This window comes from Denticeps clupeoides, chromosome 11 (assembly GCF_900700375.1).
Source record: "Denticeps clupeoides chromosome 11, fDenClu1.1, whole genome shotgun sequence".
Lineage (NCBI taxonomy): Eukaryota > Metazoa > Chordata > Actinopteri > Clupeiformes > Denticipitidae > Denticeps > Denticeps clupeoides.
In genome coordinates this window covers 18,228,055-18,467,573 of record NC_041717.1, presented here as the reverse complement: position 1 = coordinate 18,467,573, position 239,519 = coordinate 18,228,055, and the positions used below count along the sequence as shown (strand labels likewise).

Below are 239,519 nucleotides of genomic sequence, written 5' to 3'. Positions count from 1 at the left end.
TGCTAAGCAGATTATTCTTCAATAATTAAGCATCATTACAGGGTAAACCATGCATTCTTCTCAGAGGCCAAGTACAAGCTAAATTAGTTTTGTGGCACCAGATGACTGTGGTTATTTATAAGAACTGCAGCAGAAATGCAGGCAAGCCGAGAAGTCGAGTAAATTGATTAACAAATACTAATACTATGATCTGCAGAGCACTGGTAGACAGAGAGAAGGCTTCAGAAATCAGTCCACACCGCCCGTGGTCCAGGCACCGCAGAGCCGGAGCTCATGTGCTTTTTTAACGGGCTCTGCATCCAGCGACGGTAATCCGAGGCGGGCGCCGGAAATAAATCACTTCGTTATTCCTGTGGATCAGACTGTGGGAGGAGGAGGGATTCTAAAACCAGATGTTTCCCTCGGAAACCTCTGCTGCAGCACCTTTTGGCTCCAAACATTAACATTTGTTCAAAATGCATGTGAGGTTTGGGGATCAATTTATTTATTTATTCATAATAGTTAATGGACAAAGTTATGGTTAAAAAAAGCATTTGTGCAGGAAATAAGATACTTTTATTATTCCAGTTTTTTTAAGCGTTCGTCCAAAGCAGTTCTACTCTGAAACATCTACCCTTTAAAAGAATGATGAAAACTTCAGGCCTACAACAGCACATTTTGGCATTTAATGGGACAAACAGTATTAACACTCATTCAAAATGCCTGTGAGGATTTTTGTCAATGGACAAAGTTATGATAATCGAAGATATGTGCACGATGTGTAAGATTTGTGTAAGATACTTTATTATTTTACCCTTTAGAAGAATGAATATTTCACAAAGAGCTTAAACAGCACCTTTTTTTTACATTACATTGCATCTCTCAAGGTACTAGGAAAGCATTCATTTAGACTCTTTGCTGTCTGGACTCCTAGGTGGTGAAATGAACTTGATGTCCAAACATCCTTTTTAAGGAACTATTTCGATTTAATAGGTCTCTTACGTATATTTAATTTTAAAGAAGGTTGGGTCCTGAGTTAGTGAATCACAGCGGGGATTTCAATGATCTGGATAGGCGTGTCTGCCAAATGCTGTAAATGTAAATGCATCACATGGTGGCTTTTCATATATAATGCATGATATGGTAAAGAACGTTTCATTATGTTGATGAAAATCTGAAAGCCAGTTCATTTTATATTGCGGAAAAGGACGAAGAAGGTAGGAAGAACAAAGTAAAGGTTTCCCCTCCCTGTTCAAGTTCAAATTGTATCTTCTGCAGATACTTTTCACCCAACTGCAATGCAATACAATGCAGTAGAGTGTGCCAAAAAACAGTTGCTGGATGAGGGTTTCTGTCTGTCTTGTTAATTGCCGCCCGCTGCACATTCTGTTGATCGTACCTCAATGAACGTAACTTTATATGCTTTTTGATTGTAGCAGATTGATCTTGTTAATAGCCATAAAACCCATCTCGGGTATAAATTGCATGGGTCTGTGGTGCGGTTCCATTTGATCCGTGACTGGTTGATATTTTAGACGGTTTCACCTCTTCTGAGCTCATCTAGTCAGAAATGCCGCACACATTTTCTCCCCCCGTGGATTTATACAAAGAAAGGCTGAGAAACACTTTTCCCTGAGCCGCCATGCAGACCTACAGCAGCCGGCAAACTTCACAAGATATGTGCAGTGGCAGGATCTGCCGGAATGTTTTAGCAGATGTTCTTATGGTCTTTTCATGCCTTGAAAAATGAATTAGTAAAAGAAATAGCCACGGTCAGTCTCAATGCAGGAGGGACTTCTTAATGCACACAGCAGCTGTTCTTGTGAGCGAGGAGCCATATTGCAGACGGGCTCCTTTTACAGACCTCCTGTGAAGCTTTGGTGCCTTCTGCAGTCTTCTACGCACTGGTCAGCAGGGTGATGTGGGAGAGCAGAGAGAGGCAGGAGACGGTAAGAGATGGATCGTGAGTGCCGGTTCTGTCCTGGGCTCCTCTTCGGACCCCACTGAGTCAGAACGTTCAGAACGCGCAGTGACATTTATACACACTTGTACTTGGTGGAGGTCTCTGAGAGGAGAATGCCGAAAAAGCTTATGTGTGTCTCCTCCATGGGTCATGTTTTTGTGATACATAATTTACGAACCAAAAAAAATCTATGTCACCAGAGGAGAAAGGGAAGAGTATGGACCTTGTGCTCAATGTTGCCAGGTCAGGTGGTTGTTGAATTTTAATGCAGGCATTCAGGAAAACAATTTCTTACTTAAGTGAGTTAACTAGTTGCAGTAGGAAAATATCTGATAGTGTCCAGTTTCATATGTGATTGATTTGGGTTGAAAATGATTATGGGTTGAAAAATAAACACATATCTGGCTTCCCCAATTTTGAAACAGAGTTTATAAGACATGAGATCTGGGTAATGAATAGTGACATAGAAGAGAGACAGATAACCAACACAGTTAGGTGCCCAAACGTTTGCTTCAGGCCCTTATCATCATTTCTGTATTTTGTATCTGTAAACGATGGCACTGACGTTGATTCTGCACGCGCGCTCAGAACTGTGTGGTACCTGGGGTACCACACAGAGTGGCTGCAGTCACAGCGGCCTTCCTTGCAGGGACAGGGCCATGGACCGTTACAGGATGCTTTCCAGAGCGCCAAATGTCCTTGAATGGAGGGGTGATTATCCTGAGCCCATGCCAGCCGGAAGTGTGAGGGCACCTTGTGGCCCTTGGGGGACTGTTGCCACATTGCTAGTATAGATGAACACGAGGCCAGGAGCACAGCTTTCACCATGCTGGTTACCCGGGGCAGTGGTGGCCTAGCGGTTAAGGAAGCGGCCCTGTAATCAGGAGGTTGCCGGTTCGAATCAGGTGCCACTGAGCAAAGCACCGTCCCCACACACTGCTCCCCGGGCACCTGTCATGGCTGCCCACTGCTCACTCAGGGTGATGGGTTAAATGCAGAGGACAAATTTCACTGTGTGCTGTGCTGCTGTGTGTCACATGTGACAATCACTTCACTTTACCCTCTCGATCTTTACAGGGGGAGGTTGTGTGTAGAGTGTAGGGCTTGTGATGCAGATGCCCAGGATGCCCTCTTGGCTCCTGTGAAGCCTCCACAAGGGCTCGCTATTGTATTGCTGAAATTGGACTTATGAATAGCAGCTCATCAGTTTCCTATGAGTAGAAAACAGAAGGAGAGCAGGTTGAGGAAATGAGAAGATCCCAGACTGCATGTGTAGATGCAGTAAATCATTTTATTAAACAGAATCTTGGGCCACAAAAAGAACGCAGTTTAGCTTTGTCAATATGATTGCATTCTGATTGCAACATATATATATATATATATATATATATATATATATATATATATATATAAACAGTTTTGCCACGTTATATAGATGTATTTTTTTTGTAAGATTTTTTAATTATTAATGTGAGTATCAAGACTTATTTAAAAAAAATATTGATATACACATTATTAATAAATAATTATTAAAATACATTTCATCGGAGTGACACTGGCAAAAAGACATCAGACATAAAGGCAAATAGAAGACATCCCCAATAAGGTTCTGCAGGTGGTGACCACAGACCTCTTCTCAGTTCTTATGCTTTCTGGATGTTATGGTCACTTTTGAATGCCGGCGGTGCTTTCACTCTAGTGGTGGCATGAGACGGAGTCTGCAACCCACACAAGTGGCTCAGGTAGTGCAGCTCATCCAGGATGGCACATCAGTGCGAGGTGTGGCAAGAAGGTTTGCTCTGTCTGTCAGCTTAGTGTCCAGAGCATCAGGAGACGTGGAGGAGGCCGTAGGAGGGCAACAACCCAGCAGCAAGACCGCTACCTCCACCTGCCCTGCAAAATGACAGCCCAACTCCATACAGCACGTGTTCTCATTTGGCAGAGAATTTGGTTCTGCTGCACAGACCTCCATGTGCTCGCCAGTGGTAGCCTGACTGCCATTAAAACCTGAGATGAGATCCTCAGACCCCTTATGACACCAAATGCTGGTGCGGTTCCTCACGTGGCTGGAGTGTGTTAGCAGTTCGTACAAGTCTAAGGTACTGATGCTATGGACAGGTCCGCTCGTTCCCCAGACCTGAATCCAACTGAGCATCTGGGACATCATGTCTCACACATCCACCAACGGCACGTTGCACCACAGACTGTCCAGGAGTTGGTGGATGCTTTAGTCCAGGTCTGGGATGAGATCCCTCAGGAGACCGACACCTCATCAGGAGCATGTCCAGGAATTTTAGGGAGGTCATACAGGCACGTGGAGGCCACACACACTACTGAGCCTCATTTTGACTTGTTTTAAGGACATTACATCAAAGTTGGATCAGCCTGTAGTGTGTTTTTTTTTTCAAATCCAAACCTCCATGGGTTGATATATTTGATTTCAATTTATAATTATTGTGTAATTTTGAGCAATGTTTATATTTTTTCTATATTTCCATAATGCGTCGGGCGCGTCCACGGTGCGGCGCGGTGAGCGCGTGTGCGCGCACGACTCGGGCTTCACACACATACGTGCAAGTGCTCAGGAGGGAAGGAGACAAGAAGCTCCACCGAAAAGCCACAGCTGCGTTTCAGAAGTTCCTATGTGTACATTTTACTTGGTGCCCAAAAGCCCTGCGCATCGCAGAAGACCGTTATCCTGCACGGCGGGGAAGGGGGTCTGACATCTCATGCGCATCGCACCGGCGAGGAGGAGAGCCGGGAGTGAAGGAGGAGAGATCTGCGAGCGGAGGAGAGATTGGATTGAAGGAGGGGAACCGGGAGTAAAGGAGGAGAGATTGTAGTGAAGGAGAAGAGAACCAGGAGTAAAGGAGGAGAGATTGGAGTGAAGGAGAAGAGAGCCAGGAGTGAAGGAGGAGAGCCGGGATCGAAGGAGGAGAGATTGGAGTGAAGGAGGGGAACCGGGAGTAAAGGAGGAGAGATTGGAGTGAAGGAGAAGAGAACCAGGAGTAAAGGAGGAGAGATTGGAGTGAAGGAGAAGAGAGCCAGGAGTGAAGGAGGAGAGCCGGGATCGAAGGAGGAGAGATTGGAGTGAAGGAGGAGAACCGGGAGCGAAGGAGGAGAGATTGGAGTGAAGGAGGAGAACCGGGAGCGAAGGAGGAGAGATTGGAGTGAAGGAGGAGAACCGGGAGCGAAGGAGGAGAGATTGGAGAGATCCGGGAACCGCGCCACCGGGCGCGTCCTCGCCGGACCGCGGACGGAACGCGGTGAAAGTTTGGCCCGCTTCAACTTTTCCGCGGTTTTTATCCACGTCCCGCGGACATGGCGACGTGGCGGGGAACCGCGGCGCGCGGCGCGCCGGACCGGACCGGCCCGTGACGGCGGGAAGGACGGAAGTTCGGCGCACGGTTCCGTGATCGGATCTCCACCCCTCTCGCTCGCCACCTCGTCCGCCTTGAAGACTTTCGGATGGCGAACATGTTGCTGTTCTGCGCGCTGCTCGGAGGTGAGACGCGCCGCTTCGCCCCGGAACTGCGTCCCCGGCTCGTGTGTGTCCTGCCGCTCCGGCACGGGAGTTGTGGCGCGGGGGTGGGTTTTATGCGTGGGGTCTGTCGGACGCGAGGTGGCCACTTCGGCGCAGCTGGAGCTCCACGCGTAACCGATCTCCACCCCGGTAACCCCGATATACGGAGAGATTCAAAACGACCCGTTATCCCACGATGAGGACTTCGTGATTCCTATAATCTTTAATCAGACTTGAATTCCTGTAATATTCGAGTTGGGGTTTATAGAGGAAATCTTCATTTGGAAAGTTGAACGCAACGGGGATGTTTTCGACGCGCAATTCGACGCGCATTGAATTATTGAATAAAAGTGCTGATTTTCGGCGTGTTTGGTTCGAGGAGAGAAATTGAGGATTCTTTAAATTCATATCTAAGTACGTTAAGATCAGGGGCGTGGCCACAAAGGGGCCACACCATTTACATTTACAGCATTTACCAGACGCCCTTATCCAGAGCGACTTATAATCAGTAGTTACAGGGACAGTCCCCCCCTGGAGCAACTTAAAGTTAAAAGTGTCTTGCTCAGGGACACAATGGTAGTAAGTGGGATTTGAACCTGGGTCTTCTGCTTCATAGGTGAGTGTGTTACCCACTAGGCTACTACCACCCTACTACCACCGTCTGACCACACCCCCATATCTGTTAATCGGTTTGTAAAATTAGAGTAGCGTTTCAGAAAGCTGCTTAATATCATAGTGATGCTAAGTTGGGGTGATCAGATCTCCTCTTTTCCCAGAAAAAAAAAACTACCACAACTACCATCTTCTACAATCGACCATTCCTTAAAGGTCCCCTGACATAAATTTTTTACTTTGTGAGATGATTTAACATTAATATGAGAGAACAGAAGCTGGATCTGGATTTTAGCCTGTTATGTTGTCATAAGGGGCTTTGTATTTTTCTGGAAAAACTGTCTGCACCAGAGTGACTTACACAAGTGCTTTAAATATCCATCAATTAAATCCCTTGTTTAGGTCACTAGGACCCGATCTGTAGATACCATCTCTACATAACATCTCTCAGTCCAATAATAATTCACAAGAATCATTGTGGGACCGGATCAAAGTGTCTGTAATTATGCATCTTCGGATACAGCATTAGGGGACCAACAAGACCGATATAAAAGCAAAGAATACAAATTTCATGTCAGGGGACCTTTAAATCTTTAGTTTCCCCACCTGGACCCCCAAACAAAAAAGTCTGGACACGCCCCTGGTTAGGTTGTTGTGGATAAGTCTGCGTTTTGCTTCTTATCTGGCAACACCGCTTGCCAGTGTGATGCATTGTCAGGAGCGGGTTTAAATCAGCCAGGATGAGGAAGCAGGGTGCGTGAGGGTGGTCGAGATGTGGCCATGCTGACCTAAGGTTGTCTTCTGCTCAATCGAACGTCCATTGGCGAGCAGAGTTTTATGGGATGGACATTTTTTTCACATTTCTCATGTTGACTACATATCTGCAGTGAAACTCCCAATATTTCGGAGATAGATATGATGATTCAGCTCTGTGTGTCGATCTTGAGAAGATTGGTGAAAAAGGTGGAAAGGTACATGGAAAAAAAAAACGTCTGAAGAACCCTTTCACATTTTGCTTTATGAAAGAATTCATTTGAATTAACATTTTTTAATATGTGGGAATGTTAAGATGTGGCTATTGCTTTGTAATATGTTTATTTTTTATTTTTTTACAAATGTAGGTTGCCACAGCCACTAACCGGAGTTATGGCGTCGGGGAGGACTGAACAGCATTTTAATTTTCTTGCAACAAAATGCTACAGCATTAACTTTAAAAATGTGTTAAGAATTCTGTAGATTATTGGCTCTGTTCTGGAGGGGTGCTGTGGCCTCACAGGAAAGATAAATATCGTTATCATTTCTACTACTTCTACTTAATAGGCTTTGCTAAGCAATGTTCTTGTTCGTTTCACATTGGACGACGTGTCCTTAGCATATTACCTATGCCACGCACCGGCCCTGGTAGGAAGCGATCTGTCGAATTTGGGGAAGAAAGGTGTCAGTCAAAAGTGCAAAACCTTTGAAAGGGAGAGTGGAGATAGTATCCCTGCCTGTCTTGTTTAAACAGATCATAAATGAACCTCAGAGGGTCATTTGGTGACTCAATGGCACTCAACTGAAAGTGAAAAAGTAAAAGTGAAGTGAACGTGTCCTCTGCTTTTAACCATCACCTTAGTGAGCAGTGGGCAGCCATGACAGGCGCCCAGGGAGCAGTGTGTGGGGACGGTGCTTTGCTCAGTGGCACCTCAGCGGCGGCCAATCTGGTTGAACTCAATGGCAGGTTGTAAAGTAGCTTGAAAGAAGACAGTATGTTTGTGATGTTTGATCAGTGGTTTGGTGGCTCTGCTAGAACAGTAAAGGAACGTTGGCGGAACGCCTTACTGTGTGTGTTGGCGGAACGCCTTACTGTCCGCCTGGACTTAAATGTGGACAGCGTGCCTAATTTTCCAGACCTGAGCAGGGAGGCTGCTTCAGAGCACGGGAGCTGTGTAGAAGAATGCTCCGCCACCTGCCCAGTTTCTATTTATTCTCGTTACCGGCACGAGTTTCGAGGTACTCCTCCTGGGATTCTGCCGGGCGTGGCCGTGGTGCAATCCAGCTCCGCAGCTCCGACCCCCGTGCCACCCCCAAAGCATTTCGATGACACACGGAATTTTCTGTTTTTGCAGTTGAAATGTGCTTGAGACTTTTTTCCTTTTTGTTGCACTGTAGTCTTGAAACTTAAAGTCATGAACATTAAATCATGTATTAGTAGCCTAGTGGGTAACACACTCAAACCCCACTTACTACCATCGTGTCCCTGAGCAAGACACTTAACCCTGAGTGTCTCCAGGGGGAGACTGTCCCTGTAACTACTGATTGTAAGTCGCTCTGGATAAAGGCATCTGATCAATGCCGTAAATGTAAATCAAAGGAAATTTCCACAGCGTCCCCTTGAGCCAAAGTTTTGCTCAGAGTTCATTTTTGCATGAAGTGGCTGTGATATCTACACAAGTCTGTCCCTCTAGAGTGGATCAGCGAGTATTCTGTTATTAGACATGACCGCCTTCTCAGCATTTTATTTATTAGTTCGGTGCATGGACGATGTTTGGCCATGTTTGTCTCACACCATGGACAGCGCTTCCATTAAATCCAAGCGCTGCATTTGCAAAAGGTCCCAGGGGGCAGCGGTGGCAAGGGTTGCGGGTTTGAATCCTGAACCGCAAAGGTGCCGCCGATGTCCCCTTGATCGAGGTACCGTCCTCACACACTGCTCCCTGGGTGCCTTTCATGGCCACCCACTGCTCGGTAAGGGTGATGGGTTAAACACGGAGGACACGTTTCAGCATATGCAGACAGGAAGGACGGGCAGCTCCTTTTGTACCCTGAGTTCAGAGCCCGTCTCACCACTTTTGTCCCAGTTTCTGACCGGAACGCCATTCACTCGTTTCTAGCGGTTCTGCTCTTGGTGCTTGTTGACGTGACTCCACTTGCTTTTGTATCTATTCTGCACATAATGGCCGTTGTTCTCGTCCACGTTGAAACCGAACACTTGTTGTGAGTGTCTTCTTGCTCCTGCTACATATTATGGTACCACATGACAGCAATTCCTTTGATTTAATTGCTGCGTGTTAGTTATTGCCAATGCTCCGTCTTGTTCTCACACACATTTGGCAATATGGAAATATGAGTTCCTTCCCTCTCCGTCTCCATCTTTCTGCAGATGTGAATTCCACACTGGAACTGAGCATTTATTCTATGGTCAGACATTAATGAATATGGTCATGTACCATAACGGAAATATTGACCGTTTGGTGGCACCTTGCAGTGTGAATAACGGACGGTTTGCGATTGACAAAATAAAGTAGAATGAACATGAGCAAATCAATAAACAGAGCACTGTTCTAGCACATTAGAAAGTATCACTCGTTAGTCATTAAACGTTAATGATGAGATTTGTTGTGTTTATAGTTTATAGAAATCTTTAAATGTGTTTTTTCAGTCTGTAAACCATGAAATCCGTCCATATTAACGTGCAGTTTCACTCCAGTGAAATGTCATTACATGGTTCCTAATTAGAACTTCCTTCAGATGCTGTCGGTGGCAGATGGAAAATGTATTTTAATGAAAGAGCTTACGCAATAAGTGGTTGATCAGGAATAGGCCCAAAGGTGAATCCATTGGTGTTGCATGCAAATGTATGATAACAAAAAAAAACAAACAAAAAACACATGATCTCTTTACATGTCATTTACATTTACATTTACCTGACAAAGGCCTAACACTTAATGCTTACTGCACATCTTTAGTAGTTTTGCATTCACGAACGATTCGTAAAATTTTTTAAGGGCGTATACTGAACCGAATCACTTCCTGAAACGATTCACTCACGCCTGAATGAACGAGTCACTCTGTGAACTACACTCTCCTGTTTAAACAGATTTAGTTTCCAGATAAACAAATTTAAAATGTTAGACTGGCTGTAATGAGAAGAGAGGGAGAGCAGTGGACCAGGGGCCACAAATTAATTTCATTTTAAATGAGTCCAGGAGAAAAAAGATTCAGTTATAATGTAAATAAAGTGTTAGTCACGAGTAACCACATTTACCTTATTTGGGATTTGATTAGTCATTCCCAAGTAGTTCGTACTAATTTGATGCACAAATGTTTTACCATAAGCCAAGATCTTATCATTAAATAAATACAAACTCTCAGTTATTAATACAAATGAATTAGAATATGTGTATGTGATATGTGTAACATTTTTATTTTCAGAAATTATATTATTTGTATTATATGATTTGTATATTATTCAATTAGTAAACAACTATATGCCATAACCTACAGGACACAACTATTAGAAATTGCCGGTTGATGATTTGCTGAAGATGCTCATTTTTAAGTGTCTCCTTTTGTATTTCTAGCTGTCAGCAGTTCTGAATGCTTCAGTTTAAAATGCACATGTGTATCGTAACGACTGCACACTAATGACAATTTATTCAGTCGGTGCAGTGGCCCGGTGTGACATAAAGCATCGCACAGACACTGGGCCCTGAGGGAAACACTCAGACTCTGGTCAGCATGGCCATTTTACAACAGAGAAGCGGCTCATTAGAGAGCAGAGACCAGTCATTACGCAGCGCCAACCTGCAGCGGGTCTCATCATTTGAAGTTCCTGTGTCATCTGGAGTATTGCAGATGAACGGAACAGAGACACACAGAAGGCACAGGAGAAAAAATATATGAACAAGACATGAAAAAATTAATTCTAGCATGAAATGCAGGTTACATTTATAGCATTTACCAGACGCCCTTATCCAGAGCGACTTACAATCAGTAGTTACAGGAACAGTCCCCCCCCGGAGACACTCATGGTTAAGTGTCTTGCACAGGGACACAATGGTAGTAAGTGGGATTTGAACCTGGGTCTTCTGGTTCATAGATGAGTGTGCTACGGTGCTACTACCACCTACTACCATTTACATTTACAGGTTGAGAAGCAGAACCCAGCATTTAGCGCCGCCTGGTCCAGACATCTGGGTCTATATTTATAATCTACGTATGTTGCATTCTATCGCCATCTATAATCTTGTGTCAACTCGTTATGGTCGTCTGTAGGACTTGGTCATGATTGATCCTTTCTACCGATTGGTTGTCAGTTGTTGCGTTTTTCGTAGTAGTAATTTACGAGGGATTGAGTTTAGGAGGTTGAGTGCAGAGTGGTGCAGGAAAAAAAAGAGATGCCTCATGCTGGGACAGTTGTAACCGAAGACGAAGGCACAGTTTTTACGAGCCCGTACACCAGATCCTTTGCAATTCTCTGTAAGCATGTTGCTCATTTTCTCAAAATGCACGAGGCTTGTCACCATACTGAATCTCGAACTTTCAAACTCGATACTAATACTGATGGTACTCAGAAAAAAAAATAACCAATCCTCGATACTATTTTCAGTACTACAGGGGGAGAAAAAAACACAGGAACTTTTTTAATAAGGAAAGAATATTTTAGAACTGTCAGGATTGCCTGCAGCTGGGCTCCACACCGGAATGCAATCCTGACGCCCCATAAATGCCGGAAGTTTTCGCCCGTTCGGGGTCGCTGGCATTTTCGTGAACTTCAGTTGGTAACACTGCTTATAATTTGAGTTCTGGCAATCGCCACACGCCTACGGGTTAGTTTCAGTTCGTTATTTAAGTTAAATCGTTTTCGGCCACCGCGCCGCTGTTTATTTGTATTTCTTTATTGTTTGTATTAATAAAACCCCGTTCCCAGCATGTCAAACCTCTGCGCTTCCTTCCCCCGTAAGTCCGTAGTCGTGACAGAATGCCAGCGACCCACCCAAAAGCGCAGAGGTGGAAAGCAGAGGAGAAGAAACGCCGCGAAGGACGCAGCCCGGCGCGGCGAACGCGGACGCCAGGGGAGAGACGCGCCGCCCGTTCTGGTGGAGCGTTTTCTCCCCGAGAAGCCGTGGTACGCGGCGCCGCGTGATGACGTCACCCCCGGGAAACTCCGCGAAACCCGGAAGCGACAACGTCGGCGGGAGAGTGGGCGGAGCGAGGACGTTGGCGTCGGCAGCAGCGAGGAAGTGACTTGGGCAGCGAGCGCAGAAGATGCGACCCCCACGATCTTCGCCATGTCGAGCCAAGAACTCTGCGCTCTGCTGGCCAGGCTCCCCGTGGACTGGGACGACACGGACGACGACGAGAGCACGGGAGACGAGAGTTGGGCTCCGCCCATCGCGCCAGTCTGCGATCGTCGCAAGGTCCGTGGGGACCCACGTCACTTCCAGGGGGGTGAGAAGCGGCAACAACAACAACGGCGGCGTTCCTCCAGCGAGGAGGTGGGCAGCCTCCAGCCCGAATGGCCAGAGTACTGCCCATGGGAGCTTATCGCGCCATGGGTCCAGGATGTCCGCAGGGTGGACGACCCTCGGAGTCACCGGTGGGAGGACACGGATGACGAAAGCGATGATGACGTGGATTTTCGGTGGGCGGTCGGTGCCGGGATGGCTCCGCCCAGCGTGCGCGTCCGAGATCATCGCGGCGTCCGTGATGACCCATGTGACTTCCAGGGGTACAAGGTGGACACGGACGACGACCAGGATGACGCCGTTTGGGCAGTCGGTGCCGGGATGGCTCCGCCCATCGCGCCCATCCAGGAGCGTCACGAGGTCCGTGGAGACCCACGTCCCTCCCAGCAGTGTGAGGAAAGCTGGTGGAAGAGGGCGACGGGAGGTCGCCAGCCAGCAACTGCGCTGCCGGGACTGCCTCGCAGGGAATCCTCCATTCCTGCTCCAGTCGCCGACCCGCCTTCCCTCTGCCCGGACGTTCCCCAGCAAAATGGCAGCGCAGCACCAGCGCCCACACCTGCTGGAGAAGACGTCCACCCCCCCTCCACACCACACACCTACCACCATCTCCAGCGACGTGCCCAGCCCAGTGTGGGACCGCCCAATTGTCCCGGGACCCTTCAGTGGGGCAGCAGACACAGACGAGATCACTACCATCCTCACGTGTCTGACTGGATCAGCATGGGGCTGGAGCACAACCCTCTGGCAGCAGGGAGAGACAGACAGGAGTTTTCGGGACTTCCAACAGAGACTGAGGGCGGAGTTTGATCGGCCTGAGCCAGGGATCGAACTCTGCCCCTCCACCACATCCAGTGCCAGTCAGGATCCGGGGCAAGAAGACCCAGCACTGGTGGGCGACGAGAAGGTCGCTCCTCCCGAGATCCTGGCTGTGCCCCCTGAGGAGGTCCCGGAGAGCCCAGAGAGGGAGCCAGACGACCCTCTCTTCTGTCTGTCTCTGTCTGTGTGTGTCTGTGTGGCATATGTGTCCGTATGTCGCCCCCACTTCCCCTCTTTGTGTCCACCAGATGGCGACCCAGCCGCGGAGCCGAACCCCAGGGAGGAGGTTCCTGACCCGAATGTGCTGGTCCAAGGCGAGGTGGACAAGCCCCAAGGTACCCCTAAGTCCAGCCGGGGGGTGCAGTTCGGGTTGGGGACTCCTCCTGAGGGGAGGGGAGGTGGGGAAGCGATGGAGCTGGGTCCTCCGGTAGCCAGTGAGGAGGGCGGGCCAGGCATGGGCCTGCGTCTGCCTCCAGAGGGGTGGAGCGCCATAGAGCCCCCGGGTAGGCATGGGGACCCAGCTGGGACAGGCAGGAAGAGGGCCTGCTTGTCCCAACGGACGCAGAAGGGGCTAGCCGGATGGTCTGGCAATGCCCCCCCCTTGGCACCAGGGCCGTGCAGCGAGAGGGGCTGCATAGTCCCAGAAGGCACCAGCCTGGGGTGCCTGGAACAGTTGCCGGAGGCTCTGGGACAATCTCCCTGCGCGGTGCAGGGGGTGACACTAGACGTGTCAGAGGGGACATGTGGAGACAGGGCCCACACGTACCCAGATGGATCGGCCCTGATTATTGTGTGCAGGTACGGGAGTCCGGGGCCGCCATGCGGGACCACGCCGGGGAGCCAGGCCGAGGGTCCGGGGCCGCCATGCGGGACCACGCCGGGGAGCCAGGCCGAGGGTCCGGGGCCGCCATGCGGGACCACGGCCGGGGAGCCAGGCCGAGGGTCCGGGGCAGTCATGCGGGACCACGCCGGGGAGCCAGGCCGAGGGTCCAGGGGCCGCCATGCGGGACCACGCCGGGGAGCCAGTGCCGAGGGTCCGGGGCCGCCCAAGCGGGACCACGCCGGGGAGCCAGGCCGAGGGTCCGGGGCCGCCAAGCGGGACCACGCCGGGGAGCCAGGCCGAGGGTCCGGGGCCGCCAAGGCCTGACCCCGCCGGGGAGCCAGCCCGAGGCAACGGGGCCGCCACGCCCTGACCACGCCGGGGAGCCAGCCCGAGGGACCGGGGCCCGCCACGCCTGACCACGCCGGGGAGCCAGCCCGAGGGACCGGGGCCGCCACGCCTGACCACGCCGGGGAGCCAGCCCGAGGGACCGGGGCCGCCACGCCTGACCACGCCGGGGAGCCAGCCCGAGGGACCGGGGCCGCCACGCCTGACCACGCCGGGGAGCCAGCCCGAAGGACCGGGTCCTCCAAGGGGAGGATACAGCAGGGCAGGAGCCCTGTGGTTGCCGCCGTCCGCCCCGCCGCCTCCACTGATGGTACTGTTGGGGCTCCGAGGACGTAGCCCTTGGAGGGGGGGCTCTGTCAGGATTGCCTGCAGCTGGGCTCCACACCGGAATGCAATCCTGACGCCCCATAAATGCCGGAAGTTTTCGCCCGTTCGGGGTCGCTGGCATTTTCGTGAACTTCAGTTGGTAACACTGCTTATAATTTGAGTTCTGGCAATCGCCACACGCCTACGGGTTAGTTTCAGTTCGTTATTTAAGTTAAATCGTTTTCGGCCACCGCGCCGCTGTTTATTTGTATTTCTTTATTGTTTGTATTAATAAAACCCCGTTCCCAGCATGTCAAACCTCTGCGCTTCCTTCCCCCGTAAGTCCGTAGTCGTGACAAGAACAGACACACACACACACACATATATATATATTATAATAAATCCATACATGGATTAAAAAAACAAACAAAAAATACATTATCGAATAAATAAATAAACAAATAAATGAAATAAGTGTATTTTGAGGTTTTAAAAGCCAAAAAAAAGCACTCCTTACTCAGAAAGAGAAATGAAGACACAGCCATTTTTATAGTTAACGTACTTCAACAGTATTGCATATAATATTTAGATTACAACTTTACTCCCCTTTCAAAACTCTGCGTAGAATTCTGAGTGGTGTGGATTTAAAATACTTTTTTTCTGGACCTGTCCTAAATTGATTAGTATTGATTAGAACCTGAGAATTAATTTGTCTTTGACAACATTTCAATGCACCCTTGCGTCTTCTAAAAAAAGAAAAGAAAAAAAACAAAGGACAATATATATGCACCACAACGCAGCAAGTGCATTGGGATTCTGCAAACTGCAAATGACCTTGAAATACTTGGCGCGCCTTTTCAGCTTGTTTCTTTCCACCAAAAATAGCTAATTGAGCACAACAACTTTATAATCAAATGATTAAAAAAATGGGGCTAAATATATTTTTATGTTATATGTCGGTCCCATTCTTCCCATCCCATTCTTTTGAACACGAAATCTCAAGAATACTACATTTCTTCACATGTGCTGATTAGTTGTTGGATGCATGTCCAGTATGCATCTGTCCTTTTGCCGGAAAGATGGCGGTGCTGAAATCGATCATTTCGCTCATGTTGTTAGACACTTCCTGCTCAGTCATTTGATTTCCAGAAATAGGCCGAATCAGGCGGGATGCAGGCCTGGCTCGTGTAGGATGAGGACTAAATGGCTCAGCGGCTGAGATGATGAGACCGGCCCACCGAGTCGCGCTTGGAGCTCCGCCGATGATTGGCAGCGTCATTGTTCTCGTCGTGCTTCCGTTTGACACCCTTTGCTTTTCTTTGATTTGCAGAGCAATTTGCTTCTTGCTGGGGGCTTTAGTCCGTGGCTTCTGGCGAAGTGAGTGCTGCACTCAGAACCACCCACTGGAGTGGATGTGTTTGCAAGCTAACAATGAGACTTAGCTCCGCGATGAGACCTCGGAAGCTCTCGGAAAAGAGGGGGGGTCGTTCGCACATTCAGTGCTTTGACTGAGGCTGAGAAGCCCCTGCCGTGAGGATTAGGGTGAGGTATTTACAAGATCACAGTGTGAAAAAGAAGAGAGGGGGTAAAAAAAATACCACAGGAACACCACAAGGTGTGTTTTTTAACAGAACTTTTTGAACGGGCCAAAAGTGTAACACTAAGCATGGTGCTTGCTTGGAATTGAATACATAGATAAGTCCAAAAACAACCACTTTCTTTAACCTCTTTTGGAGAAAATAATCACCTTTTTGTCGGTGTGTAGCACAATCAGAATTTATAATGAATTTATAATGAATTTTAACGGGTTGAAACAGACCTCTTCCTTATAGGGGGCAGTGGTGGCCTAGCGGTGAAGGTTGCCTGTTCGGATCCCCGGTCCACCAAGGTGGCACTGAGGTGTCACTGAGCAAAGCACCGTCCCCACACACTGCTCCCCGGGCGCCTGTCATGGCTGCCCACTGCTCACCAAGGGTGACGTCATAATTAAAGATCGTTCTTTTTTCTGGCTCGATCTTTTTGTTTTTTGTTAATTCTAAGGACGTCTTTGACCTTACAGTGGCGAACAAGCCGCATGCTCAACATGCATCACTGTTCTTAGCGTGTAGAGCCATCTTAAAAAATTGTCTTTTTAGAAATTTCCTCACCAAAAACTGATCAAAAGCACAAAGAAAGTGATGAATGGGATTGAGATGCGTTTGTGTGAAGTCAGCTGAACGGACAGCTCATTTTAGCAGCATCAGCATCAGCATCAGCTGTAGAGATTTTGAAAATGCGCCCGTTTGGCAGAAAGAGGTAAGCGTGGTGGAAGAAAAGGCAGCGTGACAGGCTGCTTTCACTGCTAACAAAACACTCCTGAGTGTTACGATTGATAGTCGCGTTTGATGGCAAAATTGATCAGTTTGAGTTGGACTGCAATGAAAGGCTCTATCTTCGTAGTGGAAAACATGGTAAAACTAAACCGAATTGAACTGAATCAAATCGCTTTTATTGTCACAGTGCGTATAGTGCATATGAGAGAAATTATTGTGTGCAACACTTCTCACACAGAAGTGGTGCGATAAAAAAACCAATAAACATATTTATATAAATAATACTAATATGTGCATACGCAGAAACAATGAACAATAAACCCAGAAATGTATGTACAGCTAATTGAATTTAAATTCTGGTGTTCAAACAGGGCATGTTGAGGTTACGGGCTATGAATTTGGTGCTTATGAGTCGGTTTGTGGTCGACGGTCTGATGGTCCGGTGGAAGAAACTGTCCCGTGGTCTGCTGGTCCAGGACCGGATGCTGCCGTGCTGTCTGCCCGGCGGTAGCGGTTTGAAGAGTTGGTGACTCGGGTGCCTGGGCTCTTTGATGATGTTCCCCACTCTCCTCAGGCGGCGTTTGGTGTAGAGGTCCTGTAGGGAGGGAAGCTCGCCTTCAACGATCTTCCCACATTACTACACATTAGAGCACATTACTACACTCTGCTGAGCTTTTTCTAGGCAGGATGAGTGTGAAATTGCTACTAATTCATTTTTTTTCTTTAACAATATGTTTTGTGGTTTTAACACCCTCAAGATGAGAAACAGCAGAACAACAACACAGGTAAAAAAATTATAATCATAATTACACACCTCACCTGTTCCAGTCCTACATAAAGTCCTACATGGGGGTGCTGATACTCAGGACTCACTAAGAGGAACGATCAGGTGGCAGGTGACAGGAAGATCTTCCATCAGAAGCACTAGTTGTGGTTTTTATTAATGTAGTATGCTGGGTATCATGCATAAATATTGCTTCAGTTTTGCGATATGCAACAGGAACTCTGAAGTCTCTTAATCATGTACAAAATATTATTAATATTGATTAGGAAAGTCAGTTCTATTCGGTCTACCACTTTAGCGCCCAACAATAACATTTCTAACAATAATGTCTGTATAGTGCATACAGACATTAATAACCTGTGTAATAACCTGTGCAAATGTTAAACAGTGCATGGAGCATTGTATTTTATGCTACCAAGCACATTTTATGCAAGTTGTGTTTCACAGATTCCTTCTCTCAACCTGTAGCTGGCATTGCATCTGGCTATAATGTGACTGTGTGTGTGTGTGTGTGTGTGTGTGTACTGCTGATTATCATGATATCAACAGAAAAATATACAGAGACAGGCCTGCAGAATGAAGTGTGTGTGTGTGTGTGTGTGTGTGTGTGAATAAGATGAATGTTGCTGATGGGAATGATTTGTTACCTAGTGGGTAACACACTCGCCTATGAACCAGAAGACCCAGGTTTAAATCCCACTTACTACCATTGTGTCCCTGAGCAAGACACTTAACCCTAAGTTGCTCCAGGGGGACTGTCCCTGTAAATACTGATTGTAAGTCGCACTGGATAAGGGCGTCTGATAAATGCTGAAAATGTAATTGTAAACGGAGTCAGTGTGAAGCAGTGATATTGGGGGGTTCGCAGCCTGTAATGGTTGGTCCTGTTACCTCATTTCCTTAATGAACTTCCCGCGTTCACCTGTTTTAATCGAACCCAAAAGCGAGACATCCCGCATGTGGGCCAAACGCATGTAATTAATCATCCTCTGTGAGAAGAGTAAAACACACAACACCCCCCCGCTTGCGCGCTGCATTATGGGTGGAGTGCAGCTTCTCTGGAAAAGGCCGGAGCTGTGGGTAGTGCTCCACCAGGGCACACAAATCTTCCGGCGGGTGTTACCTGTGAGACTAATTGGGAGGTGGCTCTTGAGCGGCTTAGTGGTACCGATCTGAACTAGTCCCGTAAGAGCCATCTCCCAGAACGCACTGGGGCTGTGTGACTGCTGATCACAACTTGTGGTGTAATAGCGCAAGCGACAGAGAGAGTTTTTGGGTGAAAGTATAAAGGAGGGCAGGACAAGAGTCTTTTAAAGGACCTCTGTTTTTTTTTTCATTGAGTCTATGGGGTTTACTGTGTTTATATGGAAATGTGCATATGAATGTATGTGTGTGCAGGTAAAATTTGGCAAAATATAATATGTGTGAAATGCCCCTGGGTCAGAGTTGAGTTAGGGTTAAAAAATTGCTTTATTCATACTAGGACTGAACTATATAACCAAACTCGAACCGAAATCACGATTTGAATAAACACGATTTTATAAATCCTAGACTCATCAGGGTTGCTGCGGGAAGACAGTCAGTGAGCGAGAGACTGGGGCGCTGGTGACCCCCCTGGGCCGTTGGGGATGCAGAAGAGAGGCAGCTGCAGCGACGCCACAGTGGGGAGAACGGGACCGGGCGAATGGCGCATGCTGTCGAATGGGCAGAGTGTGGGCAAGATTTACATTTCCTCTCAAAAAATGGCTGTGGTTTTCTAAACTTCTGGTATAGCGATCATGACATGTAGATGTAGATTTCTGGACACTTAAATGCTGATAATTCTCCCTCCAGTCCCGCTTTGTGTGTGTGTGTGTGCCACCCACCGTGTCCAATAGACAGTCATGCTCACCAATCAAATATTAAAGCCACGGCCACTTAAATGCAAGCAAGGATGCTAATTTTCTACATGTGGAACTGTGTGCGAGTTTTCAGTAGTATAAATGCATGCTTGTCAGTTTCAAGTCTGAATGTGTTTCACATGTGTTGGTCTAACAAAAGTCTGAAATATTTCCTATACGGCCCTCATATTTTATTTTATACCTTTTTCCGCACCATGGGGAAAACAATGTCAAGGAACAATAGAAACAACAACACAATAGGGATTAGAACAATACCACCAGAAACAAAAGACCAAGACAAAAATATCAGTAGATTTTTTTTTTTTTTCTGAGGTAGAACGGAGCTGTGAGGACTTTAACAGAAACACAGAACGATTACTCCCACATTAACGTTAGCATTTTATTTGAAGCCGTAGCCACTAGCTCCTACTGTAACGGTAAGATAACTGCCAGCTAATGTAGCTACCGACTTATTGCTAAACAGCTAACGATAATCACTTCAGACAGTCTTCAGAAGTCTTGCCGCTACCATGCAATTCAACCTGCAGTTCCTTGGCTGCCCAGACCTCAGCTTTCCCTCCACAATTCCTCTTAAGCCTTAAAAGCCTCACTGCTTTGCTATGTTCTTGTAGTCTTCTGCTACCTTTTTTTGGGGGGGGGGCGCCTGTCAGAATCCCAGACATTTCCCGGCACTCCGGTTCTGTGTTTTCTCGACCGGAGTTTGGCATCCGCTTTGTCGTATGAGCCCTGATTGTGTTTCAAATTCAAATTTCAATTTCAAATTCAAATTTTATTTGTCATTTACATTTACATTTAAGGCATTTGCCAGATGTCCTTATCCAGAGCGACTTACAACGTGCTTTCAAGTTACCATCGCACATACCATTTGTCACATACACAGTGACAAATAAAATTAGAATTTCGAATCTGTGTTTCTTGTTTATCTGTGATTATTAGTATAAATGTGTGCTTGCCATGTCCGGTCCTCATTCTGTCATTTGTCGTCTTTGCCCGTGTGTCATGTGTTCATGTCTTGTGTCTGCGCGAGGACACCCATGCCCTGTTTAATTTATTAAATCTACTTGTTTCTAAGTTGTACGTTTGCATCCTTGTTTCCTTCTTGCCGCGGGTTCCTGAAAGCATCAAAGGTTTTCTATATGTCAGGACTTCGACATTGGGAGAGGCCCCTGATCCAGTCGTATTTTGTTCGTATTTTGCGTCTGTGTTCCTGATTTCCTGATCGTTCTGTGTCGCTGCCCGGTCTTTATATGTACTACCTTGTATTGCTGTGTATTGTTCTTGTATTATATTTTGTAAGTAATCCCTGTCCTGTGAAGTTGTGCATCTGCTTCCTTCATCAATGCCATGTCGCCACCGCCGTGACACAATTTTTATACGTTTTTCTGAATGCTAATAATTATTTGATGCGAGGAACCCATGGATATTGATTTTAGGGACATTGAATTTCTACAAGTTTGAAATCTGCACCACCTGACCTTTCCTAATAATGAAGCCATATCTCAATAAGCCAATTATGGTCTGGAACATTTGTAGAAGCTCACTTAACTATTCACACAAGGAGACACTTTAACCAAAGGGGCACAAACGTGTGTGCCTGGGCTGCAGGAGCTGCTCGGTGCCTGGAAACGAAGGGAGGGTGTGTGGAGAGGTCTGTGACCTTCCTGTTAAATCATTTCCCAGACGTGGTCATGCACCACGGAAGATTCTGCCAAGCGTTCCAGCCCATGGGGTAAAACGGCATTATTACATAAATTGAAACGTTGGCGCTGGCTCTGCTTGTATTTAATTTGACACATTGGGTTTTGACACAAATTTGACAGCAAAATGAAAAAGTACTAGGCGCCTCCTGGAGAGTCCCATCTTTTAATTAATCAGATGAGGGAATTTGGTAATAGGAATTCCTTTTTTTCATGGTGCTCGTTCATAAATCATCGCTACGCAATATTCTGGTTTTTAATGACATGAGACGTTATCGAGTCATAGAATCATCTCTGAACTTAAAAACATCTATACTTAATCAATTTCGATATTCAGTAATGGAACATGAGAATGTTCAAAACACCACAACGCGCTGGCACAACATGGCAAGTGAAGAAAGAAACTTTTTTTTTTGTTGTTATTGTGATACGCACAATGAAATGTGTCCTCTGCATTTAACCATCACCCTTGGTGAGCAGTGGTCAGTTAAGTCAAGTAGCACTACAAACTTATCACAACACATGACAGAATGAAATTAATGCTCCTTTTTCAAGGTTGAAGTGTTAAATAGTAACTTTGCTGGCCCACAGTTTATCATTAGCCGTTTAACTATTAACCAATTAGTCGGGTAACATTATGCAAGCTTTGGCTAATATTTCTGGATAAAGCTTTGTGTTTAAAATTCTTAAAAATGAGTATCGTGACAACCCTACTCAGAAATGATGTCAAATGACACATGTCGTCTTGAATGTTTTGAGTTCTGATTCTGTAAATTCCCTCAATACAGCGCAGACACATATGCCATTTATCAGACGCCCTTATCCAGAGCGACTTAAAATCAGTAGTTCAGGGACAGTCCCCCCTCATGGACACAATGGTAGTAAGTGGGGTTTGAGTCTTTTTTTTCATAGGCTAGTGTGTCCATAGAATGTTACCCACTAGACAACTACCACCAGATCACAATAGTCACATTTTTTTAAATTGGTGTATACTGGAATACTGACATAAAGTAAACTGCGAATTTCAGGTTATGCAGCAAAGGAAGTGTGTTTTCTGATGGTTCGTCAACTTTTTGACACTTATTTCTGTTACATCAACATCACTAGCCGTCATTGTTCCACATATGAGGGATTTCTGATGCAGTCATTTATCTTCTTAATCTCCAAATGTCTCCTGAGTACAAAAAATCTTAACAAAATAATTGAACGAAGCCTTCTTAACTTAACTCGTTAAAACAAGGGCACCCACTGGCGGAGCTCTGTTTTGCACTCCAAGTCGGCTGAAGTATGGAAGTGTACTTTCATCCTCGTTCCTTCCCCTCCTCTGCTGCCTTGTCCAGCACATTATTGGGTGAGATGAAATAGTTACACGTACGAGCGGGTGGGTGGAGGACACTGTCACCTAAAACCCTTTAAAAACCACAGAGTGCTCTTTGTAGTCTGACATCCTCCTCCACCTCTCTCCCCGTCTTTCCCCTTTTTCTTTCTAGATGTCATTCCTGCCTCCCACATGTGTGTGTGTGTCTGTTTTTTTTTTCGACAGCGCTCTTCCAAGATTGGGATGTGGCCTTGTGGCAACACATATTCACTGCAGTGATACCATCTGTGTCGGGAAGAATGGTCGATTCGTTTGCAATATATAAGACGTAGACATAAATTAAAGTTTTTGACATGCCAATGTTTTGTGAACTGTACCCTTGAGGGTGGATGTGTCTGTCATGCAAGGAGCAGCAACTAATTGTGGCTTCTGTTTTGCCTTTGAGGAAAATTGAAGTTTTAAATTTTTTGCCACGAGCAAGTCACAATTCAGTTCATGGCACATGACGCCACCTGAGTCGCTTCCCCACCCAAAGTTAGCTTTAGTGTTATGAATCAATCACCATTAATCACCAAAATAAAGAATAAAACACAGAATTTGGGAACTTAGGAGGACCTGATGAGTTACACGTTAGAATCACAGAATACAGATACAGTGGAGGAAATAATTATTTGACCCCTCGCTGATTTTGTAAGTTTGTCCAATGACAAAGAAATTAATAGTCTCAGAACAGTATAATTTTAATGGTAGGTTTATTTTAACAGTGATGGATAGCACATCAAAAGGAAAATTGAAAAAACAACTTTAAATAAAAGACAGAGACTGATTTGCATTTCATTGAGTGAAATAAGTATTTGAACCCTCTAACAAAAAAAAGTTGATGACCAAGTTTGCACACATTTTAGGAGGAAGTTTGGTCCACTCCTCTTTGCAGATCATCTCTAAATCAATAAGGTTTCGAGGCTGTCTCTGTGCAACTTTGAGCTTCAGATCTCTCCATAGGTTTTCTATTGGATTAAGGTCAGGAGACTGACTAGGCCACTCCATGACCTTAATGTGCTTCTTTTTGAGTGACTCCTTTGTTGCCGTTGCTGTATGTTTTGGGTCATTGTCGTGCTGGAACACCCATCCACGACTTATTTTCTATTTCCTGGCAGAGGGAAGCAGGTTGTCGCTCAGGATTTTACGATACATGGCTCTGTCCATTTTCCCGTTGATGCGGTGAAGTTGTCCTGTGCCCTTAGCAGAAAAACACCCCGAAAAGCAAAATGTTTCCACCTCTATGCTTGACAGTGGGGACGGTGTTTTGGGGGTCATAGGCAGCATTTTTCTTCCTTCAAACACGGCGAGTTGAGTTAATGCCAAAGAGCTCAATTTTGGTCTCATCTGACCACAGGACCTTCTCCCAGTCACTCTCTGAATCATTCAGGTGTTCATTGGCAAACTTCAGACGGGCCTGCACATGTGCCTTCTTGTGCCTTGCGAGCACTGCACGATTTTAATCCATCCAGTGTGATATGTTTCCAATGGTTTTCTTGGTGACTGTGGTCCCAGCTACTTTGAGGTCATTAACTAACTCCTCCCTTGTAGTTCTAGGATGATTTCTCACCTTTTCCAGAATCATTGAGACCCCACGAGGTGAGATCTTGCTGGAGCCCCAGACCGAGGTCGATTGTTGTTCATTTTGTGCTCCTTCCATTTTCGAACAATTGCAGCAACAGTTGTCACCTTCTCTCCCAACTTCTTGCTAATGGTTTTGTATCCCATTCCAGCCTTGTGCAGGTCCACAATTTTGTCTCTGACATCCTTGGACAGCTCTTTGGTCTTTCCCATGTTGGGGAGTTTGGAGTCTGCCTGATTGATTGATTCTGTGGGCAGGTGTCTTTTATACAGGTGACTAGTTAAGACCGGTGTCATTAATGAGGGCGACTAATTGAGTAGGAGTGTCTAACCACTCTGTGGGAGCCCGAACTCTTAATGGTTGGTAGGGGTTCAAATACTTATTTCACTCAATATGTGTCACGACTACGGGCTTACATGTTGGGAAGGGGTTTTATTTATAAACAATAAATCAACATAAACGCGGCTCGGTGGCCGAAAACAGTTTAACTTAAATAAAGAACAGAAACAAACCCGTAGGCATGTGGCGATTGCCAGAACTCAAAACATAAACTCATTAACTAACTGAAGTCAAGTCCACTTACTACCATTGTGTCCCTGAGCAAGACTCTTAACCCTAAAAATTGCTCCAGGGAGACTGTCCCTGTAATACTGATTGTAAGTCGCTCTGGATAAAGGCGTCTGATAAATGCTGTAAATGTAAATGTAAATGTAAGTTCATGACCGAGTGCACGAAAATGCCGGAGATTCCAAAGGGACGGAAGTCTTCGGCATTTATGCGCCGTCAGGATTGGCCACCGGTGTTGAGCCCAGCTGTAGTCAAACCTGACACAATGAAATGCACATCAGTTTCTATCTTTTATTTAAAGTTGTTTTTCCTTTTGATGTGCTATCTGTCACTGTTAAAATAAACCTACCATTAAAATAATACTGTTCTGAGACTTTCATTCTTTGTCATTGGACAAACTTACAAAATCAGCGAGGGGTCAAATAATTATTTCCTCCACTGTACGTACTAACATTGTGTTATAACTGATACAACTGCTATAATCCATGGATACGGCGTTGTTGTCATGGCTGGTTGCAACTGGGGACACAGCTGGGGACATAGCTGGCACCAATCAGTTGACAGCAGGGCTCCAGTCGTGGACAGGTGCAGCAGATTGGCTGGAGCCCTGTTATAAGGACCTGTTGGGCAGCAGACCAACGGTGCGACATTACTGTGGCCCGTGTGACTTATGTGTATAGTCATTTTCAGATCTGGCAATCGGCACATGCCTACAGGTTTGTTTCTGTTTAGACCTCTGCTGTTTTCCCCAGTTTAGGCCCTCGTTCCATTTTTTTCTTTTTTTGTGATAATAAATCATTGTTTCCCAGTATGTCCCGTCTCTGCGCTTCCTTCCCCCATTTCAGCCCGTGGATGTGATAGTTGTGTTCATTGGATACTCATTCATTCTTTGGTACTGTATTTGCCACTAATGATATACATAGCGTGGCAGTGGTGGCCTAGTGGTTAAGGAAGGTTGCCGGTTCGAAACCCGAACCGCCAAGGTGCCACTGAGCAAAGAACCGTTCCCACACACTGCTCCCCGGGTCCCTGTCATGGCTGCCCACTGCTCACCAGGGGTAATGGTTAGAAGCAGAGGACACATTTTGTTGTGTCACTGTGTGCTGTGCTGCTGTGTATCACAATGACAATCACTTCACTTTCACTTCACATAGTATAATGGAAATGTAAAAAGGAATGACTTATCACATTTTTCATTGCATAACATCATTGAATAGAATTGCATTCATTTTGCAATTGGTGCTAGTCTGCTTTTTCAAAATCACTTTGGTTTTTCCAAAACTGCATAATGGACATGCAACAGCTTGAACTACCATGATTACATATTGATTAATTGTAACATTAATGTAATAGCTTGATAAAAAGCTTCTGTGTATTGGGTCCCACTGTACTCTCTTATGATCGTCATATTGATGGTAATCTAGGAATAAAGCCAGTCCAACTTTGACCAGACAGTCCGTTTGAGTCCTTCAGACTCTTCTCTTGCTCTTTTTTTTAATCTGCTTAAGCATGGATGTTGACTGGTGTCTCTGAGGCCAATTTAGAGCTGCTCAATCTACAACCGTAATAAAGATGCCAGGTTTATGGTGAAATCTAAGAACTCTTGTTCTCTGTGGACAGCACAAGTTGAGTGAGAAAGGAGAAAATGTGCAATAGCAGGTTTTCGCTCAAATTTAAACCGACAAAAGAGTCAGTATAGCTGCACTGCACTGCAGACAAAGGAAAGCAGCGAACATGGCTACATGCCCGTGTGTGTGTGTGTGTGTGTGTGTGTGTGAAGTGAATGAGGGACTGAACTCCTGCCTTTGTGCTCGATTGGACACAACCTGTCAAAAGAGCTCAAAGTAAAATTTATGATTCTGCCTCTGGGTAACCTTGAAGGAGGTTTATGAATCCTCGAGGAGGTGCATGTGAGGCAGAGGTAAGGTGTGTAGAATGGCACGTGTAAATATTTGAAAGAAACAGGGATATAATACAGGAGCGTCAATGACCACACTTTTGCATTAACGTAGAGCTGTTTCAGGCAGGTGCGTGATTCACCATTGGCTTAGCACTATTGCAGCATCCATGAAAGAGCTTCCTGTTGGTAACAGTAATAAAATCACACACCAATGACGGCAACACTGAACTAAGGATGCAATGTTGTGTTAATCCCATTACATATACACGTCTTTTATGGAAACATACTTGTACCAAAATTATTTGGTACACTTTTGACGTGGAACAAAAGTGAAACGAAAACTTCTGAGATGCATTCAGAGTATTTATGTAACTGTAACCGTAACAGCTCGCTCTTTTACTTCCTTGGTGTTAGATTTTCAATTACGCCGCTCCCTTTCTCGGCTTGCTTGAGTTCTGACACAAACCTCATGTGCGGGCGGGGCTTCCTGTAATTGGTCAGCTGGTATTTGAGTGACAGGCATTTCATGTACTTAAATTCCACTGCATATTGTGATAAACGTTCCATGTTTCTGCCGTATTAATTTTTGCATTGGAGTATAGCGCCAGGATGTGACCATTTGTTTCACACACACACACATTCGCAAACATTCCCACACCCCTTCTCTGTCAGTTTTGTCATTCTCTCTTCTCTGAAGACGTACCCAGTAGTAGCTCAGGTTGCTATAGAGACCAAAAAAGAAACAGTCCAGTTATTCAGTGGACCTGCATTTATTTTATTAATGCTGTAGCCGATCCTCCATTCCAGTTTCAAACATGTAAGTGTTACCAGTCCCGGGGCGGTTTCCCATCCTATAAGAGGACGGCCTGCACAGTTGAGTTTGCGAGGTCAGTTTGCAATTTGCAGTCATGTTCTTCTTTCTACTGCAAATTTCAATTAGCCTGGGATCATCAGAACCATATACAGCTCTTTTAATGAATGGGAATCTGGGCGAGCCCTTGAGATGTTAAGGGTTAACTGATTTGAAGAGTGTATTCCATGGTCATCATCATGAAAAAAAAAACCCACACACTCAAACGTCTGGAGGTCTGTAGCCCATCAGCTCATCATCAACCATTCATGGGTGTGGAGGAATTAAATCATGCATTGACACTGACACACTTACACCATACACTTATGGACTGTAATTTGAACATATGTTTAGAATGGAGCCTGTTGGGGCTTGGATCAAGACATTGTATAAATAATATAATATAATGCAATGTAATATACGGTCAGTTTTCTCATTTATTGTCGCTCAAGAGTCTCCATGCAACACAATATACTTATAAAAAAAAAGATTACTTTGATTGGCTATTGTTTTTGTGAATGGATGTGATCCCAAAGCCTAAATAGAACTCTGATGAATAATCATCCATATAAATGTTAGACCCCCTCCACCAACAACCAGTTCATTAATTGACTATTGTTGCCTGGCAGCGCCAGCAGCTGCCTTGATGGTGGGGATAATGTGGATAATTGGCCTAATAACGTGGCTACGACAACGGCGGCGTGTTCAAATAGAACCTGATGTTTGAACCACCGCTGTCGGTGTGAAGTGAGGGAGCGAAATTGGCCGCCGCAACTCGGCAGCGTGTATGCTGGAGGTGGCGGCGCAGGGGAGGCCAGCGGTCGGAGGCTTTCCCAGAAAGAGTCCCAGTGTTCGCAGTGATTTACAACATCGCAGCTCTCTAAAGGCCTCGGCAGAGCGGCCGCCGGTGTAGGAATACTGATGCGCGGACAAACGCGTGCTTGTCCGGCCCTCCTGTTACGGGCCAAAGACTCGTTCTCTTGCTGTAGGGTTGCGCTGTTGTTAATGTCCTTAAAGGGACCTAAACTGCTGAGTGCACGACCTGCCATCAGACCTGTAAATCTATTACAGCTATTACCAGGACATAAAACAGATTCTTATTGGAGGCATCACTAATGGACATGAGGTGCTAGAAATGTGTCTGCTCACTAAATGCCGAAGGACGTTCATGAATATTTTTTGGAGTTGACACGATGGTCATACGCCGTCAAAATAATGGTCATATTTTGACTGTAAAAAAAAGGCATTGTTTTGGGGCAGTGGCGGCCGAGCAGGTAAGGAAGCGGCCCCGTAAACAGAAGGTTGCCGGTTCGAATCCCAAGCCGCCAAGGTGCCACTGAGCTGTCATGAATACCCATTGTTTCCTCAGACCACGTTTCACTGTGTGCACTTGGTGTTCTTTTCACATTGTGACGTTCAAGGGTGTATTTTGGGCATAACATGTAATCAGAATGACACATCAGCTCAGCTTTAAATGACAGGTATTAGGAATGTGTCATGATCTGGTCCGAAAAGGGGTTACTCCAGTCCAGATCCGGAGTAACCCCTGTGATCCTGTGTAATGTCCCCGGTTTTCGTGATGTCATGTGATTGCGTCCTTCCTTCCTCGTCTTCTCGTCACCCCCTAGTCATCACTTCCGTTCACCTGCCTCGTCATGCCAGCATGGTTGTGACAGAATGTTGAAATTAATCTCATGATCAATGCATCGCAATGTAGACGTGGACGATTCTGAATAGATGCAGTGCAGGACATAATTGATCATATGGTAATTCTAGTTAAAAAGTAGTGCCGGTAGTGACTGTGGCTGACTGATCTGACTACAGCGCCACTGGGGTAGGAGTTTGGCTCTGTCCACACGGACGTTTGAAATGAACGCCCTCTGAGCATCGGATGAGTTTTTGCTGCACTTTGTAGCGTAACAAACGGTTCAATATTCATCAGGATTTTGTTAGAAATCGACAGCAAGAAAACGTTGCATGTGGCATTTATTTGAGGCCATCCGACCGCGCAGCTGACTGAACGCTGGTGCTGAACGCCCGTGTAGATGGTTTGATTTGCTTCAAAAAAATGGTCACCGTTCAGTGTACGCTCACCTGACACCACGAACGCCTGAAAAACACCAGGTTCAGATGATCTGTTTGAACGAGGCCTTAACTCTCATCTCATTCATGTATTTGAAAACTTCATGTAAAGTCATTTATGGGATACATGGATAATCGCGGCATTGGTAATCGTAACCGCATTGTATCGTGAGACCAGTCTATTATGACGGTTGTCAGGATCCGGCTCGCCCCGCTGAATGGCCGCTCCTCACCTTCAACGCCGCCAGACACGGGACTGAGAGGCAGGGGTCGGGACCCTGCTGAAAATGAAGCCATGGAAGGCCAGGGACAAGGAAGCTGGCGGCGTCCTCCCGGCGAGTCGCGGCTCCTCCGATCAGCCGCCGCGTCATTCCCGCATGGACGTGACAGAAAGACCTGACCCGCATTTGGACGCCACCTGACGCAGCCCCGCTGAGATCGGAGGAGCCGCGACTCGCCGGGAGGACGCCGCCAGCTTCCTTGTCCCTGGCCTTCCATGGCTTCATTTTCAGCAGGGTCCCGACCCCTGCCTCTCAGTCCCGTGTCTGGCGGCGTTGAAGGTGAGGAGCGGCCATTCAGCGGGGCGAGCCGGATCCTGACAGAATCCCCCCTTTTATGGCACGACACCTGGCGGGCCAGACGGAGCAGTCCATGAAGGAGGGGGGAAAAGTCCATACACGGTCTTAAATGGTCCGAGTGGACAGGAGGAATCGAACGGAATCGATTCGTAAACCAGAAAGGATGAGATGAACAGAGGAATGATAAATGACTGAATGAATGAATGAATGGTCCAGTATTTCAGATGGACGAGCGGCGGATGTCCAGCGCAGACGGCTTCGGGCCAGTTTGGTACCGGCACCTCGTCCGCCGTCCGCATGCGTCCGCCGCTCCCTGTCAGTCTCCGGCTCGCCCCGCCGCGACTCGCCGGGAGGACGCCGCCAGCTTCCTTGTCCCTGGCCTTCCATGGCTTCATTTTCAGCAGGGTCCCGACCCCTGCCTCTCAGTCCCGTGTCTGGCGGCGTTGAAGGTGAGGAGCGGCCATTCAGCGGGGCGAGCCAGATCCTGACAGACGGTATTATGTACACATACAAGTTTCACAAACCAGTTATACATATTTTATGTTAAAGACATAAAAGTGTAATATTTGGTTATGTTTGCAATATTTGCATACTGGTTCATTGTATACTTGCAACATTTGCAATACTGTGGTCTGTAGCAGTCGCCAAAGCATTTCACTGCAGATCATACCATATTATAATGCTGTCAAAATGCATGAGCTGAAGCAATGAGACACTAACTGATAATCTTGAAGGTCATGTTCCTTATCATCAGGCGTTGCTTGACTGACCCTGCATTACAGGTCGGGGTCACAGTCGCAGTCCTCGCTCGTTTTTCAACATTGTTCATTTGAATGGAGTGCGTAAATGAACGAAATGCAGTATTACGTATTGATCCCTCCGACTCAGTCACCCCCTCGCTTTAACAGCTTTCTGACATTTTCTGACATGTTTGCAGACATCATGCTGGAGTGATAACTGTGAAAGTGAAAGCCCCCATATGTTATTTTTGACGTGCAGGCACATAATCGATATGCCTTATTAATTACCACTAATGCTGAATATGGAGGTAGTCATTTGTTGAGAACAATTGATTGCCTTGTTCTGTTCTTATGAGCGTTAGGAAAGGTGGTCATGTGGATGGCCGGGATGGAAGAGCTGAAATTGTGAGATTGTCCTTGTCCACCCCTGTCCAGCTTATTTATTCTTTTCTGTCTCCTTCTTCACACCGTCTCGTTTTTTACAATGAATTCCTGCTCACGCTTCTCTAAGCAGGTACATGCCACACTACTTCGTCCAAATAGACACCTGTCCCAGAGGACCTAGAGCCAGGACAATCACCCCTACTATAAAAGTGACGTATAATAACGGTATTCACAAACACACAATACCAATGTACTCTCTAACACAACGATTAAAAATGTTGCAAGGTGGTTTATGGGGTTGTAGAGGAACCCATCATTTAAGTATAAAAGTATACAGGGGTGTGAACTTAATTGGGAAGGCAGTTGATGATACAATAAATGCACTGAACATTTCTGTTGTGAAACACACCAACACATCTCCATAATGTTAACATTTTATGGGTACATTTTCTTATTGGATACCATTTTTTACATTTCAACAATTTTTTTTTCACATCCTTGTTACCATGAATTGCAACACAGGAGTAGAACATCAGAATGGATGCACGGCTAATTTTATCTAAGCAATGCAGAATGAGACATGTTGGAATAAAGTTGTTAATCAGAACATAAAAACATAAAAAGTGTGTGGAGTCAGATGTACATGCAATAAAATCGCAGTAAACCAGCTTCTTTTTTTCATAGAAGTAGACTTGTTTTCTTGGTCCTGCAGCTCTCTCTCTGTTTGTGTGTGTGTGAGACAGAGAAACCATTCCTCTTCTCATCAGACTGTGTTTGGATGAGTCTCCTCCCTGATTGCTCTGTCTTATTTTCTTGTTTTTTTCATTAATCAGTTTCACTGTGACAGCAGCATCATCTTCTGCTGCTCCCACATGCATCTCCCATCCCAGGGTGCTTCGCCCATCCCAGGGATGGAGTTCCTAATATAGATCACACAGATCACACACTGTAGCATTGTTCTAATTGCCATTCTGTTGGCGGTGCTGAGGGCACCCTGAATTTTATGGGATTTGCACCAGCAACCTGTCCTGGGGAACCGTGGCTAAAACGCATGACCAGCTCAGTTTTAAATGACTGTCATCCATGGCACACTGAGAGATCCTCCCAACTGGTTGCATGTGTGGAAAAAAACGATATATTTCTCCCTTTCTAAGGAGGAGGAGACTGGTCTCCAGGTGGTTCGGAAACACCTTCCTGTCAGACGCAGGGAGGGACATAGGATGCATCACAAGGGACATGCAGTGTCAGGGACTACACGTGCCCGGATGGCATATGCCTGTCTCTTGTGTGCAGGTGGCCCGATGGGCCAGAGCCGCCGCCATGGCAGAGGATCAGCCCGAGGATCCGGGTCCTCCAGAGGCGTCTCCCCCCCACCACAGCCGCTGATGGTGCTTGGTCGCCTTGGAGCAGCGACCTTGAGGGGGGCGCCTGGGGGCCATTGGGCGATCACAGCAGGTGACAAGACGCCTGATTAAGGCCTGATTGACTAGAGCTCCATAAGAGAGAGCTGCAGCCTACTTTCAGTGCTGCAACATTGAAGTGGACTCTGGCATTGGTTTCTGCTGCTGTGGTTCTGTCCCCCCACAACCCCCAGACTTGACATTCATCCGTGAGTTAACAAGAAAACAACATTTGCATCATCTTAATAATTAACAACCCAATAAAAGTTTTTTTTTCTCCCGTAAAGCGTTAGATCCCCGTAACCCTCGTATTTACATAAACGCACGCCAACAAATGCCAACAGTGAGTGTGCCAGGACAGAGAAAGTCCAAAATGAATTTACGTCCCTGCGGCGATGCATATGTTTTATTGGCTTTGCTCTCGGCAGGCATTTGCCTGGCTCTGTGCATTACTCTTTGTCCCGATGCTGGAAAATTGCTTATTTCACGTCCATCTGGAGAGGCACTGGATTAATCTAGCAGTGCTTTGCTGTGATTGGGACTTATCCCAATTTTTTTTAAGAATTTGTATGTGTGTGTGTACTATAGAGACAGATTTGTGGTCCATATGTGTAGCTTTTTCCCCCAGCGATATATATTAGCATCTTCTTAGCATCTTCCAGATGCAAACTGAAAACATAAAAATGCAGCATTGCCTCCTCCCAGTAAAATCCCATTAATAACATTAATAATAACTGATAAAGCGCATAGATGAGTAGTTGGTGGTTTTCTCTAGATCTCTTGGGTCCCGGGCAAAAACCGATTTAAACGGTTCTTCAGGAATCTGTGTGTGTTCATGTGTTCGCGTCAATGAGAAGTTTTATGCGCCCACACATAATCTGTCCCAATTTCATTCTGGGCACCGCTGAGTGCTTTCCTCTTTCTGTAGGCTGTGTGTGGGGGGCTCTGTATATTAATGGCCAGGCGACCTTAAAGGAATGTCACCTGCTTTAAGTTAGCTATGTCCAATTGTGGCAGATGATTATTACGGATGCTCCGGTCCACTCAGTAATATAGCGCCAACGTTCCAACGTTCATTCACAAAATGATATTGGGACGAAAATAAGACTACTTCCCATTTTTCCAGAGACTGATGACACTTGTAACACTTGTTACAAAATATAGATATTTTTTATTGTGTTTTTTGGCTTGGCAGCAAATGTAAGACGATAGCACAAATATATTTTGACTGTATGATTGGTGCTAGGCACACTGCTACCAACGTAGGTGACTGCTGCTAAATCTAATGACTTGTCAGATCCCTTTACAAATTGGACCACGATTATAAAAAAAACCCATTACACTTGGGCCAGTGGTGGCGTCCTTACCTAGTGGGTAAGAAAGCAGACCCGTATTCAGAAGTTTGCCGGTTCGAATCCCTGAACTGCCAAGGTACCAATGGGGTGCCACTGAGCAAAGCACCGTCCCCACACGCTGCTCCCCGAAAACCTGTCATGGCTGCCCACTGCTCACTAAGGGTGATGGCTAAATGCAGAGGACACATTTTGTTGTGTCAACGTGTGCGGTGCTGACAATCACTTCACTTTCACTTGTGTAATTATCCTTAATCAAAAGAGAAAGTGATCACAATGCATTACTGTATGAATTTGTCGTGCCCTACTAAATGAAACATAATGAGAACAAGTAGACTCTTAAACTCAAAAATCAAAAATGCGCTGTGCAATGTTCTGTAATGTTCTGTAATATTCTCTGCTGTCTAGAAGGCACCGGGATGCTTTTATAATTATGAGACATTATGGAACCTCCCCTTCACAGACAAGACGACAGAAATAAATACCCATGAGCTAATACGACTGTTTTATTTTCCAGGGCCGGAGAACGCTTTGATGTTCTATGTAGAACCCCAAAGGGTTCTTTGTTGTGCCATTTTAAACCGTCAGAGATTAAAGATTGATTGGAGACTGGGTGTGTTTTTCTGGGGGGTGTGTGAGCTTTTCAGTTAATTAAATATTCCTTGGATATTTAATCAATAATTCACTCAAGGTGATGCTACTGTGTACTCGGTTTTGTGGCTGAGGGAGGAAGTGTGGAGCACTGTGACCAAATCAAAATCAAATCACTGTTATTGTCTCACCGCATGCCATTACTGCACAGGCGCAAAGCCTCTCAGAAATTTATGCCCCTTGTTTTTCACGAGATGCAAAAGCGAAACAAATTTTGAGTTTAATCGAAAGTATGACAAAACGGTAAAGAAACAGTTATTGACAAAGTTAGAAATAATGATTCAGTCGAACCCACATCTCCTGACGCGCCAGACACTCAGCTAGTGTGAAGAAGGCCAGTTTTATTGCTTCTTTAATCACTGTGACTGTTTTCAGCTCTACCATGATAAATACAAAATGGGTTCCTAAGAATCAGTCAAGCTTTCGGAGAGACATGTTGCATTAGTGAAGACGGCATCATTCCAGTGGTACTCAAGACTAATTGTTAATTAAGAGATATTCTCTTAATTAACAGCCATTTGCAGCAACCATTGTCATTTGCAACATAACAATGTCTGGACTGGAATTTTTATAAATCCTGTTGTCTATCAAAAAAGATGACAATTCTAAATTGTGGTATGTTTGTGTGGTGTGCAAATTCTATAAATAATGTCCAAAGGGTGCAAAAGTGTAACGAGTGGTTAAAGTATCAATATGTGTGTTAGTGATCTGCTGGTCCAGGACCAGGACACTGCAGTGCCATCTGGCTGGTGAAAACAACCTGAACAGCGGTGACTTTGATGATTTTCTTCGCTTTCCTCAGGCACCGCTTGGTATAGAATAGATATCCTGGAGGGACGGAAGCCTACCTCCTCTGATCTTCACCCCCTCTGCACCGCACAACTTAGCTCTTGGAGGGTGTAGGTGGAGCTGTTCCCATACCAGGCGGAGATTTAAAAATGCATTCGAGGGACTCAGTCCCATGAGAAATGTTGCTGCACCATCTTCACTGTCGCAGTGGTTACAGTGTCACCAGTGGGTACCAGCCCCAGATGTGACAGTATAGGCATCTGGCAACTTATATGTGTCACATGATTGCAGTATTATAGATGTGGCACAAAGTGACAAAATGCTGTGCAAACTAGTATAAAGTGCCTGTGCCCTACCCACCCTGGACCCATTCCTCCATCCTCTAATGAACCCTTGTTAGGTAGTGATAAGTTTTATAAACTTTCTTAGATACTCTTGTATCTTACTCTTGATCTTCTTCTCTGTTGTCTCGTAGTTGTCGAATGTCGGATCCTGGAAGTCCCTCAACGCTACTCGGCATCCCCCGCCTACCTGCCTGTCAGTTTCCAGATGCTAAATGCAGACTCCGCCTTCTTCCTCAAAGAAGCCAATCAGGACATCATGCGCAACTCCAGCCTGCTGTCCCGCACGGAGTCGGTCTTCATCCACAGGTCCCGTAGGACTCCCTCCGTCCAAGCCAGCTATGGCCCTCTGTTGGTGGAGCAGCCTGTGCCTCTCGAGCTGCTGCAGACTCCTGGGGAGTTCGTAGCCTCGTCCATGTTCACCTTCAACTGGAAGGCCCAGACCTTCATCATCACGGACAAGGTGTACCTGAGTCAGCCCAAAGTCCAGGTGCTGTTCTATGTCTCAGGACGCGATTGGGACGACTACAGCAATGTTGATAAGCTCCCGTGTGTGCAGATGTTTGCCTTCCACGAAACGCAGGAAGTACGAGGCACGTGCCAACTCAAGGGGGAGATGGGCTTGTGTGTGGCTGAGCTGGAGCCGTTGGCAGGCTGGTTTGGACCACCCAGCGTCGTCCCTGGTCGCCACAGGAGCCCAGGATCGCCCGAAGGAACGCCAGTGGAGCTGTACTACATGCTGCAGTCGTCCGAAGTGGGTGACTGTCCATCAGAGGAGTCCCAGAGGAGCAGCTTTCACTCATCACAGGAGCAGGAGGGGATGTTCGGCTCGGCCAACTCCACACCCATGAAGAGGATCGGCAGCGTGAGGCTGTACCGAGCCGCCACAGAACTGCCTCTGGCGGAGCATCGGCTGGATGGGAACTTTGTGGTTCTGGTGCCGTCCCCACCGGTCCGACAGAAGGACACTGTGTCTGCCTTCATTGCTGCCGCACCCTACTCCCTGGTGGAGGTGTTCACCCTGAGGTAGGGTCACGGCTGAATCTTCTCTAGTACCAAAACATGAAGGGGTTTCAGGCCGAGCAGTAGGATCTCAATACATATCATACTGGGGTTTTTTTTAAGACCCACAGGCAGACCCTCCCAACCTGGGTTCTGGTTCAATGTCTATCATTGTAGTCGGGTCGGGTCGGGTCAAGCTTGCACGGTAAATGTTCAGTCAGCAAACACGAGTACCTGTCCTTTCCTTATGATTCGCTGCTTGTACATTTGTTTCAGTGACTGGTAAAAGTGCTTCGCATGTTGTAAAATTGTTTTATTAAATGTAATTTTTTTTTGTGCAAACGTTCATTTGATTTGCGATTCTCTGCCACCGGCATCAGATGATGCGTTTTAGTTATCACAAGGGAGATGCGAAAAGGAGGTGAAACCGAGGTGATCACATTTTAAAACCGGCAGATTTCCCGCCAAATTTCCTTTCCCTATTAGGAAAGCACGCAAAAAAAAAAGATGGTTTGTTGGCTCGGGCTTACAGCTCTAGTGCTACCTGTGCACGTCTGTAGTCTGTAATGCTGGCATGCCTGAGTGAATGAGTTAGATCATGCATACTTTATTATGCTGAATAATTTCACGTTTCACATCAACAATCAACAATTCGGACATAATCCTAGATGATCCATAGCAGGATACATTTTAGTGGGCTTTCTAAATGCATTTTACACGCAAGGCTGGCACAAGGCTTTATGGGCCACTTAGCTGAATTAGATTTTTGGGGGCTTCCCCACCACCACCTTAGTTCTTTTTCAAGCGCTCTTGGGGTCCCCATAGGGGGGCTTTGCAGCTGCTTGGTTCGCTTATACCTTGAGCCTGAATCCTGAAGGATTATCACAGTAACAGATGATTCCAGATGTTCAGTAATGTTGGTAGTAAACCCCGAATCAGAACTCATTGCTCATTAGTCTTCAGTGGATCTATATGAAGCCATTTGCCCAGAACATACACAGACATGACTTGTATTATTATTGTTTTTGACTTCTGAATATGTTCTGATAATATATTCAGCTATTTTTAGTCACATGAATTCACACTCCTGATCGCCCCTCAACAGACAGTGTTTTCCAGGCTGGTTTTGTGTATGTGTGTGTGTGTGTATGTGTGTGTGTGTGAGTGTCTTTATGTTTTGACTCAGGGAACAAACTCCCACTGTTTGGGAGTCACCATCAGCTCTTTCTGTTAATTAGAATTTTTGCGGACGACTAAGTGATTTGCGTAATTATCACACACTGCAAACAGGGATGCCTTTCATTAAAATGCATTTCCATTAGCCTAATGAGTGAGGAACCCTACAGCGGTGGAGAACATTTATAAACTATAAAAGGGGCTGTGACAAGGGGGTCAAGCCAATTTGTCAGCCAACACAAAAGTGAAATAACTTCAGCCCCTGTGGTGTCTGGCTTCAAGCAGCCGCCAGCAGATCCCACCAGATGAGGTGTCAGAACCAGCGTCCGGCAAGTTCAGCTACAGCAGCTCTTCTGTTGGATTAGCAGTCCTGCAAGACTGCAGTGCATCGGTGGACATCGGTGAGCCTTGGACACCCATGAACCTGTTACCAATTCACCAATAGCCTTTTCTTTTGGCAACTTTTGACCACATTAGACCTGAGCTGCAGTTTTGGAGATGCTGTGACCCTTCTGTCTAGCCTTCAGAGTGTTGTCCTTGTGATTTGTAAGGTGCTATCAGTGTTAATAACATAATCTGTCATAATGTTATGGCTGATTGGTGTTTATGGCCAATATGTCTGTGCACAGCATGAGGTGCAGATTTGTGTGTTTGATTGGGTGCATGTGTGTGTAAATATACATGAAATGATGGGACTACGCTGGATGCATGTTTGGAGTGTGTGTGTGTGTGTGTGTGTTATGGGGATAGTAATCTGTATATCCGTAGGGTGTGTGTGAGGGTGTTTGTATAGATCCCTGGAGTGTGTGTATAAGTGTTGCAGCCCTCAGTAGTGTGAGAGCTTAGTGGCACTGATATGAAAATGCTGTTGGGCGCCAGCATGTGCACAGGTGATAAGCTTTTCTGTAGTGTTTGTGTGTGTGTGTGTGTGTGTGTGTGTATTTATTCTTGTGAGACCAAAACCCTTATGGCCAAACGTCTCTGATCTCTTCACGCTGCTTTATTATCACTTACATATTAAGGCTGTCTTAAGATGTTGCGTACATCTACTGAACCGCCCTGCTCCCTTATCTGTCAGTCAGGGTCTGTTTACTCATGTGTATATATATATATAGTTACCTGTGACATGAAGCTGTGATGTTTTAATTTTGGCTGGGAAAAAAAGTCACATGAATTGCTGCAACCCCAGTCCTGCATAAATACATCAAAACCAGAATAAAACTATATATATATCTTAAAATCACTTCTTTTAATGTAATATAAAATCTAAAATACTAGTGAAAACCAGTACAACTCATTACAACTCTTGACTCTGATGTCATATTATGTCTTCCAGGATGTGTTAAACGTCGAATTATGCAAATTGAAATAACAAATACAATTTACGCCTAATGAACACATGCTAATCTTTTCTGCATGCAAGATGTAGTTTTAAGGTTACATTTTTATTCCAATCAGTCCAATCGTATTCCAAAGTACAAGGGACAGAATGTCTCCCATGGGCAAAATGTTTCCTTTTCCTTTCCTCCGTCGGCCCCAGAAATCCCTCATAAGGGGCTTGCCCGTCCAAAATATCGGACATTACACACCTGTGTTGCCTTCTATGTTGAAGAATTGTGTCCAGTGCAGTTGCAGCAATAGAAACAAACCTGATAAAGTCTATTATCCATCAGCATGATTCTTGTAAAGACTTACCAGCAACAAGGAAAACACTTATTTTTTGTAATGGAATGTAATTCCAATCAGCCAGTCATTAGCACTGTGGAAAAATATCTAAATCACCCCACCCCACTGCGGACAGCCAAATCAAAAATAAGAGTTATCAGCACCGTGCAGTTCACAGCGTGAATCTCTCTTCATTTCTTAGATGCTTGTTGTTGTTTTTTTTAACCAGCTGCCAATTTTCACATACTTGACCAGTCTATTTAGTTTATTAATTCTCATTCTATTTCTTGCAATGCACTCGTTCAGGGTTACCAGGACTAATCTCACAATATGTGACATGATTAGGTGTATTGTGATGAAAGTGCAACACTCTGATGGAGTAGAGGACTTTTCTCTCCTTTTAAATGAGATGAAACCAGAGCAACCATTCGTTAGACTCGAGAATTCAAGAGCGCATGTTTCAGGCAATTCGCTCTTGTTCTCGAAGGGCCGATGTCAGACCGATGTCCACTGTAAGGTGAGCTTGTGGACTGGGGAGATATTGATGTTCGCAGGGAAAAAAAGGGTCTCGGGACGGAATCAATTTGCGCTGCAGATTTGTAAGGAGCGAACCCAGCGTGGCTCCAAGTACGCATCATATTGATAAATAATAAGGCAGAATCAGTTCTATCGATCTGAGTGCCGGCTATGCGGAGCCGTCCTTCAGTCAAGCACTAGCGCCAAGCTCCTCACAAACTATTTAATAAAAAAAAAAAGTGACTTCATTAACTCTCTGTAGCCGAGTTCTTTTGTTTTCTTGCCAAGTCTTTTGTCCAGTCTCTCTCTAACTCGAACAATGATGCACTACACAACAGTACAATGAAAAAGAGAATAAGCTCTGAAGCGCCTTCATGTTTCACCTCACCAATGTATTCAAAGAATTAAAATCATATCCTTGATTGTAACAGCAAGAAAAAGGCATGCATAAATCATGCGAATAAAAGCAATCTGGACTGATTAACATAATTCGTTTTTTAGCAGTCATTGCCGTGCTGTAATTAAGATGTTACATGCCATTGATAATTCATTATGGCCCCAAATAAGATGGTTTCTATGCAAATGAAATCCTGGGGAAATGCGCGGAATGTGATATAAACCGATGCTTTCCTGGGGACTGGAGTGCGGATGGCCTACTTACTCTACACACACTTCCATTGCACCCAAATCATTCGATCATAGATCGATGCAAGCGCGTTCTCTCCTCCATCGCCGTCAGTGCAGGGCAGTGCCGCTGATTGACCGCTTATTGGAAACAGTTGGAGCATTTCTGAACATGGCCGCTTTAACATGCATCCTTAAAGACCTGCATACGTACCTGTGTTTTAATTTATTGTCCTGTCACATGGACAATTACATTTACAGCATTTATCAGACGCCCTTATCCAGAGCGACTTACAATCAGTAGTTACAGGGACAGTCCCCCCTGGAGTAACATAGGGTTAAGTGTCTTGCTCAGGGACACAATGGTAGTAAGTGGGGTTTGAACCCAGGTCTTCTGGTTCATAGGCGAGTGTGTTACCCACTAGGCTACTACCACCCTATTCATTACACACACAATTCATTAATGGTGGAATGTGGGGAATCTCTTCCTCTACTACAACACCACTCTTTCCTCCTCCCAGAGCTCTAGGTCATTGTCTTCCAGACTGAGACTGCATGAAATGCTTCCCCGCAGGCCAGTCACACTGCAGAGGGTGGAGTCGGCCAAGTATTTTCTCCTCCTTGTCCTGCCTAAAAGAGAAAGCACACAGAGAGGCAGACAGACAGACAGACAGACTGAGAGAGCACAGAACATTACGGGCCTAAGAGTCTAGGGGCGTAACAGTGCAAATGTTGTTGTGGAGGCCTGTCGTCTTCAGGTGGTAAAGCCGCTCTGATCAATGAAGTCACACCTCAAATTTTTCGAATTTACACTGACCAGCCTATTATTCCATCGTCAACACAACCACTTCAGCCCATGGCCTGTTTCCCAATGACAAACTGCAAGGCATGTGGTGCTGATGTTGGGTCACAACATCACTGTCTGGGCCACTGGTTTTATATGTTTTTCCATGCTCTTGTTTAAAAAAAAAAAAAAAACGGTTAAAGAAGTGTCCCCGTAATCAGAAGGTTCCCGATCCGCCAAGGTGCCACTGAGATGCCACTGGCAAAGCACCGTCCCCACACACTGCTCCTCAGGCACTTGTCATGGCTGCCCACTGCTCACTATAGGTGATGGTTAAATACAGAGGACACATTTCACTGTGTGCACCATGTGCTGTGCTGCTTTGCACCACAATGACAATCACTTCACTTTCACTTCACTTTCAAATCTCAAGTTTGCAGTGGGGATCTCTTTAGGGACCTAGAAAGCAGAAAATGGCCTCCTCCATACTGTGCACACAAATTCGCGAGCACAGCATCGTCCAGAATGCCGTGATATGCTGCAGAAATTGTAATTCCCTTCAGCCGAGCCCGGCTGCCAAACTCCGACTCATCCATCAGACTGCCAGACAGAGAAGCATGATTTGACACCCCACAGAACATGTTTTGGCGCTCCAGAGTCCAGTGGTGGCGGGCTTCACACCACTCCATCCGAAGCCTGACGGCGCCCTCGCCGATGTGAGGCTTTCGTGTGGTTGCTCGGCCATGGAAACCCTTTCCAAGAAGCCCCCGGTACTCACTGTTTGTGCTGACATTTAATGCCAGAGAAAGTTTGGAGGTCTGCAGTTTTTGAATCCACAGGATGCTGGTGACTTTTATATACCAATTTAAAACAACTTTACCATAGTTGATCTACATTGCTGTAATTTTGGAAAATTAATGGCGGTATTAGCAATAAAAAGTTAATTCTGTTCCATAGGGACACATGGGATGGAAAGGTTTCATTAGTACTGGTGGCTCTTCAAAAGACAAGAAATGACATCTTGCCATTGACTGAATGTCTCATCAATGTGAGACGGACGTGAGCATGCTCCTTTTTATTATACAAGAACCTATTCTTCTGGAGAGCAAATATCTCTTTATTACATTGGATCGGACCCATCCCTAGTTGAATAGAATGTAGCATGTAGGCTGTAAATAATGTAAATAACTAACACACAAATAAAAAAAAAAACAGGAAGTAGAGGGCGCCAAAAGGCAAATACTGAAGCTCTCTTACAAGCTACATTTAATCATCATAGGTCATTAATTGATAGCGTAATGCGATAAAGCAAGGTGCAGAGGAAACATTAAGAAAAAAGACACAATGGGAAACTGCTAAACTTTACTAATTAATCAGCCAATAGATGTCCTATTGGCAGTGGCGGCTCCTAGTGGCCAAGGCCCAATAGGCCTGACATGTTGGCAACTCTTACATTTGTTGCTGTTTGTGGGTGACAAAGAAAAAATGCAGAAACAAACTTTTGTTCTTGTTTCATGACCCACGTAGAATTCACCCACAGCTATTTGTACATCAGATATTTGACATTTGTTCTGTCCTACAGGGAGCTCTTCTATCGATGTGGGCTCCTGTCACATTCACAATTCTGGGACTTTTGTCCAAAATTTTTAAATTGCCATTGGCAGTTAGTGCCCTACAAGATCACATCCCTCTCTTGACTGTTAATTGGCATCTTGCCGTAGTACACACATTGCTGGGATTTTTTTTAACCATACTGTATATACTGTATATGCTGTAAGGAAGATGTGGGTTTCAGTTTTTGTTCTGATACATTCACGTGTGACAACTCCAAGTTATTTGCCTTCTTTAAACCCTTCTGATCTCAGTGCACCCTGTTAAGGTTTTCTTTCTGGGACACTGGTTCTGTTTTTAAATGACTGGTTATGGGAGTTATCCTGTAAGGAACTCTGGACTAATTGACTAAATCCACTTCCCGATCCATTTTTCGGCTACGGCTACTTGCAGCAAGACACATTATTTTTGGAAAATGGATGAGAGCACAGAGGATTCATGTTGCTGATTCATGTTGCTTTGCCTGCCTAAATCCAGCTGAGCACGTCCCTTCATGATCTCACTGGCCACTGTAATGAATGTGAGTCAGTGTGTGTGTGACTGACTGAGGAGTGTTTTTATTTCATTGGAACTAATCATTTTGCAGACAACTTGTAGGGCTCAATTTTTGAATTTTTTTGGAAACCCATTGGACCAGTTGGGGATTAAAGATCATGTCATGTGGTTCGAAGTCAGAAAGATGTGTAGTAATACAATAACTAGACTTGGTCAGGGTCATGAAAAAAGAAAAAAAACTCATCGTCGCTCAGTGACCACATTAGCATCCGTTCCCCTGGTGGGAAACACAGTCTTCACTCTTGGTCAATATTCACTTGAGAAGCAGAACGCACGTGAGCCCCCGTCGGGTAAGAAGAAAGAAAATGGACTGCTTGGCGAGCTATAGCTTGTAGTACTGCTCGAGCCCAGGCTGGATATTTGGTTCAGATGGTAATTGAGCCAATTCTGGAAATTATAACGCAGTGACTTCTCCCTCCTGTTGCACTGTCAGTGCACGCGACAACTCTCTCAGGTCTTCTGAAGTTCATGTTTCTGTCAGAAATGAGTTCATGATTCTATCAGAAATGTGGATGATTTCAGCATGTAGCAACATGTCTCCTCGTCTTTCTCTTCCTCAGTTGTTATTGCAGTGTGCAAATACCAATTAGTTACACAGCGGGACATGCATTAAGGCAATTCTAAATCAAACACATTATGCTTCAGTGTTTCTGCTGATTTATACAAATGTTTCTTTCATGCTTCTCGCCATGCTGTAAATAAACCACAATAGAAGTCTGTCTACCATCTGGATTTAGGCTATGTCCACAATGCAAGACTAAGTGCTCAATTCAGATTTGTTCTCAAATCTGACTTATTTTTTTTTAAGGCATGCAGATTTGTGACAAAAGGCGATCTAAGACGTGCCCTTTTTTTTATTCAGGATTCCTCTCAAGGTTTCTTCCTGTCTTAATTCAGGGAGATTTTTGATCTCTGAGTCTATATACTTTGTGTCAGTTTACATTGTGTAAAGTGCCTTTGGAACGAAGCTATCTATGATTCTGGCACTTTCGTGTGGTGGTCAAGTACATGCTTAGTACTCTCGACCAAGGCCAGGGGTCTCATTGTGTAGAACTCATACTAAAAGTATACATGCATTCACGGGACAAAAAATGATGTACGCAAAAAAACAATTATTAAATTGTGGTTAAGGAAGCGGCCCCGTATTCAAAAGTTTGCCGGTTTGAATCCCAAGCTGCCAAGGTTCCACTGTGGTGCCACTGAGCAAAGCACCGTCCCCACACACTGCTCTTCGGCCACCTGTCACGGCTGCCCACTGCTCACTAAGGCTGATGGGTTAAATACAGAGGACACATTTCATTGAGCAGTGTGTGCTGTGCTGCAGTGTTTCACAATGACAATCACTTCACATCTGCACGCAATATACACTTTATGAATTGCACTCTACGTGGGATTTCTCTCATGTGGATTTGTCGCACATTCCACCCTTCCCCTTCAGCCATACATGGTAAATGCAAATCACCTCATGAATATTTATGCTTCCATGTAAAACTGAAAATAACGGCATCATGGCCAATAAAAACTAGAGGACATTTTTCTGAAACTAAAATAGATTGTGGGCAAAGTGGAAAGCAAAATTGTGGAACAAAAAAAGGAAGCGAGTAGCAACAGGTAACGAATGCAGTGAATGAAATGAGTGCAGCAAACAGGATGGTGACCGAAAAAAAAAAGAAATTGTGGTCAGATTTAAAATTATTCATAAAACAATAACAATTATGTATGTTACATTATGCACAAGTCTGATTGCGGTATTTATTCATTTTCAGCAATGAGATTGGTTGTTTCATTGGTTGTGTTAGTGATCATGTGTGTGTTTTCTTTATTTTCATGACAATTTACATTGGTAGATTCTCACTGAAGGCATCAAAACTATGAATGAACACATGTGGAGTTATGTACTTAACAAAAAGTGGAGACCTGGACTCCACAGTCACCGGACCTGAACCCAATCCAGATGGTTTGGGGTGAGCTGGACTGCAGAGTGAAGGCAAAGGGGCCAACAAGTGCTAAACACCTCTGGGAACTCCATCAAGACTGTTGGAGAACCATTTCAGGTGACGACCTCTTGAAGCTCACTGAGAGAATGCCAAGTGTGTGCAAAGCAGTAATCACAGCAAAGAAATTAGAATATAAAACATGTTCTCAGTTATTTCACCTTTTTTTGTTAAGTACATAACTCCACATGTGTTCATTCATAGTTTTGATGCCTTCAGTGAGAATCTACCAACGTAAATGGTCATGAAAATAAAGAAAACACATTGAATGAGAAGGTGTCCAAACTTTTGGCCTGTACTGTATATATGCGTAGGAAGAGGGGTATGCATCTTTTAGGTCCCATTTTGTGTGTACGCAGTGGTTATAAATGAGCTGTAGCTGCTTTCTATTGCTGTTTCCTCGGCATTAGCTTGATTGTTTAACGGTTGTCACTATTTAAGGTTTGTTCAGTCTGTGTCTAAGTGGGATCATCTGCTTCATAGGCGAACATGTTACCCACTAGGCTCCTACCACCCTACACAAACCACAAAAACACACCGCTCCTGTGTTAATGTTCCCTGACTCTCACCTATAAAGTTAATCTCACTAAACCCTTCAATCGCATGTAGTTGCCAGCATTTAGCCGTTGGATTGTTGTTGGGTTAGTGTCTTTGTGTGGGGAGAAAGGGCATTGAACATACTCCGTCTCTCTCTTTCTCGCTATCTACCTCTATCTGTCGCTCTTTTTTTCTTTAAATCAGCCAGTCAGACACGTTCTCTAACCGCTCTGTGATTGCGAGTAAATTTAGGGCACAAATGAAATAACTGGGAAGATTTACTCCCACTAATCCGTTCTTAGTGCTCTCGGAGGAGTGAGTCATGGGGGTGTACAATGTGGCGGGGAGAGGAAAAAAAGCCCAAGGACGTAACCTCGTCTCCCAAAAGCCTCCATGCCCACCACCAGGCTGTCTGTACACTTCTATTCCTCCAAAATGTTAATAATCAATATGTGGACTAGGGTCACGTTACTTTACATGATTTTTCCTGGGAAAAAAAACAAAACGAGATGAAAGCAGGGAATAAATTTTACAACGTGATTTACCACAAGGGTGTCATCCTGTCACAGTGCTGGGCTGGTTCTGAACGAAATGCCTCAATTCAACGATGATGAGTCCCACTGTTTCAGTGCTTATAGTATCGTATATAGGGTGCATGTGCGAATTTGGGGCCTGGATCTATGAAGGTCACTTGGTTTGCTGTGTGAGATGGCCTGGTGTCTCCAGTTGTAGCTTTTGCATTACAAACTATTTCAATAGATCATAAAATGTGTTTTTTTATTTTATGTCCTCCTTTAGAAACACATGAAATATGTTTTATGGGATAGTTTGACCATGAGAGATTCATCTTGACAAATCAGTCGTTTCCCTGGCTAAAAGAAGGACACATTTTTGGTTGGATTTAAAAGAACATTTGAATTGTGACGTTCACATCCGAAGATGCTCTCTTTCATCAGAATGTCAAATTATTTGCACATCAGCCGTATTCAGACTCATCCAGACTCTTCTGGATAAATGATATAAGACTGCCAGGTTTAAGGGCAGTAACGGTATTGCCCGGTTTATTTTTCCTTTTCAAAATACTCTGTCTGAAGATGTGTACGCCACAGGGCAGAATGATAGCAGATGGCACTAAACCTTGAGACCCACATCGTAAAGCCAGAATAATCCCATCACAAGCATGGTATTAGACCTGCCACGTCTGTTTATGACTGCTGGTAACGCATGACCTTTGATTGTCGGTGCGGCCTGTCAGAAATGCGGAAGGCGTCTGGGGAGCTGGAGCGTAAAAAACCAAAATATTAGGCCAGTAATTTCATAATTATGGAGAGTTACTGACAGATTCATTTCTTTGCCTTACATTTATATTTACCATGCACAAAAGAGGCCAATGCAGGCCCTGTTAAAGTGAAATGGTACATGTTGTTGTGATGATTGTTACTGGAAGCCGGTCTGCTATAGATTTTTCTATCACTTTTGTAGATTGGGGTATTTTTATTCTGAGAGAAGGTTACGGTAGATAATAAAGCAAAATGGAACTCTAATTGCTCTCATGTTACGGTGCAGTTCACCTTCAGCTTATAGCCGCTCCATTTTCCGAGATGACTCGGGCTGGAATAAGATCTCGACCTGGGCCTGTGCGTATTGTGTTGCGGAAGAGGATTAGCGTTATCGTCCTTTATTTTTAACTCCCAAGGCTTCTGTTACGAACGCACCAGATGTTACGGACAGATATCTGAGAGACAGTCTTCATCACTCTTGAAATCAGGGTGGGCGTCGCCGCGTCACTGTTGCAACTGTCCACCCTGGGGACGAGCAGAGAGGACAAGACGCCGTGCATTACGATGCCATTTAACATACTCATCCAAAAAGTCACCAGCTTGTTTAATGGCCTGACATTTTCCAAAAGGTCACGGCCTTTGCTGCTTCTTGTCTCCGATGTCAATGTCTTCCAATGTTTTGACCCCAGTTTTCAATAACCTCAAGTCCGGTGGCCACGTTTTCACTGGTTTTAGGGGCAGAAGGAGGAAGGAACCAGTCAAAATGTTCCACCTGTCTTATATTTTGATTTGCCTTCTTCCTGCTTTCCCGTCCGTGAGCGTCCATTCACATGACGCCTGGTGCAGTTTGCTCGACTCAGCCGGGTCCTCTGTTCGGGTTGTGCAGTAGATGGATTTGCTATGGATTTGCGGAATGCTATTTGGAAAAATCATTATTTTAGACATGCGCTTTAGTTTTAAACACTGAAAAAAAATAACTGGAGTCATCAACAGAATTGAGTTGAATTCCTTGTTCTTTACCTCCAGTGCTTCTTTAGCATCTCTGTCTCTGGCTAGGTGCTTGAAGTGTGCGTATGGTATTTAATTCTGCATCTATGTGCATCAGTCACCTATTGTGCAAGTTGTCCCACTTAAAAAGTGTACTTTTCATCATAGGTACACTTCAACTGTGAGAGACAGAATGTAAAAAAAAATACCATCACATTGTATGATTTTTAAAGAATGTATTTGTATTTTGCCCCACTGTATTTATTGTAGTATATTTTGGATGAAGACCACAAACTAGGGTGGTAGGTTACATTGGGATGCACAGCTTTGATGCATTTACAGTATATGCACGACTAGAAGCAGTTGAGCAAAGTCTGTAACATAATTATAATATAAACAATATTCTATACTAGCTGTTTTTTTTTATTTGTTTGTATTTTATTTAGTATTATTTTCCCCCCAAAATAATACATGTCTGATGTTCACCACTGATGATTTCTTTTTGTTCCTTAGAATAGAAGTGGACAGTTTTTTTTTGGTGATATTGCAACTTTACAAGAAGTGTGCAGATGGTTAAGCTTGTGCTGCTGTTAGGCTGGACATTAATCTTCGGCTCTAAAAGGTGGTTTGTCATCATCTTTGTTACCCTGTGGGGACCTTCACTGTGCTCTCGTCTCTTCCCTGAGGTTTATGATCAACAGGTAATACAAAAACAAAAAAATGAGTGTCTTCTCTTGTAAAAGTGGAGATGTTCACTCTAAGTAGGTGCTACTAATATACATAATTAAGCAAAAAACGGAAAATATAAAAATACATTATTTTACCTTCCTAATTTTGTATGAAAGAGCATTCTTTGAAATGTCTTAATATTTCAAAACATGTAATATAGCCGTTCTCTTTGGATTCACTCAACTATTCCAGAATGCCCATAACTAGTCACCAACAAGGCAATCTCCTGATTTTTTTATTTCCTTTCCTGTTGAAACAGTACAAAACCATATATGGTGATGAATACTGAAGTAAAGTGATTGTCATTGTGAATAACTGCAGCACAGCACAGCACAGCACACAATGAAACGTGTCTTTACATCACCTTGTATTCCCAGGCAGTCTCCTATCCAGGTACTAACCAGGCTCGACCCTGCTTCCTCAATCGGACGAGATTGGGCATTCTCTGGGTGGTATGGCCATAAGCAAAAGTGAAAGTGACGTGATTAACACTGTGAAACACTGCAGCACAGCACATGGTGCACACTTCTGCATTTAACCCATCGCCTTTAGTGAGTAGTGGGCAGCCATGAAAGGCGCCCAGGGAGCAGTGTGTGGGGACGGTGCTTTGCTCAGTGGCACCATGGCAGTTTGGGATTTGAGCCGATTATGGGTACCTGCTAGGCCAACCTCTGCCCCAACCACTGGTGCTGACCTCTGTATTAGATTGACATTACATTTACATTTACAGCATTTATCAGACGCCCTTATCCAGAGCAACCTAAAAGTGAAAGTGAAGCACAGCACACGGTGCAATTTATCCTCTGCATTTAACCCATCACCCTGAGTGAGCAGTGGGCAGCCATGACAGGCGCCCGGGGAGCAGTGTGTGGGGACGGTGCTTTGCTCAGTGGCACCTCAGTGGCACCTTGGCGGATCAGGATTTGAACCGGCAACCTTCTGATTACGGGGCCGCTTCCTTAACCGCTAGGCCACCACTGCCCCAAAAACCCCAAAAAGTGTCTTGGTAGCAAGTGGGATTTGAACCTGGGTCTTCTGGTTCACAGGAAAGTGTGTTAGCCACTAGGCTACTACCACCCCCACCATTATAATAGAAAAAACCTGCCTTAAATAAATATATGAGATGATATGATGTTAAAAAAAATTATCTGAGGGGCTGAAAAAATGAAGGACTTCAAGATCATCATGGAAGCTGCAGATGGATTTGGATTCATGGGCTAATGCTGCTCAGACACCAATCTGATTTACCCAGCCTGGGCCACCGAGGGACGGTGTCTGATGCTGAAAGACCCAAAACACCCAGTGATCTCAGGAATATCGCTGAGGACACGTCCCAGGGCGTTCTAGGGTCTTTCAGTAATCATTTAGAGGCAGTGCGCATTATTTTGTTGAATCAGAACTGAGTGCTTTCCTTGTGTTTGCAGTGGATGTGGCGTCACTTTAGCCAAATGGCATGAAGCTGATGACTCCACTGGATGAGAACGAAGTCGGAAAAACCATGCATTTGAAATGTCGCTAGTAAACTAACTTGCACGTCTTCCATGCACCGACTACCAAGTTCTTCTCTTAACATGCAGTGCCCAAAACCGATCTGCATCTGGTTACATGCATGACTTACTACTGGACCACTGAGGTGATCTGTAATCCCACTGAAACACACTGTGGAGAATAAGACCAGAGTTTTTGCCAATTTTTTCCCCATCTCAAGTCTATCTGCAGCATATTGGCATCGAGAGCGGGAGACTTTCAAAAGCATCAAGTCATGATAACCACACCCCTACCTCACCTCGTCTCTCCTCTTGTGCTTCTGGGAGCTGCTTTTGTGGTGATCCAGGGGATATTGGACCAAAGGCCAGGGTTAAGGATTCATCCCCAGCTGCTGAATAGGACTATCTGCGATCTGCCTGGCTGAGCCGGTGCCCGTTTGAAATGGGAGAGTAATGGGCAGTGAGCTCAGGGCTGACAGGCCCTGAAAAGCCTTGTTCACACTCACTACACCTGTCATCCATCACACTTCCTGCTGATACGGAAAGATAGGCCAGGCTGTCCTACGGCAAGCCGCAAGGCACGCGCCAGGTTCTGACGGGATACGTTCACCCGCTGTTTTTTCCCTGGGTACGGGAGCGAGGACGAGTTCACAGCTTGATAATGATAATGCATGCAATCCGCAATCATGCAATCTTAGTATCACCGTTTTACCTAATTTAATAATATGGGTCAGTTTCCGGTTCCCATGTTACACCTGCTCCTAGAAGAGTTTTTGAATTGAGAACTTCATTGAGGTTCTAATACTCAATCTGCTGGAGATGATCAGTGATTGTAACAGCGAACGGCCACAAAAACCATGAAGAAAGGGAAATGAAAAAGAGCATGGACCCCGCTCATTCATTACCCATGTTGAGTACTGCTACTGGTGTTTTTGTCACTGTCATTGGCCCTGATTGATTATGGATTAGCGACCTCGCCTGACCCCGACCACCGCTCTCGCTTGCTTTTGGACTGACGGATCTTCTCAGTAGCAGTTCCAATTTGGATGGACTGCACTTCCAGATTTGATCGCTGCCAGGCCCCAGATCCTGATATGAGATATTAGCGCTGTTTTTGCTTATTGGTCACAAACCATTGTACACTGGGAGCACAACTACAGCCGAACAGTGTATTATCCACTCCAGTCAACTCCATAGATCCAAATCCATCTGCAGCTTCCTTGGTGGGATTGATGGCCTTTGTGTTTTTCATCATATCATCTGATATATTATAAGGCCAGATTTTTTTTCTTTTATGGATTGAAGGAGTTAGCAGAGCAACTGGCAAATGGTAAATGTGTTTTTTTGGTGCCACCAGGAATGATTTCGGCCTCCACTGGAGGCCAGTAGACCGCACTGGCAGCTGTGTGCCAACAAAAAGATTTACAGCGGCAGAGCCATTGATAATAATTGATAATTATTATCATAATAATAATTATAACATAATACAGGTATTGACCTAAGCATGTCCGGTCTTGAAGCTTCAGTGGATCATATGAGATGAAATGGAAATATGGAGGTTTAGTAAGAACAAAAAAACATTTTCCCCCCTCATTTTATACAGTATATAGCAGCTGAGCTGCCAAAACATTGTGTCAAGGGAGGGCAGCACTCTTTGTCACTTGCTCGGTGGGAGCAGCTGACTCAGGCAGGAAAAAGCGGCACAGAAAGGTTGAGAAGAGCATGTTCTCCTTTCCTCCGGAGAAGACCGGGAGATCTACTAACACAAGTCTTCTAAATCCAGGTTCTATTAGTTCAGAGTAAGCTGCATGTGGACAGCATCTTCACGTTTCTCCATATCTGAGACATATTTTTGACTCACAGAGACGAATTTAGTCAGCATTCTCGTGAGAGAATCTTAATCTCAATATATTTGGATCTGGAGAATCCAAATATAAATGCCTGTGCAAAAAGAATGATGGAAGTAGGCGGCCAGAGAGTGCACGGTCCCTTTCAAAGAACTATAAATTTGATTGATTTTTTACTTAAGTGAATATATGGGTGAAATGGGAATAGAGGATCGGCCAGTTACACTCTTAGATTAATAAGCAGCAGTTACACAAACACACACACACACACACACACACACACACACAATATTATAATGCCATTTCATACAAGCATATATGGGAAATAGGACACTTCTAGCACACTTTCAGCCTCTCATCAGGGAATAGCGTGTCCTTCTGAAATCACGTGCACTTATTGATGGCCTTATTCATTAAGTTAGAGGCACTTAATGAATGAATTATGCAGGACGTGTGGGGACTTTACGGACAGTCCATCGTCTCCGCTTCTGCTGTCAGGTGGGCCGTTGAGAGAGATTTTCTGCTCACTTCCATATGGTGCCTTGAAAAAAAGCTTTGAACAATGAGAACCTGGATTCATGAACGCTTCTTCCATTTTTCTTCATTTCCTGAAATGACCTAGTCTATACATTTTCTTGTAAAACCCCAGTCTCTAAAAAGAAGATTATTTACCGGATAAATTCAGTTTCTTGGCTCCATGAAATGTCCTGAAATGAACAGCTTCTTCCCTGCAACCATCCAGGTCTTTAATAATAAGGACTGTGTGGTGTCGTGGCCCTAGTGACCCCTAAACAGTTGGTTGTTGCCGAGAATTTGGTGGCTAGAGTTTCAAATGTCTTTTTCCCCTCTGATATAATTTACGCTGTGTTCCTTTTGTCCATCTCTACATGTTTTTTTTGCGTATAACCTGTACAGAGCTTTTCTATTCACCTGATTTTGTCCATTTGCCATTTGTCATTGTGATACAGAGCACAGCACATGGTGTCACCGCGAAATGCGTCCTCTGCATTCAACCCATCGTCACCGTTGGTGAGAAGTGGGCAGCCATTAAAGGCGCCCGGGGAGCAGTGTGTGGGGACGGTACCTTGATCTTGGGGACGTCAGTGGTACCTTGGCGGCTCGGGATTTGAACCCACGGCCCTTCGGTTACGAGTCCACCTCCTTTCCCGCTGGGCCACCAGGTCATCCAGCTTGACAGAAGGACAACAGGAAAAAAAAAACATCGGATGTAGCCAGGGTCCTGCAACAGCACTCTGACAGCCCCAAATATGAGGCATAAGGCCGACCTCAGATGACTGCAGCTTGTCGTAGAGTGGACCCCCGAACTACAGTACTCTCACAGGGGGCAATCTAGGCGTGTCCAGGACTGCAGAACTGCAGGATGTCATTTTCACCCACACTCACGTGTTTCCACGGCATTATTTTTTACATTCGGCAGGGTTCCGGGGGTTCAATTTTTTTTTCTAGCGCTTTGATACAAATGCGTAAATCTGGTCATCATGTTCGTGTCCTGCGTTCTCCCGTGCCCTACTTCTAAGACATCTCCACTCGTTGGTTCCCAGTAACAGGGAACTGGTTGCCTAGCGATTAAGGAAGTCACGGGTTCAAATGAGGCCTCCTTGATCAAAGCACTGCTCCCCGGGCACCTATCGTGGCTGCTCACTGCTCACCAAGGGTGATGGGTTAAATGCAGAGGACACATTTTGTTGTGTGTCACCGTGTGCTGCGCTAAACTGTGTAGCACAATGACAAGTGACACTTTCACTTCATTAACCGGACTGAGATCTGACCCACCGGTGGCCAGTGTATTCTGCTTCATGTGTGTTCGAACTCAGTCCACGAGGAGTCCACCTCGCTTTGTTTACATGTGTAAATAAGTGTAATATTTCAACATTAATGGCAGCAGCAAAGCACTTTAATACCAGTGCTTTTAAGAAATGCTAAAAGCCGGTGGCAGATGGTACAGGGGATATTCCTTGCATCACGGGGCTCACATTACAAATCCCAGCATTGTTTGTTTAAGCCGTCTGCAGATGGGAGTCTGTATCTGATTGGCCGTGCCTCTTCGTAGGAGGAAGTGGTTGGGCTGAAGGTCCAACTGAACTTAATAAGACCCACAAATCCCCTCTGGGCCTGTTCAGATCATAACCTGCCAGTGTGGAGCAGTGGAAAGACTGATGGTCTGTAGAAATTACCAGGCATCTTTCATAATGGACACACACTACTTACGCTCGAGCAGAACCCACAGTTTATGATGCATATCAGTTCTCAGATCAGATGCACGGCACACAAAATGCAGTCTAAAGTGGCCATTCTGCTGCGTTTTATCCACCAATCCCCAGCAGACACTTGCAAACCTATAGCATTTCAGCATTTAAGCGGGTCTTAGCCACATTATTTTAGGTTCTTGCTTACATAATGTACACCGACACACACACACACACACACACCAGCTTGGAGGACATATTGAATTCACCTTTCTTTTCAGCCAGGTCCAGCTCTCATCAGAAGCCCATTGTTTCAGACGGACTGGGTGAGATGAGGAAAGCACTTGTGTGTCCATCTTTAGATTCATTGACTCAAGGGACACAATGAGCTCTTGCACACCTTCTGTTTCTATTTGGCTTTGTCCCTCTGTTTCTGTTACACACTCTCTCACACACACACACACACACACACACTTTTTTACATCTTTGTCGGGACATTGTGTAACTACTAGCAATGTATACCTGAAGTTAAGTTCAGCGTGTTGGATGTTGTGCTTATTGCATCAACATAATGACATGGACTTTCTGGGCTCGTGAGATTTTGGCGTAACCCGGGCCAACTGCAAAACGAAGCCAGTGTGTGGTCGTGTGTGTCGGGACGGGATTTAAATGTCAGGATGTTCCTGTGGTTTAATTAGCATCAGAGTGTTTTTTCTGCACTCTTAGCAGAAACAAACCGAGTTACAGAACCGCTGCCCTTTTTGGGCGGATCTGTTGCCCTTTAATGCATAATAGTCATTTTGATCCCAGGATAAAATGTGTGTGTGTGTGTGTGTGTGTAGTTTCCCCCCATCAGGACCATGCTGAGCTGTTGATGGGATGCAACCTCTCTTGGTTTAATGACTGCACCACTTGTGCCGGCGGTTTTGCTGTGACGTTAAGCTCTTGGTTGTAAAGCCACTCTTTGACTTTCCAGCTGCATGTTGGGTATTCGCAAACACGCAGCACCGAGGCTTGAGCTCCAACACATTATGTGTGTGTGTGTGTGTGTGTGTGTGTGTGTGTCAGGGCCAGTGCTCGCTGGCCTTGATAAACACGGTCTCTTGGGGCTATGTAGGGATTACCAAAGCAGCTGGGAGTATGAGCAAAATCTAATGAAGCTAATCTTTCCTTCCACCCTCCTCTCCTCCATGCCTGTTAGCATCTCATGTGGTGGCTGTGGTGATGCTGTCAATGGCCTTTAGTAGCCGAACTTGCTCTGCTAATCCCTAGAAGATAGCAGGGGATTTCTGTCCATGTCCCTGCACCCTCACATGGTTTTCAAAGTTTGTTTTGTTCTGACCACCCATCACTTTGTCAAACGCTCAACCTCTGCTAGAATGTATTGGAATTGAATTCTAATTGCTTTCTCTCAGGTTTCATGCTCGCAATGAACTTTAGTTTGAATCTCTACACTGTAAATTTTTGTTTTTACGGATTTTTCAGTGCCATTCATAGTCTGTGGCTGTGTGGAATCTTTGAACATGAATATTTCCTTGCATTTAGCATTTTAATTTACTTTATTACTTGAATATCTTTTATCTATGCACATTTCAGGATGCATGTCACGGTTTGTTATACTATGCATGTACTATGCATGTGATGAATAAGAAACCTTGAATTTTGAACTTCAGTCGACTTCATGTAGTTTAGTCTGGAAACAGAAGGCATGGAAAGTAAAGCAAAGGAAATGAGAGAGAGAGAGAGAGAGAGGTTTATTCACAAAAAAAGAAAAGCTGTTCTCTCGTTCAGTTCCACTTCAGGATAGTCTTCCTGTCATTGTAAGGGTCATCTTGTCTGGGTGCAGATATAATAAAAACATGGTCACATAATAAACAGTGTGCAAAGGGTTTCTTTCATATATATACAGGATGCATGTACACACACATAAACTGTATAATAAATACACACACACATATACACAAACCTAATTACTGAATAAAAAGGGATAACTGCTGATATAAGCTTGATGCCGCGATGCATAAACCATTTCTTCAATAAAACTGTGCCTTGTGGGGACAGCAGAATCCTTGTTTATACAGTACATTCTTGAAGTTACCCTGTTGTCTTCTTTCAGCTTCGCCAGAGCGGATCAACCAGTTTGTTCACACAAAAGACTTGTCAAAAGTTTTACACCAGATGATCTTCCTGATGCAACCCAACCCATTTACCCGGAAACTCGCGGTCTGGGTCTGAAGTTACTATAAGAATTAAAAGTAAAACGTAATTTTTCCAGCTCTCCACTGAAACAAATCACATACATTTCTGAATCAATGGCAAGATGCTGTAAACGATTCTTACCAAACATGAGAGTGCATAGCATTTTTGTGGCTGACTGTAATAATAAATGTATATCTGCATATAAAACAACACATGGAGAGAGGAGATAAATTAATGTTTATTAATGCATGGATTAAATTATAATGTTTAAAACTTGCACATATAAACGTAGATCTGTCAAACTTCACACTCTTGAATTTCAACATTATTTTTGAAAAGAAGTTGGGGCACGCATGCTTATTGATCCCCCTTTCTGAGGAAATTCGGATCTGCTGTCCAGTTAGAGTAGCATTTACTGCCTGAAGCAGGCAGCGCGTCTCACTGCATTACAAATTTCCACACTTCTGCTGGAGAGACCTCCTAATTTTCACACATATTACTGTGTTTGCATAACAATATGTCTACACGCTGTTCTCCCTGGAAATATCGTCCAGGTGAAGAAAATGGAACGAAAATGGCAAACAGGCCATCTGCACTCTCCATCTGAAAATTAGACGTTCCCCAGAAGTTCAGGCTCAAAAATGAGATTATGCACCTTTAATCACATGTAATAACATGTGACATCGCCAGGTGAACTGAGTATACACAGGGTGGGGCGCACAGGAGTGCACAGGGTGGGGCGACTGATGTGAAGTGAAGACTGTAGTTTCGGGGGGGGGCGGGGGTTTGCAAACATCGCATGTGTGCGGATGGGGGGGGTGAACGTTTTCCCGTTTTAGAGGAAAAAGTTCTTGCGTGAAAGCAGCCTCACTCGTGGCGGATTGGAAAGTGAAAGTGATTGTGAAACCCTGCAGCACAGCACACGGTGACACAGTGAAATGTGTCCTCTGCTTTTAACCATCACTCTTGGTGAGCAGTGGGCAGCCATGGCAGGCTTCCTTATAACCGCTAGGCCACCGCTGCCCCACCGCTGGGGAATCTCATTTATTTATGTATGTTAAGTAGTGGCAGCCGTTAAACAATTATCAGATAGTTGTCAGATGTATGTTTTTTGTGCACGACTGTGATGTAATTTCAATCATCCAAAATGAGGAAGTAGAGCGGTAAGTCACCTTGTCTAAGTTATCTAAGTTTAAACTGAAATTGTGCCAGATTTCAAACCTTGTTATCAGAGTGCTTTTACTTTTGATACTTGGCAAATGCTTAAATAGTTTTACCCAAGTTCACATTTAAATGGAGCATTTTGGAGTAACGTGGTATTTGTACTTCATCCACGACTACCATATTTACATTTTTTACATTTACTAGACACACAGCGACATACACAAACACAGCATGCGGTTTCACGCCGACAGACAGACTGATTTTAAGGGGATGCGAATTCAGCAAACTGCCGAGTGTCATAAAACACAAACGCTCGGTGCGTAATCAAAAGCATATGAGCTGGCGTATCATACTTAGCAGAGACCTCTGTGATTGTAATAACACTTTAGAATGTGATAGCACCTTCAAGCCCCCGAAGTAGCGGGTGCAGACGAGATGCCTGATGGATATCTGTGTGTCTGCTGCTGTCCTGCACCTTTCCCACAGTTTGAGCTTTTATCATTCTCAGCAAGACAGAAGTGTGGACCGAACTGTCTGTCACTTTCCCCCAGTCGGTGCATTTAAAAATGCAGTCGGTGCATTTAAAAAAAAAAATTATTCTATCACCTCCGAAACATTGCCCAATGCTCTCCGCTTCTGTCATTTAATGATACTCAAACAATATAAATGTTGGTTTGGTCCCATAGCATCTGTAAACATATTAAGGGCTTATACAGAATCTGACAGATCACCTTGGAAAACTAACGAATGAATGGATGAAAGGGCTGTATGGACAATATTATATTTGTCACAGGTCTGTGTCACAGGTGTGCCCATTACTAAACATATTGTCATGATATTTAAGCGAAGATCCTTTGTAATGAAAAAGGGTTGCTACGTTTATTTGTATATTTATTAAAAAATGAAACAATGTTGACAATGTATGAAAAGTTACTTTTTTTTTGTGAGGTGTAAAAATATTCTGAATGCATTATTGTTTATGTACTATGACATTTCCATTGGTATATATTTGACCCAGCCCTGATCATTCAGATCTTGAGAGAGAATTTTCAGGATCAGGGCAATTACTGAATTCCACTGTGTTTTCATATGCAGCAGCACTGTCACCAGTGCGACAGATGGAAGAAGATTTCTGTCAGCAGACCAGCATCTGAACTGTATTCGTTTCTCTTTACGCTTTCTTTGTCTCAGTCTTCTGAAGGAAGTAGCAGAAGTCCCTCACTGTTTTCTCTCCCCTCTCTAGGGTCAAGCTAAAAGAGGGCATGGCCTTCTTAGGGGCTCGCCCAAGCAACCCCACGCTGTGGATGGTAAGCCAGGACGTCCGAAAAGAAGGTCATCATGTTGTGACTCTACACTGCCGACGGAAAGAATCCATCTACGGACAGAGGTGAGGCTGCTGTTTCAAATTCAAATTCAAATTTTATTTGTCACATACACAGTCATACACGGTATGATGTGCAGTGAAATGCTTTCTGCAACTGCTACAGACCACAGTATTGCAAATGTTGCAAGTAAACAATGAATCAATATGCAAATATTGCAAACATAACCAAATATTACACTTTTACGTCTTTAACATAAAATATGTGTAACTGGTAGGGTGAAGGTGTGCAAATGGGTTACAGACAATGTTTAAAGAAAAGAGAAAAAGAGGCATAAAAAAAAAAAAGAGCAGTAAGGTAAAAAGCGCAGAGTGATTTTGTGCAAAGTAATTTTGTGCAAGTGGTTTTGTGCAAAGTGATTTGTGCAAAAGAGTCCGGAGTGATTGGAGGTGAAAGTGTATGAGTTCTATGTACTGTTGTTGAGAGCTTGGACAGCCTGCGGGAAGAAGCTCCTCCTCATTCTCTCTGTGTTGGACTTCAGGGAGCAAAAGCGCTTCCCTGAGAGCAGCAGAGAGAAGAGTCCATTGTTGGGGTGGGTGAGGTCCTTCACTATCTTCCTGGCCCTGGTGCAGCACCGTTTGCTGTAGATAGATTGAAGGTCAGGGAGCTTGGTACGGATGATTCGTTCGGCTGATCGAACCACCCTCTGTAGTGCTCGCCTGTCCTTCATGGTGCTGTTCCCGAACCAGGTTGAGATATTTCCCGTCAGGATGCTCTCTATGGTGCAGGAGTAGAAGTTCCTGAGCACCTTGGAGGGCAGTCTGAAGTCTCTCAGGCGTCTGAGGTGGTAGAGACGCTGCCGGGCCTTTTTCACCACGGTGTTGATGTGACAGGACCATGACAGGTCCTGCGTGATGTAAACACCGAGGTAACGGAAGCTGTCCACTCTCTTACCCTGTGTGGTTTGGGGTACACGGTGGTAGTAGCCTAAATCAAGGGCACTACTGCATGAACCATTGCAACCTTACATGAACCTTAGCCCTGAACTTGATTCAAGACTAGGAACGGTCGAGTCAGCCAGCAGTCTTTTCCATCTGCATGTTGTTCCAGAAGATGGATAAAGGCCACTGTACATGAAGGGGGCGGAGCCTTTTTGCGATGATAACGTTTTACATTCCCAACGTTCGGTCTTAAGCCCTCCGTGCTAATCCAGCATTAAATCCATTTCATACTGACTGACAGCCTGTTGTCCGGCTTACTTCATGAGCAATAATTTTTTTCCACAGTTGAGCATGCTGAGTGCCCATCTACAGCTCCACACCACTGAGCATACCACCACTTAAAAATATATATAGAATTTGTTTTTGGCCATTTCCCATCTGTAAGCGGTCTCTGTACTTAAAATAATCCTATAAATAAGAATTCCGTTCGCCAGATGAAAACAAGTTGCTGTGGTAATTATGGAGGCAGCCTTGTTTGTCATCATTTCCCCTCACAGAACAGGCAACAACTCCATAAATCAGAGTTTTGAAGTGACAGGTGTAATTTGGTTCTCTTAATGGATCATTGGCACAGCTATGAACACCTAGTCAAATGAGTGAAAAAGCATTAATTTCTTAACATTCCAATTCATGTTTATTGCGCTTAAACTCATAATTACAAAATGACATTTACATAAGTGCAAAATAATGTCACAGGTCACCCAGAATACTTTCTCAGAGCAAATGAAAGAATTCAACAACCGATGTAAACAGTGGTGCCCTAGACCCATAATTGCCGGTTCAAATCCTGACGCGCCAAGGTGCCACTGAGGTGCCACTGAGTGACTGCTGTCTTCAGTGTATGGCCGGTTTTTTATTGCCTCAGACACTTTCATTACAGTTCAAGAATTAAAACATTGCATATTTCTGGCACCATGTTGGACTATTTAATACCAACCTTGCTCTCACACCTATTGGACTTTTCTTGGACAAATCTCCCAATGAGACATACTGTTTCTGATTTTTGTCTCATGAGGTGTGTTGACCTGCATTTTTGGTAGGTGGAAAAGGCTAAATTCAGTTTAATACAGTTTGTTTGTATGAATGGACAGCTGTCCATTCATGAAGCTCTTCAGATCACATGTGGAGAGATGACTCCAGGGACGCAGAGGGATAGAAAGTCTCTGTCCTTTTTAAAGGTATCTATCGGCTCACACTGGTACAATTTTATTGTATATTATACAGGTCCATATAAAGATTTACATAAAGCACTCACACACACATACACACAAAATACTACTCTTACGGACAGTGACAGAACTTAATTCCTTTACATTTAGGCATGGTTATTGACTGAGAGAATTACAGGTAGTAACATGATAGTAACATAAGAGCAAAGGATGATTTAAGAAAGGATTCTCTCTCTTAGTTTAATGCAAAACAAATGTGCTTTGCTATAATGTTTTCAGTGATAATTGTTTATAGTGCATTCTGCCCATGAACTTTATTTCTGGCCAGGATGACGCATCGTAAACTTAAATGTCAGCCGGCATAATGGCATTGGGTGCAAATGCAAGGAGAAAGGCATTTATTTAAAAGTAATACCAAGTAATGACACTGAAAGTGACCAAGTAATGACACTGAAACACTATATGAAGGGGAGGAAATGAGGAACATGTAGGACAACTTATGCAATCATGGTGGAAAATAAGGGAATAAGTCATGTGTCTAAATAGCAGCCACTGGTAGCAGGCGGCCACTAGGGCAGGGATGTGACAAGAAGCAAGACTTAATTGTGGTTGTTAATAATTCCACTGGGATGCTCAGGAGAGACCTGCATGTCCACAAGCCATACTGCACTATATCAATCAAAAGAAACTGGCATTTCTGCCTGAAAAAATGAAATATGTTCTGGCTGTGTGTGTGTGTCTCTGTTTATATAGTTAGGTTTGTGCTGTTTCAATGAAGGAAATATTTTATATATTTTTTTATTAATTTATATACTTTTATATTAATTTATCCTAAACAGAATTCATTCATTATTTATAGGCATGTTAAAATATATGAATACAAATACAATTTTTTTTTCTGTGTGTTCTGATCTATTGCAGGGATGCAATTAATCATGATTGACTTATTGCAAAATGTGTGATTAATTAGTTAATTTTTAATAAAAGAGATTTACAGCCCCATCATATGTGTGTGTGTGTTTTCAGATCACGTGTGTTTCAGTCCTAGTCTCCACATCGAGACCTCACATCGTTTTTTCCTCATATGGAGAAACCATATGTTTTGTACCAGTTGGCCAATTAGCCGGTTAACAAGTTTAAATTTAGGTCTTATACCATCATCCAAGAATGATGAGCTGCATGTTCAGTCCAGAGAAATTAATTCTCTGTCTGCTTCATTCAACACTCTGTAGATTCATCCAGAATTAGTCCATGAATCAACTGAATCATGAATCTTTTTTTTGTAATCTACATCTGGTATGAATCTGTTTTTGTCAGCACGTTTTTGTGGGCATCTGGTTGGATGCGGTTTGGAGATCACAGAGAAACACTGAATCAGCCTGGTGTGATTACAATAGTGAAGTGTTTTGGGTCGTGTTTCCATGGTGAAGTCCTCCCTGCTCTGTTCAGTAGTGTGATTGGTGGATAGAGTGTGCTGTTCCTGCCTTGAAGATGGGGTTTTGGTGTAAATCTACGTCATTAGTACTCTATTTAATTATGTTCACATAATTATATCTGTGATCGTTTTTGTACTAACATCAAGGATCTTGCATCTACAGTGGAGGAAATAATTATTTGACCCCTCGCTGATTTTGTAAGTTTGTCCAATGACGAAGAAATGAAAAGTCTCAGAACAGTATCATTTTAATGGTAGGTTTATTTTAACAGTGACAGATAGCACATCAAAAGGAAAATTGAAAAAATAACTTTAAATAAAACATAGAAACTGATTTTCATTTCATTGAGTGAAATAAGTATTTGAACCCTCTAACAAAAAAAAGAGGCTGTCTCTGTGCAACTTTGAGCTTCAACTCCCTCCATAGGTTTTCTATTGGATTAAGGTCAGGAGACTGACTAGGACACTCCATGACCTTAATGTGCTTCTTCTTGAGTCACTCCTTTGTTGCCTTTGCTGTATGTTTTGGGTCGTTGTTGTGCTAGAACATCCATCCACGACCCATTTTCTATTTCCTGGCAGAGGGAAGGTTGTCGCTCAGGATTTTATGATACATGGCTCTGTCCATTTTCCCGTTGATGTGGTGAAGTTGTCCTGTGCCCTTAGCAGAAAAACACCCCAAAAAGCAAAATGTTTCCACCTCCATGCTTGACAGTGGGGACGGTGTTTTGGGGGTCATAGGCAGCATTTTTCTTCCTTCAAACACGGCGAGTTGAGTTAATGCCAAAGAGCTCAAATTTGGTCTCATCTGACCACAGCACCTTCTCCCAGTCACTGTCTGAATCATTCAGGTGTTCATTGGCAAGCTTCAGACAGGCCTGCACATGTGCCTTCTTGAGCAGGGGGACCTTGCAAGCACTGCACGATTTTAATCCATTGAGGTGTAATGTGTTTCCAATGGCTTTCTTGGTGACTGTGGTTCCAGCTACTTTGAGGTCCTTAACTAACTCCTCCCGTGTAGTTCTAGGATGATTTCTCACCTTTCTCAGAATCATTGAGACCCTGCGAGGTGAGATCTTGCATGGAGCCCCAGACCGAGGTCAATTGATGGTCATTTTGTGCTCCTTCCATTTTCGAACAATTGCAGCAACAGTTCTCACCTTCTCTCCCAGCTTCTTGCTAATGGTTTTGTATCCCATTCCAGCCTTGTGCAGGTCTACAATTTTGTCTCTGACATCCTTGGACAGCTCTTTGGTCTTTCCCATGTTGGAGAGTTTGGAGTCTGCCTGATTGATTGATTCTGTGGACAGGTGTCTTTTATACAGGTGACTAGTTAAGACTGGTGTCTTTAATGAGGGTGACTAGTTGAGTAGGCGTGTCTAACCACTCTGTGGGAGCCAGAACTCTTAATGGTTGGTAGGGGTTCAAATACTTATTTCACTCAATGAAATGCAAATCAGTTTTTTATCTTTCTGTCACTGTTAAAATAAACCTACCATTAAAATGATACTGTTTCATTTCTTTGTCATTGGACAAACTTACAAAATCAAGTCAAATAATTATTTCCTCCACTGTATATTCATGTTGGAGAGCAACATGAATGTGTTTGGTATGTTTGATGTCTGAAGTAATACACCTGTGACACCATGTGACAGCGAATGCCCATTCCAGGGTCTGATCACTACAGGAGGTTGAATGACAGAATTTCACAAATTTGGCACAGAAAGCATGTATTTTGTGGAATTGCACACCTTGTACCAACCCTGTGTGCAGAACACATACATTTTACATTTATATCAAATGACACATATCGGTCACTGAAATTAGTTGAAGAACGTGTACATAAAAACCTTTCTTCTTAGGACTAAAAAGAGCTCTTATCTTGCGTTTGAAGAGCTTTAATGACTCAGCTTTTCGAACATCTACTGGAAGTTTATTCCACCACCTAGGAGTGGAGTTGAACCAACCGCTGCTCGGTTTACTTGCTATTGCAGTGGGAGGTGTGTGCACTGTTTTCTATACCATACCATTACCGTACGGGGCAGTGGTGGCCTAGCGGTTAAGGAAGCGGCCCCGTAATCAGAAGGTTGCCGGTTCGAATCCCAATCCGCCAAGGTACCACTGAGGTGCCACTGAGCAAAGCACCGTCCCCACACACTGCTCCCCGGGCGCCGGTCATGGCTGCCCACTGCTCACTCAGGGTGATGGGTTAAATGCAGAGGACAAATTTCACTGTGTGCACTGTGTGCTGTGCTGCTGTGTATCACATGTGACAATCACTTCACTTTATTATTATTAATCTGAGGATTTACACATTGGCTAAAAAGTACAAAAAATTGCAATAATTCATATCTATAATTTCTATTACAATTCCCTTTATGGTCTAGACTCAAATGTAAGATGACACCACTTTATTTCTTAGTTTTTTTGTGGGAAACTATGAATCGGCCTACAATGTTTTTACTTGTCTAATTTTTTAGTTGGTTTGTCTATGGGATCTGGATATTTTTTTTATTTTAATACAGTGAGCAAGCTCAAAAATCAGGCAGACAGATTACTTTTGGGTGTCAACATGATTTTATTTAATACATTTTCTTTTAATGATTAATTACTTTTAATTAGTTTTAATGATTAAAGTTCTGGGTAAAGCTGGTAAACTGAACGCTGTATGCAATTTTAATGATGGTTAATAACATAGACAGTACAACAATTCTACACAGAACGGTCCATATAATCATAACTATATATATATATATATATAAATCTATATACTGCAAAATTACCCCACAACCTTATTTAAAGATGTTTAAAGAGCTCAAAATCTAGAAGCTTGAACAATCAAGTAGTTTAAAATCACTATTTCTGAGATACATCTTTTGCTACTTGGTTGGTGGAGTAGCAGGAATGTTGGTATTGGTAATGATGAGGAAAGTTAATGCGGTCAATTTCATGTGCAATAGTGTTACATTTTGATCTCGAGTGCCTGTTCGTAATCCGTTGTGTAGAACAACGGGTAGATATTTTCCCCCGCTGTGAAGGTCATGTTATAGAAAGTGTAGATGTGGGCTCTGGACTCTGCATCGTAAAACGTTACCCAGCGCTCATCCACATCCAGACACACACCCAACACCCTGGGCAGAGAGTCCCCAGGGAGACTGGTTGGGGGGACGGTGAATGCGCAGAAAGAAAGCCAGTGACTATAGTCCAGGTACCAGTAACCGTTCTCTGGAGTGGCGGTCAAGAAGCCTTTCCTGTCTGCCGTCTCTCTGGTGACGCCGACTTTCCAGTCCGTGTTTAATTCCACCAGCCAGAAATGTCGCCCTGAGCTGAAGCCCTCGTTACTCAAGACGCCGCGCCATTCATCAAACCTCCATGGATGATCAGGAACGGTTTTTGAATCTCCATACTGAACCTTTTTCCCATCTGGGTCGAGGATTAGAGACGAGTGGGCTGTGTCAGGGTCCAGAGTCAACGTTCCTGAAGGGAGAGACACAAACGGTGGAATCAGCAATCATGGCAGATTTGCTCATTTTACACTGCGATTGCCATGATATTCTGTCAGAATCAACGCATTTAGATTATTTAAGTGAAAGTGAAGCGATTGTCATTGTGATACACTGCACACGGTGCACACAACGAAATGTGTCCTCTGCTTTTAACCATCACCCTTGGTGAACAGTGGCGCAGCGTGTGAGAACAGTGCTTTGCTCAGTTGTTTTCGCTCACTTATTTAACATTTAAATTGATTTCGCAACGTTCACCATCAGCAGTGCTTCCTTAAATGATTATGTCAATGTCAATTTTTAATCATGGATGCATGGAAAAGGCACCAAGCCTTACTGGGTGAGGCTGTCCGATTGGTCGGAACCACAGCAGGAGTCATGCATTTCCAGAGCTGGGTATTTTGTTGAATTAGTTTAATAACTTTGCGATTTAGGCTGAAGTTCTTTTGTTCTAAATGCTTTTGTTCTTTGATGAACTCTGTCAGTCTGAAGTTCTCTTTTCTGTGGCTCTTTAGCATTTCTTTCAGCTCCAAGATCTTCCTCTGAAGTTGACTGTTGTTTTGCTGTAGTGTGGCGTTCTTCAGTTCCAGGGGTTGCTCTTCCCCTTGATCGTCAACTTTCTCGTGTTTGAGGGCCTCGACATGGAATCCTTCCAAGGCTTCCGCCTGAAAAATTAATTTCAAACTTTTAACAAATCATAAGACACTTTTATATTACATTAAAGAATCAAAACAATCAGCTAGGTTCTAGTAAGGATTTTGGCTTTCAGTCTCTAAATGCATATTTTGTTCAGTTTATTAAAGATCATTCATAGTCAAATTGATTTTTGATATAATGTAAGACATACTTTTGTCAGTTCACAAATCTGATGACCTTGATGTCCCTGCACTGCACATAGACAGCACATACGAAGCTTCTCAGTGCCACAGAAGAACTCCAGAGCTCTATGGTGCATCTGGCAGAGGTTCTGCTCCATGTCCCCAGTCACATCCACCAATTTATGTGTCCTCAGTGCTTCCTCTGTGTAGTGGCGCCTGGCGTGGATCTCACAGAAGGAGGCAGTGCAGGTCAAACAGGACTTCATAGCTCTTTGAAACGTTCCAATACAGAAATCACAGGACACCTCTTCAGATTCAACAGAACTGAGAGAAAATAGAAGAGTTAGAAAAAATTATAGAGCGTTAGACAGTCATCTTTCTCAAGTGAACATTAGCAGACTCCTTTCTGCGAAATATGTTTAGACATAAATGGAAGAGATTATCTTTGGCATATGCAGCTCTAACTTTGTACTGTACATGGACCACATTGCACAGCTCTGAATGGATGCTTGTGTCCGAAAATGCAGGAGGGTTGACATATTAGTAGTTCATTTTTCACTCAAGTTTCACTCCAAAGATAAAATATTATCACCCTAAAAATGTGTCTTCTGCATTTAACCATTCACCCTTGGTGAGCAGTGGGCAGCTATGACAGGCGCCCAGGGAGCAGTTCAAGGCGATCTCAGTGGAACCTTGGTGGTTTGGTAACCTTTCAGTTACGAGTTAATGTTTCTTTGGCCAGATGGAAATATGATCAGAACCAGGAAGTTAAACATGTTATGATTACCTTCTCTCGTTTGAAGAAAAGTCTTCTGAACGTGTACTGATGTTCACAGGGTGCTGCATTGATGAGTCGCTTTTACATGACACACTGCTGGGTGCAGGAGAAGCTTCTCTTTCAATCAGGATTCTGTGTGTTAACATGTGTACAGTAATGTTGTTAATGACATATTTACACACAGGTTAAGTGTTAGTTGTAGCTCTTCTTTGAGTGCTTGGATTCTTGGTCAGTTTGTGGGCTTTTAGTGCCAACACACTGCTTAGCTTCAGCTCACTTGAATTTCAGGGCAAGGACCATCAGACCCCACAACATGAAGGTTAACCCATCACCTTGGTGAGAATTGGGCAGCCATGAAAAGCGCCCGGGAAGCAGTGTGTGGGGACGGTGCTTTGCTCAGTGGCACCTTGGCAGTTCGGGAATTGAACCAGCAACCTTCAGATTACGGGTCAGCTTCCTTACCGGCTAGGCCACCACTATAAAGCCCCAGTATTATTTTGTAGCCACCTCCACTCGCTATGTATAACAGTGTATAACATAAGAGCACTGATCGTGAGGACTGTAGTTTTAGTTTTTCAACGCTGTGTCTGTGATAATTTTGTTTTTGTGATGACATGGGTGTCACTGGATACAGTAAAAGTTAGTGACTTAGCCCAGCTACAGGACTAATCATTACTCCTCTGCAATCCATCAAGCATTTACATTTTCGGCATTTATCAGACGCCCTTATCCAGAGCGACTTACAATCAGTAGTTAAAAAGCGGGATTTGAACCTGGGTCTTCTGGTTCATAGGCGAGTGTGTTATCCACTAGGCTACTACCACCCCATCACATCATGTAATTGTACACCATCACAACAATTCAGCACTGATTAGAAACATGCAAAATAGATAAACAATTCTTTAGTGCACAAAATTGCATTAAATTATGGTGGCTGCTTTTTTGTGTATCTGTGTCTCACCTTTTGGAGTTGAAGGCTTGTTTTAAAGTAGCTCTGCACAACATTTTACTGTAAAGACATGGTAGGGAACCCAATCTATGGAGGCCTGGAGTCAGTGCAGATTTTTGACCTCTCAATAATAAAGATGTACAGTATGGTGCCATGGGAGGAGCCTCTATTATTGACTGATTGCACCGGCCTTCCATGTATCAGATTCCCCTCTGAATAACTCCACAATTTTTCACAACGTTCAATATGCTAAAACCCATAAACTGGTTACCCGATCGTCTCATGGGAATCCGTTGACCAGTCACTCCTGCATGACCAACTGCTGGGTGCAGGAGCAGTGGACAAGCAGATGTGAAACCCTTCTGAAGGCCTAAAAAGAAAACATATGTGTAGTTACAATGAAACCACAAGTTCTGCACATGAATGTGCTATTTAAATACAAATTAACAATTAAAAAATGTTGTGAAGTCTTACAATCAAAATTAATTTCAAATTTGGTAGTGTGGAGCTGGGGATGTCAACAAAATGGTTATGTAGCTAAAATACTATCATAAGATCTGAGGACAGAATTTTTGGACAATAGGAAAATGAAAAGTAAAAGTTAAAGTGAACGGCACACGGTGCACACAATGAAATGTGTCCTCTGCTTTTAACCATCACCCTTAGTGAGCAGTAGGCAGCCATGACAGGCGCCTGGGGAGCAGTGTGTGGGGGCGGTGCTTTGCTCAGTGGCACCTCGGCGGAACGGGATTCGAACCGGCAACCTTCTGATTATGGGGCCGCTTCCTTAACCGCTAGACCACCACGGCCCCAAACATTCCATTCCAGTCAATGACAGAAGACAGAAATTGCCTCAAGGATCAATGGCCTCCATCTGTCATCTGATCAGGACAGAAATTATTTATTGTTTTGGTTAGAAAAGCTAGTACTCGCCTATAAACCAGAAGACCCAGGTTCAAATCCCACCTATTACCATTGTGTCCCTGAGCAAGACACTTAACCCTACGTTGCTCCAGGGGGACTGTCCCTGTAACTACTGATTGTAAGTCGCTCTGGATAAGGGCGTCTGATAAATGCTGTAAATGTAAATGTACTTGGTATATGTGTAACAACCTCTTGGTTCTTGAAAGTCTTGGTTTGATTACTGATGCAAAACAGAATTAGTGTGCCACAGGGTTACGTACTTGGGCCTTTCTAATTTTCTTTGTACATGGTCCCTCCTGGTCAGTTGCCCCACCCCAAACTTGTAGCTCCATGAAAGCAGGACTGCTTGTTGTCACATATGTAAGGTCACCTTTGCAAATAGAGCATTTTCTCCCAGGGACCCAAAAACATGCAATAATCATCCAATAAACACTACCTGATCTTATGTGCAGAAAGTGGCTCTCCACTGAAGTTTTCGGGGGGATCCATTGACCAGTTAATTTTGCATGACAAACTGCTGGGTGCAGGAGATGCTTCTCTCTTCAGTGAAGCTCTGATAAGAAAACATATCTTAAGTGAAAATAGAAATGAAGCATAAATGAACAGCTCATTCATTGTCACCATTCAGTAGGGTTGAGTGTCTATACACTTATCATTTTATCTGTTTATAAATGATTAGTTGTGGAGTTATTCAGAGGGCACAGCTGGGTACAGCTGGGGACACAGCTGGCACCAATCAGCTTGACAGCAGGGCTCCAGCCATGGACAGGTGTGGCTAACTAGTCATAAAGCCCTGTTATAGAGACCAACACTGCGACACTTATGTGGACCAGTGGGGTCACGGTCAAGCCATGGCGGGTTGATCCCCAGGTGTACACATAAATTGTAGACAGAAACTGCCTTAAGGATGAATGGCCTCCTTCTGTCATCTGATCAGGACTGAAATTCTTTATTGTTTCGGGTTGCTAATTGGTATATGTGTAACATATTTTTCTTGGTTTGATTACTGATGCTGATTACTTACTTTTTCTAGAAAGGATTAGAAAATAATGTGCCACAGGGTTAAGTACTTGGACCTTTTTACATGGTCCCTCCTGGTCAGTTGCCCCACCCCAAACTTGTTGTCACATATGTAAGGTCAACTTTGGAATAATTGCTCCTAGGGTCCCAAAATTATGCTATAATCTTCAATTAAACACTACCTGATCTTATGTGCAGGAAGTGGCTCTCCATTGAAGTTTTCGGGGGGATCCATTGACCAGTTACTCTTGCATGACAAACTTCTGGGTGCAGGAGATGCTTCTCTCTTCAGTGAAGCTCTGATGAGAAAACATATGTTGAGTGAAAATAGAAATGAAGCATAAATGGACAGCTCATTCAATGTCACCATTCAGTAGCGTGGAGTGTCATATTGAGTTTAATACTGATTCATTTTGAATCAGTTAACACATGACTATGGCTGAAAAATACTTGCTTGTCGACGTGCGAGTTCGGGGACACATTTGCAGACATGCTTGGAGCGAGGGGACAAGTCGTCGTACAGGGAGAGGACACTGGAAGAGCTGGGGAGGATGACCGGAGGTGCTTGGCCAATAAGAGGGGGGAACGGGAGTGGGAACAGGAGTGGAGCAGTGGACATGCCGCAGTGCAGCGGGGAGGGAACTCTGGCTCCGTGGGGAGTAGCGGGGAAGGAGGCGAGGGGATGAGGCTGGACGGGAGGATGTCTTGGGTGGCAGGAAGGTGGGGTAACATGAACTATGGCCTTAGCAAAAGGGGCAGGCAAAGCTCAAGGTCAAATACAGGCAAAGGTCGTGGTCACAAGGTACATTTACATTTACATGTACGGCATTTATCAGACGCCCTTATCCAGAGCGACTTACAATGTGTAGTTACAGGGACAGTCCCCCCCTGGAACAACTTAGGGTCAAGTGTCTTGCTCAGGGACACAATGGTAGTAAGTGGGATTTGAACCTGGGTCTTCCGGTTCATAGGCGAGTGTGTTACCCACTAGGCTACTATCACCCTACAATCAGTTGGGCGTAGGTAAATAAGGCTAGCATCTCTGGGAATAAATTCAACAAAGATCTAGCTCCCTCTGGTGGGCTGGAGGTGGTATGTTGGCCGTAACATTGCTGTTAACTATGTACATATGTATGTATGTACAGCTGTGGTCCGTATCTTGTGTGCTTTGTGTCAGATTTGTGCACATATTAAAAAAATAATGGAACAGATACAGATGCAATACTTGCGTCGTTTTATAAGGTTGTGGGAAGATCTGCACTCAACAGATGACTATATACACGTATTACTTAATTTTTTTTGGTTTGCAGGCTCAAGGAGTACACACTACAGATTATGCACAATACGGTTGCAAGCATACTAGCACAAACACAATGCACCTGTGTACCTCACAGTTTTGTCTTTTGATCGTACATACACTTTTAGTATGAGTTCTATGCAAAGTTTTATAAATGAGGAGTTGTGGAGTTATTCAGAGTGGAATCTGATTGTCACGGCTGGCTGGGGACACAGCTGGCACCAATCAGCTTGACAGCAGGGCTCCAGACATGGACAGGTGTGGCTAACGAGGCATACATGGCTGGAGCCCTGTTATAAGGACCTGATGGGCAGCAAACCAACACTGCGACACTTATGTGGACCAGTTGGGGTCAGGGCCTTCTGCGGCGTGACATGCCGAGACGGTCGAGCCATGACGGGTCGATCCCCAGGTGTGCACATAAATTGTAGACAGAAACTGCCTTAAGGATGAATGGCCTCCTTCTGTCATCTGATCAGGACTGAAATTCTTTATTGTTTTGGTTTGCTAATTGGTATATGTGTAACATATTTTTCTTGGTTTGATTACTGATGCTGATTACTTACTTTTTCTAGAAAGGATTAGAAAATAGTGTGCCACAGGGTTAAGTACATGGTCCCTCCTGGTCAGTTGCCCCACCCCAAACTTGTTGTCACATATGTAAGGTCAACTTTGGAAACAGAGCAATTGCTCCTAGGGTCACAAAATTATGCTATAATCTTCCAATAAACACTACCTGATCTTATGTGCAGGAAGTGGCTCTCCACTGAAGTTTTCGGGGGGATCCATTGACCAGTTACTCTTGCATGACAAACTGCTGGATGCAGAAGATGCTTTTCTCTTCTGTGAAACCCTGATAAGAAAATTAAATATAAATGTAGAGCTCAGTAATTACTCCCTTCTATTAGGAGCACAGCACACAATGAAAACTGTGACACAATGAAATGCGTCCTCTGTTTTTAACCATCACCCATGGTGAGCAGTGGGCAGCCATGACAGGAGCCCTGGGAGCAGTGTGTGGGGACGGTGCTTTGCTCAGTGGCACCTCAGTAGCGCTTTGGCAGATCAGGATTCGAACCGACAACCTTCTGATTATGGGTTCGCTTCCTAACAAACTAGGCCACCACTGCTGGTATGAATTCTGGACACATTCAGGTCCTATTTATAATAATATACAGGTGATAGCATTCAGGGTAATAGACACCAAAACACCAGGAAAACCTGGTAAAGTTTGAGTCATGACAATTTTACACAAGTTAACACAGTGTTTGTCTGTTCATATTTCTTATATTTAATGTGTCTGGTGTCTGAAGATTAATGAACAATAAATCCACAAATCAGACTATAACTAAAATAACAACAATTACAACAACAACAACAAAACAATAAATAATATATACACACACAAGCACAGATGAGCACACACACATATACGCATGAATTTCACTGTGAAAATGTTACCATCTTTGATGAAGTGGTGGAGGATGTGTCTCTCCAGCGAACTCATCCATTGTTCAGTTACACTTTATAGCAAGGTGCTGGTTGCAGGAGGTGATGGCTTCTTCAGTTAGAGTCTGATAATGAAGCATGCATGCAGTCATAATGTTGTCATAAAGTTCAGATCATTCGCTTTATAGTATCATGCACTCAGAGTTACGTTAATAGTGGATTTTTTTTTTGTTAATGCTAAGGGATATTTTATGAAACATTACTGTAGGTGGGCTTTATGTCAGATACATGATATATGTCTGATATGTCAAACATCTGCTAGGATCCACCACCAGCAACTACATAACAACTACATAACAGATTTATAATTTATTTTGGTCACAATGAGTGTAACATCAAGTTCAGTTAGGAATTATAGCCCCCCCTCGAATTAAATCATGTGAAGAATTACACCTTTAGGACCCAATTTTCCCTATTACGTCTTATATGAGACGTAATATGCAGGGAACTAATATCACATCAACTTTCAATTCGAAGCTCGGAGAAACAAAACAAAAAAAAACACTGCTTGCTAGATATTTGTTGCCTGTTGGAACCCATTCTCTGTTCAGTCTAAACATGTCAGGACAGCGCGGCTGCACTCTTTTTGTACAGGACCAGATGTGGCAGAGTGGCTGATGCCATTTTCAATGCCCACCATTGTCAGAGACACGCGTTATTGATGTGCAACACGTTGTCTGCAACGTCCTATTCTTGCACAATGAGAAGGTCTGTACTGAGTAAATGAGCTCATTGTCTTAGTACAGCAGTGGTTTCCTACCCAGTCAGGCTCCTTTCTCCATGTCCTCCAGTATCTTTTTGACAGCTGACAGCAGTTATTTCAATTTACTGAAAACGATTCCATGTTTGCTGGTTCGTAGACATAAATATCTGCTGAAAGGAACACGGTAAAATGGCTGCTTCCTGTAAGCATTCAGCTTCTGGAAACGCCCCATGTGAAAGTGAAACACAGGCCTGCTTGGAAAGTGTAGTCTTTTTCAGACAGTTCCGCTCTGTGTGCGTGTGTGTGTCTCTCTTTTATGCTTTGTAACTTGATCTGTACTGATTAAATTTGTAATTGCTTAGTGTATTTGTGTATGTGTGTGTGTGTGTGTGTGTGTGTGTGAATGTGTGAATTATTGCATCTGCTTCCATTTGTTGCAGAACCGTTTTCAATATAACACCAAATTACATACAGACACACACGCATAAACAGGATTCAGTTCATTATAACGTTATAATGAATCTCACTCATCTATTCTTTTTCACCTCTCAGGAAATGTGCTGCTCAGGCATGTGGTGGGGGTGCCGTTGCAGGTGGGGCAGTGGTGGCCTAGTGGTTAAGGAAGTGGCCCCGTAATCAGAAGGTTATCGGTTCGAATCCCGATCCGCCAAGGTGCCACATAGGCAAAGCACCGTCCCCACTGCTCCCCGGGTGCCTGTCATGGCTGCCCACTGCTCACCAAGGGTGCTGGTTAAAAGCAGAGGACACATTTTGTTGTCGTCGTGTACTGTGCTGCAGTGTTTCACAAAGACAATCAATTCACTTTCATGTGATTGAAAGGGGTCGCTTAGTAAATTATTGATTTACGGGGATCTAATGCACATTAATGCCACTATTTAATTTATGACCACTAACAGATCTGATGTGCAGATACTGAATCAGTAGGAAAATGTTCATTGTGAATATGGATTTGTAATAACATAGGGACTTATTTTGCACAAACGTATTTTGACGTTTCAGTCGTGTGTAGTGCTCAGATACCAAATTTCTACTTTCTTTCATTTTTGAGTATGAATGTGGTTTGACCCTCCTAGTAACACTGCAGACCAGGAACATTCAACAAGAGCAAAGACCCAGCCTGTGAGTCATCCCAAATTGGGTCCTTGTTAGAGTGGCTTCATAGGCTAAAAGCGATTAGTTGAAAACCCACTTGTTCAAAAAGTATTTCAGACAAATCTAACACTTACACATGCACACTAGCACTAGCACACTAGGTCAATGAATGGGTTACTGCCCCATAATGTTCACTATAAAGTGAAGTGATTGTCACTTGTGATACACAGCAGCACAGCACATGGTGCACACAGTGAAATTTGTCCTCTGCATTTAACCCATCACCCTGAGTGAGCAGTGGGCAGCCATGACAGGCGCCCGGGGAGCAGTGTGTGGGGGCGGTGCTTTGCTCAGTGGCACCTCAGTAGGTCGGGATTCAAACCAGCAACCTTCTGATTACGGGGCTGCTTCCTTAACCGCTAGGCCACCACTGCCAGTCATGCCTGATATATGCCACCCACTGCAACAAGGTCATCAATGTTATTCTGTTCACCTCTCAACTTGTCATAATCGTATGGCTTACCATTGTATGTTGTATTGATTAACAACTGTAAGGACTTGAGTGGTGGCAAAAACAGGCCGAATGCCTGAGAATGGCCCTTTCAGAGATTGGAACATCAGAGGATGGGGACAGATGACTATGGGTGTCGAGGGCCCCAGGCCCATTGGCACACTCTCACTTGTGGCAAAGGATGCTGCTTGGTTGGATCAGCAAAAGTTGTGTCAGGCGCCATCTTGGCAGGGCTAGCCGCTGTCAAGAGAGACATGATGGCTGCCATCATGGGATTCTCTGCAAACATCATCATGGCTGAGTAAGCTGGCATAGTTTTAGCTGGGTTAGGTGCCATTTTGGATGTCATTTTGCATCCTGGCTTGAGTACATGGCACCGATGGTACCATCTTGGAAAAGTAAGGTGGGATCTTTGGGAGTTTTGGCAACTATCTTGCATAAAAACCCAACTGACAGTAGCCACTGATTCAGTCCGCCTGTTCATCAGGTCCAAGAGCTGAACATTCCCTGTGACTTTCTGTTGAAGGTCCCTGTGACAATACTGCCAAGGATGGTAGGCAGCCAAGTTAACTCAAGAGCCAAGTGAGCTTTCCAGGGTCCATAGTCTCTCTACACTGTCCTGCTCCCAGTTTTTCTGGTGCAGATGCCCCAGCGAAACACCACAAGGTTCATTATGAGCTTCATTACAACAAGAGCAAATATTAAGAATTCAGGGAATTGCACGAGAGGTACTGTAGCTCATTTTCATGGCGATATATAAGAGGCAGCTCATGGGGCATGTTCAATCACATTAAATCAATGTTCTCTAGGTTTCTTTTCACTTGTCAGGCACTTTCATCCAAAGCAACATGCAGATTCACAGAAATAATCACTGAAGAGGAGGGACTTTTTTGTTTAATTTTTGATATCCATAACATGGGTAAAATAATTTCAAATGGAGGGGCAAAGGCCAAAGCCATTGTAGTCCCACAAAAGTATCCCCCTAGGTCAACAAGACCTTGTGACGAGGTACACACTAAAGGAGCCTCTGATCCCAAAACTCAAAGGATTGGTAATTGTCCTCTGAAATATGCTCCCCTGCACATCTATGTAAGGGACAAACGGATCACAAATATCTTGAGCAAAGTTTTAGCCAGTGATCCATTTTCAAATAATTTCACGTTAAAACAAAAACACAGATGGACAGAAAACTACTAGGTGGAAAGGTCAATATGTGGCTGACACAAAAAATACAAATACAAGCCTTGATATGAATGTTCCATGAGACCTAATTAATTTTAATAGGTATAAATATTGCATTTTTTAAACATTATTCAAATATATAAAAAAAGATTCTTAGATATCATCACGAGCCTGATCAGTGTGAAGCAGAGTTTGATGGTGGGTCATGATAATAAGATATGGGAGTTTATTATGTTTCCAAGGAAGAGACCGTTTTCCTTGTCTCCATGGTAACAGTGAAGCGTCCACTGGAGCTCCACTTTGCATCAACATCCTCCTGCAATCATCTTTCCAATAATGGATGCACCTCTTTTTCTCGGTCACACACACACCATCACTGCCCTTATATTTTTGAAGAAGTGTGTGCGTGTGTACATGAAAGGTCAGTGTTCCAATGCCACTAATGAATTAAATGTTTGTTGGGAATAGATATTCTGATTTAATTATTTTAATTAGTCGCATGAGTTAAAAACTTATCAGGCAAGACTTATGCTGTTTTGCATATCAGACATTGCCAGGAGGTATAGTTGTTTATTGTGACCTGTCTTAATTTTTGTTTTAGTCTACTATTTGTGTCAATCTATCAGTTTAGTTTAGTCATACTCATAGTTTTTAGTTTTTATATAGTCCATACTCATTTCAGTCTTGTCAAGTTCCAGTTTACTAAAAGTGACTATTTTAGTCAACAAAAACTGATGACATTTTAGTCTTTTTTTTTTTGTCTAGACAAAAGCGAAAATGTATTTTAGTGTAATGTATTTAGTTTAATGTGTTTTAGTCAAACACATTACACAATGGCTTTTGGACCATTTTGCCAAAGTACTGTAACCTGGCATTGGTTTGGTTTGGTTCAGTTGAGTTGGTGTCATCTTTTCCCTCATTTATGTATTCCCTGGTCATATAATTTCAAAATATCCTTTATGTGCATTATCTAAAAATGTGCTCAAATTGCTTTTGCTTTTTTATAGAAAATATTCATCAGACTGATGCCTACACGAGTTTATATTCAGCACAGCCTCATCTGTAGTTATCTGAGAAAATATTTTTTTATTAATTCAAACGTAAACATAAACTTCTTAATATTGTTTAAAATGATGACTTTGACTGTTAACGATGGTTTTAGCCCCACACTAGTGTTGCAACTTTGTGAAGCGAGTGGCCAAAAAATGAAGATTAAGTGGGAAACTGCACCCTACTTAACAACATTGGCTTCCTGTGCACTACACTCCTCCATTAACAACATGATGGGTCGTACTGTGCTTTTGCAGCACTTTGCTGAGAACGGAGGAAGCAGTGGCAGAAATGTCAAAGAAATAATAATAAAAATAAATAAATAATAAAAACCCGCTCCACCTATTTTTGGAGGTAATATTTGATCGTCTGGTCTAGAAACACCAAACCCAGTAAACAGTGGGTACTGGAATGTGAAATTTTTTAAATGATGATAGTTTTTAACTGTGACACGTACGTCCACTTCACCGTTGTGATGGCCTGACCGTCCCTGTGTTAGAACCGGATGAAAGTCATGGAGAAATTGTACGTTCCTCCAGAGCAACAGGGCACTACACTCCTTCTGATTTGAGGAGACGCCGGCTTCCTTTTATCCTCTTTGATCATACCGCGTCCTGTCACTGCCGCTCTTTAATGTGTTAATGTGTGTAAGTGTGACGGTGTTGGTGCAGAGCAGTGCTCACTGTCCTCTGTAAGTGTCTACAGTTTCCATTTCTTTTTCTCCTCAAGTGTAACTACTGAAACATAGATAATTCACACACAAGCGAAGATGCATCGACTGATCAATCAATGATCATTCTGATTGGTCAGTAGCAACGCTTTTATGGTGACCACATCTCATATGAAGGACATATGAGACATCAGGTTTTACTCCTCCTTTCCACCCTTCTCTCTTTCTCCCACTTTTTTATTCTGGCCTTACTAGCATTATTATAATCATAATTTTTTTGTCTACATGACTAATCATTTTGGCTGGATTAAATCTAGCATGATATTAAACATTACAAATCACTGGTCGAATGACAACATGGACAACTATTCTGCAAAACGAAAAAAAATGATCTCAGTAAATAACACGTTTGTATTGACCTTGGAATACTGTAAAAGTGGAGCAACTCGGTTCCAGCTGCATTCTCTGCTGCACCATCATCATCGTCTACGTAAGCAAAAAAGGCAAAAGAGAACCTCTGCTGTTGTACTAGATGTTGCCTGCTGATGCAGATGGGGCAGATGACGGAACTCGTGGCCATGGTCCCTCTCTGCACTTTAAATATTTAGTAAGCCTCTGGTTCCTTTCGCAGACAGCCTCTGTCTCACTTCCTCCTCCGTCCTTTTCCTGGGAACGCAAATGGTGCAAACACAGACACGGACGTCTAGATAAGAGCAGAATGCTCAGTCAAAACGCTGCAGCGCTGCATTATTTATTGCGACTGTGCTGTGTTTAAAGGCGACGTATAGCATGCATTATTGAAATTGAGGGAGGTGCGCAGCGTTGAGAAATTAATGACTCGTATTTTCTGGCTGGCTTTTGGTTACAATAAACTTGAACGATGATCATTTATCATCTAATTAAAATCCACATCAATCCATGAACACTCCTACTGCATAGGTCCTGCGCTCGTATTATCTTGTTGCACATAGAACGTTTTCTGAATGGTCTTCGTTTCTGCACGTAACGTCACTTTGATGCATCTGGAACGTAATTTCCATCACCTTTAATGTGGTCGGTAAATCAGCGCACCTTTTCCCCGTGTTCATTATCAATGCACTGCACACTGCATGTTGCAAACTCATTGTTCCATTGTGTCTACACACATTTCTGAGCTAAAGACACTTTGTCATCGTGGTGGTGCAATTCACATCTGAACACGTTGGCATTGGTAATAATATTCAACTCGTAAATCAGTGGGAAACCAAAAATGCACGGAAACTAAAGTGGCGGTTGTCGTTTGGAAAGGTAATAACCCCCCCCCCCCCCCCCCCCCCCCCCCTCTCAACCCACCTGGCATCACTTGAATATGAAAATTCGCAACAGTCATAAATCATCTGTCCCGTTTTTGTACTGTGTGATGATATCAGCCTCACCCTCTCTCTCTCTCTCTCTCTCTCTCTCTCTCAGGTTGGAGGCGGGGTTACAGCGGGTGATGCAGGTGGATCTAGAGGTGTTGGGAGGGACGGGCACTCCCTCCATTTCTTGGACGGTGGAGTACCAAGCAGGCCGAGGGGGTGCGCCGGAGATCGAGACCCCCGTCAGACTGGCACAGAGGGAGCTGCGTGGCATCGTGCCCCTGGCCATGGTGAGACCGTGTCTGTGTATAATACATCTGTGTATAATAAATGTGCGGCCCGTGTGCATAGTGTGCAGAAGGAAACTAGCTTGCTGCACACCTCAATCCCAGCAACATATTATCTGAGGAAGACACCAGAGAGGTTAACTCTGAGCTAGAAGAGCTCCCTTTTATTTTAATTTGACTTCAAAATTTTAATTTGATATTTTTTTTAAGTCCACCATACCACGACAGATTATGCAATGCAATTAAAGCAGACCAGCATTCTCACATTGTAACTCAATAAAGGGAACATCATCTTTATAAAGGTGTCCATCGGTTCACCCCACGATCGGGCCGCTGCTCCTCTGTTCTCTGTCCTTGAATCAGTTTGCATTAATCCTGAGTTTAAATAAAGCACGCGGTAAAAATCACAGCCCATTGGGCATGCAGTTCGGTCTCTCTCATCTCACCACCCCCCCACACACATCATTTCTCAGTAAATTTCCAGTTACGAACTCCTACTCCATTTTCCCGAAGACAGAAGGTCACGGCGGCCTTTCCAAAGAAATTTAAATATAGTGAATACGTTATGAAAAACAAGAGCAGAACGGACGAAAGCCCTAAATACGAGCCAGGAAGGGACAACGAGGCGTCTAATGAGCTAGAAGCCATAGCGAGGGTGCTGTGTGTGTGTGTGTGTGTGTGTGTGTGCGCGCTTTGGAAAGAAAGTCTATGTTTCAATTAGACCAGTACTTCACCTCCTGACCTTTTTGCTTCTTTATTTGCAGTCTGATTCATTTTCATCCATAATTAAATGAACAAAGTGGATTTATGACCAAGAGGATATTTAAAGCTCCTTCAACTGGTGCATAGATCCGTCATAATTATCAAGCAATTAAATGAATCTGTGGTCGGCCGGACCGCTTATGGAAGGGATTATTGTAGCAGGGACTCTTACGAGAGATAAATGGCCTTATCCATGCAAGCGATCAGATTCCTAACCCTGGAATAAACCTTGAGATTAATCACCGTCGCTTTATTAATCATGTGCAAGGACATTACAAGCCTGGCGATCAGGTACAATTGTGCGTGTCACGTTTACGATAATACAAGTTTAAAATGTGTGTTACGGTGAGCTGAAGATGGATGCATCTTACGTGGTAGGCAAATAGTCATTTATTTCTGTCATGTGACACCGTGGACAGCCAATTCTGTCCCGTCTTGTCCTTGCTCTGTGTTGCCAGATTTGGTGGGTTCTTGTTAACAGCTCTTCATCTGAATTGTTTACGTACTTGTTAAATATTTAATTTTTGTTGAAATATTTTTAACACTTTTGAAAAGTTTTGCACTGAATAACATTTGTATCTCTGGCTGCAGGCATGCTGGTGGCATTGGCATTTTGCATGATTTAATGTGTTTATAAAATGCAAAACAAAGACAAAGGTTAGACAAAGTTATGTGTTAATTCAAAATATGTTATGCAGATGAAATCTTCTAAAAGTAGAACATTTTCTTTTTCCGAATCTTCTGCTTTTTTTTTTCATCGCTTTTTTCCACAGCTGTAATAAAAAAATGCTGATGTTTTGTGATCAAGACCACAGTTTCATTGCAAAAAACACGCGGCAATGAAAACACGCACACGTACACACCGACACTCAGTGGCGCAGATTAGCTGCAGTCAGCGCAGCATGAAAAGGCCGCCTCCTGCTGCAGGATCCCTGAGTCAGATAAGAAGCTTCTGCTTGACTCAGTCAGAGGGGAAAGCAACATTTCCTGTCCTCCACTTCTTTATTTTCATACTTGTTTCTTTCTTTCATCACCTTTTCATTTCTCTTCCCCCTCCTATATAGCTTCTGCTTCACCATCTCTCTCTCCCTCTCATTTGCTCACCCCTTCATTTGCCTCTCCATGGGGTGGCTGGACGAACGTCCTGCTCGGAGAAATCGCTCCTCAGCTTCATTCTCCAGATGCTTTACTTTCGTATGTGCTGAGGGGGAGCTTCATAGACGAGGATCCAGATTATCATCAGAGGAGGTCCCTCTCTGGAGGTTCATCATCTGGTGAAAGCTCATCGTCCTTCTCAGTCTGAGCCTAGTGTAAACCGGTGTCAATGGTTGAATGGTGCGTCTCCAGAGAAGCCGGCATCTGTTGATTCGGCGACGACGCTTTCATCTCTGATGAGTCTTAATTAGTCCAACAGGCCGGGTTGTCTTCTGTCGTGAAGAATGCAGTAATTGAATTTGGGGTGGGGGGGATAATCCGTTTACACCGCGAGGGGAAAATTAATCCACAAGTGACCGAGCATCCAAGGTTGGAGCCTAATAAAGCTAATGAACGACAGAAAACTTCTTTCACTTCCCCGAAAAATTCCAATTAATCGCGTCCTTGCTATTAATCAATTAAAACAAAGGGGAGTGCAATGGATTTTGTGGGTTGGCGCAGCTGTTAGCCAGATCCCACGGATCCAGACCACGGTCTCTCGTGGGACAGAAATGCGTGAGGAAAATATTTTTTCAGCCGTTAAGGTTTTGGAGTTCAGCGTTTTAAGATGCATCCAGACTTTTGGGGCCAGTTTTGGGTCCCTACAGGACTTTGCAATGTCCAGATTGTGACCATTAACAAAAAATGAGTGCACTCCTGTGAATTCCTCTGAGCCGGAGCTGGCCGAGGTTCTGAGAACCGTATCGCTTCAGGCTGCACCACCATTCGCACTTTCAGCTGCACCTGTTGCATCAGTTCTGATGCGTGAATCCCGTCTGGGCGGCTCTTCCCTCGGTTGTGTGTAGTACGAGGTCTGGAGTGCGCAGGGTCACCCACTCATAAGGGGGCTGTTCCCCAACTTTCTCATCTACCAGACAAACATGTCAGGAAGACGAGTGTGAGTGTGTGTGTGTGCGTGTGTGTTTTGTACTCACTCTTGCATCACCTGACTCCAGTGTTCCGTTACATCATTTAGTGCTTTTCTCGAGAATATTAATGCTATTTTTATACATATGCCTGACACTTGCGCCATACTCATTAGTAAATGGTTTGTGTGCATTATAATTTTTAGAATTTTATTACCTAATTGCAACTCAATTGGCCAAATTTTTGCTGCACTATATAAGATTCAGTGTGTGTGGGGAGTGTTGGTCAGTCGTCTTCTAGAATTTTCCTAAAATATACGGAAGCTGGAAAGGACATTAAAGTGTGAGTGTGTATGTGTGGGTGGTCTTTTAGTGTGTGTGCGTACACATTAACGTGTTAACTCTATATTCTCAACAGTTGGATGAATGATGATGATGATGATGATGTGTGTGTGACTTGTTCCAGTTATTGGTTCTAAGTGAATCCTTTGCTTGTATTCTGCTGAGTGCTTACGGAGCTCAGTTGTGTGCTATAACGGGACCGAGTGTACCTGCTGCCACGAGGACGTCTGACGCAACCTCTCCAGTTGCCGTGAAAGTGGGAAGGAAGACGAGGGTGAAGAAGCTCTTCCCACAACTCTGTTGTTCATTATGGAGGACGCTCTTGGCAGTTGCCATAGTGATCACTGAAACATGGAAGGGCTCCTTCAGTGTGACTCTCGGTGTTAGAACCCACCATGGAACCCTTCTCTTTATAAAGGTGGTTTTAACTGATCTGAAGTCAGTCGCTGTCTGGAAGCGACTGATCAAGGCTTAAAAATTAATCATTAATGATCATGAATCAGCTCATATCCGCATTTTATATGGTATTGGACAGATGTAAGTGGGACAGGACTTCATTAAAAAAAAAATGTAAAAGTTCAAGTAACGAGACTTCTATTTCTAAGTGTATGAGATATTATATAACTAGAATCCTAAAGAATAAGCACCTTGCATTAGATTCTTCTTTTTTTAATTAATGTCTGTTATCAAGTCCCAAGTTCAAACCCCACTTACTGCCATTTTGTCCCGGAGCAAGACACTTAACCCCTGAGAGGGGACTGTCCCTGTAACTACTGATTTTAAGGTGCTCTGGATAAGGGCTTCTGTTTCGTCTTCTGATCTCACACACAGACGTCTTAATTGCACAGCAACAACGGATTAATTGGCCCTGACTGATGCACATTTGCACTAATTATGCAGTAGAGCAGCCAATAGAGAACGTCCTTCGCCTTTTTGTTAAGTAAAGACGCAGACAGCTGAGCGCCCCTTCGTCTCAGTGAATCGAGTGCCATTGGAAGAGATGGGGCTGGAGTTGGCCCGTGCTGCTTATGATATTCCAGCCCCCCGGTACACAGAAGACACAAGAGCCGACAGATAGCAGCAGCCGCACAGAGCTGCCTGCCTCCACATGTCCTTTCATTTCGCTTCTCGCTTTCTATTCATTTATTCGCCCCAAGGAAGGAAAGGAAATTGCTGACAGAGCGTCTCTCAATTTTTATTTAGATGAGGAGTTTTTTTTTTTCTTATTTAGATGAGAGGGATGTTTTTGAAGCTGGGGACGCTGGGTGTCCCTAGCTGGACAACATGGAAGATGTGGTGTGTGTGTGTGTGGTGTCATTGGTGTGCTATGGGGAAAAAAAAACACAAACTTTTTTGAAAACAATCTTTTCCATGCGGATGCAAGGCTAGAATAGAAAATGTCCCGTTTTAGAGAAAAGCGTCCTCATGTGGACACGGCCTTAAAATGTGTGTGCTAGTTAGTCAATGATTCTATTTTTATTTTCACTTCTTTGAACGCTGGACGTGCATACGCCGCTGCTCCAGACACATGAGTTGGTGCACATCGACCCGGAGTGGTTAAGCGCGGTTAATCCTCGGCGGATGGGAAAAGGCAGAGGTCGGCAGGGCGAGGAGCACACCGGGAAACGGATCAGAAGGGGGTCGTGGGCGGGTCAAGCAGGGGCCGTGATCTCTGCACCGATCGATGGCGCCCCGGGAGATCAGGGCTCTTACACTTTCTTAAACAGGCGTGCTGATCAGTGATGATGATCAGCATCAGAGGAGGGAGGTTTAGCTGCGGACCCACAGCAGCTGTGTATCACATGTGACAATCACTTCACTTTTAATAAGGCTTGTAATTAGCGCTATGTTAATAACTATGCTAATAACTATATATATATATATATATATATACACACACACACACACACACACACACACACACACACACACACACACACACACACAACATTTAATTCTTATATAGCCCAAAATCACATAGATTATGTCTCAAGGGGCTTTGACAGGCCCCTACACATATATATGTATCGACATGCCTAATATTTATGTATGTATAAAAACTAAAACACACCGCTGAGTTTTAAACCTGTACGTTTTCTGTGTTGATGCAGTTCTTTTCTGAATAATTCATTACTTGCTCTCACAGATATTCACTTTTTCCCTGTTCAGCCGGTGAAAGTTTCCTGGTTCAGGAGGCAAAATGTAACCAGCTTGGTGATGTGTTTGATGGTGAACCCGTAGAACAGCTCAGAGAGAGGGTCTGTGCAGGCTTCCTCAAGTTCTTTTTTAAGACTGTCACGGGGCGACGTGGCACTGGATGGACGCATATGCATGGTTTTTCGACAAAAAACACCAGCACATACACAGACAGAAGAATGACCATGACCTGACGGAGACACGATACAATAGGCATACATTTATACTCATACAGAGCTATACACAATCACGGCAATCAGGAGCACAGCATGAAAACAGCAGAGCTGGAGTATTCTGATCATGACAAACCAACACTACTATTTACCAAACTGGAATAGTTCACTGGAACAGTTTTTTATTGATATAACAAGACTGGAGTTTCTACTTTGATCTTGGACAGAGTGCAATTTGATCATTTTTTGATCAGATGTCTGGATGCTACTTTTTTGCACAGTGCATAGTTCTTATTAACGTATCAATGCTTAATTCCTTGAGCCAGGTCCTACCACTTACCCATACAGTCCAGGGTAAAAGCACATTAAAGAACCACGACACAGAACAAATGCACACTGGGCCACGAGAGAATGTTGGCAAACATCTGAGGATGCTTTAAGAACATTTCAGGCTTCAAGACTTTCAGCTCGCTGCTCCTTGATGGTGGTGCGGCCTATGATATGATTCTGATGCTGACCGTGGCACCTTGTGGACAGGACGGTGACAGCAGCGACTCCTTGAAATTCCGCAGGGGAGCTCTGGCCCTCCCTTCTGACCCATTGATCAGGCTGTATGGCGGCTGGGATGATCACGCGCCAAACCTTGGCCCTGTCCCCTGTGCTCTGTCACCACTGCTGAGCTCTTTGTGGATGGGGACCAGAGAAATCATGTGTCAACTCGCACACACACACACAAACACATGCATTCTGAAGGTTCTTAACCTTCTAAAAATAATACTTTCGTGCAGAAAGCAAGATTTTTGCTGATTGAGAACATTTTGCTTTTGATGGCACAAGAAACGTGTGTGACTTTTTGCAAATGGTCAGTAGGGTTACAGCATTTCTCAAAACAGCAGCTCCAAACAAAGCTCCAAATCTGCAGCGTCAGTCATTTTTAACTTTTGACATTTTAATCGAAATCACACTGGCATTTAATAAGATGTTAGGGTAGAGTAAAACTGTGGATACACAATGTGAAAAGAGAATATTAATATGCATATCAGCACATTGCCCATGAACTGAAAAAAAAACAAAAAAAAAACAATAATTGTTGGCAAAAACCACAACCACCTCGCTCGCTCATTCCTTTAGTCTCTGGTGCATACAACTGCGAATGAGATGGCAAAATGTCACTCTGCTCCTCACTCTTCCCAACGTTCTAATGTTCATGCAACATGTGCTGCACCTTAAATTATGTTCAGAATTTTATGTCGTCGATATAACCCTATTAACAAACCAGTAAAACACCATAATAAACGACTTTTCTTGTGAAGAAAACTGCCCCGTGTGTGACATGCTGGTGCTGCATTTGCAGTGTGGAAGGTCTAGTTTGTTAAAATGGGCGCTTTGCCGCATCGTTTTTCTTTCCTTCATGTACACTCCTGTATTCATGCACTTCCCTCGGCAGCCAACTGCACCGCTGCGGAAGCGATGACAGCTGACTGCGCGGACAGCTCCGAAGCACAAAGGCCATAGCTGTCATTTTGCTAAAGCTCCGCCCCCGTGCTTTACCTTTCAAGCCAGGAGAAGGGCCGCCAGGCCCACTGCTGCTGTCACTTCTCCCAGTCCGCAGCGCCCACACGTCCACACGCCCACGCTCCGCATCCAACGTTTTGTACCTTGTTTTCCACACATGTCAAATGAGGCTTGTTGCATTAGTTCAGATTTCAAGTCAAATTCCGCACTGTGGCGGCCCTTCAGTTCATGCCAAGACGACAACATTTTTATGGCAGAAACAGGCGTCAGTCTGTGTCCAGCAGTACCACAGCTCCCCTGACACCTCAAATTCATCGGGAGTGGAACATTTCTTCTGTTACGCTTACTCTCTATGTGATGCGTTATACGTACAGCGAGTTTAAAAGTGACAAACATCCGCGTAACACACAGATTTATTTCAACATTATAACAATTGTTTTGCAGTGTTCCATTTTGTGTGCTAGAAACTTTCAGTGGAACGATATGGACAGACACTGCACATTCACTTTAATTCGTTAATATTATTCATGGATTGTATAATAGTATTTTTATTCATTTTTATGTGTTACATAGATTTTAGTGTAATTTTATTTTGAAATATTTGTTTTTATTTTAATTAATTGGTGAAAATTTGTTAAAATGTTAGAATTGTTCAATAAATTGTTCACTGGATGTTTCGAGGGTCAATGAGTAATCTTTTGGAAATGGTTAAATGAGAAATCGCTTCTAATGGTTATCTCTCTAGCTTGTACAGTGACCTCAGTACAATGTTCATCATCATGTGAAATGGTCATGATCACGTTCTTGCAGTTGAGATCCACCATCTCGTTATTACTCTTGCAACATGGTGGCGTATCAGCAACGATAAAAAGGCATTTAAATCAATTTATTTAACAGTCATTTAAACAACACATTCAGTTTGAGTGAAATAATTAATCCTGAGAAAACTATATACCTGGCCCTGTAACTACACACGAGTAGTGATTCACTATACCTTGACTCCGCAGAGAAGGCCACGCCCACAGACTGCTTGTCAGAGAGAATAAGAAAGACAGAAAGCAATACAGAGGGAGTCCTGCTGGGTTACCCCTCATCTGAGTGATTAAACTTCATAATGGGCTAATTAAATCTTTAATCAAACCAATTAAAGCTCCCACTTGCGTGGATCCTGGCTTCTTATCCATTCATCTGGTGCTTAAGTGGCAACAGGCCAATTATGCAGCCTGCTTGTGCCAAAAGAACCCACAGAACAGGAAACGTATAGAAGTCCGTCTACATGCCTGTCGATCTGGCCTACAGCAGGATGTGTCATTTTTACTACAATAATATTTCCTCACTAGTTGCGTTTACTTTACAAGTATGTTTTTTTTTAAAAAAAACATCATTTTTTTAATGATCAGCCGTTCCATGGCAACAGGTGCTCAAAACCAGCATGGTTCTATTGCAGTCATTATTCCTAATAGTATGCACAGCAGTTATAGAACCTATAATGACAAGGCTATGTCATGTTAACCTGAAGTTTTTAATAAATATAATTTAGTCCAATTATAAAATGACATGCCCCGTGCCCTCAACTTTTTTTTTGTTCCAAGACCAATTAAGCCAGTTGTTAGAAAGTATTTCATGCCATCTACTGGTATTTTGCTATTTTTTGGGCAGTTTTGTAGTATCTTTTTTGCTGCTTGGAATTTAGTGTTTTCATAATGCTTGTTTTCAAATGCCGTTTTAAAAAGTCTCCCTAAAGACAACAAAAAATGAAAAAAAAAATGTTGTAAAAAAAAAAAAAAAAAAAAAAAAACACCCAACCTGCCATTTCTAAATCGCTTCAAATACCACCTGATCTGAGCATAAAAATTGTTTTCTATTTTTTTTCTAATGGGTGTCTTTACTAATCGCTGTTTCGGTTTGTGCAGTTTGTAGGTTAATGGAGATGTGACTACCAAAATGTATTTGCCCAGAGGCTGATGAGGAGCCTATGAACATAGTTGTGTAATTGATGGAAAAAATGGGAGCTGGTGGAGGTGGGACTCATGTTTTTCCTCTTGATTTTCCGGGTATGAAGTGAAAAGCGCGACAACGAGTGAGGGGGGGATTAAAAGGCCATCAGTTGGCGTTTTTACTGCTGTCTGATGACTCTGGAGCGCTGAACGCACAGCTTGAACTGTCATTAGTGAGCTCTCTCTCTCTCTCTAACACGACATGCACACAGAAATACACACTGTATCGCTGACCCCTGCGCCGCTCATGGAGTTGAATGGGAGGAGAGCCGGTGAGAAAGGGGGGAAAGAGAGAATGAAGGGTTGCAGTAATGAGGCTCTCACTGATGGTTCGAGTGCCTCATGAGATCCAGTTCACCGTTGGAGAGAGAATTCCACAGATGGCACTCATATTCACTGCATGACTATGAACACTTGACTGTCTGATGACCATGCCGCCACTGGCAAACCTGGTGACCCCCCCACTGTCACTGATGAGCTTGTAACCAGTACTGCGTTCCCTGGACTGATTAGTGAGACCTGAGCAGGTCTTTCGGTGTTACTGTACACGTAACAATACATGTATAGATACACACACACACACGCCCAGCCATGGACACTTAATAATAATAATATTTAATAATTTCCGCAAATTGCAGCATGAAATGTGTAATTGGTAAATAAGTAATTTAAATATATATGAATGGAGAATGGGGCATTGCAAATGTGGCTGTAGATGGCCTAGCGGAAGGAAGTGGACCCGTAATCAGAAGGTTGCCGGTTCGAATCCCGAGCCGCCAAGGTGCTGTTGAGGTGCCACTGAGGTGCCACCGACCCCACACACTGCACACTGTTCAGACATCCGTTTGAAGGAGGCCTAATGCAGGAGATCTGAAATTAAGATGATTAAACATAAAGACCTTTGTGATGTCTATGTGCCACTGGGCTCGACAGCTGCCACCAATTTCACATTGTGCGCTGTGTCCTGATCACACACTACTAGTCACAATTGATCAGGTCTTGCATTGATTCTTACTTGTGCCACAAACTGACAGTGTGCGTATATTTCTGGCCATTGAAATGTGTTTCTATTTTTATTTATTAAAAGTTTTCTTCACCATGTTGAGGGTCTGTGCCCCCCTCATATGGACATCATATACACTTTTATTTGCATGTGCATATGCACGAGCATATTTAGCTTGTTACCTGGAGATAGATCCTTCACTCATGTTGGCAACTGTAGTGTACAGGGCAGTTATGGTTGTAGTAGTCTAGACCCAGAAGACCCAGGTTCAACCCCCCCTGCCCCTGCATCTCGATTCTTCAAAATAGCCTAGTCACCATAGCCTCCATAGAGTAAGTGTATCCAACTTTAGACTGGTAGAACTTGGTCTTGACTACGGTACAGGATGTGTAACTGTGGTTAAGAAAACTGTTTGAAACACATCAGTGTATCAGCTTTTCTTATTCACACCTTTTTTTTTTTCTTATTTAACAACAGAGCAGAATAAAGGGAGAAGACGTCTTCATTAGCATGACACTGATGTTCCTCTGTCCTCCTTCCGTCCTTTTTCATACTCTCTTCATCTCGCGGCCGTGTCAGCTCCTCGCCCAATTAAAGGCCCATCGTGTGGGCTGGGAGGGAAAATGTCAGCAGCATCGCCGTGCTGCACCGTATGAAACCGCGAGCTGATGGTAAGGCACTCGTTAAGCACCACGAGGCAGCGGGAGCCAACGTTTTTTGGTGGGGCGGGTGGTTATAATGATTTATTATCCCGCTCTGCTCTCTAGTGCATTGATCCTGTGGGAACCAACAGAGAAGGTGTAGCTGGTCAATTACCCTGATGTACCTGCACGGACGTTGCTTCACAGCGGAACAAATGCATGTATGATGAAGGCTGTACGCTGCTTATTGTAAGGGTGCACGCCCTTTTTACACTGTGATTAGAATCCGAATGCAACAGGAGGGACGTGCACTGCGTCCAGACAACATGAGCCTGGCAACCTTTCTGGATTTTCATTTTCATTAAATCCATTTGTCGTTTTCAGATCAGGCATTATAAGGTGCTGCCTTTCCATCTCGTAGTGGTTTTTGTGCAAAATGGCAGTTTAAAAATGGACATGGTCTAATATTGCTTCATAGGAATATGTAACAAGTCTATAATTAGCTGAATTGCTTTAATTTTTTGCTGTAATAAAGTAGATGAATGTAGATATGTAGATTCGGTTTACAATCGGGAAGTGACCAAGAGTGAATTATGAAAATGCACCCACCCCAAAATCCCACACACTGCTCCACACACTGCGTCATGGCTGCCCACTGCTCACTAAGGGTGATGGGTTTAATGCAGAAGACACATTTCTTTGTGTGCACCATGTGCTGTGTCACAATGTCATTCACTTCACTTTCACTCCTCAATGTGTCACATGGAAGATCAGAAAGATCAGACGCTGGGTGGAATCAACAAGATTAAACTAATTGACTGGCTGATTGAATGAAGCAATGAATGAATGATTGGATGGACACACGTATTGGACGTTTTGCATTTTAGTGCATATTTCGTCATAAAAAATTAGTGCAGTTTTGGTACGTTTAGTAACTGGGGGGACAATTGAATTGGTACTGAGGGGGCTAGATTTCAAAAGTTTGGGGTCATTTAGAAATGTCCTTGTTTTTGATTGAGGTCCAATGGAATCATGCTGTGTCCACCAATGCAGGCACGTAATTTTAAGAGCACAATAAATTAATAGAAAACCATTTTCAATGGTATCTTAGTTCAACACAAGTTGAGTATCTAGTGCATCAGCAAACATATGTTTGACTGCATCATTATTTCTAATTACTCATTTCATATTGTTTTATTCCTTTGTATAAATTGTTGTACTAAAAAGAATCTTAGGAAACAACTGTGTGGCGTAGAAGACAGAAGGAAAAATGTGGGTGTGGGATGATTTTTGGCGACAGCAGAATAGGGAATGAGAGCAGTAGTAGACAGGAAGAGGGGAGAGAAGCTCGTGCTGACATGGTAAATCTCACTTATTCTCTATGAATGCAGGACGGGGCAGTGATTAGGCTGTGGACAGGGATGCTTCCCGGCAACTCCGACCTGCATTCTAACTTAGGGGCTAGACGACCGCATGCAGGAACATCTCGTGAAGGGGTAGGTTTACTAATCATTTCTGGTTGCACTGGATCCTAATGGGCTCCTGATAGCATCGCCTTTATTTCTTTTGAAGGCTTGAGCAGTTAATAGGCAACTCTTTGCTGAAATTGTACAATGTGATGCTGATCTTTATGAAACTATTAGTTTCAGGCTCTGAAAGCAGCTTTCCTGCACAAAAAATGGCAGATTCATTCAAGCATCAGGTCATCACAGACCCTTTCCTCTTCCCAGGTGACTGTGGCCCAGGCAGCTGATCCTTCAGGCCCTAATGACTGTATGTGTGTGTGTGAGTGTGTATCTGGCTGTGTAGGTCACTCCTGCATCCCGCTGAGACTTATTACAGCCCCTCACACCAGCCCTATGTCCCACTTCCACCACCGACCTGCTGGGCCTCTACAAAACCTCCCTTAATATCTTTCTTCTGCTCGTCTTTCTTTGTCCATTTACTTTGCACTTTCATGTCTCACTTTCTGTCCATCTATTCCCTGGCATAGCGGCCCATTGTGGCAAATAGTAAGGAAATTCTCTGACCGCCCGTCATCCTGCTAGTGATACTCAATAGAAATTGTTCCTGTGCAGCTCTCTATTCCAGAGGGTGTGGCTTTAAGACAGTTAAGTGCTTGGGGCAAAAGTTGGGACGCCATGAACTTACTTGAATTGCCATTACAAGAATTGGCATTTGTAATCATATTGTCATGAACTGACTTTGTGGAGTACTCCGAATCTGCTCCTGGACTGGAGTTTATGGTGAACTGTCATCCTCTGATTCCCAATTGTGTGTGTCTGTCTTTTTGAATAAAACTGCCCTGTTTGTATCATGTCACCGTCCAGTCATTGTGCTGTATGTCCTGCCTTATGTGATGATGTGTTCTCTCTTTTTTGTCGTTGTAATAGATTCCAAATGTAAGTCGTGTGAATGTGTCCTCCATGTCCTACCCAGCACCGAACAATGACTCATATCTATGGTTTGTGCTGACCTACATTTTCATTTTTAGCCATAGTTTAACTTTGTTCGTACATTTTTTCAACATTTCAGGTCATTTATTCAGTACTGATTTTCATTTTGAAGAGAAGTGAGAAACACTGAGGTATTTTAAAAAGACCAGATCATTTCCCAGTCACTCCCTGTCTGAGCCTCTTTCCCACACTTGGAAAGCTTTAGTCTTACTGCCACAACTGTCCAAACTGTTCCTGGCACTCTGAGCCAGTATTTCCGTATGTCTTTGTGTCTACTGTGATTATCCTTGAGTGTTATCACCTGTCTGTTAGCATAAGTGTCCAGCATTTGAATTTGTCCAGCATTAGTCTTGTCACCTGATGAGTGTTCCGTGCAAAGTTTTTTTTAATTAAATTCCTGCTTTGTTTTGGAATTGTGAGTTTGCGTCCTCCCTGCCCTGCACTTCTGTGACACTTAAGATGTCGAATATTAATGCTACAGCATACAGTGACATTTCTGTGCCTCATACCCCTCTTTAAAGGTTGAAAAAAATCTAATGCAAAATACGTCTTGATCGTCTATGCTTGCAGAAAAACGTGGGTGTCAGAGAGAACCCTAAATCTCCCAGAACGTTGAAGGAATGAACTGAACCATGTTTACTGAGGGCCAACCTATCTTAAATGATCTTCATTGAGGACATTGCATATATTTATATTCATCAGGCGCCCTTATCCAGAGCAACTTACAGTCAGTAGGGACAGGGATAGTCCCCCTTGAGACACATTATTATTGAGTTGCTTACAAGCCCTTGCCATAAATGTCCATGACATCCACGCGGAGAAAGCTGGAGGAGACATCAGCACGAGGCCATGATATGTAGAAGATTATTGTAGCCATTGGACCCCCTGGGTGTGGTGTGTAGTTTTTGATTGCATTGTTCTTGGAAGAGTCTTTGTTTTTTTGGTTGCCCCGTTGCATGGGTAGATGAAGAGAACAAGAAGTCGATGTTGTGTAAATGGGATGTGAAGAATTAAATAATGGAAGGACTTCTGTGTCTCACTGAAATCCATCTCTCTCTTTCAGGAAACAGAGATCCTGAACACGGCCATTCTGAACGGCAAGACGGTAGCCATTCCCGTGAAGGTGGTTAGTGTGGGAGCAGACAGCTCCGTGACGGATGTGTCCGACTTGGTGGAGTGCAGTTCTACTGACGAGGACGTGGTGAAGGTGAGAGACAGCTGACATCACGATGCTCAAGTCAAATAATACAACCAATGGCCTCGTGTTGCAAAGATTTGTTTGTTTTTGTATTTGTTATTTTAAAATCTGAATTTCATGAAAAGTGTCTGGCTTAGATTTCTATTTTCGTTCGGCTGGATGTAATTAGATGTAAGAAAGGGCTTTGGCTCACATTATCACGGCAGAGTTTTCATACAGACATTTATTGCCTATAATGATTCAGTCACGTTCATTTCCCATTTCATTTCCATATTTAAAGTGTCTCAGCGCTGCAATGTGTGAAGGTCATGTTTTCAAAGGAGTAAACACTGATCACGACCTGAGAGGTCGCTGGGTCTCGTTTTGTTTTCTTCTTCAATCCTACTCTGAGCACGATGTGCTAGTTGGGAATGCATAAGGGTCACATTTTTGTGCACGTGTGAAATGAGGTCATAAAAACTGAGCTCCGCTGTGTGAGTTGAACGCGTTTCTATATCCCTGTTCAAGAGGAGGTCCGTCACCTTTCACCTTAACGACTGTTCCGGTCGGTTTTTGCACTGCGGGCTGCTCCCCGGAGGGGTTTTACATCCGTATTTAACACAAAGAACTTTTCACTGATCTCCTTGGCCCAAACTCCAGATGATATTTCCACAGTGAGATGAACGGACTATCTGTTCTAGAAGACGTGAAACAAACAGTAGAGTGCAGACTGCATGGTGTTGCATTCAGAACCTAAAAAGAAAAATCTTGGTCTTCTGTTCTGTCCCTCACCGTCAATAGCATGTCTACTTTTTTTGTGTCCGATGCAGATGAGTGTACTTTCAGGTTCGGAAAGTAATTTTGGAGCTTTAGTTCCAGCCAGTGCATTTTTTTTTAACCTCTCAACAGAAGTTGTTTTCCCATTAACTCTCGCACTGCACAAAATGAAATTGAGAGAAGGAGTTGACAAAACTCCCATGTATTGTTCTTTACGCTCGCACGTGGTAATTTTTTTGGGGTGGGTAGAAAAAGGCAGTTCCAGCAACATCCACACGGCATCTTAAAACACAGATATGCATGGACGACGAATACAGGCTGGACCCTTTTTGTCGTATTACATTGCTGAATGGAACCACAGTGTCACAGCGTGCTGTGTTCGTCGTTCCCGATCACCAATAGTTTGCACCAGTTTTCTGTTATAAATGTTCCCGAATGTCTCCAGTTTGCGGCCCCGGTCCCTGTCTGTATCCCGTCTTGTTTATTAAAGTCCTGTTTTTGTTGCAGTCGAGCGCACTGCGCCGCCGTAACACGCAGTCATTCTGAAATTGTATTATATCCAGACAATTAACACTTCGTTCTACCAACTCTAGCCCATAGATGCATTTACAGCATTTATCAGACGCCCTTATCCAGAGCGACTTACAATCAGTAGTTACAGGGGACAGTCCCCCCCTGGAGACGCTCAGGGTTAAGTGTCCTGCTCAGAGACACAATGGAAGTAAGTGGGGTTTGAACCCGGGTCTTTTGGTTCATAGGCTACTACCACCCACATATAAGATAGATAAGAACATATTACAACACAGAGGTGTTGTTAAGCTTTGGAAGAAAGTGTGCAGTCTGTCGTTACAACTACTGGGTATTTTGCATGATAATGAGTCCTTAGGTTCTCGGAAATCAACCTTTGTCTCCACATATTTCATTGCCTAATTAGAATCAGCTGATCATTAAGAACCTAACAATGAATGTGGCCAGTTGAAAGCACATAAGGGAAGAAAGACATTTTGTTAGGGGAACCCCTGAACATGTCTGGCCTCATCATTCCTATAGATTGATTATATTGAGTAAAAGCTGCTCTTGCGTTTTCTCTGCTGATATATGTGTTGGTCAGTGGTTGCCTAAGCAAGTGAACTTGAAAAACGATGCGTCACGGGTTCAAATTCCGAGGTGCCAAGGTCACTAAGGTCCTTTCATGGTTGCCAACTGATCACTAAGGTGATGAGGAGACATTTTGTTGTGTCACCGTGTGCTGTGCGGCAGTGTATCACAATGGCAATCGCTTGACTTTCATTTAAACCCCTGAGGCCAGATTTACATATTGAACAAACAAGTGCTTTTATCCCAGATTTGACCTTGTTTATGAGGAACTGGAAGAAGGTCCTTTCCACGGCAGCGAAGGGTTTAGAGTGGGTGATGGAGTATTGAGATAAACTCACTTTGTGGATGTGAAGTAGAACCAAACAATCAGCAGAAAAAGTTCATTGAAATCCAATGGAGTGAAGACAACACTGTGGTTATGTGAAGTGAAAGTGACACAGCACAGCACCCAGTGCTCACTGTGGAATGTGGTCTCTGCATCTCTCCCTGAGGGAGCAGTGTGCAGCATTTACAGAATTTATCAGACACCCTTATCCAGAGCAACTTGAAATCAGTAGTTACAGGGACAGTCCCTGGTTCATGTGTGGGGACGGTACCTTCATCAACGGGACCTAAGTGGCACCTTGGCAGTTAGATCTTTAGATTACGGGGCTGCTTCCTTACCCATTTACAGCATTTATCAAACACCCTTATCCAGAGCAACTTACAATCAGTAAATACAGGGACAGCCCCCCCCCCCGGAGCAAGTTAGGGTTAAGTGTCTTGCTCAGGGACACAATGGTGGTATTCGAACCTGGGTCTTCTGGTTCATAGGAGAGTGTGTTACCCACTAGGCTACTACCCACTAGGCCACCACTGACTGTATGTTTATATAAGTACTCTGAATGATTTCTTTTGATGGATCTGAAGATTTCGTATTGGGACCATGTCCTGTGTGAATCTGCTTTAACTTTCTGAATGAAGTCAGCTTTTTTCTGGCTGCGCTAGAGAAAAGTTGAGTTGGATGGACCTAAGCCCCATGTTTTTTCAGCAGATAAGAACATATTACAACACAGAGGTGTTGTTAAGCTTCGGAAGAAAGTGTGCAGTCGTTACAACTACTGGGTATTTTGCATGATAATGAGTCCTTAGGTTCTCGGAAATCAACCTTTGTCTCCACTTATATTTCATTATCACAAACATTGACAGTCTCACAATGCTCTGCTCATCCCAGCCTCGAATGAGGTGGCGGCTTCTGCTGAAAAGTAACCCAGCACAGGTCAGCAGGGCTCCATTCAGAAAGGAAACTGTCGGCCTGATTCAAGGTCACACTTGATTTCTTATGTCCTTTTCCGTCCTGGAATTCCAGATCTAACACATTAAATTTAGACTAATTTAGATGGTGCAAGCTTCAGATAATTGACTTAGAGGAGCGTCGGGAAATGAATGGTGATGCGAGTAATGGCATCCATTATGCATCCCGTAAACATGTTATTACACTCCTTGTGTTTTAAAAGCACAATCTGATCAGGCAATCGGTCTTCTGCACTCTCAGCAGTGGCTATGAAGCTTAAACCCAATCTGCATTGACAGGTAAAGTGGCGGCAGCTCCAGAGAGCCTGGAGGCGGGGCCACTGCAGACCAGCTTGAGAGGGGCCGAGGGGTCGGCCATGAAGTTTCGCAGCCTGCAGTTCTCCTGCAGTCATTGCGGTGGGCCGAACATGCCGCTAGTTCTAGTCACGCCAGTCTTATCTACTTCATTACTTGAATCCTGATGACCTCCTTGGCCTAATACTAGCGAACAAGCCCCGCGTTTAGCATTAGCGCTGCACTTAGCACTAAATTAAAATGGGAAAAAAATTGCACTGCCAATCTCTGGTGTACATTTGGTGACAGGGTGACAGGGTGACTTGCGTCTGTACGAAGCTCTTGGTTCCTGGAGGCGTCACAGTGTTCGCCAGACAGGAACACCAAAGACCCGCCCATGCAGTTGAAGAAAGAGGTTTTTTTTTTTTTTTTCGCTCTTAATCTTGTAAGATGTTTGATCCTTGATTTGTTGCTGTGGTCCACTGAGAGGAATGTGTCATGCTGGTTTACCGTAATGGCCTGTGTGCTTCTCAGCGGGGAGCCGACTGAAGCTGTTTATCTGTCTGCACATCTGATGTCACACTACGCGAAAGGCCTTTGGTTTGCCGAGGCTTGGTAAGGATTACGTTTGCCTGAGTTAAGGAGGCTGATGTCGTTGTTTTAAGTCTTTCATCGTCATGCAATTTCACCGTTCACAGACTGCGCGCTGGGGACATGATGTGTCAAAATTAGACATGTTAGAGTAGGCTCTTATCATATGCCTTCTTCAAACTACATGGTTTGCCAGTTCAGAATTCTTGATGGGCAAAATTGATGGTTGATCAATTGCTGGCCTGTGACCATATATCAGTCACATTACATATATAAAATGAGGTGATTGTTATTGTGATACACAGCAGCATGAGGTGACACAACGAAATGGGTCCTCAGCTTTTAATCATCACCCTTGGTGACAGTGGGGAGCCATGAAAGGCGCCCAGGAAGCTGTGTTTGGGGACGGTGCTTTGCTCAGTGGCACCTCAGTGGCACCTTGGTGGATCGGGATTCGAACCAGCAACCTTCTGGTTACGGCCCTGCTTCCTTAATGGCTTCCTTATTCCTAATTTGCTTCCTTAACCGCTAGGCCACCACTGCCCTTAAGAGAAGTGTCTAATGTAACAGCAGGTGTAATAACATGTGATAGATGCTAATAGAATATAGCTTTAGGGGCGGAGACCATCATCGAGCCCTGGCCCGCCCGGAAAAATAAAAAAAGTATTCTGTACCGTATCCACGTTTTCAGCAGTCATCTTCTAATATGCAAGAGGGTGTTTGGGGGAAAAAAAATATTCGGCGGTTTGACGGGAGAAGCATGGATTTGCTGTTCTTCATTATGTCCTGTGCTCAGCATGCAGACAGCATACACGCGCGTTCACACCCTCCGAGCTCATCGCTCATGTTGCCTCCTGATTGTATCTGTCTGATGTGTCATTAATTTCCCAGCGCTCCGTCCAGAGACAGCTCTAATGTTCTGGCTAAGCGTCCTCCTGCCCAGCTCTTAATAAGGCTGATTAATGGATCCCTGTGCGCCTGTGATACTATAAGAGCCGGAACATGATGAGGTTCACTCAGTATTAGACTCAACTAAACTCAGTCCGCACATACAGCCATAACATTAAAACCACCAGCCCAGTTTTTTTCTGAAGGTGTCCTGTGGCATTGGGTACCCACGTGGACGTGCACTCAAATTCATATTCCCGTTCTTTCATTTGTTCTTTGTTCAACTGTTTCCTTTCTGTGAACACAGCTCTTGTCCCTGGTGTGGGCCGCTCCTCATGGTGACAATTGTTTTTGTGGTGCACCGAGGTGTTTGGAGAGGTGTGAATAATCCTCAGGATCAGCCACAACCTGTGATGTGACAGTTTGATCTCACATCAGCATACGCATCATGGCTCTGTGCGGAACATCCTGAACTTCACAGGGGACAAGAGGAGGGGCGGTCTTTGGCCTTTATGGAATGTGAAACTGGTTTGATGAATTTCTTTACATTAAGCGTTTAAGCTATAGAGCTATAGAGCAAAGCATACTTGGTGGGTGTGTCCATAACATCTGCACAGGTGACAAAGTTCTGTGGATGCAAAATGAAACGTTTCTACATTAACACTAGAGGTCCAGAGAGTCCAGTTGCCATGACTACACTTTCAGACAAGTTTGATGACTGGATGACTGAGAATCTTCACAGAAATCTGCACAGTTAGCAAGCAGATTTTGGACCAACATCGACCAGTTAAGGAAGTGGACTTCCTTAAGGTGGCAGGTTCAAATCTCGTACCGCCAAGGTGCCACAGAGGTCCCCCTGATCAAGGTACCGTCCCCACACACTGCTCCCCTTGCGCCTTTCATGGTTGATGACTAAGGTTGATGGATTCAATTTGTTGCCACCGTGTGTTGTGCTTGCTGTGTATCACAATGACTGATATTCATCAGTCAAATATATCTCTAAATTCAATATACATTGAATATAGTTAAAATTTTGCATTTAATTGCATTTTTTTATCATTTTATTCATTTTAATAATACTGTTTTTGCACATTCATATGTGTATCCCATATTCTGAGAGAAAGAGAAAAGGATGTACGGCATCCTGGGATACTTCCTGGTTCAGCTCAGCTTTATTTTCCTTCTTGTTCACCGTAAAACGCGAAACCCGAAGTTAAGTAGTCACTTTTTTCCTCCAGCTGTGGATGTGCTGCTTTCACAAAGAGGCAGGCCGTGATGAAAGGAGAAGGACGTGAAATGAGAAAGTGATTCGTCTCAGCGGCGTAGTGGCATTTAAAGTTGCATAAAGGCTTTTGTCGGGGATTTTATACTGAATATGAGCGAGCCGGGCTCAGGATGATGCGGCAGCTGTGCTATTCAGCCCACACTGTTTGTGTTGTTGTGTGTCTGAGAATGTGCGTGCGCATACGTGTGCAATTTTTTTTTAAAGGCTAGTAGGCCACGGATGGGTGTGGCACGTGGCACCATCTGCTGGTCACTTCCTGGGATTACATGCAGCTAAAAGCATTTGTTTTTACAAATAGCAAAGCCAACTGACTCGGTTCAGCAACCGACGATGAGCCTCGAGCTCGTGGAACTGTGGCTGCTGCAGCATTGGAATTAAAACAAAGCTGATTAATTGGAATTTTGTGTGAAGCATCTGACTGGGAACGGGCAGAGCACTTCACTTCACAAGTACCATCCGACCTCTACAACTCATACAAAATGCAGCAGCACGACTGATCTTCAACCTTCCCAAATTCTCCCACACCGCCCCTCTGCTACGCTCCCTCCACTGGCTCCCAGTAGCTGCACGCATCAGGTTCAAAATACTGATGCTGGCCTACAAAGCCAAACATGGAGTAGCACCCTCCTTCCTCACAGCCCTTATTACACCTCGCACTGCACCTCGTATACTCCGAGCCTCCAGTACTGCTCGCCTGGTCCCTCCATCTCTGAAGGTAAAAGGAAGACGTTCATCTAGACTCTTCTCCGTCTTGGCCCCTCGGTGGTGGAATGAACTTCCTCTTGAGGTCAGAACACTGAGCACTTTCAAACGGCAGCTCAAGACCTTCCTCTTTAGAGAATATTTAGATTAACTTGTAACCTTCTTATTGCCTGACTTATGTGCAGAATCTACAACAGAGCGAATAAAATAGATGTATTCATAGTTGGGGGTCCTAGAGAACCAGAACTGATCACTTCATCGATGGTAACTTGAAAGCACGTTGTAAGTCGCTCTGGATGAGGGCGTCTGCCAAATGCCGTAAATGGAATGAAAACTTGGTCATGGTGTTGCGTGTTTAGGAACGTGAGCCTGACAGCAGCTGCATTAAATATGCTGTCGGACTAGCAGTGCGTATGCTCACGTGAACAATTATGAATGAGTTACAGTAGAAGTAAAGAACATGGAAATAAAAGCTTATGGAAACTACTCCCCCCTGTGGGAAGAGCTAAAGATCACAGGGTTTGGGAACCACTGCTCTAGGGATCAGTCTGACAAATTAAAATTTTTTCAGTCTATCTGGGAAACAAAAAGTTATTCACCTAAAGTTTACCTACTGTGGATTGGATTGTCTTCTCAGGTGTCGGACAGGTGCGACTACGTGTACGTGAACGGGAAGGAGCAGAAGGGCCGGGTCCGGACGCTGGTCAACTTCACCTACAGCTACCTGAGCGCCCAGCTGGAGATGAGTGTGTGGATCCCTCAGCTTCCGCTGCAGATCGAGCTCTCGGACAGCGAGCTGAGCCAGATCAAGGGCTGGAGGATCCCCATACAGACCGGCGACAACCAGCGGTGGGTAGTGCACACACACACAAACACACACACACAAAAGACTGCACACTTCAACAAGAAATGGTGATGATGAGTACATCATCCTACGGATCTCCAGCCTGGCTGGTCTCCTTAAAAAAATCTTGCTGCACTCTACTAATCAGAGAACGCTCCATAGGTGTTGGAGTGTTAAAACAGAGGTTGCGTTTAATTGGCTCCTGGTTGCATAAGTGGGTGGTACTATGCAAACATATTAAAGTGCAAAAGACTGAATTAGGTCTATTAGGTATAACTTAACTGTAGTTGTTTATTGGGTCCGACAAGAACTTTACAGCTTAACATTAATATGGCAGCAGATGTTTTTTTTCCTCACCTCAGATTTTTTCGCTAATCGAAACACTCCCTGACCACCCATATACTGTGCAAGCCCAAGCCAGAGTAAAATGACAGAAATGATACGCTAAAAATGCATAATGCCTCTATAAAATACTCCCTTTATGTTATTTTATGTTAACCAGATTGTTAATTAATCATTTCAATATTGCCTGTATGGACAGCGATTTAAAAAGAAAATGTGAACCTGTAAAACTGCATAGTTCAATGCGATGCCGTCGATAATTTGATGCATCTAACTTTGGTTCAGGTGCACCTAAGAAAAGAATTTATGTGCACCAATGCAACCAGTGCAAAATGTTAGTCTAGAGCCCTGTAAAGGTTCGATGGCAAACATGCATCCGCAGAAGCATGTTGATTTCACATCGTACCGTCTGTATGAGCAAATCTGGGTTCCTCTCATTTCTGTAATGGAAGCTGAAGGTATCAGAACTCGTCCCTCGGGAGCAGTCGGATCCCCTGGGGACAGAAGAAACATATAATAACCACCGTCTGGAGTTGAATCTGCCGCTCCTGTGCGGGTGGGGATGGGGTGCGGTGAGTTTGAATGTGCTGTCGCCGTGGCGAGCGGTGGGCAGGGTGCGGTCCCAGGTGAGTGGCCGTAGGGGACTGTACTTAATAAATGGAGTGTTGAAACAGAGACAAATCCCTCTCTCTCCCTCAGCGGAGAGGCGTCTGGGTTTAGAGTTCCTTGTCTGCTTGTTCCTCACAGAAGAGGAATTTTTAGACAGCTTTCCAACTGGAGGAACCCAGTTTACCAGGTGAAAATAAAGTGAAATGCCCTGCACTTTAAGATCATCAGGTACTTTTCTATCATATTTGTTTTGTCTTTAAGTATGATGGATTAAAATTGCATTTCTTTTTGAGCAGTATGTTAATTGAAATCATATGGCATTCAGAGCATACTGTGCCAAAGCATACTGTGCCAAAAAAGTATAGTTTTTGTGCATTTTCATATACTACATGTCTATTACATATCTACTTCATACTCAATAAATAAGTACACTGATCAATAGCAGTAAAAAGATTCAAATTTAGTGTAATTAGAAACTGTTTTTTTACTTTATTACTTAATAGTGCATTTTGATTCATTAAAATATATATTATTTAAGCAGCCTACTTTATAAGGGTACTTTTTTTGTAGTGGACGGTCCATTTAATGGCCCAGGATGCATGGTATATATTTTTTTATTATTCTTAGTATGTCTGCAGTATACTGGGTGTATGAAATGTGGCTTTAAATATATTGTGGCTTTAAGTATCACTTAAATATATTTAGGATACACTACTGATACAACATTAGCATACTAAGTATGTGCAATGTACTATGTAAAATCATATATTTCATCATAAGTTTAAATTAAGTACACTTAAGACAAGAGGGGCACATTCAGTCTACTTTTTAAAGTGTGTAAGGAAGTAAGAAGTTAAGAGAAGTAAGGAAGTACAAATACTTAAGTACTGTACTTAAGCATAGTTTTTATGCATTCATGTATCAGTTTCTATCCTATATTCTGTACTTCTAGTTGAGTAATGTCACGTTCCAATCTAATCTCGTGCTCCTCCCGTCCAACAACCTAAAACAGAACACACCAACAACACAACACAGAAAAGATGGTTTGAGTTTCTGCTTTGGTTCCTAACTGCATGTCTGGTTGATGGACATGCACCATTTTAGCTGTGCTCCCAGTTGATGGGGTGTGTTGCATTTTTTTTGACTGCTGCCAACGCTAACGGCAGCATCGTCCAGCAGTCGTGACACCCTACGACAGCAAGTCACATTGTGGCATGACGGCAAGCCTGTCAATCACCCGGCGATGTGGGTGGCTGCCATGGCTAATGAACCTTGTCAGTGTGCCCCTGCGCAGGACCTCTGCTGAAAGGCGGGACAATGAAGTCCTCGTCGAGATGGACACCTGACACAGCTATACCAGGGCAGCCGGTTCAACGAGCTCTTACAACATGGAGAGTTTCTTCATGGAAGGTGCTGCTGGGGTTAGGTGCAAGAGTGACTAGGACCAAATCAGAAATAACATGTTACTGTGCTTTTTTTCCCCCTACTTCCACTGGGGCAATTGAATTTTGTCTACTTACGCTCAATACTGTTTTTAAAAATAAATGGTATACATGTAAAAAAAAAAAAATCCACTTTACCATTTAGAATATGTACTTACTGTGGTACTTACTGTTTGTCCTCACATGGGGATGTGGAAGATTTGCCACCCAGAAGAAATGCATTGCAAGAGAAATATGTATGTATGAGACAGGGATTGCTCGGAGTAACCTTGCTGATGGGGGTCCGTTCACTTCGGTGCCCTGAGTGGCCGAGGCTGTGAAAGGTGACAGCGCCCGAGTGGACGCCCACGCCAAACTGCCCCCGCCACGTCCCTAAATGATCCAAAATGCCAGTCAAACTATATTCCTCTTGCTCAGCAGTATGAGTCAACCCAGCTCCTGTTATTTTTGGCTTTTAATTAAAGATAAGGTCATGCGTTGCATCTTTAGCATGCTGTTTGCGTCATATTTTACGTTTCCTGTATCGGGATTGGGTTCGTTTGAGTTGAGTCAAGAAGAAGAGGAGGAGGAGAGAGGAAGGCCACGAAAAAGAAAATGAAGATTTGAGCCATTTGATATGGCCGCTGGGATTTCTGTGCATTAGATAAGATTTGAGATTAGCCCCACTACTGCTGTGGTGTATTACATTTGTGGCTTGCACACGTACTGTCATGCCATGAGGGGTGAAAACTGACTTTTAATAAACCAAAAGAAACCTGGAACAATGGCCACAAAAAACACAGATGCAGAAACCAAAAATGGGGGTGTAAGATAGACTAACTTTCAAAAGGTCCTATTCAACCCTACCTATCATCCAAGGGCACCCAACAAATGTCTTGGGTGGTGGTGGGTATAGTTGTTTTTTATGTTAGTTTTAGTCTACTCTTTCTGTCTAGCTTTTTTATTTTAGCTTGCTTTATAGAAAGTATGTATTCCAAGTGGAATAAAACGGGCTAAAATCTTAGCCTAAACTAATGTTAACCACAGTTGGCCTAATGTTAACCACAGTTGGCATGAGCTTTCTGAAACAGAAACTTACATTACTTTAATGTCTTTACTTACCTCAATGTCATTGTTGAATGCTTCGGGCGGTCTGAAGTTTTGTGGTGTATTCTCTTGAATTTTTGTGTCCGCATTTCTCTACCCTTTTTTTCCCATATTTTTTTTTTATATTCCGCTTTGCCATCTTCTTTTTTGATGTTGGCCGCGTGTCTTTCTGGCCCTGCATTCCGTCATGCCATGCAGGGTAAAAGACGATGACATTGTGAATGAACGTGATAGCATTTAACAATTGAAAGAAAACCGTCTTGCATGATGGAAACAGAAAATCACGGCACAACGTGGGTCAACATCACCCTCAGACATTGTCGGACCCAGTAGTGGGGGATAGACTGACCTTTAAAGCATCCTAATCACCCCTACCAACCAGGCAAAACCTGTGGGGGATTAGGACCCAGCACGCATGTGAATGGGTGCCACCTAGCGGGCCAGGAGCACCCATTCGTCTCACACACACACACACACACACACACACACACACACACACACACAAACACACACACTAGAGACTAAGGATGTGATGATGCACTAAACTTGTTTTTTATATATACGATTTACATTTCAGTCAAATTATGATTGAAAATATTTCTTTATTTTTGCAAACTGATAAATAAAACTTTTTTTCTGTTTCTCTTTTATCAGAAAAGCAACTCAAATAGCATTTAAACAAAATAATTATAGTAAATACAAAGCGTGAATTTGCCTAAATGAACTAAAACAAAATCTCTTAGTAAGTGGATGGAGGTGGGGCTGCAGTGAAAGAAGGTTGCTTTATCAGAACAAATATTTCTATTTTATGCTGACCTTATGCCATTTTGTTGAGTTCACTGAGTGGTCTGTCTAAAGAACAGTACAGGAACCACACTGGACTGGCATTAATGGCAGATGGTCTCACACTCCACGTTATGTGAGTTTAAAGGGGGAAAATTAGAACGGAATCGCCTGTGTTTATAAAGCGACAGGGCGTGAAGTCGGCTGTGACGGACCCGCTCTTATCTCCCCACGTTCTCCAGTCCAGTCGTCGCTATCCAGCGTGGAACAGCGTGGATGGCGGGTTAAAGACATAAATTCCTGCCACTCCACGCTCCGTCACTGCCGTCATGACACCGCTGCGGCACCAGAGGTTCTTTATCATGCCCAGAGGATCGGAATCAGAAAACTGTATTAACCTCAGAGGAAATTGCTTATGTAATGACTGCCACAAAAAAAAGAGGGAGAGACACTAGAGCAATATTGAATCCAAAAATATAAAGCTAGTTTAAATAAAATCTGTAGAATTGAGAAATGCACAAAAAAAAAAATTGAAAACATTAGTGGACATGTGGACCTTTTTGTCTATGCAACTGGTAATATCTCCATCTAACATGTTCCTGATTTATGTATTTAAGCAATGATTAACAGTTTATGCAAATGGTGTGAAGGAGTTATTTTAATGTGTTAAATATTAATAACATAGTTCATTTTTACAGCGCTACTTACTACATAATATCCTACAATACTGATATATGGTGGGGTGGTTGTAGCCTAGTCAGTAACACACTCACCTATGAACCAGAAGACCCAGGTTCAAACCCCACTTACTACCATCGTGTCCCTGGGCAAGACACTTAACCCTGAGTGTCTCCAGGAGGGGACTGTCCCTGTCACTACTGATTGTAAGTCGCTCTGGATAAGGGCGTCTGATAAATGCTGTTAATGTAAAATGTAAATGATATATATTATTTATTTTAGAAAATCTTTTGAAGTCATCCACAGGTTGCTCAGCTCCATCGAATGTCAGTATTGTCAGCAAACACCAATATTTGAAGTATTTGAAGCAATCGTCCCAGTTAGACCTAATTAATCTGTAAGTCTTGGCACTGGTCTCATTTTATAAAATAGAAATAAATCAAATGTTGATGTCAAATGTTTTTTGTGCATGTCGTTAGTTAATGAAGTCCATGTGTTTTCCCCAGGTTAGTACGGGACAGTGAGGATGACGATGAGGAAGACCGGCGAGCGAGGACCTGCACACTGCAGTACCAGAATGCAATGGTGCGGGTGCTCACGCACTTTGTGGCGGAGTCGGGGGACGGGCGCGGTGACCTGCTCTTTATGCTGGGCAGTGATTGGCAGGTGGACATCACGGGGCTGGTTTGGGACTTCCTGAAGGTGGAGGAGCCCCGCATCGCCCGTTTGCAGCAGGGACGGAGACTCGTGGGCCTGGACACTGGAATGACTGCTATACAGGTGTGTGTGTGTGTGTGTGTGTGTCTGTGTGTGTGTGTCTGTGTGCTTACCAGCCAAATAAAATAACACTGGAAAAAATAACTGGACTAAAATAGCACAATTATCAAAACATCAGAAATTTAGAGAATTCACAAATTTCTTCTTTAATAAAGCCTCTTCCCAGGTTAGATTCGGTAAAGAGAAGGAGGATTGAAAACATGTCTGTGTGTGTGTGTGTATGTGTGTGTAAGCAGGTGCTCTCCCCGCTGTCTGACTCCATCCTGGCGGAGAGGTCGGTGCGGGTGCTGGACAACAGGGTGAGCATCACCGAGCTGGGGCTGCAGCTGGTCAGCGGCCTGTCGCTCGGCCTGCAGCTCAGCCCCGGTAGCAACCGGGCCATCCTCGCCACGGCAACCACACAGGAAGTGCTCACCAGGCCCAAACAGGTCAGCGAGTTCAGCTTCGGCGAGCATTTTAAATCCCGCAGCAGCTCAGATTGCACGTTAAAAATCAACTGAACTGACAACGGCAGACATGATAATGACTATCACTGTCTACAGAGCAGACACTGCTGGTGTCAGTAGATGTTACACCACAGCTATTGGCTTTCCTGCCAGTTCTGGCCTCGAACTTGCATTTCAGGATTTACAGATTTTTACAGTTCTGTCCAAAAATCCGTGCTGGCAGCGATGACCAGTGTCACAGTATTTTTTTCATGAAGTAATATTCTCAGTCAGGCCAGACTGTTTGTTCAATCAGATGAATAATAAAAAAAAATGCTTTTTACAAAAATGTTGACAATTTTTAAAAATTCATTAAATTATAAACACATAAAATATTTTATAATAGACAAATATTTTTTAATATATAGCAAATACATAATGCCTTTATATAATAAATTGATTATATATTCATTAATGTTTTGCATTTATTACATGCAGAATCATGGTGACTGATTTTTATTATGAGATCCAATATGAGGAATTGTGACACGGAGAGTCATAGTCCTACTGATAACCATCATTCATTTTGGTCCACAAAGATGTCTCTTTATCCTGATCATTTAGGTTGCTATCTTGGAATCATTTTGAATTTTTTTTAGCTCCTTCAAATTGTGCCTGAAATACTCAAATAAACAGTTACAGTTGTTAAGACCTTCATCTACTTATCTGCCAACTGCTCCCAAAAGACTGATGGATATATTCAGCCTTCAGACAGTTGTTCTATCAAAAGACCACCCATATCTGCAGGTCATGCCGACACCGGTACCACTGAGAAAAATGAGACTTGTCGACCCTAAACTGAGCTTGTCAGGCCTTCATTGCTGCTTTTTCGTTTTGTTTGTACGATGGGTTTTGACAGAATGTAGAACAGCGTGGTAAATAAAAATCGCTGCGGACTTGAATTGAATTCATTCCGGTTATTCTCTCATCAGGTTTTGATGGTTGCTCATATTTATCTTTGCTCATATTCCAACTATTAAGCCTGGAAACGCAGTCGCCCTTGGTAACCAGTGTCAAGGTAAATTAGGAGCCTAGCTGAGAGCTCTGTAATTAAGTATGTCTTCCTGTCTCTCTCAGACACACACAGGACCTTTTAACATTTTATTGTGTCATGATTTGAGCTCGGAATGGATTTAATTAGTGCCAGTGCCGATGTTCATGTTAAAACAGCCTTCAGCCTTTCACCTTTTAACCCCTCCTGTTTAGAGGTGTGAGTATCAGGAGGTCTAAATGTCCCATCATCCCTTCACAGTCCCCCCCCCCCATACAGTGCTTGTGTTTTTGAGAACTCGGAGTGCATTTTCATTTAGGACATGGACAACAGATCATTAAAAAACAGGTGGAATGTTTATGAATGTTCATCACAGGGGTGTATTGTAGTATTAATTGTAATTGTAGTTTTCAATTACATTTGAAAAGGTTGTGTTGTCTCATATTCATGTGTCTAGACTAAAATAAAGGAATACCAGTAGATACAATGTGAGTGTTTTAAGTGAGACAACCTACATTGCTGCCAGATTGCTTGTACTTTTTTACTTTGCTGTACTGGCTCGAACCCGAGCTGACCCGACAAGTAAAGCTTTTTAAAAGCCTGGCTTTCTTTGCGCGTGCTACGGGCCAAGAATTACATCTTATTTGTGACTTTGTCTTTGACTTTAGCTGATTGAGATTTTTGAAGAAACGTGGCTCTTGAACGGCTTGTTCTATGCTGTATAAAAAAAAAAAACCCTTGTGAAACATTACAAGCCCGAATATGTGGCTGGTGGTCTTGCTGTTGACAATGTGCAGAATTTCGCTGTTCCATTATTACGTCCATACAGTTTGTTTTTAGGAATTCGTGCTCTAAATTCCGATTGTGTCTGGTATTTAGGCACATGGATCGCTAGTTGTGTGGGTGAACTTGTTCCTAATTTGCAGGAATAAGATCTAAGCAAATAACCCGCAGACCTTGAGGAAAGTTATTTTTTATCGCATCTGTCTCTCTCGTGCAGAACTTCTCTGCATTGTGTTCCCGTCGGCTGGGTGGTGGGATTTCTTTACTGCTGTCACAGCTGCACAGGGATTTCATTTTAAGTGAAGAGCCAGGATGGGCTTTAGAAAGTGTGTGTGTGTGTGTGTGTGTGTGTTTTTGTGTGTGCTTAATCCCTCTTTTCATTTGCATTTCCAGCACTGGGGGACATTTTTATAAGGTCTCTTCATCTATGAACAGTGCTGTGGCCCATTGCTGCTGCGCTCCCAGACTACAGCAATGATATGGAAAAATCAGTGGATTAAACCTGAACTCAATCTGATGGTTAAAAGATTAACTTAGCACACAGACTTCTTTTTAATATCCTTATGATGTGTGATACTTAATCACTTACTCATATTTCTCCTTAAACTGAAGTTCATCTGGATAAATGTATAAACAAAATAGCCAATATGATATTTTGTAATGTGTGTTTTAAATGAGCCAATCAAATTGCCAGATTAGTAGAATTCACATAGTTTACATGCAGTTTCTTTGGACTTTTTATTCCAAAATTAATTGTGCCTTCATTTATCGATTGTAAGGGTGCATTTATTGGCATTATATTGTTAAAATGATATTGCTGTTGCATGATACATCATTTTAAATGTGACTTAAATCTACATGGTTAAAGAAGTTTCCAGTATAAAAGGATGGTTTACTCAAACATTTCTCTCGAAAAAGGAGCGTCGTCTAATTTTTGGGGCGATGTTGAGCTCATTTTTGTAATGTGGATAACCTGTCTGTCCTGCAGGAGGCGCTGGTCAGTGCTTGGCTGCACTTCAGTGATGGCTCCATGGCACCTTTGGACCTGTACGACCATGAAACCTTCCAACTGACTGCCACGTCTCTGGATGGGGATGTTGTGTCAGTGCGAACAGAGGGTGGGTGGAGTTGGCCAGCGATCAGTGCTGAATCCGAGGGCCTGGGTCCCCTTCTCCGCGTGGACATGACCGTCCGGGAGACCTGCCAGAAGGTCAAGCCCCGGCGCAGCCTGCTGGCCTCCAGCAACTACAACATCCACGTGCACTTTGGCCCCAGCGAGATCCCAGCACAGGGCCCTGGGGGCAATAACGACTACGGACAAGACGGCTATGAGCAGGAAATCCGGTCTGGAGACAGACGACCTAAGCTCCCCTCACCACCTCATGAGTGGCCGGGACACGACACGCACTACTACGGCAGCTCCATCTCCGACATGGAGGACAGGGTGATGAGAAGATTCAGCACCACCACCACCAAGACCACCTTCATACCGAGGCCCGGCGGGGACAAGCTGTCAGACGATGGGAGTCAAGTTCCCATCAACTCTGACTTCCCAGCTCAGGTGAGGCCACGTTCCAATCTCCCACTCCTCTGGTTGCCATCTCTCCATATCAAACTCCCCAACTCTCTCAGATTTTCGTGGTTACAAAGCTTCTCCAGGGATTTAAAGCCGTTAAAACAACCAAAATGAAGAAATACAATTTTTTTTGTCATCAAACTTAAACAGAGACAATTTGAGTTGTTCTGGAGAGGAAAAAATATTTCAAATTCAAGAAGAACAGTAAATAACATTGTTTATGATTCCAATAATTTTCCACTTGTGGGACTAATAAAGGATCATCTTATCCCTCTTATCTTATTCTTTTGAAATATTATTGATGATAATTAAAAATATATTTTCAGATATATTTTGATGCTTTTTCAACATTTATTAAGTGTTAAGATTTATTATATGTCTACGTTACGTTTCCCTTTACATTTATACATTATAGGAAGACTGTTCATATATGATTTTCTAAAGGCTAAAAAGTGCCAGAGAGAAATCAAATATAGACGATTAATAAAATGTAACATTCAGCTTTATCTCAATAAAAAGTTTATGACTGCATCATTGTTTTTCTATATGCTTCAAACCAGTTATTAATTAGATCTAAGCCTTTTGTTCTGTAGGAACCAAAATTAAAAGCATTCTCTGACCTTCACATCAGCATTCCCACTTCCAGCTGTGGTCATATTAGCGTCTTACCCTACATCATCTCTCCAATCTCAGCCTCAGTATCTCTGACCATCACTCACTCACTCTGTCCATAGCCATTCAATCGAGATCTGGGTCGCGGCTTCCGGAGCCCCCCTTGGGACATTCACTCATAGTCACTCACACCCATGGCAACGCGGGGAGAGCATGGAAACACACACAAAGCCAGAAAAGGGATTACAACTCATGACCTTGGTGGTGTGAGGCCAGGACATTAACCGCCGCGCCATCCTGTGACCATCGCTACCAAAGACCGCGTCCATTCTAAAAGATAAACCCAAGATATCCTTCAGAAATGTCAAGTTTATCTCTCTGTCAGCCTTTTTTGCTTGTCTTAAGGAAATAAGGATTTATTCCAGCATTATCAACTATTTTCGTTAAAAAAAAGTGTGCTGAATCAGTATTTCTACGGTACCTTGCTGTAAACCTTGTAATCACAAAAATGTGAATAAAACAAAAAAAGTTTTCAGATATGGGCTGGGTCTTTGGGCCTGATAGGTGTGGATAAATAGGAGCCACACAGTTGTGCAGCAGTTAGCATTGTGGACTCACACCTCCAAGATTGTGAGTTCTTATCTCAGCTCAGACCTTACATTCTCAATGTGTGCAGAGTTTGCATGTTCTTCCCATGTTGGCGTGAGTTTTCTTTGGGTTCTCCAGTTTCTCCTGCTCTCATGTTTCTCCATCCATTGACAGTAGGTGTGTCAGTGAGTGTGTGTGTGTGTGTGTATGTTCCAGGATGGCCAAGTTTGGTGTCATCGTGGTGATTGTTTCTCTTCTCCAGGTGGACCTGCCTCGGGGGCACAGTATAAACCAGGAGGACAGCAGCAGCGACCTGCTCCAGACCCAGCATGGCCTTAGCGACCTGGAGATCGGCATGTACGCCCTGCTGGGCGTCTTCTGCCTGGCCATCTTGGTCTTCCTCATCAACTGCATCTCCTACACACTGAAGTACCAGCGCAAGGAGCTGTCCATCGAAGGCCAGGACAGCGTGAACCACCACGCCCACGACTGGGTGTGGCTGGGCAACGAGCTAGAGCTCAGCCCCTCCCCGCAGGCCGAGGAGGGCGCCACCATGATGGACAGCACCCTTGGAGGCCTGGAGGAGGGCAGCCAGCTCCTCAACGGGGCGGCCGTGCAGACACACGTGCAGAGCCAGGTGCACAGCCCGGCCGACGGCAGCCCCGCACGCAAGGACGCCAAGGGCGACTCGCCAACCAGCAAGAGGAAGCGGGTGAAGTTCACCACCTTCACCACAGTGGTGGGGGAGAGCACGAGCCCGGAGACGGACATGGACATTAAGTGGGTGTGTCCTGACCTGAACATTGGAGAATCCAAAGAGCTGCAAACCTACATGGAGAGGCTGAGTGACAGCACACCGAAAGAGGTGGCGTAGTGGCGGTTAAAAAAAAGATGCTGACTGCAGCTGTCACTCAAATGGCTTTCAGATCAGAGAGCGAGGATTTAAAGCGAAATATACCGAGAGCAGCACACAAAACAATTCAGCAAACAAAGTTGCTCCTTATTTTTTCTATACTACTGTAGAATTACTATTTGTCTCTTTTGTAGATTCAACGAGGACTTTCCCAAACTCTGACAGAGAAAGGCTTGTACATGTGCAGTGTTGCGCCAGTTCACTAGTTCGCAAAAGAACTAGCTTAAAATGCAGTTCATGCAAATGAAAATGAACTAGTTCACGCTCGTTCGTTTTCTGTTATTGTAATAAATCGGCCGCTATTCTTTTTGTCTGAGTGTTAACTTGTTTGTTCATAAAACTGAATGGTCTGTACTGTCTGCCTGAAAATGGTTCATGTGCAGAATTCAGTCTCAGTCTGTCACAAGAGAAATGCTCAAATGTGATAAAAATGTGAATGGCGTGCATTCGAGGAATGCCACATTCTGCTCCCATTTATATTTTGCTCATTTAAGACTTCACAGAAACGTGAACATATTTAACGAAGGTCAGTTAAAAGAATGGTGTGAAAAATATAATTTTTTAACCTGCATTTAAAGGTCACAAAACATTTAACAACAAGCCACATGACATTCTAAAAATACATGCCATTTTTGGGGGGGGGGGCAGTGGTGGCCTTGCAGGTAAAGAAGTGGACCCTTAAACGTAAGGTTGAGGTGCCAATGGTGCCAATGACTTGTCCCCACACACTGCCCCATGGGCAACTGTCATGGCTGCCCACTGCTCACTTAGGTGATGGGTTAAATGCAGAGGACACATCTTGTTGTGTCACCATGTGATGTGCTGCAGTGTTTCACAATGACAATCACTTCACTTTCACTTTAAACAACGCTCTATCAGTCTAGCATCTATCAGTACAGGACAAAGTTTTGGACACACATTCTCATTCAATTAGCTTTCTTGATTTTCCTGACATTTAGATTGGTTGGATGAACATTCATAGTTTTGATGCCTTCAGTGAGAATCTACCAATGTAAATGGTCATGAAAATAAAGAAAACACATTGAATGAGAAGGTGTGTCCAAGCTTTTGGCCTGTACTGTATAAGGTGACAAGAAGTGAGAACATAAAGTCACATAAAGTAACTGAATGGAAACAGTTGGAAATTGAAATAGAGATCAATGACTTTGTGCAGCGTTCACAAGACAGTATGGAATAACACAACCAAAATCACAACAGAACACACAACAAAAATACAAGACTGCAAATGTAATGCAGAAAGCAACAACATTTATGCACCGTGTACCGTGTACCTTATTGGCTTGAACGTGAGCAGATATATTAAACCTAGGGCTGTTAAGATGTTAATCGCTGTGATCAATTTAGCATATTTAACTTGTTAAAATAAATGAACACCATTAACGTAGCTGCATTTTGTTTACTGTTCACTCAAACGTCTTGTCAATGCTTGAGGACGGCGTGTCTGTCATGCAGGAAGCACAGGAGCGGCAACCAATCGCTGTTTCCCACTCATGACAACAGAGCCGCTTAACCCGCAATAAACCCGACTCTTTCGCCATCGCGTTTGTTATGTAAAATTTCATTGGCTGGCGCTTGCTCCGTACTTGAAATATTCTGCCCCGAGCAAAACAAGCAAAGCGAAGCGACAATCCCACAATTCAGTTTGACATCGCGTGACATCACCCATATATGTGTGAACAAACTATTAAATCCTGAGCATTTTTCCCACACTAGTTTTAAATATTATAGCATGCAGCATATTAAAACATTGTTTTTGGTGCCATCTACCTATATTGCAAATATAAGGTAGCACAACTTTTTCAGACACACTTTGGAAAAACACACATGCAATATATTTGGGACAATATGGTCATTTAAGATGTTACCACCGAGTATTCCTGTGATGTTCAAGAGGGTCAATTTCAAAAGGGACCCCTGCCCCCACCCCCGACACACACATGCACACAAATTCCAACAAAAAAAAAATTAATTACAAATGACAATGTGCTGCAGTCAGATCATTTTTTGAGAATCAAATTCCTTGCATATGAATAAAAGCTGTTTTTAAAAGCTATTATGGGATATCCACACAATAGGAGTGGGCTAGTCAGCAGGAAATGCAATATTAATGAAAAAAAAATACAGATAATTATCTGAAGGACTACCACAGTTAGACCTTACTGTCTGTTATTAAAAGTAAATAAATGTGCAAGTAGAAACGTAAATCTCCAAAGAGTTTGGTATTTTATGAAGCCACCTGAATAAACAAATAATGTCACTATAATATTTCTCTGTGTGTTATTTATGTTGGTAGATGGATTTATGGATTATGATGAGTTTTATGAGATAGGAGAATGTGTTAACCCACAATAAGCTTTTTGCCTGAAGGAGTTCAGCTGAACACGTGATAAATAAGAATATTGTAGACCCATGAGCAGATGTTGAAAGTCGTTGTGTTTCCGATGTTTCCGATGATTGTAACGCCTGATGGATTATTAACACCATATTTTCAGCCTCTTTGTGGTATGTTGACTATTTGTTTTGGAAGAGGCAAGCCGAACTACTTCATCTTCAGTCTGAGAGCTTCTTCTGCTCAGAAACCAAAAACTCTGTACTACAGTGAACTGTACTATATTAGTACTGGAGGTTAAAATATTGATTAAATGGAAACTTGTTGATAATAGAAAAATATAGTTTCGAGTCATCATTGTGTGTCTGTTGTATGAAAACCATAAAACAAATTAACAGATTGAACTTTAAGATGAATTCACATAACTGAGAATGAAGAGCCTGTTACTTTTCCCCTTTATACACATTTCAGTCATAACTAATTTAATCGTAAAGACTTAGTTCTAAAGTTCTAATTTGGGGGTCAGATTCTTCAAAGCACGCATCTGAAGACCAAATGTCACATAAGTTGCTCGACAAGCAAGAAGGACTCATATGACGAATCCTTTCTTGGTCCTTCCTATACCATAATGCTTTGCACAATCAGAGAAAAGCACTTAAATTGCATGCTTCTACAAATGAAATTACAAATCAAATTAAAAAGACAATTTTTATTTTATGGACCATGGAAATTGATTTAATGGACGAAGCCTCATGATGTAAAAGTTAGCTCTTTTTATCCCTGTGCTGGTGGCCCACAAAGGCTCTGCCCTGTGAATTTTGGCCAACCTGGCATCATGCCGAGTGCTGCGACACTCACCTTCATCAATCACGTGATGCAGGAGCAAATTTGAAGATTTACGTTCTAGGGCTGGCTACTAGCCTCCCAACCACCAAAGCTCCGCCCACGATACTGCCAAGGGCAGAAGGACAAAATAATGATTTTTATTCCATGCTAATGTGGCATTTCCACTCTGATCCTCCAAGCTAAATTATTCACAGAATAAACGCCAATGTTGCCCAGCTAACCTGGACATAAATTCATAATCATGTCTTCAGATCCAGCAAATGGGACTTTGCCTTTAAAGTCGCCTGTTTTACTGTAATTGATGATCAGGGTGTAAATGAATAATGCTGAGCATCATCTTCATCCCTCTTTCAGTCTTCATTTCCAGAATGATGGTCTTGCTCAGGTGCAGAACTGTAGTTGCTGGGCTCCAAAACCAGTGAGTCGTCATTTTGTTGCTGATCTCTGTGGATTAAACTGCTTTTGGAACATGAGAGACAAATCCTTTCCTTCCTAATATAGATCAGATAATCTGTGTCAAGGGTGACACACTGAGCAGAAAAGTGCTTTTGGTACCGAAAGGAGTCCGACTGACCAATCGGCACACAGAAGTTCAGGTCTCGCGAAAGCAAGTAGGTCTTTGGGGACGCTCAGCGATTTTGGAATGATGAACATAGTCCCGAGAGGTCTATAACTAACAGAGATTACATAGGGAAATGAGGTTGAAAGGGAGGGGGCGTGGCCTTGCGCCACATTTGTCATAATTTTGCGCATGTGGCCATTTTTCTGTCAAAGGATTTGTAAAAACACGTCCTTCTTGGGAAAAAGAACTGACATTTTTCTTTTGCATGTTTGTATGAAATCTTGTTTGTCTGTTTTTTTTTTTTTTTTAAGAAGGGTGCACGAAAGCTGTCAGTCATTTTTGTAAAAGGTCTGGGTGGGCCTCTAGTTTCTCTATTCTCTAGGCATCTATTCCAAGATACCGATAATTAGCAAGCAGCCACAGTTTATTCCGTGAATCGCGAAGACCCCTGATCCCGGGCCCACGTGCTAAATTCCCAGTGGAACCTGAACACTGGCGTGACTGTCGGTGTTTTACTTCCTTGTCTTCGTGGCATGTTATGTCGTCCCCTCTGCCCCGTCCTGCTCTCCTGCGTCTGCTCGTGTCTCTGTTGCATGGTGATAAATGGCTGCTCTCTCCCTCGTTGCGCAGGGGGGGCTGATTGGACGGTCTGTTGGGACCGTGGTCAGAACGCTGCCTCTGAGCTGTGAAGGGCGGAGGAGCCGGGGGAGGAATTTGGCCATCACGCTTGGGAGTGATTGATGGGACACTGGTGTGTGTGTGTGTGTGTGTGTGTGTGTGAGAGAGTGTGCAATGTCATGCGTCGTGTTGATTTAAGGCAGAGTTCTGGGAGCTTCTGGGTCGTGGGTGTGGCTATAAACTGGAGTTGAGGCACAAAATCTCCTCCAACAAAGATGACAACAATAATGATGACGCTGAAAGGAAGTAAATGAAGGTGATTCTGAGGGGAGGAGAACATTACTTGACCAGTAGACTTCAGCGGAGTCCCAGGTTCCAGACAAAGCCCATGTCCATGTTTGGACATAGCACCACACTGCTGTCTACGGAGCCCCTCTGTTACCACTCCAGCCGGATCGGAAGAACCCTGAGTTACGGGGTTTTGTTCTTTAACATGTAGCTGAGTTTGCATGCTCTCCCTGTGTTGGTGCAGGGTTCCTCCGGCTCTCCGGTTTCCTCCCGTAGTCCTCTGGTATTTTGTTCTTGTTTGGTGCTGCATGCTTTCAGTAATGACGCTGATCTCGATCAATTATCATCATTTATTCCTTTGTCTCAGTGGAATGACAGACCACCCTGTCAGAAAATAGAGATCATGTCATCCAAGACGAGGTGGGGTTGAAAGAAGAGGACTTCAGCAAACTGTGGAGTGAAGAACAGAATGAAGCTCCGGTGATGGGAAGCTGGTTTCTCACCTTGACTGTTTCAAAGCGCTACCATTACCAGAAATTATTTTCATTTCTGGCATTTCTCAGATGCCCTTATCCAGGGACAGTCCCCCCCTGGAGACATTCAGGGTTATGTGTCTTACTCAGGGACACATTGGTAGTTTATCTGTGCATTATATCTATGTAACTTGAAAGACTAACTTTGAACGTTTAATTTTTTTTAACAAACTGTAAGATGGGACAGGCCTGCAGACTTGACTTCTTCACTCTTGACAATTCAAATATTCTCCCATGTCACAAGTGCAAGTTTAGTACACAAAGAGTTGCCAGATATGTCACAGTCCAAAAAAATGTGACACAAATTACCCACTCTTTATTAGCTATATTAAAAAAAAATCTAATTCAAAACTGCCCAACCTGGCAACACGACTTCTACAAAACCAAGCATGCAGGTAGATAATCAGCGCTTTAATTTGAGAGTTCTGATTGGTGAAGCTTCTCACCAAAGTTAAACACACAGATAAACAGACTTGCACTTTATTGGCGTGTCTGAGCCACTTCATTCATCCACAAATCCAAGCCAAATCAACACGAAAGGAAAACACAAAAACACAAACGCAGATCTGAGCGCATTAACACGCATTTATGACCTAGAACATTTGCTTCTGGTTCCACGTGGAACAGTGTACAGTGTTCAGCGTTGTGGGAGAAACACAGTGAGGCACGGGTCTGGGTTTTAACAACGATTCTTTAGGCAGAGTAACCGCAGAGGAAGCACTTCAGCCCTCGTATATACGCTGGCTTGATTTGAGTTCCATCCTGGTTGCAGGTGACTTACTTTCTTTCCCAGTTTAGGCTCTTTCCGAAGGTCTGGAACCGGCTCAAGGATAATCCACCCACAAGTTCACACAGGGGTCAGGGGGGTCAAGTTAAGGATGAACCTTGGAGTGCTGGTGTATGAACATCTGGAAGCATCCTGCTCACCATCTCGCCACGGCCTCCCAACCTTTAAAAATCTTCAGTAGATTCCAACCAAATAAGCAAAAACATGACCCCCAAAAAGCTGACATTAGTACTAAAAAATACAAGAATAAAAAGACAAACAGTCACACACAATCCTCGCCCAGTCCGGATTTGACAGTTAAACTGTTCTTGTTCACACCGTGCAAACACACTAAAAAAAATAAAAAATAATCCGGCGCTCCCGACGAGCCGTGAGATTTATACCGCCTCTCTCGGTAAAATGGGGGCGGGGTCACGACGAGCTGCTGAACGAGGGCCGGTGGCTGCCGGCGGGGCGAGCCTTCTGCCGGTCGTACTTGACGGTGATTATGAGGAAGAGGAGCAGAGTCAGGCCCTGGATGCCCGCCAGCAGGAAGAAGTAGTAGTTGAGTTTGCACTCGTTGATGTTGCCTGCGGAGAGAGGGATGGGAGAGTGTCAGGGCCCGTCAGCGTGGAGGGAGACGGATGGAGGAGGAGGGGAGAAGATGAACTGCAGGCAGCGGTGACAGGAAGAGAAATGGAGGTGAACACCGCGGGAAAACAGGAGAAGTTGGGAAAACAGGAGGGTGAAAGGATGAGTCTTTATTTATTTGGCTCGCTCTGGCTCAGCGAAAATGTATCCGTTTTGTGGTCTCTTGTATACTTTACTGGTAAAAATTAATCAGTGAAATGAAATAATCACGTATTAATCGATGAATGAATCATGATTAACCGTTACTTGTTTAACAAGCTTTTGTCAGTGAAAAAATGCAGCAGTAGCGGTGGCGGTGAACACAATTAAGAGCTCAGAGCGCTCATTAAAAGAGCAGACTGCGCTCACAATCACAAGATTCACACGTTTTTGCCACTTTACAGCCTTAAAATATCATTTCTGGCCTCCACAGAGCTGTCAGTGGAGAGGGTGCCAATCGATATGAAGACTTATCAGTAAAACACACCCAGACAGAGAAAAGCTGCTGGGAAACGCAAGGTTCGCCATTTCGCCTCCGTAATGATTGATGAAACCTGGACGTTAACACGCTGTCTGATGCCAAGTGCTTAAACGGCGAGGCGATTACTCCACAGGAAAAACGAGGCGCGCTGGTCACCAAACCAAACCATCGGCACATAGACACGCTGCAGGAGTGTCCAGTACCGTTATATTTACAGCACGCAATGGACAGAAAAAAAAAGAACTGTTCTAGTACACAAGGTTTCTAAATCTGTGTGGTTCTTTGAATAATAGTTATAATAAAAAATAATTGCATTGTTCCCAAGCTAATTTTCACCGAATTGGTTTAGAATGTGCTGACTGTGGATTGTAAAACGAAGGTCTGCGTTTGTTGGTTGAGGCCTGTGAACTTTCCGGACTTCTTGAACACGATGATGAAAGTGACCTGGCCTGTTAGAACCTTACAGCACCACGGCGATGAGCAGAAACCCATGCGAGCGAACGTCCGCTTCGCTGTCTGTCTACATGGAGCAGCTGCTACTCAACGGTCCCTTTTTTTTTTTTTTGGTCCCTGTCACTTCCTCCCCCGGCCCCCGGGGGTCAGCATTAAAACGCTGACATTTCCCGAGGCAGCAGACAGGGGACCTCCAGGGTCAGGGCTCTTACAGCTGCTTCTGAACTCGCACGAGAAGACAGGCTGCAGAACACACACACCTATAGCCAGCATGTGGGGTGTGTGTGTGTGTGTGTGTGAAGCCTGGCTTTACTCTGCGAGGACATAGCTGTGTAATCAAGCCCCGCAGGTGGTGATTAATGGAGAGAGTGTGTGTGTGTGTGTGTGTGTGTGTGTGAGTTTTGCAGCCTCTGCACCGATCTCTTGTTTATTCCACTCGCTGTCACGAGCCGGAGAAACACCAGCACCTCCAACCCTCCCGCAGCGCCACCCACCAGCGGGAGATGAATGAAGAGAGAGAGTCGGCCGGTGATAAAAGGGTGCGGCTGTCAGCGGCGAGGCCGCGCGACTCCGCCCGCGTCTGCTGCTGCTCGCGCTCGGGGCTTTTATGCCTCCGCCCGCATGCTTCTGAGTGTGTACATCCTGCTTCTGATTGATGTGTGTAACCTATATGTGGCCAAACACACCGTGTGTTATGGCGGCGTTGAGGATCTATCGTAAAATAAAACAAAACGTTCATTCACCTCAAGCAAGATTATTTTGTTAAGGAAAGGTAGGTGTGAACATTCTCAGAGGAAAAGATGTCTGCACAATTATTAAGCAAATATTAATGTGCAGAATTATTAGGTGACTAAACGAAACAATACAATTTCACTTTTTTTTTTTTACATTAACATTCGTTAAAATTATGAACAAACTAAAATTTTATTCTAATTTTAACAAAAACCAGTGAGCAATACAGCCAGCGTTTTTAAACAGTAACAGAACAGTAATATTCCTGCCGTTCATGGAATCTGTCAGTTTCAACTTTGTGTGCCGTTGAAGGTGATTTTAATCACCGTACTTTTTTCGCGGCTCCTGTTAGGGGTCGCCGCAGCGGATCGACCGCGTCCTTCTGTCCTCCGCATCTTCCTCTTTCACACCAAACCCCCTGCAGGCCCTCTGGCACCACGTCATCTCTCAGTAGAGCCGTAAATCCTGACCCGGCCCACCATTTGAGTCGTGTGGTAAATGATCCGGTCTTTAATACCGATCCTTTCCGCATGATTCGCTGCTCGTACATTTGTATCATTGATTGGTAAAAGTGTTTTGCGCGTTGTTGCGATTTCCCCCCCGAACATTACCTCTCCTTCTTAGTCTTGTAAAAATCTGTACTTGTTGGGGAGGGTCGGGTCAGGTCAGGTCGGATTACGACGGTCTCGGGCGAATTCTAACTTCTTAAAACCGGATTACAGTTCTACCTCTCAGGCCTTCCTGTTGCCTGGCAGCTCCGTCCTCAGCATCCTTCTCCCAGCATGCTCAGCATCTCACCTCTGCATGTGTCCAAACCAAATCTCAACATCTTCATCTGCTCCTGCCTGACCTCCAGGCCATACAGCACTGCTGCTCTCACTACTCTCTTGGAAGCGAATGTGTGAGCGTTGTTTTGTGGCATCACTGCGCTGTTTCTGGGGATCGGCGCTTCTTACCAAAGTCTTTGTGTGAAGACATCCAGCCTATGCCATTGAGCGAGACCACCGCCAGCAAGCCGGAGCCCACGAAGGAGCCAATCCCAGAGTAGAAGAAGAAGAGCCCCATGATGGCGCTCTGCATGGAGCGCGGTGCAGCAGAATAGGCGAATTCCAGCCCTGTCTCACACACACACACACACACACACACACACAGACAGAATAAGAACACAATCTTCAACGCAAGTATGGAAGTCATAGCAACAGATCCAGATCATTAACCATGTTCTCATATTCCAATGAGAAGAAGTCACCCCAGAAAGTTCAGTTTAAAATGTAACCTTTAAAAACCACTGTGCAGCAACAGCTTTACAAGTAACATACTAAATGTACATGGTGTAATACTATTATGCAATGATAATAATGATAATTACACACTAACACACACACACAGACAGTATTTTGATAGAGTAGGTCTTACCCATTGAGAATAATTTAATTGAATTGCTTATTTCAGTACAATTAAGGTTAAATCACAGACATGGCTCATTAGCTCGCCCTGTTAAATTAAATTCTAATCACATTTTCTGTCATTTATTTCTGAGCCCTAGGAAATAGGTTATTATTTCATCTATTCTTTTTCAAATTGGCAGAGAGAATATTTTGAAAAACTTTATGGACCTTCTTCAGTCTTCTCAATGGAAGAGGGCCCTAATACTTTAATAGGGTCCTAATAACCTGTGATCGTCATGTTTTGCTTAGTCCATTATTTCATAATGTTTTTAGAAAAATGTTCCGGGTAATTCCCGGAACTGTAGCACACCCAGCCCTGGATATTCACTCATAGTGTGAATTCTCCTTCTCCTCAGAGCGAAAATAATAATTATGCAGAATGCGAAGAATGCAGAAACGGAGGGAAGAATCAGTGAAATCATGGGTGAGTGGAAGAACGACAAAAACAGAGAGATGAATGGGGTTGGGTGTGGAGTGGTCTAGCTTGCAGGTAGAACTAATTTCATGCTGCGGCAGGCCTGTGATGTTGTAAATGAGAGCCCTCGCCGCCGCAAGTCAGACTGTATTAACGTTGCTGAGGAGGGGAAGGGAGGAATTAATCAATTCATTCTTTCAGACCCACAATCACAGAATAAATACCCTCCCTGAACTCGGCGTCACACCATTTTACTGGGATCCAGTCGGAGAAAGGATTTCTGCTGATTTGACATGACCAGAGACACAGCAGGTAGAGTATAAGTCTGTAAGTCTGAATAGCAGAATGATTATTGTTATTTGCATGAGTGCTTTTCCAATTTGCTCTGAATTTTAATGAACTAAGTAAAAGTTCCATTTGATATTACTAATAATGTATGACAGGAAACACCATTTACATTAGTTTAATATTTTTTACCCCCAAAATATAGACAATAACAGAGATTATTGAGCAGAGCTCAATGTCAGTAGCAGGTGATTCCACCATTTGCCGCAATGATAGCCTGACAGTGACGTCTCATGCTCCTCACTAGCGTCATGATGTTGTTCTGAGGCAATGCGTTCCACTCTTCCACTAGTGCTACACGCAGTTCTGCCAGGTCACGTGGTGGTGGGGTACGACCATTCAGTCTCTCCTTCAACTGGTCCCAGACGTGCTCTATGGACGTACCATATGAGGCACTCCAACTCCAAGTCGAGCTGTGACAATTCAGCATTATCATCCATGAACAGAAAGTTGGGGGTGTGCTGGCGGAATTGGGGGATGATGATGGGTTCTATGATGTCTCTTAGGTAAGAACGTGCAGTGACTGGGCCATGTAAAATAACCTGACTGGTGATGCCTCCTCCACCAAAGAAAACCCTGGGGACCATGTTGACCTCAGCGTATGGCTCACCTCGCAGTAAGAAAATGCACTTTTGTACAGTTTGTCTCACTACCCCTTTCCCAAACCCATCATGGTCACGTTCCTCTACACCAGTGTTTCCCAGCCCTGGTCCTGGAGGAACGTCTGCCAGCAAGTTTTCATTCAAACCCAACATGGCTTCACAACCTGCCTCACTCATTATTAGGCTATAAAGAAACACCAGAGCCTAATTAAGGTAGGGTTGGAGAGAAGACGTCTTGACAGATGTTCCTCCAGGATCATGGTTGGGAAACCGCTCTACACCCCTAGACGAGGATGTTACAGAAGACAAATTAATTCTCTGTCTGGAGGAGGTGGAGTGACTCTGGGTTAAAGCAGCTGGAGCAGCGTGCCAAAACCTTTATTTAAAGGCAACCCCCAGTTTTTACAGCATTTTTTAATGTTCTCCTGTCTCCCCCTTGCAGGCCTTGTGTTGGAGGGTGAAGTTTGTCTCTGTTGGAAAACAACATTAGCCTTTAACCTTTAGAAGGAGCGGGATACGTAACTTCACCTGCCTGGGGCGCACCGCGGTGCCACTGGACTCCCCACCCCAAACAAACCCGATGCCACCTGGGACACCTTCACTCTGGAGACTTGTGCAAAGTGGGAGGAGGAAAGACAGGATTTACTCTAACAGAATAAGGCCAACCCCCCTTCCCCACCCAACGCACACACATTTTTTTGGGGTAATCTGAGGCCATTTGTCACTTCCTGAGAATGGCGGTACTCTTGATTTGCTCTACAGTGGCTCCCCCGAGGGAAGAAGCAAGATGGGGGTGGATGGATGAGGTTTATTTTAGGGCTCCCCATTGTCCATGCCTCTGAATTGCATACCGTGGTCGAGAACACACACGCCTGGAGGAGCCGTTCTACGTGTCTCAGTGGGACACGGCGGTAAGGACACACATCCTAGACACGCAACTATATGCAGGTTTGGGCAAAATACTTTGGAAAATGCATTCATTCATGTATTCCATTACTGTACATGTATTCAGAATACATAAATATACATAAAATACATGTTTGGAATGCAGGTATGACACTTCTACATGGCGATTGTCAAATACACAAATATTCACTGTCATCAGGGCTTTACATTTTTAGTTCACTAACCAGTGTCTCCGGTATGTCTAAGTACCAGCCAATCAGAATTGGGGGGAAGATAAGACAATTGAATACATTTAAAACGAAATTTAAATGGGTGGTAGTAGCCTAGCGGTTAATACACTCGCCTATGAACCAGAAGACTCCAGTTCAAATCCCACTTACTACCATTGTGTCCCTGAGCAAGACACTTAACCCTAAATTGCTCCAGGGGGGACTGTCCCTGTAACTACTGATTGTAAGTTGCTCTGGATAAATGCCATAAATGTAAATCATGCATGATTCTGTAAATAGTTTAATTGAAACGAGGATATTGGCTGCAACACTCTCTTCTATGTTCCAATGGTCCGTAGAAGAAAAAAAAAAAACTTCTTGTTATTTTGAGAGCTCAACATACTTTGCTCATTACTATAACATTAAAAAAACACAATGTAAACTCATAACTGCAAATCAAACCGAGTCACGAGCTGAGTGCATCGTTACATCCCAAGTGAGCAATTAAATGCGACAGTAGGGTCACAGTCAAAACGCATGGGCAGTCATCTGTGGCACAAACGGATTTATCCCAAAACACCGTGTAAGCTGCAGTACCTGGCACAGCTGAGTGTCCCTGAAACCCTTGCAATGCACCGGTGTTCAGCCATCACAACCACCCTGTAACAGGCTATGTGGCGATAAAGAGAACTTCAGAAGTGGACAGAAATTGAAGTATTGATCTAAACTGCACTCACAGAAAGGAAAAAGGAAAAAACTGTGGACATGAACTCTGAGGCACGAACGAGAGTGAGGAGAACATTTACGCTGCACTATTTCTCACATCCTCATCTGTATTTTTTTTTTCAGCTGCTAGGCGAGGAGTCTGATGAAAAAAAAAAAAAAAAAAACTTTACGGCGAGGGAGTGGCAGCGACATCAATCATACTAATGCAGATGGTGATCCTGGACCCCCAAATGCTCTTTACCGCCCCTAGTCCCATGATCCTCCTTGCTGATGGTGGCATGAATGGTGCACATGCACCCACGTCAGCCGAGATGATCATTGATGATCATTGCTCGGGCCGGCAAAAGGCTTCTTTGTTTGAATGACTAGGACGTTGGTGTAATCCTGCTCTGTTCCCTTGGTAACTGAAGGCAAGATGATCAACGTCTACTCTAATCTACCACAGAGAACCTCCCCACGCCCTGCAGACCCTTGTTGAGGGTGGTCTGTGTACAGCGTGTGTAGGCCTGGAGCAGAAGCCTCTGCTCTGAGGTGCTTGAGTCTAATGCACGGCAGCTAAAAGTGTGAAAGCCGCCCCCGGGACCCCCTCAGAGACAATTTGGCCGACTTGGGATCAGGCGGAGGCTGACATTTTAGCTTCCTTTGTGTTTCAATGTCCTTCTTCCACACGATGTCCTGCTGATTATAAGCTCAGCCACAACTCACCAAACAAGACAGAGAAGCACGACTGTGGACTTTTTCAAGGGGTGTGGTCAAAGTAATGACAAAGCACTGCCGAAAAACGTAATATTTTATCGACACAAGCTACATAAGCAATGTTACTGAGGATGATGATGATGATGGAATGCTCCCATTTATTGGTCTGGGAAAACATATTTTCTCTGTAGAAATGGCGTGATGATTACAGAATGCGTACTCAATACAAGAGTTCTCATAGAGCTCCAGAACGGAACTGTTTTTGACGTCCCTTTCTCCTGGAATCGGATCTCCCCGACGTGTCCTTTGAAAACCTGGTTACAGAAGAATGGTAAGAGGATTCACATCCCGTTCAGGACAGCGCTTTGCATCGGGCTTTGACTGTGGCTTATTGATACGTATGGATCAGAGGAAACTCCACAAAGGCATGGCGAGCTCGGGCACTCGGCGCAGTATAAAAGGTAGGGTATCGATTTGGCGGGTCATTAGACCAGATGAACAATCGTGGGCTGAGACATTAATCCCACACACACACACACACACACACACACACACACACACACACACACACACACACACACACACACACACACACACACAGTCTTGGTTGTCATTTAGTCCAATTGAATGCTGGCAAAAAAGAGATGGCCATTAAACAGCTCAGGATAAGAAAGAACAGGGTGATGATTATGCATCATTGTTAAAAAATGGCTCTTTTTGTTACCTTTGGGGAAAAGTCTCTGACCATGCTACACAGAATAAAAGCAAAAGGGACGAACTGCAGGCCTGTGCCATTAAATTCAGACGTGAACTTAAATGCAGCATTTTTCTCCCTTTTATTAAAAGAGAAGTCAGGAAAGCAGAGTACGCTGAACTCGACCATCTCAGGTCTGCACGCGTGTTGGACGCAGTGGGGTTAAAGTAGCAGCGGTCTCTGCTCACCCCCTTTACTGTAAAATGAGTAAAAACTGTCCTCTGCAAGAGAATAATCATAAACGTCAATACTGGATATTGATATCCAGTACTGTTACAAAGAAAAGTTCAGGATGTACACAAACTGATCTGTCTGGGCCCATCCAACGTTACTAAATGTTTCAAACTGTTATTACATGAAAACATTAGAAAAGTCTAATCCATATTCCATAATCCATATAGGCATAACTGAGATCCATTTTGGACGAAATTGAGATATGCGTCTCAAATGAAAGCTCCCGGTCGGCTTTTTCTATTGGCAAAAGGATACAAACAAATTAGATACATTATTTTTGAGTAATTAAACAAGAACACCAAATACAAAACACCAAACATATAGAAGCAGCCAAAAATATGTTAGTGTTTTTTTTTTTTTTATAAAAATTCTGAACAAAAGTGAAAGTGAAGTGATTGTCATTGTGATACACGAAATGTGTCCCCTGCTTTTAACCATCACCCTTGGTGAGCAGTGGGCAGCCATGACAGGCGGCTGGAGATCAGTGTGTGGGGACGGTGGCGGATCGGGATTCGAACCAGCAACCTTCAGATTACTTGGCCGCTTCCTTAACCGGTACTCCACCATTGCCCCACACACCAATGCACAATATTGCATACTGCCAGCAATATGCTCAAAAAATGTGTTTTTAAAAAATGAAATCAAGACCCAAAGTTTGATCAAGTCAAAATGTCACTTACGTCCATATTGTTTTCTAGTATGTCAATTTTGAAAGGAAGAGAACTGTTTGTTTTTTTTATTGTGAACTCAAATTTCTGGCCAACAGCTGCAGAAACGCCGCTGATCTGCATTAGTCCCTTCAGTGGCTGCATGAAGGACCTTTCTTCAGCTATGTGCTATCAACACAACGAAACACCGTGTTGTTCCAACTATGGCAAAAAATTATGGCATTAACTGCTGGCGTACCTGCTATGCTGGCAAAGATCTCGCTGATGCCAATGAGGACATACTGGGGCACCTGCCACCAGATGGGCAAATCGGCAGCGTAGTACGTCACGCGGCCAAACTTCTGATCGATGGTGCCACGGCTTCTGATGATGTCCAGTCGCATGGTCTCCAGGATACCTGGGATCAGCGTAGACAGATTAGTCACAGTCATGACAATGAACTGGTCAGTGCAGAAGGCAAGTGTGCATACGTGTGTATAATTATAAAACATATGAAAGAGTCAACGTATGCAAATGTTGACGGTATTATGTCAAAATAACAACATCTACAACCTGTCCATTTTTGTTGTTGCCGAACCTTTAGACGCTACGCTCTGCTGCGCAGCGAAATGGAAAAGTTTCCCGTCGTCCTGCCTGTCACACCCCAGCACTGTAGAATGAATCCTCTTGTAAAATATCTTTATTTACTGTTCTTCTATATGATTCTAGCCTGTCATTAATTAGATGAGAGGCTCCGGAACGTGACAAGCTCTTTTGGGTCAGTAGAGGGCGCACTGGAGAGAGCGTACTGTGCCTGTGGTGGAAATGCAGCTCTGCTTCGTGCGTGCGTGTGAGCGTATTTAGAATGGCTTTAAACACACAGGGGTCTGACACTAAGCACAGATCAGTGTCCGCTACATGCGTTTGATCACACACACACACAAACTCACGCACCCGAATGAGTCAGATGAATTTCCATAAGCCCCTTTGCTTTAGTACTATGACTTTTTTTCTTTTCGCAAACAAACCTTCATCCCCTCTCTGTCCCACAGCAGGATTATTAATAATGCAGAAAAACCCCTAACGATGTGTTAATGTGACGAGGGGTACCATAGTCACCGGCTACAGAAAGAGGGTCAAAAGACCTCAACCTAACATTTATTAAAACACACACACACCACTGATTTCATACAGGTAAGGTAATGGTGTGTGTGTGTGTGTGTGAGAGAGAGAGAGACAAGAAGAGAAGAGATAGATCAGAGACTAATTAGCGCTTGAGGGAGTTAGTCTCCAGAGAGAGGCCTGGTCCTATTTCTTGCTTTTTAACACACACACACACACACACACACACACACACACACACACACACACACACACACACACACACAGTGACTACTCATGCTGAGTGTGATGTCTGCAGGGTAAGTGCGTCAGTGTACAACACCCACATCAACACCTGGACCCCCCCCCCCCTGCAGGACTTCTACAGGGAGGGAACAAATTCCACTTTGGAAGAGAGTAAATGAATGTTTACAGAAAGTAGTTTTTTTTGGAAGGCACAGCACTCAAGCTAGGGGCTTATGGGAATTTACACTGTCACCGCGGCACGGCCCGCGGACGGATTTGCGCCGGAAATGGACTGCATGGGCTGCTCGGGTGCATCGCATATTCTCCTACACACACCAGTGCACAAGTAGACGCGCTCATGGTTTTATAAGCCCCGGTGTAAAATGACTACAGCCCCACAGCACGTAGGAATCAGCAAGCACCATAAATTCCGTCAAAGGCACCATAACACGCATTTTATACATGCCTGACTAAAACTGACCTTGCAAAACAAAAATGTCATATTTTCATAAGGCTGTCAAAATGAACATGCTAATTGCTGGGACAAATTTTTACAAATTAACATGTTAAAATTCATTAACGTCATTAACACAGTTGAATTTTGTTTACTGTATATTACCAGTCACAAATGGAGGTTATGGAGACAAAGTTGGAGGCCATTTTGAATAATCCAATGCAAGAAATGTATTTAGTATTTGTTGTATCAGGAGAAAGTGAAGTATGTTTGATGAATCTGTTTTTTTCTGAGTCACCACTTTTTACCTTCATGGCTGCTTTGTTCACTATTGTCATCATCAAAAGCTGCTTCATGAGATGCTCATTAACATGAGTGAATGATAAGAAAGTGTTCATATCAGGAACGTGAGCCTGGGGCGCACTTGCAGCAAGCTAGGATGCCGCATGATGTGAATTGTCGGAGTGGGTTTCCTCTGGGTTCTCCAGTTTCCCAAAAGCATGTAGACAAGGTGAATTAGTGACTCTAAACTTGCTGCAGCCTGCAGTGGGGTCGTCCCCTGTCTAGGACGAGTCCCAACCCTGCGCCCAATGTCCCAGATCCGGATTCACCATATAGTGTTTGGCTGGTGCTTCTTTCATTACATCTTTTCTGGGTGATGAATTTTCTAATTAAGCAGGATAGTGGGGAATCCTGGGTAATTTAGTTGAACCGCTGCTTGAAACTTGAAACATGACTTGTAGGGAGTGGTCTGTTGAATTTGTGAAAGAATAATACACCAAACCTAGAAAGACAACCACAGTTCCATCTCAACAATTGGTTTGATTAAATATTAGCAATTATTGCTGAAACCCCGAAACCACTGGACCACACCCACTACTAAGAAAAACATGCATTTAGATTAACAGCAATTCAAAAAATCTTAAAAAATTCCACAATTCTTCTTACAAACCCGATTTTAAAAAAATCCTACAGTTAATTATCCAAAAAGTCAGTGATCCCACTCCTGATCTAATGAGATCATTTATCATTCGGTACTTCAGTTATTCAACATGGCAGGCTGTGTGCGTCTGGAATAATCTTCAGTTTTAACAAATTTTTTTAATCATGCTTAAAGACAGAAAGTGGAATCAAATAAGACTTCCTTGTTTCTATGAGTAAGTGATGTAAGAACTGAACAACGATGCCCACGTGGTGAACTGAGTCAAACACCAATCCCTTTTCAGCATGAATGACTGTTTGAATCTGGATAAACGGCTCAGCGGTTCTGTTATTTAGAGGCAAGTCTCTTACAATGTCTCTCTCTTCCTCTCGACCTCTGTCTGTCTCTGTCTCACACACACATACAATTATTCTCTCTCCTGCGGGGAACTTCTCTCTGTGTGTTCTCCCTCTCTCAGACAATGCCGTTTGTGTTTGTGTGTCGTTTGTGTGCACGAGAGTTTGTTCCAATGATGCATGTGGATGTTATTGTGTGTGTTTAAGAGTTGGTGAGCTGGTAACTGAACCTGTGGTCAAGCTTGGTAACGTGTGTGTGTGTGTGTGTGTGTGACTTTGTCTGAATGAGAGCTTGTTGAGAATTTGTGTTTTTTGTGTGTATGTGTTTATGAGTTTGTGCCCATGATGCCTGCATGAGTTTGAGTTTAAATAAAAGTATTATTGTGTGTGTGTGTGATCTGAGAATTTGTGTTTGATCTTTGTGAGTCTGTATGTGTGTTTCTTTGTTTGTGTTTATGTGTGTGTATGAGTTTGTCTCCATTATGAGAGAGTATGAGTCAGTTTGTTCCTGTGATGCATGTGGATGTTAATGTGTGTGTTTAAGATTGTATGAGCTGAGTAACTTTGTAAGTGTGTGTGTCATTGTGTGTGTGTTTAATAGCGTATGAGCGCCTGTGTGTTTTTCTGAGTCTGTGTGTGTCTTTGTGTGCATGATAGCTTCTTCCTGTGTTGTTGTTGGGAATTTGTGTGTTTGTGCATGTGTGTTTTTGAGAATTTGTCCCCATAATGTTTGCATGAGTTTTATGTGTTTTTGTATGTTTTGATTGTATGTGCGTGTATGAGTTTGCCCCCATTTTGTATGCATGACTTTGTGTATGACTGTGTGTGTGTTTGAGTCTGTGTGTGGTCTGTGTGTTTGGATGGCTTTCTTTGTGATGCATGTGGATGTTAATGGGTGTTTAAGAGCGTGTGAGCTGGGTCACTTATTGTGTTATTGTGTGTGTGTGTTGTGTATATGAGAGCTTGTTCTGGTGGAGGTCTTGTGACTTTGTTTGTGTGTGTGTGTGTGTGAGCCCTCACCAGCAGCCACAGCTGAACACATGACAAAGAACATTCCGACTGCGATCCTCTTCAGAGAGGAGGGCAACAGGCCGCGCCGCTTCAGGATGGGATCGACGACCTTGTCCTTCAGAGGGATCAGCATCAGGATCAGCACGGCATCGAACATGGACAGCCACGCCGCCGGGAAACGGAACGTGATCTGGAACCGGAGGACAGGGGCATGCGAGATTACACGAACGCCACAGAATTCATTCATCATTACAACTTGTAATCACCTACACTCCCGACCTCACTCTGAACAGAGTTGGAGACAATCCGCAGCATGCTGGTACTGAGTGCGGGTTTAGCGCCCTCATGTGACCCAAACCAGAAATGCGCTACCCTCATTTTTACTGTGCTAGTAAATCACACAAATTAACATAGTAATTAACCAAACATAATGCTTTTGTTTTCAGTTTCTTTATATGAGCACTGCTGATTTCATTTCATATCTGCTTCCACTGATCACTGAAGTATTATCGTGGCATGTGTGAGCTGATCTAATGCTAGGTTTGTAAAGTTAGGGTCCTTATTAAATTTAATCCTCAGTGCATTGCAAAAGAGAAAGAGTGGGCCAGATTTTAAAAAGGGAAGGAGGTGGGAGGATCTGGGCTGGACCAGGGAATAACCATCATGCAACAGCTCCTCAAACCATCAAAACATAAATACAGGTTACAGCTGTATTTCTGAAGCTGACTTAGGTCTGAGTCGGCTGGTCCGCATACGTTTTGCTGAATGTTTGACACTGCATTCCACTGCAGATTCAGCATTGAGCTGCAGAGATCAGGTTAAAAGCAGACATGCAAGCTGGTGGTTCTAATATTGGTGCTAATGGTTTATTTTATTTTTTTTACTTTGTTTATTGGAATTAGAGCATGAGCAATATTCTCAAAAGGTTACAAAAGAAAACAGCTCAAACAATTCAAACTAGACCCCAATAAAAAACAAACCAAAAAAAAACGAAACAAAACAAATAAAAAACAAAACTAAAAGAAAAAACATATATACATATACTACACTAAATAAATAAATAAATGAAAAACCACCACTGCAGAGCTCCACCGAGACATGAACTGTATCACCCAGGAACAAAAAGGAAGGCGCTAATGTTTTTAAGGCAACTGTTGTGATTTTGATATAATAATAGGTTTATAGTAGGTTTTAGAAAAGGGAAACTGGCAACATCTGTAAAGGAGAAAATTGCACATATGTCGATTAAAGAGAAGTACAGAAAGAAAGATTGTGTCAGATAGAGAGTCTTAATAAAAAAAAAAAAAAAAAAAAAGAGCAGCTCTCTCACTTCTGCCCTCACATCCTTTCAGGCTGTCACCTCGGGGTGGCTCTACACACACATAGCTTGACAGCTTGGCTTTGTGAGGGGGGCCGGGTCGGCTCGGGGTCGACGACCCCGTAATCCGGCTCTGAAGCGGCCTGCACGCGCGGCCAGCTACTCGGCACACCGGGTTTAATAAAGCCGACTCACCGCCTGGCTGTCGGAGCTGCCGTTGGTGGCGGGGATCCTCAGGTGCAGCCCCTGCAGGTAATATGTGGTCTGCATCTGCAACACATGAGCGCCATTCGGTCATAAAACACTGCAGCGTTACGTTCTAAGTGCTGTAACGATCCGCGGCCTTCAGAGGTCATTTAATTGGAGTGGGCCGAAATCGATAAGAGCCAGGGTTCAGAAAGCAAAAGGCGAGGGATGCAGATTAGGAACCCGGATTATGAAATCGACTGACCCCCCTGATGAATCCCATCAGATGGCGGAAAGGTGGCTGCGCGCGGCCCAAGTTGTTTGATCAGTGGCATGTGCCAAAACGTGGCAGAAGCAGACACTGACACTGAGAGAACGATGATGCTCAGAAATGGTGACATGAATTTAATTTCCAAATAACAATAACATTTGCAGGGGAAAAGAAACCCACAACTGTCGCCCATTTCTGACTATTGTATTGTATTGTATTGTATTGTTTTTTAAATGTTTGACTGTTCCACAGCTGGATGAGAGATACTGCGTTGCTGTTAAGTCTTTACTGTACAGGACCATGAATTCAAATGGCAAGCAATCCAGTTTTATCCTAAGCATTCCAAAAGTCTAAGGCGAGATTCGGGCATTTCATAAAACCAAGTGCAGTGTGAACAGGAAGCAAAGTAATAAGCTGTCAGGTTTAAGGAGGCAGAAAAAAAGAACCTCGGTAGCAAAGTACACGCATTTAACAATAATGTTAAGATTTATACTCAATGATCAGGATATGACAGTGAAAGTAAAGTGTTTGTCATTGTGATGCACTGCAGCACAGCACACGGTGACACAACGACACTCACCCTTGGTGAGCAGTGGGCAGCCATGACAGGCGCCCGGGGAGCAGCGTGTGGGGACGGTGCTTTGCTCAGTGGCACCTCAGTGGCACCTTGGTGGATCGGGATTCGAACCGGCAACCTTCTGATTACGGAGCCGCTTCCTCAACCGCTAGGTCACCACTGCCACCGCATCTGTTGCATCTGATCTGTTTTTTTTAAAGTGCTGCTCTGAGCGCCGCTTTAACACCGTTTCTAACGCCGGTTGCCTGCCAATGGAAGCAGGCAGCAAGCAGTGGTCTGTGCACGTGATCAACATGCTTTTTTTCCGTGCACTACAACAGACCACGTGCGACACCTGGTCAGAGCTCCCCTTTCACGCTGTGTCTCACCCACGGTGGCGGTTAAAAGCAGAGGACACGTTTGGCTGTGTCACCGTGTGCTGCTGTGTTCACAATGACAATCACTTCACTTCTTTCCTCTGCATCCCTGACGGATCAACACCATCTGAGCGGCTGTTTTCTGCAGCAGGCAACACGGCCTGAGCCAGGAGCATGTGAACATGAGAGAGAGTAAGAGAGAGAGTGTGTGTGTGAGTGTGTGTCAGTGTGAGAGTTTGTGAATGTGTTCGTCTGCAAGTGTGTGCGAGTTCTGACATTCAAACAAATCCTGTATTGTTCTTTTTAAAAATAAATTATTTATTGTTCTGGCAGCTCAGGTGGCACTTTGTTTAAAAGAAAAAGTCTCTATTTGGCAGATGTTAAGCATATGTGTGTGTTTTTTTAGTCAATTTTTATTTTATTATTATTATAACAGCAACATCAAGGTACAACATGTTCGTGCATTTTCTAAAGATTTTACTTCTGCTTTTGAATAAAGGATTGAAAATGAATGCTTTCATTTATTTTGTTATTTTTTATCCGATTAATAAAAAAAAAAATTTGATAGATTAATCGACAATTAAAATAATAATTAGTAGCAGCCCCTAGAATTTACAGACACACATATGTGTGTGTGTATATGTTTTATATATATATATATATGTGTGTGTGTGTGTGTGTGTGTGTATATATGTATATGTGTGTGTGTATATATATATATATATATATATATATTTTTTTTTTAATATTTATATCAATTGACCTCTAATTTTGTGTCAAATGGGGCCCTCAGATTTTTTGCAATATAAGCAACATAAAATAAATACCAATCGCTGTGCTGCATCATGCCCGGTCAGCAAACCTCCCTCCTGTCACGAAAGTTCAAATAGTGCCTTGTTCTTAGATGCCCTGTTGTTGTGGGTAAAGGCACACTGAGCAAAAACAGTGTGCATTTTCTTTCCCCTCTGAAAAAAATAAAAAGTCTGAAGTGATGAGTGCGGCCCTCACGAACCTCGTAAAAAAAAACCTGACCTTTCAGTTTAATTGAAGGCAGTCAGGCTTGCCCTGAAGAGAGATTAACTTTTTCAAGTTTCCATGCATCACTCCCTCGGGCGAACATCAGACAAGACATGCTGACAGGTGACGCTGCATCGGCTAGACCGACACGTGAGCTGGGTGCAATGTTTGCCCTATTTCTACTTCCTGTGAATGCATATGAACACGCCTCCAAAAAGCCGCAGCCAGACCGAGCACATATTCAGCCAATCGTGTTTGTGCATGCTTAGATCCAGTAAAAATTCAGTTCAATTCAATCTTCTGTGCGCAATCCATTTAGACAGAAGCCTGGTCTTCTACTTTACTTTACTTTATTTAGCAGACGCTTTTATCCAAAGCGACTTACAAGAGGAAGACACCAGCAATTCTCGTTCGATTTCTATAGAATATTGAGTTTACAAACTAAGAGCCCTGATAAGGCTCAACTTGTCAGTGGAGAGCATGCTCAGAGATTGTTAGGTGCTAGACGAAGAAAAATTATAATGTATTTATACATTTTTGTATTGTTTGTGCAATGTGTACGCATGTGCTTGTGTAAGTGTTAGATTTGTCTGTAATATTTTTTGAATAAGCGGGATTTCACCTGCTTCTTAAAAGTGGTGATAGTCTCGGCTAGTCGTGTGGAGGAGGGCAGGTTGTTCCACCAGCCAGGGACAACAACGGAGAACAGAGATGACTGGAATCGGAGACCCCGTGAAGAAGGAATTTTTTGTCTCCTTTCATTTGCAGATCTGAGAGAGCGTGCAGGGGTGTAGCTAGCTGTACTTAGCTTCTAAGTTCGGTCAATCAGAATACAGAACTTTTAAAGAACTCTCCGCTGACTGCGCTTACATGACATTTGACAAAAGAGGAGTGTATCGAAGAGAGAAGATAAGATAAGATCAACCTTTATTAGTCCCACAAGTGGGAAATTGCAGAAAGTGGATAGAAACAGAGGTAACAGCAACAAAAACAGAGGTAATAGCAGCAAAAAATAAATATGTATATGTATATATCTACAAATGTACAAATAAAATCTACACATGTGCAATGGGTACACCTGTACAGTTGGTAATTACCGTGATGTATTTGAAGTGTGTTGTTTGTTTGTCTGTGTGTGTGTGTGTGTGGTCAACTGTGAGGTCTTTGTTATAGAGTCTGACAGCGGTTGGAAGAAAAGACTTTCTGAACCTTATCATTATTGGTATTAGTGGTAGTAGCCTAGTGGGTAACACACTCTCCTATGAACCAGAAGACCCGGGTTCGAATCCCACCTACTACCATTGTGTCCCTGAGCAAGACACTTAACCCTAAATTGCTCCAGGGAGACTGTCCCTGTAATACTGAGTCTGATAAATGCTGTAAATGTAAATGTATTATTTGTTATTCATCATTATTTGTATAATTATTCGTATGTCCCATTACCGCATCTCCAATACTTCCAGTTGGACCTTGGTTGTCAGGTTATATCACTTTGAACTTTGAAATGTGCTGTACTGTTCAAAAGCAGCAAATAACCAAAATCCAACCAGATCCAAGCACTTGTTACAATGCAGTAAAAAGCGCCACAGTGCAGCCTTTACAGCCAGGCTCTGATTGGTTGGTGTGTCATCCTGGTGCAGCGCCCTATGATTTCCGCTGTGCGGAGAACCCGGAGAGAATTGTAGTTTTCCACATAGCAGACATCCCTGGGGCAACAAGACACCGAAGTCCTTAAAAATTACGGAAATTGACTACGTTTAGAGCAGAACGATACCCAAATTGGTTTAAACAACCCTTGTGAAAGTTTTGCCAGCAGAGGCTATACAGGACCATGTAGCAAACTATCACGAGCTGCTCACTCCAGCTAAGCCTTAGTCATGCAAATAAATCCGCTGAAACATTGATAACATTTTCATTTTGATTTTAAATGTTAAGCACATGGTGACTTTATCTATTCTAATGTGAAAAAATTAAAAAACTGTTTCACCAAAGCAGTAAATGTTCTGCTGAACCCAGCACTTTGTTGAAGTTTAATAACAGTCATTAAATATAATTTTCCCCCCCTTTTGCATCGATAGTTTTCCCCATCCACTGCAAAATTACACATATTTGGGGTGAATAAATGTGTTTATAACATAAAACGCTAGATGAAAAAAGGAATTTTAGGAAATGAAAAATAAACCGATGTCATAGGGCCCTGCTGGTATTTATTAAGTACAGCATCTGCACAATGCAGGAAGCCATTCACTCACCTGGAAGTACACAGTCCAGTATGGGATGAGGGCCAGGAACACGGGAAGTATTTTCAGCAGTGCTTTCACCTCCTCCACCTTCTCTTCAGGGAACCTCCCACCGTAGGTGATCTTAGCGCCATCTAGCAAGGTGGGCTTGGACCTGAAAAAGACAATGGGACTGCGGTCAGGTTTTGCTCACACATCGTGGGTCAGGTTTCCAGTTCGTGGATTAAATCTTAGTCCTAGGCTAAAAGCATCTTTGAATGGAGAACCTCGTTGAAGATTGCTTTTATACTTGAACCTAATTGAACCCATGTCGTGATCCTGAAATTTCAAACTCTTTACGGACACCAACGATGGTACTCACTACTATTTTTTTATACTACAGGGGGAGAAAAAACAAATACAGGAACTTTAAAATATTTTTATTTGTAATAAAAAAGGTCAGAACACCACCAGAAAAAAAATAAAGAATACAACTAAACAATACAATACAAAGTCTGAAAAAACAACAACAAAATCAAGATGAATAATACAATAAAAAATAAACAGGAAAAGACCATTAATATTGTAAAATAAAGAATAAAATAAAGACTTTTTTTGGCTTGTGCTAGTGTACATTCTCTTCTGAGCATGCTCCAGCACCAGACCTCTAAAAGTTTCTTGCAAACGGGTATGTCCACATCTTTTGATCGTTGTAGTCTGGCGGCAATTTCTCTGAACCAGTAGATGCAAAATTGCCATTTAAGTATTGATACCACTGCTAATTGATATCGAAATCAATACTAAATTTTAGTATCAATCAGTATCTGAGAATCAATATTTTTTTTGACAAGCGCCAAAGTTATTTGTTGGTCCTGAATGGTAAGACACCACAAAAGCCAGGTTTCTGTGTTTTAAGTAGGAATCAGAAATTTGTCTATGGAGGCTGAAAAACTATTTCTAGAAACAGACTTTCCACAAATCTGGACCAGACAGAGCTTGGGTCCTTCATTAAATAAAGCCTGAGCTTAATTTGTTAAAATTACCTACAGAGACATCAGATTGAACACAATTACCTGGTTCCAGCGGCTCCAAGCAAGGGTGGACACGTGTTGTTGGCGTGGGTTTGCTGGGGTAAAACTGGGGCATCAGCAAAACTCGTGGGGAGTTGGTGGGGGAGGTGATACTACAATGTCATGGGCAGCCAAGACTCATGTGGGTACTAACTTTTTTCGTAGTCATATTGGAAATATTGACTTGTAAACGATTAAATAACAACCTGGTTAACATAAAATTCTTTATTTGAAGCACAATTCTACAAGAAAGGTAACTTACTTAAACTGAGCTGACGTAAAAACAAGATAAAAGAAAATCTACATTAAAAGTACAAGTGTTTAAGGGCTCTCTGTTTGCTGCTGCCTGTTGCTGAAAGGCACCAGGAGAGGGGACACTTATCACTGCATGCAATGTGTTTTATACATGCATTATGCTTTTTCAGCATTTAATTTCTATAATTTCACCCAGGCTCGCGCAGTAAGTGCACGGTCAGGTGATGCCGTTTCAATTAGCACAAAAATGGGTGCTGAGGCAGTGAAACGGAGGCGATTATGAAAGCAAAGTATGAGGTGTGGAGAAAAAAAACCTTGACCATGCAAAATGATGTTAAAAATTTTATAAAAGTCTCTTCAACGCGCGTGAAGCATGTTGGTAACGTCACGTTAGCTCTTCAAAAAGCTGTAGTTGCCAGGCCTGGAGTCTAACTTTTAAGGCCTGATTAAAGTTATAATCCATGCCTGCATCCACTCTCTGACTGGCGCACTTTTAAACGTACAGGAATATCTGGACCACGGCCCTTCGCGATCAGTGATTGGTTGAGAGCACATGGCCCTAATATGTGTTTGTTGCGTGCATCACAGGGAGCTTACAGGGAGCTGAACGGCTGGTCGCACCGGTGTAACCTCCGGGTTTTTTTAGTTGCACCATTGAGAAAGGTCGCGTGTGCTAGAGCCCTGGAGTAGTGAGGACTAGATCGTCTGGCCTGACCCTACAGAAGAACTACTTTTTTTTTTTTTTTTTTTTTACAGTGTACAATTTGCTTACTATCTTCATGTGAGTCGAGGTAGAGCATTCTCAGAGCACTTCATGCTGACTAACTTCATGTGTGTTGTCTTCTTCTACACAAACCTGAACTAAAACCACAACGGACTTTCACACAAGTGCTAAACGTAGACAAGTGAGACAAAGCTGACAACATTCGAAACTTGCTTCTCAAGTTGCAGTATGGAGTTTGCTGGCGTCATGTGCAGACCTTCTACAAGCCTCAGACCAGCGGTTCTCCTCCCCAGTCCTGGGGATCCAATCTCCGGCACAGTTTCAGGTCTACTCTGGTCCCCTGATCCAGACCAGCAGGTCGTAATAAACCCTTCCTGAGCTGGATCAGGTCTGCTGGGTGACTGAAAACCATGAAACTTCGCCGGACAGTGGGTTCCCGGAGCTGGAGTGGAGAACTGCTGAAAAAAAGTTCTGTCAAGCAAATAAAAAAAATGTAAAATAATAAAAAAGCATTAATTTCATGGCTAAGAACCAGAAGACACAAAGTCCCAGGTTCAAACCCCCCATTGTGTCCCTGGGCAAGACACTTAACCCTGAGTTAACCCTGAGGGACAGCCCTGTCACTATAGACAGCAAGTTGCTCTGGATAAGTCTGACAAATGTTCTAAATGTAAAAAAAGGGGCTTCCCTAGAACCGTTCACATCCAAGCAAACATCAGTCATTTGCATTTCAGCTTCACTTCCCCTTCCGACACATTCTATACAAGATCCATATTTTCATCAATTGAGACCTTAATTAAAACACTACAGTATGGGACCTAACACATCACAAGATGTTGTTAAGAATAGGGCAGATCAACATAGACCACACAAGAAAAAGAAGGAGGAGATAAGTGGAATCAGGGAATGAAGAAAAAGCAGAAGTGAACAGACCCTGAACACAGAAAGGAAGTTGGGCGCATGAATCGATCCTTACAGGTCAATTAATAAGCAAAACATGAAAATATCAAGTTGCCAATTTTTGCTTACTAATTGTCGTTTCAGTGATTATGCTTCTAGTGTCAAACAAATGTTGCCGTGGCGTCTTTTCCCAAAACAAACCAATGCTAAACGTTACTATCATTGTGAAAACAATGAGGTTTATTGAAACCTTATTCATGAAAGCCTAACATTTTGACCCGTACTTCATGAATAAATCATCTGCATATCTTTTCTTGGTACGTAAGACCCTATGATTTCTGCGGTATCACGGAATCCAACAAATAAAATGGAATCTGAAGAGGCTGTCGGTGTCAAATCCGTACCACTTGCCCGATCTGATCACGTACACAATGGTTGGGTTTGGCACACTGGAACACATATACAGAATTTACCATACGCCCTTATCCAGAGCAACGTACAATCAGTAGTTACAGGGACAGTCCCCCCCTGGAGACACCCATGGTTAAGTGTCTTGCTCAGGGACACAATGGTAGTAAGTGGGATTTGAACCCAGGTCTTCTGGTTCATAGGCGAGTGTGTTACCGACTAGGCTACTACCACCACACCAATGTCATCAGAAAATGACTAAATTTGACTCTTGGTGCTCAGTTTAGAGCTTAAAACAATGTCGGGTTCACCTTTCAAAAAGCTGCACCTGGCAGGCTGGAGTCCCGATTAAAGTTATAATCCGTGGCTACATCCACTATCTGACTGGCGTACTTTCAAATGTACAGGAATATCCGGACCACGGCCAATCAGAGGCGGGCCCCGCCCTTCACAAACAACTTTTTTATTAATCGGAAGAACAACTCTTTTGTAAGAACATATGTACCGACCACTTATGGTCAATAAAGCGCTCATGCCAGCAAACAAATCAGCTGATTGAAAATGCGATTTTAATAAGATGGTTCAAGCTTGTGCACTATTAATTTACAAATGGAAAAATGTGTAAAATTGTGAAATAGCTCTTTACACGTAAAAACTTTGTTGAGCAGTGATTAAATGTGATTGTTCACTTTGCATTTGATCTTTTTCCCCATCCACTCCATAATTGGAATTTAGATTTAATAAACATAGGTACATTATGAAAAAACCACAACTAGATGATTAATCGTGAAAACTGACTGATCAATTGGTTATCGGGGAAATAATGGTTTTAAGCCCCAATATAAAATGCATGCAGTTCATGAAAACAGGTGACATATTAAATATAAAGAGCACGGCGAACTCCTCCGACAGCCTACAGAGACAATTATTCTCACTCTTAAAACACTGCAGTGCTGCAGCGCCAAGATGGAAAAGCTCAGCCTAACCCCCCTAATCCAACACTCCGGGAAAAGGTAGAAAGGCAGGAAAATCCCCTCTAATAAGGAATTTCTTGAAAGTCCGCAGGACTGCGAATGAAGAAATATTCGGTGTCAAGTTTCTGCGGCTGCCGCTCGACTTTTGTTCAAAGTGAACGGGCGCGACTTAAGAGAGGCTTTCTCTCTGATGACGAGGGGGCGGGAGGCATCAGGCGGGGCTGGGGGGGGGATCAGAGGCGGGTGCCGGCGCTGTGGGCATCTCAAGTCACGAAGCCCAGCCGACACGCAGCTGTTCTGTCTCGCTGCCTTTCATCGCCCTCCTGAATACACACACACACACACACACACACACACACACACACACACACACAGAGCCTCAAACACACCTGCAAATAATTCTCAAAAAACACCACAATGTGTCAACACAGACTGTTGCATTCGGGTACAAACCACACACACACACACACACACACACACACACACACACAATCTAAAGTGAAGTGATTGTCACATGTGATACACAGCAGCACAGCGCACGGTGCACACAGTGGAATTTTGTCCTCTGCATTTAACCCTGAGTGAGCAGTGGGCAGCAAAGACAGGCACCCGGGGAGCAGTGTGTGGGGACGGTGCTTTGCTCAGTGGCACCTCAGATTCGAACCGGTAACCTTCTGATTACGGGGCCGCCTCCTTAACCACTAGGCCACCACTGCCCCAAAAGTGAAGTGATTGTCAATCTAAATCGTAGCCGTTGGTGAATGTTTCAACTGAAGGTATATATCCCATTCTACAGAGCCGCACAGCGCGACATTAAATGCCACAGAAGCAGTGGCGCAGTTCATACGATTATGATGACCTTGTTATGATGCGGTTTTGTTATTGTTCTTCACAACGGCCCTCGTTAAATCAAAGAAACCGATAAGACGCAGCTACTTGGGGACAAACACGTCCCCAAGCAGGCAATAGGATGACACTTGTGGAGCACTTGGCTTAGTTGCAGCAGAAATGCTGATGAGGCACAGACACACACACAAACACACACACACACACACACAATCCGTGTTTCACGTCTGATGCGCCAACTACTGCGAGCGAACCAGGACTGCTTCCTAGCTGACAAAGTCGTGCACATCGTCACCAAGGCGGAACGTTTGCCTCGAGTACGTAACTGGCGGGATGCCTTTCCATAAACTGGATTAAAAAGGTCACTGCTGTAGCTGCCAAGCTGGAATTTTGCAGTGGTTGCGGGACATTGACATTCTTCATTCGGAATTTTCGCTGATTACAGAGACAATGAAGACACCGAGTTCATGCACTGAAAGGCGATTGCATAACTGCGACAATGTGATTGCATAATGACCAGATGAGGGCAGAGTAAGGGTTAAAAAAAAAACAAAAAAAAAACGAAACAGAAATTAGGCTCAGGTGACATGTCCTTGTTGCGGGATCTAAGTCTGAATGTCCGTAAGATGAACTTCAACGTGAGAGTAAAACTGCGGCCAATCAAAGCCAAGCTCAAGCTGGCACACCACTCGAAATGGGAGGTTGGACGGGTTCAAACCGACTGTTCTTCATTCTTGTTCAAATCTGACCGAAGTGTATCACATACAGTACAGGCCAAAAGTCTGGACACACCTTCTCATTCAATGTGGAGACCTGGCCTCCACAGTCACCGGACCTGAACCCAATCCAGATGGTTTGGGGTGAGCTGGACCAACAAGTGCTAAACACCTCTGGGAACTCCTTCAAGACTGTTGGAGAACCATTTCAGGTGACGACCACTTGAAGCTCATCGAGAGAATGCCAAGAGTGTTCAAAGCAGTAATCAGAGCAAAGAAACTAGAATATAAAACATGTTTTCACTTATTTCACCTTTTTTTGTTAAGTACATAACTCCACATGTGTTCATTCATAGTTTTGATGCCTTCAGTGAGAATCTACCAACGTAAATGGTCACAACGTAAATGGTCACAATAAAGAAAACACGTTGAATGAGAAGGTGTGTCCAGACTTTTGGCCTGTACTGTATACTTCACTAAAACCTCAATTTGCTGAAAATACTTTAGACAAAGGGGCATCAAATGAAATGCGACGTTTCTTATTATTTAGCTTATTACATTGTTGTAAAAGTGACCAGTTTAAACGGGAATGTTACTAGCTAGAGTGATTTCCAGTCTGGAGCAATTAGACAATTGGGCAAAACCAGTTTAGTGTTAAAAGCATACGATGGTGCTTTTTTGCTTTATGATGTTGGCTTTTACAGAGTTTGTAGTCCAGTGCCTCACCTGAGTAGATTAGGCTCTTTGGGTTTGCGCGACCAGCAGCAGGCGAATCCCAGGATCTTGAACATGTCCGTGAAAGCGCTGCCATCGGCCGGTTTGGTGACAAAGACCACGCGGCCCAGGAGGAAAACCAGGAAGGAAACCGCCAAGCAGACCGCTGGGATGATATAGCCAATGGGAAAACTCTCATTCTGCTGGATGTAGGCGATCCCGCCCAGCGCCAAGATGGTGCCCAGGTTAATGCTCCAGTAGAACCAGTTAAAGAATCGCCGAGTCGCCTCCGGGCCCCGGTCTTTGACCTGCAATGAGGCATGTATTGAGAAGGTTTTTGAAATTGATCTCATAATCGATGCATCGCGGTGCAGACCAAGACAATTCTGCACCGATGCAGTGCAGAACATAATAAATACTTTTCTGGTCCTAGTTAAAAGGTAGTGCAGTTAGTGACTGTGTCGGCCTGATCTGAATAAAGCGCCGCGCCGGGCAGGAGAAACTCGCATCTCACTGACGTACGTGAAAACATAACTGTGAAGCAATACAGAAAAAAAAAACGAGTGGATGCATCGTGATTTGGTAGATGCCTGGTGGGTTAAACACCGGCCAATAAACCTGAAGACCACAAAGTCACAGGTTCAATAATGTTAATGCAATAATACAAAACAATAATTTGGATGTAGGTCAAAACATAAATTTGTAAATGTCAGATTGAGAAATGTCACTCTCTACGGAGGTACATGAACATAATTACATATAAAGGTCCTACATTACAGGATAAAGATCTTATGTTCACAGAAGCAAATGGTACTTTACAGAAGTGAGAGTGTCCAAGACTTTCTCAAAAAGGAAGTCACGAGAAAACAATCATGAAACGATGTGAATGTGTGGGAAAAAATGCATGTGAATGGATTACTGTAATGACAATGAGATTTAAATGCTAATGGGGGGGGGCCTATACAAGCGAGCGGGCATTCGTCATCAACACCATTCACTAACCACAATGTTTGCCGCAGACAGGATATCTTTATTTTTTCCCAAAAAATAAAATGAACCCTCTGGTTCGGGTTCTCGCGTGATGGAAGTAAAAATACATATTTAAATTTTTTGATCCAATCACAGAGCAACTGCAATGCTTCGCACGTTTTGATTATAATGACATAAGGGGACAAATTCCAGATTTGATGTCTGAGCTCACTCAGGGGAGCTAATCTCACAACGTAGAACTCTCATGTCAGGAGACCTTTAATATTTTGACTTTGTTGGTTTAATAGCACCAGTGTAGGCATCTAAATGCGGACAATGGCTAGTAATAACAACATAACTAAACCACGGAGACTTAAATGCATAATTAAGCTCGACTCGGATGATGGGGAACTACCAGCGCTGCTCTGTCACACTTTTTCAGCCTGAAAAGGAAGTAAAAGCAGACAGCACACTTCATCTCCTTCATCGTCTTCAGAAGTCCTCCCAATAGATTAAGGCCAGGCGTGCGAGTGCTTTGGTGATGACAGCAGAAATCTCTGAAACAGTTTCGAGAGGGCCTGCTTTACCGGAGAAGATTATCAACCCCGGGAGAAATGCATGTGGGCCTTGCTGTTTGAATCAATAAAAACTGCAAATCATCCCTTTCCATCACAAAAAGAAAAATAAGAAGAAGCAAAAAGCACAGACTGGAAAAATTTCTCATTCCAAACCCCCTCCACCTCTGGAGACAAGGGAATTGAAAATGATGAAGAAATCAAAATGGAACAACATCTTTAATGAGTCCCACTAACATCTGATAGATGATAACCAGGTAAATCAGTCTGGGTTTATGACTTATGTGCTATGTATGTTAAATATGGCCTTTTTTTGCACTTACTGCACTTACAGCTGAACATATTGGTTTATCACCACATGATTTTGAAGGATGCACATAAGGATTCGTTTATGTCTCCTGAATAGCTGTAAAAATTAATATTCGGTATTCTTCTGACAGTCAGCAGGTGGGTAGTTTCGAGTCATGTGAGCGGCCGACGCTTCCACTGAATTCTGGCCACATCAGGCCCTTTCATGAGGAAGTATCGGCTACCGGTCCTCATGACACCTCCGACTGGAAGTGAAAAAAAGAATTTAAAAAAAGCCCGTCTGAGAGTGTCCTATCCTGCGCAATACGGGGAGCCTTGTGACCTGACCACTAGGTGAGTCAATGGGTGCTAGTAGCCTAGTGGGTAACACACTCGCCTATCCAACACCTATCCGACACCATCCCACTTACTACCATTGTGTCCCTGAGCAAGACACTTAACCCTAAATTGTTCCAGGAGGGGACTGTCCCTGTAACTACTGATTGTAAGTCGCTCTGGATAAGGGCGTCTGGTAAATGCTGTAAATGTAAATGTAATGCGCGACGGACGTGCCAGTCAACCTCGCATCGAATATCGGCGGCAACGGCGGTCACATGACCGTCACAGCAACGGATTACTGATCAACTCCGCGTGCTCCGGCCACGCGGCAACACAATGCAGCCTTCTCAGAGGGTTAAAGGGCCACTTCGGGAGCATAATGGGTTAACTTGGTTCAGAAGCCTTCGGATGAAAATACGATGGATTTGTCACAGAAACGAATATATTTTGATCATTTCTGCACAAAACGAAATATTAAATGCTGTTATCAGTTTACATTTATGGCATTTATCAGACGGCCTTATCCAGAGCACCTTAAAATCAGTAGTTTGTTTCACTTTACTCATTTGCACACCTTCACACCCTAACTGTTACACATATTTTATGTTAAAAACATAAAAGTGTAATATTTGGTTATGTTTCCAATATTTTCATATTGCATATTGCATATTGTAAACTTGCAATATTTGCAACATGTGGTCTATAGCAGACACTAAAGTATTTCACTGCATATTATACCTGTGTGTGAGACGAAAATTAGAATTTCATTAAGAATTTGATTTGAATTTGATTTTTCTTGGTCGCTGGTCTGAGTGCAGCACGCGCACCAGCAAACGTACAGGTATATCGGGAAATGATAAAGAAATCAAAATGGAACAACATCTTTAATGAGTCCCACTAACATCTGAGGCTGGCCCCGCCCTTGACGATCGCTGATTGGTTTAGAATATGACACGGACCTAATATGTGACTTGTTGCTTGAACCACAGGCAGCGCGACCTCGCACAATTACGTTGCACAACTTGCACCATTACCACACACGCTCACCCTCCTGCCATCCGGATAAAGGTACCGGAGAGTTCGGGCCCTCACCGCCAGACCGTGCTGCAGCTTCATCCCACAGACACCTGAACACTCCGGGACTTTCCACTCTGGACTGACAAACACACACTCTAGCGTTTGTGTTCAGGACATATCTCTATTACACTTCTATTACAGCAGTATTTGCACACTGTTACACATCTGCACCTTCATGACTTGTTTCGCTGGTAATGTGGTATTCCTGCTCTCCCTGTGTCCCCTGTTTGAGCTTCATGTAGCAGATTTGTGAATGTCGGACATGAAGCACCAGGTTGTTTCGTGTCACTTTGTACTGTCTAACATGTCTGTAGCCGAAATGATGAACCAGAAGACCCAGGTTCAAATCCCACTTACTAGAAGTGAAGTGATTGTCATTGTGATACACAGCAGCACAGCACACACAGTGAAATTTGTCCTCTGCATTTAACCCATCACCCTGAGTGAGCAGTGGGCAGCCATGACAGGCGCCCGGGGAGCAGTGTGTGGGGACGGTGCTTTGCTCAGTGGCACCTCAGTGGCACCTTGGTGGATCGGGATTCGAACCGGCAACCTTCTGATTACAGGGCCGCTTCCTTAACCACTAGGCCACCACTGCCCCCATTGTGTCCCTGGGCAAGACACTTAACCCTAAGTTGCTCCAGGGGGGGGACTGTCCCTGTAACTACTGATTATAAGTCGCTCTGGATAAGGGCGTCTGGTAAATGCTGTAAATGTAAATGTAAACTCTAGGGCCCTGCTCGGGTATTTCTTAACGTCCTATTAACGAAGGTGGTAGGTAACGAGATCTCAAACCCATTACCTGGTCGGCTCCGAAAGGAGTGATGTTGGACTTCACGGTTCCCACGCCTAAGGCCACCAACACCAGACTGGAGTAGATGACAGCGCCACAGTACGGCGCTCGGGTCGGACAGGTCACGTTAGCGGGGGGGCTGGAGTTGGCGCTCATGCACTCGGCTGGCTGGACGGGGAACGCCAGCTCTTGCCCGCAGAGGGAGATTCGGAATTTGTCGCTGGCAATGAAGGGGAAAAAAAACATGCCCAACAGGTAGAGGAGCAAGCTGCACACGATGGTGCAGAACTTGCCCAGGCAGGCGTCCGCCAGCCACCCGCCGAAGGGCGACACCAGGTACGTGACCCCCATGAAGACCAGCGGCGCCTGGCTGGCCTGGGTGCCCTCCCAGTAGAACGGGTCGCTGTTGAGGAAGAGCACCAGGTTGGAGGTGAGGCCGTAGAAGGCCATCCGCTCCAGGGACTCCGCCAGCAGGACGGCAGCGCACGCCAGCCTTCGGCCTCTGAAGACCGACTCCTGGGGGCGCGGCGCCGTCGCCGAACTGTCCAGGAGGGCCGTCCTTTCGTTAGCGTCCCTGCTCGCCATGGCCCTGGCCGTCTACTGCTGGTTGATGTCTCGACACAGAAGAAACCTTCAAAGGAGAAAAATAATAACCATCAACAAGCCGATACAATACAGTAAATGTGACCAAGGAACACTTTTAATCTCAGACGGTGTTCCTGAACAGTTTTAACTAGATTAGAAAAGTCATGTGATGCCTTGTAAAGAATGTTCCATCGTTTCTGTTTCACTTTGGGAAAACTTTCAGATCAATTTGAGCACAAAAAATATATAATTATTCTATAGTTAGCACAACAACTGACAATCAACATATTGGATGTGCTCCTTAAGGCTTTTTTTTAGGAAATGGACGTCTATCGCAATGTTACATCCAATCACCAATCAAATATTTGTAAATTAATCGCGAAGAATCCATAATAGTTACCGTAATCGAATCGAATCTGTACTCGGATTCAAACAGGGACATGAGAAGAGGACGCTGAAGTAAAGTTGGTCCACCTTGACGTCGACACCGGGGTCAGCGCACAGAGCCCGAAATTAGCGTGACCCGAACCGGCGGAAAAACACGTCGCGGCGGTGAACGGGGACACTCGCAGGAAAACCGACGAAACACGCAGGGACAGGACCACCGCGCCCGTGACGAGAAGTCCACTTTTCACAAACGGCGACGGCTAGCTGTCTGCCACGGCCGACCATGTCCCACCGAAACGCCGGTTTCCGACTCTCGAACTCCGGCAGCACCCCAAAAAAAGTGCTTCCGAAATAAAGTAGAGTTGCGCGGCCAGTCACAGCACAACCGCGTGACACACGGGACCACGAACAGGGCAGCGCCTCGCCACACGATAATCTATAGCTCATCCAACGTGTGCGACCGGGTGCAACATGACTCAAGAATGGTCAATCCATCTGTTTCTTTAGTCAGCTCCATTTGCGCGTCGAGCCATTGGCTGAGATACAGGTCATAGTCCCGCCTACCCTGCTGATGATTGGCTTACGCTCTCAAATTCTGTTTTCCTATTGGCTCACGCAGGAGTCACGCAAATGCGCTACTCCGCTGGTTCCCTTAGGTTTACCGGCAGGCTGTGAACAGAAGCCTCAAGCACATCTTTTTATACATTTAGACATAAATAGAGCGGTTGTTGAAATGTGCGTACAGCTTAACTTATACTTTGAACTTTTATCACTCTTATAACCAACCAGTAGTCATTTCTTTGCTTGTTCAAATGGAATATTTGAATTTCGGTGCTTGCCTTTAGCCAGCCATTAGTCCGTTTCAGAAGCAGCTGTATTAATATAGACCTTCACACGCGACGTTGCCGGACCCACGTGTCTGTAGGGGAACGGCGCGCCGCCTCGGGCGTTTGTTGCTGTGACGCTAATTAACGACGCGCTTCGGCCGAGTGTCACAACGTGTCGCCGCGCCACTCCACTCCTCCATCACGACGTGACGCTTTCCCGCGGTCCGTGTTTCGGGGGGGGCCCAATTAAGAGACGGACTTGCGCCTTAAACTAACACGGGAGCGAGAAAGTGCGGCGACCGCTGCAGGCCGGACACGCAGGGACACGAATGACACAATGAACTAAGATGGTCGGCTTTCCTGTCGGCCGTCATAACAGTACGGATGATGAAGATCCTGTTTTTGGCCTGCCTTGGTCCAAAGACAGGAAACTGCACAACTGCGGAAAGGATCAGGTAGAGTCAATCCCCCCCAAAAAAAAAAAAAAGTTCGGTTCTGCTCGCCGATTCGGTTTTTAATCAAATGTACAACTCACCGTTCTAATGTTCATAATCGTAATTACATTTTTATTATTTTTTTTGATGCAGGAGTCACATCGAGGCTGCGGGACACACATGCGTCCTGCGCGACACCGCGGATTTCCCGTCTCCCCGTGACGTGGCCGACGTGATGACGCAAGACCCGTCGTTGCGAGGGGCGCTGGCCATTCATCTGTACAAGGGAGGCAGGCTTCTCCTAGGTCGGTACTTCTCAATTAGGAGAGAAAAAGTTCCAACCAGGGGATGTGTACTGGCAAGGATCTCACGACGCGATTGTATCGCGATATATTGTGACACTGTATGTATCGCGATGTTCTACAGTTCACAGGAAATGTGAAAACAGAGCTGAAACGCAAGCTGGGCCTGTACGAAAACAACATGCTGTAACTCAGAACTGGATTTTGGACTTAATTGGTACACAAAAATATCCATATTGCCGTATCAATATTTTTTCCGGCGCCCCTAGGACAACAGATCGTTTCTTATCATGCTAAATAGGCCAGAACACTCATGTTCACCGATGCCTGTGGATGAGAAAGCAGTTTGCTTTTTTTTTTTAAATGACGTTTCTTTCCACATTTCGTACCACCAAGTTCCCAGGTAATAACCGTGTTACTAGAATTTCAAACTCAATACTCGATACTGTTCATGTAGAGCAAAAAATGAGGTGAAACTAACAATTTTGGGCACAGATAATTGTTGCATGCTGTAGAATGATCGGCGTCTAATGACATTTGCTGCCCATTGCTGATCAGAGATAATGTGGCTATGGGCTCATTTCTAATAGTCAATTGGCTAACGGTACTGTGACCTCAACTCTTAAGAAATATTTGTGACATTTTGTGCCATTCAATTTTAATTCGCTCTTTAAAAAAACTTGCATCAATGCCTTAAAAGAGCCTAAAATAACAAAATCCTTCTTGAAATTTACAAAAAATGTCCCATTGAAAACCATTAAAAATGCATTTTTTTTAAATCCCAAATGTATCTTAACAAATATTAGAATCAATGGTAATTATTAATATTAGGGCTGCACGATTTGGGGACATATTGCGATTATTGAGATCAATATTGTAATATGTGATTGCGATATGATAAAGGACACTTGCTTGTATATCAATGAAAAGTTGCATACAAATTACTAATAGTGAAATGTTTAATTTCAAAGTGAAACATACAAACTACTTATAACAACCTGAAATGCCCAGTGCTTTCAAAATACAATATTCTACTAAATTAAATAAAATCACAAAATAATCACAAATAAATATTTTGCATTACTGTCGAACGACAAACCCTGGTAAGGCTAAACAACTGTTTTGATTATATTTGGCCATTATTAAATCCCGTATTATAGTTCTTACGTTTAACCAAAACGTTGTTTGGAGGCTGACTTGAACACAGGGATGCATAGCTTTGCTAGCTTAGCTAAGGTTAAGATTTGTAAACTGAGGTGAATTTCTTTTACGAAACCTTCAAAGTTTGAGAAAAGTTAACTAAACAGCTAAGAACAGTCTAGATAGTTAATGCCTACGTTTAGCCAAAACGTTGTTTGGAGGCTGACTTGAACACAGGAATGCATAGCTTCGCTAGCTTAGCTAAGGTTAAGACTTATAAAACGGGATATATATATTCAAATATATTCAAAACAATTGTCCAGCCTTACCTATGAAATGTAATCCCCCAGGATCTTGTTTGGAGCGTACAGCGGTTTGTACAGCCCCAAGCAGCACAAGAGTGAGGCATTTTTTATGCACTTCTCTCCATAGACATGTATATGCTTCATGCCACAGCAGAGCCTCTCGCAATATGGCGGCGAAGTTGACGTACGATGCAGCGCGTCATGCGCCGTCTACCCATATGTCTCCGAATCGAAAGTCACGTGACCAAACACGTCACAAACGACTGAAGTGAGACTTCAGTCAGCTCGCAAACTTTGAGAGAATGAGAGAATGGATCGGATATGTTGTCGATCCAATCCATGTACTAATCACAGCTTTTTGCGTTCATGTAATCGCACAGACTGACATCGCGATTACGATTGCGATTAGATTAATTGTGCAGCACTAATTAATGTAGATTAATACCTGAGTGATTAATATCTATTATTACCCTTGGTAATAATAAAGTTGAAGTAAATGATTTACGGAGAGAATCAGCCGAACGAGGTGGGCGCCCGATTACCTAGTCCGAATAAGCCGGATTATTTGACCTCTAATTGTCCAAACAATTTAGTCTCAGACCTAGAAGGGCACCTTTAATCTAAACTGTACCTTGAGGGTAGCCACAGACATCTTGTCGAAATGAGAAAAGGCCGCTCTCCTCTTCTAAAGCTTACACGGTGTTTCATGCTTCACAGGGCCCCATTCCTGCTTTTGGGTTTAAAAGTTGAACTTCAGAGAGAGTGTAAGAGCGAAGTAGAGCATTTTCTCTTTCCTTTTTTCTTTTTTTTGATTCCAGACATCCAAGTGCCCTTCGGAATCGTCTTTGGGGGAACAGACGTCAACGAGGACGTGAAAGATGAGCGGAAGCGAGCTGTGATGGAGTGTGTGTTGAGGAAAGCCAGGTGAGGTGAAGCGTTCCTCGTGCCACACCGCAGTGGCTCTTAAATGCATTAAAATGTTGAAAAGTTTCCCAAGCCTTTGAAACGGCGGCGTTCGTGCGGCTCAGACGTTGGACGAGCGGGGCTGCCGACAGCCAATCACGACGGGCGATTCCATTACAGCGAAATGGAACCTGCTGCAACAGAAGATGCACGCTGCCACAAACTCCGTTCCAGTGAAAGGACAATAGGGCTTTAATGAGCGCGACTTAAATTGATTTGCTTGACCTCCCTCGGTGTGTGGAACAGGCTGTGAACACGCTGCCGTCCCCCTTTTTGTTTTTTCAATTTTCAGGACATTTACAAATGTGCGGACCGCTGAAGGGACTGTTCGTCGAAGGTCAGCTTTCGTGGCCTTTTACGTGCGTATTTAGGCGGAGTGGGAGTTAATGAATGCATGTGCAGAATCTCTTATTTTGCCCTGAAATAAGGACATAGCCGCACCAGTCACCCCTGAGAGTTCTTTTTTTTTCTATAGACGGAGTTGTTTCAAACTCGATACCAATACAAATACCTATGCAAATACCCTGATTTCACAAGAAAATTTAGAGCCATGTTTTTAAAAATCTTAAGAATTTTGAGTAAAACATTTTTAAACAATAATATAATTTGGATTAAAACAATACCAACATTAACATAAAATACCACACAATTTTGTTTACAATTTGTTTTTTTGAAGCAACACTGTCTATTAATGTTACTGATCACGAACATTAATGTTGTTGTTTTATTAATATCTGCGTATCAACTATATTGACATCCCAGCGCATTCACAGTGGATTACGTATCACACCGCATGGAGGCATCACCCCGTATTAAGCTGTGGCCTCGGCCCAGCCGGGCACCACGTTGTCCTCCCCGACTCCAAACGGGCTGATCTACGCCTGGGCGTGGGGCTTTTCCGAACGCACCGACACGGATCCGCCAGGTTCCCACAGATCGGCGGAGCGGCTGATAATTGCCTCTGGGGAGCGGGTGCACGACGCGGGCCCTCCGACTTCAAACGGCGGAGACGGAGCGGACCGCCCGCTGCGCCTGCCTCTGCGGATCAACCTGGATCAGAACGTCCAGCCCCCCTCCTCCCCGGAACCGCAGCCTGCCGGAACCTCGCACAACCTGAGTCGGATGAGATTCAAAGAGGGGAGACGTGACATTGAAGTTTTCCCGATTACGATGATGTTTATTCTTCCCCTTTTTCTCTTTTATTTGCAATTTATTATTCTTTTTTTTTTTTTATACGTTCAGAGCCGCGCTCTTGGCACGTTCCTCTTTGCTCCTCTGCGCCGGTGTGAGACGAACAGTGGCAGGGCTTTGATTTTCATCAAGGCCTGACATTTCTGTGATTGCTGCACGCTTCTTTCTTCTCTTTTTTTTTTGGGGGGGGTGGGTGGGTGGGTGGGTAGGGGTAACGGGTCTCTGTAGCTTCTCGCGAAATGATGGCGCTCTGCCGGGGAGGGAAAAGAAAGGGGTCGATCGTTTTTTTTTTTTTGTTTTTTTTTAGCAACTAAAGTTTCTTGACCTTTCGCTGCTGGCGTAAATGGATTTTCCCCACCTTCTCCTTAATAACAGGTTTGCTGTGGCATTCACTGACAAAATGAAGGAAGAAGCGGAACTTTTCATGGTGAGAGTTTTTATTTTTTTTTAACACCGTACCATGGGAGGAGTCTTTATTACTGACAGATTCCAAAAACCTGCACCCACAACCAGCCTTTTACCCAATGTCAAGTTCCAGTCTCCCAAATTCTCTCCTCTTATTGCAATATTGGACCATATACAAGATGACCCCCCCCATTTTCCATATTTGGAATTGCGATGATGAATCACGAATTCTTTTACATCGCGCGGATGGCTCTTCCATGTCACCAGAATGCACAATGGGACGAAGCCAAGCCGATGGAAACAGTGTGAGGATCTGGGCAGCATTTTGCTGGGAAATCTTGGGTCATTGAGTGCGTCCGTGATAGTTTGACACATTGCAGCTATCTGACCATTGTCGGTCGCCAAGCACACCCCATTCATAGAATAGTATTCCCTGATTGCACACTGCAAAAATCATTTAAGAATGGCGTGAGGATTCCTTTTCCAATAGTAATTACAACAGTCATTACAAAATGTCATATTTCGTGGCATCCTATTTTTGGTCTGAGACCACCCAGCAAACAAGTTGACGTTAAATGTGCGTCTTTCAGACGTCTTGCCTGATGTAGAAAATACTTCTCCAGAGGGTGCAGAATGAACATTTGTACGACGTCTTTTTCAGACGTTCCAGTTTTGACGACCACAGGACGTCTGTAAAATGTGAAAAACAGTTCAGAAATGGTCCGTGTAGCTGACACTGATTGGTTTAAAATGACAGTGACTCCACCCCTCCCCAGGTATTAAGCCCACACGGGTGGTCTTTGGAGTTTGCATCCTTTCAATATCGCACTGTGGTATTAACTACAACTACATAAAAAAAAACTCTTTTGTACAGATGATCTCCTGTCTTTTACCAATGAAAGAGTTCTTTTCATAAAAATCTTCAGTGCATTCTTACCAATTCTAAACCAAACTACAACTAGTAGAGAAATAATCAGCAAGAGTTGGTTCAGCTCTAAAGTTCTCTCAAGCAGAAAAGAGCCACCAAGACGCAACTTTAAAATAAAAAGTGAAAAGCCAGTGAGTGTTTTCCGACTCTTGCTCCCCTTATGGGTTCAGTTTAATTAATAAATTTGGCTAAAACTAAGAAAGGTATATAAGGTAAATTGATTTCATTAAATCTATGCAGTTTGTCAAATTTCTTTTCCGAATCCGAACTATACACTGCTAGAAACCTCTTGATGTTTAAAAAATAAAAAAAGTGACATTGCATGTCTACTTCCAAGAGCGGTCACAGATAGACAGATGCAATAGCAACCTGATTTGCACATCGTGTAGACATAGAGATGTGTGTCCTGGGTCGACCGAACCTGTCTAGGCAGGATCTGCACGTCCAGCGGCCGTCTCATGTTTGCTAGGCATGGTATCTTATATTCAGGCCAATGTGGAAACAACAAATTGAATTATGTAGAAGAATTGTTAATGACCAGTTAATAACCTAAACATCTATAAGGTGGGAACTAATTTCTAAAATTGGTATCCTACCAACAAATGTGTATGTCCTGCACTGGATGGGTGTGGGTGCAAGTGTGAATGTAACATGCTGATATGAGAAGAAAAAAAAGCCTCGGTAAGATTTATTTCAATTTATATATTTAGTCTGTTAGCCAGTATTTAGAGTTATTTGAACTATATTTAGTCCCTGGTTAAACGTATATATTCAAATTGAACAAAGTTCAGAAGTTGTTGTTTTTAATTTTAGGCTATTGGAATCTTTTTCCTGAAGGTAAAAATGCATCTTTTAGCACCTGGATGAGTAGAATGCTTTTATGTTTATTTATTTGTTTAAAATTTTTACTTTGTGCTTGTTGCTTGTCCTGCTGTCTCTGTGTTGCCAAAAATCAGCGCTAACATTCCGCAGAGGGGCAAAAGAACCTCTGTTCTTCATAACACCAAAATTTGTTTTTGTGTTATTTATGTTAAAAGTCTGTCTTAACCTCCCCCCACACGCACATTTACAATGAAATCAGGTAGTTAACAAATCACGTTTGATTTGTCTTCCAGCACTGAGCACCACTGTTGAAACTGTGATTATTAAATGTCTCCTCTCTCTCCTTTCCAGTTCTCACAAAGCAGCAAGATTCACGTCCAGCCTCAAGGTAAGGCCTCAATAAATACGTCTCAGCTCAGTGTCACCTGTCGTTGGTGGACTTGTTGTCAGTCCTCGGCCGTGCCTAACTGGTGTAGCAGAACAGGGACTACTGTGCCACATATTCTGGATGTAAAAGTTTTTTTTTTTTCTTGAGAGAGATTATTTGAGGTGTGTCAAGGGTGTGCGGTAGTAGCCTAGTGGGTAAGAACCAGAAGACCCAGGTTCAAATCCTACTTACTACCATTGTGTCCCTGAGCAAGACACTTAACCCTGAGTGTCCCCAGGGGGGGACTGTCCCTGTAACTACTGATTGGAAGTTGCTCTGGATAAGGGCGTCTGGTAAATGCTGTAAATGTAAATGTGTGCAGTCAGACACTCCTGAGAAATCAGGTGAAATTTACAGAGCAGCAAATGGCTCTTCCTCTCTCTCTCTACAAAAAAAAAACAACAGAGTAAGACGTCAATCAATCCAGCCCAAAATCATTAAGAAAATCTGGATGATGCTCAAAAAAAAAAAAAAAACACAAACTTGGATCCAGGGCACCCCACAAAACTAAGACAGGTCGCCAAAAACAACTGTACCTATAACTGTGATTAATTACCAATGATTAAGTCATTAATGATTGATAATGATTGTGTAAAACACAATGATTTTGTATAAACACTCTCTACACAAAGCACTGTATGAAAACCAGTCCAATCTGATGTTACCTGGAAGAAAGAGGCATGGAACAGTAGACGTTAAGAGAATGAACAGTTTCTAATTTATTAACACCAGTAGATTACAATTGCAGAATCATGTAAATATTGTATGTAAAAAAAGGTACCAATGGTACAGAAAAACCCAAAATAAAAGAAAGGAGAAAAAGCCTTGAACCAAGCTTCAGAGAGATCACCTGATCCAGGAGAAAAATAGGTAAAGAGAAAAAGGCCCAGAAACTGATGGAAAAATCCCTCAGTTCCCGATGGAAAGGAAAATGGAAGTGTCCAGAGACCACAAGAGAAAATTCTTTTATACATTTGACTCCCAGGAAGTTGCCACAGACCAATCAGAATTTGTTTCCGCCCTGTCACGCCCTTGGTGTCTCCTGTCTGGGGCCGACAAACCCAGACAAATGATTGGCCTTTCACACCTCTTGCTCGGGGGAAGGCTGTTTGACAAAGATATGGAGAACGGAGGTGATGAACCTCTATGCAAGACAAAGCTGCAGAACGTCATGGACCTCATAGACATAATCTTACAATTGTCTTAGACAAAAGCACCTGGCTTTATGCCTCCGACATTTTTCTCATGGTGGATAACAACAACAACATTTATTTCTTATATAGCACATAAAAACATACAGTATGTCTCAATGGGCATTGACAGGCCCTACAGTTGACACCCCCCACACTTGACCCTTTTGCAAAAAAGGAAAAACTCCACTAAAAAACCCTCTAGAAGAGAGGAAGAAAAGAAAGGAAGAAACCTTGGGAAGGAGTGATACAGAGAGGCAACGCCTTCCAAGGAGGATACCCTCCCTAATTCAGTTGCCCAGGAAAATAATTCTCTGGGAAATGTCAGTGTTTGCTTCTTTTCTTTGTGCTCACACCAGCAGTCTGGGGCTTTGCGCTGACGTGGCACAAAATTGGACCCGGTGTCTGTATACCAGTTGTGGAATTGGACGCAGCTGTAACATCCCACATGCATGGTTATTATTAGATCCCACATTGTGCATCTTTATTAAAAGCCCTCATTATGTGTCATGTGTTAGATCATGTCAGCAAATATTCTGCAAAATCTGTGAATGCAACATTCTGAAACCATGCTGCACGCCAGTGGCGCAGAGCAAGAGTCACACTTTTGGTGACCTGTGTCTGAGGAGTAGATAGAAAGTGATTCGGAGCACTTTGGCCTGTTAAAAGGAGCGAGCCGGGAAGACGAATGATGTACAGCGTGACCTTTTTATATTCAAAATGACAAATGTCGGCAGATGCTAACTGATGTCCCGTCTGTGACCTTCGGCCCCAGCAGCGTGAAGCATCACAGGTGTAGGCTGGATGCAGCGGTGGCCTAGCGTGTAAGGAAGCCAAGGTGCCAAACCGCCAAGGTGCCACTGAGGTACCACTGATCAACGTACCGTCCCCACACACTGCTCCCCGGGCGTCTGTCATGGCTGCCCACTGCTCACCAAGGGCGATGGTTAAAAGCAGAGGACACATCACCGTGTGCTGTGCAAAATGAATTGAGATGTGCAAAATTGACAGGACGTTAGGGGGTGCATAAGGCTGGAAGTGTATTGTTGTTGAGTGATGGCAGTGAGTTGAGAGCTCTGACTGAAGCTCTTGCAGCATCTGGCAGTTACAGTCCTGATGCTGCGGAACCGTCAGACGATATGAGGGAGAGCAGGGCATGTGAGGGGTGGTGAGAGTCCTTCACTATGCTCCAAGCTCGACGGATGAGGTGTTTCTAGTAGAGCTGGGAGATGGGTGGAAGTGGAACCCCGATGATGCGTTCTACTGTCTTCACATCCCAGACAGTGATGTAGAAGCAGAGAACACTTTCAATGGGAGGAGGGCGGTTGGCCTTCTTCAGTTTTCTCAGGAAGTGCAGACGTTGCTTGGCTTTCTTGGTGGTGGAGGTGGCGTTGAGACTCCAGGAGAGGTCGTCTGTCTGGTGCACACCCAGGAACTTCACGCTGCTGACACTCTCAGCAGGTGGATCCGTCAATGTGCAGTGGGGTGGGGACAGTCGGTTTCTTCCTGACGTTGACAACCATCTCTTTGGTCTCGGAGACATTGAGAGTCAGGTTGTTAGTCTGGCACCAGTCCAGCAGATGTTTTATCCCCTCTCTGTAAGCAGACTCATCGTTCTTGGTGATGAGCCCCACTACTGTTGTGGGGGACACATTTCGTCATCTGCGTACTTGATGATGCGGTCCAGGCTGTACTGTGCAGCACAGTCGTGTGTCAGCAGAGTGAACAGCAGCGGGCTGAGCAGCATCCCTGTGGGGACCCTGTGCTCAGTCTGAGGACTTTGGAGATATTGCTTCCTATAGACACGGACTGAGGCCTGTGTGTTAGGAAGTCCAAGATCCAGCCGCAGAGTGGAAGTCTATTCCCAGCAGGTCCAACTTCCCTACCAGCTTCTGAGGGATAAAACTATTGACAATCAATTCACTTTCATAAGACCGGGGCCTGCACCTTGCTCGTCTTTTTTACCTGTTTCCTTGCATGGTGAGATGTTGCTGGCCATCAGTTTCTATCAGTTCTCATGGAGAACCGAATTGGAGCAGTTGGACTGTTTAGATGCTGAAATCAGCAGCTAGTAATTCTACACATTGCATAATTTTAAACAAATTTAAATGTGGCATATAAAACACATATACAGTTCTTCGAGCAAGCTGTAAGCCGTAATAAAAATGATGGGGAAATAATAAATCATCAGAGACCGGCAGTAAATCCAGCCTTTGTGCCTGCAGTGACAGCATTGCATTCCAATTTTTAAAATGATTATATTAACGATGCCATTTATAGATTGAGTGATTGGTTCTATCTGCCTCCCTTCTCATCAATCCGCTGATAGTTCCCTGTCAGCATTTTTTCTTAAATCCTCAACAATCAGAGTAGTCCGTGAAATCCCAGAGGGACCGGGTACCACGGCTTATATATTTATCTATTTATTTCGATTTTATGTTCATTGACAGCTTAGCGGAAGGAATGCACTTTAATTACATTTATCAGTACCACGTCATTGTAGGCCAGTTTCAAATCTTTGCATAGACTCAATTAATATCTAAATCCTACATCCGGATTTGAGAAATTTCCATGTTACATGACTTGAGAATGAACATGGATGAAAATAATCTCTCATTTTCAGTGCTGTCAACAGCAGAATCATCCTACAGAATCATGTTGGCCTCCTTGGTTCCGTTTCATATTTGTTATTTTTTACATTTTATATATTTTTTTTTATACTTGGTGACCACTCAGCTAAAATTGACTTAACATGCGGGGTTCCTCAGGGGAACCCCTTGCTTCTGGGACCTGTGTTATGATGCCAGTGGGTCACGTCATAAAGCAACAATGGGATTCTTCAGCCAGCAACATCAGCCCTGTTGCCAGGTTGATTTCTTTATAAAATCAGTATATGGATGTGTGGATATGGCAGCATTTCTCAAAATTTAAAATAAGATGGAGGGATGGAGTGATGGAACCAAGGTCCACACTGAAGTCCAGGCCTTTGGATTCCGGTCTGGGTCTGATGTCCTTCATGTAATGTGACATTTTCAATGCTTACAGATCAGTGGTCAGTAGTCTACATAAGAGCACTAATTAAATTCTTGCTCTTTCAGAATGCTACAGCAGGAGGATTATCCTGCAATTCTTTTTTTATTTGCAATTTCCCACTTGTGGGACTAATAAAGGTTGATCTTAGCTTATCTTATCTTATCCAGGATTTCCCCCCTGAAATGCTTTTAAATTAAATAATTGATTTATTGATTGACGACATAATAAAATTTTTTGTTATGACGCAGGGCTCTAGACTGTGATCATTATACAGCCATTCTTCAAGAGTGTACAGGTGAACATTTCAGGCGATAATCCATAATCCTGTGGTCATGTGACACGTGATTGCTGCAGGGATTCACCCATGCGACAAATACAGCAAAAGGAGCCATGTGACATAGCGTTAAATGACAGTGACAACTTATTTTTGATACGATTGGGACGTCAGGATTTATGAGTTTTAGTTTTACATGTATTTTTCCTTGCTGTGACCGTATGGCGAGAGATGCCGCTTCCACACAGCGAAGGAGCTGTCATGTCTCTCTCTCTCTCTCTCTCTCTCTCTCTCTCTCATGCAGGATTTGAGACGAGGGTGGCACCATGTTTCTGTTGGAGAGACTTTCTGCAGAGTTCAGGTACACCACTGGTTACAAGAGTCTCACACCTCCCAGAGTTGTAAATGTGTGTGTGTGTGTGTTAGAGACACACGATGATTTCCTTGGCACAGTTCTCTGAGGGCAGCTAAATGTTGGTATTAATCTGCCAGTGTAAAGGTCTCCATCACTTTCTTCTTGTAGCTTTAATCAATATTTTTTTTTTAGCTCCTTTTATCATACACACTTCCCTTTTTCGCTCTATTTTTTAAATATTTTCCATTCCTGCAGTCTGACGGCTGCCCGTCCAACCCACTGTCTTCCCTGGCCGCGAAATGAAAGTCATTATTTAACGGGGAAGGTGTGTGCTGTGAAGATGTGTGCTGTGAGGTGTTTCTTCTCTCTCTCCTTGCGAGCGGACTGCCCGGGGGCAGAGGAAACATCAGAGTCTAAGGCCCTTTGATTAATAACCGTCTCACGCGTGGCCATTCATCATCATTTCCCCCATGGGTGCCACGGGTAATGCTGATTACCTGCAGACACACGCCCATCAACTGCCCCCAATCCATTACCGAATGTCCGCGCGGCCACCGGAGCGGTCTCACCTCGTACGAGTGTGAGCAGAAAACGTCTCCACGGCAGAAAAGCCAGGAATGGATTATTCCCCCTTTCTGCCCGCCTAAGTGAACGATTGATTTATTTTTTTTCCTTCTGGTGGAGGTCTGTGTTCAACGTACTCACCATATCTGATTATTCTGTTCCTTTCGAGCGATGCCGCGGTGGCGTAACCTCCTCCCACTTCTTGTGGTAATTAGATCGACGCTTTCATCACTTTTGCTCCAGTCGTGTATCTTGGATCGGACACTACAGAACACGACGTCACTGTCACCCCCTTAAGAGGCCAGAAAATCGTGCTCTCTCCTGGCCAAGGTTCGTCTGTGAGGTTGATGGATTAAGTCGATAAAAAAAAAATTGAATTCTTTTCAAAATGTGCGAATAATTGGTTAAACTGAACAACAGATGCATCATTAATGCTAAATTGCTATAATATGAAAAATGTTTTGCAGAGACAAGTGTGGAAAAGGAGCTTGGCCCTTAATGTTACTCTCTCGTTTATCACGATATACTATCCCATATTGAACTATTCGATTTTCCGATAGGTTTTTCTCAAATTTTTTTACCTGCTATTTACCATAAATAACATGATTGCTATAAGCAATCGTTATAGCAATCATGTATAATTCGAAAATAGAAATCCCTACTTGACTCTTTTTTTTTTTTTTTTAGCCGTTTCACTCTTCGCTAGCTTTTCACCATATTCCAGCGTTGAAACCGCACAGGGCATCAGACATCGACTGTAGCCATCTGACACACAGTAAGCGTGTAAACTCTAGCCGGCAGACCACTCCATCACCAAACCCGACAGATTCTCTCCGCCCTCCCGCACGAGGCTGCAGAGCAGAAGACAGGGACGTTCGTGTAAACATGTGAGCGGCCACCACCCTCTCTTCAACGGAGTTGTGATCCGCTTCCATGACAAAAACCAAACCGCATTCTTCCTTCGCATGTTCCACTTTTCCCAAACTGTCTGTAGGTGGCGCTGTTTCAGTGTCAGAGTAATGGATTGTCACAGTAGAACTTATAAGACCTGAATTGCTGCTAACTGAACTATTAGTTTCAGATATTCTAATGGGGGGACGGATTTGGATCTGATCCGTGGAAAAAGAAAATATATAAAGTATATAGCATTAACAATATGTTTAAGAGAAACGAATGCAACAGCTGAGTTGGGGAGAGGAGGGAGGGCAGCAGAGAGTAGCAGAACCATGGAGAACCTTCCCAGAGACCTAAACACTGTTCTGTTCAGTACTGTGTATTTGTGTGTGTGTGTGTGTGTTCTGTTTTTATTCATGTTAGGTTAATTAAAATGATTTATGTTACGTCCCAGAATCCATGTAAGCCTAATACCTCATTTCCACTACACTGGTGCTGGTGCTGGTACCAGGTGCCGGTGCTGAACTGAGAACCAACCGTTTAAACTAGACAGCAGCCCAGCTCGAGCCGCATGATAAAGGTCAAGCCCGCTAAACACAAATCCCAGCACCTAATCCATCACGTCGTAATAGACATCCAAGTTTACGCAGTCCCTTCTTTTTGTCTCTCTTGTCTTCCTTCCATTTTTTTAGCTTATTGACAATTCGGCTGTTCGTACGAAGCCTGCGACTTTAATAAGTTCTTCCCTTATTACTTCATACACTTTATTCTAGTGCACTTTTTAACTTTGGGTGAATTTCTGTGGACGTCCATATAGAGCTTACCGGACTTTGGCTCTCCACCATATTCTCTTTTCCAAAGCTGCCTCTCACCTCCACCCACCGCTTGTTACATCACAACCTTTCGCTATGAGACCCGCAAAGTTTAGGTGCCGGTTTTTTTTCAGTGGTACCAAAATTGAACTCTATTCGGAAGTGCACATGAAGTTCAGACTGTAACTGTGTGAAAGGTCAGACATCATAAAGGTTGTAGAGGCCCACAAACACCAATATGTTGCATCTGACAATACGGAGAGCCAGCCGGGTTCTGGAGGGGTCGGGTCGAAGCGTGACGTTGATCCCAGAAGCAGGCCTCAGAATCCACACCGCCTGTTCCTCAGCAGTATAAGCTCTGATCCGAGGGTCTCTCCAGTCACAACGTTCTCCCAAAACTTTAGAACCGAACACTTACCCCCGGGATTCCGGCAGTCGCAACTGCCACGTGCTCCAGCTGCCAAATCCCACCGGCCGCACTTCAAAAGCGGAGCATTTCATTAATTGCTTGTTGAAGGTTTTTTTCTGCTGGTTTAATCACATCAGACCCTCAGCAAGATGGGAGGGAGATCGGGAGGAATGCTCATGATTATTCATGAAGGAGCCGCTCCCCGATTGGCCGGCTGAAAGTTATCAGATGTGGCTCCTGGCACAAAAATAGGCCGGGTGCGACTACTTCGCCCTTCTGGGACCTGGTGGAGTCCCGGGGTTATGTTCTCTCCAAAAGCTAATTTGTTTGACCACGAGGATGTCGGTGCTTTCCTTTGTAAAGTAATTATCTTTCACTCTGACTAGACCCATGGATCATGCATTAGTGAACGTTTCCTAGACATCTCAATATTGCCTTCTGTCTGGGGTGATGAAGGGCGTCCCGAAGAGGGTTTACCAGAGTCCAAAATCTCAAGCGTCAGGGTGAGCTAAAGTTCCCGGGCATGAAAACGGAGTGTCCTGAGTGAAGGTGCCGGGGATAATAAAGCGCCTGGCTGTGGACGGGGGGGTGGTGCTCCTAGTTCAGGGGTGAAATAGATCACAGGTACCTGTCAGCCGCCTGCAGCCACACATCCGTCTTTAGCAGCCAGAAATGGCCAGAGTGGGGTACCATCGGTCTTCCTGTTCTGGCAAAGTAGCCGCGAACCTTTTCCAGGAAGCGCGATACTTTTCCAGCTTCCACGTGAGGAGGTTTAAGCGGAACTCTCCCATGAGAGGCAAAATAAGTGGATAGAATTTCAGGGCTTATTTGAAGTAATATTTTAGTGCACACACTCACACACAGTCTTCAGATAATGTCCCACAGTACTAATGAGTCCATCAGAACCAGTGATAAGGCAGGATGTTAAAATGCAGGATGATGTATTTTCAGCTCTGTCTCCACGTTCAACTAGAGCCCCAAATGTAAGGGAAACAGGATATCTGCCATTCCACTTGAACCCAGTTTTGCTTGTCAGATGTATTTAAGGCCTAACATAATGTTTTAAATTTTATAAAAGAAAATTGCAATCATAATGCAGTGCAATTTTAGATTAGAAGTTTTTAGGCATTTTAGAATTTTAAACAAATACTATACTATACTATACTATATATATATACACACACACACACACACACACTTTTTGTTAAGTACATAGCTCCACGTGTGTCCAAACTTTTGGCCTGTACTGTATTTATACTCGTCTCCCCATTGGTCAAGAACCTCTGTTGACTAGCCCTGGTATCAATGTAGTGATTTTTAATATTGCAAAACATAGCAAAACAAAGTGGTGATTGGATTGGTGGTTGCATTTAGAATTTGTGTTAACTTTTGCGCCTGGCCAGACTCAGTCAGTTACCTGGAAGTCCCCAAAATGCATGAGTGACAACACAAAGGTCTACAGTGTGGAAGTACAGACAAAAATACAGACAAACACTCGCTGCGGTGTGGGTCACATGAACGTAGACCCAGTGAGGGGAGAACATCCTGGATGGTTATTACAGGGACGCCAGCAGGAGAATGTAGTGTTAATGCCAAAACAAAGATGCTTTCAGGGTTTGCCAACGCAAAAAAATTGAAGGATGTAGGGATCGGAACAAATCATTAAAATGTTTTTTTTTTGTTTATGATGAAAGCAAGATGAAATCCCAATGAAAGCAGGCCTACATAGCTATACGTTCAGTTATCAGTAGCAGAGGTTTCCTGCCGGAGGGAAACCAGTGTAGCTTTCAGCACTGTTATCTTTTTATGAATACGTCAGAGGACACGAAAGTCGCTTCAGTCATATCCAGAACTCGCTCAATTATCTGATATGGGGACTTTCTGCAGTTCTCCTGATTGCATTACCTTGGTAGGATTTTATTTTTTTTTACAAATACAAATATGTCCAGTAGTAATATGATTTTTGTTTGAATTCTGATAGGAAGTTTGAAGTCAGATCCTTCAAGATAAATATATGAAATAAGTTGAAATGTTGGGTTGTGGTATTGGGTTAAATCATGTTACTTTTTGTATTGTTAATTGTAATCATTTAAATATGTAAAGCAAATATATATATATATATATATATATATATATATATATATACACACACACACACACACACACACACACACACACACACGCACAGGCCAAAAGTTTGGACACACCTTCTCATTCAATGTGTTTTCTTTATTTTCATGACCATTTACATTGGTAGATTCTCACTGACTGCATCAAAACTATGGATGAACACATGTGGAGTTGTGGTGTGTATAGGTGGAGGTGGGTCCATATATGGCCATTCACAGCAGTTATCACTGGTATGTTTATTAGTTTCTTAAAACCAAGTCAAGAAAACAAGTTTATTAACTATAATACTGTTGAACTGAAAGCTCCCCAGGCGGCCATGTACTCTTTTGTTCAGTTCAGTTTTGCTTGCCCTCGAAATCTAAAGAGCTCTTTATAACTATAAAACATCTCAGCAGAAACGTCTACGTGTGCCGTTAGAAAACTACAAGCTTGAAAAAGATTTCTCTCATGTAATCAAACAAATTAATAAATAAACAGGGAAAATCTGCTATTTTTGTCCTTTAGATGTTCTGCTGTTCAGTTAGCAACGGAACTAGGGGACACAGAAAAGTGCCCGTAGGTGCAGCGAGAGAGGGGGGAAAAAAGACATTTTGCTCCTGACAATCCTAAATGATTCATCTTTGGGGGGGATAAGAGCGAAAAATCTTACAGCATATTTGCTCGGTGCCCTAAAGTTTCTCTGTTCTTGCGTCTTTGATCTTTCAGGCACTTGTGCAAGGCACTGTCTGCCTTCGGTGTATATAAATCTGCACGTGATGAATGTAAGCAGTCTTTGCAAATTTCACCCCAAACTCCTACAAATTCAGTGTGTTTTATATGTGTGTGTGTGTGTGTGTGTGTGTATGTAGACACACACACACAGTACAGGCCAAAAGTTTGGACACATCTTCTCATTCAATGTGTTTTCTTTATTTTCATGACCATTTACATTGATAGATTCTCACTGAAGGCATCAAAACTATGAATGAACACATGTGGAGTTATGTACTTAACAAAAAGTGGAGACCTGACCTCCACAGTCACCGGACCTGAACCCAATCCAGATGGTTTTGGGTGAGCTGGACCGCAGAGTGTAGGCAAAGGGGCCAACAAGTGCTAAACACCTCTGGGAACTCCTTCAAGACTGTTGGAAAAGCATTTCAGGTGACGACCTCTTGAAGCTCATCGAGAGAATTCCAAGAGTTTGAAAAGCAGTAATCAGAGCAAAAGGCGGCTATTTTGAAGAAACTAGAATATAAAACATGTTTTCAGTTATTTCATCTTTTTTTGTTAAGTACATAACTCCACATGTGTTCATTCATAGTTTTGATGCCTTCAGTGAGAATCTACCAACGTAAATGGTCATGAAAATAAAGAAAACACATTGAATGAGAAAGTATGGGAGTTCACAGTGGCTCAGCTTTGAGTGACGTGACCTCACACCTCAGAGGGGTGGGAGTTCGAATCCCGGCTCAGACCTTGTGTGCATGCTCTCCCCGTTTCCTCAGTGTCCTCCAGTTTCCTCCCACCGTCTGTAGGTGTGAGTGTGTGCTTGACACTTTCACGGTTCGTTTTACATCACCTTTTTCTCCTCAGTTTGGAATTAAGGACATATGTTGGAATTGCATGTCTGAATGATGCGTAAATCTGGATTAAGACGGTCAACACACTCCGTCGACAGAGCCCATGTGATAGGCTTAATGAGATGGCCTGAGCCCTCTGATCTCTGTAACGCAGAGGTGGATTTCACCCTGCTGCACCCTGAGACTCCTCCATCGTCGTCACGTGGAAACACACACACACACACACACACAACGTCTGGATAAACTTTACCAGAGTTGACGACTTACATGGGACTTTTCTATTTCTTTTTGGTTTTGCATTGCTTCTATTCATAATCTCCTCTCAGTTTTACCCTGAACTAGTTACAGAAATAGAAACTGCAGTAGTCTTTTTTTTTTTTTTTTTCAAAATCAAATCTCTTCATCTTTTTAAAGGCTTTGAGGATGTACTTTAAGATAAGGGCACAATAAAATATTACTCATTAACACAGCTCTGACTGATAATCCACCTGGGGTCCCTAGTGATGCATGAGGCATAAATGAAGAGCCATTATCAACATTCCCGTCGGCTCATTAAAACTAGTTAATCAAACCCGACCAATAATCAATACTGCGTCAGTAAGTGCGGTAAACAGCTCATGACTCCGCTCGTTTCTCATCACTTCGTCTGCGGCGTAAACTGGTGCTGTGGGCCCAATGTGCCGTTTTTATCACTTGGACCAGAACTGTGAATCTTCTCTGTGTTTGGACCCATGCTGCCAAAAAGAAAAAAAGAATTTCAGAATTTTTTATTATTATTATTATACTGTTCTACCTACTAAATTATAAACTTATACACACTTTTTTTGTCATCATGTTGTAGTGGTATTATTGGTGTTATTATTGTAAGCAGCATATCAGTATGCTTTTCCCACCCGTTTGACACCAATTACACAGCAGAACGACAATTAGCTTTGTGTCCCGGTGTGGGATTACAGTCACTTAAGGCCACTGCTCCTGCCTGATCTGGATTTGCTGCAGGTTGTGTGGCAGCAGTCGTGTCGATTAGGTCTCTTGTTGAACCCCTTTCACCATGATGCTCTCCAAATCCGCTCTTAAAGGTGGGTTCAGCTGTTCTTTCAACATGGCCAGCCTTGTTCTGCCAAGTCGTGTTTGTTCCTCGTTAACTAGCCCCCACCGAACACATAAATGCAGTGAGTGATATTATCTGGACCGGTTAACATCGAAATGTTTGAAAGATTCCAAAGAGGAAAAAGTTGTACATGAAAAAAAAGAAAAACGGTTTAGGGCAACGTTGCCAGGTAACTCATCGTTTCAGCCTCAAATCGTGCAAAATGTCTGCAAGAATGCACACGAAACTGTTTTAAGCTCAAATGCATACTGTAGCACACTTAAATAATCTATTCCTATTTTTTCCCAAAAATATCAAATTCATAAATCTTAATCCGGCAAATCAACAATTTTGGATGTCGTGACAAATTGGTCAATTGCTTTGCTACTTCTCCTTCATGCCATGTATTTTAGAATATCATGTGACTCCTTGTACGTCACGTGACCTACCCGCCAACGCCTGAAACGCCACCTCATGAGTATTTCCTAGTCACATTTTCAGTTTACATCATTTGAGGGTTTTCACACATCAAAGCCTCTCCAACCCTGAGGAACCACCCTGTGGCAGCCCCGCAGCTGACGCCGGGACCCTTGCTGGAGAAGCCGCTGCATGACCTCACGCGGTCAGCGTTGGGAGAGGATAGGTTACTTCCCGTGGTGGAGAGACCCGGGGGCGCAGCACACTTCACCTACGCATCCTCTCGCCCCAGTTCTCGTTAATCCGCAGTTGAAAAGGGCAGCAGGCGTGTTAATTATACAGTTCAGTGAGGCACCGCGGTCAGCGACTCTCCCCGAGGCCCGAGCAGCGTTCGCCCCGGTTCTCCGCGAGGGCGCTAACACGGCCATTAATGACTTCGTCCCACGCAGTGGTGTGTTTTGAAAGGTCACGGCATCACCAGGCACGAATTTCCCACGCTTAGCCTCACCCAGCGGCCACGGTGGCCCTGCCGCTGCTTCTCCCCAATCCCGGGCAGGATTGAGGAAAAGAGCGCTGGATGACCCGGCAAAATAAGCGATTTTTTGGGGGTTTTCAGGAGGGTCACGCAGACACGGCAAGTGCCCATGACAGGAAGTGACCTCGGACTGCTTTTGCATCTTTTGAAGTGTAATCAGATGTAAGTCCGCCGCTCAGACTTGTTATCCGTCCACCTGCTGGCTCTTCCCGTGACCTCGGCTGATGAATTAGCTCTGTAGCCCCCGCTGCGGACCCCTGCCCCCACTTACTGAGCCTAGCCTCTCAAATGAAATGAGCGTGTGTGTGTTTTGTGTGTGTGTGTGTGTGTGTGTGTGTGTGTTTGCATGCCCTGTGGGTTGGTTATGTTGGTGTGCAAAAATAGCTGCTGGAATGATTTCAATTCTTTTTGTGTTTAGAACTCTTTATTGAGAGCAGGGGCAAAACAATATTCTTATTTTTAGATTAAAAAGAAAATTGTAATGGGCTAATCACCAAGCGAACATTGGCTTGTATTTTGTCAACTGTGTCATGCACACAAAAATGTATATTATATTATTATAATGAAGTTATAATGAACTTATGAAGGAAACGTTTAATGGATATGGATATTGATTAGCGTTTATTAACATTTAATGAATATAATATGAATATGACAGAAATAACCTGCAAGAATCTAGAGGTTCCTGGGATTTGCACTTTAATAACATTTTGTATGTTTGTGTGTGTAGGTATAAAGTCTGAAAATGTCGATGATCTGAGGGTCTTTCTGCTGGTCTGTGGTCTGAGGCGGGTTAAGGACCCTCTGTACGTGGTCAGAGCTTTCTCAGGTAAAGCCTTTCTCAACACACACTCTGCTTTTGCCTTTAAAAATTACATTTCGCTGATTATTAATTGTGGCAGTACGTTCAATTCATGATTTGATATGATTCAAGTTCATGATTTTCTCAAACTTTTTTTTTTTCAGAATGAGCTGAAAGCAAAAAGACTTAAAACATTACTTCCGGTCCTTCTATTTAAAGTAGAAATGTTATAGTAGAAATTTGCACAAAATATTTTTTTGGAGATTAAGATTTTTAAAACAGCAACAGCCAGTGCTCTGTAACCGTGAAACTCCATTGTGGTCCATTTTGTCACTTTTCTAAGTTGTATGCCTGAGCACATAGTCCACACCACCAGTCTATTACATTTATATTTTGTGCGCATAGCTGGTTTTTCACTTGAATCCTAAGAAGTTCATGTCGTTTTTTTTTTTTTGTCTGTTTTTGTAAAAATTAGCCACACCTTCACCTTCTCCAGGACACTTAGATCTACATGAAAACTGGTGAACTGACTCACGATCCTGCCCAAGCCTGAAAACACTTTTAAGTCATTTGCATGGACATTTTCATGATGTGCCTTTTGCTTTCCACAACAAACAGGACGTGGGGGTGATGTTCTGTTACCGCACCACTGACGAAAAACATGGCATTTCCTGCTTCACCCCCTGACATATCTATTGTTTCTGCACTTCTGTATCTGCACATCAGAATGTTTTTGCCTTTCTAATTAGGACACACCCACACATGCACATAGTCGCTAGTGTGTTTGCGAAGTAGCACTTCTTTAGACTCTTGAAGACGTAAGTAGGTCGAAGCTTGATGGTCACATTCATCAGGATCTCACGTTTGTGTGAAAATGGCAGTAAATGATAATGACAGAGGCAAGACGCCGGCAGCCTGATTGTGGCCCTTGCGTTTGTCCTCGTCTCTCTCGCGCTGCTGACATAATTATGGTTGTTCTCTCACAGAGTGGCACGCCGAGAACCCGCGGGTCGCCCTCATCATCATCGGACCGAAGGTGAGAGAGAGCGAGGAGAACGCGAGGGCTGAACAGAATTGCCGCTGCGCTCGGCCTGAGCCGAGGTCACCCCAGCAACGTGCCGGGCGACCCCAAGGCGCCTGTAATTGGATGTAGCAGAGATAACGACATTAGCGGACATTAAGCCCGGTTTAAGGGCGCCGTGGAGCGGGTCTGTGATGTCTGTGTTCCGTATGCTGCCCGCTAAGCACTAACAGTTAGGGGCTAACCTCACATACCACTATAAGAGCACAGGTTGCCTAGATTAGGATGCAAGCTACCCACGCTAGAGAGGTCAAGGGTGTTTCTGTGCACTTGACAGGAGGAGGTCAATTCGAGCATACACCCATTCTTTTAAAAGCGCCTGGAACATTGTTAGCATTGTTTGGAAATAATGGCTTTTTCTTTTAATCTTAGAAACTGCTGAGGACGAAAACCTGCTGCAACATGAGCGACTGTGACCGTCTTTTGCACACATTTGCATTTACAGCATTTGGCAGGCGTTCTTATCCAGAGCGACTTACATGAGTGCTTTAGAATATCCATCATTGAAATCCCTCATTTGGTTCACTAGGACCTGATCTTTAAATACCATTAGTTTAATAACTCAGAACCCAATCTTTTTTAATATACGCAAGAGGCCTTTTTAATATAAGTCATTCCTGAAAAGGAAGGTTTTTAACCTGCATTGGAAGCTCAGATGTTCAAATGGATGTTAGTGGAAGTTCCAGGTACCAGTCGAGCGGTGCTGGATGATCGAGGTGGAGCATGAGGAGTGATGGGGGAAGTGAAGTGAAGTGAAGCGATTGTCACGTGTGATACACAGCTGCACAGCACATGGTGCACACAGTGAAATTTGTCCTCTGCATTTAACCCATCACCCTGAGTGAGCAGTGGCCAGCCATGACAGGCGCCCGGGGAGCAGCGTGTGGGGACGGTGCTTTGCTCAGTGGCACCTGGGATTCGGGATTCGAACCGGCAACCTTTTGATTACGGGGCCGCTTCCCCACTGCCCCACTGGGGGAGCCACCACTGGAGGATCGGGGTAGGAGGATGTGACCTTCCCTTGGCATCAGTATTTTGAATCGGATGCAGAAAGCCAGTGGAGGGAACATAGCATAGTGGTGTGGGAGAATTTGAGAAGGCTGAAAGCAAGGAGGAATCACCACACCCCTTTGTGTTGATGATGATGGGAACTTGAAGTGAACAACTCTCATCATGTAGTTGAGACAGGTGTTCATAATGTAGGATGATATTATTCCGTACCTGCCAGCACAGTTCCCATAATCCAGGACAATGCATCCTCGCAATTCTACATTGGTTCAAGATTTATTTACAATTTATTTTTATTATTTTGAACATGTTTCAACCTACCTGACCTCCTCCATGCTATATTTAGACCAGATTTTGTAGTGTGAAGTGTAAAGGTCTTGAACTCGGGTGAATCAGTGGTGACACAGGCTGTCAGATTAACTCAGGCGAAAAAACAAGCAGTGTTCACAGTTACCAAAGTGGAAACGATGAGCTGCTGTACTGGATGATAAATCATAGAATAAAGCAACCATTTGTTTTTATCTGGCTTCCTGGGACTGAACCGAAATGATATCCGAGGCATTCTCTAATATCTGGATAGAACTCCACTATGCAGCCATTCTGCGCCATGTATTTTAGAACAGCGTGCAAATGCTAGTGTCAGCATTGGGCCAGAAGGGGAAGGGGGCAGCAGGACATGAAGGAAAAAGGATTTATTTCAATACAAAGGAACCTGGCAAGAGCTGAACGGAAAGCGGCATAAACAAGCCCGAAGGCGCATGTCATAAAAGGCAGGAACTGAAACAAAACATAAGAAGTCAGTCCACATTAATGTCCCGTCGCTGCCTGCTTCTTTGTAAGGAGTCGTGATCAATTGCACATAACTGGCTTCAGCTTGGATTGATCAGAACTCTGCAGCACCGGCTGTGTCAACCCCGCAGACCCTGGGCGTCAAAGCTAGAGTGAAAAAGCTCTTTACAGGCACCCAAATATTGGTCCTACATGTTTTTTCGCCGGATATAATGCACCACTTAGGTGCATGTAACCCTTGTGAGGTTGCTTGTGTAAGGATGTCAAAACTCAAGACCTTCCTCTTTAAAGAATATTTAGATTAAATTGTAATTTTCTTGTTGTCGAACTTTGTGTACAGAATCTACAACAGAGTGAATAAAATAGATGTATTCATAGTTGGGGTCCTAGTGAACCGGAATTGATCTCTTCATCGATGGTAACTTAAGCACGTTGTAAGTCGCTCTGGATAAGGGCGTCTGCCAAATGCCGTAAATGTAAATGTAAATGTAATCACGCTGTGCAGTCAGGGGTTTGCCCACTAACACAGTAATGGTCAGTCAATGGTTCATTTGAACAGTGAGAGACAGAACCATAACAAAAAGAATTGTGGTCAAAGTTGGCGGCCCAACTGCGATCTGCCTCTGCTGCCATGTCTCTCGTCTTGTTGTTAGAAATAAGGACACTGTTCTGTGAGGGTGCGCTGTTTTCCCATCGAGACCGCTATGTCCAAGACCAAATAGCGTCCAGACCAAGACGAGACTGAGGCCATAAAAAAATTACAACAATACTGGTCATGTGACGATAACTATAGCGAAATATGTAATGTAATATTGTTGATGAATGCAAACAAGACTAAATATGATTTACAAAATAAAAACTAGACTGACATGTTTATTTTCATTGATGAAAATGAGAGGAGACGTTATTTCCTCTCGTTCAATCGTGTTATTATTGTGCAGTATTTCTGTTTCTTATTCGGTTTCACGGATGATTCCACTTTCTCGATTCCTGTTCGTGCATTAATTAGATTTCAGGATACTTGCGGCGGTATAGCAGATGGCTGGGAGAAAATGATGAAGCAACCTTTGGACACACTTTCTTTACAATGAAGTGGAAAAGAAACCAGAATGTGTAGTCAAAGATCAAGTCAGAGCGTCTTCCGTGTCTGGAATGAATGTAGAGCATTCTTGAATCTATAAGGTAATACAATAATAACATACTTTTTACATTCGTTTTAATTGTGAAATGGGTTTGACTAAAAGAAAATGTTGTTTTTGTCTGTTCTACTAGGTGCTTGTACTATATTGACTGGGTTAAATAGAGTTGCATTACAAAAGAAAAAAAAACTTTTAGTGAACTGAAATTAAACTAGACTAAAATGAGAATGGACGTGACAAAATGAGAAAGACAAAGACTAGACTAAAGCTAAAATTAAATCAGGCCCCCAAAACAACTATACACAGAACATTTATAATAAATTAAGTAGTTAATCTTATAATTAGATAACTTGATAAAGAAAGTACATTAATCATATAGTGCATCTGGAAAGTAATGCTATTGGCCTGGTGATGAGCGGTGCCTGGTTTCCTCCAAACGTGATGCCGGGCATTCACACCAAAGAGCTCAATCTTGCCAATCGTGCCTTTTGGAAAACTCCAGCTGGGCTGCCATGTGCCTTTCACTGAGGAGTGGCTTTCGTCTGGCCACTCTACTATACAGGCCTGATTGGTGAATTGCTGCAGACATTTTTGTCCTTCTAGATGGTTCTCCTATGTCCACAGAGGACCTCTGGAGTTCTGGAGGTGACCATCACCTCCCTAACTAAGACCCTTCTCCACCGATTGCTCAGTTTAGGTGGCCGGCCAGTTCTTAGAAGAGTCCTATAGGTTTATGGAGGCCACTGTGCTCACTGTGCTCAACCTTCAAAGCAGCAGATATTTTTCTGTAGCCTTCCCCTGATTTGTGCCTCGAGACATTCCTGTCTTGGAAGTCTACAGTAAATTCCTTTGACTTGAAGTTGAAGTTGACTTCATTGTCATTTCAGCTATATACATGTTAGACAGTAAATTTCACAGTAGAATAACGTTCCTCCGGAACCTGGTGCTGCATGTAACATTCGAACGATTAAACTAAGTTACGTACTGGCACATGTGCGACACAGACAAACTGGGTAACATGCCAACAGGGGACACTTCATGCTTGGTTTGTGCTCTGACACAAACTGTTGTCAACTGTGGGACCTTATATGGACAGGATCCTTTCCAGGTGGGTATCCTTTCATGTCCAATCAACTGTTTTCTACAGGTGGACTACAATTAACTGCAGGAACATCTCAAGGATGGTCAGGGAAAACAGGAGGCACCTGAGCTCAATTTTGAGCTTCATGTCAAAGGCTGTGAATACTTATGTACATGTGATTTCAAATTTTTTTGGTTTGTAATAAATTTCACATTGTCGATATGGGGTGTTGTGTGTAGCATTCAGAAAAAAAAATCGTCTGTAACATAACAAAAGGTGGAAAAGGTGAATACTTTCTGAATGCACTTCATAACCCATAACAAACATCACCTGAAATCCTGTCTGCTTAACATTACTTGACATAAGCCTAAGTATGGTTTTAATCATTCTCACACAGCTTGATTTCCTCTGCTGCAGTGCATGTCCGCACTAACAAAGTGTGTACAGGATCTGAGCGCTGTATGCTTGCGTCAAAATTTGGGAAATCACCTAAATGATCGTACACCCGCTTTTCTGTTGTATGCACCTTTGATAAATGTATATATGTTCCTTACATACATTTCATGTCTGCCAGGTTGGCCACACATATCTTTGCAGTCTATTTGGTTGGAGATGTATATGGACTGGAATTATATTTCCCTGTGCAGCATGAATCCCAAAAAAGAGGAATTTTTAGCCCCCCGCTGATCCCCCTATACAGCGTCTTCATTATTCATGACGGGCAGCGCCTTGCTGCAGCAGCTCTGCAATGAAGATGTTCCGCCAGGAGGTATCCGGGAGCCACTGGATCGTCCGATCATTTGATCGTTTCCTCTGGTTGGGTGACTGATGAAGACCATGACACCACCTCAATCATATATCAGATGCCGGGCCTCCATCACCCCCCTCCGTCCTGCTGCAGTCAATCATATTATTTGTGACGGATCTTCCTGCCGGGAAGGTGACGTCCCGGTCAGCTCTGATCTGGATACGGGCCCGCGCTGAGCAGCGCGGCGTTAGCCGCCTAGCGCATGCCCCGCGACTCTGACCTAAATTGCAGTCCTGCCCCTGTGTAGTGGGCCAGCTAATGCATGTAAATCCCTCATCGCAATTAATCAGATTGAGCAACAACCCCTCCCTGACCCCAATCTCACACAATCTGAGGGATTTTGAAAAGCATCTCCCCCCCGCCCCCCGTAAACGGACTGGCCACGGCCCGGGCCCAGGCCAACGGACGATCCACGCATTGTTCTTTCCACGCAGCGTGGGCCCATTTAGGCTGCTCGGGGAGGGGGAATTTCCAGCACCATTAACAGGAATGGAAACGAAACGAAGTTGGAAAGTCAGCGGCGTGCGGCAACAAAAGAGAAATTACTCCGCCACGTGTTGTTTTTTTTTTTTTTTTTTGTTCGAAGGCTGAAGGCTTACCATGCACGCTTTTCAAAGCGCTCTTTTATCCTTGTTTATTTCTAAAGTAAAATAAAATTGGGACTCTGTCAAGAAGGTTGGGCGCCTTTGTAGTTTTATCACAAACCTGACGTCTTTGAGGCAGCAGCCGCCTTTGACTCAGTTAATGCCTGTTTCAGCTCGAGTGCAATTTTTGGTTTTATTTTATTAATATTTCACATGAATGTATAAGGTATTTTACCCAAATCTGGCTTTGTGGGAAAATCTGCAGCTGCTTTAGGCCTGGTTGGCTTTTCACTGGAACTTCCTCTTTTTCCAGATCGACCCCGTGTTTACAGAGGAAGTGAAGGCGAGTGTTCAGAGGTGAGACATCACGTCTGAAGCTGTCACCGGATGGTTTTATTAGCTCATACAGATCGTTTGGGTGATTTTGGGGGGAGTGTGTGTGTGTGTGTGTGTTATACTGTATTGTATGCTGAGCTTTTTCATACAGTACACATGTTTTGAGGTGTTCCTAAAAATATCCTCATGTCTTCCTCACCTGTCAGGCTGGTCTCTTTGTTGCAGCGCTGAGGGATCTGCTGCTTCGCTGCCTTACAGTGACATTTGTAGAACAGCTCAGAAACCGAGAACTTCTTTTAGTTTTCCGCCTGCAGAACACAGAGGGGTTGAAAACTATGCAGAAATCACATTGACTTTGTATTAGAGACTGTGTTATTCATTCAGGAACAGTTTTTGTTTCATTGCCATTGGGTAACACAACAAAATTGCCTTTGTGATAACCCCAAGGTCCATGAAATCAAAAATAATTAGTGCTGTAAATGAATTAATAATGATTAATCACGATTAATTATTTGTAAAATCAATTCTATTAAATGAATCACTATATCATTAAAGCTTGCTATAGTGCATAGCTATAACTCAGGCCATAACGGGACACTCCCATGCATTTACATTTACAGCATTTAATTAAACTTCTGGTTAATAGGCGAGTGTCTCACCCACTAGGCTACCACCACCCATGCACACGTTGAATGGGTGATGTCATACACATTCAAACTGAATTGCATCACTTTGCATTGATTATTGCAAAAAAAGGTGAGTGATTGACGGCCAATCAGATCTGTTCATTCCAATTTTCCTGAAAATGTTGGCCAGCCAGGATTGTTGTGGGTTAAAAGTGTCTATGCTGTTGTGAGCAAGAAAGATTGGTTGCCGCTCCTGTGCTCCCTGCACAGCAGACACGTCCACCCTCAAGCACATTAATAAATTAATTCTATGCAAGATCTGCAGCTGTGTGGTTAAGAAGATACGTCCCATCCCTCAAGAACCAGGGTCTGGGGCCTCAGGGAGGAAACTATGTTTCAGATTAAGCATGAATTCATCAGTCACATCAGATTTCGTGAATCAGTACATTCTACATCTTGTTTTGGTGTGTGTGTGTGTGTGTGTTTTTAGGTCTGGGGGAATCTTCCTCACTCCAGAAAGAGAACAGGATGAGCTGCATGCTGCGATGAGAAACTCCTTTGCTTTGGTGAACAGCTCGGTCTCTGAGGGAATGTCTGCCGCCGTCCTGGAGGTCTGTAGTCTGTAGACACCTGTAGAGTTCACATTCTCATGAAATCATATTTTACTATTGGATTGTCATGCAGATGATCAGTGTTTTGTCTGATGTCACAAAACTTGATTTCTGCAGTACAGACTGCTACCTCTGTGACCTTGAATAGTTGAGGAGATTCTGCAGGAGTCACATGATCATCCAATAAGTATCTCAAAGTCTCATTCCAATGAGAAATCTCAGTCCTATCATGATATAAGGAGGTTGAAACAGCAGCAGTTGTAATTTAGGGCCCTGTTAAAACTTGTGTCTTTAGATATCAAGATTAGCACTGTACACAAAGGGTTTACACCAGCGACCATCTCCTGGGTCTGAGGTGCTGACGTGTGGGTTTCTTAGTGCCGTGAAACTCATCCTCTCCACACAACACTGCAGATCAAATCCCAAATCCTAGATCACACGGGCATGGAGGGATTGTGTCAGTAAATGTCACGTCCATGCGGGCATGACGCGGCGGGTGAATGGAGAGGAGGACGTGGAGTGACGAGGAATGACGAGGAATGAAGGACGCTTTCACCTGACATCACGGAACAGGGGTTTAATTTGTGAATCACAGGACAGGGGAGACATCCGAGACGAAGACACTAGTGAACACGGAACATAACTTCAAAGACCTGACAGCGGACAGAAACGAACAGGGCAGCTTTATACAATTAACACAGGTGAAAACGATTAGGGAACATTACACAGGACAACAATGAAACTCCGGTCCGGATCCTGATCCTGACCCGGACCGGAGTAACCCCCATTTCGGACCGGATCCTGACAGTAAAAAAAAGTACTTTTCAGAGGGTATATAGTTGCTCCTCTCCAAGATGCAGATAACTAGCAAGCGGCCCTTTCTTGTTTGTATCTGCTTATTTCTCTTAAACTAAGACTGTTATGCCTTGGTGGTAAAGCTGATTCTGTTACTGTACCTTGGACGGTGGTAGTAGCCTAGTGGGTATCACACTCGCTTATGAACCAGAAGACCCAGGTTCAAATCCCACTTACTACCAATGTGTCCCTGAGCAAGACACTGTAACTAGTGATTATAAGTCGCTCTGGATAAGGGCGTCTGATAAATGCTGTAAATGTCCTTTACTGTACAGAAGGATCTGCTGGGATTTGTCTTCTGCTTGTTTAATTTTCTATCGTCTTCATCTTTTTCAGGCCATGGATTTGGGTGTTCCCGTTCTGGCCCGAAACATTCCTGGGAATGCAGCAATAGTCCAGCATGAACGTACTGGATTCCTATTCTCTTCTCCAGAGGTCAGAATTATAATACACTACACACACACACACACACACACACACACATATATTTACAGGGAGATTGTGTTGTCAGTGAAACAATGTATTTGTACTGTATGGGAGCATTATTTAGTGAAAAATAGAAATGAAAATTGTATGGGGGTTACAGTAAAAAGAACGTCTATTTCAGACACAGTGCACACCCTCCATATACTGTCCAAACTGCCCACTGGTTGATTGTGTTTTTATAAAGCATTTATTAAGGAAGAAGCCTGACTTTTTTTGGTCACTCAATTCAAATATTGACAAGAGACTGGGCCTAAACTCTGTGCATTGACTGAGGTCATTATGTTCATCAGCAAGAGTGGAAATGATCAGAGCTGGATGATGATAATGAAGCAGCGAACGGATCTCTGGCACTGTGAACGTTTGGATGTCAGCTCATTAATTTTTTTTTTTTTTTATCCGATTGGTGGCAACGAAGGGCCTGCATCACTGAGCTCTGACCTTCTGGAACTGAGAGCAATGCTCACTTCCAGATCAGAAGAGAAGGGGAAAATGGGCATCCTGGGACGACTCTATATTAGGAACGTTCTGAATATTCCAAAGATCCACTTCACATCGTTCCACATCTATTTTGTAGCATGATAAATTATTCCATGTTAAGAGCCAGCAGCTTAGTGTGACGCGTGATCGTTGTACCCTAGCTGGACGTTGTCCCCCCCCGGTGAGTAATCAGACATTAGTGCCTCTCAATGTATGCGAGCCATTCAGACATAAGTGCCACTATGGGATTCATAAGCTGCAAATTGTGTATTTGTGTAACCGTGGCCTTGGGCTACTGAACGTCCCTGGGTTTGATTTCAGTAGTTTTTATTTTTTCCCCAACACAGACCGCAGGGCTCTGTGGCCGATCGTCAAAAAGCTCTCTTTTATTATCGCTAACGGCCGCCATACGCCATGCGCTCATTTCCCAGGTGCTCTGAAACCAGGTGCTGCGACAGGAAATGCTGTTTAGAAGCTGAGGAATGATGGGCTGAAAGGGTTCTGCAGGGGCTCTGAGCACAGCAGGGAGGTGGCAGCGCTGTAAAGGACCTCGTCTCTGAGGTTGAGTGTTTGATTTGAGCGGCGACGCGGTCCCTGCTGTTTCAGTGACAGCTGGTGTATTGGGCGCGGGGCAAACGGAACGTTGGCATCCGTGTCAGCAAGAACAGAGAAACCAAAGCTCGCAGACGAGGGGCTGCAGATGGCCCTGCACTTCCTTCTCATGGAACATCACTGGAGAAAGTAACAAATGCATCCGTCTGTCACGCGCCTGCAAGAACCAAGCAGATGGGAACAGCAAGAACCCCAAACTATGGCTTGCAGGCTTTATACAGTTGAAGTGAACCTGATTGTTTTTTTGTCATTGTGCACAGTGCACACAACGAAATCTAACCATCTGCATTTACTGAGCAGTGGGCAGCCATGAAAGGCACCTGGGGAGCAATGTGTGGGGACAAGGGGACACTGAGCAAGCTTCACAGGTTACAACGGTCCTTAACTTATATGGCATCTGGTCCATCCAGGTGTCCACCGCCATTCAGCTTTAACCTACTTTATTCTTTCTCTACATTGACTCTAATGTAATACGTTTTCTGACCACTGTGGGTAGTATTGGCGCTGTTTCCATTTTTCTGTTTCACTGAGTGAAACATGAATTCCTACACCTGAAAATTATAGATCATTATAGATCTGCTTGGGTTCTAATAAAATATTTTCTAACAAGTAATAAAGTAATAGTAATGATATTTCTATTCAAGTGTTAATTAGAAAGCAATATAAAATTAATAACGCAAAAAATGGTATCATAATTAGTAGTCTTTGACTAAATCAAAGACGGCAGCGTTCCCCTCTCCTTTCAACAAACACGCCGAGCATCCTGCAAATATCCGTGTAAAATGTGCCGCTTGTCTCGTCTTTGTCCAGGAGTTTATTTGTCTAGCCAAGCGGCTGCTCGGGGCCCCGGAGCTTATGGAGCGGGTGGTGACGAACGCGAAGCGCTACGTGGACGAACATCACAGCTCCACCCGAGAGAGGACCACCTATCAGCAGCTACTGAAGAGTCTAGAGTAGCGGTCAGTGCTGCTTCGGGGTTCAATCCGGGGGTTCGTCCTTACTGCTGCATTACGCTTTTATGGTGAATCGTGGAAAAGGACAATTGTTCTCCTTGAATCTGTACTATTTCTCACTGTCCTCTGAACTTTAATTTTAATATAATTAAATAATAACTTTAAAATATGTAGTATGACCTTTACGCCTGACCTTACACCTGATTTAATGCACCAAAGAATTGCAGGGATGGTATCAGGGATAATTCTGTTATTTTAGGCGCGGAATCTCAGGGATAATTCTTGAGTCTCTACTGTACACACGCCTACTGTAAAAAATGAATGTCTTCTCATTTGCGGGGTTATTTAATCACGTTCGTGGATTTTGAGGCATTTTTTCTGAGGATAAACAGTTTTGATGTTTATTGTGTTCATATTTCTGAATGCTACTATTTTGCACACTATTGGTGTAATAATAAAGTACAGTTTTTACACACGGTCGTAACAGTTTTCTCTTGGTCTTCCTGCTTCTGTGTCGGGTCATTTAAAAAAAAAAAAAAAAAAACTATATATCAACAGACAGATGCTTATTGCAAACATTGGGCTCAGGCAAAGATTAGCAGGCTGGGTGAAGGCAATCTGTCCGTTTTCTCGCCTTTCAGCTCCACGGTTTTGTGACACAGGTGGAGGAAAGGCTGTGTGACACGCGCATAAAGAAACGCCGCCTCTCATCTGTCATTTATTCACACCGTCACACCTGTGCCCTGGGTTCAAAGACGTCAATTCTCGGGGAAAGGTTGAAGGGACACGTGGTCAGGAGCCTCACAGCTGTGAACTGATCCAAGAGGACAGCTCCCCTTAGGTTCTGGTGGGGTAATGTTTAGCAGGCAGCCTGCAGAACACGGTGGTTCCTCCACTGTCGCCGGCCTGCTGATGTCATTTTCCGTTTTAAATGTCACGCATGTCATGCTGCACGATCCCTTGTGATAAAATTAGTATGGAACATGTTGGCACATGCTTTCATCAGGCTCTGTTGACCCAGCTTTAAGTGTATATACTAACTACACAGCAAATATGCCATTTGAGTTAAAAAAATTGATACCCAAATAATTGTTACCTTTGGTCGGTTTAAAATTGTAAAAAAAAATTGTAAACTGTAAAAATTGCTCTAAATAGTATAAAAGGTATAAAAACAAATTAAAACATTTATATATGTATAACTTATATGACTGTTTTTCTTGATATCATAACAAACTTGAAACTTTATTAATAATAATAAATAAAAGTACATTTGCAGTCTGGACAAAACACCTGGACACCTGTAGATTGTTAATAGTTTCAATCGGTTAATAGTTTGAAATTCGGTTTTACTTTTCAAAATATTTATTTTCCGACATGTTTTTGTTCTGTTTTTTGTGATTTTGTGATCTGGAGACAAAAGCTATGGGGATGTTGAGATGTTATTTATGGAATATACTTAAAATGTATGAATTAAATATCAGTCCAAACCTTTGCCATAAATGGGTTTTGTATTTTAACAGCATACTATATTATATTATGTGAAGGACCCCCATGAAGCACTCCTATATACACCAAAACACACACATTTATGTTTTTATTTATTTCAAAAAGTATGCACATTAAACATAAAACATAAAAAAATGTAGACGTGGAATGTGGAACGTTGAGAGAACAGCTGCACAGGACTGTTTTCTGGATGGTGATCATGCCTGCTGATGTGAGCGTGAGGGTCAACAACACGAGCAGTGACGTTCTCTTCCGCATCTTATTAATTACAAGTCCTTTTTGCGTCCGATCACATTAATTAATAAAAAAACAACAACAACAACAGTCCGCAGAGTGTCTGACCTACGTAACGTTCTCCTTGATTAACAAGGTCATGGCTGCATGTAGAAGGCCTTGGTTGAAACGGTGTTCATCTGCCATAAAAAGTATCCTCATATGCCGAGCTTGCGGGCCTGCTGCCGCCCACCAGTCTGCGAATACGGGTCCCCGGGGCGGTGAGGCGAGGAAAAGGCATTGAGGTGACGTGAGACACACCCGAGGTGCGCTCGGCACCGGCCCCCGTGAGCCCGGCGCTCGCCACGACCTGTTCGGGAGTTCGTGTGCAGTGAACACAGAAGAGGGTCCCGCGGGGGGGGCGGAGCCGTTCCCTTCCAGCATTTTCCGCTCTCGACGCCTTTCGGCGTTACAGCTGCTCCAGGGGCTCCGGCTTGGGCGCTTGGGCTTCGAGTCCTCCGCCCTCGACCCTCTCGGCCCCGCCTCCTCCGCAGTCCTCCGCCTCTTTGCCGACCCAGTGGATGCCCCCGTGGCCGTTCTCTTTGGGGTGCTGCCTCTCCAGGGAGGTGAAGGTGGTGAACTGCACCCTCTTGCGCTTGCTGGTGGGCGAGTGCAGGGACTCGCTCCGGGACGACGGGCCCCCGAGGGTCCCGGCGCGCCCCATACCCGGCGGCAAGCCCGCCGGCTGGCAGCCGCCCCCGCGGGGGAGGCTGGCCGTCTTGTCGATGTCGATGACCGTGGTGGCGTGGGAGTCGCGCTGCAGCGGGCTGCCGGGCACGTTCATCACCAGCTCGGCGTCGGTTCCGAGCCACACCCAGTCGTGCCGGTGCTCGGCCGGCTCGGGGCCCTGCGCCGGGATCTGCTTGTGCCGGAACTTCGCGATGTAGGAAATGCAGTTGACGAGGAAGACCAGGATGGCCAGACAGAAGACCACCAGCAGGGTGTACATGCCGATCTCCAAGTCCGTGAGCGGCCGGTTGGCCGGCGACCCTTCATACTCATCGTCCTCGTCCTCGTCGTCCATGGACTCCTCTTCTTCCTCTTCCTGTCTGGGCACTTCCACCTGCGAGGGGAAGTTGTAATTGACCAGGTTACCGGGAGCTTTGCCCGTACCCATACTGACGCCGAAGCCGTCGCCCGCGTTCCGCGGCATCCCCGTACCGCTGGTATTCCGAGTTCTGAAAGGGCCGCCGTTGCTCTCGGAGACCAGGATCCTCTCCAGGTTGCCGGAGGAGCCGTCTGTGGACTTGGCGGTGGTGGAGACCTTCCTCATGGCGCTCTCCTCTCGTTCTGAGGCGGAGCTGCTGGCCACGTCCCGCTCGAGCACAGGCTCTCGCTGCCTCCTGTCGCTGTCCACTTCATCCGCGTCGTTGCCGTAGTCTACGGCGTTCTCCTTGCCTCCGACGCTAGCCGAACGGCTGCCCGGAGTGACGTAGAGCCCCGTGCCGCTGCTGCTGTTGGTGTTGTTGTAGATGCCAGTGCTCTCTGCCCTCCCACCATTGACCTGGAACTTGACCTTCAGGCTACCAGTTCCCACGGCTAGTGTGCTCTTGCGCTTGGACTTCTGGCAGCCCTCGCAGATGCTCATCTCCATGCGGACCAGGGCACCCTGGCCTTCGGCCTCGGCCACCACCGAGACGGACGGGGCCGAGCCCTGAATGGACACCACGCTCTCATCCAGGGAGGAGACGAACAGACGATAGTGGGCCGCATCGAAGTAGTCCAGAGGCGTGATGGTGCCGTCACTGAACTGGAGCCAGGAGCTCAACGTCGCCCCCTATCAGAGAAGGAAGAGAGTTTGTGAGGACAATGTCCGTTTGGCTCTTTAAGGATGTAAAATTTAGAACATATTGTATTATTAAGTCCTGGAAATAAATAAATACATCTTGTTATGTTGCTTTCTTCTTTTATGTCTGGATATATTATACACAGTATATTCCCAAAATACTGTATATAATTTGTCATAAACAAATTCCTTTTTCATCCAAAATTTTATTGTGGCCTAATTTTCTTTAAATGTGCTGAGTTCCTTTAGATTGTCAGGCTGTCGGTGTGACAATCGAGCCACTTTATTATTAATGAAGTAACTTGGTTTGGATCATTTTGTTTCATTTTTGTAATTTGTACATATTTTTTTGATGGTTTTTAGCTCATCAGCCAGTAAAATAAAAAAAAATCTGTTGTCATCTGTTGCATTGTTGTCCCCTGCAGGTTCAAAACAACAATGCAAATGGAGGTGATGTAGGTATTTATTTGCATATTGAGTGGGAAGTGAAATCAAGTCCTTCAAGGTGCTTGTGGACTCTAATGGACTTCTAACGCTTGGACCCGTCCAGCTGTCATCGGATTTCAGTGCACAGTCCTGCTTCCATCACGTTTCCAAGATGGACTGTCCACCACATTCTGCATAGGGTGGTAGTAGCACACTCGCCTATGAACCTGAAGACCCAGGTTCAAATCCCACTTACTACCATTGTGTCCCTGAGCAAGTCACTTAACCCTGAGTGTCTCCAGGGGGACTGTCCCTGTAACTACTGATTGTAAGTTGCTCTGTAAATGTAAATGTAAATGATAATGGTTTGAGGGGTCGGGCTGACCTGTTTGGGCCTGGTGAGCACTTCCTGTGTGGTTGCCGTGGCGAGGATGGCCCGGTTGCTACCGGGGCTGAGCTGCAGGCCGAGCGACAGGCCGCTGACCAGCTGCAGCCCCAGCTCGGTGATGCTCACCCTGTCGTCCAGCACCCGCACCGACCTCTCCGCCAGGACGGAGTCAGACAGCGGGGAGAAAACCTGGAGAGAATTCATTAGCTGATGACCACATTTTGATTGCTTCGCAAAAAAAATTAAAATAAGACAAAAGCAAATCAGGGTTACCTGGATTTTAGTTGTCCCAACATCTCGTCCTGAAAGGACCCTCCCAGCCTGCAGGCGCACAATCCGGGGGTCCTCCACCTTCAGGAAGTAGCGCACCAACTTGGTGACATCCACCTGCCAATCTGGGCCAAGAAAGAAGGCCTGGGGCTCGCGGGGGTCTGACTGCTCCGCCACGAAGTGCGCGAGGACCCTGAGCTGAGCGTGCTGGAACTGCAGCATGCAACCTTTCCCCTTCCTCTCCTCCTCGTCACTGCTCCAGCCTGGTCTGCACACACAAACACACACTTTCTGAGAACACTGGCCCTGCCCAGTAAGCACTGCAGTAATCATTTTAGTCGGCTTGCACGGTAAATGATGAAATTCAAGACTTCATAGAGCTCCAATACACTCCAGCACTTTCACTTTCAATCACTTTGGACCCCCCCCCAGACTTTTTGCACAAACTCTTTACTTTTTTTTTTTTTTTCACTCTTGCACAATTTTGTTTTCACTTTATACTTTGACCTCTCATTTGCACATCTCCACCCTACCTGTTACACATATTTTATGTTAAAGATATAAAAGTGGTCTGTAGCAGTCGCATTTCACTGAATATCATACCGTGTATGACTGTGTATGTGACAAATAAAATCTGAATTTGAATTCCGGTCTATAGTACCTATCCTTTCCTTATGATTCGCTGCTGGTAAATATGTTTTTTAATGAAATGTTAATTTAGTTGGATGATGAGGGGGAAAAAATTCACAACCACCAAAAAAAATGTGCCCTTACATGCACGGCACACAAATATTCCAAATTTACACACAGCTCCGCTGACATACAGGTACAATGGTGCATAAAGTTACTGTAGTTTGACACCAAAAAAAGATAAACCGACAAAAAGTGCGACGGCAAAAAGAACAAAAGCTCCTGATGTGTTTGGAACCAAGATCAGAAGCAAGGACTCTGATCCAAGACTGACATAAAAAAGTTTGTTATTTACTCTCCGGGTTCCCACCAACACACACTCTGTTCACACGCCGCTTTCATCACTACTCGGTGATCAGAGAGGGCTCGGCGGGTCCGACTAGACAGGCTTGATTGGATTTGTGAATTCTGGAGGCTGAGCATTCAGATTGTTGCAGGGCGGGGACATGCAGGAATAACTGTAGCAACGGTGCATGTTCAGAATAAAATCGATGTCGTGTATAATAAACGGGCTTCTACTAAATTACTGAATGCATTCTGTTCAGCCATCAATGTGACCTTTTTAACATTATTTTAATATTATTCTTCCGCTTCCGCTATTTCTAGACACCCCACCTTTAAAAAAAAATAAATAAAAAAGGCTAGATAAAAGGAATAATAACAATAGGGAGAGACTTCTTCAGCATTAGCACATAAAACATAGATGAATATATTAGTAACATTTCATTAACTCACTTGCATAAAATCACCACTTTTTGTGAGCAATTGGTCGTGGGAATTTAATCTCCTTTCATTTTGCAATTTAACGACAGTGTTCTGAACTGAGACTTAGCGCTCAGACACACACACACACACACACACACACACAGAGACTCCTGATTACATTCCAGTCATTATTCTGCATGATGAGTGCATGTCGTAATTGGATTTGCGCCTGTGTTTGTGATTCAATTGTTCAGGCGGACAGAAGATGTTACGTAACGGCATTTAGCTCTTCACATAACCTTACACAACTGAGTTACGGAAGCTTTTTTTTTTTTTTTTGCTTCTCGTACCGCTTGCCCGTCTGTATGGGGATCCTCCAGCCCTTGATCTGGCTCAGCTCGCTGTCCGAGAGCTCGATCTGCAGCGGCAGCTGAGGGATCCACACGCTCATCTCCAACTGGGCGCTCAGGTAGCTGTAGGTGAAGTTGACCAGCGTCCGGACCCGGCCCTTCTGCTCCTTCCCGTTCACGTACACGTAGTCGCACCTGTCCGACACCTGAGGAGACAGAGGGCGGCACGACGTCAGCCTGGCCGCGGGACGGGTTCACTGTGCGCCGCCCGAGGAATTCATGAAAAGCCACCAGAGTGACACTGGCACCCTTATTTGCCCTTAGTTGCTAATCCCGGCCACCACAAAATCACTTATTCTGAGTAAACCCCGCTAGAACCCAAAGGAATTCTTAAGCCTTTTAAAGACCTCAAATCTAGATTAATCTCAACAAATACTTTGTTGTTGGGCTCAGCCCTCTGATCCAGCAGTGAGATGACTTGCTGATGCGGGCATTAGCCGTCCGTCCAAATATGTTTGCCGTTACGCAATCATATTCTGTCCGACATAAGTAACCGTCAGAGGCCACACTCCAAAAATTATCAATCGATGAAAAATGGAAACTCTAAAATGAATGAATCATGATTCATTATTAAGACTAATAATGCTTGCTATAATGCATGTTATTTTAAGGGAAAGAAGTTCAGACTGGGAGTGATGGGGAGATGGTACATGATATTCTTGGAATACAATGGAATACATGGACATTTTTGGGGTTTTTTTTATCTCTCACAAATGTATTACTTTACAGTGAAGCACATTAATCTCGGAATTTCTGAGAATTTTCTTCAGAATTTTAATCCCTCCCCCACCTCAGATAATATTCTTTTAAACCTTAAATGGAAACAACACACTGTCATACATGCAGCAGGCACATCGCGGACACACTGCAAGAGCCGGTTCAAATCCTGGACCGCGCCCCAAAACCTTTCATGGCCTTTCATGGCTGCCCACTGCTCACCAAGGGTGATGCGGGGTTAAATACAGAGGACACATGACAGTCACTTCACTGTCATAATGCGAATTGGGCCTAAAACTCCGTCACAGACTGTCTCCTTTCACAGGGATTGTTTCTGTGTAGGGAGAATTTTGCATTCATGTCGAAGGTCAGACCCCCACGCACGTTGGTTTATGTTGTTCACGTAGTTACATGCTTAAGATGAGTTGCAACGATTAACACGTTGACACTGAGAGCTGTAATAATAATGATTCATTAATAAAAAAAATGTTGCAAAAACACTGCAAAACCGCAGCCATCAGTCATCGGTCACAATCCGTTCATCCCGTAAGTGGGCCTCTTCGGTTAAAACTCTACGGAGCGATCGAGTCGGACCCTTCAGTAGCTCTTGGTTAACGCTCTGTTCCCACGAGTTTCTCTTTCCGGAAGCTCGACTCCGCCGCCTGTTGCTCTAACCGCGTCGGGCCGAGCGTTAAACAAGAGTTTTAACCGAAGACGCCCATCAGTCAGCGCCCACTTACGGGATGATTGTGCGCGGCGATAGCGAGGTGCATTAATAAGGCGGAACGCGCTGAGATCTATAGCCTGATAAATGGGCGGTAATTTAATAACGGGAGTGAACACACCAGCCCGTTGGGCCTCGCTCGTTTGTTTCATTCACGTCTCTAATGTAACCTTGGCGCGTCACTGTCACCGATTGAAAAATGGCCTGTGCGCTTCAGAGCCCTTCAAAGTCGCTCCGCGCCCTGTTCCCGCTCTTATCGACATTCACCGCTTTAATCAATGGGATCGTTTATGGCCCGCTGGAATCCCGCGTCGGCGGCTCCCGAGTGGCCCAAAGTGAAATTGCTGGCGACTTTGACATGCAGCTCAAGGAGGAATGCAAATGAAGGAACGCTTTAGTTATTTGGTATGAGCTTTTGGTAGGTAGGTCATGTGACACGGACCGGTTCCATGGTTGAGGTGTAGAAATCATGTCTGCACTTCTTGCCAGTAATAAAAGTGGTGTGACAAGGTCGAAAACTTTCATTGAGCTGCGGCTTTAACGGCTCTTCCCCTTGGTTTAGTAATTTTTTATATTAAATTAAGAATAATGTCCTGTTCCTGCAATTTACATTTCAGGCATTTGGCAGACGCCCTTATCCAGAGCGACTTCCATGTAACAATCAATGAAATCAATCAGTTCTGGTTCACTAGGACCCCCAACTGTGAAAACCTTTTTTTATTCACTCTGTTGTAGTTTCTGTACATAAGTCAGACAATAAGAAGGTTACAAGTTAATCTAAATATTCTCTAAAGAGGAAGGTCTTGAGCTGTCGTTTGAAGGTGCTCAGTGACTGAGCTGTTCTGACCTCGAGGGGAAGTTCATTCCACCACCGAGGGTCCAAGACGGAGAAGAGTCTAGATGGGCATCTTCCTTTTACCTTCAGAGATGGAGGGACCAGGCGAGCAGTACTGGAGGCTCGGAGTATACGAGGTGCAGTGCGAGGTGTAATAAGGGCTGTGAGGTAGGATGGTGCTACTCCATGTTTGGCTTTGTAGGCCAGCATCAGTGGAGGGAGCGTAGCAGAGGGGTGGTGTGGGAAAACTTCAGAAGGTTGAAGATCAGTCGTGCTGCTGCATTTTGTAGTAGTTGTAAAGGTCGGATGGTACATAGTGGTAGACCAGCTAGAAGGGAGTTGCAGTAGTCCAGTCGTGAGATTACTAAGGACTGAACCAGTAGTTGGGTGGCCTGGGTTGACAGATAAGGGCGGATTCGTCTGATATTGTAGAGAAGGAATCTACATGAGCGGGAAACGTTGCTGATGTGAGTTGAGAAGGAGAGTTGGTTGTCTATTGTTACTCCAAGGTTGCGGGCTGTTGTAGAAGGAGAGAGCTGCGAGTTGTCCAGGTAAATAGCAAGATCCTGATGTGGTGAAGAATCTGCTGGAATGAATATTAGTTCACTACCGATGCCTAGAACCCCACAGCCTGCATTGTAATTTGCTGCAAAATCAGGCATTTTAGGCTGCAACAATCCCCCAAATCAGCACATAGTGGGAAAGAATATGACTACGGCACAGAATATTTTGAGCACAGAATAAGTCCAGATTCAATTTAGTCTTTTTTCCCCCATTTTTTATTCGCTGAATAAGAACTGGCAATTGGACAATATATTCATAATCCCCCAACTTTTTAAGCCTATTTGGCAAAGCTTTTTTTTTTTTTTTTTGTCACAGATCCAAATATAACAGGGCAGCTCATGCAGCATTTCCATTTTTCTTGTTTTCCCAGATTTCCCCTCGGATGGCTGGTTAAACGCTGAGCGCTGGTTATGTTTCGTTTACCGCGGTAGACGCTGGCTAATCCGTCAAATAGAACGAAACAAAGCAACCGTTTATGTCCAGTTTTTATTAACGCTGTTTCTTAAACAATGTTCCTGATTGGGGCTAAATGTTTGGGAGGGGGACAACATTCCACTCGAGATTTGAGACTCGGGAAGCTGCGACTTAATCATGCTGCAGCACAGACTCGCCGAAAAAGGAGTCAAGCAAGTCTTGACCTGCTGGTTATGGACACGCCCACCCTGGAGCAGATTAAAATGAATTTTGCGTTCACGTCAAAAGGCAAGAGGACCAAGATGGCGGCCCGGTAGGTCGCAGCGGCCTCACCGGTTCCTGACCATAGTGAGCCTTTTATAACATATTTGTGATTGGTGTCATGTTGCTCTTTTTGCACACGATTGTCTTGTCTTGTGTGTCCTGTTTGAAATATCCAACATATCCACTTACAAGCATCCTCCGTGAAGTTGTCCAGTTATGTCCTGATCGACCTGTTCATTGTACAGAAATGTTCTACTTTTCTCTTATAGAGATAACCTGTACAGTATTTTAGTTTTAGTTTGTATAGTTTAGTGTGTATATACATATATATATTTTTCTTTTATGATTGCACTATGGGGGGGTCAATCTTGAATCTTGAATTGTGAATTGTGACCCCACGCAGCTGGATTCATGATGTTCATTTAGTTGCATGCTTAAAATGAATTACAGCGATTAACACCGAGAGATGTAATAATGATTCATAAAAAGAAAAACACAATATAAAATGGTCTGGTGATAGTGGACACTCATAGTGGACAGCTGCACTTGGACTTTTCAGTGTGTCGCAAGGATTTTGCTGTTAATCTGTTCAGAGAATTTCAGGTCGTGTTCTTGTATGCAGGGTTGCGTCCAGACACCAGGCTGTATGTGACCGACAGACACCACTTGCGATGAGCGGGCTGGGAAACTTTCAATTTAAATTCAGCAGAAACACCGCAACACAACACTGGAGGATTTGCGTCATATTGATGACTTTTTTCCCCCGAGTCGTTTTATGGAACTTGTGTAACTCGCAATTCCTTCCAAGAGACCACGACAATGCTGCGAAAGTAGCGCAATGTTGTCGACATTAAATCATACTCTCCAACATCAGCTGATGTGATTGACTGTAAACTCTGGAGACATTTGACTGGCTAACTTTTGAAAAAGACACATTTGTGACTCGAGCACCGTAAGGGAAGCTTCAAAAATCCACAAATACAAAGGTCTTCGGCGGTTTGTAGTTGCAGGTTTATCGGTTTGTGGACAAATGTAACTGCACTGGCGTTTGTGCATCTCATAAAAAGTAATGCATTTGTGAATGGTAAGTCATAAATTATCGTAAGTCATAAATTCTATTTGTGAACCATGTTACATTCGTTGCTGAATCAGGAGGTATATTTGTAAATGGTGTGATATTTATTGGCCACTATCTCCATCTAGGCCGGATCTGAGGCCGGATCTGAGGTTGTTGAAGGTAGCGCTCGTGCACTGCGGTGCATGTGAAGCTCCCAGAATATCGCACGTGCTGGGAATGGAAAAGGTCCATGTTGAGAGGGGTGACCAGTGCCAGCGCAGTCAAATGAGCTGTAAGAAGCTTACAGGGTATTTCAGAGACTCAGACACACACACACACACACACACACAGCTTTAAGGCTTATCGCAGTGCAAATTTCATAAAGAGGAGTAACAAGTCAAATGTCGATAAATGCGGCAGATACGAGTGGTGACCCGACTTTTCCAAACTCCGCAGTGACTTAGTACGGATAACGCCCGAATCTAATGCCCTAATGTGGGTGGCCAGATGGTTTCCACACTTCCACTTTTGTAACTTTTTTTGTATTTTTTATTTTACAATCCCGTATGGCCATATGGAGCTGAGGTGGTGAACCCATCTGATGTCCCCACATCTCACTGCATGTTCTCCGGATACACATGTTTCACAGTTGAGTGATAGAATTCTCACTTGATAAGTGAACATGAAGTCATTGTCATTGTGAAACACTGCAGCATAGCACACGGTGACACAAAAAAATGTGTCCTACATTTACAGCATTTATCAGACGCCCTTATATAGAGTGACTTATAGTAGTTACAGGGACAGTCCCCCCCTGGAGCAACTTAGGGTTAAGTGTCCTGCTCAGGGACACGATGGTAGTAAGTGGGGTTTGAACCTGAGTCTTCTGGTTCATAGGCGAGTGTGTTACCCACTAGGCTACTACCACCCTGAGCATACCACCCTAAGTCGCTAGGCTACTACCACCCATTTAACCATCAACCTTAGTGAGCAGTGGGCAGCCATGACACCTCACAACGTTTTCTTACCCACCAGGCCACCATGGCCCTGCTAAACACTATTGCCACCTTTAATGTTGTCTGTTTGCTCTTAAATGTGGCGGTAGTGGCCTTGGCGGGTTAGACACTCACCTATGAACCAGAAGACAAATTCCCAGGTTCAAACCCCACTAACTGCCGAGCGAACCACTTCACCCTGAGTGTCTCCAGGGGGACTGTCCCTGTAACTACTGATTGTAAGTCATTTTGGATGAGGGCATCTGGTAAATGGCATAACTATAAATGATTGGATGGCTCCTGAACCACAGGTCCTAGTGATGAACACAGCTGTTTTATGGCCAGTCCTCTTATAATGGCAACTGCTGACCAGGTCAGGAATGTTCAAAATCTGCGAAAATTTTATGTCTGTTCGAGAAATACAGATGACAAATATTGCAGTTGACAATGTTTCTTGGGTGACTGAAATGAAGGAATTCAAAGAGTGAAATTAAATTGCTGCTAAAAAAAACTCACCATATTCCCATTTCAGAGAAGTGAAATGATTATTATTCTAATAAATTACGGAACTCTCAATCTGAATGCAGAAAAATGAATGTACATATATATCGAAATGTAAAAAGCAGAATTTTATCATAAACCACTGCTGTCTGGTGAAAGTTGTTTTTCTGCAGTTCCTCACAGACACGTTTACCAGAGTATCGAGGACGTATCACAATGACATGGAATTATCACAATATATTGGTGTATTGATATTATGTCCCAGGCCCAGTACCAAGCTGTGATTGATCGCGATGGAAGGTCATCATATCACCACACCCTTTATTCTGGAGATCTGTTACACCGCCCGCACAGCCCCATACATATAAACACACACACACTTCCACCTGTATTCCTCCCAGAAAATAGGAACCATTGTTGCTGAAACCCGAGGTATCTCAAGGCTTGCGAACAGACTGTACAAAAATTGATCAACATCTCAAAAAACAGACAAACTTGTCCTCCCATGGATCATAGTAATGGACTATTTAGAACCACAGTAGCACTTATTGCACCTTGGTTTCTTCACCCTTTTTGTCCATGTGAGCTTATGTTTGGAAAGTGTACACACACGCCGAGCACAGTACCTTCAGGATGTCCTCGTTGGTGGAGCTGCAGTCAGTGAAGTCCGAGACGTCAGTCACCGAGCCGTCCGCCTCCACGGCGACGGTCCTGACCGGGACGGCAACCCTCTTCCCCGTCAGTACAGCCGTGTTTATGATCTCCGTGTCCTAAACACACAACGGGGTGGATCATCACACACACACACACACACACACACACACACACACCGATAATACAAAAGCGTACACCTCTGCAGCACATTCATTTCAGGTCGGGGCTTTTGACATGGCCTTTGCACCTAAATCCTATTTCTGATTTGAGAATCCATGCGGATCAGGACAAAATCCCTGAACCCACAGGGGGATAAAACAGGAGCAGCTCTTCACCGTGCAGGTGAGTAACCCCCACACCACATCACCCCACTTTGACCCACATTTGGAGGTCAGAGAACAACAGCCTGGAAACTGGATTGGTTAACCTTTACACTCTGGACAGTATAAGAGTGGACAGACAGGAATGACGGACAAAAGGGATTACGAAGATAAAAAAATACAAAAATACACACACAGGCGCCAGGCCGGTAAGTCTGTTAAGGGCGCATGCGCGAAGACGAGCTTGAAATGTGAACAGGACTGGGTAGAAGGGACTGCTGCACTTAAACAAGTGGGGACAATTACTAAGTTCATATTTTGTATCGGCAGGTTGATATAAAAACTACCAAATTACGCATTTATTATTTTATATTATATCTATATCTATTATGGGGTGGCAGTAGCCTAGTTTTAAAAGTGAAGTGATTGTCACACATGATACACAGCAGCACAGCACACAGTGCACACAGTGAAATTTGTCCTCTGCATTTAACCCATCACCCTGAGTGAGCAGTGGGCAGCCATGACAGGCGCCCGGGGAGCAGTGTGTGGGGACGGTGCTTTGCTCAGTGGCACCTCAGTGGTACCTTGGCAGATCGGGATTCGAACCAGCAACCTTCTGATTACGGGGCCGCTTCCTTAACCACTAGGCCACCACTGCCCCAGTGGGTAACACACTAGCCTATGTACCAGAAGACCCAGGCTCAAACCCCACTTAGTAGTACCATTGTGTCCCTGAGCAAGACACTTAACCCTGAGTTGCTCCAGGGGGGGACTGTCCCTGTTACTACTGATTGTAAGTCGCTCTGGATAAGGGCGTCTGATAAATTCTGTACATGTAAATGTTAATCACAATAATCATATACAGAACTTTCCTGACCTATGTCAAAAATCCCGCTTTCTGTCACTCTCCTCTGTGGGCGTGATCCAGGGCCACCCAGGCATCACATTTTTGAGCTGGGCTTGATCAGCCTTCCTCATAAAAGTGAATGTGTGAGAGAGTCATTTATCTGATACACAACTAAATGTGCCCTCTGCATTGAACCCATCACCTTGGTGAGAACTTTTGAACAGTTTAAATTAAAAGTTGCACCTTCACTTGCGTACGTGAAAGCAGAAAACACACATACACACACAAACTAATGCAGCGATACAGCAGTATTTGTGGATACGAGACACCAGACTAATGACTCTGCAGCTCAGCCTGACGCCGGCTGTGGGGGCGAGAGACGGGAGCGGGTGTAGTATATGAATAAAGAATGGGAAATTATTATCGTAATAAATCATCGCCGAGACTTCACAGATGCTGAGATGTTCCGGGATGTTGTGTAGGATTTGGCTGGGGCTGCCCTCACACGGCAAAGGCTCCTCCCTGCCTCTGTAGCGCTGCACGCAGACGCTCTGCGGCGAAGGGAGTTACGATAAGGACGTGCAAAAAAAAAAATTAAAAATCAATGTGCATGCGGTTCATAATGTACACCTGCTGCACGCCCTCGTCTCCTGGACCAGGTGCCACACGTGTGGTCACAGCTGCTCGTGCTAACAGGGATTAGAGGCGGTCCGCACTACAACTGCAGCAACAGGCGTAACAGATGTGTTTACTGCTGCTGCTGCTGCCGTGGTAAACAGCCAATCATCTCCTCCGCAGCATCAAATGAATTAAAGGGACAATACAGCACTCGGGTGGGACTCTAATGGAGATGAACGAAAATATAATGCAAATAAATACTATATATACACACACACACAAAATTAGCGCACTAATTAGATATTACTAGCGTTAAGGTCCCTTGACATGAAAATATGACATTAATACTAGTTCCCCTAGCCTGTCTATGGCCCTGCAGTGGCTAGAAATAGTGATATGTATAAAGTGTGCTTTGGCCATTGTGCTTCACCGTTTGGAGAGCAGCAGCTCAGCCAGATCTGATCTGTAATTTGTCCCTTTATGACGTCATAAGGGGAAAGGTCACCTCCCCTCATCCCCTCCCACTTTTTCCCTCCCCTAAAACATTATCTCCACCGACCGTCATGGTTTGAAAACGTGCGAAGCATTGATTGAATGTAAAAATGAGCACAAATGTATTTGTTTTTTGTTCCGTCATTCAAGACACTGAGGAACCAGTGGGTTAATAGAATTTATTTAATTGATGAATGGCGTTGATGACGTCAGTTCATAACACTGTGGACCGTGCTATGATGCTGTTGGTGAGGCTATAAAGTGTACCTAGAAGCTAGGTAACCCTTCTCTCTTTAGTGTGAACGTACCGTGACGAGCGGTGCCAGTCCCACGAAGTCCCTCTGGGTGGTGTAGATCCTCATGGTGCCCTCCATTTCACCCACCACTCGCGTATCCGCCGGCAACACCAGCTGCCACATGACCACTTGGCTCTCTGACTGGATGCTGAGCTCCTCCACCTCAAAGTCCATCTGCAGGATCTCCAGCAGCCTGCTGTTGGACCTGCAGGTGACGGGAGAGCAGAACGGACCTCAGCACTGACAACTCATGGTTATTTTTACCCAACTTCCCCTCCACGTCCTTCCAGTGTTCCACTCCTGAGAAGGATGGGGCGCTTTGAAGGTTTTTTTAAAGACTTCAAGACAAAGAGATCATAATTAGCATTCATTTGGAGCGCCAGTCATTGTTGTTTTTTCCCCGAAACAGAATCGTTGCTTTTTTTCGCCTCATTACCATAATGACCATGAAGTGGCATTGTTCCAGTCCACCGCAGAGTCCTTCACAATGGCAAACTGATGATGTGCCTTCCTATTAATAAATCTGTGTCACGTTCACTTCATCGTTAGCAGGGGAGAGGACTTTACTCATCGCTCATTTAGAATGATCCTACGTGCTTGTCCTGTGTGGCGAGAGACTTCATGTCCTCTAAATCGCCCGGCCTGTCCAACGTCATTGTGCTGCGACGTGTCCATCATCTGCGCGCCTTTTTTTTACGCCTTATAAATAATACAGGCGTGTGTGTAATGCACATGTTATTATGATCTTGCATTTTCATCTTTTTTATACTGGACATAATGCAAAATGAACGTATTACAGAAAGTTTGTATAATGACATATAGTAATTAAAGTGATGGGTGTGCACAGGTCGCTGCAGAGCGTGAACCTCAGTGGAGACTGGATCTAATTCGCAGGTCCGTGTTGCTGGTCATGTCAGATGAGTTAGTAATGTCATCCCACTAATCCACCGGCTTTGGTCCCCAAAAGAACTGCCTTCGGTGAGAGTTTACTTTGATCAATTTGATCAATAAAGGTTGCGTCCTGCAAGTTTCATCTCGTGCAATACGGAGCCGAGTGCCACCAGCTTCTATTTGGTTGTGAAGATGCCGATTGTATATTATCCTGTAGTTTGGGGACAGAACTCATATAAGAAGTCATGTTTCAGTATGGTTCAATATGGAACCAGGAGACCCAGGTTCAAATCCCACTTGCTACCATTGTGTCCCTGAGCAAGACACTTAACCCTGAGTGTCTCAGGGGGGGACTGTCCCTGTAACTACTGATTGTAAGGCGATCTGGATAAGGGCGTCTGGTAAGTGCTGTAAATGTAATATAACTTTTTGTGCGATAAAAAAAGTGGAATTCAGCTCCTTCAATTCTAGTTCTGATGATTCTGTGTTCTACTGTGCATGTCAGTGCATCTGATGCAGAGGTTTGGTCTTACTGTAAACAACGCATGTAATGTGCGCCAGAGGTCAGTCATGTGACCCCCCCCTCCACCCATTTTACAACCGCATTAGAAATCTGTAATAAACTCCAGTAATCCCCCCCGCAATTAATCATCTTACGCCGTTTTAATCATCCAAATATCACAGGTTTCTGTGCTCATCAACATGTTTGTTGTGTATTTTCTGCAGCAAACAAATCATAAAACTCATAAACAATCAAAAGAGCAACCCGGGCACAACACCCCAAGAAAAATATTGTAATAAAAACCATATCAGAATTCCAACGGAAAAACAAACAACCTTGGCACAGGGACAGCGTCAGATTTTTCAAAGGACACGTCTAGACCTCTGCATCCACGGGGCCAGGTTCCGATTCAAAAAACAAAATATGATGCTATTCCAGAGCACATGAGAAATATTAACAAAACCGACATATAGATGGATAGAACTGCCTATAGATAGAACTGTGCGACATGTTCATGTTCATAAAGAAATGCGCCAGGCCTTTTCACGCCATTCTACTTCTACTGACTTGTAGGAAGGATCCTGGAGATGAACAGATATTGTCAGCAACAGACACCGCGGATCCTGAGACCCTTCCAACCTCCTCTCCTGACCTGAAACTGGTGCTTCCTAAAGTGGGGTGCTACATGAAGGGGTGCACTTCCTCCCCTCGATGAAACAACACCAAACTCAAGTAAGTGCATTCAAGTCTAGTCAGATGGTTTCTGTGCCATATGTTGGGCATGTTTGTCATAAATTGCTACAATTAGAGCCATTTCTCTCAACTTAAGTTGAGTTATTAAATTAATATGTAAGTGAAAAGTGAAGTGAAAGTGAAGTGATTGTCATTGTGATACACAGCAGCACAGCACACAGTGAAATGTGTCCTCTGCTTTTAACCATCACCCTTGGTGAGCAGTGGGCAGCCATGACAGGGGGACGGGCCCTTGCTCAGTGGCACCTCAGTGGCACCTTGGCGGCACAGGATTCGGACCGGCATCCTTCTGATTACAGGTTGGTTTCCTTACCCGCTTTAATATGATGCATTTGGAGTTTAGATGCAGATGTCGAATTTCAGAGGAAGATTGGAAAATAGTCTTCTCTCTGACAAATGGCACATATCCATTGCTGCAATATGAATTGCACATGCGAACAACACGAGAGAAATTGCCTATTTCTCTATGAAATAGGCAAGAGGCCTAATAGGCAAGAGGCCTATGCGCCAATTCCATTAGGTCCCAAGTTCTTTTTACTGGGTTACGCTCACAAAGTCAGGAGTGACACGGAGGGACCTCAGTCTGCTTAATGAGAAGAGAACAATGCCACTTTAATGGAACAATACAAAATAATATCACATGTTAACTGAGTCAGGCTGCTGCACTGACATGTACATTTATTTTTTATATTGCATTGCATTGGCAAACCGAAACTGCGTTTCTCACTTATAGTATTAAGTGTTTAACGTAAACCTTTGACATCGGTGTACGATGCAGGAATATTGCAATATGCTGTATAAATGTATTAGCCCAGGCTAAAAATAGATATTGTCTTCAACGAAGTATCATTTTGCATAAATAACAACAACAACATCAACAACAAAGGCGCCAAAAGGTATTAAAGAAGACTTGTCGGATTTGGGTGACAGAGATCCTTTTCCACTTTGAAACTTTCCATTAAACAGGATTAGAGATGTTAAATCCAGTATTATACTCATAAAGGAAAAAAAATGCGGGGGGGGGGGTACAATATCGCTGTCTGTCACTTTTTTATTGAATAAAGCTTTGCCCCCAAACACCACGGATTACATTAGCGAGGATAAGTGCCTGAAGATCCGCCGTTTTCCTTCACACACACACACACACACACACACACACACACACAATGTACATTTAACCCACTGTTTTAGCGGGTTCCTGGAATCAGGAACCCTGTGCAGGAAGGGGGGGGGGTGTTGCTGGTACGTACGGCTCCGGACGTTTTAGGCTGGATTAGCTGACAGCCGAGATGCCACAAAATATGCTTTCTCAAAGTATTTAGATAAACAAAGTCCTAATCCTTTCAATGGATGGGCCAACAAGGAAAGCGGGTCAAAGGCGCGAAATGCGCAGATGTACACAGCGAGATTTCGGCCTAAATTCAAACAAACGTTCTGCTGCAGATTCACCGCCTTCCTGCCTGGAGGAGGTACATACCTGGATGCAGAAGACTTAGCTGCAGTTACACAAAGATTAAATTAGAAAATATAAAGATGAAAGACGCAAGGACCTTGGCTTTGGCGGACCTATCAAAGCTCAATCACTGTCTGTCTGTGAAACTGAAGGCTTGTGTTCCTGATCCAGACACCAGAAACATAGAACAATGCCTCACACAATCATTTTCATTCATCCATCTTTTACAAATCTCTGCTGCCATTGCAGATAAAGCTGAATACATTCATGTCTAAAACCATACCAACGGGAATAACAATAATCAATATTTTAAGTCAGTGCCTGTTCGGTTGCTTATTATATGTCTTGTTGTTACGTATTGACCTATGACCTCTTGCCTCTGTAGGTAGGGTCGGGCAAAATTGTTTTCTGTTACAGTATCTAAAAAAAAATGATGTATATAGATTTCATATAAAAAACTTTTGTAAATGTTCGGTTGTTCCATTTTTCTTTTGGAATACTTTGAATTTGTCAATTGTCTTTTGCATCAGCATGAATATTACCGATTCTCGTCATCCATATCCACATTTGAGTGGATGAAGCAGAAATACAGGCTAGTAAGCGATGCGCGTGGGTTCTGTGATTAATTAAATTTACATTTACATTTTACATTTACAGCATTTATCAGACGCCCTTATCCAGAGCGACTTATAATCAGTGGTTACAGGGACAGTCCCCCTGGAGCAACTTAGGGTTAAGTGTCTTGCTCAGGGGCACAATGGTAGTAAGTGGGATTTGAACCTGGGTCTCCTGGTTCATAGGCGAGTGTGTTATCAACTAGGCTACTACCACCCCATTAAATACAAAGGGTGGGCCATTTATATGGATACACCTTAATAAAATGGGAATGGTTGGTGACATTGAACACATTTTATAAGTAGTCAGAAACTTGTAAATAACTCATGAAAGAATAAAGTTACGTTAAAACCAAGCACACCATTGCAAATTTATTACCAATAAATTTGATGTGTCACATGACCCTCTTCCAATAGAAAAAACAAAAGTTGGATCGAAGATGACCATCTTCAAAATGGCCACTATGGTCACCACCCATCTTGAAAAGTTTGCCCCCTCACATATATTAATGTGCCACAAAAAGGACGTTAATATCACCAACCATTCCCATTTTATTACGGTGTAGCCATACAAATGGCCCACCCTGTACATCCTGGATAACAGAATACAGATCCACTCAAGATGAATGTTATTCACAGGAGTCGTATTCTACAACCAACAGCACTGTAAATGCTGCCTTCTAGAATGGAACTGATAGCTCCTCTGCTGCGGCTACTAGTGAGAACAGCTTTTATTAAAGATCTGGTTCTGCTCGCGCCCTGCTGCGGTTTGTTGCTGAACAACACGACAGCTGGGAGCTTTTATCCATCCAGAGCCTGCGGTGAGAACCGGCCACGTCCCTGGGCTTACGGAGACGCTCTTGCTACAGCCCGGCCCACCGGGGCCCGATCTGTAATCGCGACCGACATAAAGGGAGACGGCGCCCCTGTTCTCCGGCAGTTCTGCTCTTTCATTTACTGGCTGGCCGTCAGCTGAAGGAAGAGAAACAGCAGGTTTCCCACCGTGGTGATGGTGGGAATGAGGCGGTGATGAACGGGCCCTCGCACACAGTGGTGCAAGTCCGACTCTGATCTTCACTCTGTGCACAAAGGTCTAAACAAAAAATTGGGTAGAAAGGAATGTAGGCTGGATGATAAAGATGACACCTACTGAATCAGATGATACGATGCACCCCTTCAGCATGTGCTAGTGGTAAACTTCACTATCATACGTAAGCCAAACAACTATCGGCTAGTCAGCAGATGCAGGTTGCTGCAGCATCCACACTGTCTGAAATTCCCGATGCCCTCAGAAAATGATCTTTGGCCAGAAGACCGTGACGGCAGACGACTTTGAACTTCTCTCACGGTACGACATACGACCACCAAGCCCGAAGCCGTTGGTCGCAATTGTTTCACAGCTGTCATCTTTCAAGTGATAAAACCAAATCTGTATTAATGAATGATAGAAAAGAGAAATAGAACAGGAAAACGAGTATATTTCTATAGTAGCACAGTTCAGCCGGGGACAGTGCGGTTACATAATCAACAAACAAGGCACACAACCTCCTTCTCTACACACAGCTCAAACTCTTAGTGCTCAAAATAGACAGCGCAGATACGAGACTCACGTGATGTGGCATGATTAACAAGGTATTAACACACACACACACACACACACACACACACAAGACTGGACACACAGTGTCTCATGTGCTCAAATCCACATCGTGCCTTCAGCGAGCGGTGGTCTGGTCCGACTCTGAGAACCAGATCTAATCCTCAATCTAAGACCCTTAAACACACAGACTGAAATATGCCTTTATCCTGAATGAAGACTCCGGGGATCATCCCTGCATCCATGCCTCTACACACACAAGTCTTCATGTCCTGAACTGTAAATAGTTCAAGTTAAAAAGCCCCCCCCCCGTGTGCATTTCAGCAACTTGCCTTTTTCCGAGCGGAACAGACTTCCTATGGCAGACCACGGCAATGGTGCCGTCTGCACTGGTGTCCATTGTGGTGTCCCATAGCAATGTATTGCTGGGAGTGGCAGTGCGGAAAGTCACGCCTTTCTTCAGCATGGCTCTGAGAAGGAAAGAAAACAGGTAATGACAGTGAGTCCATTTGTTCGTGTGGATTATTTTTTTTGTTTGTTTTCAAGAAACGCACCAAATACATCCAATTACACAATAATGAAATTCCTTATCTAAAAGCAGCATGCCTCCTCTATTCTTACATGTACACACATCACTAATACAACAAGGCACAGCGGATATTAAACACACTTCACTTAAAATGTCAGGTGCTGCGAGACCACAATAAATCATTTCAAAACTTCAAATGCATAAAAACAAACAAAAAAAGCACATTTTAATTTAGTTACAGCATTCAATCTTGGGTTCACGCCTGCAATTAAAAAAAAAATGTCACATTTACTCAGTTGCTGCTACAGCAAAGCCATAGTTCACAGGTAGCTTACAAATCCTCAAAGGTATCAGTCAGGAGAAGAGTACAAAACCGTTGTGCAGCACTGGATATAACATATAAACACAGTTCAGACAGTCATCAAAAAGTGGCGAAAAAACAGTGACATTGGCAAGAACTGCATGTCTCTCACATGCTCTCACTACTTCATTATCATCATTATCATCACACTTTCATATCACTTATTCTACTTAAGTTTATTATTATCCTATACTATTAAATGTTCACTGTATATACTAAATATATCCATACACTGATATATTATCATATTGTTGCTTCTTGTCTATTTGTCAGGTTCTAGTGGTTTCTGCTTCTGGTTTGTCTTGTTTGTCTCAACCTGCACTATATTATTAAAGGTCGGTGCACAACGTCCTTTGTCGTGTTTTTGTGTTGTTCATTATTCCATTCATTATTCCAATAAAGTTGACTTTGACTTTGATGTCCCTCCAAAAACGAAAACTGGTCAGGGATGTCCCACTAAAACTGAAAACTGGTCAAGGAGGCTGACAAGAGACCTACAGCAACACTGGAGGAGCTGCAGGAACTTCTGGCAAATTGCGTACCACATGTGACAACAATCTTGTGTGTTCTACATATATCTGGAAAGAAAAACGTCCAGGTTCTGATGAATTTTGCCGGCCAAAAATATATACAGTCAAGTCTCCTAAAGTCAAATGAAATGAATTTCTCAAATAGTGGGGCACGCCTCCCTAGGGATGGGGGAAGAGGCATGGAGCGATGCCAGGGTGGCACGTGCGGCCAAACAAGGGCCAGAAAAAACGCATTTTGTTGCAAGAAAACAGCGTAAAAACACTGCTCGGTCCACCATTTTTTACACCACTCAGTGGCAAAATGCAAGAAAACCGCGTAAAAACACTGCTCGGTCCTCCATTTTTTACACCACTCAGTGGCAAAATGCAAGAAAACAGCGTAAAAACACTGCTCGGTCCACCATTTTTTACACCACTCAGTGGCAAAATGCAAGAAAACCGCGTAAAAACACTGCTCGGTCCTCCATTTTTTACACCACTAAGTGGTAAAATGCAAGAAAACAGCGTAAAAACACTGCTCGGTCCACCATTTTTTACACAACTCAGTGGTAAAATGCAAGAAAACAGCGTAAAAACACTGCTCGGTCCTCCATTTTTTACCCTCTCAGTGGTAAAATGCAAGAAAACCGCGTAAAAACACTGCTCGGTCCTCCATTTTTTACCCTCTCAGTGGTAAAATGCAAGAAAACCGCGTAAAAACACTGCTCGGTCCACCATTTTTTACACAACTCAGTGGTAAAATGCAAGAAAACAGCGTAAAAACACTGCTTGGTCCTCCATTTTTTACACCACTCAGTGGCAAATTGCAAGAAAAATGCAAGAAAAATGCAAGATTTCGGTCTAATTTTAACAGGGGTGTGAACGCATTTTTTGTTGTCAGTATATTGCAATCCACGTCCCCCCACCCGCCACATTTACGATGAATAATAGACCATGTGCCTCGTGGCGTAAACGGGCACACAGAGTAAAATCACCGATATAACGTCTGAGCTCCGGGTGGGTCTGCCCGGCACCGGCTCCCTCTGAAGAAGCCGAGTGTCACAGATGGCCACCAAATGTCAAAGCCCTCCACAGACACAACCGCACTGAGTCAAACGCGCGATTAATTTACAGCCTGGCTCTGGGTAGGAGGAAATGCAGGGGAGATCTGTGTGTGTGTGTGTGTGTGTGTGTGTGTGTGTGTGTATCAGATTCTGATATCACTCCAGCCTCTCCATTGGCACCACACGGGCATAAGTTTAAGAGAGGTGAGAATTTTTCTGTGTGGGTGAGGATCTCCACCATCCTCAGGCGCTGTAACGCAGCACACTCCAACAGAAGGAGGTGTTTTTTATTTTATTATTTTTATTATTATTGCTATTATTAATAATAGTATTATTATTTTATGTCCACTGTGGTTTTTCACTCACACATGGAGGTGCGAGGTGAGATAGCGGAGAGGGGCAGGAAATCAATAACGCACCGGAGGCCAGGATCTAATCCAATCCGGAGAACAGGAGAGGAGAAGAGCGTCAGAGTCCATCCTGTTTTGATCACGATGTATTTAAGACATTTCAGAGAGTGACACCCGGTGTCCCACTTACTGACACAACAGCTCACTTATCCAGCGTATCGTAAAAGCCTTTTTTTCCCATCTTACACACACACACACACACACACACACACACAGTAGAGCTCATTAGTGTGATGCAAACAGCCACAGCCGCCGGCATTACTCTAGTATTCTGGTGCAGTTACATGCCCCAGTGAACAGAAAACAGAGCAGATTAAAGCCACCAGTGATGAGTGTCAGGGGGACAGGGGCACGAGCAGCGGAATTAACCCTTTCAGCCTGGTGCAATCTGAATCCCAAGCCGCGCCTTTTGAATTTGATTACGCTCGGGTGTCCTTTTGTATTCCCACTTCTGCAAAATAAGTGCAATAGCGCTTTCGATGCCACACGTGGCAGTTGGACACTTGGTCCCCAGGAAGATCCATTGGAGCACAGTTGCAAAGTGGCTTTTAAGAAAGCTCATATTTATTTTTAAATTTGAGTTTTTTCTGAAATAACGTGCATTTGAATATTACCAGTGTTGGTCGACTTTTAATGCTATTAGCCCTTAATAATAATAATAATAATAATAATAACAATCACACAAGTGACACAAGTCAATTTAAACGACCAGATGATCAGCTTATGTTGCATACATGCTATTAAATACAGAGAAATGACCAGCCACACCCAGTCCTCCAGCCAGAGGTCAAGGTCAGGGTCAGTGGGCGCTAGTAATGCTTCCCTGGTCAAAAAGGGTGGTAATGTATTTTAAATTAGCCAAAAAAACAAACAAAAAAAAAAAACAGCGGATATAATTAGTAGTATGATGGGGTGGGTGTGGGGGTGTCTGTGGAATAGACACTAGTGTTCTCCCCTCCGTCCATCCCTTCATTTCCAGCATCATCCCTCTCCATCTGCTGCTCTCTGCTCTTCCCCCTGTTCAGCTCACTCTGCCTCCATCCGAAATCGTTCTGAAACAAGTAAAGGACGCTTCAAACGCGCTCAAGGCCAGGCTTTACCGTGGAGCACTTTCAGGCTTTCGCTGCAATTTCAGACCCAAATGAAAACGGACGTCAATTTTCTTGATCGTTCAGGTGCATTTGAAGTCCTTTCTTTTTTATTTCATTAAAAGGACAGCACAGAATGAACAATAAAGAAAGGCAGAGAGAGAAGCTCACGTGCCGAGAATCATGGCTCAGAACTGCACCTAAATAGGGGTTTTAAAAAATGCGTACGGTCACCCCACACCGTCTCCCTGTTGGAACACGTTTGGCCTTCTGGTTCCACGTTTTCACCCCTTTTTTTATAACAGTTTCATAAAATTTGTCATATCGACCAGGACTAGAGCAACATGTGATTTCTGTTAAAGGCAGATGGCTGCATTGGACTACACGAGAGCAGCAGAAATTATTTGTGGATATTGGCTGCGTATTAATGATAATTATCACACGGCCCGTCACTATAATTCATAGAGTCAGAATAATTTTGATGCATCTTTTTAAAGGAAACTTTAACATTTTGTCAATTTTGATTGCCTGTTAAGTGAAAATAAGTGTCAGACCCACAGTTATTCATTTCAAAGAATTAATTATTAAGCATGACGCTAGATTAACTGTGCATTAAATCAAGCATGTCGAGCCTGCCAACAGGCTGTATACAACATCCAGCAATATCAAGCCAGAGAACTGTAACTGTAAATATACAGGGTCAGTCTCCCTGGAGACACTCAGGGTTAAGTGTCTTACTCAGGGACACCATGGTAGTAAGTGGGGTCTGAAAACTTGGACTAGAAACCCACTAGGCTACTACGGACTACAACATGCTCTTCAATAAACCGCTGATCACCATCGGAATCGGAATTGTAAGTGGTAAAAAATTGTGCTTTGCAACAATTATGTTAAACTACTTCAACAAGATTACACCCCGATATATATCTGCCCTGAAGGATTCAAACAGCCCTCATCATGACAGTACTGTACTGCCCTGCCACCCCTACAGTCAGATGTGCGCCGTGTTGAGGGCCGGAATAAGGATAAGGAAGAGATTATTTCCCTGTCGGGACATGGGGTGGGCTCTGGGCAGTGAGGACAGCGTCCAGGCGGTGAGCTTAAACTCATGCCTTCACTCAGATCCTGCTAATCGCAGCCCACCAGTCGGTCTCGGAGACAGGAGGTCCAAGAGCTCATAAGACCCCTCTCCGTCCTTCCAGCAGAAAGAGTTCATCTGCTCCTCACTTACTGTCAGGACATCGTTGAGCAATGACCTATTGAACGAATTTTTTTTTTTTTTTTACAAAATTCACTCCATTATGTCACAAATGTCATGGTGGACATGGAGGACAAAAGGTTAGGGTCCATCGTTCAAACCCTCATTAACTGAAGACTTCCAGACTTAGATGCCTGACAGACAGACGTCCTCACAGTGAAGAAGGGTAAGTGATGTGCACCAGTGGATCATCCACCTCACCAGCCACCCCTTTGACAGCATGTCGCTAAAGGTGGGGTCGGGGTGGGGGGGTTTACACGGGTGCGGGGGGCGATGCAGCTGTGGTGGCCAAGTGGCAAATAATACATGGGCTTCTGATAAATTATTGATGTGTGGCCAAGCTCAATCGTGAGACGTCACAAAGGGAACCTTCTGCAGTGTCCTGGACGGAGGGCACCACTGCTGAATGCCAATGATTGGCACCTTGTTTACAGCAGCATCTGTCCGAAGGGACAGGGGTTTCTATTTTGGACTTTTAGTCTAGACTTTTAGCCAAGAGTCTGTCACAATGAGACACCAGTTGATGATGATCATTTGAGCCTGAACCTCAATCATAACGGTATACAACGTTTTCGCCTTTATGATGTTCAGTGTGAACTACATTTACGGTGTTTATCAGACGCCGTTCTGCAGGGTAAAGTACCCGCTAGGGTGAAACCCACTAGGCTACTACGCACTACAACATGCTCTTCAACAAACCGCTGATCACCATCGGAATCGTAACTGAAAGTGGTACAAATAATTGTGCTTTGCAATAATTCTGTAAAACTACTTAAACAGGATTACACCCCGATAGGAAATCTTAATATAAAAATAACTCGAAAATTGCAATTGGACATGTTTTTTTTATATATCTAGCTTTTTAATATCTTACCCAGGTCCTGACAAACATCAGGTTAATATCCTAGTGGGAAACACACTTGCCTATGAACCAGAAGACCACAAAGTACCAGGTTCAAACCCCACTTACTACCATTGTGTCCCTGAGCAAGACACTTAACCCTGAGTGTCTCCAGGAGGACTGTCCCTGTCTCTACTGGTTGTAAGGCGCTCTATATAAGGGCGTCTGGTAAAATTCTGTATATTTTGAATAGAGCTGGTTTCCACCATGCAGTACTGTTTTTACAGTAAGTGTTTGCTGCACTAATGCCACTGACCCCTGACCCCATCCCCAAGTAGCTTCCTGTCTGCACAGCTCACCATGAACAGAGACTTTAAGCCTCTGCAATGAATGACCCGTCGGTCAGGGGTGGGAGGTCAATCAAGGACTTTCCTGCAACCACAATACAACAATACAACACAACGCTACGCTTCCTTCATGCGGCGTGTTTAGATTCTGCTCTGTATTCATGAGACATTTGCAGTGGCATTTGCTTTGAAAAATGTCACAGTGGCACATGGATGTACACACACACACACACACACAGTAATCAGGCTGCATCATAAATATCTAATCAACGCAACATCGTTCAGCTTGTCCTCTGTCCTCCACTCTTGTACCCTGCATGTTAAGATTACACCAGAATGAGACAGCAGTCTGTGTCGTGACACTCGGCCTGAAAAGGACACGCTGCAGCAGTGTCGTGCACCGGGTTTATAAAAAAAAAAAAAAGATAAATAGTGAATATGGCTGCAGGGCTTAACTTCTGGGTCAGTCCCACTGCTTCCTGTGTTCGGGGAAAAAACTTAAAATCGAGCACAAGATATATCTATATAAAAGACCACGGATGGGCCAAAACAGCCAATATAAGGTACTCATAATCTACACATGGGAGGTAGAGTTTAGATCGATTTACTTCTACTTCACGCAACAGCTACAACGGGCACACATCAAGCGGCAATGGGATAAGCTCGTCTGTGCTGTTGACAGCTACCCGGGAAAGAGACTGCAGCATGATGCATTGTGGGAAGAAGGAGTTGGACGTTCTGCTCGAAACCTGCGTTCGCGTGGATGCTTCTTTGACGCGGGGAAGACTTTTTGACATAGGTGGTAACACACTCGTCTATGAACCAGAAGACCCAGGTTCAAACCCCGCTTACTACCATTGTGTCCCTGAGCAAGACACTTAACCCTGAGTGTCTCCAGGGGGGGACTGTCCCTGTAACTACTGATTGTAAGTCGCTCTGGATAAGGGCGTCTGGTAAATGCTGTAAATGTAAATGTAAAAAGATTGTTGACCTCTAAAGACCATGTATGTCCTTTAATGTTTTTTTTTTTTCTTTCCCTGATGGATGGTGGCCTCAGCAACAAATCACAACGTGGGACGTCTTCGGGTGTCTTCAGGACACAGAGATTTGCAGGTAATCGGAGAGCTGCTGTCTGTACTGTGCCCGGTGTAGAAGTCATCACAGAGACCAGAAGATCTGCGAAAGTGAAAGAGCCGAGTGCTCTGACTCTACCAGACGCCGCCCGGGGGTCACCTCTCGCGGCCCCCGAGGAAGGTCTGTGTCCGTCCCCTTCTTTCTGTCCATTAAACAGCAGGATGTGCAGTGGAAGGACAGGCGCATCTTTTATGCACTCGTCGCACACGTTTGCTCTGTGGGGATTACATTTGTAGGACAGTTTCCAGTAAATCCGCCATTCCAGCAATGACTTTTTCAGGGAAGCCGGACTTTTCAAGGAAACAGCTGAGGGGGAGAATCATGAATTTTTTGGAAATCAAACTTTTATCATTTTAACGTGTCACGTTTTAACTACGGATCGGGCATCTGTAAAAGATCTACGGAACCAAACTGTTCAGTGAAATTGCAGGTTTTTAAACTTCTTATATGCGTGGGTGCTAGTAGCCTAGTGGGTAACACACTCGCCTATTAGCCAGAAGACGCAGGTTCAAATCCCACTTAGTACCATCGTGTCCCTGAGCAGGACACTTAACCCTGAGTGTCTCCAGGGGGCGACGTGGTCGTTGCATTGCGACGCACTGACGTGAGACCAATAGAAACGAAGCCCCACGAAGCAGGCTCTCAATCCAAGAGGCGCATTCCGTCGCAAGAACTGATTCTTGATGGAATGTTTTACTACTATAGAGTTTACGTTTGCTTTAGTTTGTGATTGGTATTTGGTCCATACAGCGTTACAGTGTTCTCTTTAGATGTAACTTCACAACAAAACATTTTTAAAGTTAATAATTATGTGCAGCACTATTGTGAACAGCATTTCAGGTTTAATTCTGTTATCTCGAAGTCGGAGGGCATCCTGCCAAATTAGAAATTGTTCAACCCTGGTTATGTCGTTTTTGTAATCATTGAAAGTCAAAATTTTAATCAAAAGTTACAATTAGATTAATTGCCTTCAATAAGACTCTGGTTGGTTTTTAGAGCATGTTACACCAAAATACACCCACGATTCTTTCAGAGCCAAAGGGAAAAAGCAGCGTTAAAGATGGATACATGTTTAAAGTGAAGTGATTGTCACATGTGATACACAGCTGCACAGCACACGGTGCACACTGTGAAATTTGTCCTCTGCATTTATCCCATCACCCTGAGTGAGCAGTGGGCAGCCATGACAGGCGCCCGGGCAGCAGTGTGTGGGGACGGTGCTTTGCTCAGTGGCACCTCAGTCGGGATTCCAACCGGCAATCTTCTGATTACGGGGCCGCTTCCTTAACCGCTAGGCCACCGCTGCCCCAGCAATCGCGCCAATAGCTCAAGAGAGTCACATAAATGAAAAGGTGGAACTTTTTGTTCATAGTCACCCTTACACTTTCTTAATAAATGCATTAAGATGCAATAAATGCAACCTTTCACTGATGCGATGTTTGTTGCCGTCTGAATGTCTGGATCTTGCCAGGAATGTCAGGAACTTCAGCAGCCCCCTAGAGTACTGATTGTCTTGTTGTACTTATTGTCCCCAATGCTGAGGCAGCAATTAAAGTGTTAAACTGCCGTCTTTCTTTTCGTAAGGGAGCGTAAATGAGCCTGAAGTGCAACAATTGTCACCCGCGGTCCACGCACTCGTTAATTAAAAGTCGTTAATGCGCGTTAACGTGTATGCGTTGATACACTAGGACAATCTGTGTTCGTATGCCCTTTGCATATGTTAATGTGAGAGACTGTGGTGTAAGAAAGAACTGTTTTTGCTTGATGTTTATGCATATGAGAGTGAGTGTGTGTGTGTGTGTGTGTGTGTGTGTTGTGTGTGTTCTTTTCGCTTGGGATAACATGACAGCTGATACCAAAGTGAGGAGTGCAGCGAGGCAGAAAAGATGAATGCACTGGAAGAGTGGAGCTGACAGTGAAAGTGTGTGTGTGTGTGCGTGGGCCTGTGGATATGAGTGTGTTACTCTACACACCGGGACACACACTGCCCAGAAACCGAAAGGCTCCCACCTCTTGTTGTCATGCTTACGCGGAGTATTCCTACAGGCATTTACTTCCTGCATCCCATGAGCAGAATGGGTCACGCAAGCCCCCGTCTCCGCATTGGTATGCATGTTTGTGCACCTGTGTGAACACTTTTTCCGTGCGTGTGTGTGTGTGTTTGTGTGTGGCCAGCATTGACCTTTCTGGATGCCATCTAGAAACAGATGCCATCTGCAATTACGAGAGCAAACAGCATCTCCTGACCCGTGGAGCTGCTGTGACTGCGCCATGCCAACGTTGCAGCTGGGTCTGAGGTCCTGCAGGAGCTCCGTAAAACTCGCCACTCGCAGCAGATGGCCAATGGTAGGCCACAGAGGCAAATGTGAGTGTTGGTGCACCCCTTCATCCATGGAATAATATTTGTTTGTGTGTGTGTGTCTGTGTGTGTGTGTGTGTGTGATGTATACTGGGGGGAACAGAGGCTAAGAGAAAGAAATTCTGTATACACCTTGCAATGGATTTGTGCAAAGAAATATTACAAATTCATTGCATCTTTATTTTTTCTTTTAAGAGTGAGAAGAGTTTAAATGATTTCAATAAAACAGGATTTACAGATTCATGATATTTGTGCCTAATATTTGAGCGTGCTTGTTTGTCACACACATCATTTAAATTACAGGCGTTACAGATAGGTTGCAAACACTGCTGAGGATTATGGGGGTGATCCCACTCATGAGATCATGCTATAAGCTATAACATTAAGGCTTTACGTGGCTTTTACAAGGGGGTGGTGGTAAAGTGGTAGTGGCCTAGCGGCTATGAACCAGAAGACCACAATGAACTATGAACCAGAAGACCACAAAGTCCCAGGTTCAAATCCCACTTACTACCATTGTGTAAGTCACTTAGCCCTGAGTGTCTCCAGGGGATGGGTACACCCAAGACCAGCTCTGCTAAATCCTGCAGTAAATATGAAGAATAAAATGTCCAGTTGAAAAATCTCTGGTGTCTACAAAGTTATAAAACCTATTTAAAAAAAAAAAAACAGTGAGGATAGCTACCCTGTCTATGAACATAGATCATAGCTAGCAAAAAAATAGGCCTGGTTAATGCCATCACTGTTCACCGCCCTCATGATCCCACCACATAATGCATTTTATAACCCTGCCTCCGGCATTCCGCCTTACTTACGGTGATACGGTTGAATTAAATCGTCCTCACCAGGTCCATGTTGCACTCAATAGGTACATAGGCACCCAGTTCCCAGGCACCCGAGTCTAATCTGTCTCTCTCTGAGCTACTCTAGATCCTGGTTCCTGGCATTGAGCTGCTGATGAGATGTAACCGGCCCGAAATCTACCAGAGGGTCACCACAAATCATTACCGACCCAGTTCTGACACCTACTGCACGCTCACTCGGACCTGGAAGGAAGTCGATCTCTCACTCACACCGTGGGGGACGACTAATCGATTATAGTCAGCAATTAGTCAGCTATCGAAATAGTTGCAGCCCTGCGACCTATAAAGCTCCACACAGAAGTTAGAAAAGTGCATTAAAAGTGTTGCATCTTGCAAAAAAACACACGTTTTAGTATGATTGCTATATGTACTTGGGCGCAGATCTTCCCTCTGTGGCATTTCTTCATAAATAGCAATGAACAACACAGAAAAAGAAACGCAGCAAGGCTGGAATAGTGGAATAATGGAATAGTGTAAAACCACACGTGAATATAATAAGCTATTTCAGTGGAATCATGGGAGCGCAGACATGGGAAGTGGTCCAAAGCAACAGGCGGCTGCCGGCCCCGCCGATGCGGCGGTCGGAGGATTTCCACGAAAATGCCCCTCCAACAAGGCTCAGAAGAGGAGGAACTACGTAACGATGATTAATGGCCAGAGAAGGCTCGGCTGACAGAGCAGCCCCAGGTAAGAAACATTAAATGATGGATGGACCCAAATGCACCCCGTAAAATGGAATAGTCAGACGCCAGGAGAAGGAAATCACTTGGAGTGGCGCGGCACCTTATAATCCCAGGCGGCTAAAGGCTGGTGACTAATATGCTTTATGCGCGCAGACGTGTGTGTGGTCAGCCGAGCGCCACGCTCCCACCCGCAACGCCGCACACGAAACGGATAATCTGCACCGATTCCAAGAAAGGCTGATACCGTCTATCATATTTTCAGCGAACGAGCCTGTAATCCGGCCGTCAATCCCATTTCCCAATTTTCTCCGATTTATTATCTTGATTTTTTTTTTCTCTCCCCCCACGGCCACTCAGGATGTGAATAGATCTAGTCGTACACAGACATTCATAAATAAAACACGTGTCTGTGTTGAAAAAGCACGGAGATGTCACAGTAATCATACATCATAACTCAGATTTTAGATCTAGATCTCGATTTTTTGCTGCTGGGACGGCATGGGGCTGCATTAAGAAATAGATTGAAGTTTTTTCCTTGACATGAACTTTTGGAATTCCCCAATTGCCAATTAGTAGTCTTCGATTAAGGAAGGGAAATTGCAAATGTTGATTTGCTGCTCGGAAAAAAAAAACTGATGACTGTCAACATAAAAAATATCCTTCATTTTTTAGTCAAAGGTTTGGAAAGACCTCCTCATTTACATGCGATGTTATGGACTAAACAAGGAAATAATGCCAAAATGCTTAATATTTCCTCAAAGCAGTGAAGTTTTGCTGTGATGGAGGTTTTCCTATGTTGAGAACATGAGCGTCTCATGAAGCTGCTAATGACGATGAGAGTGGTGCAGTCTTGAAGTCTAAAGAACTAATCATGTTTCTTGCATTCATGAGTCTTCAGAATACCCCCATCTTATTCTCCAAACCTTTGACCGGTAGTGCACCATCTTTGCACCAGCCTAAAGCATGCGAGAAAGGGGCCTGACCTGAGCGTGAAGGTGTCCAGGGCGGAGGCGCTCTTGATGAGGATGTAGAAACTGGCGATGTCCGTCTGCTTGAGAGGTTTGGAGGACAACTGGATGACGATCGCATCTCCAAGTCTCAGCTGGGCCACCGACGCGGCGCCCGGGGGCTCCTGCAGGAGGCGCACGCTCCCAATCCTCCTCATCGGCGTCATGGGCGTGTACTCCGCCCTCTCTGGCCCGCCCCCCACCCTACCTCCGCTGCTTCTCCCGCCGTTTCCGCATTGTCCCTGGATGCTGGGCTGGGCCTGGAAGTAGAGCTCCATGGCGTTACCCCGGGCCGGCGTTGCTGGTCCCTCGCGGCTGGAGGTCCCCTCGGCCAGGCTGAACCATCCTGGCGGGGGTTCCACCTCAGCCATGCATGTTCCGCGCTGAGCCCCGATCACGCAAGAACCCCGGACCTCCTGGGTCTGCCAGAAAGCGTAGACCGTCACGCAGGGCAGCTGGTCAGCTGCGCCCCCGGGGTCCCGCTGGCCCCTGTCCCAGTCCCTGCCAGCCACGTAGAACAGGACCCTTACCCGCGGGGCGCTGGAGAAGACCCGGCGGGTCAGTACAAACCAGTTCACCTTCCAGTCGAAGGTGAAGACCCCCGGCGACGGCCGGAAGAGCTGCACCGGGCGGAGCAGATCCAGCGGCGCCGGCCTCTGGACGGAGTGGACGCCGTAGGACACGTTAAACACGGGGTGGCGCGAGGCCCGCACGACCAGCAGGGGCTGCGTGCTGCTCCGCATGCTGGAGTTGCGCATGAAGTCCTGCCCCGCCTCCTTCAGCAAGAAGTAGTCGGCATCGCGCACCTGGAAGCTCGCGGGCAGGAAGAGCGGGAACGTTGCGGGGCTCTTGGGGTTATCGGCCATCTCCTGACTGTCCAACTCTGAGAAATTCAGAAAAGAAAACGTTATTTCTCTAGAGCACCGTTACAAACTACGATGCTGGACAAGTCTCACAATTCATCATTCTTCACAATGTGAATCTGCTCAAATCGATATTTACTTCCTCCTGTCAATTTGGCAGATTTCACATTAGATGTAATTAGGGGTGGTAGTAGCCTAGTGGGTAACACACTCGCCTATGAACCAGAAGACCCGGGTTCGAATCCCACTTACTACCATCGTGTCCCTGAGCAAGACACTTAACCTTAAGTTGCTCCAGGAGGGGACTGTCCCTGTAACTATTGATTGTAAGTCGCTCTGGATAATTGCTGTAAATGTAAATGTACTTTAATTACAAATTAAATTTAAACCAATAAATAAAAATAGTGCTAATGAGGCCTGTGACCATTTTTTTAAATAATTTTTTAGATTTATATATTGGATACAGTATTGGAGATGCCCACCTTTTTTCAAGACTAATTAAACCGTTTTTCCCCAAGACGACCCCAAGAGTACAAATTTGCATCTGCTGTGTAAAATATATTTCTCTCGGTTTCGAGAAACTAAAACCACATGTTTGAGCAGTCATAGCATTGGTAATAATGCCGCACGTTTGAGGAGTGTCATATCAAGAGAAGACGCGGTCTCACCAGGACCCACGCGGTGAAGATCCCGACATGAACGGTTATGATCATGTACACACACACACACACACACACACACACACTGTTAGTGAATGACTCTCTCACAGCTCAGCAGAGCACTTCTTCAGTTCTTCACATAGTTTCACTTGCAAAAACACTTTTGCTGCAGTCACCTCTTCCCATGCAAAACACCTTTTCTATAAGAAGAGAATAGAAGAGAATCGAAGGCAGTTGGCCACCGGTGTTGCCAGATGGGAGGAAATTGCTTCTTATTTAAATAAATATAATATGCATTCATTTGCAATAATTGAATTAATTCATATTTTATATTTATATTCATAGTTTATACTTTCGCCCATCTTTCCCAATGACCACTCTCACTCACTCATTTCATTCTAACTATACATTATTCTGCCCATATTTGCTCTACAGGCTACGTAGCGTATATGTATACGGTATACGGTACAGTACGAGAGAAGGCCTTAGACGGTTGATGAAAAATCGATACTGCAACTCGCACACGTCCATTACGTTTTCCTCCAGACGCGGGATACGTGAGTGAAGCGCTTCGCGAACATCAGCCCCTCACAACACGATAATCAATACCGGCCGGTGTTGCGGGACGGCCCCGAATGCACCGCCGCCTTCGGCACAGTCCTGCCACCCCGTAAAATGGGGGAAATACGGCGTTTCGTTTGCGGCGTGAGTGTTGGACAGGGCAAACGTTTCCGGGAAGTCGATCGGAAAAAAATTAATTTAAAAAACCAGCGACGGGTTAAACGATTGCACGAAACCGAGACTCGATTGAGTTATTAAAGCGAAGGGGTCGGCTTCACTTTTTCATTAGGCCAGTCGAGGCCAGTTGCCTCGCATGTTGAGAGCGCCTCAGTTTTTAGCGACAGCGGCGGCGTTAGGGCGAGGATCTTCGTCCGCCGTGCTCCTGGACGACTGGTGGACTGGCGGAGGGAAATTGAGAACGCGGCCCACGTTCCTCTCCGACGGATATCTGTTTGCCGGCGATAAGCTCTCAGTCACTAATGACGAGGCCCGTTCCTCCGGACTAATTTAGCACAGAACCGCCGGCAGACAATTACTCTCGAACTCGAGTGCGACAGATGCAACAGAGCTTATTGTAATAAGGTACAGAGGCCCATTATTTATAGTCTTCTGCATTTACTTTCGGCTTTCTTCTCAACTCAGAGATGACTGCTTAACAAAGTCACCCTGACCTTCTACTCTATAATCCACATATAAACATACAATATGTGTGCTAACTGCTCCTCAAAAATACTATTCAAATGAACTAATACATTTCCATATATATATATAAAAAAAACAAGTTGGGTGGGGGGACCCTAAAAAAAATTTAAAGTAAAAAAAAATTAGATATATGTGTGTGTGTGTGTGTGTGTTTGTGTATACAGTATATACAGACACACAACACACACTGTCAGTGGTGGCAAAGTGGGCAAGGAAACGGACCCGTAATCTGATCCACCACTGAGGTGCCACTGAGCAAAGCACCGTCCCCACGCACTGCTCCCCGGGCGCCTGTCGTGGCTGCCCACTGCTCACTCAGGGTGATGGTTAAACACAGAGGACACATTTTGTTGTGCTGTGTTTCACAATGACAATCACTTCACTTTCACACACACACACAAATATTTCTGTACATATACATATACACATATGCATATGTATGTAAAAATAAAAAAAAAATGCAACTACGAATACGAAAAAGATCAACTATTGCTTTGTGTCATTTCAAGATTGGTTTATTGTCAGTACAACAGTATACACCGTATACCTTGTATTGAAACAAAGAAAAATATATATGTACAAACTAAACTGTACTAACTAAAAAGTAAAGCTTAAATACTGTACAGGTTTCTCTATAGGAGAAAAGTAGAACTTTTCTGTACAATGAATAGGTCGACCACGACATAACTGGACAACATCATGTAGGATGCGTGTAAGTGGATTAGTTGGCTATTTCAAACATGGGCAAAATGTGCAGGAATGTGCAAAAGTAGCAGAGATGCCTCGTCCTGACAGCCGTTTTTACCATTCCCCCTCCCGACGTCCTCCTGATTGTCACTTGTGATACACAGCAGCACAGCACACGGTGCACACAGTGAAATTTGTCCTCTGCATTTAACCCATCACCCTCGGTGAGCAGTGGGCAGCCATGACAGGCGCCCGGGGAGCAGTGTGTGGGGACGGTGCTTTGCTCAGTAGCACCTCAGTGGAACCATGGCGGATCGGGATTCGAACCGGCAACCTTCTGATTATGGGGCTGCTTTCTTAACCGCTGGGCCATCACTGCCCCAAAGCTTTGACCCCAACGTGGGCTGGCCAAATTGCTGTCTAAATAAAAAATAATAATTCATCACCCGCTCTCTGCCTGGACGGACTGTTCCCGAAAAACTCTTCATTGTAATCTAGCCCCATGCACAAGTCTACAGCCCGGGCGTGGCCTGCAGATAAGTCCCAGGCGGGTTGCCGTCTTTGAAACTAGGAAAAAAAAAAAACAGACGCAAGGGAGTGATCGGGCGGTGGACGACGTGAAGAATTTCTCCAACAGGCCCAGTGATTGCTTGTCAGGGAGTCCTGTCCTCGTTCCTCCCCGGCAGCCCAGTGTCGCCCTTCATCAGCGGCCGGGAGATTTAAGGTCCTCTGCCCGGAAAAAAACCACGCCGGCGGCCTTTCAACGTGACCAGCATCTGCGCCGGACCAGATTCTTCAGCAACTGGGACAGAGATTCGAGACTCGCCAGGTCCGGTTGAATGTTTTGCGACTGGTATCGCTGGCGTGAGGCTTCGTCCGTTTGGAAGAGCTAGAGAAACGGTAGGACTCACCAGTTCATCAAGCACAAACATGTCGGGTTGTGAAGTCTGTGAAGGTAGGAAGCCACACTTTTATTCCTGCTCGTGTAGGCTACACTAAAACAAGGTTCTAGATAGAACAGTACGTCATAACACTGACTTAACAGGTAAATGGGCGGGTCGATGACTTGACGCTAATTTTTCTGTCCATTTAAAAAAAAAAAGGTACAAACTAAAGTTGCATAACAAGCTTTCATATAGTTTCCACAAGTTCTTTGTAAGGTTTGTAAGGTCATTTGGAGAACAAAAAAAACAAAAAAAATCCTATTGGCCGGAGTATAAGCATCTCTGTCTCAGTATGTATGGAAGTATGTATGGAAAAAAGTGTCATCTTCCATTTAAGACCATCACAAAAAAGAAAATGAAATACCAGCAAATTGCACCAAGTGTTTGTATCAGCATTGAAAACGTGGGTTTGTCTCATATTCGGGTCAATTGAAGGTAATCGTACCGTAATGCCCATAATAACAATGCCTGTTGGATCGCGTGTTGAATTGAAAGGTCAAGTGGCGTTATGCCGCTCGATTCGAGCACCGTTCACATCCAGCGCAACATCAGCAACAGAACCGGCGATCGGAGACGAGGCATTACGGAATTAGACAGTAAACTCAGCTCTAACAGGTCGGCCATTGGCGCTGGGATTAGCCGATATTACTACATAAAGCGTCTGGTTATTAGGGCGCAGCTCTTCAAAAAGCCCACGCTGGAAATGAGCCGCCCGACATTAGGTTCTGTTTGAGGAACACATTAACACATAAATTTACTTTACTCGACTTTATTTAGCAGACGCTTTTATCCAAAGCGACTTACAAGGTGAAGACACCAGCAATTCCCGTTCGGTTTCTATAGTTACTAAACTAAGAGCCCTGATAAGGCCCAACTTGTCAAGAATAGAACATGCGAGGGAATTGTTGAGTGCTAGACGATTATTTTTTTTTTGTGAGTGTGTGTGCGCACGCGTGTGTGTTAGACTCATTTGAAATACTTTTTAAACAACAAGAGTGTGTAAATTAACGTAAGTGTGAAGGGTGCGTTCGTTTCTCGCCTTGATTAGCCAGATTCCCCTCTGTCTTTGTCCTCTTTTGTCCCATGTTTTCTCCTTATTGTCACACTGTAACAAATGTGTGAAAATGACAGGGGGACGGGTCCCCTGAAACTATGCACTTTATGTAAACGCACTCTCACGCATGAATTATGCATAAATGTAATCAGTCCAAAGCACGGCCGCCTTCTCAGCACTCGCCCGTCCCGATACCGACAACACCCCGCGGAGAATACATAAATAAAAGGGGTGTTGATATATCGCCCCTGCTTTAGCCTCATCACCGCGCACATTAATAGTCAGCGGTCACGTGACTTCTCCATTTCGCATTCTGATCTACAGGCTGACTGGTGAACATCGTCCCAGAACCCCCCTGTGCCCTGTGATAAGTAAAGGCACTTAACAAACGTTTTAATTCTACACCGAACAACATATAAAATAGTGGCCTAGATGGTAACAAAGGCTTGTGGCTTCAAATTGCACACCAAGGGGCCACTGAGCAAAGCACCGTCCCCACACGCTGCTCCCCGGGCACCTGTCATGGCTGCCCACTGCTCACCAAGGGTGATGGTTAAATGCAGAGGACAAATTTCACTGTGTGCACCGTGTGCTGTGCTGCTGTGTATCACAAGTGACAATCACTTCACTTTAATATTGTCACCGCAATCATTAATAACGATTTTAATAAAGTCACCCTATACGTCAGAATCTCCTGAATTGAACATTGGCGGAGGAGCAGTTCCCCCATTAGCCTCTCCACCCTAATCCCTCCCCAGCGGGCCCCGATACGGCACCTGGAGAGCTGAGGAGATGGCGGGCTGCTGTCACAGACAACGCTCTCGTGGGACCACGACGCGTCGCGAGTGCTTCTGAATACACACACACACACACGCCGGCAGATAGAGCCAGGAATAGAGGCCGAACGGCCGAGCATGGCGCCGCTCTACGAAAGGAAATCAGCCTTCACTCAGATATAAGGTCTTCTCTGCCATCAGCGGAAAAATATGTAGCGCCCGTTTATCCCGCAGATTGTATTGATCAGCATCTGGGCCGCCCGAGATCTCCAGACCGTAGTGGTGCCATGAGAAGATAAATGGCCCATCTACGCCGGGAATAGAAAGCATTTATTTCCAACTTCACAGGCTGCTGGTCTAAATATCCAGTAGAACATATTCCACGTATTGCAGCGTAAGCCATTATTAACCCCAGACATTTCCAATTTTTTTATGTTTTCAGCGATGCCACGTCCCCAAAAGGCCTATAAGCTGCCCCACCAGGTGAAGCGGCAAACTCGCTGCTCTACCAGCTTAAATCCCAAGCCAGATGTCACCGGGTCAAGTTTCACCCCGCGCAGATGCCACAATCTGACTGACAAGCGCCTATGGGCCACGAAAGCCCCAAATCAATCGGGAATCGATGGCCATCCATACTGCCACTCCCTCCGGCTTTCCCTCCTCCTGCTCTCTCCTTGATGAGCGCTCGGCATTTGGCTGGTAAAACAAGCAAATCCTCCCACCAGCTGTTTCCACCGCAACGGCCTCTTAAACAAGCAGCTGTGTGGCGGAGCGACCCCTAACCTTCCCAAGTCGGCATGGCGATCACCCCTCCGACTCGGAGGCACGATCATTTCCAGTTACTCATCAAAGTTGGCAGGACCAGACAGGGGGCGCTAAAGCCACGGAATTAAAATCTCTTTCTTTCTTTTTTTTTTGTGAAGTGATTGTTGATTGATACATGGCAGCACAGCACACAGTGCACACAGTGAAATTTGTCCTCTACATTTAACCCATGACCCTTGGTGAGCAGTGGGCAGCCATGACGGGCGCCCAGGGAGCAGAGTGTGGGGACGGTGCTTTTCTCAGGGACACCTCGGCGGATCGGGGTTCGAACCGGCAACCTTCTGATAACCGCTAGGCCACCACTGGCCCATTCGACTTCAGACAAAAAAGTGAATGAATGTGCGTCAAATCGATCTCCAAGAAAAAAGTTGGTTTGAAGCACTTGAAGGAAAGTGCCAGGTCTATTCTGAATAACGAATGAGTTCGCATTGCTGCCAATAAACCACTTACCAATGATGAAGGACTCAGTCGCACCTACACTGGTCAGCGCCACACAATAACCAGTGGCGAGTGAAGTGAGGAGCATTGATTATCTGAAGGAAGAATGAACGCGCGCGAGGATCCATGACCCCCGATCAATGACGGGGTCCACTGGACAGAAGATGATGATTCCTAGCCGCCATTAGGCTGCAGCACTACACCGCTATCACAACTCGGCCTGCAACGCGCAATTACTTTGACAACTGGTCAACCTGCAAGCTTAGATATTCTCTCTCGATCAGTCGAGTAGCTGGTTTGGTCTTAAAACCGACAAAGAAAACGATCAATTGTGAAATACCAAGGCTTCCATCATTTTGATTTGCAGGGTTTTTGGTCTGTCTAGGACCTTGCTGGCTCTCATGTTGCAGCCCGCAATGCTTTATTTGTTTCTTTTTTTTTTTTTATTGCAATGCATGCGCTATTTTTAGGTCATATTCAAACCACGGGATGGAGTTCATCAAGTGCAATAAAAAAACAAGACTGAATTGGCTTTTCTCAGTGTCCGCAATGACATGTAGACAACTTCCGTGCGTGGCGTGCTGACCATTCGGTGCGAGTTAAGAAGCGGGGCGACCTGTGGAACGACTGATTGGCAGTAATGGACAGCCGCGGCTTTGGCTGCACTGCAGACGGCACAGCGGCTGCAGATGCTCGCAAGGCTGCTGGGCACCGTTTCTGGGTCAAGATGCGTTTAATCTCGCCGAGGAGGCAGCGAATTGCCACGCGAGGAGGCTCCGAGCCCCGGCTATTGTCGGCTACTCGCTGGGTCCACCTAAAAACTGGGGCACCGATTGAATTTTTCTAGTTTTAAAGACGAGGGTGACCACAAAACAAGAAATAAAACCGTCTTTCTGATCACAGAAAGGAGGCAGAGTGGTCGAGCAAGAAACAGAGAGAGAGAGAGAGATGGTCAAACCTCCCTGCTGATTGAGGATTTCTGCATCCAGCGGGACTGAAAGCTGCTTTTAAAAAAACTCTTTTATCCTTTTTTATCCACTCATAAACTATCATAAACTCAGCCTGGACATGTCCGCAGGAAATAGCCCTCATTGGGGCAGTTATGAGATTTGTGAGGAAATAAGACGGCGCTATTCTCATGACGAGGTTCATGACATTTTACTCATTTCACTTTGGGTGAGGATTTAAAAAAAAAAAAAAAAAAAACATCAGATCAACGTGACAACTAACAAATCAATGACCGATTAATTTGCAGTTTTTCTCGATTAATCGAAGGAATTAAAGTTCCACATTTCAGCCTTTAGTAAAACAATTTGATGGGTTTTCCTGATATTTGTATTTTTTTTTATAGCTAAAATAACCTTCAGCAGCGGCAACTTCTCTTCACGCAAACAACTAACCGATTAAAAACCCTTTAGAACATTTTACAGCGATTTATTCAGATTACAGACTTGGGCCTATTTCTCAGTCGTAATTATTTCCACAAATTACGTTTGGATTGCGGATAATATTTGATCAGGCGAGAGCTACTTCAGGAAATCACGTGGCGATGGTTTTTATTATCCACAGCTCCAACTTCAGAGCCTGCATGATGTTCGCAATGTTCCTTTTTTTCATTTTATTCATTTTTTCATCCATATTGAGAAAAGAAGAATATTGTCTCAGCCCTCAAACTCATTCTATACAAACTACAAAGAAAGATCCATAAAGATAATCTAACAGTCCAGTAGCTGCTCAGTGATGATGAAGAGGATGATGATGATCCTCCGTGTGTTCGTGGCAGCTCCAGCCTAATTAGTTTTAATCCTTTAATCTAATCAGGAGAAATCTTTCCCCGGGTTAGCAGCGCCGCTCCGGGATCGATAATGATATCGCGCCACCAACGATTAATCGCACGACCCGAACGGAGGGGCCTGATCCCAGATCAGCTCAGCGGCGGCTGAATTCCTACTAGTAAACGGCCGGCGGTCCCGGCGAGCTTTGCATCGTAGATGAATTTTTAAAAAAAAATCGACACGATTCGGACCGTCACCCACCAGGCAGCCGATCCCCCGAGGCTCTGGGCTCCCCGGGGAATCGAACCACTTGTTATCGTCCGTTTTTAAAAACTCGGGAGGGTCCAGCCGCCCTACCTTGCGTGGCGACGGCCACCACCGTGGCCAGGAGTACGTGGGAAGTCCTCCAGAAGTGGGCACTAAGGCTCATCTTGGCCGGGTCCGCAGGACTTTCCTCTCCGGAGCCTCGTGTCCTTCCGAAGTCCACTTTGGGGGTGGAATCCACGCTTCGGTGCCGCTTCTCTCTCTCTCCTTCTCTCTCCGTCTGTCTGAGATGTAAAAGTTCCTCCGGCCGCTGCTGGAGCTGCGGAAACGCGCCTTCACTTCATTTGCACGACAATCCGACGTGCGCGGGAGGAGGGAGTAGAGAGGGAGGGAGGGAGGGAGGGAGGTGGGAGGGAGGGAGGGGTTCCGAGCCGCTTCCTGCAGCCTCCGCACGCCACGCCACGCCCACTCCGAGTCCCCTCGGTCTATCTATCTATCTATCTATCTATCTATCTATCTATCTATCTATCTATCTATCTATCTATCTATCTATCTGTCTGTCTGTCTGTCTGTCTGTCTGTCTGTCTATTCATCCATTCGTCCATCATCCATCCATCCATCCATCCATCCATCCATCCATCCATCTATCTGTCTGTCTTTCTATCTGTCTGTCTGTCTGTCTATCTGTCCGTGTATTCGTCCATCATCCATCTATCCATCCATCTGTCCGTCTGTCTTTCTGTCTGTCTGTCTGTCCATTCATCCATCTATCCATCTTTCTTTCTATCTGTCTGTCTGTCCGTCCGTCTATTCGTCCATCATCCATCTATCCATCCATCCATCAATCTGTCTATCTGTCTGTCTGTCTGTCCGTCCGTCTATTCATCCATCATCCATCCTTCCATCCATCCGTCCGTCTGTGTTTCTGTCTGTCTGTCTGTCTGTCTGTCTGTCTGTCTATCTATCTGTCTGTCTGTCTGTCTGTCTATTCATCCATTCGTCCATCATCCATCCATCCATCCATCCATCCATCCATCCATCTATCTGTCTGTCTTTCTATCTGTCTGTCTGTCTGTCTATCTGTCCGTGTATTCGTCCATCATCCATCTATCCATCCATCTGTCCGTCTGTCTTTCTGTCTGTCTGTCTGTCCATTCATCCATCTATCCATCTTTCTTTCTATCTGTCTGTCTGTCTGTCCGTCCGTCTATTCGTCCATCATCCATCTATCCATCCATCCATCAATCTGTCTATCTGTCTGTCTGTCTGTCTGTCCGTCCGTCTATTCATCCATCATCCATCCTTCCATCCATCCGTCCGTCTGTGTTTCTGTCTGTCCGTCCGTCTATCTATCTATCTATCTATCTAGATGCAAAGTCACATAATCGATTCGGATTAAGTAGTTTACGCTTCACACATATTGAAGGAAAAAAAAAATGTTTCTTATATCTAACTGCAGGAGAATCGCACATCTGTTAAATCATTTATTACATAAAGGGTCCCGTCTTTACGTAATAAATGTACCCCACGTTTGCAGAGCGCAGCTGTTCATCGTACACTTCCGTCCAAAAGAAAACTATTTTTCCGTCCAACGTCAGATTGATTAAAACCACACTGAATCGATCAAACCTCCGGTCCCGGCCCTCTTCACGTTGTAAACGGCCCCGGTAGCTGGAGACTGGCGGCTCATCTTCAGCCATCACTAGCCTTGGGTTCCAGTAGAACGATGCTGGGCTCACTAATGCCAAGTCTTCCACGCGACTGATCATTAGAAAACCATTTCGCAATACTCTCATCGGAGCTGTGGAGCTGAAAACAGTCACGCTGATTAAATAAGCGATCAAACCGGCCAGATTCACGCTAGTCGAGGACCTGCTGCATCAGCAAACGGATTAATATACTGATCACACTCATTTCTCAAGGACAAAAGAGCTGCGAATGTTCCTAATCTTCGTGATCCACAGCACCCACTGCTTCCATCCTTCCTTCTTCTGGTTGTTCCTTCCACGAGCGTCCGTCCTGGTGGTCTGAGCAGATCCTCGTCCCTCTTCGTGGTTCCTCCATCTTATCTCCACTGCTTTCTCCCAGATCCATCTCGTTGGACGTTTAATTCTCTTTTCTTTCTTTTTTCTGTTTTGAGCTCCATATCAGTGTTGGACAGTAGCAAAGCAAAGGTGATTGGTTACTGTAGCCTCTTACTCCATTTCATGGAGTTATGGATTTATCTGTTAAATTTTCTGATAAATATGTTGTTCTTTTTTACCTGTAAGTAGATAACAAATAACACTATTCCTGAACTTGTTGGTTCCTATTGTAAAAAAGTCTGATTCGTTCTGTTCATGTTAATGCACAGGGAGATAGATGCAATATAGCGAACCTCTATTTGCACTTATTATAATTTAATAGACGTCAGAGTCAGCGTAATTAATGATGTTCTACTGAAAGATGGATGATCTAAGGCTGTTCACTTCAAGTGGTTTGATTGAGCCGGAGTCCTGTTACAAACACGATAATAGGGCATTAATAAATCAAAGCACTTCTTCTTCTGACACTTTGAAGGCAAATACTTTTGTGCTTTTACTCAAGTGGAAGATTAAAAGGAGAACGTTCAGTTACAGCGGAGTGACGTTTTACTGTGGTTTTACTGTGGTTATCTCTACTCTAACCCGAGTCCAGAGAAACCATTTAGTTTTTCTCGCTCTGATGGTTTGTATTAGTCAGATGCAGTGAATATATGTTGATGCATGTTCTACTGTTTTATAATAAATTGGCAACACCAACGATTTAAGATGTACACATCGTGGGTTAGTGGCGCCCTCTTTTGACTAAAGGACACCAAGATCACCCGTGCGATCACTCAAGCAGGAACTTGTCACCCAGGGTCTCACACAGAGTGACAGATCCGCCGCGTTTTAGAACAAGTTCCACTTCTCCAGCATGACCAGCCAGTCCATCGTGGCTCATTTTCCGGCTCATTCAGACGAATGACAGTGACACCCCTGGAGTGGAACATCTTCAGATGATGACCTTCACTTGAAGTTAGAACTCTACTTGCTTCTGGACGGATGGCCTCTTGGTGTAGATCCTCTCAGAATCAGAACACATCAATATGCAATATTGGGACCTTGTGCAAAATTAAGCATAAATATGATGGTGTCACGGGTGGGCTGGACATGGCATGAAGGAGGACGCATTCGCACGATCACGGGACAGGGGTTTAATACGAACTACACGAGACAAGGGAACATTAACATGCACAATGACCCGACGGCGAACAGACACGAACAGGATAGTTTTATACAATTATATAAATATACACCAGGTGAACACGATCAGGGAACATTGCACAAGACGAACATAAAACTCCGGTCCGAACTTCGGATCCGGAGTCAACCCCTGCCGGTTCGGATCGTGACAGATGGTTATGTATTCCGCCAGGGCATGTCACAGTAAAAAACGTTCACTAAATCACTTTAAATGAACTAGGCAAACAAATCAAAGAGTAGAATACTACTTTATACTAACGTATCAAGCGACCAGGGACACAATGCTGTAAATGTAAATGTAATGTCATGTACAATGGTAGTAAGTGGGGTTTGTAAGTGGTTTTAGGTGAGTGTCTAACCCACTAACATTATATTAACCCATTATTGAGGAAACAAAAACGCAAGTAAGAATAGAAAACAGGTATGGAAGGGGTAAAAAAAAAAAAAAGAACAAAGAACGGAGATCATTGATAGGGATATTCAACCCCAAATCAGTCGGGACAGGGTGGAAAATGTGAATAAATTTCCCTGAACTGTTATTTCATTGCAGACAGTATGAACACAAGATAATTTGTGTTTGATTTGTAAATAAATATCCATTCTTGCCATTCAGGCTTGCAGGTTGGGCTGGGGGCGATTTGGGGGTTAGTAATGAGGTATAATACCTGAATAATGGTGTGATTTGAAACTGGTGATGTTAACAGGAGATTCGCAATCATGATTGAGGACAGGCCTACTCCTTTAGGAGCAAAGAAGGCCAGAGGATCGATGAAGAGGAATGTGGGCATTCCTCCCTCTACAGTGCATAACATAGTGAAAAGAATCCGGGAATCTGGAGAAATTACCGTGCGCACAGGCCAAGGGCGCGAGCCTAAACTGAATGGCAGCGATCTCCGAGCCCTCAGACGGCACTGAATTAAAAACCGTCACCAGGAAGTCCCTCTCAAGCACATACAGCACGTAGTTACATTAGGAGATGCCAAATAAACCGTACTGAGAAAAAATGGATGCCGTGTGAGGCCGACTAAAGAGGAAAGAGGACCATCCAGACCGTTACCAGATAACTTGCACAGTAACTTGCACCTCTGCGATGGCACCATCACTGCCGAAGTATGTCTCGAATGCTTCCTTCAAGATGGCGTCTTTTCCAGGGACGCCCATGCTTATTTCAGCGCGCATAACAGAGGCATGGCTGCGTACGAGGAGGCTGCGTAGATCTATCTATCTATCTATCTATCTATCTATCTATCTATCTATCTATCTATCTATCTATCTATCTATCTATCTATCTATCTATCTATCTATCTATCTATCTGTCTGTCTGTCTGTCTGTCTGTCTGTCTGTCTGTCTGTCTGTCTGTCTGTCTGTCTGTCTGTCTGTCTGTCTGTCAATTGAAAACATGGCTAATAGGGACAAGTTCTGCTAGAGGAAGAACTTGCAGGGATCACAAGAGCCTCGTCCTCAGACCTTTCTATAGTGGCCGGTAAAGAGGCGAGAGGTCGAACCAGATGCAGAACCAAAATGTCCACACCACCAGGACCAGGCTTGGTGTCCCCTTCTGTGGAGGCTACGGAGACTATGGCAGATGCCATTTTAAAGGATCGACTTCACCGAACACGGTTAGTTGTTTTAAACAGAGGGAAAAGTCAAATCAGGTTTTCAGTCGAGGAACTCCCATCCCCCAATGTCAAGAGAGACCGAGAGTGCGAAGAACTTTTAAATATGCAAACATTTGCTTTGGTTACCTCATGTGTAATTTCATCGTTCTGAATCTTCAGTTTTGTTCTACGGTGTAAAAAGTGTAGATGTTCCCAAACCTTTGACTATTGGTTCTGTGTTCACACTAAACATCCAAATAACATTTGTTCCAGATCTCTGGGTAGACGTACTACATTTTTTCAGGTGGCATCGTGCTCGTGGGTTTCCATTAAACACAACTTCCCGTATACTTCACTGCATACTCTCTATCTCTCTCTCCCTCTCTCTCTCTCTCTCTCTCTCTCTCTCACTTTCTCTCTCACACACACACACACACACACACACACACACACACACACACAGCTGCAGCAGTAGTCTCGCACGCAGGTTTAATAGCGGGTGGATTACCTGAGCTGTCTGACAGAGACTCTCGGCCCAGTGGCCATGTGTTCCTCCCTGACCTTCATTTCACGGAGCACTCCTCACGCATGTTCAGCCCAGTGTGACATGCAAGGTGGGCAGCTAGTCAAGCATATTATTGGATTTTTTTTTTTTTATTATTATTATTATCATGAATTTTATGCTGGCAGGTCCAAGCCTGCTGCTGCAGAACAATAATCAGGTCATTTATGATTGCTTTGCACACATCGAGGTAGTTTTTTTTTTTTTTTTTTTAACTGGTAGAAAACAGCAGTATTTAAATTGTCGAATGTCGACATCTAGTGGTTAGACTAGACAATGCAAGAGCGCTGTTCCTTCGCTCAAACACCAAAAAGGGGTTTCAGAAAGATGCTCAAAAAATTACAGTCCTCATGTTCTATTCTGTGGGATAAATGATTTTTTTTATTGATATGTGACATTCTGCCAATTTTACAGGTGAGCAAAAACATAAAAGATTTTATTTACAGCATCTATCAGACGCCCTTATCCAGAGCGACTTACAATCAGTAGTTACAGGGACAGTCACCCTGGAGACACTCAGGGTTAAGTGTCTTGCTCCCACTAGCCTACTACCACCCTTTTATATTTTATTCAAAAATATTTTTTCTCATTTTAAACTTCAAGCCTCTTTTTTGCCAATTGATACAGTGTGTTGAGTTTAAGTCACTTGTTTTTTATTCTATGACCAAATTTATTAAGAATTTACTAAAGAAAGAGTCCAAAATGTCACCTCAATGTGTTATTCTCATCCTGGACACTTGAATAAGACTGAAAAGCAGCACCCACTCCTACATATTGTCTCACCGTTTCAAAGAATTTTCTTGTTTCCTTGTGATTTCAGTCAGAACTACATCGAATCCACAGAGTAGCAACACATCCAGTTCATGGCACAAATTATGAACATCTCAAAATGTTTCCATAGTTTAAACTGGATTTTTAAATTCTCAAATCATCCTTCTGTTGTGAAAAGGATTGAGTTGGCTAATGTCATTTGCATGCATATTCCCCTCTCCATAAAAGTGTACTTTATTTTATTTGCCTCCCTGTGTCCCGACATGTCCAGCTGATGCACGCTCCTGAACGTCCCTGATGGGATGTCCAGCACCATGGTGTGAAGAGTGCACTGAGACGTCAGTTCTGCTACGTCCACCTGATCAGCCCACACCACAGTGCATGCGTTAGCGCATGTGGGCCTGGAGGCTGTGTTTGATGCAGGGCATCTGTTGCACCAGTAGATGGCAGACTGTGAACTGGGATCATGGGTCCGTCAACGAATTTGTAGAAATATTTGCCATTTTTTTTATCTTGTTTTCTCTGCCATGAAAAAACACCAAGTGGAAATACTTATTTGTGCATTTACTGCATGAATCTGCTTTTTTTTTTACATCATCGTGGCCAGTTCATGATCTGAACAGTCTACTCATGGTCTATTCACCCTGGCAGGCGGAAGGCAGGGGTTCGACAGGATGGTTCAGGGACGTCAGTGGGGCTCAGACTCGCGCGATTGCTCTAATATGCAGTTAGAGGGTCTGTCCATGAGGAGGCATGGGTCTGTCAGAGGATTTTTGGACCACCAATGACGATATTTTTGATTTGTTTGACTTGCAATTGAATTGTACATATAAGAGGTAACATTCAAGGTGGGCAAAGTTTTGAAATTATTTATTGTGATTTAAGTTTTTTTTTTTTTTTCATTTAAAAAACCCTGGTATTTTAACAGGTGTGTGCACACTTTTTTCATGTCCACTACAGATAGAGCTTGCAGGCTCTTTCTGAAAGCCCCGACTGTCTATCAAAAAGTTTCCAGACAGTGGAAGAGTGGCAGCGCTGTCTTTTATTATTTTAATACTAACAGCATAATTGATGTAAGATGTTTGAGTGGCTTTTGGAGGGAGTCTAGATTAAAGGAAGTCCTGTGCAGGAGGACAAAAAAGTTTCTTCTTTTACTTACTCCAAAGGGATGGGCCAGGACTGACAAAAGGGACGTGGAGAGAGAGAGAGAGAGAGAGAGAGAGAGAGAGCGGCACAAGATTGCTAGGTTCACCGAATGCTTGTCAGTCAAAGCGTGTCTCTTGTGAGTTGGCTTTTTGAGGATGGAGCGCTGTGTAGGAGAGTCTCAGTTAACGTCCAGTAAAATGTTGATTCTGCTCAACAACACAAAGAAAGTGTCCAGTGCACAAACGCAAGTTTTATGTGCCAAACTGACATCAGCACTTGCCATTTTGTGAACACAGTCTGTGTTGTATGAAGTAATTTTATTTATATATTTATTTATTTATTTATCAAGGAAAGAAAGTCATTTTGTGCATGCAATCCATTTGGCTAACAAATTAATTTTCGCTATTATTTTGTCATTTTGTTCACATAATGTGTCTAATCAAAGACAAAAAGTCAAATGTGGAGCTCTTGTCACTTTTAATATCTGACAATTCTGAACCTGAGAGATCTGTAGTAGCCCATCTTACACGTAAAGACCACAAAGACCTCGGCACATGAAGCAACCACCGGATACAAAGTCCAAACTTACAGAATAATGTTCCCTCAGATGTGTCAGAATCAGACGCTCACTCCAGGTTCAAACTGAGGCTAAACACTTTTTTTTTGTACTGCCCGGCGTTTAATATCTCCATGTTGTTCCTACAATGTCCTCTGTCATCTTCTCATCGTTAATACTATCACATCCCTTCCTCGGGACAAGAGCCGCAAGCCGGATCAGTTTCCAAAAGTCCTCAAGCAGGATTTATTTTCAGATCACGCCGCATTTTTATCCTTCTGTTCATATGCAGAAACACGACTATATTACCTCTAATGCATCAAGTATGATGGTGCCACCTTGGTGATCTACGAAGAAGCATGGGTGTGTTTGCAAATGTCACAAATTAGAGAAAAAGAACTGAGAGTGTTCAGACTACTTTATAAGGCTTTAAAATGGCAGAAGACCATAGGCATGACGGGGCAGTGGTAAAAGAAGCGTCCCCGTAATCAGACGGTTGCCGGTTCAAATCCCGATCCGCCAAAGTGCCACTGAGGAGCCACTTAGCAAAGCACTGTCCCCACACACTGGTCCCCGGGCGCCTGTCATGGCTGCCCGCTGCTCACCAAGGGTGATGGTTAAAAGCAGAAGACACATTTTGTTGTGTCACCATGTGCTGTGCTGTGAATCACAATCACTTCACTTTATTATTATTATTATTATTGACAGCGTCTGGATTCAAAGATCTGAACAATCTGAAGTGCTCCAGAGCGCAACGCTCAAACCAAGAGTAATGGACTCAACTGCACATTAAGCATTCATCTCTATTCACACACACACACACACACACACACATCAGATTCATAATCTGTTATGTATGCTCATTTGGGGGCTCTTTCTTTATCCAGATCAACTCGTTTTCATCTACTTGAATGGGGCCTGATGCCTCCAAGTGTGAGATTCCAACAACGGGACTGGCCTGAAAGCGATGTGGGGCTGGTGAGGAATACGCTCGTGCATGTGTCGGTATGACGTGTGTGAATATGAATATGCGTCTGTGCGAGTAAATGCATGTTTGTGGGCGTGAATTAGTCTCTCTGTGTGTGTGTGTGTGTGTGTGTGTGTGTGTGTGTGTGTGTGTGAGACAGGACCGAGCGAGAAAGCGGGGTCCAGCGTTTTCTGTGTGTGATAGAGATCAGTGGAGGGGTTGAATGTGCTCTAATTCAGCGGGATCCGCTCTCCCAGGCTAATAAAATAGCGGCTCCCCGCTGGCTCTGCTGCCACGCTGGGCCCAGCAGGGGGGGGCGAGCTCGCTACTGTTCCCCTGCCCAAATTATGGAACCGTCAATACTCTCCCTGGTACCAGTCAATAGAACCCCACTTTGTGACTGACGAGAACCCAACTTCAATGCTAACCTTAAAGAAAAAGGATTAAAAAAAAAAAAGAATGAGCTGAAGGAAGGGAGCTGCGAGAAAAGAAGAAGAAACCCATAAAAGCTGAATAATAATAATAAAAAAAAAACCACAAATAAGAATCCCATTTTTCTTTTTTATTTGCATGCATTTAAGTTTTCTCCTTGTCTTTTTGGAGACTGGGAGCGGCAGTGAAGTTGAAATGCGTAGTTCAGTGCCACGGCAAGCAAATAAAAGCGTGCACACCCACAACGCCCTGCTGTTGTTTTCCTTCCTCCGTCTGAACGGTGACATGTCCTCAGGGTGAGAAGAGTTGGGTGAATTAGGCGCAGTCGTTTTTATCTCCGGTTCGAGAGAAAAGTTCTGCAACATTGCACATTTGGTAGAAAGGGAACCAAATCAGTAAGAAAAATATAAAGTTATATATGCTACAGATCTTTTCACTGGAACCACTCTACACTACAGTGTAGAACTTCGGGCCCCACCCTTCAGTTTCTTAAAAAAAAAAACAATACATTGCAAACATTTTTATTTTTTTTTTTACAAAAATGAAATATACATCAAAACTCCACACATAGTTCTGCATAAATGTATCAGCAACAATTAGTCCGGAGTTCCAATGGAGTGATGCTGGTTTTATTATGTCTGTAACTTTAATGCTCCATTGGCTGTTAGAAACCCCCTTATGCATTTATTATAGTAGAGCTTAAAACAGTCACACAATGTGGGTTGTGGGCAAATGTTTTTTTTATTAATGGAAAACTTTCGAAACAATCCTGAACTTTTGAAAGCTAGTGTACAATTAAAAAATTAAAAAAAGGTTCTCGCATTTACATGTCCTAAAAAAATGGTCTGGATGGGGGGACGAATGACTTCTCATGCTCGTGCAAAATAACCACGTCTTGCAATTCATCACAGAAGGCTCGCTTTCCAGCAATTTACGACCCTTATCCAGAGCGACTTGCAGTCAGTAGATACAGGGACAGTCCCAATGGTGGTAAGTAATGGTCTTCTGGTAAAAAGTACAAAAAGGGTCTATTATCATTTATTTTTATGAAGCGTTTCTAATCCCTTTGTTTAATAAAACTTGTGAGAAATCTGCATATTTAAACTGTCTGCTCTGACGCGGAGACTTTCGGTCACCGCAGCGGTTGCGTCGAAGGTTCGTCGTAAATTCGGAGCCCCCTCCCTAATTATGCCGGTTGATAGTTGTCAGTGTTTCTCGTTACGGGTGATGTGATGATGGTGGGGAGACGTCAGTCCTGGGGATGCGTTTCGGGGCTTTGAAGTTCGGCTCTGAAGGGGAGGCCTACTTTTAGCGCATGAATACGCCACAACAGAGTGAATTATTAACTAGCCCTTAAAACTCACCACCAGCAGAACAGACATGAAACTTTTTTTTTTTTTTTTCATTTCTTTTCTTTTCTTTTTTTTTTTTTTTGTGTGGTTGGGGGGTGGTGGTGGAACTTCAAGTCGTCTTGGGGATGTTCAAACAGTTCAAGACACGGCGCCCCCCACCTTTTTTTTTTTTGCATCGCGCTCAAAGGGCGCGTGCCTCAGATGTGCCACCTTGCAGCGCGGTGGCGCAGGAACGCGACGCCATCATTCAGATATGCTAATGCGCCAGCGGGGTGGCGCTCCGCCTTTAAATAGACAGCTGCCTCTCTCTCTCTCTCTTCCATATCAGACTCGTCTCTTTCTTCTGGCCTGGCTTTTATCGTCCCCCAATATCTTTCTGTCAATTCCTTCCTTCCAATTGAACACTTTTACTTTAATTAGTCAGATAATGCAATTAGTCCAACTGTTTTTTTAATATAAATCAATTTCTCCCTTTCAGACTGGCAGAGAGAGGAACGTAAAGCTCCAGCGTGACGTGGCATAACGACGCGAGTTTAACGCTGGTGAAGGTGAGTTGGGCCGACGGTGAGAACGCTGGGCCCTGTGCCGCCGGTTCCCGCGGCGACG

The 239,519-nt window shown here is 44.2% G+C and overlaps 5 protein-coding genes across 8 annotated transcripts; 2 read left to right on the top strand and 3 right to left on the bottom strand.

Moving 5' to 3' along the window:
• Positions 1–5,387: 5,387 nt before the first annotated feature.
• LOC114799718 (transmembrane protein 132C) lies at positions 5,388–117,233 on the top strand. Its single transcript, XM_028996527.1, has 10 exons — positions 5,388–5,447; positions 35,999–36,890; positions 59,472–59,615; positions 80,632–80,809; positions 95,015–95,158; positions 102,673–102,884; positions 108,326–108,599; positions 108,833–109,024; positions 111,844–112,416; positions 113,894–117,233. Exons 1-10 carry the CDS (start codon positions 5,411–5,413, stop codon positions 114,503–114,505), a joined length of 3,258 nt encoding a protein of 1,085 aa, XP_028852360.1. The 5' UTR covers positions 5,388–5,410; the 3' UTR covers positions 114,506–117,233.
• LOC114799719 (E3 ubiquitin-protein ligase TRIM39-like) lies at positions 65,714–74,869 on the bottom strand. Of its 3 annotated transcripts, XM_028996528.1 has the most exons (10): positions 74,714–74,869; positions 73,906–74,018; positions 73,181–73,297; positions 71,330–71,446; positions 70,564–70,680; positions 69,475–69,573; positions 68,264–68,386; positions 67,506–67,800; positions 66,996–67,323; positions 65,714–66,632 (listed from the first exon to the last, which is right to left on the bottom strand). In XM_028996528.1, exons 2-10 carry the CDS (start codon positions 73,953–73,955, stop codon positions 66,118–66,120), a joined length of 1,761 nt encoding a protein of 586 aa, XP_028852361.1. In that variant the 5' UTR covers positions 73,956–74,018; positions 74,714–74,869; the 3' UTR covers positions 65,714–66,117. The 3 variants fall into 3 exon arrangements, with proteins under 3 accessions (XP_028852361.1, XP_028852362.1, XP_028852363.1); XM_028996529.1 differs by lacking the exon at positions 69,475–69,573; XM_028996530.1 differs by lacking the exon at positions 71,330–71,446.
• A 2,904-nt stretch (positions 117,234–120,137) lies between the features above and the next one.
• slc15a4 (solute carrier family 15 member 4) lies at positions 120,138–152,026 on the bottom strand. Its single transcript, XM_028995265.1, has 9 exons — positions 151,453–152,026; positions 150,477–151,098; positions 146,439–146,734; positions 139,853–139,994; positions 135,389–135,463; positions 133,885–134,065; positions 130,045–130,203; positions 123,760–123,918; positions 120,138–121,097 (listed from the first exon to the last, which is right to left on the bottom strand). The coding sequence occupies exons 2-9, from the start codon at positions 151,050–151,052 to the stop codon at positions 120,940–120,942; spliced, it is 1,746 nt and encodes a 581-aa protein (XP_028851098.1). The 5' UTR covers positions 151,053–151,098; positions 151,453–152,026; the 3' UTR covers positions 120,138–120,939.
• Positions 152,027–152,096: 70 nt separating this feature from the next.
• Positions 152,097–185,171, top strand: glt1d1 (glycosyltransferase 1 domain containing 1). 2 transcript variants are annotated; one of them, XM_028995266.1, is made up of 13 exons: positions 152,097–152,721; positions 152,854–153,005; positions 155,266–155,371; positions 156,977–157,028; positions 158,748–158,771; positions 159,108–159,144; positions 163,985–164,041; positions 173,179–173,277; positions 174,237–174,286; positions 180,054–180,097; positions 181,193–181,313; positions 182,505–182,603; positions 184,554–185,171. In XM_028995266.1, the coding sequence occupies exons 1-13, from the start codon at positions 152,651–152,653 to the stop codon at positions 184,698–184,700; spliced, it is 1,059 nt and encodes a 352-aa protein (XP_028851099.1). In that variant the 5' UTR covers positions 152,097–152,650; the 3' UTR covers positions 184,701–185,171. The 2 variants fall into 2 exon arrangements, with proteins under 2 accessions (XP_028851099.1, XP_028851101.1); XM_028995268.1 differs by lacking the exon at positions 158,748–158,771.
• A 1,106-nt stretch (positions 185,172–186,277) lies between these two features.
• Positions 186,278–228,631, bottom strand: LOC114799368 (transmembrane protein 132D). The gene is made up of 9 exons (XM_028995960.1): positions 228,356–228,631; positions 218,691–219,597; positions 206,594–206,731; positions 200,464–200,656; positions 197,848–197,991; positions 191,091–191,296; positions 189,349–189,613; positions 189,073–189,264; positions 186,278–188,252 (listed from the first exon to the last, which is right to left on the bottom strand). The coding sequence occupies exons 1-9, from the start codon at positions 228,426–228,428 to the stop codon at positions 186,885–186,887; spliced, it is 3,486 nt and encodes a 1,161-aa protein (XP_028851793.1). The 5' UTR covers positions 228,429–228,631; the 3' UTR covers positions 186,278–186,884.
• Positions 228,632–239,519: the final 10,888 nt, after the last annotated feature.

Coding starts and splice junctions, on each gene's coding strand:
- LOC114799718 (XM_028996527.1), top strand. CDS start 5,411: ATGGCGAACATGTTGCTGTTCTGCGCGCTGCTCGGAG. Junction 59,616..80,631: donor GAATCCATCTACGGACAGAG/GTGAGGCTGCTG, acceptor TCTCTCTCTCAG/GTTGGAGGCGGGGTTACAGC. Junction 109,025..111,843: donor TGCTCACCAGGCCCAAACAG/GTCAGCGAGTTC, acceptor TCTGTCCTGCAG/GAGGCGCTGGTCAGTGCTTG.
- LOC114799719 (XM_028996528.1), bottom strand. CDS start 73,955: ATGGATGAGTTCGCTGGAGAGACACATCCTCCACCACTTCATCAAAGA. Junction 71,447..73,180: donor CTTCCTGCACATAAGATCAG/GTAGTGTTTATT, acceptor TTTTCTCATCAG/AGCTTCACTGAAGAGAGAAG. Junction 69,574..70,563: donor CTTTCTGCACATAAGATCAG/GTAGTGTTTATT, acceptor TTTTCTTTTTAG/GCCTTCAGAAGGGTTTCACA.
- slc15a4 (XM_028995265.1), bottom strand. CDS start 151,052: ATGGCGAGCAGGGACGCTAACGAAAGGACGGCCCTCCTGGACAGTTCG. Junction 130,204..133,884: donor GTGTTCAGCTGTGGCTGCTG/GTGAGGGCTCAC, acceptor CGCTGATCCCAG/GTATCCTGGAGACCATGCGA. Junction 121,098..123,759: donor GTCTTCACACAAAGACTTTG/GTAAGAAGCGCC, acceptor CTCTCTCCGCAG/GCAACATCAACGAGTGCAAA.
- LOC114799368 (XM_028995960.1), bottom strand. CDS start 228,428: ATGAGCCTTAGTGCCCACTTCTGGAGGACTTCCCACGTACTCCTGGCC. Junction 206,732..218,690: donor CTGGACACCTTCACGCTCAG/GTCAGGCCCCTT, acceptor TTTCCTTCTCAG/AGCCATGCTGAAGAAAGGCG. Junction 188,253..189,072: donor TGCTCACCAGGCCCAAACAG/GTCAGCCCGACC, acceptor CTTCTCTGATAG/GGGGCGACGTTGAGCTCCTG.
- glt1d1 (XM_028995266.1), top strand. CDS start 152,651: ATGATGAAGATCCTGTTTTTGGCCTGCCTTGGTCCAAAGACAGGAAAC. Junction 180,098..181,192: donor GTGAAGGCGAGTGTTCAGAG/GTGAGACATCAC, acceptor GTGTGTTTTTAG/GTCTGGGGGAATCTTCCTCA. Junction 182,604..184,553: donor TCCTATTCTCTTCTCCAGAG/GTCAGAATTATA, acceptor GTCTTTGTCCAG/GAGTTTATTTGTCTAGCCAA.